Source organism: Peromyscus leucopus, chromosome 1, assembly GCF_004664715.2.
Source record: "Peromyscus leucopus breed LL Stock chromosome 1, UCI_PerLeu_2.1, whole genome shotgun sequence".
NCBI lineage: Eukaryota > Metazoa > Chordata > Mammalia > Rodentia > Cricetidae > Peromyscus > Peromyscus leucopus.
The window spans coordinates 75,720,020-75,978,005 of NC_051063.1; the positions used below are offsets into that span (position 1 = coordinate 75,720,020).

The 257,986-nt window shown below is 43.3% G+C and overlaps 3 protein-coding genes and 1 pseudogene across 8 annotated transcripts; 1 reads left to right on the top strand and 3 right to left on the bottom strand.

Annotated features, from left to right (window-relative positions):
* Window positions 1-44,922: 44,922 nt before the first annotated feature.
* LOC114704419 (SEC23 interacting protein) lies at window positions 44,923-89,501 on the bottom strand. Of its 3 annotated transcripts, none has more exons than XM_028885681.2 (19): window positions 89,237-89,501; window positions 81,414-81,943; window positions 78,669-78,879; window positions 77,294-77,487; window positions 73,736-73,825; window positions 70,872-70,992; window positions 68,744-68,833; window positions 67,874-68,015; window positions 66,658-66,866; window positions 64,917-65,035; window positions 64,097-64,249; window positions 61,830-61,925; window positions 56,774-56,971; window positions 55,433-55,588; window positions 54,958-55,060; window positions 51,375-51,560; window positions 50,567-50,726; window positions 50,044-50,145; window positions 44,923-46,098 (listed from the first exon to the last, which is right to left on the bottom strand). In XM_028885681.2, exons 1-18 carry the CDS (start codon window positions 89,391-89,393, stop codon window positions 50,064-50,066), a joined length of 2,997 nt encoding a protein of 998 aa, XP_028741514.1. In that variant the 5' UTR covers window positions 89,394-89,501; the 3' UTR covers window positions 44,923-46,098; window positions 50,044-50,063. The 3 variants fall into 3 exon arrangements, with proteins under 3 accessions (XP_028741514.1, XP_028741512.1, XP_037065916.1); XM_028885679.2 differs by having other exon boundaries at window positions 50,567-50,729; window positions 89,237-89,498; XM_037210021.1 differs by lacking the exon at window positions 89,237-89,501 and adding an exon at window positions 84,356-84,933 and having other exon boundaries at window positions 50,567-50,729.
* A 3,294-nt stretch (window positions 89,502-92,795) lies between these two features.
* LOC114704418 (minichromosome maintenance complex binding protein) lies at window positions 92,796-147,228 on the top strand. Of its 2 annotated transcripts, none has more exons than XM_037210026.1 (16): window positions 92,796-93,089; window positions 112,830-112,915; window positions 113,609-113,749; window positions 113,838-113,879; window positions 116,945-117,046; window positions 122,159-122,303; window positions 126,432-126,583; window positions 128,713-128,813; window positions 132,225-132,397; window positions 132,943-133,066; window positions 135,296-135,413; window positions 138,080-138,245; window positions 139,596-139,729; window positions 141,575-141,739; window positions 144,033-144,121; window positions 145,389-147,228. In XM_037210026.1, the coding sequence occupies exons 1-16, from the start codon at window positions 93,032-93,034 to the stop codon at window positions 145,513-145,515; spliced, it is 1,923 nt and encodes a 640-aa protein (XP_037065921.1). In that variant the 5' UTR covers window positions 92,796-93,031; the 3' UTR covers window positions 145,516-147,228. The 2 variants fall into 2 exon arrangements, with proteins under 2 accessions (XP_037065921.1, XP_028741511.1); XM_028885678.2 differs by having other exon boundaries at window positions 92,797-93,089; window positions 132,225-132,403.
* On the bottom strand, window positions 101,718-101,817 carry LOC114704441 (annotated as a pseudogene).
* Window positions 147,229-147,525: 297 nt separating the features above from the next.
* Window positions 147,526-243,581, bottom strand: Inpp5f (inositol polyphosphate-5-phosphatase F). Of its 3 annotated transcripts, XM_028885675.1 has the most exons (20): window positions 243,244-243,574; window positions 211,062-211,142; window positions 185,665-185,801; window positions 179,534-179,662; window positions 179,118-179,285; window positions 178,949-179,005; window positions 174,633-174,831; window positions 173,839-174,018; window positions 172,943-173,010; window positions 168,543-168,667; window positions 167,346-167,423; window positions 165,978-166,098; window positions 165,251-165,379; window positions 162,788-162,905; window positions 160,040-160,238; window positions 154,514-154,585; window positions 153,340-153,413; window positions 152,416-152,544; window positions 151,844-151,931; window positions 147,526-150,004 (listed from the first exon to the last, which is right to left on the bottom strand). In XM_028885675.1, exons 1-20 carry the CDS (start codon window positions 243,338-243,340, stop codon window positions 148,858-148,860), a joined length of 3,396 nt encoding a protein of 1,131 aa, XP_028741508.1. In that variant the 5' UTR covers window positions 243,341-243,574; the 3' UTR covers window positions 147,526-148,857. The 3 variants fall into 3 exon arrangements, with proteins under 3 accessions (XP_028741508.1, XP_028741509.1, XP_028741510.1); XM_028885677.2 differs by lacking the exons at window positions 147,526-150,004; window positions 151,844-151,931; window positions 152,416-152,544; ... (8 more) ...; window positions 172,943-173,010; window positions 173,839-174,018 and having other exon boundaries at window positions 174,685-174,831; window positions 178,951-179,005; window positions 243,244-243,581; XM_028885676.2 differs by lacking the exons at window positions 160,040-160,238; window positions 162,788-162,905; window positions 165,251-165,379; ... (10 more) ...; window positions 211,062-211,142; window positions 243,244-243,574 and adding an exon at window positions 155,907-156,167.
* Between the last annotated feature and the right edge of the window lie 14,405 nt (window positions 243,582-257,986).

The window sequence follows — 257,986 nt, forward strand, 5'->3', positions numbered from 1 at the left end:
ATTTTCAGGCACATGGGAGTTAATGAGAGCAGCCCTGGAGGGACCACCATGAGGACCCAGGGTTCTTTTGGTAGGGCACCTTTGTAGACAGCTGGAAGAGGGACAAGAGTCTAGCTGGCACTCTTTGTAGACAGGGACCTCGAGGAGCTCGTCTTCATGCTTGCTCAGTTCCTGATCCCATTCCTGGCACTTAAGTCACCAAGAGAGTCCCAAAGTAAATGTGCAGAAGATGGGGAACAGTTCCCAGGGCCAGCTGGGGGGCAGTGTGCAGGAGAGTTCTCTTCTCTAAACTCCCATTTCCTTGAGTTCCTGGTACTTTCTAAGACTTTGGTGAACCACTGAAGAAGCCTCAAAGAATGGTGGCCACCCCTATTTCTTCTCAATGCCAGCTGATTAGCTTGGAGCACATCAGGCTAAACACCTGCTGTCTGAGAGATGTCATGGCTTCCCTGGACACCATGTCTGCATGTACCAAAATTTCCTATAACCCTTTTTTTCTCCTTAAAAATCACAGAAAATATATGGGGAATTTTTAGATATTTACTTCCAAGTTAATGTAGTAATATTTAATCCTCCTATGTAGCAGATATTACATAAATGACTTATGGATCTAGTTGTATGACCCTAAGAGTCAGCTGTTCCTTTACAAGTGAAGACAAGGAAACAAAATATCATTAACTGTGTTCTACATAAGAGCAAAGTGAATGTCAGGACATTAAGAACACAAATAACAACCTTGTTAAGAGGCATAGTAAGTACTTACCATACAAGGCATTATTCTACTCACACATCTTAAGTAAAAATATAAATGTGAGCTGGACGTAGTGACACACACCTCTCATCCCACCACTTAGAAGGCTAAGGCAGAAGGATTGCCATCAATCTGAAGTCAGCCTGGGCTAACATAATGAGTTGCAGGCCAGTCTGAGCTACAGTGTAAGAACATGTCTCAAAAAAAAAAAGTGTATGTGTGTGTGTGTGTATGTATGTATGTGTGTGTGTGTTTATTCATGTATGCCTGGTACAAACTAAGCATTAAATGTGTGTTGGTGACTTGATGCTGTAAGGGCTCCTTGCTTCATTCTCCCAACAGCCTAATGAAGTGGATGCTTTTATAATCTCCATTTCATACATGAAAAAAAAGAAAATCATCTCAGAAAGGTTAAGCATATTGTATTGCTCACATAATTCCCAAGAGGCAACACATAGATATAAACTTGAGGAACTAGACCATCAATGGCTTCAGTGCTCCGTTCAGGGTCACCACTGGTAAGTGGCAGTAAGCCACATCGTCTGGCTCTAGAGCCCATGTGCTTGACCGACCGGCCATCTTGATCATTTGTGAGGGGCCTCAGTCCACGCACTTGGAAGAACCAGCTTTTAGCCTACCTCTTCATTCTGCTGGGGGTTGATCACACACTCATACCAACTATGTGGGCTAATCCATCTTCTGAAGCCATAGGTAGCAGGGTGGCAGACATGTACACGAAATCAGCTGGAAAGTTAGGACTTTGTAAATTATACCCATGCCTATCACATGCTACCCATTCTGCTCCCTAGAGCATGCTTTTCCTCACCCGGTGCTTTAGCTTTATTTCTATTGCTGTGATAAAATAAATTGACAAAAACAACTTATGGGAGGACAGGCTTCATTACACTTTTAATTCCAGGCCCTAGTCCATTACTGAGAGGAAGTCCAGATAGCAGGAACTCAACTTCGCTAGTCAGATCACATCTAAGAGCAGAAAGAAAACAAATACAGATGGGCTGTTTGTTAGCCTGCCTGCCCTCTCCACTCTTACACAGTCCAGGGTCTACCCCATGAAATGGTGCTGCCCACAAGGGGCTATGCCCTCCTACATCAATTAACAAACAACCAAGGCAAGCCCCCAAAGACCAGCCTGATCTAGGAACTCCTTCCTTCAGGCTCTCTCCCCCCTAGGTGATTCAAGGTTATAACAGGTTGACTCTTAAAATGAACGGGCACACTCAGTGAACAGGAACTCTCACTCTTCGGGCCCTCAAAGCATTCATCAGCCTCTCACACAGAACATCTCATAGTCTGACTCCCACAGCATTATCAAAGGCGCACTCCTCCAGTCTAGAGCTAGTTACATGGTTAGCCGATACATCTGGCTGCTGGGTAAGAGATGTCTCCAAACCAAAATGGCGTAAGCGAGAGGGGAGGTGGCTTCTCTCTCATGGAACAGTGCAGCCGCAGAGACAGGGCAGAAGGGAAGCTCTTCTCCATGGTGCCAGGAAGAGATCAAGCACCTCTGCTCTGTGGCTTTGCTCCACGCGGAGAGCTGGCCCCCACCTATCCATGGCAGTGCTTCCCAACCTTCCTAATGTTGTGATTCTTTAGTACAGAAACTTATTTTGCTACTGTTATGAATTGTAATGTAAATATCTGGTGTGCAGGATACCTGATGTGTAGTGACCCACAGGTTGAGAGGCACTGGTCTACAGCGATGTAACACCTTGACTCTAATCCATTGAGGAGGCGGAGAGGTGGCAGGAGGAGGCAAGCCCTGGATTCTGGAGCTGTGAAGGTGACTCACCAGCTAAGAGCTGAGTGGGGCCGGAGGGGCTGGAGAGATGCTCAGCAGTTAAGGGCACTTGCTGCTTTTGCAGAGGACCTGGGTTCTATTCCTAGCACCCACATGGTGGTTCCTAAACAGCCATAACTCCAGTTTCATGAGATCAGTGCCCTCTTCTGACCTCAGGCACCAGGCACTCATTTGGTACACACACACACACATATATATACACATGCAGGCAAAACATACATTTAAAAAAAAAAAAAGTTCAGTTCCCAGCACCCATGTGGTGACTTACAACCATCTGTACCTCCAGTTCCAAAGATTCAGCAACCTCTTTCTGGTATCCACAGGCACCAGGCACACTCTCAGTGCATATGGATACATGCAGGCAAACACATGCACTCATACACATAAAATAAAAATAAGGACAAGCATGGTACTACACACCTTTAATCCCAGCACTCAAGAAGCAGAGACAGACAGCTCTCTATGAGTTCAAGGCCAGCCTGGGTCTACAAAGTGAGACTGTCTCAAAAAAAGAGGCTAGTGAGGTATCTCAGGGGATAAAGATGCCTGCTGCCAAGGCTCAGAACCTGAACTTAATCACTGAGACCCACATGGTTGAAAGAGATCCTGACTCCTGTAATTTGTCCTCTGACTTCCACAAAATGGCATGTGCACACACAGAAAGGAAGAAAGGAAGGAAGGAGAAAGGGAGGAAGGAAGGAAGGAAGGAAGGAAGGAAGGAAGGAAGGAAGGAAGGAAGGAAGGAAGGAAGGAAGGGAGGAAGGGAGGGAGGAAGGAAGGAGATACTTTTAAAGGTGAAAAAAACTGTTATTGTCAGTGATGAGGAAGAACATATGTTGTTGTTTTTTTTAATTAGCTACATGGAGAGTGACTACATCTTAGTAACCACATTAAAAAAAAACGCTATCTGCATCACAATATTATGTGCCACACAATGTTTCTCCTTTCAATAAATATGTAAAGATGTCACCATATGCAAGATACGGACCTAATCATCCAGAATCCAAGGCAAGCTTCTAAACCACTGGATGAATAAATGAATGCAGCCCTCTTATAGCATCACAACCTGAAGGGAGAGAAATGAAAATTTCAGGAAGGCACATAATTTAAAACATGAACAAGAGTAATTTCTTCCCATAGAGGTCATAGATAAAAGCAGACATATATAAAGCTGAATTTCCTGTGGCCTCCTAAAAAATATGGAAAATCAATTATAAAGTAAACAAACAGCCCGGATTCATCAGGCTTGCTGCCACTAGCAAATGTATTCGAGCCTCGGTCCTGGGCTTTTACTCTAAAGACTTTTTCTGTGTCACACTATGGGACATATTTTTATCTCCTCCACATCCAAAACAAAAAATGCCATTACTGAATTTAGATAAACATGAGTCAAAAATTGAATTCCTTTTTGTGTCTTCTGCAAGATACACATTCAAGGGATTTAATCTGGAAGAGGAGCTCAAGTTCAACTCCAATTTATTATTATTTCTAAATTATTTATAAACCATCTCATAAAGCCATTAATAACATCAGCAGCTGAGCTGCCACAGACCTCACCTGCTCACCCCAGCTGAGCCCCCAATTCCATTAATTCCATTGAGATTTATCTATCTTCCCAGTTGTGTCATTTTCCACCTCTCCAACCATGAAGTTATCCAATGACTGAGGAGCACTAACTCAACCACCCAGAGCTGAGCGCAGAGGAATAGTAAAGACAGAGAAAGTTAGATTCCAGTGTTTAGAGATGGTACAAATTCTGCACCGAGTTAAACTGTCATACTTTGCATTGAATTAGACTGACCGTGGCAACGGGTCACACAGGAGCATGAGTGAGTCCAGAATTTGAATCTGGGGCCCCAAAGGGTTAACTTGTTTTGTTTATCTCTGCACACACTGCTCCTGAGAGACCTGAGCTGACTTCCCCTGTCTTTCCCTGCTGGGCTCCAATGAACTGTAGCTAGAAGAGCCGCTGTGACCATTCCAGAAGCCTTTTCCTCTTCAACTGCCTTAGTCCTAACTAAATAGAAACAGCTGATTCTCAAGAACCAGACCAGATTTTTCCAGCCCAGATAAAGTCCTATAGGAAGAATTTCATAACTTTTAATTTATGTGACTGAACTGAGGAAACACTAAGCTAGTGTAGGTAAAACACAATGTGCCTGGTGCCTGGCAGCTATTATCTGTGGAGGTCTTACTGCAGTCAGATCTTCCCCCTTATTATATATTTATTTAGGTTTTAGGGACCAGGTCTCATGTTCTCTGGCTGGCCTAGAATTCACTACTTAGACCAGGCTGGCCTTGAACTTGAAATGATCCTTCTTGCTTCTGTCTCCTTAGTGCTGGAATTACAGGCATGTGACATCACACTTGGCTTAATTAAGGCATAATTCCTAGGCCTCTGAATGCCATAGCATAGGGAATGGGATGGGCAAGATGGCTCAGCAGGTAAGAGGGCTTTCTGGATGAGTCTGACCGCCTGAGCTCAATTCCCTGAATCAACATAAAAAGCCAAGTGCAGTGGTAAACATCTGTAATCTCAGCACTCTTTTGAGGAGGTGGGAAGTGGAGATGGAAAATCACCTGGAGCCTCATGGGCCAGTCAGTGGACTATGCAGTGTAGAAGAAACAAGAAACCCTGCCTCAACAAGATGAAAGGCAAGAAGTGACTCCCAAAAGGGTGTCCTCTGACTGCCACATACCCACTGTGGCATATGCATGCCTGTACTCACACACATTATAAAAATATGTATACACTGTAATAATAAATACATTTTAATTTAATGCACGGAGTATTAATTAACATATGGAGTATGCTAGATAGTAGTTCTATGTCAACTTGACATAAGCTAAAGTCATCAGAGAGAAGGGAACCTCAATTAAGAAAATGCCTCCATAAGATCAGGCAAGCCTGTAAGGCATTTTCTTTCTTTCTTTTTTTTTTTTTAAAGATTTATTTATTTATTATGTATACAGAAGAGGGTGCCAGATCTCATTACAGATGGTTGTGAGCCACCATGTGGGTGCTAGGAATTGAACTCAGGACCTCTGAAAGAGCAGTTGGTGCTCTTAACCTCTGAGCCATCTCTCCAGCCCAAGACATTTTCTTAATTAGTGACCCATGGGGAAGGGCCCAGCTAGTTGTGGGTGGTGCCATCTCTGTGCTAGTGGTCCCGGGTTCTTTTAAAAAAACAGACTGAGCAAGCCATGAGAGCAGCTCCCCTCCTCTGCATCCGCTCTGGCCTCCAGGATACTGCCCTATTTGAGTTCCTGTCCTGACCTCCTTCAAGGTGTTCCAAGTTCCTTTGGTTATGGTTTTTCATCATAGCAACAGAAACCCTAAAACATGGAATATATGTTAATTTATTCTGCATATATTAATGGAATGACTGTGTACCAGGTATCATGCAAAGTTAGTAAAAAAAAAAAAAAAAAAAAAAAAGCAAGCATGATCCCTACATCATGGATCTTTCCATCTACTGGGAAGAGAGAAATCAAATACTTTGGCAAATGAACAAACAATTTATTAGCGAATGTAATAGGTATTGCAGCCCGTATGAAGTCCGAGTCTCTGTCAAAGAAATACAACACAAGTATCTTCAACACAGTTCAGATCTCTGTTGAGGTCATGGTAAACAAGGAACCATCCACATACTGTTACAGGTAGGTGACCTTCGCTGTTCTTCCTGCCTTCCAGTTCCCCACTCTTGTCCCTAGCCCTGTAGCATCCCCATTGCTGGGGCTCTTATTCTTCTCTGCTTCCCTTCCCAGGCAACTCCTTGGACCTTCTCCTTGGGCCTTTCCCCTCCACCCCATCCCACTGTCTCAGGTGCCAACATCCAGAGGCACTCCTTGCCTGGAACCTCATTGGCTGCTCTGGTCTGGAAATCAGGTGTGTGATCTTCACTCTCCCTCCACTCCTCCAATTCTGATTCCCTAGCTCATCCCCAGCCCTATAGCAGACCACTTCAGGGGCCTGTTCTCCTCTCCTGTTCCATCCCTGGGGGCTCTGCAAAACCTCACAGCAGACCCAGCTTTCCTTTCTCTGGACCCTTTCAGCCTCCCCACCTTCTAACCCATCCCAATTCCTTTCTGTCAGCCCACAATACCTGGAAATACATTCTACCCCAGACTCCAGTGACCACACCCAGAAGGGACTCAGAAGTACTCCCTACCAGGCAACCATGGCCATCAGAACCTTCTAAGATCCAGAGAGGGCAACAGAAATCAAGGAATGGAACAGGCACCCAACAAAGACTAAACCAGATATCAACAGCTAGAGTCACTGTCACCCCAAACCCAGATGTCTAAACACCAGCACAAAAACACAATCAATAACAACTAAGATGATACGCCTACACCAGAACCCAGCAAGGCACCGAGAAATGCAATATAGCTGAAGCACAAGACAAGAACTTCAAAATAGCTGTTATGAATCTGTTCAAGGACCTTAAAGAGGAAATAAACAAGTCCACAAATCCAAATGAAATCTATGAAAACACAAACAAACAGTGGAATGAAAGGGGAGGGCAGACACAGTTCAAGACATGAAAGTGGAAATATAACCACTAAAGAAAACCCAAATTGAAATAAAACTTTAGGAATAATAATAATAATAGTAATAATAATAATAATAATACAAATTTAGGAAGTCAAACAAAAACCTCAGAGGTAAGCCTCACCAGCAGAATGCAAGGATGAAAGAGAAAATCTCAGACATTGAAGGTAAGATAGAAGAAATGGATATGTTAGTCAAAGAAAATGTTAAGTCTAAAAAGAAAAAAAATAGGCACAAAACATCCAGGAAATCTGGGACACTAGGAAAAGACCAAATCTACAAATAATAGAATAGAAAAATGACAGGAAACCCAGGTCATAGGCACAAAAAAAATATTTTTGACAAAATCATAGAAGAAAAATTCTATAACATGAAGAAGGAGATGCCCATCAAGGTACAAGAATCATACAGAACACTAAATAAACTAAACCAGAAAAGAAACCCCATGACACATAATAATTAAAACACTAAATGAACAGAACAAAGAAAAAATTAAAAGCTGCACAGGAAAAAGACCAAGTAGCATATAAAGATAGACCTATTAAAACAGCACTTGACTCTTCAATGGAGACTCTAAAAGCCAGAAGGCACTGGACAGATGTTCTACAAACTCTAAGAGACCACAGATGCCAACCTAGACTACTACACTCAGCAAAACATTCAGTCACAATAGATGGAGAACGAAAAACATCTCATGATAAAAATCAAATTTAATCAGTATCTACATATAAACTCAGATCTACAGAAGGTGATAGAAGGAAAACTTAAACCTGAAGAGGTTGACTACACCCAAGAGAACACAAGGAACAAATAATCTCAAACCAACAAATAAAAGAGTTAGGAGAAAACACAGCACAACAAAATAGCAAGAATCAACACTGCTCTTCGGTAACTCTCAACATCAATGGTCTCAATTCCCCAATAAAAAGATACAGACATATTAGACTTGAAAACAGGATCCATCCTTCTGCTATATCCAAGAAACACACCCTAATATCAAGCATAGACATCACTTCAGGGTAAAAGGATGGAAAATGATATTCCAAGCAAATAGATCCAAGAAGCAAGCCTGTGTAGCATTTTTTGTATTAGACAAAATAGACTTCAAACCAAAACTAATCAGAAGAGATAGGGAGTGACACTATATTCTCATCAGAGGAAAAATCCAGCAAGAGGACATTGCCATTCTTAACATCAATGTACCAAACACTAGTTCATACTACAGCTAAAAATCACATATTGGCCCTCACACAGTGTCTTAGTTAGGGGTTTCTACTGCTGTGAAGAGACACCATGACCATGGCAACTCTTATAAAGGAAAACATTTAATTGAGGTGGCTGCTTACAGTTCAGAGGTTCAGTCCATTATCATCATGGTTGGGGCATAGTGTGCAGGCAGACATGGTGCTGGCAAGTAGCTGAGAGTCCTACATCTTGACTCACAGGCAACAGGAAGTGGTCTGAACACTGGGCATGGCTTGAGCATATATGGAACCTCAAAGTCCACCTCCAAAATGACACACTTCCTCCAACAAGGCCATACTTACTCAAAAAAAGCCACACCTCCTAATAGTGCCACTCCCTATGAGCTTATGGAGGCCAATTACATTCAAGCTTCCACAGTAATAGTGAGTGGATTCAATACCCCAGTCTTGACAATAAACAGGTCATCCAGACAAAAACTAAACAGAGAAATGCTGGAGCTAAATGACATCTAAACCAAATGGACCCAACAGATATTTACAGAACATTTCATCCTAACATAAAAGAAAACATCTCAGCACCTCATAGGACTTTCTCCAAAATGATCACATACTTAGATACAAAGCAAGTCTCAACAGATACTAGAAAATCTAAATAAGCCCCTGTCTTCTAACTGACTATTACAGATTAAAGCTAGCTATGAACAATAGAAAGCTTACAAACTCATGGAAATGGAACATCTCACTGCTGAATGAAAAATGAGCCAAGACAGAAATTAAAAACTTTCTAGAACTGAATGAAAATGAATATACAACATACTCAAACACATGGAACACAATAAAGGCTGTTCTAAGAGGCAAGTTCATAGCACTAGGTGTCTACTTAAATAATTTGGAGAGATTTCACACTAGCAGCTTAACAGCACACCTGAATGCTGTGGATATCTGTATGCTGTGAATGTGTTGCTCTGATTGGTTAATAAATAAAGTGCTGATTGGCCAGTAGCCAGGCAGGAAGTATAGGTGGGACAGAGAGAGGAGAATTCTGGAAACAGGAGAGCTGAGTCAGGAAACATCAGCCTGCTGTCCAAGGAGCAGCATGTAAAAACAACAAGTAAAACCACAGAACATGTGACGACATATAGATTAACAGAAATGGGCTGCGTTTAAGTGTAAGAGCTAGTCAGTGGTAGGCCTGAGCTAATGGCCAAAGAGTTTAATTAATATAAGCTTCTGAGTGATTATTTTATAAGCAGTTGTGGGGTCCGTGGGGCTGGGCAGAACTGGAGAAAACTTCAGCTACACCTGAAAGCTCTAGGAGAGAAAGAAGAAATCATATCCAAAAGGAGTAGATGTTAATAGCCAAACTCAAGATTGAAATCAATAAAATAGGTATGCGCTCACTTATATGTGAATATTAGCTGTTAAGTCTTGGATAAGCAGGCTACAATCCATATAACCACAGAGGTTAGGTATAGAGTAAGGGACAAGGAGGGAAGGATAGATCCCCCAGGAAGGGGAAATAGAATAGATAATTATGGGCACAAGAGGGAGGGGGGACTAGAATGGGAGGATCAAATGGGGAAGGAAGGGGAAAAGAGGGTAAAGGAAGAAATATGGGGAGGGACAGCTAAAACTAAGAGCCATTTGAGAAGTCATATGGAAACCCACTACAGTAGAAACTCCTTAAAGTAAATACATATATGAAAGGAATCACTAAACAACTGGAGAGACAAAGTCCCAACTAGACATCTCTTGTCACCACATAAAACCTTCCTGGGAATGGGTTACATCTAATCAAGTCGTTGGCCAAAGGGGCCCCTAAACAATCTGGACTGTTGCCAAGGCTATTGATTGCTCTCCACAAACTGATGATAAGTTTCTATTGCTGAAGACAACATCTATTGCAGAACTCATTGAACACAGAGAAGTCCAGCTGTTGCCTACCTAGAGCCTTCACCTCTACTTATGATACCAGCTACAACCCCTTTGATCTACAATGGTGACCTGAGGCACAATTCTGGTGCAGTAGCAGCACAAAGCTCGTGGAGTAACCAACCACTATTTTATTGGATTTGAGGCCCCTTGATGAGATAGAACCCATGCCTGACACTGCGAGGGTGGCCAAGAACCTGAGAGCAAATAGGCCAGGGACGCAGGGGAAAACCAACTACTACTGTTCTGCTAAAGACACTTAGCAATAAAATGACTCATAATGATACTCTTCTATACTCACAGATCAATGTCTCACTCAGCCATCATCAAGAAGCTTCATCTTGGCCGGGTGGTGGTGGTGGCGGCGGCGGCGGCGGCGGCGGCGGCGGCGGCGGCGGCGGCGCCACACGCCTTTAATCCCAGCACTCGGGAGGCAGAGCCAGGCGGATCTCTGTGAGTTCGAGGCCAGCCCGGGCTACCAAGTGAGTTCCAGGAAAGGCGCAAAGCTACACAAGAGAAACCCTGTCTCGGGAATAAAAAAAAAAAAAAAAGAAGCTTCATCTTGCAGTAGATGGGAACTAACACAGAGACCCACAATGGAGCAATGTGTAGAGAATGAGATACCTTGAAATAGGCAGTCCTAAATGGGACGTCTCCATCAATTTTCTCCCCTCAAGGCTAAGGAACCTTGCTGAAGAGGAGGCGGAAAGATTCTTAAGAGCCAGAGAGGATAGAGGATGCCAAGAAACAAGACCTTCTAAACACAGCAGGTCCACATATGAATTAACAGAGACTGTTGCAGCATGCACAGGGCCTGCATGGGTCTAATCCAGATGGAATTCCTGCACTGTGAGGGGAAGTGGATATAAGTCCCCAATCCTAACCCAGATGCTATCTCCAATTGATAACTGCTCACAAAGGAAAAACTAGTTTCCTCCAGTAATCTCACTGGGTATATATAGCACTCTTAAGGACAACCCCCATGCCCAGCAGTAGATGGCTAACACATGAATTCAATGGCAACTTGAGGGTAGGGGGGAAAGGGCTTATTTCACTCACACTTCCATCATTGAAAGCAGTCAGGGAAGTAACCTGGAGAAAAAAGCTGATGCAGAGGCCATGAAGGAACATTACTTACTGGCTTGCTCCTCAGGGCTCACCCAGCCTACTTTTCATAGAACCCAAGATCATCAGCCAAAGGGAGGCCCTACCCACAATGGGCTGGGCCCTCCCACATGAATCACATTGAGAAAATGCCCTACAGGCTAACCCCATCTTATGGAGGCATTTTCTCAAGTGAGCTTCCTTCCTCCCACATGACTCTAGGCTGTTTCAAATTGACATAAAATTAGTCAGCACACTACACAAACAAGTTGCAAATGTGGCTCTGGGATAAAATACTTAAGTGGTGGTTTGAAAGAAAATGACTCCCAAAGTGAGTGGCACTATTAAGAAGTGTGGCCTTGTTGGAGGAAGTGTGTCACTGTGGGCGCGGGCTTTGATGTCTTTTTCTGAAGCTTCACTCAATCTGATGATCAGTTGACTTCCTGTTGCCTGCAAGATGTAGCACTCTTAGCTTGAGCACCACATCAGCAGCATACAGTTGCCTCATATACAGAACGTGCCAATTAAAAGAGAACTTGGTTGGTTGGGTAGATGGCTCAGTCAATAAAGGAGTCACTATGCAAGAATGAGAACCTGAATTTGACCCTCAGGACTCACATAAAAACTAAATGTGAGGACTTTGCACCTATAATCCCAGCGCTGGGGAAGGGGACCCCAGGAGCTTGCTAGCCAGCTAGCCTAGCCAAATCAGTGAGCTCCAAGTGTGGCAACTGAGGAAAACACCCATTATGTTTTATTATTGACCTCTGGCTTCTGCATGCTTACACACATGCAGGCACACAAATGGCATACACACACACACACACACACACACACACACACACACACAAATGTACACACATACCAATAAAAAAGTAAAAATAACATCATGGTGGTTTGAATAGTAATAGCCCCCATAGACTAAAGTGTTTGAATGCTTGGCCCTTGGGAGTGGCACTATTAGGTGGTGTGGTCTTGTTGGAGGAGGTGTGGCCTTGGATGGAGTGAGTCACTGTGGAGGCGGGCTTTGCAGTCTCATATATGCTCAAACCATGCCCAGTGCGATAGTCTTCGCTTCTGCTGCCTGTGATCAAGATGTAGAACTCTCAAGTCCTTCCCCAACACCAAATCTGTCTGCACGCTGCCATGTCCTGCCATGATGCTAATGGACTAAACCTCTTAAACTGTAAGCCAGCCCCAATTAAATGTTTTCCTGTATAAGAGTTGCTGCTGGGTGGTGGTGGCGCATGCCTTTAATCCCAGCACTCAGGAGACAGAGCCAGGTGGATCTCTGTGAGTTCAAGGCCAGCCTGGACTACAGAGTGAGTTCCAGGAAAAGTGCCAAAGCTACACAGAGTCTCAAAAAAAAAAAAAAAGAGTTGCTATGGTCATGATGTCTCTTCACAGCCAGAGAAACCCTAAGATAAATATACAAATGAAAAAGTAAAAAAGAACTGGCAAATAAATAACTAGAAACAGTCCAAGTTGAAATAAAAAGAAGTGTCTTACCTGATAGCAGGGGTCTCCTTTTCATACTTCTTTCCCCCTAACAAGTCTAGTTATCCACAAAACTTTGTTCATCCATCTAATTTGTAGAATTCTTTTATTAAGTCTCCTAAAAACAGTCTTTGATTTTTAATTGGAATTGCATTGAATTTATAGACTAATTAGGTGAGCCTCAGCAGTGTTATAATTGTGTCTTCCCACCCACTGCTCTTCATTTATTTACATCTTATTTTATATCCTCTCATTGTGCTTCAAATTTTTCTTCATAAAGGTCTTGAGACTTTTTATTATGCCAATTCCTAGAATTTACAGATCTGTCGGGTATGGGTATTTTTGTGATTTTAATTAGTACCTTATTTTCTTTTACATTTTATAATGAGTTATTTCTAAATTAAAAGGTATCACTAGTATTGGTCTTTTCACCCCCAAATCTTGCTGAACTTTTAATTCTCTTACTAATTTTAATGCCTTGTCTATTCTCTTCAGTTTACCATGTAAATTCTCATACTATATAAAAATTATGACCATTTTGCCTCAGTCCTATATTACTTATGATATAGATTCAGCTGTATGTACAAGAGACACAAATAACCATAGCTCCAAGAAGACAGAAATTCAACCAGGTGGGTGGTGCACATCTATAATCCCAGCATTTTGGAGGCTGAGGCAGATGGATTAAGAACTAGAGGCCAACCTGGGCTATAAAGCAAGACTCTGTCAAAAAAATGGCAAACACAAATTTCATTCCTATGTAAAAGTCTGGGTGTAGATTCGGGGTGATTCAATAGTCCCCCAGTCCTTAGGCTCCTGGCTAGACCGCCGCTCTTAGATGTCCTCATCATCATCACACTGACGACATGGTCTCTCCATGCCTTCCACGTTCTGGAGCACAGGACAGATGGGGAAGTCACAGACAAACTCTCACTGTCAACACACCAGCTGAAATCTAGCTGTAGGTTCTGAAAATTCACATCACTTATTTACTTCACTCTTCCATGCATTTCTGCTTATCATGATTTCTTTCAAACTTCCTCTAGTTTTTTTTCTTTCCTACTTATTTGAATTGAAAGTTGAGTCCACTCGCCATCTCTCTCGCTTGTCTCAAATTACACTCATATCTAGGAATTGCCCTCTTAGTTTAGTTTTAATTATATCATAAAAATATCACCATGTGCAACTTTGGTTCATTCGGTCCTAAGAACTCTGCATTTTCCCCTTGGGACAGGTCCCAAAAGACTCTGACAACAGTGCTGTCTGTCGCGCTGTAACACTGCAAGGGACCGGCGTCTCTGACAAATAACCAGTGAGGACGGCTTGAGAGGTCAGAATCCTGCCACCAAAGGTCAACCTAGGATTTCCACATGCAGGCATGTATCACACATACACACCACATACACTGCATACACACCACATAGTACACACACACACACACACACACACATTGTATACCACACACACCATATGCCACACACAAATACCATATACCACATATACATACATACCACACACATACACACACCCCACATGCCACACACATACCACATACCACACACATACACACACATCATATACCACATACATACAGACACACACCACATACCACACACACACACACATGAACATCATATACCACACACACACCATATACCACACACATACACACACACATCATATACCACACACATACATACACACCACATACCACATACAAACATACAAACATGTACATCATATACCACACACACACCATATTACACATACACACATACCACACACATACACATGTACCACACACATACACACACACATCATGTGCCACACACACACACACATATCACACACACACTATTGGTTTAAATATTAAGGCAACTCCACGTAGTTAAAAGGGAGGTTTATTTTATGTGGTAACTTACAAGTGAAGGGATAGGTTACAGGGTCTGGGAAAGGTGTAGTGCAGTCTGGCGGTGTTCTCTGGAGAACTCTGCTCGGTCCACCTCTAGTGTCCAGGATCCAGGAACCAAGAGAGCAGGCAAATCTGGATCTCGGGTCTTCAGGGGTCCTCTCTCAGGTCCGCCTTGTAGGTGTGACAGTTACTGAAGCCTAAAAGGAGGTGGTACTTCCAGGTCAAAGCTGGAACAGCTACCCACTACATCTCCCCCTTTTGTCTAAATAAGAAGGTTCTAACCTAATACATGACTATATACAATAGGAATGATTATCAAATATTGTCCAGGAGTAATAAAGGATAATGACCTAGATAAGATGGAACTACAACCAATGCAAACAATATCAAACAAGAGACACATACTAAAATCCAGAGAAGTCAGGAGCATAGGTAAATGGCATGTTACAAAGATCATTCCAAAAGGTGTCCTATCCTAAATCTAATACTTAATAAGTTCTATCTAAGATTATATATATATATATATATATATATATATATATATATATATATAAAGTTGTAACTATAACTGCTAGTCTTCAATCCCATCAAAGACCTGAGAAGGAATATAATGATACCTGAGAAATGGAAGATGGATGCAAGTAACTTTCGGGAGTCTTGCAAGAGTAGACAGAGACAGCTGGCATCCTGGACAGTCACCTAATGTTTCTCAGCATTGTTGGTGCATTCAAACTGGCTACAGGCCTAGAGTATCTGACAGACCATTTTCAGAAGCAGGAATTCTGAAAGACCATCTTACCCTGTCTTGGCAGAGTTCAGAAGTCACTTTTCCTTGTGTCCCACTTGTCCAGAAGGACAGCACTTGTATTGTCAGCAGTTGAGGTAAGGGCAGTTCTTTGCCCAATAGGCCATTTTGTGCCAAGAAGACAAACTTCCAAATGGAAATGTCTTAGAAGCCCAATATTCTCTCAGGATCAAATTGGTGCTGCCAGGAGCAATTGTGTCTCATGTTAACAGAATTCTAAGTTATTCAAATGCCATATTCTCTAGGTCTATGAAGTGTTTGAAGATTACCTGTCCATCCAACCTATGTATCTGTAAATCTGGATAAACTAACTAACATAACTATAGAGATGACAAGCATAGGTGACTATAAATCTATAAGTCTTATCTACAGAAATAACCTAAGGACTAAGGCTTCATGTAAACAAGGTAAACAGCCTATAAGCAAATGTACGGTAAAAGGATGATGACTTCAAAATTGTGACAATACACAAAATATCTTTAATAGAGGTAGGAATGTATAGTGCAATATACAATATGACAATAATCCTAAATATATATCAATATACAAAATATCCTAAACAGAGGTAGAACATACATACGGTATGATAGATATAAATTTACATTTGTATCAATATACAAATATTTCAAATAAGAGTAGAAATATATGTACATTATAACAAATACAGTTCTGTATTTGTATCAATATACAAATTATCTTAATTTGTATTTATAAAATATACAAATAGGAATATAAAAATAGTTTACATTTGTATCAACATATAAGAATCCCTAACAGTTGGGGAAGGGGAGGGGGCGGGAGGGGGGAGAACAAGGGAATCCATGGCTGATATGTAGAACTGAATTGTATTGTAAAACAAAATAAAATAAAAAAAGAATCCCTAACAGTGCAAATTATCTAAGGCTGTATTTTACTAAATTTGTTTACTAGTATATACAATAATCTACCATAATATTTTACACCTATCCATTCCACTTTTTCTTTTTTTTTGAGACACTTTTTCTTTTCTTAAGTAAAATACTGAGTCTAATATTTTCTTCCACCCCCAACCCTATAACCATCACCCATAACCCTGAGAAATATGAAACCTTTGGGAGAAAGAGTGTTGTTTCTTAGAATTGCTTCCTGCTTGGTGTTCTCTGGAGAACTCTGCTCGGTCTACCTCCAGCGTCCAGGATCCAGGAACCGAGAGAGCTCGCCCATCCAGATCTCAGATCTTCAGGGGTCCTCTCTCGGCTCTGCTTTGTAGGCGTGACAGTTACTGAAGCCTCAAAGGGGGTGGTACTTCCAGGTCAAAGCTGGAACAGCTACCCACATACACACACACCACATACCACACACACATAAACACACACACCATATATTACACACACACACACACACACACACACACACCATGTGCCACACACACATACGTATCATACACATACACATACACACACACACACACACACACACACACACACACACACACTTCCTTAGGACAGGAAGCTTTGGGAACATATAAATATGAGTGGCACTATTTCATGGGCTTGGGCCGCAGACTGAATACAAAAGAGAAAGCTGGGGCTAGAGAGATAGTCCAGTAGTTAAGAGTATATAGTGCCCTTGCAGAGCCAAGTTCAGTTCCGAGCACCTGTGCTGGATAGCTCACAACTACCTGAAGCTCTGGGGGATCTGATGCTTTTTTTTGAGACCCCACAAGCACTTGCACTTATGTGTGCACATACCCCCACACAGACACACACATGCACACAAATATGTATCTAAAATAAAGTATCTTGGGGCTGGAGAGATGGTTCAGCAATCAAGAGCAGTTATTATTCTTGCAGAGGACACATGTTTGATTCCCAGCATCCACCTATAACTCCATTTCCAAGCACACATGATCTATAGACATACATTCAAGCAAAACATTCATGTATGTAAAATAAAAGAAATACATCTAAAAATACATTTTAATTAATTTTTTGAAAGGAATCAACTAGTGAGCAACACCACTCACCCCTCTCTGCTCTTTGTGGTGTGATGTAACCAGCCACCTTAGGCTCCAGTGTGAACAGCAACTTACACCCCTGCCACCAGGCCTTCCCCATCATGGTGGACTGCATCCTAAAACTGTAAGCCAAAGAAACCGCTCCTTCCTAACATTGATTTGCCAGGAATTTTATCATCATGCTAACAGGAAAAATCGTGGCCATACTCCCACAGCCACAAATCCTGCCTCCAGCTGGGAGAGGTTCTCCTTACAGCTACATAATCCTAGCAACGCCCCTAACCTCAACCACATCTACAAAGTCGCCTTTACCTTGACAGACAACACAGTCACAATCTCTGTGGGATTTAGGTGTGGATGCCCAAATGTGCAAGCCATGATTCCTCCTACCTCATTCCCCCAATGTCACTTTTTGTGGTTTTCTTACATTTCCACCACACTAGATAGATCACACAAAGTGATTTCTCACAAATTCACTGAGACTTTCTTGGTGGCATCCTACATACATGAATAATATTGCCGCTGTTCTGGATGTACTCAGAAGAACATGTTCTGTGTCTAGACTGTAAAGTTAAATTTACCTCCACTAATTTTAAAGAAGCCATCATGTTGCTAAACTTTTCTCTGTTGGAGGCGAGAAAATCTGACTTGTCAGCCTTTGAGTACATGCTGAAATCCCCGACGGGGATCCTTGGCTTCTGTGTCTCCTCTTAATTCTATTACAAGGGGCTTCATAGATGTTAAGACTGTAATGCTTGGGCCATACGCCGACAATTACTGTATCTTCTAGGTTTATGCTTCCTTTATCAGCCTGAGACATCTTGCCTTCCCTGCCTTGATGATCGTTTTGCCATAAATAGTTTTGGGAGATTGGGGCTCTTTTGACAGGGTCCTGTAGCCCAGGGTAACCTTGAACTTGGCTTCTGAACCTCCTGCCTTTGCAAGTGCTAGAAGTATTGATGTGTGTCACCCACCCAGTGTTATGTGGTGCTGGGGACCCCATTCTGGGGCTCTGGGCATGCTATGCCAGTATCCCGCGTCCACAGCCCTAATCCATTTTGGGTGATGTGAGGTCACTAAGTCTTACTTTGTTCACAGTGGACAGGCATATCTCTTTTCATCTATTATTTCCAATTTGACTATCGCTTTTTCTTTTAAATGTGACTATGTGGATAATGTATTGCTGGGTCTCAGGACTCATTCATTCAGCACATCAGAGCCTCTCTGGAATTTGGCTGCCATCTTTCCTTCACAGTGTCTGCTCCTCAGATAATTGTGTCGGACTTGACCATAACTCCATGGATGTACACTGTTCTTTCTTGGCTAGTGATGGTTCTTAGGTAGACAGGAGGAGTCTAGGTGCATCTCCCAGTAAGCCCTCGTGGAGAGACCACCGCCCCTCTGCCTGGTGTTTGTCACTGCTGACAGTCATCTGCCTAAGGCCTCTCTGCAGTGGCTGCAGTGAAGGTTGTGTCCTCAGTAGATGGGCACACAATCAATGTGAATCCATTTGTGTGCTTGTTGACCTGCTGTTTGGTGAGCTGTTGTGGATAATGGCTTTATCCCAGTTCTGGGTCCCCCATACAAGCCAAGGTCTCCTACTACACCAAGAATGCCCCTTCTACCAAAGCAATCCACAAGAAAGATAGAACCCAGTAAAACCAGTGCTAGCCCATCCCGCCTTCCGTTTCCTCTTCGACCAACTCCCCCCTCCTAGCTCTGCACCAAACAACCGCCTTCCATCAAAGATTTGGAAAGCCGGTTGCCAAGTGAGACTTGAGCCCCATCACCCTCCCTGTCTCTCTTGGGGCACCTGCAAAGTGGGGATCAGAAGTTGCTGACTTCTTTGATCAAAAGGTAAATTCTGCATAGCTTATAGTGGATTTGTTTTTCTTGTAAGGAATCATGCAGTTTGTTGCCTATAAACCAACCTACAGTGAAGCTGTCTGGAAAATAGAGGCCCTTTATCTTTATTTTCCATAAGAGATATATTCACATGACTCAGAACTAAAGTACATGTATGAAATGCTGCTGTGAAGTCCCCCTCCGTATGTAGCCTTAATACTTGTTTCTTATTCATCTTTCCTGGGTCTCATTAGATGAATACAAATAAGCATAAGGATGAATTAGAGATGCAGGTGTGCAAGCACGCGCGCGCGCGGACACAGACACACACACACACACACACACACACACACTTATCTTCCCACAAAGGCGGACTTACTAACCACTATACCCACCATTTGACCTTTGCTCTGTCTGCTGGGTCTTCCTCATCAGGAAGGCTCGTCACTATTCATCACAGCTGTACAGGACCCTGGGGCATGGAGGGCGGTCATTTATCTAACCATCTCTCTTTGAGACATTGGTTGTTTACGGTCTTCTGCCATCACAATGCTACACTGAATAATACAGTTTAAACTATGTGGAGGGGGAGAGACATTAACCAGTCCTGGCATTTCATCACAGGCATGCTTGCCAGTAACCTCTCCCTGCCCTCCCCCTCCAGCCTCCTGCCGTTATTTCTTCACACTGTATTTTGACTTTTCTGGATGTCAAATGTTGATGCTTTATTGCAGTTTGCACATTGTTCAGGGTCATTTCAGTGGTTAGACATGCACAATAAAATAGAAAAATGTGCATCTGTGGAAGTCTTGAAAGTTAACAGCAACAACAGGAAATCTCCCGCTTGCTGGACGCCTCCAGCTGCCCGGGGGTGGACCAGCAAGGGAACAGGGCTTCTGCCAGCTCGGCCCAGGGGCCAACTGGATGCACATGCTTCTTCTCTGCCACAGGACGCTGTGCCTGCCGTCTCGGGTCAAAGGACAAAACACACAGGAACTTTCTCCTCAATGCTCTATAGCTTTCCAAAGTCCATTGCTGCACACTTAGAATCCCAGTGCTCAGAAAGTTGAGGCAGGGCCATTGATTCTAGGCCAGCATGAGCTACATAACAAGACCCTGTCTCAAAAAAATAAACAAGTGCCAATCTTTAGTATATATACCCAAGAGAATTGAAAGCATGTTCATGTATAGGTGTGCACATGCACACACACACACACACAATAAATATAATAAAAAAAACTAAAAACAAGACAAAGAAAAAAAAGAACAAAATTGAATCGGCAGCCCCTTCACTGATGTCAGTCTTTCTTATCAGCACTAGTAGGCACCAAATCATTTTTCTCTATGATCCATTTTTCCACACGTTCACATGAGTTGAGCAGGAATGACATCATGAGAGTGACATCATGATGATTACATTGCAAGGCACTGAACTAGAGGCCTGGGTCCTTACTAGAGCATTTACATTTCACAGGTGAAGAAACCAATGTCATCTAATCCAAGAACAGCTGACAACTATGGGCACCAATAGGAAGGAGAGAGAATGCAGACTGGCAAGCATCAGGAGTAATCACGCTTTCCTATGTGCTAACAGGAACCAGTTTTGATTCACAACAGGGGCTGGCAGATTGTCCTGGACCAGCAGGTCATTCTTCAGTGACAGGGTCCTGATGGGAAGGTGTCAGGGGATGAGAAAGACAGAGAAGACGTTTTACACCAAGGAAGTTTGTTAAGAAGTACAGCATCAGGCTGGAGAGATGGCTCAATGGTTTAAGAGCACTGACTGCTCTTCCAGAGGTCCTGAGTTCAATTCCCAGCACCCACATGGTGGCTCACAACCACCCATAATGGGATCTGGTGCCCTCTTCTGGCCTGCAAGGACACATGCAGGCACAACACTGTATGATAAATATATATTTAAAAAGAGGAAGAGGAAGAGGAGGAGGAGGGAGAGGAGGAGGAGGAAGAAGAGGAAGAAGAGGAAGAGGAAGAAGAGGAAGAAGAAGAAGAGGAAGAAGAAGAAGAAGAAGAAGAAGAAGAAGAAGAAGAAGAAGAAGAAGAAGAAGAAGAAGAAGAAGAAGAAGAAGGGCATCAAATATACTATTTAATGGAGGAAAAATGGCCAAGGTCAGCATAGAGCTAAGTCAGACAATGTTGGCAAAGAGAAGACAGGATGCTTCAGACACAGCTGCCTTAGGACTAATAACCACAGGCCCCGGGGGAGAGTCGGGTCCTCAAAAACAGCAACCTTGACTCCTTCAAGGAACTGGCTCCAGCTTCAGACTGGCCTTGCCAAGTCCACTCCTGGACAAGGACACAGAACTAATATCCCTTTGTCCTTTCATCAGGGCCTCTGAGAAAGTCTCAGGTTAGTCTGGTGCTCCACAACAGACTATTCAGTGGATGCATGCACACACATCATACACACAAAATAATAAGAAAAAATATTCACAGGTCAGGACACAAGATACTGAAAGGGGGCTGTAAAAACTTACTGAGGAAATATAAACAAAAGAATGAAAACAAGAGACTGAGTGAGCAAAGTCACCTTTTACCTGACACACATTCATACGGGTGTCATTTTTATACCAATTATTTTGGTATCAACAAGAAATATATAAAAGTAAGGCTTAAAATTTGTCCATTCTTTTGTTTTGGTTTGGTATGGTTTTTTGAGACAGGGTTTCTCTGTGTAGCTTTGGAGCCTGTCCTGGAACTCACTCTGTAGACCAGGCTGGCCTCGAACTCACAGAGATCCACCTGTCACTGTCTTTTTTTTTTTTAAGGGAGACAAGACATGAAATAAGGTTTGTGGGAGGGGGCTGTAGGGTGAGTTGGAAAGGAGAAGGCATGGTAATCATTTATATACATTATATTCATGTACAAAATTACCAAAAAGTTAAAAGTGCATTGAAAAATCATTCAGAAATAAGAGTGGGCAGTAGATCAGTGTGAACCCAAAGGCCATTCCTTTCCACTCTGCCAACCTAGCATTCACTTAGGATGACCTTTGTCATGGACCAAGTTCTGTCCTGAAAGGACAAAATGTATTTGAAGACACTCTGATGTCATAAAAGAGAAAGACTTGGTTGGATTGTAGCTTTAATGGGAAGTTCTGTTGTCCCTGTGGGGTTTTCGTTTTTTGTCTGTGGCTATGTTAGGGTTTTCTTAAGGAGCATCATCAAAACACAAACACGGAAAGCAGTCTTCTGGTGGAGACTCAGGACACCCGCAGGCAATGCACTTACTCCAGTGTGAACAGGGACACTAAGTTTCCCTGGCATGAACTTTTCCAACTAGGACACCATGTAGCACCTGTGAGCAATCTGGCAGGCTCACACTGTCCTGTTGTGAGTGCCAGTCCCTGCACCGGGTTCTGTTCCCACTAAAATTCCTTCTTTGGGCAGAATGTACAGCAACAACTACCCTCTTCCCAACAACAGACCAAGGGACCATTCCACCAAAGTTCACTTGGGGCAACAGTGAACATATTGGGCTCCCTTACAGAGCCTTACTGTGAAGAGCCAGCATGACCTAGGCAACTCTCATTAAAGAAAGCTTTTAATTGGGGGGCTTGGTTACAATTTTATGTTAGTCCATGATCATCATGGCAGGAAGCAGACAAGCATGGCACTGGACTAGTAGCTGAGAGTTTTCCATCCTGATCCACAAGCAACAGGCAGAAAGAAAGTGACAAGAGCCTGGCATGGGCTTTTGAAACCACAAGCCAATCCTCCTAAGGGCATGCATCCTCCAATGCCATACCTACTAATCCTACCTGAAATGTTCCACTAACTGGGAATCAAGCATTTAAACTCATAAGCCTATGGTGGATTCATTCAAACCACCACATTCTACTCCCTGGTCCCCAGAGGCTTATAGCCACATCATAATGCAAAATGCATAGAGCTGAGGATGCAATGTGACCAGCCGCCTCCCACTTCTGCCCCCTTGTCTTCCCCTTCATGATAGAATGAAGCCCCTCAAACTCTACATCAAAATGAATTCTACCTCCTTCAAATGGATTATTTTTGTTTTGTTTTTGCTTGTTAGTTTGTCCTGGAACTCTGTTTGTAGATAGACCAGGCTGGCCTCGAACTCACAGAGATCCACCTGGCTCTGCCTCCCGAGTGCTGGGGTTAAAGGCATGCGCCACCACTGCCCAGCTTAAATTGATTCTTGGCAGGTGTTTGGTCACAGCAACAAAAAAAGTAAAAGATTTTTGTTTGTTTGCTTGCTTTTCTTTTTGGTTTTTCGAGACAGGGTTTCTCTGTATGGCTTTGCGCCTTTCCTGGAACTCACTCTGTAGACCAGGCTGGCTTCGAACTCACAAAGATCCGCCTGCCTCTGCCTCCCAAGTGCTGGGATTAAAGGTGGTGATTTAAAGATGTATTTCATTCTTTAATTATGTGTATTGTGTGTGTGTGTCCGGAGATTGTACATGCAAGCGCAGGTGCCCTTGGAGGCCAGAGGTATCAGATTCCCTGGAGCTAGAGTTACAGTTACTATAACTAGCTGAAAACTGAACTCAGGTCCTCTGCAAGAGCCACGGATGCTCTTAACATCCCCCTTCCTTGTGTCTTTTTATTCTGTCTGGAGTTCAAGCCTGTGAGATGATGCTGCCAGCACTGGGTTAGGTCTTCAGTCCTCGGTTGAACTTGTCTGGAAGCAGTGTTATAGACACACCCCGACGTGCATCTGCAGCGTCACCACTGGGGTCCGTTGTGGCCCCACTTCTTTAGTGGGTCTCCGCTGCCTTCAAACAGGGTTTTTCTTCCACACTATGCTTTGTGGTTGGTTTTAGTGGCAACCTCATATACAATAAATAAGCTAGTCCACTGAACATGGAAACCCCCTTGGGGTACCGCAATGGGGAAACGCAGAGTTGGGTACTCACATGGATGGGGAAAGGGCCAGCCAAGATGTAACCTGAAGGACAAGATTCCTCAGCAAGGGGGAACACTGGGTGAATGATTCTGATCCCCCTCCTCTTAGATGCATGATTTGGACTTCAGATCTCGAGGAAGGGAAACCGCAAGTTCTGAGCAGATGTGTCGGAATAATACTGTGTTGGTCACTTTGCTTATCCTGCGACCAAACATTTATAAGAACCAACCTAAGGAAGAAAACATTATTTTCGTTTGTGACTTGAGAACAGTCCACTACAGTGTGGAAGGTAGGGCAGAGAGGAACAGCCCCAGACTGTGGTGGGAAGACCTTGCCGCAAGGCTGCGACATTTCAGGGGACCAGGAAGATGGAACCAGAAGGGCTGTAAGCCTCCAAGTTGGCACTCTTAGGGAACCACTTCCCACGTCAATGCTTCCACCTTCCAGTGGGTCCACAATCTCCCAGAACAATGCCACCAGATGGGAACAAGCGCTCAAACATGTGAACCTGGCCGGGGACTCGTACACCCCAAATATGACCAATTTCCATAGCTCATAATTAGATCGTACACCCCAAATATGACCAATGCCTATAGCTAATAGTTAGATTTTCCTCTTGTTAGCTTCTTGTGGCTTGTTGCTTGTTTTTGAGAGTCAGTCTATAGTCCAGGCTATTCTTGAAATCTCCTGCCTCTACCTCCCAGTGCCAGGATTACAGGTGGTAGCTGCAATACCCAGTTTTATTGTTAGATTTTCTAAAAGTAAGTTTTGTGTTTGAGGGTGGATTTCATTTGAACAAGAGAGGAAATCAATGAAATGTCAGAGACACTGTGAAAAGAGTTTAAAATATTGCTGACACTAACTATATGAATCAGACTGAATATGAAAGTAAGACACATGCATTGGAATAGAACAAATAAATATGATATAAATCACAATACAGCAAACACAAGAGATTATAATTCAAAACTTCCCAAAACACAGGGGCTCTCCAGAAGATTCAGAATGGTTCAGAAACAAACCCATTAGGTTTATGAGAGCATGTGCATAAGTCATAGTCAGGCCATTTGTACAACTGGGTGTTTTTTTGGCAAACTCCTCTGGCTGAATCAGAACTGGAAGATGCTCCAGCAAGTGTCTGTTAACAGATGCCATGTTCTAATACAGAGTGACATACTGCAGTCACCTGACTTTTCTGACCTATTACTCTATAAAGCAGGCCTGAGCCACCCCTGGGCCGTATGCCCAAATGAAGTTGCTCACCAGTTTTAGACACAAGATGTTCAAAAGCCATGAATGAACTTGTGCTCATTAGAGAGTATCCCTATGGAAACTGTTTATGGTGACCATACCAGCTTCCCTTTGAGTGCCCAGAACTGGTTATGAAGATTCCTGGTCCCACTTCAGTAAGAGTGCAGGCTAGAAATATGAATTGTCCTCCTGGGTTGGTCTGCTTACATGCAAATGGCAACCTGGTGTTCCAGGTGACTCTTGGCCTTGTGATGGTTTTCTTTATGGAGTGCTGGCTTTTTTATGTTTTTTTGTTGTTTGAGCCAATGTCTTCTATATCCCAGGCTGACCTCCATCTTGCTATGAGCCTAGAATGACCTTGAACTTCTGATCCTTCTGCCTCTACCTCCCAAATGTTAGGATTACAGGCTTGTACCACTTATTAAATTCTGGGGCTCAAGCCAAGGGTCTTCTGCATACTGAGCAAATACGCAGACCCAGAGTGCGGACTTCAGAAAGACGGTGCTGCCAGCTGCCGCTCACACTAGTACTCTTGGGCTGTTTCCCTACAGGCAGGAACAGACTTGTCCTGACCTGTCCTGTGACTCCGGTGACCAAGTCTAGAAATGTCATTTTAAGAAGATGCAGGCAGGCAGTTGAAGCTACTGTGTATTCAGGACTGTAACAGCTATGCTGTACCCACAAGACAGTACCCCACCACATCCCTCCCATCCTTCCCTTCCCATGGCCCTTTTAGCCTCTTCTCTGCGATGTCCCCTGGGCCTCAGAGAGAGTGAGAGAGAGATCCCACTTGGATCTCTTATTCTCAGCACTTTGACTAGCTACGAGTCCATTTAGAGTGCTGTCCAATGCTAAAGAGGCTTCTCTGATCAGATGAGCAGCTCCAAGTCCTGTGGCTGGACATGTGCAGCTGAGTCTACGCAGAGAAGCAACTGCAGTCTGTCCACTGTGTGGTGGTGACCAACCTGTCATTGCGATCTTAAAGGCCAAAAGAAGGACATCAACTTCTACCCATTGGCAAATTTGAAAATTGAGGAAAGGTTCTGAACTTTCTGTCTTGTACTGATTTGCAAGAGTAGTCATGTTCGGTAATAACTGGAACTAAATATCCATTTTGCAAGACCCAGAGGGAAATGACTATTTAAGATCTTTATTTTAGAGCTGCTATTGAGATTTGCACAGTGAAAATCACAATCAGCTTAAAAGAGGTCATTTTGTTTAAGTCTTTGATTTTTGTGCCTTGTTTTGGGCTCTTTCCCTTCTCTTTGTCTTGTCTAACTCCAGTGTGATAGTTTTTGTTTTACCTAATTATATGTTGTTATAATGTACTATTATCCTTTAAAAGCAAGTTTTTCTTTTCCTTTCTTTTTCTTTTTTTGTTCTGCCACCCAACTCCCAAATAAATCACACACAGAGGCTTATTCTTTTTTTTTTTTTTTTTTTTTTTTTTTTTTTGTTTTTCGAGACAGGGTTTCTCTGTGTAGCTTTGCGCCTTTCCTGGAGCTCACTTGGTAGCCCAGGCTGGCCTCGAACTCACAGAGATCCGCCTGGCTCTGCCTCCCGAGTGCTGGGATTAAAGGCGTGCGCCACCAACGCCCGGCTCAGAGGCTTATTCTTAATTCTTAGCTTGGCTTCTTTCTTGCCAGCTTTCCTTATCTTAAATTATCCCATCTATATTTGGACTCTGGGCTTTTCCCATTCTCATACTTCGGTAAATCTTACTCTTACTCTATAGCTTGATGTGTAGCTGGGTGGCTGGCCCCTGAAGTCCTCCCCCTTCTCTGGCTCCTTCTTCCTTCCAGATTTCTCTTTCTATATATCCTATCTACTTGCCAGCCCCACCTATCCTCTCTCCTGGCTTGTTATTGGCCATCCAGATTGTTATTAGACCATCAGGTGTTCTTGACAGGCACTGTAACACAGCTTCACAGAGTTGAACAAATGCAACATAAATCTTAAAATAATATTCTATTACAAAGATGTATTAGTTACTTTTCTGTTTCTGTGATAAAACACCATGACCAAAGGCAACATTAGTGGAAGGGTGAGTTTATTTTGGTGCAGGGTTCCATAGGGGTAAGAGTCTGTCACAGGCAGGGAGGCATGATAGCAAGCAGTAGGCATGGCAGGGAGAGCAGAAAGCTGAGAGCTCATGACTTCAAGCAAGCATGAAGCTTTTATGTCTCTCTACCTTATACACTTTCTACCTCTTCCATGAGTTTCTTTTCTGAATTTGGTAACAAGGAAAACTATAACTATAACTATAACTAAAACTATAACTATAACTATCTAGTCTTCAACTCCATCAGAGACCCAAGAAGAATATAATATTACCTGAGTAAACAGGAAGTGCAGAACAAACAACTTCAAAACTATAGAAATAACAGAAACATCTGGCTGCCTGGTCACCCAAGGTTCCTCTGCAATGTTATCCATTTTTGGCCTACAGGCCTGGAATATCTGATAGACTTTTCTGTAAAGCAGGAATTTTGAAGGACTATTCTACCTTGTCTTAGCAAAGTTCAGCAGTCACCTTCTTTTGTGTCCTGTTTGTCCAATTTAAACAGCATACTGTCAGCAGTTGAAGCAAAGGAAGTTTCTTTACTCACTGGCTAACTTTGCTACAATAAAAGTAAACTCCATATGGAGGTTCTTTGATGCCCATCATCCTTTTTTGAAGTAAACTGGTGCTGTCAGGAGTAGACACATCTCACTGTCATGAAAAGCCTTATATTATTAAAACATTTTAAGTGCCATATTCTGTAAGTCTTTGAAGTGTTTGAAGACCATCTATCTATTTAAAATATATCGTTTGACCTGAAAAACATACCTAATATAAGTTTGGTTGTTATAGATAACTATTAACCTATATTTCTTTATTATCCTAAATAGCTTTCAAGGACTAGAACTTCATTACATTTTTAAATGAGTTGCATAGGTAGAATACCTTAAACCAGAGTATAAACATATATACAGTATAACAAAAATAGCCTTAAATTTGTATCAATATACAAACATCCATACTAATGAAAAAATATGAGACTAGTGTTCGTTCAAAGTAGACTCAACAATCCACCCTTTTATCCCATCATTTCTATACTATATATACTATATACTTTTCCCTTCAGAAAGAGATCCCTGAATCTAATCTCCTTTGTTCAGCTTTTTTACTGACCATGACCAATAACAACTTGTAACCAACCCCCTAAATGATGACTAGCATCCATAACCCACAAAATGAACAAAAAGCACCCACTCCAACTCTTGGGAATGTGGGCATTGTGTTCTCTAGACTGCTTCTTGTTGTCTGGGGGTGACAGCATCTTTAGGGGACCCTGAGAAGATTGGGGATATGGTCAAGTCCTGAGAGAGTCAGCTATATTGTTTTTTGTTTAGTCTCTGTGTGATGGGAAAGCATGGAGCTATCAGCTGGATAGTCTGTGAGGCTGAACCATCTCAGCTAGAAGCTTTGAAGTTGTTCTGGATGGAGAATTTTGAAGAAACTGCAACAGAGGATTTTGAAAGGCTCTTGTCTTTATTGGTGTTTGGTCCTTTTGTTCTTTCTGAAAACACACAAACTTTTAAAGGCAACATACATCTGTATTAACACAAGTATGCATAAGTCAGCTAGAGATGATTTTTTGTTCTATGTTTGAGCAGGTAAGACATCTGTTAACTTTATGTTTGTTTGGACTGTATAACCAAACCTCTATCCATGCCATATGAAAGGATGGCATGTAATAATAAGTCACGAGAACTCTGTAGCCAACAAGATTTATCATGTCTCATCTAGTCTTAGAGCTGTTCTCATGACAAGGAATCAACATATACATCACCTGTCTTGTAGTCTTTCTTGGCTTTTCCCCTCATGTCTGTAGCCAAGATCCTCAGGAGGTCTCCCCTAATCAAATCTGATCTTTATTAATTTTAAAGAAAACCATAACTTTTTGTTTCCTGTGGAAGCAAAGGCATAGCCTCTCCCTCAATGCAACATATTTTCTGGCTTCCATTCTGAAGTTAAGATATTCTTAAAATATATAAATTGGTTTAATTCAGCAGTTTCCATAATCCAGTATCTCTCAGCAGCTGTAATTTGTTCATCAGCATTTAAAAAATTCAAAGTCAACAAAGCACCATATAGGACCCAGACACACTGTGGATTTTCCATCTTTATGTGGCTTTTTTTTAAGACTTTATTATTTTTAAGCTATTTTTTCTATGATTGTCTATACCAATTTTCATTTCTTTCACCAGCATCTAAGCCCATTTTTAAACATGCTGTACCTTTTTAGAGTCTAGACCTGGCTTTACTAAGTGCCTGCAGCATTCTCTGACAACATAAGACAAATCTTACACTGTCATGTCAGCCACCGTACAGCTCAGCTTTGCACATGGTGCTGGCGCATGGCACTGGCAGCTGACTCCAGCCCTCACGCAGTGGCCAGGAGTTGCATCTCTGTATAATGTGGTCAACCTGAGAGATTGCAGAACTAGGGAGCTGTGTCTGGCTCTGTGTTTACATTTTTGGAACTCTTTTTCTTAAGCTTTCTCAGGTCCTTGGATGTCATATGAAACAAGTCTTTCTCTGTCCTGCCAGCCAGCTCCCAAATAATGACATGGAGATTTCTCATTATGAAAGCTCATCCTATAGCTTAGGCTTGTTCCTAATTAGCTCTTATAACTTAAATTAACCCATTTATATTAATCTATTTCTATCACATGGTGTTACCTCTCCTTCGTCTTGCACCTCCTGTTTCCTCTCCATGTCTCCTGACATCCCCTGTACACCTAGATTCTCTCCTCTTCCTTTCTCTCCCCGGAAATCCCACCTATACTTCCTACCTAGCTATTGGCCATTCAACTTTTTATTACACCAGTTACAGCAAATATATTTTTGTTGTGTAATATAATTTTAACTAGGCAAATAATTTGTTTAATTATGCAAAGGTGTGTTGCATTTGTTTCACCTTGCCTGCCTAAGGAACCTGATTGGGTTCATAAAAAGTTGAATGGCCAATAGCTAGGCAGAAGAGGGATAGGCAAGGCTGGCAGGCAGAGAGAATAAATAGGAAGAAAGAAGAGAAAAAAAGAAGAACAAGAGAAGAAGCAAGAAGAGAATGAGGAGAAAGAGAGGGACACACCCGGGACAAGAAGCCAGGCAGCCAGACATGAGAAGCAGTGAATGTAAGATATACAGAGGAAAGAAGAGTAAAAAGCTCTGAGGCAAAAGGTAAAGCGAAACAGGTTAGGTTACATTAAAAGAAATGAGGCTAAGGTAGGCCAAGCATTTATAAATAATAATAAGTCTCCATGTCATGATTTGGGAGCTGGTCAGTGGCCCAAAAAAAAAAGCATGGCACACATCTTCACACAGTGTACAAATATCCCACAACAATGCCTATTCCTGTGTGTGCAAGAGAATGTTTCCTCTGTGTGCATGAATGTGGAGGCCAAGGTCAACCTCTGGTGTCCTTCCTCATAAATGCCATCCACCTTGTTTGTTAAGGCAGGATCTCTCACTGCCACCAAGGACTCACCAGTTAGGCTAGGCCGGTTAGTCAGCAAGTCCCAAGGATTTGCCTATCTCTGCCTGCCCGGTGCTGGAATTCCCAGCACCATACCTACTGGGGATCAAAGTCAAGTCCTCATGTTTGAGAAGCAAACATTTTATGGACTGGGTCATCTCCCCAGCCCTTTAAAGGCATTTTTATTAGCATGTATAATGGAACAAAATAGCAGGTTTTGTTGCAGCACTATGTACTTGAATCATGTGTACCCCACTTCTTATTCTTGTCCTCCCCTTTCCTCACTATGGTTCTTGGTCCTCTCCCCCAGTAGTCCATCTTCTGTTTTTTTAAGATTCATTTTTATTATGTGTGTATCCATGTAGAGGTATGTGCATGTGAGTATAGTTGCTCACAGAGACCAGAAGAGGGCATTGGATACCATGGAGATGGAGTCACAGGTGGTTATGAACTGCCCAATGTAGATGTTGGGAACTGAATTAGGGTCCTCTGCAAGACCAGGCCCAACCCTTTCTACTTTTTAAAATACAGATTCTGCCTATGGAAGAGAGCATGCAGAATTTGTCCAAGTCTGGCTTATTTCACTTAGTTCCCTTCAAATAACATTTTTTATTCATTATGGCTAAGTAAAACTTCATGGCATGTGCATACATGCACACACACATCATATACATACATATATACATATATGTATATACATATATACACACATACACCATATACATACACATATACATATATATAACTTATGCACCCATTGATGGTCCCTTAGGCTGATGGCATATCTTGGTTATTGTGAATACTTCCTATACCCTAAGGACAAATAGAACTTCTTGTATTTATTCCTTCTCTTCAATTCAAAGGGCATTTGTAGAAATAGTTGCATCCTATTCAGAACAGTATTGGAAGATCTTCATTAACACAAGGCTTTCAATCTCCACAAGAAAAAAAAGCATTCAGGCAAAAACAAATTAGAATTCACACCTCCTAACCTTCTATTCCAACGTTATCCTTTGAGAATGTTTTTGCTTATGAAGAAAGAAATGGGCTCTGCCCGCCTAGGCGCTTGTAAAATCTGAAGCAGGCGATTTGCAAGTACTTAAAAGGCATGTTTGTAGCAGAGTTTCCCTTTACTCTGATTTTTAAGGGGTAAGCACATCTTCTACCTACAATCACAAGAGTGGCCCTGGACACAACAGCCAGCTCCTGCAGGCCTCTGTCTTAGTTAGGGTTTCTAATTGCTGTGATGAAACACTGTGACCAAAAAGCAAGTTGGGGAGGAAAGGGTTTATTTCAGCTTACAGTTTCACAGCATAAGTACATTGCTGAGGGAAGTCAGGGCAAGAACCCAAAAAGGGCAGGAACCTGGAGGCAGGAGTTGATGCAGAGGCCATGGAAGGATGCTGCTTACTGGCTTGCTATATGTGGCTTATTCAACCTACTTTCTTATAGAACCCAAAACTGCCAACCCAGGGAATGGCACCACCCACAATGGGCTGAGCCCTCCCCCAACAATCACTAATTAGGAAAATGCTCTATGGGCTGGCCCACAGTCTGATCTTACGGAGGCATTTTCTTTTTCTTTCTTTTTTTTTTTTTTAAAGATGTAGATGTATCCAATTGTCTTTTTAAAATAAAAAACACAGAGCCAATGTAAAAGAGAGAAAGCCGAGAGGTCAGAGCTCAGAGATAAAATCTTACCTCCTGCAGTGCTCCTAACTTCCCCGAGAGAGAGCTACTTCCTGTTTGTCTGTGTTTAAATAGTCTTTCTGTTCTGCCTTCTCATTGGTTCTAAACCCAACCACATGACTGCCTCATCACTGCCTGTAAGTACCGCCCTCCAGGTCTTAAAGGCGTATGTCTCCAATACTGGCTGTATCCCTGAACACACAGAAATCTACCTAGCTCTTCTAACCACCACGCTCTTGCTATGGCTCTAATAGCTCTGACCCCAGGGCAACTTTATTAACATAAAATTAAAATTACATTTCAGTACAAATAAAATATCACCATATTTCCCCTTTTCTATTTTAATAAAAAGAAAAAAGGCAAAAGGTTATAACTAACAAAAAAAAACTATATACAAAAGTACAATAACTATATACAATATATACAAGTAACAAATACCTAAACGATGTCTAGTCCATTTGTATTTGACAAATCAGAGAAAATAATTCCCTTATCTATCCTATTTTAATAAGTCCAAAATGTATCTAATTCACTTTCTATCCTAATTAATCTTCAACTATAACTAACTAATCTTCAACTCCCTCAGAGACCCAAGAAGGAAATAATATTAGCTAACAAAAATAAAAACAAGAAGTGCACAAAAGCAACTTCCAAAAATTTTGTGAGTGACACAAACAGCCAGCTGTCCGGACAGTCACCTGAGGTTTCTCTGCAGTGTTGGGGCATCATCTTCAGCCTATAGGCTTAGCGTATCTGACAGACTCATTTGTGAAGTAGGTTGTACACAAGGTCAGCAGTTCAACCTCACATTGGGTGAGAGCAGTCCATGTACCAGAAACACCTGAATTCCACTAGTGTCCTGTCATGATTCAGGATTTTAAATTCTGGAAATTGCTGATGGTTTTTTAATTCAGCTGTCCATTCTTCTTGGCTGTGTATATATGGCTTCATCTCAGCATCCCCTTTTTCTCCACATCCCTCTATTAAATGCCAGTCTACTATTGAGAGGCATGAGCTTTCAGTTGTTGTTCCATTGCACACCAGAAGCCATCGGCCCACTGCCTGTTCAGCTGTCTTCGAAGAAAAGGACACTGTACCTTTTCCAGATTGTGAAGGCCACTTCAGGGATGGTGCCATATTGTCCTGACCTCAGAAGATGCCTTTTGATAAAGCCATAACCACACTTGTTTTGGCAGGAATTGGTAGTCCTTTGTTTCGTGTTCTGTCTGTCCATTTTTTCCTGTTGATTCGAGGATACTTTGTTGTCCAGTGGCTAACTTTTGCCACAATGAAAATTAACTCCATATGCAGTTTCTTCAATGCCCATATTTTCTCTGAAGTAGATTGGTACTGCCAGGAGCCGACATGTCTCAAAAAAGAAAAATTTCTAAGTTATTAAAACATTTTAAATGCCATATTCGGTAGATCTCTGAAGGGTTTGAAGATGACCTGTCTAAAATATATCTGCTCAATTTTTAAAACATATCTAATATGACTGTAATTTCTATTGTAATGTCTAACTACTATCTTTCATTTCTTTATGTCCTAATAGTTGGTAATAATGTAAAGTATTTAAAACTAGTAATTGTCTTTTTCTTTTCTTTTCTTTTTTTTTTTAAACAAGAACCTTAAATCTAATCTCCTTTGCTTAGCCTTTTTCCTAACCCTTGACAACAACGTATAACCAACCCCCCTAAACAATGAAAATTATCCCAGACCCAAAACCCATTAAAAAGAACCAAAAAAACTACCCGTCCCACACCACCTCTTTGGGAATGTGGGCGTCGTATTCTTAAAATTGCTTGCTGCTGGGTATGGGCGAAGTTATCTTTATCCTGAAAGAAAAATTTTAGGTTAATTGTCAAATTCTAGGAAAGGTAACTATATCCTTCATTATTATCCAGTCTGTGTATAATGCCAAAGTTCAGGGTTTATCTCAAGTCCTTATTCAAGTAGTCTTTGAGACTGGATCATCTCAGCTAGTCATCTCAAAATTGCTCTGAGCACCTTGTAGTTCAAAGCTGATCTGTAGATGATGTTTGTCAGTTCAGTGATATTATTATTGTCCACGTGGAATTGTTGTTGTTGTTGTGGTGGGGCCCCATCTTCTTCCCGGAGACTTCAGTTGATATTAGGCCTGGCCGTGATTTCCTGCAGAAAACTGATAAGAGACTCGAACACAAAGACATATATATGCAGCTAATTGAAGCCTTTTTTCTAGAATTAGTTAGTACTCTATATGACCATTCATATCTTAACAAAGTTTAAAATGTATATGTATATATTAATCTTGTAAATTTTGATATAAAATTTATACTTTAAGAAAAGTTTAAAGAATCAGAATAGAATCAAAGAGTTGAGATTAGTAATAGAATAGTCCCTTAATTAATTTGGCTTTTGTCCTGTCCCATAGCAGAAAATGGCTCTTTCTGGCATGATACAGGGAGTTTGCATTTTCCTTTTAACAACATGCTTGAGTTTAAAGAAGGAGAGAGCCATTCTCCAACTCCAAAGTCAGCTTTAAATTTTAATTGAACTGGGACTATTAGAAGACCAATAGTGTTAAATCTTTAAAGAAAAGCAGAAACAAACATTTAGGAAGACATAAAAATTTTTTAGATTATATATACCCATACGCCATTTCACTTTGTTTCCTGGATAGATGATTTGTCCCTTTTCTTCAGTTGTCTCATTTGTCTTGTGTTCTTCAGATTCCTTAACCATCATTCTCCTAAAAGACAAAAACAAAAACCTTTCCCCAAGACTAATTTTGGGGATGTTCCTTTTTGGCAAATTATTATCTGATTAAATGAAAAGACGTGTTACTGGTACAAGTTAGTTTAAATTGGATGTTCATGCTGGTTGATGAACTATCATCTCCTCTAATTAAGAGGTTTCTCTTGTTCAAATCGAACCTTTATCAATTTTGATGGTACCCACAGCTTATCTTCTCCTGTAGAAACAAAAGCAAAACCTCGTCCCCAACGTAATACATACCCTGGTTTCCATTCTGAGGTCAGCACATCCTTAAAGTATATAGGCTGATTTAATTCTGTAGTTTTTTCTATTATCCAATGTCTCTCTGCAGCTGTTGTTCCTTTCTCATTGGCATTCAGAAAATTCAAAGTTAATAGAGCATTGTGCAGTCAGTCTATTTCTGGGGGTTTTTGTTACTCCTTTCTGTTTATTTAGCATATCCTTTAGAGTTCTGTTTGATCTTTCTATAACTGCTTGACCTGTAGGATTATGTGGTATACCTGTAATATGCTTTATTTTGTAATAATCAAAAAACTGTTTCATTTTAACAGAGACATATGATGGAGCATTGTCAGTTTTGATTTGTGCAGGTATACCCATGATGGCCATGACTTCTAGCAAATGAGTGATTACAGAATCAGCTTTTTCAGAACTCAAAGCAGTTGCCCATTGAAATCCTGAATAAGTATCGATGGTGTGGTGTACATATTTCAATTTTCCAAATTCTGCAAAGTGAAACACGTCCATCTGCCAGATTTCATTCCTCTGAGTACCCTTTGGGTTACATCCTGCTGGTAATGGCGTTTGATTATAGAAGGAACAAGTAGGACATTTCTTTACTATTTCTTTGTCTTGTTGCCAGGTTATGGAAAAATCCTTTTTTAAACCTTTACTATTGACATGATGTTTTTTATGAAATTCTGAGGCCTCCAGCACATTTCCTATCAATAATTTATCAATCTCATCATTGCCTTGTGCTAAAGGGCCTGGCAGACCAGTATGAGATCGGATGTGAGTTATATATAAAGGATGACTCCTTTTCCTGATTGTATGCTGTAATTGAATAAATAGTGAAGTTAATTCTGAAGCATCAGGGATAAATTCTGCAGTCTCAATATGTAATACCACTCTTTCAGCATACAGAGTCAGTTACTATGTTGAGAGGTTCTGAAAAATCCATTAATACCAACAAAATAGCATACAATTCTGATTTTTGAACTGAATTATAAGGACTTTGTACCACTTTACTTAATTTTCTGATTTGTAACCTGCCTTTCCTTGTTTGTTGGCATCTGTATAAAATGTACGAACTCCAGATATGGGTTTTTGCCGTACAATTCGAGGCAAGATCCAATCAGCTCTCTTTATAAGATCAATTCTATCGCTTTTGGGATATTTGCTGTTAATTTCTCCCAAAAAATTACTGCAAGCTCTTTGCCAAGGTTCACTTTCTGTCCATAATTTTTCAATGTCCTCCTTAGTTAAAGGTACAACAATTTCTGCTGGGTCTATTCCTGCTAATTGACGAAGTCTCAATTTTCCTTTCCAAATCAAGTCAGAGATTTTTTTCCCCATAAGTTTTTAATTTTTTATTTGGTTTATTTGGTAAAAATATCCATTCCAATATAATATCTTCCCTCTGCATTAATATTCCTTTGGGGAATGCCTAGAAGGTAAAATAACCAAAATGCAATCCAGCTTTGGATCAATACGATCCACATGCCCTTCATGTACTTTCTTTTCTACCAAGGCCAATTCTTTCTCAGCTTCAGGTGATAATTCTCTTGGACTATTTAAGTCCTTGTCACCTTCTAAGGTTTTGAACAAATTAGTCAGTTCATCATTTTTTACCCCAACAATAGTTCGTAGATGAGAAATATCTCCAAATAATCTTTGAAAGTCATTAAGAGTCTGTAGTCTATCTCTCCTAATTTGCACCTTTTGGGGTCTAATTTTTTGCAGCTCTATTTTATATCCTAAATAATTAATAGAATCTCCTCTTTGTATTTTTTCAGGAGCAATTTGTAATCCCCAGCAAGGCAAAATTTTCTTTACTTCTTCAAACATTCTTTCTAAAGTATCTGCATTTGAGTCAGCTAATAAAATATCATCCATATAATGATAAATTATAGATTTAGGAAATTTTTTACGTATCACTTCCAATGGCTGTTGTACAAAATATTGGCACAGAGTTGGGCTATTTAACATTCCCTGTGGGAGGACCCTCCATTGAAATCTTTTAACCGGTTGAAAATTATTATAAGTAGGCACTGTGAAAGCAAATCTTTCTTTGTCTTTTTCTTGTAAGGGTATTGAAAAGAAACAGTCTTTTAAATCAATAACTATGAGAGGCCATCCTTTTGGTAACAGAGTAGGCAAAGGAATTCCAGATTGTAGAGAGCCCATCGGCTGAATTACTTTGTTAATTGCTCTAAGGTCTGTTACCATTCTCCATTTACCAGATTTCTTTTTAATAACAAATACAGGAGAATTCCAAGGGCTGGTTGACTGTTCAATATGCTGAGCATTTAGCTGTTCTTCTACCAGCTCTTCTAAAGCCTGGAGTTTCTCTGTTGTTAAAGGCCATTGCTGAACCCATACAGGCTTGTCTGTTAACCATTTTAAAGGTAGAGCTGTTGGTATTTTTGGAAGATTATCAGTTGTTGTGCCCTGTTCTTGTATAATATGGATGGCTGGTGACCACTCAAAATAATGCCTTCTAATATTTCTCTCAGAAACATGTGCTAGTTTATGATTTGTTTCTGAGATTGGAGGGATTTTAATCTGAGTATTCCATTGTTGCAACAAGTCTCGACCCCACAGGTTCATAGCTATGTTAGCCACATATGGTTTTAATTTTCCTCTCTGTCCTTCTGGACCTATACATTCCAGCCATCTTGCACTCTGTTTCACCTGAGATAATGTCCCAATTCCTAACAATTGAACGTTTACCTCCTGAAGAGGCCAAGCTGGATGCCAAAATTCTGGTGCAATTATGGTAACATCCGCACCTGTGTCTACCAGACCAGACAACAAAACACCATTTATTTTTATCGTTAATTTTGGTCTCTGTTCATTAATAGAAGTTTGCCAAAAAATTTTCTTTATGTTTTCTCCTGAATTTTCTATTCTCTCTGTTTCATCATCCTGACCAGCATGATTTATTCCAATAGTCATTTGGTTATTTAATCGCTCTCCAGAGCAGGCATTTCCTCTACAGCTGCAGGAAAGGTTTGAACTGGTTTTGCTATGGGGGCCTGCATGAGGCCCCTCCGGGAGTTTCCCGAAAACTGAGGCAAAGGATTACCCTGTCTGTCCTTTGTTGATCTACATTCGTTGGTCCAGTGTTTTCCCTTACCACACCTTCTGCATACTCCAGAAGGAAGGGGCATTCTGTTGCCATTGTTCCTTGAAGAAACATTGCTTCTAGGAATGACCTGTTTACAGTCCCTTTTCAAATGTCCTTGCTTTCCACACCCAAAACATCTAACACTCCTCAAACCTTTTGATATTACTTCTCCTACCCACGTATCATCATGCTCATCAACCTCAACATTAATTGTTTCTCTAATCCAATCTTCCAAAGGTGCAGATCTTGCCCTTAACGGCCTGATTATTCTTTTGCATGCTGCATTCGCATTCTCAAATGCCAAAGCTTCAATTATTGCCTTACTAGCTTCTGATCCTGAGACCATTCTGTTTACTGCTGAAGCCAGTCTTTCTAAAAAATCTGTGAAAGATTCTTTTGGGCCTTGCATAACCTTTGTGAATGACTCAGGTTTTTTTCCTGGTTCCTCAACTCTGTCCCATGCATTCAAGGCTGCCATTCGACATAAAATTAGGGTTTGAACATCATATAAACATTGTGTTTGTATTGAAGCATATTGGCCTTCTCCAATAAGCTGATCCTGACAAACTTGTATTCCTTTATCCCTCCATTGTTGTTCTACGTTTCTAGCTTCCTCCTTAAACCACGTTAGAAATTGAAGTCTCTGGCTGGGTTCCAGAACAGCTTGTGCAAGGTCCCGCCAGTCCTGTGGTATAATCCTATTATATGTTGACCAAGAGTTTAACATTTGCTTTACATATGGGGAATGCATGCCATAAGATACTATTGCCTCCTTAAACCTTTTAAAATCCATCAGTTCAACTGGAGCCCAGGTATTTTGTGTAGCCATTTGATCAGGCATCTGCTGTACGGTTACAGGATAAATTAAGGGTGACTGTGTGAAAACAGGCTTTCTTTCTGTAACCTTATGATCCAGACTTGAACCAACTTCACTGTTAAAATTAACAGGTTTTTCTAAAGCTGTTATCCTGGCACTTAAATCGACTATCTTTTTAAATAGTAAAATGAGAATAAGCATGGTGATAAACTGCATAATTCAATCAACATTAATCTTCTCATATAGTTGTTCCATTGTCAGACTGCCTAAAATTTCAAAAACCCAATTTTCTTCCAATGTACACAGAAAACCCATTTTTTTTAAATGTGGAAAAAAATTGTCTTTTAAATAGTTTCCTTTATGACTTATCAAATCTGCGTAGAACAGTAGAAATCCGAGCGAATTTCAAAAGAGCCACCTAGTGTCCTAGGTGTGAATCCAGAGAGAGAGAGAGAGAAAGAGAGAGAGAGAGAGACAGAGAGACAGAGAGAAAGCAAGAGAGAAAGCAAAAGCGAAAGTGAAAGTGAAAGTGAAGGGGTAGCCGGCTAAAGCTTAAAGCCAGCCACTTGTTCCCTCTTGAGCCGAGTCAAGGCTTGGCTCTACAGGCAGGGGCCCTGTTTAGCAGGGCAGGCCTGAGCTGTTTGTAGCACTGGCCTTAAGCAAGCAGCTCACAGTCCGGCCTGAGCCCAAGCAGACCTGGGCCGGGGCTAGGGAGCCGGCTGCTCCGGCTAGGGAGCCGGCCCCAAGCAGTTTTTAATGGATTCTTGTCACGTTGGGTGCCAGATGTAGATGTATCCAATCGTCTTTTTAAAATAAAAAACACAGAGCCAATGTAAAAGAGAGAAAGCCGAGAGGTCAGAGCTCAGAGATAAAATCTTACCTCCTGCAGTGCTCCTAACTTCCCCGAGAGAGAGCTACTTCCTGTTTGTCTGTGTTTAAATAGTCTTTCTGTTCTGCCTTCTCATTGGTTCTAAACCCAACCACATGACTGCCTCATCACTGCCTGTAAGTACCACCCTCCAGGTCTTAAAGGCGTATGTCTCCAATACTGGCTGTATCCCTGGACACACAGAAATCTACCTAGCTCTTCTAACCACCACGCTCTTGCTATGGCTCTAATAGCTCTGACCCCAGGGCAACTTTATTAACATAAAATTAAAATTACATTTCAGTACAAATAAAATATCACCATATAAAGATTTATTTATTTATTATGTATACAGAAGAGGGCGCCAGATCTCATTACAGATGGTTGTGAGCCACCATGTGGTTGCTGGGAATTGAACTCAGGACCTCTGGAAGAGCAGTCAGTGCTCTTAACCTCTGAGCCATCTCTCCAGGCATTTTCTTAATTGAGGTCCCCTCCTCTCAGAGGACTACAGTTTGTGTCAGGTTGACATAAATCTAGCCAGCACAGACTCTATACCTCCTCTAGACGATACTGCCCACTTCCTCTGGACTTCTGTAAACATTATAAAGGACTTGAGCTGGCTGTGTCTGAAACACAGTGAGCACCCCAAAACAGTCTCTTCCCCATCTCCACTCCAGGGAGCAACACTCACAGAACAGCAGCAGCCTCATTCACCGGACACTGCCCAAGCATCACAAGAGCTTTTCAGAATATGGAAGCTTGCAACTTCTGACTAGTCAGTCAGCTCCAGGAGAAAAGATGGAGGTTCCGGGGAGATGGCTGGGTGTAAGTTTGGGAAGGCTCAGAGAAGTAACGCATCTTGTCTGGCTCCTACCAGAGTTCAGGCTGTGCTCTTTCAACAAGATGGAATGCAGTCACAGAAGTAACAGCTCTCAGGGCTGGGGAGATGAGTCACTTTTCACATTTCACACACCTTATCCCTTCAGATGCTGCTGCTTCTGCCTCACCTGGACTCTTGGGCAGCTCTGGAATGCACTCTCCTTCCCTCTTTTAAAAACTTGACTACCACTAAAACTGGGAGGACATGTGGTGATTCATTATACTGTCCCATACTTTTGAGTATGTGTACAAATGCTGTTATAGTTTTTTAACACCAAGACGTCCAAATACAAGAAACGGGAGAAAAACATGGTGGGTGATCCCATCCATGAACCTGAATGGCAGCTTACCACTAAGTGCATGTGCCCACCATCCCAGGGATGTGTCCTTAACAGACGCTGGTCTATTTGATGTAGTCCTATGATGTCATAGACTGAAGATGTGCTGGGATGGTTTAAGATTCACTGCAGTATTGAACACGTACTCTCGGCTTGAATTGAGACATGAAGAATCAAGCCCACATTCTCTCACTAGCTCCCATTGGTGGTAACAACATGAAGTTATTTCAAAGTGCTCTTTTTGAAGTCAGTGTTGGGGTTGGGGTGGTGGGGGACTACAAGAGATTTTACCCAGGAAAAGACGACAGAATTTTAAGGAAGAAAATAAAACCCCCTCTTGATCCTTACCTCAAAATGAGTCTAAAGCATCAGAGCACACTAAATTCCTCCCCAAAGGTGTTTTCTAAGAGTCCTTCTGACCTGCATCAAGGTGAGCACATAAAGACAAACCCCACCCCACCCAGTTCCACCCCCCTTCCCTCCCCTTCCCCCCACATGCTGCACAGGCCCAGGCCCTCGAAGGCTTTTGCAGGCACAGTAAGCCTCTCTCTGTTGTCAGAGCAGCACCAGAGAAGAAGCCGTTCACCCTTCTCCCAGCTGGTAAAAGGTACTAGGGAAACTGAGTCCCTAACACACACCAGGCTGTATGCCTCGTCACATGCTGTTAACAATGGCAATACGAACACACAGGGCTGGGCGGTGGTGCCGCACGCCTTTAATCCCAGCACTCGGGAGGCAGAGGCAGGCGGATCTCTGTGAGTTCGAGACCAGCCTGGGCTACCGAGTCCCAGGAAAGGCGCAAAGCTACACAGAGAAACCCTGTCACGAAAAACCAAAAAAAAAAAAAAAAAAAAAAGAAAAAAGAAAGAAAGAAAGAAAGAACACACAGGGCAGGCATGCTGGCTTTTTAGAACAGTCGTGTTCTCCAGCACATCTCACAGTCAGACCGCAGTCATGATCTCTAGAGCATCCCACAGTCAGCCACAGTCCTGATCTTCAGCAAGTCCCACACAGTCAGATGTTATAGAATAATCTTTTTGTACACTGTGGAGACATGTCTTTGCCAAGGCACCTTCTGATTGGTTTAATAAAAGAGTTGATAGGCCAGTAGCTAGGCAGAAGTTATAGGAAGAACAGCCAAACACAGAGAGGACGCTGGGAAGAGGAAGGAGTCTAGGGGTGGCCAGCCAGCCAGGGAAGGAGTTGAACACAAAATGGGATAGAGGTAAAAGCCATGTGGCAGCACACAGATCAGTAGAAATGGGTTAAGTTATAAGAGCTAGTTAGAAACAAGCCTAAGCTATCAGCTAAGCTTTCATAATTAATAAATCTCCATGTAATTTGGGACCTGGCAGGAAGGAGAGAAAAAATCTACCTAATCAGACGATAGTCCTGATCTCCAGCACGTCCCACACAGACAGGGAACCTGCTGTCTACTCCCCACTCCCTCCCCCCACCCCCCACTTTTCAAGGCTTTCTATGGATCCTACCTTTAAGGAAGCACTTACCTCAAACATTATCATCACCTGTCCTTTTTTGTTTTTGAGGTAGGGTCTCACTCTGTAGCTTAGGCAGTCCTCCCAAGTGCTGCAATTACAGGTATGAACAGGAACACACTGCTTGGGTCCCTTTTTTGAAAAACCAGTCTGGCTCGGAGAGAACATGTCTATCTGGCTGAACTCAAGCAGCACGCTCCAGGCTTAGAAAACTGTCGTTGTAGACATTTGTATGTGAACATGATTGGCAGCCGCCCCTCCCCCACGATTGCAAAGTTTTTACCACAAACTCTCCACAGGAAACACATCTGGGATGACTAGAGACTTCTTTCCTCACCTGAGAAAAACAAGAGCATCCGCTGAGGCGCTGGTGAGTGAAGGGACGCCCCCAACGCTCAGCAGTCTCTCACCTTGTTATAAATCTGAACCATCTACAGTTGGTTCCCCTCCTTTGCAGTTCGCAAACCACTGATTTAGGTGATCCTCCAAGGTCTCTTCCAGTGTCACTTGACTTTACAGTTTTGATTTTTAATTTCCCGTAATCAACAAGTGTTTGATAAGCACCTGACTCTGTGGTAAGATTCTGGGGCTCAATGTAAACCAGATGCTTGCTCCGAGACACAGGAACCATGGTGACAGGGTGGGATGTAGTTCAGATGGTTTGGCACCTGTGCAGTATCATCAGGTCTTTTGATAGCCAGTATTGCATAAACCAGGCATGGAAACACACACCTGTAATCCGAGCATTTGAGAGAGGCAGAGAAATCAGAGGTCCAAGGTCATCCTCAAACACACATCGTTCGAGGCCAGCCTAGGCTACATGTCTTAGAGGAGTTAAAAAGAGAGAGAGAGAGAGAGAGAGAGAGAGAGAGGTAATAGTGATAGAAAATGTGTCTATAGGCAAGTTCACTGAAATAGTCTACTTTATGCTCCCCAACTATTAATATGAAGTGGTAACAAGGGGCACTCAGCTGGCATGGACTTCTTGCTCCAAATGTCCCTTCTCTGCCAAAACTCACAAGACACAAGCAGAATGATACAACTCAAACTTGTTACAAGTTGAAAAAGCTAAGTAGATTTTATTAAAATACACATGAGTAACCTCTATTTGTCCCTTATTCTGACAGTAGTAGAAGTCATATGGAAACCAAGTGAACAGTAATTGTCCTGGTGGAGAGAAGCATAGGTCAAAGGGAAGCAAGAGAACCCGACTTGGCTATGTGCCGCCCCAGTGGGGATAGTGTGCCCTCAACTAGATGATGAGGTGACTGGAAACTCTGTTGCCTGGGGTCAAAGGAAGCCCTTGAGCAGTGGTTCTCAGCCTTCCCAATGCTTCGACCTTTTAAGACAGTTCCTCATGTTGGGGTGACCCCAAACCATAAGATTATTTCATTGCTTCTTCATAACTGTAATTTTGCTACTGTTATGAATTGTCATGTAAATATCTGATATGACGGATTATCTATCTAATATGTGACCCCTGTGAAAAGGTCATTGGACCCCAAAGGGGTTGAGAACCATTGCTCTAAACCCTCCTGTTTTAATCCCATCAAGTTATGAATTAACCACACAGAGGCTGCAGGCTGGCAAGGGAACACTTAAGAAGGGTGAGAAACAACAGTTTGCAGCTTGAAAAAGAGCATCGATGTTACTGTTTTATTCACACCAATTAGAATACATACACAAAAATGTGTATTATATGTTGCTTTCAAAAAAATTACATGTTCCATGAGAACTATGTATGACATAAAATGTTTCTGCTATGTAACAAAAGAAGGAACTCGGCATTCCCAGTGTCTGTTAGGAAATATTCAGATAAAGAGTTTGTAGTAAACACAATGATGTTATAGAACACTCTTCACCAAGCAGCTCTACATCCCAGAAGCAGTGAATCCATCCTTTCAAACCCTTTGGTACATGTCCATTACACCAAAGAACAAAACCTTCCACTCTGGTTCTCGCGTTAACTGGAACCTCTGCTGTGGGTGCTGGCACAGACACCTCAGCTCACAGTGAGGGCCTGGCACCTGTGCATCTCCCAGGGGATGTGGACAAGCCAGGAGAGGTCAGGCCACCACGAGTGCTTCACATCCTGCAACTAGGCTCTCAGCAGTGGCGTTCGGCTTCATAAACACTCAGGTCAGCTTGGGCTGAGGAGACTTGGCTACTGCCTCGTCACAAGCAGAAACAACTCTGCATCAGGGCAGCTCAGAGCAATTCACATTTAAAGCACAGCATAAGTTTCTTTTCTTTTTCTTTTTTTGTTGTGAAGGGTCTCTCTATGTAGTCCTGGCTGTCCTGGAACTTGCTATGTAGACCACAGAGATCCACCTGCCTCGGCTTCTCAAGTGCTAGGATTAAAGGCGTCAACCACCACACCCGACCTAGTATAAGTTTCTTAAAAATCATGTTACTATAGTTTCCTAAGAAGTCCATATTTAAATAAAAATAACATATTGCATTAATACAAAGAAAAATATAAGTTTAATAGCCCATTGACAATAGTTTCAAGAAATAGAAATAACTGTTTGCATGCTACAAATATCTCTTCATTAGGACACACTTAATTTTGGTAACTACACAACTAAACAGATCTGAGAATTTTCCACAGCGTCATTTCATGGTTGCAGTTTTTCATCTATCCTGTCCAAATGCGGTACTGACTCTTTCCCGTATCTTTCTTTCCGTTCTGTGCGATGAATTCCACGTCTGAGCAGCCTATGTTAGCGACTGTTGCTGAGTCACATTTCTGTCATCACAGGAGCAAAGAGGGGTCGGCCACGGGGCCTCTCAGCCATGGCACTCCCACTGGAGCTTCCTGTAAAGACAAGAGAGTCTTCAAAACCCTCGGTGAACTTCACAGTCTCAGTAATAACTGCTCCCTTCTATCATGGAGTCAGCCACACACTCAACTTTACTAACCAACACTGCATGCAACCGCCAGAGCTCAGCTTCAAGCACATGTCCTCAGACACACCTTCCAAAAGGCTCGGGCAGGGATGGGAATGTCGGGGGGGAGGGGGGGGTGTGGATCTGGGAGCTTTGTGCCAAAGACCCATTCAGTAGGGTCAAGAAGCACAACGAAGCTGGGCATGGTGGTAACCACCTTTAGTACCAGCGCTGGGTAGAGGCAGGTGAATCTCTGTGAGTTCAAGGCCAGCCTAGGCTACATAGTGAGGCCTTGTCTTTGAAAAAAAACAAGCTGGATGGTAGTGGTGCACGCCATTAATTCCAGCACTTGGGAGGCAGGTGGATCTCTGTGAGTTTGAGGCCAGCCAGCCTGGTCTACAGAGTGAATTTCAGGACAGCCAGGGCAACACAGAAAAACCCTGTTTTCAAAAAAACAACAATAACAACAAAAAGATGCTAAAGTGTCGCCCTTACCATCAATGAAGAATGATAAATAAATAGATCAGAATGCCCAGAAAACAGATACTAGGCAAATGATAAAGGCATCAAGTAAAAAGGACAAGACATTCAACTATAGCACTGGAATAATGACTAGTTATTTAGGAAAAGTCAAGTCCCTTTCAAGACCACACATTTCTAGAGTTAAATGAAGAACTAAGAGCAAGCAGAAGTAAATATCTAAGTAGCCATTAGTTCGAAAGCACACTCCCAATCTAACCTAAAAAATAAAGACAAGTAACAAACTGGAGGGAATTAAAGGATATCCTTAAACTCACTATCACCCATCAGTTTCATTAAGCAGAAATATTCAGACAGGCACACCCACATGCACACATGCACCCTTCCAACGGTCCTATCCCATACCGCCAGAAAAATGCAGGAAGGTCAAGAGGCAATTGACAAAGCAATGGAAATGGGAGAGTAAATACATCAAAGCTACTCAAGTTCACTAGTAATGGGGAAAAAAATGACTTGGCAATTCCTGGTGCTCAATTGGCCAGAATTCAAATGCAGCAACAATTAGTGTTGGCAAGGGGGAATAGAAACTGGCAATTATACATTAACAGTAAATATGAAAACTGAGGCTTCTCTAGAACACAACTGAACAGTAAGAACAGATTAGAAAGCCTTTCAAACTGTGTAATATTCGAGATCTCACAGTGCCACTCACAGGTTTACCTCAAGTCAGAGACAGGCAATAAGCATGTAAAGCTACAAGTCAAAATTATGTATAACAGTGAAATGAGGGGGGACATACTGAACAATGGAGGATAAATTAGTAAATTATAAAACCATGGAATGAAATTCAATAAACCTGATCAAAAAGGGCTAGTGAGATGGCTCAGATGGGCAGAGATGCTTATGACACAACCTGACGACCTGAGTTTGAGTTCTGGGACCCCATGCTGAAAAGAGAATATTTACTCCAGCAGCTGCCCAGTGGCCTCCACATACACACTACACACGGCACACATACATACACCCAACTATAAATACATAAATGTTAATTTAAAAGCTTTAAAATATCTAAATAAAATAAAACAAAGAAGTTGAACCACATGTATGTATAATCCATTTAAGAAGACAAACAAAAATTGTAAACAGGGCTGAGCATGTAGCTCAGTGGTACAGGATGTGCAAGGTACTATGTTCAATCTCTGGTACAACAAATATGTCTATATAAATATACATCCCAATGGGAAAATCACATAATATCTGACATAGAAAAAGACAGGCTGTAAGATAGCAAACAACATGAAATATATAAACTTAAGAGAAGCTGAGGCTGGAGAGAGCTCAGTCATTAAAAATACTTGCCGCTCTTGCAGGATACCAGCAGTTCTATTCCCAGCACCCACCCACATCAAGTGTGGGGGCCTACCCCCACTATTTCCCCAGGGTACTCTTGAGCAGGGAGGAATGAAGACTATGTAGATAAAAATATAGAGGAGAGAGACAGAAACACAGGATTGCCTCGGGAGGGCCTGGGTCAAAACCCACTAGCCCCTTCAGTCTCTACTAATGGGGTTTTAAAGGAATGCCAAGGGATAGAGCAAAAGAGCTCCCCCTGAGCACAGCCAGCTGCTGACCCTCCCAGACACTAGTGACCATGCACATGGTCCAGCCATCTCCTAATGCAGCCCTGCTGGGTTCAGATCTCACTAGAGAGCTTCTGTGGACTCCCACAGTCAGGCAGCTCACAACCACCTATAACTCCAGCTCTAGGGGATCCAATACCCTCTTCAGGCCTCCACTGGCTCCCGCATGCACATGGTGTTCTCTCTCTCCTCTCTCCCTCTCTCTCTCTCTCTCTCTCTCTCTCTCAAGCATACACATAAAATAAATCTAAAGAAAAAGTTTGAAGAAATTGCTTCCAAGTACATTAAGTATTTGTTGTATGACAGTTCCAATGGACCCTGTCACAGGGCAAACCAGAGCCTCGGCGATTGCTACTCCACACACCATTCATTCTCTGCCCAAAGCCTCCATCCTCCATATGTAGTCAATGTCCCTGGTACCCCCACTACAGTGAGTCTCCACCCCCATCCTATCTTGCCTATCCCTGATAAACACAAGTATTTGCCGACTTTAAACCTTGCCAGGTAGCAGAACATGGCCAGAGAAGGCAGGCCACTGTAACAAAGTAATTAACTTCAAATTTATGATCAGAGTATCAGCAGGCATTCCAACCTGCACTAAAATCCAATCACACTGGGCTGGTGAATTCCTTTCTCCCACACTGAGGCATCCATCTGCTCTCTCTCTTCAACTGTCCCAGCAGGCCCCTTGCCTGACTTTCAGCTGATGACCTTCCGATACACTCCAGAGAAGGCAGAACCTGTCAACAACACCTCCCCTCCCCCTCCCAGCCCATACCTGCACCCACATCACTGCCTTGCTTCTTTCCCACAGTTCAGCTCTTGACCACACTTGGCTGCATGCTCCCTGTCTTTCCAAACGCCCACACCCCAGTATCCCCTTCATCCACAATTCTCATTCTCCTCAATTCGGGGACCTCCGTAACGGCAAGCTGACACCTTCCTATCCCACCCATCCCCACTGCCTTACTTCTATCATCTTTATAACAAAGCTCCTTCTCCTCACCTTTGACCTCTGGCCTGACATTAAAGCAACTCTGAAGCCGAAGGCCACTCCTGCCTGTCCTCTGACCACTGCTGCAGCAACCCTCCCGCGCTTGAGCTCAAGTCCTGGAGTCTTTTTACTCCAAGGATCCTCCTCATCCCTCACACTCCTTCAAGGTGACCTCAACTGAGTCCTTGGATGGCAAATCTTGGCTGATGCCTCTAGAGTCACTGTTAGCGCTGAGAGTTCTTTTGCCCTTCAGACCAACCTTATCAACTACAGACTCAACAAAACAGAAATCACTACCCACTACTCCACCACCAAACCCCTGCTCCCTCGATGGGCCCAGCCAGGAAAAAGCACCATCATGTACCCAGCAGTACATGGGGCATCCTTAACTCTATGTTGCTTTACATCCACAGTGATTTCATCAGCGCCTGGTGAGCAACTCAAGACTCCGTAACAGACCCAAATTCAGTCATCCTCATCAGCCGTCTCCTGTGGCCAGAGTCCTTGCAAGCCACCACTGTGCCAGCTTAAACGGCCTGTTTTTCTTCTTTCCTCCTCCTCTCCTCCAGGCTGGCTTTTCTTTTAAACACTAGTACAACTGTCTTTGAACTTCCATTTGAGTTCATTCCTAAATTCTCTTATTAATGAGACTAAATTCCAAGAGAGGACCTGATTTCCCTCTATCATCGATCCCAAAGGAACCCGAAAATTCCAGCAACACAAACATCTGCACTTACACATTTAATAAGGATTAACTCACCCAATAAAATGCAAGTCTGCTCAATGCTGGGGCTGCTCCGGACTAATGTTCATTGTTCGATAAATTTCTTTAAGTAACAAGAGGGCAGTATCTTCAGATTCCCTAGCAGAAAGAAAACAATACTTAAGAAACTGGGACTCTCCTCGGTGCTGGGGACATATGGAAGAACGCTTTTAAAGGCCTTAAACTCCTGCGTTAAAGATGCCTCTATAAAAACACTGCAAGTCCCAATGGTCTCTGGTCAAGGGCAGATGACACACTGACACACTGCCACCTTGTGGATAAGCAAGTTCTCTGCAGACTTAGAAAGGCTGTTAACAAGTCAGAAATGTCAACTGCTGACCAAGTCTCTCCTCAGCCAGCCAGCAACAACACCTAACGGGGAAATGTTTGTGAACGTAGGAGTTCAACGGGTGAATCTATGAAGCCCATCACAAATGGTGATTAGTAGGAGACCCCACTACAGTGAGAACACTGTTCTAGATAAAGCCATTCAAAGAGACTCAAAGTAAAAAATACTTACCAGTAGCATAAGTGACTCTGAAGAGCGAAGAGATATTCATTAAAACTCTCGATTGGCTTTTCCTGAAGAACATAATCGATCCGGCGGCCTCCATTTAACATCCCAACCTTTCCTAGGTAGTCCTCATCCTTGGAAAGTTCTGGACTTTCAACAATCTTTTCTGCTGGAATTTAAACCATTTCAACATCAAATATCAAAGTCAATCACTTAATCATTATCCTCTACTTTAGCTGACTCTCGGGGTTCAATGAACATTACTTGACACTCGCAGCAACTGAGGATCTGCAGGCTTGCCCCCCACTCCTCCAGAGAACGGGAAGGGGAGAAGAGCTGGTTCTCTGAGAGAGGACAGAGAGCCAACAGCGGCAGAAGTTGTGAAGGGGTGAGAGAGCATTGCAGAAAAAAAAAGAAACCGAATTAGAATCTGCTATAAAGTCACAAAGCATGATGACCTGGCATTGCATACGAAGTCTCTACAACCACAGCTCAGCAGGAGCAGAGGCTGGGAGCCTCGTGGAGTCTTTACAAACTTAGCTCTCAACTCCCATTCCACCCCAGCCTGAAACTGAATAAAATCTTAAAACTGCAGAGAAGAGTCCGAGAACTGCAGGGGAAAGCTTGGTTAGCAGTTAATGAAGGGTGACGTGGACTCTGAAGGACAGCATCTGAGAGCACAGTTATCAGGGCATACATCCTTGACAGGGGTCATCCGATCTGACAAGGTCTAGAAAGGAAACCTGTCTCCAACAATTTACAAGCATTATCCTCTTCATCATCTGCCAGGGAAAAGGCTCCAATATAAACTTACCTTCGACCACCTGCTTTTCTTCTTCCTCTTTGATTTGATTGGCCACCTTTTCCAATTCTTCTTGCAACTGTGTTGAAGAGGTGTGAGCACGTGCAAACTCATTGAGTGTCTGCCACGCACTTTTCAGAGAGCTGATAAAGCCCTGCTTCAAATCGGATCCCATTCGAGAAAGGCTTTCTTTCAACTCTAAACAGATTCAGATGGCACACCAAGTTAATTAGCTAGTGGAATTCTCTGCCACAGAAATGAAAAGTTAATGATGCCCCCAGACAAGTAAGGACATCCTCCTCCTCCCTGACATTTCATGGGAGCCTCTTGGAATCAAGAACTCTCAACAGGGTAAAATGGTGATTTACATTGGGTTTTTTTTTTTTTTTTGAGACAAGGTCTCAATATGAAGGGTTGGCCTTGAACTAGAAATCTTCCCACCTCAGCCTCTAAGTACTAAAATTAGAGGTGTACACAACCTCGCCTATCTTTTTGTTTGCTTGTTTTGACAGTGTCTTAGGGTGTTCCTCACATCTCAGACTCCTGAGCACTAGGATTACAGGCATGTGCCGCCCACCCAGTTTTTTTTTTAAACAATTTGATCTGCTGGGCAATGGTGGCGCATGCCTTTAATCCCAGCACTTGGGAGGCACAGCCAGGCAGATCTCTGTAAGTTTGAGGCCAGCCTGGTATATAGTACAAGATCCAGGACAGGCACCAAAACTACACAGAGAAACTCTGTCTCGAAAAACCAATCAATCAATCAATCAATCAATAAATAAATAAATAAATAAATAACAATTTGATCCATCCCAAACCTACAAATTTTTTCTCAAAAAGTTCAAGCACTATAACATAAACATAATCCTATATATTTTTATTAGAAAATTTTAAAATAGGCCTGTAGCAGCTGGGTATGGGGGTGCACATCTTTAAATCCCAGGATTCAGCAGGCAGAGGCAGATAGATGGATCTCTGTGAGTTCAACACCAGCCCTGGTCTACACAGTGAGTTCCAGGACAGCCAGGGCTATGAAGAGAGAGACCCTGTCTCAAAAACCAAAACCAAAAGCAAACAAAAAGCCTGTAAGACTTTAAAAGTCAATTTTTCTAATTTGTAATAGTGTGGTAATTTTGAAAATGTAAGATTCTAGGCTGGCAAAATGACTAAGTAAGGCAAGCCTCACAACCCAAGAGAGATCCTAGGGACCCATATGGGAAGGAGAGAACTGACTTCTACAAACTGTCGTCTGACTTCCACAGCCACACAATGGCACACACACCTGCACACTTCAGTGTAATTTTAAAAATAAAATTAATTTTTAGACTGCTTTTTTATTTTGTGTGTATGAGTATTTTGGCTTTGTGTATGTCTATGCACTACATGCATGCAGTGTCCTCAGAGGCCAAAAGAAGGTACTAGATCCTGTGAGACTGGGGTTGTGATACACCATGTGGGTGCTAGGGATAGAATCTGAGTCCTCTGGAAGGGCAGCCAGTGCTTCTAACCACTGAGGCATCACTCTAACCCCTGTGTTTTTTTTTTAATCCATATAAAGGAGCCCAGGGCACATGTCTTTAATCCCAGTACTCAGGATGCAGAGGCAGGCAGACCTCTGGGAGTTCGAGGCCAGCCTGGTCTACAGAGCAAGATCCAGGACACCCAGAGCTGTGACAGAATGTTGTAGAATATTATTTTAAGGTGTGTTACTTTTATTTATGTTGCATTTATTTAACTCTGTGAAGCTGTGTTACTGTGCCTGTCTAAAACACCTGATGGTCTAATAAAGAGCTGAATGGCTAATAGTGAGGCAGGAGAAAGGATAGGTGGGGCTGGCAGGCAGAGAGAATAAATAGGAGGGGAAATCTGGAAAGAGGGAAAAGGTAGCCAGAGAAGGAAGAGGCTATCAGGAGCCAACCACCCAGCCACTCAGCCACCCAGCCAGCCACAGAGTAAGAGTAAAAGTAAGATTACAGAAATAAAAAACGGAAAAAGCCCAGAGGCAAAAGGTAGATGGGATAATTTAATGTTAAGAAAAGCTGGCAAGAAACAAGCCAAGCTAAAGCCAGACATTTATAAGTAAGAATAAGCCTCCATGTGTGATTTATTTGGGAGCTGGGTGGCAGGCCCCCCAGAAGAGCAAAAACAACAATAACACAAGAAGCCCTGTCTCGGAAAAACAACAACAAATGGGATAAAGGCACTGAGGAGACAGCTCAGGGGTAAATGCCTTGAAGCATGAAGACCTCAGCTGAAAGCCCCAGAATCCTTGCAAACCCAGACAGAGTAGCATGCATCTTGTAATGCCAGAGCTCCTGTGAGGAATGTGAAAGCTGGTGACAAGAGAATTCCTAGAAACTTATAGGCCAACTAGTTCAGCACATACAGTGGAGAAAAACCAGAGACCATGTTTCAACAAGGTAGAAGGAGAAAAGAGATAACCAAAGGTATTCTCTGACCTCATTCCATTCATGAACACACACACACACACACACACACACACACACACACACACACACACATTATGATGACAACTTAAACTTCCAATTTAGAAGACAAACCCCACCCTTTGCCACCTGTTCGTCTAATAATCATATTTAAATCACTCTGCAAGCTAACAAATTTCTAATTTTAAATTCTAAAGATTTAAATTTTTATTTCTTTTTTTACATTTATTTTTACATGTAAATATACATATAATAAATGTATTAATGTTAGTCTTCTTCTTTCCAAAAATGTTAGATAAGCAAAATCTAATTACAAGAGGGATGGAGAGATGACTCAGTAATTTAGAGAACTTGATGCTCTGGCAGTGTGGGAGCACACAGAGGTCTCCTAGTGAGAACTCACTCAGGGTCTGAGAAGCTGAGTTGGCTTTACCCAGCAGGGCTGCTATGGAGATGACTTTCCACGGGTGTGGTCACCAGGTGTTTGGAAGGGTCTATACTTGGCTGTATGGTGTGCTTTGATCTAGCAACAGGGAGACCTTTGGCCTCTCCCCTTGGCATGTTATAAAAAGCCTTTTCAATAAACCTTTGAGGTCACTGGGTATTGATTCAGGCCCTCCCAAAGCTTTCCTGTGTTTCTGTCTTTCTATTTGTAGGCTAGGTCTCTCTTTCTATCTAATATTTTCTTATCCCTATCTCCTCCTCCTAAGAACCCTTCAAAAGGTGGGAACTGGCCTCCCACATGGCAGAGGATCTACATTGGATGCCAGCACCCACAGTGGTTCACAGCCATCTATAACTTCAGTCCAGGGGATCCAACTCCCTCTTCTGACCTCCATGGGAACCCACAATTGAAGAGAGAGTTGTTCCTAAAAGCTATCCTCCACATGTGCACAGTGGCATGCATGGACCTACACTCATACAAAGACGCCACACATAAGAATACACTTTTAAATTTTTCAGAATTCACTACAGTTTACAATATCAACAGGAAAGGACAACTGTGTGTGTGTTTTGTTTGTGTTTCTATTGTGTTTTGTGTGACAGGGTCTCATGTGACTCGGACTGCTTGTAACTCATTTTGTAGCCATGTACAACCTTGAATTCCTAATCTTGTGCCTGCATTGTACAAAGCATTCTCTTCTTACCTAAGTGAAGTCTCTTTCTGCCTTTATGATGTGGAATGAGAACAGCTTTTAAGTCCAAATCTGGAACGACCATGGGTTCTAATCTGTATGCCACTGGATCAAGCTGTGAGGAGGAAAGGCAGAAACCTGTGAATGCTTATTTGGAGTTACATGCCACAGTTAAGGAAGCTAAGTGGCAAGCCAGAGACTGACTTTTCCACACCGTACTCAGCTGCTGGCAATTACAAGATTTTCAATTTGTAGGTGAAATTACTTTGCCAACAAAGCAATAAACACATTTTTTTTCCTTCAAGTAAAAGCTTTCTGGTAGAAATACTTATTGAAAAGTGTCATTAGACTCCTGTGATGGATGGCTGAGCTTTGCAACTCATGACTGCTTTTAATTTCCAAGTAAACAAGAACCTGAGAATCTACTTGGAAGAAGAGGGCAGAGCTTTCATCTTTTTAAAGCATAAAGTAAACTCAAGCCACTCACCGGATGGTAAATATTGAAGAAGCCTTTGCAGGTAGGGAGGCGGTAGTTCTCATCAATCCTGTCCACACCTCGGATAGTGAGAAACATGCCGATTGGAGAGCCCAAGGCAAAGAAAATCTCCGGTTCAAAGTCTAAAGAGCTGTAAGTGACAGAAACCTAGGAAGAGACAACATAAAAACCATCTTTCCGCCTTGAATTTTTATATGTTCTTGGACCTGCACTAGCTCAGACAGCTGCTGTGAGCTGAGAAAGATGAGAATTCCTCGTTAAATCTTTGGAGTCTGCTGCGTCCCCTGCTCTTATTTCTACTGTCTAGTATAATCAATATGGCAGGCACGGGGTATGACATCAACTGTGGGTCACACAGCAGAACCTCCAGTCAGGTCCCCCGCTGGCCTGCCTCTGCTCTTCCTCACGTCGTTAGCCTCTGCTTCAGTTATGACATGGAATTTTCACAACACCAAACTCCACACATTGAAGAATAAATAACTAAGGCCACAGAAGGCACTTACCAACACAAAGAGGGGATCTAGTCTAGAGTATTCTATACTAATTCTATTATAATTCTGTCTTCTCCATAGAGAGCTGGAGACACGAGAATAAGAAAGCTCAGGGTCATCCCTGGATACACAGTGAGTTTTTAAAAAATCAGCCAGGCTACCTGAGACTGTCTCCAAAAAAAAGAAAGAAAAAGAAAAAAAAAATCCACTTAAGGCAAGTTTCCTGTCAGAAAAATGATTTATCCAAAGGAGCTTACTTGAGATAGCCTACACAAAGTCTCTCAAGGGAAGAGCAGACATCTGTGTGATAATATACTATGTTTACAAAGTTCTTCCTTTTTATTTCAGGATCAAGAAAATGTCTGTGCCGTGTTAGTATTTTGGGAACAAAGAATAACAAATGGTCTGACCCAAGGACGGAGGTCCACTAACAGACCAGATGAGGCAAGAGCATCATGCCCACTCACAGGTGGAGACAGTGAAAGCCAGAGAAGTGACATCCCTTACCAAGAATGCAGCTAGTAAGAGACACATGCAGATTTAGACCCTTAATCTCAAAACAACCATCCTTCTATATACACTACTAGGTTGCCCTCCTAAGAATCTACACTTCATATCCTTACATTTGCCTTTATCTGTGAAAATTCAATAGTTTTAAGCTGGGCAGTGGTGGTGCACGCCTTTAATCCCAGCACTAAAAAGGGAGAGGCGGGCAGATCTCTGAGCCAGCCTTGTCTACAGGGAAAGTTCCAGGAGAGCCTGGGCTACACAGAGAAACCTTGTCTCAAGAAAAACAAACAAACAAGCAACCTAAAACGTTAGCTCATTAGCACACACTCACCTGTCCTGTGCCAACTTCAAAAGACTCATAATCAACTCGCACAGAAGACACAGAAGCCCCGACTGAAAGCTTCCTCTTTGACTCATCCGACTCTGAAGACGAAGACGCCATTTCCTTAGTCTTCAGGGCACTCTCATCCTGGCCTTTTGTCATGGTGGCCAGTACTGCCTTCTTTTCTGATGCTGCTTTTTTCTGCTCCTATGAGACACCAGAACAGTGTAAGACAATCTTGAGGAGCAGTCCAGTTCTTAGCTATCACTACAAGATACACTGTCATGCAATTAAGGACTTCTTAATTCGACATAGGAACAACATTGGGGTTACTGGGAAAAGTTACTTTTTAAAAACATTTATTTTTTTTGAGCTGAGCATAGTGGCGCACACCTTTAATCCTAGCACTAGGGAGACAGAGGCAGGCGGATCTCTGAATTTGAGCCAGCCTGGACTACAGAGTGAGTTCCAGGACAGCCAGAGATACACCTGACACTGGGAAACCCTGTCTAAAAAAGAAAAAGAAACTATTTTTATTAGCTTTGACATGTGCGTGTGTGTATGTTCTGCTGTGTGAGTGAAGGGCACGTGTGTGCTGATTCCCATGGAGGCCTGAGAAGGGCACTGCATCCCTTGGAGCTCAAGTGACAGAAGCTGCAGCCACCGTGCACGTGCTGGGAACCCGACCTGGTTCCTTCTACAAGAGCAGGCAAACTCTCTCCGCTGCTGAGCAATCTCTCCAGCCTCCCAGGAAAACACACTTTTTACACACATACTATCACTAGGAAAGACATTCCATGACAGCTATAATAAACTGTATTAATTCTTAGAAAAATAAAAATTACAAAAGGCAAAATACAGTAAAATAGCTAAAATTCAATCTAATAGTGGCTATCTCACATGAATCTCAAAATTATTAAGTACAGGAGGGCAGGTACAAAACAGTACACTCTACCTACTCTACTTAGGACTGTCTAGGCAGAAACATGACGGTCTGTCATGAAAGCAAGCACAGTGGTGATGGCTGAGAGGGAGGAGTTGGAAGAAGCACAGTGGCCCTGAGACAGCACATTCCACTTGTAGGTTCTGACTATAGGTGCTTAGTTGTCAAACTCACTACCCAGAACACTTCAAGAGCTATGCATTTCTACAGGCAAACAACAAAAGCAACGGGGCAATTATATGAATGATGCGAGTGCTAATGGGGCGGAGTCCATGTCCGATGGCTGTAAGTACACCCTGACTGCACACCACGTCGAGAGAAGGCACACACTTGCCAAGGTGGACCTCTTTATCCACAGGGTCGGAGCCCCTTGCTCCCTGGGCTGGGGAGGATTATGTTAGTCTCTGTTTCACAGCAGCTAAATAAAACACTTGATGATCAAGCTGTTCTTTTCTATTGATTAATTCCAAAATACTATTAACACAGGAAAGCAGTCCAACTGGTTATTATAAAGGACAGTAAAATCAAAGAAAACTCAGTTGGCCAGCTTGGGTACTGATTCCACCACTGGTATATTGGACAGCTTGATTCTCACTCCTTGTCTATCTATACGAGGTGACACAACCTGAAACCTAAATCTCAGATCTTCACCGTTCTTCCAGCTACAATTTGCTTTCTTGTTCAGCACTACCTTTCACTATATTCATAGAACTTAGTATTCTAGATGCTACGAGAGCTGCCTAAAGAAATCCTGCACTGACTTACTGCCAAGAGCTATTCTGTTCCCCTAGAGTCACTGGCAGCAGTCTGGTGGACAATGAATCAAGACATACAGAGGTAGCCAACAATATTCCCAGTAGTAAGAATAAAACTGCTCCTTTTCAAATGACAAAGACAAAGGAGATTACAGAAGGGAAGAACGCAGACCATGCATATCTGATTTCCTTGCCAAAAACCAAGTGGCTAATTTTAGTCCCATTATTTCAGTGATAGTAAATCACTAAGACACAGTACGTATTATTTTCATCTGTCAACATTTTACCTGTGAACAATACAGAGCAATCAATGCAAAGTGGCTGGCAAAGTTTCATGGTTCATCTGAAAGCAATTATATTTTAATTTAAAAAGTGAGATTATACTATAGATCTTTATCCATTTCCAAGCATGCTTAAAATGCCATAGCTTATATATCTAAGCCAGTGCAATCTACAGAACAGAATCCTTCTAGGAGTTTACCAAAGAACTTCTCTACTTTTTAATCTTGTATTGCAGAAAGAAACTAAGGACATGCAGCAGAGAGCTGGAAGATGTCACTCCTCGATCCTTGTCTGTTGCCCATGGGCCTGGCCTCACTGCTGTGTGCGGAGAACCAACTGCGCCTGTGCACAGGAGCACCCAGCACACTCCGAAACAATGTGTATCGGACCAGCTGCTCATCTTTTGGATAAGTTCATGCGTGGAGATTAACTTCTGGGGCTCTGCCCACAGCCTGCTGAGAGACTCAGAGGAGATGAAGAGATGACTTATTTAACATGCAGGGGAAGGGACACCTCAGAATCTCACGGCTTTTCTCAACACTTAATCAAATACTTGGCTTTATCTAAAGCCTTGTGAGTTGTCTTGTTCCATCCCAAGTTCAGACCACTAACATCTCATGCAGCAACTGAGAAATTGCAATTACTGCTTCTCCAGTTCTTGCACAGCCTCTAGCTCTGCCTTTCTCTGCTCTGTGTACTAACCCAGCTGCACTCTGGGGTTACTCCCTGGCCTGGGCAGGTTCTCCAGCAATGTCCCTTAGACACCACACCGTGGGATTTACTGCTATTACGGTAAAAGTGTGATTCAGTGTACAGGGGAAAACAAGACAGTGGCTAATGGATGTGTCTCAACTTTAGGGTTGTCTCAACTTTTTTGTTTGTTTTGTCTTTGGTAATTCTTATCGCCAGTTAGGCCCTATCTACCAGCGAAAAACAAAAAATAATCAGGAAAGAGTCAACATATTTAACAGTTCATTCATTATAGAAAAAACAAGTTCATGAAAGTTTAAATGTGACTTATAAAATATATTTTAAAATTTTTTGTTTTCTAAACAAGTTAAAACTATGGGGATGTATGTAACTCAGTTGGTAGAATGTTGACCAACGTGTCTGGCATGCACAAAGCCCTGGGTGTGATCCCCAGAACCACAGAAACCAGGCATGGTCATACATGACTGTCATCCCAGCACCATAGAAACCAGGCATGGTCATACATGACTGTCATCCCAGCACCACAGAAACCAGGCATGGTCATACATGACTGTCATCCCAGTACCATAGAAACCAGGCATGGTCATACATGACTGTCATCCCAGCACCACAGAAACCAGGCATGGTCATACATGACTGTCTTCCCAGCACCACAGAAACCAGGCATGGTCATACATGACTGTCATCCCAGCACCACAGAAACCAGGCATGGTCATACATGACTGTCATCCCAGCACCACAGAAACCAGGCATGGTCAAACATGACTGTCATCCCAGCACCACAGAAACCAGGCATGGTCATACATGACTGTCATCCCAGCACCACAGAAACCAGGCATGGTCAAACATGACTGTCATCCCAGCACCACAGAAACCAGGCATGGTCATACATGACTGTCATCCCAACACTGGTAGGGGACTGCAGGAGAATTAGAAGCTAAGGTCATCCTCGGCTACATAGTGAGTCTGAGGCCAGCCTGAGCCACATGACACCCTCTATCAATAATACTATAAAATTTAGAATAAAGAGAAGAATATGTGCTAAACTATACCACGGAAGATTAATAAACAAGTCATATACACTATTTCATGCTCATTCTAACCTATGAGTGAAGAAATTAGTTCCCATTTTAATCATTATTATTTCAACTCTCTCTCTCTCTCTCTCTCTCTCTCTCTCTCTCTCTCTCTCTCTCTCTCTCGTGTGTGTGTGTGTGTGTGTGTGTATGTGTGTGTGTGTGTGTGTGTGTGTAAGAGAAATGGATATGCACATGCCAAAGCATGCATATGGAGGTCAGAAGATAACTTGTGAGATCAAACAATATCAGGAAGTAAGGCTTGGTGACAAATGCTGAGCCATCCTGCCAGCACTTGGCTCCCATCTTAGCAATGAAAAAAAAAAATCATGGATCAGAAAAATCAAGTCAGTGCTCATGAATGTGCTGTTAGTAAGTGGTTTCCCTGGGAATTAGGCCCTCTCATTCATACATCTGTCCAGGACTTGATAAGTTTTTGCATCTGGAAATCCTCAAATATCAGTTTTTAAAGTGAAAGCTGGGGCTGGAGAGATGGCTTAGCAGTTAAGAAGAGCACTTGTTGCTCTTGCAGAGGATTCTGGTTCAATTCCCAGGACCCACATGGTGGTTCACAGACATCTGTAATTCCAGTTCCAAGGGATCCAACACCTTCTTCTGACTTCTATGAGTACCAGACATGCAGAGAGTGTTCATTCATACATGCAGATAAAACATCGATACACATAAAATAAGTCTTTTAAAGAATTTTTAAATAAACTAGTAAAAATGAAAAGCCCCCCCCCCCTTTCCTGAGAACTCTCTGTCCCAGGAACACCAAGTTGTTCAGTTGATACAAATGTGGATATAAACCTAGCCCCAACAGACTCTGGAGTCTGGGCTTCTATTTTGTGCTCCAGGTGGAAGTAAACTAGTTTTGCCCAAGCAAAGGGGTATTGCAAGCTTCTAAAATAAAAATGAGACCCAGGCATAGTGGCTCACGCTTATAATCCCAGTGCTGAGACTAAAGCAAAAGAACACTACATATAAGTTGTAAGCTAAGCCTAGGGTATAATGCGAGACCCGGCCTTAAAAAATGAAAACAGGGGGCTAGAGAGATGGCCCAAGGTTAAGAGCACTGGCAGCTCTTCCAGAGGTTCTGAGTTCAATTCCCAGCAACCACATGGTAGCTCACAACCATCTGAAATGAGATCTGGTGCCACCTTCTGGCCTGCAGGGACACATGCAGGCAGAACACTGTATACATAATAAATTTCTAAAAAAATAAAAACAAACAAACAAACAAAAAGGGGAGGTTACCAAATGTGTTAATTTTTCTGAAGGGCAGAGATGAACCTTACCAGTTTGGCTGCTTTGAGTTTTACAAAATTGGTTATCTTCTTCCTTGGCCCAAGGGGTATCCCCATCTCCTTCAGGTCATCAACTGTACACATAAGCTTTAAAGGGAAGCAAAAGCACATTAATCAACCAATCTAGAGACAAATGAGCTAAAAGTGGGATACAAAAAACGCTAAAGCATCAACTAGCCAGGAGGTGATGGCGCACACCTTTAGTCCCAGCAATCAGGAGGCAGAGGCAGGGGATCTCTGTGAGTTTGAGGCCAGCCTGGTTTACAGAACAAGTTCCAAGACAGGCTCCAAAGCTACAAAGAAACCCTGTCTCGAAAAAAAAAAAAAAAAAATCAACTAAACCAACCAAAAAGCCAGCCAACTTTCAAAACAGCTAGGGCTTTTTTGCTTGAAATAATAGATTATCTTAAACTTTAAAATGAGCCGGGCCGTGGTGGCGCATGCCTTTAGTCCCAGCACTCGGGAGGCAGAGGCAGGCAGATCTCTGTGAGTTTGAGGCCAGCCTGGTCTACAGAGTGAGTTCCAGGAAAGGCGCAAAGCTACACAGAGAAACCCTGTCTCGGAAAACCAAAAAAAAACCTTTGAGATGGTTAGTCTCAGTTTACTGGTACAGCACTTGCCTAGCACAAGTGAGGCCCTGACTTCAGTACCTAGCAACATAAAAAAAAATTTTTTTAATTAGCCTCTCCATTAAAAATTCTATTATTTTGGGGACTGGAGAGATGGCTCAGTGGTTAAGAGCACTGACTGCTTTTCCAGAAGTCCTGAGTTCAATTCCCAGCACCCAAATGATGGCTTACAACCATTTTAGTGTGATCAGATTCCTTCTTCTGGTGTAGACATAAAATACATGAATAAGTAAATCTTTAAAAAAAATTCTATTTTTTAAAAGAAAATATATTACGTCATGCAGAATTCTGCAGCTATACTGTTGAACATACAATGAAACTCTCCCTTCAGACCTTTCCTGTCCGTTCTGGCCCCAACCATCCAGTTGTCTCGGTGACAACTGTCGCCATCCGCCCTCTCTTTAGAAACCCCTCATGTGCTCTTCCGTGTGTGAGCCAGCCTCAGCTTTCCTCTCTTCACCCGAGCACCCACCAGGTCACTACGATGACAAGGTCTGTATTCGAGTCCTACTGCAGGACTGCACAAACGACTTCACCAACTCTGTCGGCGCTCACCGTGGGTGCTAAGGCCCCACGCTACTGAAACGGTGTTCAGTGAGCGTCCTGCAGGTATTCCTGGGCCTTCTTGACATAAAACATTCCTAGCAGTGAAACCGGCAGGCAAAGGGTACCCAATCTTATTTTGGAAGACATCAGAAAGCTCTGCAGACTGTGCCCATTTACACTCTCAGCAACCAGAGACAACAGTGCCAACTCCTCCTCATCCTAGCCACACAGGATCACTGTTGGCACTGATGGGCTAAGACCAGTCTCATGTTACTCCTGGTTGGCATTCTGTACTTGTTCTCCCAAGGCACGAGGTCACCTGTTACTTTTTCCTATAAATCATGCTCTTGTTTTCAATGCCTGTTTCCTGCTGCTTCCTTATCATTAGTTCTGTATCAGCTCTGACCATAAAAGTCTCCTCTGCCTGTGTCCAGGTGTTTTTCCTAATCTAACTCTGGCCACTAGGTACCGTAATGCTGTTCACTACTTTGAAATTCTCATCTAGGTACGGCTTCTGAGTTTTGTCTCATGCTTTAAAAAGCTTTACACCGTTATTTATTTTTTTCTCAAACTTTAAAATAGCTGTATTTAGGGCTTGGTGGTCGTGGTGGACTCAGGAGGCAGAGGCAGGTATATCCCTGTGGGTTCAAGGTCAGCCTGGTCTACAGAATGATTTCCAGGGCAGCCAGAGCTACACAGAGAAACCTGACTTGAAAAAACCAGGAAAAAATTTATTTTATATGTATGTATGTATTCCTTGGGTATATATGTGTGCACTATGTGTGTGCTGGTGCCCACAGCAGCCAGAAGAGGGCACTGGATCCTAGAATGGAGTTACAGACAGTTGTGAGCCACAAGGCGGGTGCTGGAAACCAAACCTCGGTCCTCTGCGAGAGCAGCCAGTGTTCCTAACCACTGAGACAACTCTCTCCTTAGCCCCTTCCCTCTACTTTTAAACATTTCAATTGTGGGCTTATCGTGGAATAAATTCTGATGTGAGAGCACTTACATCATTCTTCAACTTTCAAGCTTACATAAAGGAAGAATAATTTGAAACAAAATGAATCAGGTTATTATCAGTACCAGAGATTCCGTATCAATCTTTTCCTTTTCAAAAGTGCTAATATAATCAAAGAGGTTGAGTGCTTCCAGGGTTCTATGCAAAGTTAGGGGTTCTTCATTTTCAACATCAAGGTCACATGATTCATCTGACATCAGCTTTGGCTCTTCAGGTATCTTAATAAAAAGGAGAAGAAAACATTACAAAGCTCAGAAAACGCCCATAAAATGTTTCCTGATCTACACAAAATCTAAACGACTTTGCTCTATAAATAAATGTAATGTTAGCACTCTCCCATTCTTCACCTGAATTTTAAGGCATATTCCTTTAGTAAACCACTCATGCTTCCATTTCCTATAATAATTCACTTTTAAAGCTGGGCAGTGGTAGTGCACACCTTTGACCTAGCACTCGGGAGGCAGAGGCAGGCAGATCTCAGACCTGGTCTACAAAAGCAAGTTCCAGGATGGCTAGGGCTATTACACAGAGAATCCCTGACTAAAAAATAAAGAGATAAATAAATAATGATAACAATAATTTACTTTTTAAAATCCTAAGCCTTCACATTTATTTTATAATCCATAAAGAAAAAGAATAAGAAACTCCTATTTTTAGAGAGGGCCTCTTACGGTGTTGCCCAGGCTGGCTTTGAACTCATCATCCTCCCATCTCAGCCTACAAAGAAGCCAGGATGACAGGTGTGCGGCCCAACTCTTCTACTCTACTTCTGAGCCTCAGTGTATTTTGACAATTAAAAACAGTTACAGGAAACAGTACAGGTTTTGGAGAACAGCTCAGGTCCAGCTCTAAATCTCAACATCAACAGGGTAACTACAGACTTACCTGCTTTTCCTGAAAATTTGGTTGTTTCATAACTCCATTAGAAACATCCATAGACCCCGGAGACTTAGAGACACTCATATCTTTTTGATTAGACAAGATGTCAAACAGTATCAAAGAACCTAAGAAAAAGATATATTGTGCTTTATAACAAAGTTACCTACTGTGGGTATTTTTCAACACTAAATAAATCCTCCTGCTTTTTTTCAGTCTCTAGCAGAAGTCATACAAAGATGAGCAGCTGATTAAAATCTGATAATCAGAACCAGCAAGACAGCTCAGCCAGTAAAGGTATTTGCCATGCAAGCTTAGCAACCTGACCTTGTTCTCCAGAGCCCGTTTGTGTTGGCTCTTAGATTTTTGACAACTTGCCAGGAGCCAGAGTCATCAGAAAACAGGAAACCTCAACTGAGGAAATACCCCCATCAGACTAGAAATGATTCAAGCAGAAAGACCCATCCTGCTCTGGGTGGTGCCACCTCTGGGCAGGTGGTCCTGGGGTATACTGAGCAGGCCAGGGGGAGCAAGCCAGTAAGTAGCACTCCCCCATGGTCTCTGCTCAGTTCCTGCTTCCAGGTTCTTGTGTACTCAGGAAGTCCTGCCCTGACTTCCTTTCATGATGGCCTACAACTGTAAGCTGAAATAAAATCTCCCCTCCCCAAATTGCTTTTAATCATGGTGTTTATCAAAGCAACAGAAAACAAACTAAGGCACAATGTAAAGGTGGAAGAGAACTGACCCTACGGATACTATAGTATACATGTCCATGCGTGTACATGTGTGTGAGTCTTGTATATGCTCCAAGTTTTGCAGCCAGAAAACCACAAAGCAACTTCTGAACAAACCAAACAAGCAAATCTGAAATTACACAGGACAGCTTGACCTATATCTTTTAGATATAATATTCCTTTTTCATCTAATGACAAAATAACATATACAGGCTAACAGCTAGAGTAATGGCTCAGAGGTCGATTGTATCCTGTTCTTCCAGAGGATCTAAGCTTGGTTCCCAGCACCCATATTCAGCAGTTATAGAAGCACCTCTAACTCCAGCTTCAGGGATGAGATACCCTCTTCTGGCCTGCAAGGGCACCCACATATACACGGCATACATTCAACAGAAACTCTCTCTCTCTCTCTCTCTCTCTCTCTCTCACACACACACACACACACACACACACACACACACACGATAAAGTCTTTGTTTTTTTGTTTGTTTTTGTTTTTCGAGACAGGGTTTCTCTGTGTAGCTTTGCACCTTTCCAGGAACTCACTTGGTAGCCCAGGCTGGCCTTGAACTCAGAGACCCGCCTGGTTCTGCCTCCCGAGTGCTGAGATTAAAAGGCGTGCGCCACTACCGCTGGCAAGAATAAAGTCTTTTTTTTTTTTTTTTTTTTGGTTTTTCGAGACAGGGTTTCTCTGTGTAGCTTTGCGCCTTTCCTGGAGCTCACTTGGTAGCCCAGTCTGGCCTCGAACTCACAGAGATCCGCCTGGCTCTGCCTCCCGAGTGCTGGGATTAAAGGCGTGCGCCACCAACGCCCGGCAAGAATAAAGTCTTAAAACAACAATGAAAATGTACAGCCTTCCTCTGCTACTGGACATGAAGAGTAAAGGAAGTCTCAACACAAAACATCAGTCTTCTACTCACAAAACCAAGCAGCTCTCAAAATTTTGCAGACAGACAAACACAAAGCACCATCAGGACAAACAAACAGGCACATCTGAAATTATGTGACAGCTTTACCTAAACTGTGACCAGCAACGGAGACCTTTCCTTTGAAGTTTGGGTTGCGACTCAAAAAGAGCGAGTGCAGCCGGTTTATCTCCACTCCCACCTTCTCCACGATTGACTGGCAGTAGGTAGGGCTGTTGTAAAACAGAACATCTAGCAGGGTCTCATTAGTAAAGTGCCGAAACCGACCAATACTGGGCAAAGTGATTTTCTTGATATTCCTGTTTTAAAAGGAAAAACAAAGTTACTGTCAGTATTTACCTTCAACCTCTGGATTTTTAACAGTTTAGATTTTTTTATTTCTGAAAAAAACAGTACAAAGGTATAGATATATGAATTAGTACAATCAACTTGAAAACGTCACAGGCTAATTTTCCCATAGAAAAGCCTACCGTCCCATTTTCTTTTGACTAACTGAAAATCTGGATGCCTGACAAAAATTGTGGCTGGCAGAGCCACAGTTAGAATACGGAAGGAGTTGCCTGAAATAAAAATTCTTACGCATTCCCAGAGGAAGCAAGCACCTCACAGCACAGTCCAAACTGTGGCCGAACGCTGTCCATAGGGCTAGCTTTGTTAAAGCATGTGTCCCAACACATCACAGTAGTCACTAACTGGAAGCATTTTTTAACCACGTATGGCAGCATAAATATTATCTGGACCTGTGGTTCCGAAATGGGAGCGTTCAAAATTGAGGGGGGTTTCTGTCCCCGTGCCTGGAGAGTGCTGCTAGCACTCAGCGGCTTGACACTCGGGGTGTTCAATGGCCTACCATTTAACAGCTTTCTGCATTCCCCACCAAGAAACTACAAATCTAAATTCCAAGTCAGTCATTTTTTGCCCCATGGGGGACATTTGGCAAATTCTGGTCACATGTTTGGCTGTCATGCGATTGTTAACTAGACAAGGATGCCGCTGAGCATTCACAACAGGTCCCTAACTACAGCAGATCAGAGGGGCGTTTTAAAGCCAGCTGCAGAGCCAGAGTGTGTACACGACACCTGGGAATCTGAGGTCAATTTCTAGCACCAAAAATAAACTGTCTAAAATTTCCTAGATCCTCTTAACATATTTATAGTACAACTAGCATTTCATCACATCAGAGCAAGATAGCATTAACATAAAGAACCTTATCTGCTCAAGTTGGAATAAGCCAGTTTGCATTACAGTTTCAATTTGCCTCTAATTTTAACTACCCTGAAAAACCGCGATATCAAAATCTACAAACCTGTCAACACCCGTGGCATGCCCACCCAGGGCACTGTGCCAGTGAACTGGAAGGAACTCCACTCTGCTGACTTTCCCATCGTCTACAGACTTCTTGAAGTGTGTCTGCAGCAACTTGAGAGAAACCACCCTAAAATCATCCACTAAAAAAAAGAAAAATCAAGAGGTAAATCATCTTAGCTTGGTAGCTCATAATTAACTGAAGTGTGCTGGCATTTTTATAAAGATACATAGATATACACTTTTTTTAAATGGTGATAAGATAGTAAATGAGCAAACACTCAACTGTTAGGAAGTCCTTTAAGTTTCATTATTTTTGAGGCCTAAAAAAATTAGTTTAACCACCTCTATAGCGTAAGGTCAGAAGCCTGGAATCGAACTCCCTCCTCAGCATCAGGTTCCAGAACCAACTAATTGTGACAGCAGAGCACTTAACTCAGCTGGCACTGGACAGAACAGTGGTACAGCCACACCCAGAGGTCTATTTGTGAGGGACACAACGCATGCGATACCGAGTATCCGGTAATTGCAGACACAGTCTTGTCATTCCCAGGTCCTTCAACAGCTTCTCAGAGGACTCCCCAGTGTCAGCTCAGTGCACAGGAGCTCCATGCTGCTGCAAGTGCTCAGGCAGGAAGGCTGTCTGCCCCAACGGTGAAATGACTCTCATAACACCTTCTAATTCCTCAGAATCCAGGGTTTTATGCCATAAGAGCAGATCAAACACAAACTAATGCTTCCTCCTGATCACAGAAATATCCTCTTATAACCCCTCAGCCACAAGTACACAGCTGGGAACTATCATAAAAACGAATACTAAAGAGCCTCTATCAGTACTCAGATTCTTCTATGAAATGTGACTTGCACTTACCGCACTCAATAATGCTTCTAAAGCGCAAGTCACACACAGGTCCAATGCCATGCACCACGAACACCAAGTGGTCAACTTGAGGCATTTCCCCTAGTAAAAATAAACAAATAATTAAAATTATCATCATCATCATCATCATCATCATCATCATCATCTCTCTGTCTCTGTCTCTCTCTCTCTCTCACACACACACACACAAAGCTGAGAATTTGGTATTGTTAATTAAATTGCTAAATTCTCGATACCCCTTTTATCATAAACTAGCAAAAGAATTTGGAGGCAGAGGCAGGCGAATCTCTGTGAGTTCAAGGCTAACCTAGTCTACAGAGTGAGTTCTAGGATAGCCAGGCTGCACAAGAGAAAACCTGTCTCAAAAAACAGAAACAAAAACAAACAAACAAACAAAAAAACCTAGCCAAAGAAATCCATTATCCTTCGAGGCAAATATCCCTCGTTGCCCTGTATCAAATTAGAATAATTTGTCTACCTTACCAAATAACGGTAAACTAAATGGAAAGGTCAAGGAAACAGGATGTTCTTCACAAACCTATAGACCCACCATAATTCTGATCTTTTCAGAATCCACAGGAATGGGATGAAGATGTAGCTCAGTAGTATAGTGTGTGCATGAACATGGCCCTGAGCTCAGGCAAAACAAAACAAACAAACAAAAAAAACCCTCCCTTGTCTGACGGCGCAAACCTTTAATCCTAGCACTTAGGAGACAGAGGCAGGTGGATCTCTGTGAGATTGAGGCCAGCCTGGTCTACAGAGTGAGTTCCAGTACAGCCAGGGCTACATGGAGAAACCCTGTCTCAAAGAATAAAAAAAAAAACCCTCTCCAGAGCCCAAAGCCTGACATGGACAAGCAATCTGCCAATATGAAACCTTAAAATCTTTGTTCCCAGGGCTGGAGAGATGGCTCAGAGGTTAAGAGCACTGGCTGTTGCTCTTCCAGTGGTCCTGAGTTCAATTCCCAGCAACCACATGGTGGCTCACAACCATATGTAATGAGATCTGGTGCCCTCTTCTGGCCTGCAGGCCAAACACTCACTGTATACATAATAAATAAATAAATGTTAAAAAAAAAAATCTTTGTTCCCAAAGTACTCCTCTTTAACTCAAAAATGTTCTAGGAGGGCCAGGTATGGTCCTGCACACCTTCAGTCCCATTACTCTGGAGGCAGAAGCAGGTAGATCTCTGAGTTGGAGGCTTGCCTGGTCTACATAGCAAGTTCAAAGCCAACTGGGGCTATACACTGTGACCCTGTCTCCAAACAAAACAAAACAAAAACCTCTGGGAGTATGGTTTGAATGAGAATGGCCGCCACAGAGTCATATATTGAAATGTTTAGTCACCAGGAGTGGAACTATTTAGGAAGGATTGACTGGGAGGTATGACTTTGATGGGGGTGAGGGGATGGAGGAGGTGGTGTCACTGAGAGTGGACTCTGAGGTTTCAAAGGCACACATCAAGCCCAGTCACTCTCTTGGCCTCTGGAATAGGATCTAAAGCTCTCAGCTATTTCTCCAACCCCACGCCTGCCTGCCCGCCCGCCTGCCTGCCTGATGCCATGTTCCCTTCATGATGATAATGGACTAACCCTCTGAAACTGAAAGCAAGCCCCCATAAATAATTCAAAACCTTTTCATATAAAGATAAAAATGAGCAGAGGCAGGTAGAGCTCTGAATTCCAGGACAGTCAGGACTACATAGTGAGACCTGTCTCAAAACAAAAAGGGGGAAATGTAAGGCTGACAGCTTGGTGGTCCAAAGTGCTTGTCATTCTGGAAGAGGACCCAGGTTCGGTTCCCAACACCACATGGCAGCTCACAACCAACCCTAACTCCCAGGGGATCTGACTTCTTCTGACCTCTGTGGGCACCAGGCACACACATGGTACATGAACATATATGCAGGATAAACACTCACACTTGTAAAAATAAATAAATAAATCTAAAATTAAAAACGGAACAATAACAAGAAAAAAGATAGAAATGTGACTAACATATATGGCTGAATTCTGCACACTCTGGCAGTAATTCTAATAATTGCTTCTTTTCATAGTGAACAAAGACACTAACAGAGCAGCCCCAACAGACCTTCTCCTAAGCAAACTAAACATACCATCAGGAATTTCATCGAGGCTGTCGTCAATTCCACGCTTTACAACTCTAGGCCTTGTCTGTCCGTCTTGTGTCGTCCCCCACTCATCTGGCACTGAAGAAGGCTGGAACTGGACAATAACCTTCAAGACACAAGACACAAGACAAGGGTGATTAACAAAATTATCTCCCACTGTAAGCTAAGCAGTATTTGGGGTGGGGTCTCACTACACATCCCCTGACTGGCCTGGAACTCGTTATCTAGTAAAAGTTAAACCAGAACCTGCAGCCATCCTCCTGCCTCTGCCTCCCATGTGCTGGGATTACAGGCATGTACCACTAATCCTACTCCAAACTAATGTGTTTAATATGAACATTTCTGTGCTTCACAGTATAAATGGTTATAAATGAAGTAGAACTGTTCCCCAAGCAAATTCCGTAAAGGTCCTGCTATTATAAACTATCAAAACTAAACATATCATTACTTCCAATGCTTATGCTAGAAAGTCATACACGGAAATCAAAAGTAGTATATATCGATTTTTTTTCCTGAGTTTGATTCTCAGCATCACAAGAATGAGAGGGGGTTATAAATGTGTGTGTGTGTGTGTGTGTGTGTGTGTGTGTGTGTGTATGTGTGTGTGTGCGCGCGCGTGCGCGCGCGCACCTGTGTATAGACATAAGATTTAATAGAATAGACATCATCATTGGATGGGGGTAGGGGTCTGGATAAGGGGGTGGGGAGATGAACAGGAGGGATCAGGTAGGGGAGGATGGAGGGATAGAGTACTGGGAGAGACAACTAGAATCAGGGGCATCTCTGGAACAAGGTAGAAACCTAGTGCAGTGGAAATTCCCAGCAACTATGAGGATGACCCTAACTAAGACTCCCAGCAATGGGGGATACAGAACCTGAATCGGCCAACTCCTATAACCAGGCAAGACTTCCAGTGGAGGAACTGGGACACCAGCCCAGCCATAAAAGGTGGTGGCACACGCCTTTAATCCCAGCACTCAGGAGGCAGAGGCAAGCGGATCTCTGTGAGTTCAAGGCCAGCCTGGGCTAGAGTGAGTTCCAGGACAGGCTCCAAAGCTACACAGAGAAACCCTGTCTCAAAAAAAGAAAAAACCCAAAAAACAAAACAAAACAAAACAAAACCCTTCAATCTACAATTTGTCCTGCCTACAAGATGAGCTGGGGTAGGTGGCACAGAAATTGTAAGAGTGATCAACTAATGACTGGCCCAGCTTGAGACTCATGCCATGAGGGTGAGCTAACCCCGAGGGCCAGGACCCAGAGCGGGGACAGTCCAGAGGTCCAGAGACCTAGGATAGAACCAAACATGACTGGCAAAAAAAAGTCACCGAAATGATTACTAATGATATTCAGCTATACTCATAGACTGATGCCTGGCCCAACTGTTATCAGAGAGGCATTACCCAGCAACTGATAGAAAGAGATACAGAGACCCACAGCCAAACATTAGGCATAGTTTAGGGAATCCTGAGGAAGTGGGGGAGGAATGACTGTAGGAGCCTGTTTGGTCAAGGACACCACAAGAAAACCCACAGCATCAACTAACCTGAGCTCACAGGAACTCACAGAGACTGAACAGACAACCGGGGGCCCTGCAGGAGACTGACCCAGGCCCGCTGCACATGTGTTACAGCTGTGCAGCTTGACCTTCCTGTGGGACTCCTCACAGTGGGAGCAGGGGCTGCCTCTGACTCTGTTGCATGCTTTTGAGACCCTTTCCTCCCACTGGATGACCTCGTCCAGCCTTAATAGCAGAGGAGGTGCCTAGTCTTATGGCAACTTGATATACCATGACTGGCTGATAGCCACTAAAGAGTAACAGAGGAAAAGGAGTGGACTGGAGGTATAGGGGAGCTGGAAGAATAGGAGGGAGGGGAAACTATGGTTGGAACACAAAAACAAAAATAAATCCACCTATAACTTTGACTCTCTAAAAACTTAACTATTTAAAAACAAAAACACAAACAAAAAAATTTTTTTTTTTAATTGTGGTAATGTCATTGTGGTGGCACATGTCTTTCTTTAATCCCAGCACTCCAGAGGCAGAGGCAGGTGGATCTCTGTGAGTTTGAGGCTAGCCTGGTCTACAAAGAGAGTTTCAAGGCAGCTAGGACTGTTACACAGAGAAGCCCTGTCTAAGAAAAAATAAAAATAAAAAAAAAAAAATAAGAATCCCAGCACTCAAAAGGCCGAGGCAGGTGAATCTCTGAGTTCAAGCCCAGCCGAGTCTAGCAGGGCTACACAGAGAAACTCTGTCTCAAAACCACAAAACAAAATAATAATAATAATAACAACAACATTTCTACACACCTATTGGCTTACAAACTGCTCCCCCAGCTGCTCTCCCGACCAAGGGCAGAGCAACAGAGAGCAGACAGCATGCAAAGCCTTGACTGTTTCTCTGGCCCTGTGTAGAGTCGGCTCCATCAAACCAAGTGAAAAGATGCCAAGTGAAAAACCAAGCTTCTTCTAAGTGATTCTCAGTGTCAGTAACATGTCACCAAATAGAAACTTCATGAGAAAAAGTTGAATTTTCACGATTCCTAATTAAATCATTCCAAATACACTCGCCAAGCATGTTGGCCTTTAAGACAGCAAAGACAGGTGGGTCTCTGTGAGTTTGAAACCAGCCTGTTCGGCATAGGGAGTTCCAGGACAGCAGGGCTACAGAGACCCCGTCTCAAAAAAATAAATAGATAAAACAGATAAAAAAATAAACCTAAAAGTAATGTATTTATTACGAAGAAATCCCTGTAAATCCACTAAAATGAAATGTTATCACACACACAGCAGCAGCACACCCTTCCAGGGAAGCCGCCCGGGACCACCTCGGACAGCGCCTCCCTCACCTTCGGGTTGTGCATGACGATGGTCTCCCCACTTGGAAACTCGAGTCTGCGGTGCCACTGATTCGTGGTGACAGCTTTTTTATACTCGGCCTGCAGTGACAAAACAACACATAATCCAGTCAGTCACACATCAAGACACGTGTGCGGAGGAGGAGGAGCAGAACAGGACGTCTGGCTTACTGGTTAGCGTCCTTTCTGTCCTCTGACCTAAACTGCTCCTGTATTAGCTCTCACGCTCCTAAGCGACATCTCCACTCCATGGGAAAGATAAAGGAGGTGTAGACAGAGTGTCTGTTTCCTAGGGCTGAACAAGCTGAGTACCATAAAATGAACTTACTGTCTCATAGTTCTTGAGGCTACCACTCCAAAACCAGGTGACAGCAAGACACCACTCCCTACGAACCCTGCACTGGACGCCCTCCTAACTACCCGTGCCTTGCTACAGTCAAGGGCACTCACTCCTTGTCATAGGCCTAACTCCAAACTCTGCCTCTGTCAAACCCCAGCAATCTATCTGAACTATCTGTCTCGTTTATTATATATGAAGACACTCACTATATGGGGTTAGGGCCACCCTACTCAAGTAACTCCATCTTAGTGGATTTCATCTGCAACAACCTAGTTCCTCACAAAGGTGCACCCATGGGTACTGGGGGTTAGTACTTCATCAGTATTTTGGGGTAGAGGGGAAGGAGACACAGCAAATCTCTCAAGGACTCTGAGAAGACAGCTCTGACGCTGAGACTGGGAATGTACACACATGGCATTTAGCTCTACTCCTGAGGGCACTTCTTTTAAATGCGTGTGAGTGTTTTGCCTGTGTGTATGTATGTGTACCACGTGCACACCTGATGTCCTCAGAAGTCAGAAGAGAGGGGCTGGAGAGATGGCTCAGAGGTTAAGAGCACTGACTGCTCTTCCAGAGGTCCTGAGTTCAATTCCCAGCAACCACATGGTGGCTCACAACCATCTGTAATGAGATCTGGCTCCCTCTTCTGGCCTGCAGACAAACATGCTGTACACATAATAAATAAATAAATCTTTTAAAAAAAAAAAAAAAGAAGTCAGAAGAGGGTGTCAGATGCCGTGGCACTGGAGTTCCCAATAGTTATTAGCTGCCATGTGAGTGCTGGAAATCAACCCTGAGGCCTCTAGCAGCCAGTGCTCTTAACCACTGAGCCACCTCTACAGCAACCGCTCCATCTTTTTTTTTTTTGGGGGGGGAGGGGCGGTCCTCAAGCTTGCTATAGACCAGGCTGGCCTCTCACTCAGAGATCTACTTGCCTCTGCCTCCCAGGTGATGGAATTAAAGGCACAGGCTACCATACCCAGTCAATTTTTAAGCTCTCTTTTTGTAACTTTCCTCCACGAAGGTCACTTGGGAGGGGTGGGAAATCTTGCTATAACCTTGAATTCCTGGGCCTAGCAGCTCATATCACTGTGTCCAGCTTATCTTTTCCCTCCTCAAAATACTGGAAATCAAATCCAGAGCCCTTACACATACTAGGCAGACATTCTACACTCAACTGCAAGCCCTAGCTCTCAATGAATATCTTTTATTGGATTTTTTTCTACAAACTTTGTAGTTTTCTTGCCATTACAAAAAGTATCATCTACTATGGTTTCTAACTATTGCACAGGAATGCTGCTAATTTACACTGACTGATTTTACACAGTCACTCTTAACTTTTATATTGGACTAATGGTATTTCTAAAGGTTCACCCTGGTTTTTTCTTTTCTTTCTTTCTCTCTCTTTCTTTTTTTTTTTTTTTTCCTTCAAGACAGGGTTTCTCTGTTAGCTTTGGTGCTTTTCCTAGAACTCGATCTGTAGCCCAGGCTGGCCTCGAACTCACAGAGATCCACCTGCCTCTGCCTCCCAAGTGCTGGGATTAAAGGTGTACGCCACCCCCGCCCGGCTGGTTCACCTGGTTTTCTACAGAGACAATAGTGTCATTACCAAATCAACCGACACCGCTGTTCCTTGTTCTGGTACTCAGATGGGACAGGGTCATCTACACAGCACAGAGTCACGTGCATCACCTGTCTCTCACTTCCCAGCCTCCTTTGCCTCCTCCAATGCCGTGGAAGCTTGGCCTCATGCTGACGGCAGGACTTGGATAGCTCCCCAGCCTGGAGCCCAGGTTACCCACACACAGTATCATCATTACAGTTAAAAGAAAGTGCTTACTCTGCTTTCCAGTGCTCATACTTGAACACTGTACTTTTAGCTTCAGAATAATATGCCTGAAACATTTGACTCTGGGATGCTACAACCACAGCAGGACCATACCTGAGATTACCAACAATTATAGTACATCGTTAGTTACTTGCTTGTTGAGATTCAAAATTAAGCTCTAGGAATTAGCACCCTTTTACATATTTCCCCTTATTCGACTAACTAAAATTATATTTCAAGGGCCATCCAGAAGGCTCAGTGGGCAAAGGCACTTACTGCCAAGCCTAAAGATCTGAGTTCAATCCCAGGACCCACATGGTAGAAAGAAGAGAACCAATTCCAGCATGTTCTCTGACCTTCAGTCACATACCACAGTGAGAACACACACACACATATAAATGCCATAAACTGTTTCAAAAATTATGCTTTGAGAGATTGTTAGCCGGGCGGTGGTGGCGCACGCCTTTAATCCCAGCACTTGGGAGGCAGAGCCAGGAGGATCTCTGTGAGCTCAAGCCCCCTCTGGGCTACAGAGCAAGTTCCAGGACAGGCTCCAAAGCTACACAGAGAAACCCTGTCTCAAAAAACCCAAAAAAAAAAAAAAAAAAAAAAAAAAGAGAGAGAGAGAGAGAAAGAGAGATTGTTTTTGGCCAGGTGGTGGTGGCCCACACCTTTAGTCCCAATACTGGGGAGGCAGAGGCAGGCAGATCTCTGAGTTTAAAGCCAGCCTGGTCACAGAGCGAGTTCCAGGACAGGCTCCAACCCTACACAGAGAAACCCTGTCTTGAAAAACAAAAACAAAAAAGAAAAGAAAAGAAAAAAGAGAGAGATTGTCTTTATAGACTGGTTCTGGCTCCGGCCCAGGCAGTCCTCAAACTCATGAATGCTGAGATTACAGTCAACTGCTACCATGCCTGGTCTCCACCTAAATTTGTTTCAAGGCTTGATATGAGCACCTCAGAAGATGTGCATGGAGTGCCCCCACCCCATACAGTCTTATCTTGACACTGGGTTGTGCTGCATGCAGCACTTCCTGAATGATCAGACAATCTCTTTTGTGACCAGGATCAAGACAGGCCACCTTGTAAATAAAGCCATCTCCACTGTGAGTGGTGTCACAGAAGCCTCCTGCATACATGCCTATGTTTTATAAAAAAGTATAAAGAAGTAAAACATTCAGCCGGGCAGTGGTGGCGCACGCCTTTAATCCCAGCACTCGGGAGGCAGAGACAGGCGGATCTCTGTCTGTGAGTTCGAGGCCAGCCTGGGCTACCAAGTGAGCCCCAGGAAAGGCGCAAAGCTACACAGAGAAACCCTGTCTCGAAAAACCAAAAAAAAAAAAAAAAAAAAAAAAAAAAAAGAAGAAGTAAAACATTCATACCTCTAGTTTTTCACTGAACTCCTCTGTATAGGGAATGAATCTGCTATCTGTGTCCCCCTTGTAAAACCAAGTACAGCGTCTCACTTCAGCTGGCTCCTCTTCCCAGTACACAGACTTCCTCACGCGGTCATAGAGGTAGACATCATAGCGCCCTCCATCTGTGCCTAGAACCACACTCTCAGGATCTGGCTGCACTAGGAACCAAAAGAGGACATTTTCCCCTAATGTCACCAGGCACATTTGAAGACACAAATAACATTAACAATAACATTCATGATGCTATTAGTCAAATAAAAACACAAGATAATCTGTATCACTCAAAATTATGACATATATTTGTTTGTTTATTTTTGAGGCAGAGTCTCACTCTGTAGCCCAGGCTGGTCTCAACCTTCCAAAAGTCCTCCTGCTCCAGCCTCCCATGCACCGAGATCACAGGGGTGAGCCTCCATGCAGCATGGCTCTTCTTGAGTAGAAAGAAAGAGCCAGAGCAGGCTTTAAAAACACAATCATGAAATAACTGAAATAGTTCATGATTTTTTTTAATCAAACCAGATGTACTGCCATACACCTGTAACCTCAGCACTTGGGTATGGAGTCAGAAGGATTATGAGTTCCTGGCTAATTCTGGCCAGTCTGGGCTAAATGAGATCTCATTTCAAAAGTAAAACAAAGCAATAACATCAATGTACTGCAATGTTCCAAGAGGTACATTGCTAGAAAATACTGACTGATATTTAAGTCTCATAATCAAAAATATCAAGATAAAGAATCATATTTGTATGCTGCAAGACTTCTCAGAGCCTTAAGACACACCTATGTAGCATCTCTCTCAAGGGGTACACATGAGAAAAATTATTTCCAAAACTCATCTGACCTCAGAACAATTTTTTCACAGAGAATTTCATAAACTGAGTTCCACAGGAAATATTTGATGTACTATAACTACAAATGAATAGGGGAAATAAAACTAAAACTTGAATGATGTAAGAACTGTACTTCGCTGATTTAAAACAACTTTTTGGTTGTTTTGTTTCACTGAGATAGGGGCTAACTATGTAGCCTTGGCTGCTCTAGACTTCACTAAGGAGACCAGGCTGGCCTCAAAGTAACAGAGATCTGCCTGTCCTAAGTGCTGGGATAAAAAGTGTATGCCACCGTGCCCAGCCAAAACAAAAGAAATTGCTAAACTATTTATTTAAATTCTTGGCTCAATAATTCGGGATACACATGAATTAGTACTACCATCTTAAAGTGGGGTCTGCAGACCTATACAGATTAAGGAATCTGACAGGTGCAAAAAGTAGGACATGAAAACTTCATCTTTTCTCTTCCTCAAATGAGATGGAATAATGCAAGATGGGTGGGTACTTACCTGAATTATAGATCTCTTCAAGATTCAAAGAGTCAAGCACACTAAAAGGCATCCATAGTTGTTTATATTCCACCTCCTTGCAGTAAAACCAGTGAGGCTGAACAGGTTCATACTGGTTCTGAAGTACAAAAGGAACTGGACCCTGGACATGGGGTCCTGCTGGTCTGGCAGGTACCTGCTGCTGTGCTGGTGACTGCATTGATGGAGGGAGCTGAAGGGAAGAAGGTTAAAACCGTCACATGTGCCCAAAAGACATTCTGTAACTGCTTCCAACTCCAACTGACATCAATAATTGCCCGACAGGTATTTCTAGGCAAGTAGTGTCATAACTAGTGTAATAAAACTTCAAATTAGTTGCAAAGTACACTAGACTTCTGCACACTAATGGCAAACTGACACCCACCAATGTCTCCCATATTTTTTAAATTTTTTGCTGTTTTTTGGTTTTGTTTGTTTGTTTTTGAGACAAGGTTTCTCTATGTAGACCAGGCTGGCCTTGACCTCACAGAGATCCACCTGCCTCTGCCTCCTGAGTGCTGGGATAAAAGGCATTCGACACCACTGCCTGGAAACTTCTAAATTTTTAATAAATTTGTTTTTAAATTTTTTTCATACAATCTATTATCATATTCTTTCCCTTTCCTGGGTCCTCCCAAGTCCCGAATCACCCAACTTCATGGCCTTTCTCTCTTAAAAAAAAAAAAAAAAATCCCCAAATAAACAAAAAAAAAAAAAAGCACACACAAAAAACCATGGAGTTCATTTGGTGTTGGCCAGCTACTCCTGAGCCCGAGGCCCGCCCTGGGGTGTGGCTGACATCCCAGTGTCACTCACTGAAGGAAAGTGCTTTCCCCTCTCCCAGCAGCTGTCACGCACAAACGGCTGCTTGGTTAGGGGTGGAACCTTGTGCCCACTTCTTCTCAGTGCTGGGATTTTGTATGGCTTGAACTTGTGCAGCATGCACAAGACCTGCATGGGTCCCATCATTTTTTAAATCTTTACAACACCCATACTTCTTGACCCAGCAATTCCATTTCTAAGTATGTAAATATGTAAATGTTAATCTGATGCACACACACACACACACACACACACACACATGAATTTGACTGACTACAACCAAACTCTATAAACATTAAATAGTGGAAGAATCAATTTTAGTCCCTGTAATAAAGCGTGTTCACTAACTAGTATAAATGAGATGAGAAGCTGGCAGTCTATTAAGACGGCATTGCCTCACTGGGCATGGTGGCATACACCTTTAATCCCAGCACTCAGGAGGCAGAGGCAGGTGGATCTCTGTGAGTTTGAAGCCAACCTGGTCTACAAAGTGAGTTCCAGGACAGCCAGGGCTGTTACACAGAGAAACCCTGTCTCAAAAAACAAAACAAAACAAAAAAAGACTACATTGCCTCAATTCTCACATGTCCATAGATAACATTAATTGATATTATACACTAAAATCTGAGAATACTAGCATGTACCTAGGCAATTAAAATCAACCATTACTCCAGTAAATAGGTGATATAAACTTGAATATGAACCATGTGATAGCTGCCTCAAAACAAATTTATGTATTTTTTAATTTATTTATTTGGGTGGGCATGCTTGCACCATAGCCAAGTGTGGAAGTCAGGGGACAATTTATCAGAGTCAGTTCTCTCCTTCCACTGTATGGGCCCTGGGGATCTAAATCAGGTTCTCAGGCGTCATGGCAAGTGCCTTTACCCTGAGCCTTCTTGCTAGCCTCCAATTAGCTACTTCTAAAAGACGGTTTACTTCGAATCATGCCGTTTACAAAGAATAGCCTTTGTGACATATACCTATAATACCAATTACTTGGGGCTGAGGTAGGAGGATTAAGAGTTTGAGGCCAAACAAAGCAATTTAGCAAGGCCCTGTCTCAAAATTAAAAGGTGAACTGGCGGTATAGCTCAATGGGAATGCTTACCTACCATATTTATTGCCCTGGTTTTGATCACCAGTAATACACCACACCCCTCTGTTAAAAGCCAGCCTGGTCTACAGAGCAAGTTCTAGGACAGCCAGGGCTACACAATAAAACCATGTCTCAAAAAAAAAAAAAAAAAAAAAAAAAAAAAAAATTCTGTCTGGTGCTGGAGAGATGGCCCAGTGGTTAAAAATACTTGTACTTGCAGAGAAGCTGGGTTTGGTTCTAGAACCCAAATGGTGACTCCCAGTCATCTATAATCCCAGTTCTAGGGACTCAGACAGTCTTTTCTGGCCTCCTGGGACACCAGACACACGGGTGGTGTACAAACACACATTCAGGTAAAATACCCATACATATAAAATAAAATAAGTTAAAAATATATTTTAGGGTTGGGGATTTAGCTCAGTGGTATAGCATTTGCCTAGCAAGTGCAAGGCCCTGGGTTCTATCCTCAGCTCCAATATATATATATATATATTCCTCAGTGTATATTAAAATGTATAAAGTTGACTGGAGAGATGGCTGAGCAGTTAAGGGCATTGACTGTTCTTCCAGAGGACCCAGGTTCAAATCCCAGTACCCATATGATGGCTAACACCTGTAACTCTAGTTCTCGGGGACCTGATGCCTCCTTCTGGCCTCCAAGGGCATTGTATGCCCGTGGTACACAAACGCACATGCAGACAACTATACACATAACATAAAAATAAATAAATCTCAAAAAGGTTTTTAACATACAAAGTTTTTTAAAACTTTCACTAAGAGAGAAAACTGGTATGACGTCCACGTACCGGTGGCATGGGTCCTGGCGGCATTTGGTACGTCTGCACAGGGGGTCCAGAAGGCGGAGGGTAGGAGGGATGGCCTGGCGTCTGGCATGGCTGCAGCTGTGGGGGTGTGATATAGGGGTTCGCCCTGCTGCTGACAGGAGTGTGGCGATATGGGTTATGTCCTTGTTGAGGAATCCCTTGGGGAGGGCTCCCAAAATTTGGAGGGAGACTACTCGGCTGAGAAGGCAAACAGGTATTCATTCCCATCTGTGAGGAAGGTGCAGCACCATAATGAGCCTTGGAAACAGACGGTGGAAATGCATTCAACACATCTTGGGATCCTGGTGTAAAAGGGAGTGTGGCTGGGGGCTTGGAAAACGCTGACTGTCCGGCCGACGTTGCGGGAGCTGTTGAGGAAGACTGTCCAATGTTCCCAAAAGGGTCACTATTGCTTGATCCCTGAGAGAAGTAACTGAATGTCTGTGGGGTGGAGGTGTGCACAGAAGTCTGACCAAGGAAACTATCCTCCTCGCCAACATCTGTGGAGTCCTCTGCAACAACAGAAGAGCAATGGAGAACACTGGCGGAGAAGCAGCAGCGCCCTCTGGAGCAGGAGGCTCTGCACCCAAGACCGAGCAAGCAGATCGCTGGCTTTGGTATTCCTACTTGTATTTTCTGCATTGGAGGGGGGAAAGAAAATCTTCCCCTTCAGGCTTTTCTCTTAACCAGAGGCCTCAAACCAGACCAATGACTCTTTGCAATGAACACTTGCAGGTAAAGATGTAGGGACAAAAGAATATACTGTGTGACTCACTGTGCTACACTACAGTTTCCACAAGATTTTTCCTTTTTTTTAATTAAATTTTATTTCATTTTATTTTGGCAGGGAGGGTGCCAGGGCAAAGGGCAGATAGGAAGGGATAGGGAGATGAATGGGATTGAGATGTGAAGGACAAAAACAATAAATAAAGAGTTTAAAAAAAAAAAGCTTTTCTCAGGGCTGGAAAGATGGCTCAGAGGTTAAGAGCACTGACTACTCTTCCAGAGGTCCTGAGTTCAATTCCCAGCAACCACATGGTGGCTCACAACCATCTATAATAATATCTGGTGCCCTTTCTGGCCTGCAGTCATACACGCAGGCAGAACATTGTATACATAACAGATAAATCTTTTAAAATTGTTTTCTCTTTAAAAAAAAATATTTGAAAAGAAAAAACTTCATTTGAATAAGAAAAGCTAAAAAGTACAGAAAAGTTATGAATTTCTCCACCAGAGATAGTCACTGTTAACATTAACTTTTAGGAAACCAGGCATGGTTGTCCATGACCTTAATCCCAGCACTCAGGAGGCAGAAATGGTGAGTTTGAGGCCAGCCTGGTCTACAGAGTGAGTTCTAGGACAACCAGGACTACACAGAGAAGCCTTGTCTCAAAAAAAAAAAAAAAAAAAAAAAAAAAAAAAAAAAAAAAAAAAAAAAGAAAGAAAGAAAGAAAAAGAAAAGAAAAGAAAAAAAGAAAGAAAAAGAAGAAAAGAAAAACATTTTGGTATGTGCCCTTTTTACTTTCTATGTAAATATAAATAATTTCTTTTGTAAATGTTCATGTTTACAGCGAGGTGAGGCGGTGCATGCCTTTAATTCCAACACTCAGGAGGCAGAGGTTGGTGGATCTCTGTTAGTTCGAGGTCAGCCTGGTCTACAAAGAGATTCCAGGCCAGCCAGGGCTGTTGCACAGGGAAACCCTGTCTCAAAAAAACAAAACAAAACAAAACAAAAAAGTTCACGTTTACAAAAAGGATTTTTTTTAAAAGAAGTAATTTTGTACTTACTTTTATATATGTTAAATCTTTTTTCCTGATATAATGCAAATCTATTTTTATTTCTACAATCATAATGAGAAACTGAAGCACAGGCATTAGTTGTGTTGACAAGCAGAGGTAGGTCAGGGGTCTCAATTACAAAGTCACTATTGTACAAATGAGCATATGTGGAATATTTCTTTACATTATGTGAATATATGTCACTGTGATTGGTTTAATAAAAAGCTGAAATGCCAGTAGCTAGGCAGGATTTTCAGGGGCAGAGAGAATGATGGAAAGAAGGGCAGAGTCGGAGGAGTCTCGAGCCAGACGCAGAAGAAGCATGGAAAGTACATAGATGAAGTAAACAAGCCTGAGGCAGCACACAGATTAATAGAAATGGGCTAAGTTGTAATAGCCAGTTAGAAACAAGCCTAAGCTATCGGCCAAGCTTCCATAATTAATAAGGAGTCTCTATGTGGGCCTGATAAAAAATTCTGCCTACAAGCATGTGCTCTTAGTGTTCCCGAGGCAAAGTAGGTTATCCATTAACTGCAATCCCTAAAATGTAAGCAGTAGACATAACTAGATGTTCAGACATTACAGAACACCAACTCACAGGCTGGTAAGACAGCTCAGCAGGTAAAGCTGGCTGCCCTAGAACCAACAGGATGGAAGGAGAGAACCAACTCCCACAAATTATGCTCTGATCCTCCACATATACAATAAATAAATGAATGAAAAAATTAACAAAATAGCAAATCACTAGAAAATCATTTTTATAAGGGAAGGTCTCCTGACTTCTCTCTAGACAACTTCATTTTCACTGTGTTCTCAGCTTAAAACAACACCACTCCTATTCTGCTATCAAGTAATTCACACCAGGTGTAGGAGCCCACGCCTTTAATCCCAGCACCCAGGAAGCAGAGATAGTGAGGTCCAGGACAGCAAGGGCTACACAGAGAAACACTGTCTCGAAAAAGAAAAAACAAAAAACAAAAAATTCACAAGAAATCATTTTTTTTCTATTCTGCTATCCAATAATTCACAAGGAATCATTTTCCCACAAACTAACCTCAAGACCCTCACCCTACTCTTTCTTGTTCTTTTTATGAACAGCTTTCAGCTTTTTCCTCCTCCTCTTTCTTTCCTTTTGCTTTGGTCACCTTTATCTGCCACTGCTGGAGGGCTACAGTCCATCAGATGTGTGGAACCACTCCCAGCACACAGGCACACTATGGTCCCTGCCCTTGGAGAACTGCCAAAGTTCTGGGATCTCTGTGACCTCATGGTGATTGTCTTCAGTTTCCAGGCTGTTCCAATTATACTTCACACACCAGTTTAGTGAAGAGACTCCACTCCACAGGTTTGGCCACAGTGCCCAAAACACAATTCTGATCAGAGTACAGAGTCCGTGGCTGTCTTTCTGGCTATGATGGAACCACACTACTCAAAAGACATGCCTACTGTCCCAGCTCTCAGAGACTGAGGATAACAGAACACTTGAGCCTAAAAGTTCCAAATCATATTGGGCAACACAAAGTGTGGCAGTTTGAATGTAACTGGCCCCCGGAATCTCATAGGGAGTGGCACTGTTAGGAGGTGTGGCTTTGTTGGAGTGGGTATGGCCTTGTTGGAGGAAGTGTGTCACTGGGTTTCCTATGGTCAGAATATCACCCAATGTCTCAGTTGACTTTCTGTTGCCTGTAATAGGTAGCAGTCTCAGCTCCAGCACCATCTGCCTACACGACGCCATGCTCTCCATCATGACAATGGACTGAGTATCTGAAACTGTAAGCGAACCACTCCAATTAAAATGTTTTCTTTTTAAGAGTTGCTGTGGTCATGGTGTGTCTTCACAGCAATAGAAACCCTAAGACATGAAGCCAATCTAAAATAATAATAATAAAATAAAGAGGAAGAAGAAAAAATTCAGCATACCTCTAGCTTCACCCTAGGAGCACTTTCTAATTCTCTACAGACACAAATGGATCTAGACCCACAGCCATATGAGTGTTCTATACTTGTGAATTTATTATCTTAATCATTCCCATCTCAAACAGAAGTTCACCAACTATCCAGATTTCAATGTGAAACCTCACATCTCTCAGACCTTTTGTGTAGTCCTTCAGATATTCATTAAAGAACCATGAATGTGCCAGGCAGTGGTGGCGCATGCCTGAGCACTCAAGAGACAGAGGCAGGTGGATCTCTGTGAGTTCAAGGCCAGCCTGGTCTATAGAGTAAATTCCAGGACAGCCAGGACTGTTTCACAGAGAAATTCTGTCTTGGAAAAAAAAAAAAAAAAAAAAAAAAAAAAAAAGAACCATGAATGCAATACCTACTACATGCCAGCTGTAGAGCTTGGACTCAGAACTATAATGAAGGGGAATGGACCTTGATACTGACACAGAGCTGGCCTCCGAGTCACACAACCTCTGTCACTCTATAATGTAACACCTCTGCCATGGGATGCACCTCAATAGCAGATTGCTTGCCTAGAGTGTGCAAGGCTCTGTCTGTTCCTCAGCATCATAAAGTAAAAATTAAAAATAAAATATAAGTCTCCCATCTGTCCCCTACCCTGAATACTCATGTGGCTCACTTGGCGTAGGGTACCATCTACTCCTGCCCGACATAAAGGGGATATCAACTGACCACACTTGTGACAGTCAACCCTAGTCCAGTGCGATCTTGGAAAAACCAAGCCTTTCTAAAGCACACTTCTAATTTCATTGTCTTGTAAAAATCCTTCAAAGGAGATCAGGTGTTGGTACCCAACTTTAATCCCAGCATTCGGGAGGGAAAAGGCAGGAGAATATCAGTGACATTGAGGCCAACTTAGTCAACATAGAAACTTCTATGTTCTAGGCCAGTCAGAGCTACAGAGTGAGACTCTCAACAAAACCCTTGAGGCTCCCACAGAATTCAATGCAGTACAAATGTTTCCACACAGCAAAATGAGCCCCACAGCCCACTAGGCCCCTCCCCTGTACACACTCTAGTCAGTGATCTGCTTGAAGGAGAGTGCGGAGTGGAAGGACAGGAACCAGGAAAGAGGTCCATAGTGCCCCATGTCACCCACCACCACCACCACCTGCCAACCCTGCAGGTTTTCCTCATACCTCCAGACTCCCTCATTTCTACGGCTCCTTCAAACTCTGCCCAGATCATTTCCTGTGAGACCCTGAGGCCTCAAGGAACATCATTCCGTCACTCCACCAGCTGAGACTCACTGTGGTCAAAGCAGCCTGCCCATCCCATCTCCAGCTGTTTAAAGCTGTACTCCAACAGCTTATGAAAGCCGTGTTGGTGTGTATGGACACACTGGTTGGGGGAAGAGAGCAGAACCGTCTGTTCTGTGCTACCCTGACCTCTGCAACGGGGCCTGACAGAGAGAGGCTGCTCAGTTTCTATCTGCTGGATGTATAAAGCTGCTTCCTCTGTCTCCTCCACTAGGAGATTAACTGTTGTTCCCAAGGAGGTGGGATCTCCTTTGTCTCTAGAAATGCTCTGAAGAGATCTCTAATCATGAAATGTTTTAAATGTAGAAAGTACTTGTTATGCACTCAAGAGGCAGAGGAAGGTGGATCTCTGTGAGGGCAAGGTCAGCCTGGTTTGCATAGGGAATTCCAGGACAGCCAGAGATACAATAACAAAGGGATTCTGTCTCAAAAAAACAAAAAAAGAACAACATACTTGTTATGGAATTATAGTTCTAAAAGCTATTTATGTGTTCTCACAAAAATAAGTTTGCATCTAAGAAACAACAGTTTTCAAGATGGGGTTGGAGAGATGGCTCAGTGATTTTGAGTATGTACTGTTCTCACAGAGGGACCCATATTCGTTTCCCAGCACCCACAACAGGCAACTCATGAGTACCTGAGCTCCAGCTCCAGGGAGATCCAAAGTCTCTGGCCTCTGAGGGCAACTGTGCTCATGGACGTGTACGTACACACACACACACACACACACACACACACACACACACACACACACAGAGAGAGAGAGAGAGAGAGAGAGAGAGAGAGAGAGATACACAATTTAAAAAATAATAAAAAATAAACCTTCAAGAATTTTAAAGAAAGCATAAAGCTGCTAACAGTGGCTCATGCCAGTAGTCACAGCACTTGGGAGACAAGCAGACTGCCACAAGCTACCCTGGGCTACAAGATGACACCATGTCTCAAAAATCAGTTAATAAATGAGTAAATCTAAAGGTAGGCTTAATCTTAAACTTGAAAATAAAAATTTGGGCTGGAGAGATGGTTTAGTGGTTAAGAGCCCTGGCTGCTCTTCCAAGATGAAACTGGGTTCAATTCCCAGCACCCACATGGCAGCTCACAATTGTCCACAACTCCAGTTCCAGGGGGCTGGACACCCTCACATAGACACACAGGCAAGCAAAACACCAACACACATAAAAATAATAATAATTTTTTTTAAAAAAAGAAAACAGAAATTTCAAGCACTGACAATAACACACACACATCTCAATTACTACACAGCAAGGAAGATGGGTGTGAACCAAACAGCACTCAGGAGGCAGAGAGTGATGTGAAAAGTCTGAGGCCCAGCCATTATTTTATCCCTTCCACAGCACTCTGCTCCGGCCACAACATTCTTTACCAAAGAAAGCGACACTTAACTTTTCAGCAACACTGCTTAAATGAGACAGAGGCACTCTTGGTACTCATCCCTTCCCCCCACCCCCAGACACAAGCACACACACACACACACACACACACACACACACACACACACACACACACACGCTCAACAAAGCCACGGGATATTACGGATTCTGCACTCTAGGCAGTAGGCTATAGCTGTGACTAGAACTAATGAAGCCTGCACTCTGGCCGGATAGGATAAACAGGCGTGTGTGTGCACTGACAGTTTATGAGCACCAAGAAGAAAGGACAGAAAGGGGAACCTTCATATGCATCGTGCCTTCCTTCCCTTCTCCAGCAAACGGCCCTAGTCTTCCAAGAAGGAATTCTTTAGTGGGAAAAGGTCAGCATTTGGTTAGGACCTATGTGCTAGGCACTAAACAAGACCCTGCAAATCAACGAGCAAAGAAGTTCACAGTCCAAATGGAGAGGCAGACGTACTTAGCTCACAAATATTTACAGAAACGAGACCGGCCATGGCGGTGCACACCTTTCATCTCAGCCACTCAGAGGTAGAAGCAGTAGGATCTCTGTGAGTTTGAGGCCAACCTCCTTTACATAGTGAGTTCCAGGAGAGCCAGGACAACGCAGAGACCCTGTCTAAGGGGTGGGGGGTGGGGGGTGAGGGGGTGGGGCTGAAAACATGAAATTTAAGCGGATGGGTAAAATGTCGCGCCTGAGGCCACACAGCAAGTTAGTGGCAGGGTCTGGAGTGGAACACAGTCTGTGCTCCTAACCACTATAGTTTCGTCCAAAAATCAATCTTCCCAGACAATACACAAAAGGAGGCGAAAGCAGGTGTGGGGGCCTAACAAGGAAAAACTCGGAGGAAGCGATACCTTGAAAAAAAAAAAAAATGAGAAATGCACTCTGTACCTCCATTTCGGATTTTACATATCAGTCCTAGTAGGAAGCGCTGTCTATCCTAGGAGGTATCCTCCTGAAACCCGGAGCCGTCTTCTAGGAGAGAGTTTATACTACAAAGAGGGGTACTGTCCCCAATGGCGATCGCTTACTGTCTCCTAGGTGATGCCCTGCCCCTATCACGGGGGTTTCCCGGTAAGATAGCCTGCAGTATTCTAGCAGAGGGTAACTAATTTAGCTGCATTCTCTGCCAGCACCCAGCACACCAGTGGGTGTTCAACAAAAACCTGTGCACACCAGTGGGCGTTCACCAAAAGCCTGTGCAACGACAGGGGTTCCTTGGACCAAGAGCAAGCCCCATCACCTGGGCCCCTCCTCCAGGATCGCACAGCCCCTGACCCTCCGGAAGCTGGTCACTGGTGGCCCGAAAAAGCGGCCCAGAGAAGGCGACGCGCCTGTCCCACCCTCCTCCGAGCACACACTGGCCCCCAAGCGCCCTGGGCTCACTACCTCCGGGCAAGAGCAGGGGAGCCGGGGAGGCGGCGGCCTGCGTGACGGGGATGAAGGGCACGTTGAAGCTGAGCTCCGTGGCCGAGGAGGAGAAGAGTAAGTTAGTGCCCGACGAGGAGACGGACGCTCCGCCACCGTTAGTCTTCCTCTCCGCCATGGCTGCAGACCCCCGGCCGTTACGTGGCTCTACGAGCCCGGTGCGGCACCACAGACCGGAAACCGATCACCCAGGGTGCCACCGCACTTCCGCACTTGCGCACGGGGGCCACAGGCCTGGGAGCTACTCAGGGACCCGTTTTTTCTTCCGGAAGCTGGAGCCGCCCAAAAGCAATAAGGCGGAATCGGCTTCAGGCCCGAGCCTATCATGTGACACCTCCGGCTTCTCGAGACTAGGTGGGATGCCGGAACCACAGCGCAGAGGGGCGTGGCCGCTGCGGGGTCTGGTTCCAAGCACTGGTGGACGCTGAAAGTCGCAGATCCTCAGTGGCGCTGGACTGCCTGAGTTTCTCATGGGCTATCTGGGCGTTTGTTTGTTTGTTTGCTTACTTGCTTGCTTGCGAGGCAGGATCTCGCTGTGTAGCCCAGACTGGTCGTCATCCTCCTGCCTCAGCTCTTCCAGTCCTGAGATTAATACTACCACACGCAGCAATTCTCTTATCTTTATGATAGGCAGTAGTAGGAAATGGGAGTAGGAATTACTATCTCCCTTTTTTTTTTTTTTTTTTTTTTTTTGAGACAGGGTCTCATGTCACCTGGAATTCTCAGAGATCGGATTGCCGCTTCCAAGTGCTTTAAAGGCATGTGCCGCCACTCCATATTACCTCTTTGAATGTGTGCGGTGATGGCTCACGCCTTTAAACTCAGCACTCAGGAGGCTAGTGAATCTCTGAGTTCGAAGGCAGCCTGGTCCACAGATTGAGTTCTAGTGATTGGCCAAGGCAGAGAGTGATGTATGAAACACACCTGAGATCCCTCCTTTTTTGGAGTTTACAGTCTGGCAAAACAATCGACTAAATACATAGTAACAACTACCTGCAGACTTTCCTTAAGTGTGTTTCCTGTAACACTGTCATTATCAGGGGACAAAGGTCTAAACATTCCATGAGGAGAGAACATGTATCTCTCTCCATCAGAACATCATCAGAACATTAGCAAAGAACTGACTCTGTCTGAAGTGATAAAAAGCTTCCCCGAGAAAGAAAAACTAAAACTGAAAGCTGAAAAACAGCTCCTTGGCCTCTTTCTAAGTGCAGGAACAACTTTCCTTACAGCTTGCCTTGTGCAGTCACCTCGGAAAAGCCCAAATTCCAAAACTATCACCTTGAGTAATAAACTTCAACATATGATATTTTTTCATTTTAGACCACAACAGGAAGAAAAGAAAGCTGAACAATAAGGAGAGAAAAAAGGATCAAAAAGGGCCCAGAACAAGATATACCCTTCAAAGTCATGCCCTCAGTGGCCTTCTATCAGTTCCTTTCATGGACTCCACTCCCAATAACACCATCAGATAGACAGTCCATTAATGGGGAAGCCAGGAGATGGTGGCACACGCCTTTAATCCCAGCACTCGGGAGCCAGAGGCAGGCAGATCTCTGTGAGTTCAAGACCAGCCTGGTCTACAGAGTGAGTTCCAGGACAGCCAGGGCTACACTTGTCTTGAAAAAGTGCCCCCCTCTCCCACACACAAAAAAGGGTCTATTGATGGGGACAGGAGATGTAGCTCAGCCTGGACTACATAGTGAGTTCCAAGGAAACCTGGACTACAACAATAAAAATAAATAAATAAATAAATAAATAAATAAATAAATAAATAAAATCCCGAAATCCAGATATCCTAGCACATAGCTTTAGCTTTGATTTTTCTTTTTTCTTTCTTCCTTTTTTTTTAATTTTTATTTTTGAGACAGGGTTTTTCTGTGTAGTTTTAGTGCCTTTCCTGGATCTCACTCTGTAGACCAGGCTGGCCCCGAACTCACAGAGATCTGCCTGCCTCTGCCTCCCCAGCGCTGGGATTAAAGGTGTGTGCCACCACCGTCCAGCCAGAAGCTGAAAGATTTTACACTCTACTCAACTGTGTCTAGCATGAATCTTTCCCGTTTTGATGCCCTGCAACTTGTTGCCTTTGAGAACTGAGAACTGCTTTCTTCTGTCGTTTCTCTGCAGATGTATCGTTCTCTGTGGAGGACTGCTACACAACCCCAAATTATAAGCCACTTTAAGTTATTCTTCCTCAGTTGTTCATAAACTTGTGGCATACATGTTCCTAAACTTATTTTTTTTTTTTATGAGACGGGGTCATATGTAGCTCAGGCTAGCCCCAAACTGGGTATGTAGCCAAGGCAGACTGTGAACACCTGACCTACCTTGCCTATATCTCCCAGGTGCTGGGATTTAGAGACAATGCCTGTCAGCTCTCCCTCATCAACGGGTGTGCAGTTAAGAACAGGGGACCAAGAAGGGCAAAGGGGCAGGTTTTGTTCCCTTTCCCTACTGCCCTATGCAGGTCTCGGAGCTCAGTCCAGCTGTCTGTTTACCTGCTGTCATCTCCTCCCCTTTAATCCTTTGCTAGGGATTAAACCCAGGACTTCTTGCATGCCAGGCAAGTGCTCTACCACTGAGCAGTTCTTACTCTTCAGCTGTCTACTTTCTAGTTCCATTTAGATCACCATTTAAAAGTAGGTATCGATGATGAAACTAGGGTTTTCTGAGGTACATCCCATCCAGTGGGGAAATGGTTTCTTTATGAAAACTTGGACAATTCCTGAATTCCCTAGGCTAAAAGTTTCTGTGGAGTTGCCCTTCCGAATCTCCCCTCTTACAGTATCCTGATCTCTATGGTGCGTGGGTATCTTGCCACAGCTCCCTAGTTACCAGGTTGGAGGAAGAAGGGCGCCTGAGTGTTTTCCAGCTCAGAAACTAAAGGCTGGGCCAGAAGAGAGTTCTGAGTGCTTGCTTCTCCATGAGGGAGGAACCAGTTCCTCTGCAATACTGAGATGCCCACAAAGGCTGCAATGCATCTTTGATTTAAAAGGCTCCTTAATCAAATCGTTCAGGAAGAACTCATTGAGCCTGGGACAAGTTCTTACATAGGCTTTTGGGCAGGGTGCCATAGAAGAGTTCTAGCACCAGAACTACAAGAAAGAAAGAAAAAAAAAATCACAAACAGATCAGGTTGGGGGGGAGGGACACACCAAACGGAGTTTCACCCCTTAATTTTGTTCAGAGCTGACTCCAAGGCCTGGGTGAGCTTGTGCCTCTTGGTCCTTGGGCAAGGACGCAAACTTTGAGCCAATGAGGCAGCCTGACGGAGTCTTCCCATCCACGCGCTCCCACGGTGACTTGTACGACGGACGCGCACCGAGAGAGAGCACAGTCTCCGTCCTCTGCCCATCTCCAAGATGGCGGCCGCGCGGCTGCCGGGTCTCTACCCGCCTCCAAAATGGCCGCCGCGCCCCGCCCACTCCCTCCCCTCCGGGACTGCGCAGCTCGCGCCCGCCGCCCCTCCCTCTCGAGCTCCACCCAGGTCGCTGGCAGCGCGGTCGGCGGCCGCGGTTTCCCGCCATTGTGAGAAGTGGAGGCAGGGACCCATCGCGCCGCTCCCGCCGCTGGCCAGCAGCCCGGAGGCGCTCGTCCCCGCGACCGCCTCGCCTGGAGGCCCGCGGCTCGCGACGCGCCCCGCGCGTGGGAGGGCGCGGACGAGCCCCCGGGGAGCAGCCGGGCTCCGAGCGAGCGCGCTCGGCCCACGGAGAAGCGCCGCCCGCCCGGGCCGCGCTGGCCCCGGCTCTCAGCGCCATGCCCTGCGGAGAAGACTGGCTGAGCCACCCGCTCGGGATCGTGCAGGGCTTCTTCGGTGAGCGGCGCGCGCCGAGCAGGGCCCCCGGGAGGGGAGCGGAGTTGGCGTGGCCGGGCCTGCCGCTCTGGCCTCACTCGGGGCGACGACGGTCCGAGGGCTTTCCCCGCCGAGGGCTCGCGCGGCTCCGGGCCTGGCCGCCGAGCCGGCACAGCCCCGATTGGGTCGCGCGGCCGCAGGTGCCGCCACCTGCCCGCTGCCCGGCTCCCGCTCGCGGGCGCCGGGGACGCAGCTGCCAGCGCCGGCCGTGATTGACGGCCTGGCTCCTGGCCGGTGGCCGGTGGCCGGCCTCGCCCCGGTGCTGCAGACCCGGAGAGCTCCCCTTGCCCACCCAGGGCCCTGCGCGGCGGTGGCTGCGGCGGCGGAGGGAAGCCACTCTGCCTGTGGGAGCCTGCAGGATATTTCAAAACTTCCGGTGTGCGTGGAGGGTGGAGGGGGGGGGTGCTCGATCCATCTCAACAGAAGTTCACTCTGTCGGCGGCGTTTCCACACGTCCCGCTGGAGATCGGTGGCTGTGCCTCCCTTTTTCTGCTCTGTTGACTTTCGAACCCGCCTGCTTTGTTGTTACCTGCTCCCGTGCCGGGGCTGGCGAGAAAATACTCAGCTGTTGACATGCGTGTCTGACAGAGCGCGAGCCGAGAGTGCTGCGGGCAAGCTGAGTGGATTTTGGTTGTCATTGCCGTCGTTACTTCTTTAGTTAGCTAGACCTTCCGATTCCCACTCGCATCCCTAAATTGCGTTGCGCTTAGTGACGACCGGAAATCGGACCTTATTAGAAACGACTGATAGAGCCGCAGCACCTGACTCGCATGGAGTTAAAGGGTCGTGGAATTCTGCCATCTCGTTTAAAACAGTGAGGGGGCAGAGGGATATTAAATTGTAGTGTCCATAGTTACAGGTGCAAGGCCCTGGGTTCAATCTCTTCCTAACACACAGGCAGAGGGATATTTCATTGTAGTGTCCATAGTTACAGGTGCAAGGCCCTGGGTTCAATCTCTTCCTAACACACACACACACACACACACAGAGAGAGAGAGAGAGAGAGAGAGAGAGAGAGAGAGAGAGAGAGATGGATGGATGCTAGGAAAGAGTTTGTAAGAAGCTAGAGTCCTCAACAGCCCATAACCGATGTCATGAAACATTCTTTTTGTTTCCTAGGCTGATGCAGGCTAGCCTGGGACTCACTGTGTAGCCCAGGCTAGTTGAACTAGTGTCATTTCTCCTGCCTCAGTCTCCCTAAGTGCTGGAGTCACAGGCATGAGCCACTGCTCTCCGAGGACTGTGTTTCCTGTAGGAGGGCCCTAATGCCCCCCTAGTAACTACTCTTTCTGCCCAGAATTCTAACCAATTATGTTGTTTCCCAGGGTGAAACTAAAGGCAGCAGAGAGAAGAACCTTAGTCAGTGAACACACAGCTGATGAAGAGGGGGAGGGGATGTGCTTGCACACGAAAGAATAAATCATGGGCTTTGGCTATAGCTCAGTAGGAGAACGCACACGTGGCCTGCTGAATGGTCTGGGTAGGATGCAGGTGGAGAGAAGCAGATTCATATGTAGCAATCTAGGGCGGTTTTCAAAGGGAATAGGCAGCTTGCCTGTGACTCGATCACCTAGAAGGCTGAGGCATGATTGCCAGTTTGAGACTAGCCTGTATGCTGAGACTCTAAAAGGGCTATGTTCCTTCACTAAATGCCAGTGATTGAAGTTCAAAATATTGGACCCAACAGTTGGTGTTGGGAATAATGATGACTCCCAAATGTCAAGTGAGGATTCAATTCCATACTGGCTGAAGATACAAATGCATAGATAACATTTCAGGGAAAATCCTCCCAGAGGTAAAGGTTTGGGACTTTAAAGGGTTAAGTTCTCATGACTGATATTAGAATTCTTTTCCCTTTTTTTTTTTGAGACAAGATCTCTAGCCCAGGCTGGCTTGGGGCTCATGGAAATCCTCGTGCCTCAGCCTATGGAGTGCTGGGATCACAGGCCTGTGCCACCTTGCCTAGCCAGGATATCCATTTGTGAGAAATGCCCCAGGACCCTGGACTTGCTGTAGGAATAAAGTGGTTTTAAATATAATACGATTGAATATATTTTTTGTCGTATTTTGTTCTTTAAGTGTGATCCTAAGGCACTCATACATCTCGTCATAGTACAGGAAAAAAATAATTTGGTACTACACTATTTTGTATATTGAATGAAAAAAAGAAATAAGGAAAGGACATGACTGGTCCTTTGTACGGTGGAGGAGAAAGTTTATTGTAGATAAAAGAGGGAGTGTAACCAGAAGCAGGGACATCATGGAGAGTCCAGAGTGGACATGACCAGACTGAGCTGGGCCATGGGAGGAGCGGGACAGCCTGGCCAAGAGGCCAAGAAGGTAAAGGGTAGACAGAAGAGACCAAGTAACCAAAATGGCTGGAATCTATAGGGAAGGGCAGCCCAGCCCCTGGGCTAGAGAAGTTTAGGATAGGGGGTGGGATGTGCCAAGCATACTCTGTAACAGGTAGGGACTGAAGGATGCAGGGAGAACCTGGCAGCCAGGTCCACTTGGATATCTTAAGTAGGCACCTCAGCCATTTGTCCCGGGTTTGAGACTTCACATAAATCTTGTGGAATGTTTTGGAAAGGTCGTCATGGTTGTCCTCAGAGTGTAATCTGCTCTTCTCCATATTGCTCCTATTTTCCTGCCATTGTGATCACGTTAAGCACCCCTGTAGTAAGAGCATTGAAGACATTGTATGGGTTAAGCTTGGAAACAGTGTTTGGTTTGTGTTTGATTTTTGTTTCTGGTGCTGGGGATTGAACCAGGCACAGGCACATATTCCACCACTGAAGCTGTACCCTCTGCCCAGGGAGTTGTTTTAACTCTTGTGTTTTCTCTTCAGATAGAAAGATAGTTGGTATCTTTTGTTTTGTTTTGTTTTGCTTTGTTTTAAACAGGGACTCTTTAAGTAAGGAAGGAAATAGGAAGGCCCTGTTGTGTTTAGGGTAACCGCTGTTTGGTTTATCATGGTTGTCTTACTTTATTTATTTTGGCTGGGTTGGGATTGAATCTAGGGCCTTACATGTGCTAGGTAAGCACTCCACCAGTGAGTCTACCCCAGCACTGGATCTGTTGTCTTTGCGTGGGGTTAGTTTGTTACAGTGCTAGATACAGAACTCCAGAAATTCACACGGGCTAGACAGCGCTCTATGACTGAGTCATATCTAGTCCTTGGCTTTTGAGATAGTGTCTCCTTTGTAGCCTCGAGTTCTGAGCTTGTCAGTCTCCAGATTCTGGGACTACAGTTGTGGGCCATTATATATACCCTGTTTTATAGTTTCTTAAAACTGAAAACTGTGATGTTATTCATATTATCCTAAAATACGTGTTTCTTAATCTGCTTTGAACATCTTCCCATCGGAGGGAATTTATTTCCCCATTCTGTTGTCCCTGTTGTATATTGTTACACAAGTTGATTATCCTGTCATATATTTAAGTTAGAGGACTAATCTAGAACTGGGTGTCTGATACAGCAGCCACTTATTTAAATTAGTTAAAATTACACAAAATTAAAGGTTAAACTCCTTGTTGTTACTAAGTTTCAAATGCTCATTAGCTATGTGTGGGTAGAGACTGTAAGAGGTAGCAGAGTTGGAGAATATTAAGAGACTTATTTTTAACTGCGTGTATGTGTGTGCTAGAGTGTGGGTATGTACATTTGAGTGGAGTTGCCCTTAGAAGCTAGAGGTGTTGGACACCCCCCCACACACACACACACACACAAAACAAACTGGAGTTACAGGCTGTTGGGAACGTCCAGACATGGGTGGTAGGGACCACACTCCGGTCCACTGAAAGAACAGTTCTCCACCTTAACTGTGGCGTCATCTCCCTAGCCCCATGCCTGTGCTTGGTAGGATCTTGCTGTGTGGTCCAGGCTGGCCTTGAACTCACTGTTGTAGCTCAGGCTGACCTCAGACTTCATCTTCTGCCTCACCACCTAAATGCTGGCATTACTGGCATGTGCCTCCACACCCAGTTCTGTCAGTACATGGTACCAGCTTTAGTTAGTAGGTATTTCTTGTGCCGCCACACCCAGCTGCTGTCAGTGTATTGTAACAGCTTTAGATTTATTAAATGTCCCTCGAGCCTGTCCAGAAACTTCATCTTCAAGACTGTTGTCGTGGTCTAGGACTGTGGTGGAGTTCTGGATGTCGGTGACACTCTCCTTTCCTGTTTCTAGTCTAGCTTCTCTGCTGCACTTTCTGTGCTGGAACCAGTGGGTTTCAGTCGCTTCTAGAGACGTCACCACCAGGTTTTAGTTTCTTGGGTAGCCCCAGGCTGACCTTGACCATCCTTCTACCTCAGCCTCTAGTGCAGAGATGACAGGCATACCTCACTGCACCCAGCTCCTGTTGACCTTGTATGTTATGGCTTTAGTATCTGATCTGTCCTTTTCTCCTTCTCTGGTACCCACTATGCTGGTCTTGAGCCTTCCGGGTTCTGGGATTACAGGCATGCACCATCTCTTCTGGCTTTTATCTGCCTGTCTTCTGAGGGGTTTTTATATCTACTTGTGTGTTTCTCTGTGAGGCTATATGTACATGTATAGGTGCCCTTGGATACCAGAAGTTAGAAGCAGTTGTGAACCTTTTTCTCTGGGTGCTAGGAAACATTTACTTTAGTTTTCCTCGTTTTTCGTTTGTTTTCTTGTTTTTTTTAATAATTAATTTATTTTTATTTTATGTGCATTGGCATTTTGCCTGCATGTACATCTGTGTCATGATTTTGGAGTTATAGACAGTTGTTAGCTGCCATGTGGGTGCTGGGAATTGAACCCGAGTCCTCTGGAAAAGCAGTCGGTGCTCTTAACCACTGAGCCATCTCTCCAGTCCCATTGTTTTTTTTTTTTTTTTTTTTTTTTTCTTTTTTTGAGATTGTTTTCTGGAGTCCAGATTGGCCTCCAACTCATTCTAACCAAAGATGTCTCTGGCTCCTAAGTGCTGGGAGACACTAGTCGCCATGCCTGACCTCTGTATTGATAATGTGGCTTAATAACTATTCATTTACTTTGAGACCAGATCTTGTCATTTTATCCAGGCCCGCCATCCAGCTCCTGGGTTCAAGTGACCCTCCTTCAGCTTCTAAGTAGCTGGGACTAAAGGCATGTGCCACCAATCCTTTCCATAACTATGTGGGGGAAAGACTGCACACACACATGCTTGTGAACACCAGAGGACAGCTTTGGGAATCGGTTCTTTCTGTCCCATGTGGTTCCGGTGATTGGACTTAGGGCATCAGGCTTGGCAGCAGATGGTCTTACTCACTTAGCCATCTCACTGGCCACAGAACTGTTGTTCATTTCAGGCTGGTTATAACTGCCCCTTCACTTGAGGGTGTTTTAGTTTGGGCTTAGTTTGGTTCCTTGGTTGAATCTGATGGACAAGGCTGGCAAGTGTGTAAAGAGGGGAAGTTTGAGTATCTACTGACAAGTGTTTTCAAGAATTCAAAGCAATAATAAGATCCCGTGAAAGCTGGTCTGTTTTTGCCATCACCGTGAATCCAGGCAGTTCACAATCTTACTGTATGAGCCCAGCTTGGAGCTCTTCTATCTACTACTTTGCTCTTGGTAGGCACCAAAATGTAATTTATGATAAGGCTAGAGCCCCAAGTCAGTGGGAAGGCACCTGGTGTTTTGAGGAACTGAGTAGAATGAGGTCGGGGTTGGGAAGGAAGAGGAAGTCCAGGCAGCTCCCTCAAGGACGCAGCTCTATTAGCTTGCTGTTTTTCTTCTCTGTAGCCCACAGATTGACTTGTTTTCAGTTCCAGCCCACACTTGCCTTTGTCCCAAATTCTAGGAATAGAAGATCTACTTGGCCCAGTATAGATTCTACTGTCAACTCATGGTTGGCTAGCTCTGATGGCTGTGAGGGTTATGTAGGGTAGTCATGGCTGTTGAGGCATGCCTTAACAGTGAGGAGGGTTTCAAAGGAGTGAATTGAGCAGCCATGGCAAAATGCATGAGTATTTAAGTAGTAAGTAAAATGATGTGGTTATAAGGCCAATGCAGACCTGTTAAGTAAGTTACAGAATGTTCACCCATTGAGGGAAACTCCTTTTAGTATTTGGTTGTTTTTTTTTTTTTTTTTTTTTTTTTTTTTGAACAGGGTCTCACTATGTAGACCAGGCAGCCCTCAAACTCACAAGAGATCCATATACTTGCCTCTGCCCCCAAGTGCTGGGATTGAAGATTTGTAGTACCAAACCTGGCCCAGGTCAAAACACTTTCAACTGTTCCTGCTTTCCAGTGTTTTTTTTGTGTGTGGCTTTTTGGGGTGGCAAAAACATTTTCATTCAGATATATTCACATAAAACTTGCAATTTAAGAATGTATGTTTGACTTGATAATGTAAGCCTGGATGGAGCCCTATGTATTTGGGAGTTGAGCAAGGGGATTGTGAGTTCAAGGCCTCCTTGAACAACTAATGAAAATCTGTCTCAAAATAAAAAGAAGTCTGGGAATATAGCTGGTTATTGGGTATTATGTGGAGCCTTAGGTTTAATAACTACTAAATTATATAAATAAATATTTAATGATTTTTAGTATTTTGAAATTATATTTAGAGCCAGGAGGTGGTGGCCCACGCCTTTAATCCCAGCACTTGGGAGGCAGAGGCAAGCGGATCTTTGTGAGTTCGAGGCCAGCCTGATCTACGGAGCGAGATCCAGGAAAGACGCAAAGCTACACTGAGAAACTGTCTTGAAAAACCAAACCAAAATTACATTTAGCGACTCTGTATATGTGCATGCGTGAGTGTGTGTGTGTGTGTGTGTGTGTGTGTGTGTGTGTGTGTGTGTGTAGGAGATACGGGCATAGGAGTGCCACAGTGCATGTGTAGAGGTCAGAGGACAACTTTTGAGAGTTCTCCTTCTACATGGGTCCCAGTGATCAGACTCAGGTCCCCGGCTGCAGCAAACCCCTTATCCACTTAGCCATCTCTCTAGCCTGTTCCGTTTGGGTGTAGCAGGCTTTCTTTTGGGCCACCAACCCGCTTCCAAATCGTGACGTATTATTAGTTATGAATGCTTGGCCTTAGCTTAGGCATATATATATATATATCTTATAACTTAGCCTGTTTTCCTTTCACTCTTCTTGGAGTCTGGCTGACGGCTGCTTGACTTCTGGCCCAGGTGTGTCCCTCCCTTCCTCCCTGGTTCTCTCCTTCTTCTCATTCTCTCTTCCTGCCAGCCCCGCCTTTGCAGACTCTCCTGCCTAGCTATTAGTCATTCAGCTCTAGCTATCTACCAGGTGCCTTAGGCAGGCAAGGTGAACTAATGCAACACATCTTTACATAGTTAAACAAATGCAGCATGAACAAATGTAACACACCTTTGCCTAGTTAAAATAATGCCCACAACATTTGTGGTTTTGATTTTGGTATTTTTATGGTGTGCAACCAAAAGCATTATCATTTCCATCATCCCCAAAAGAAACCCTAAGCTCCCCCCCACACACACACACACACCTCCAGTGCTCTAACAACTACCACCCTAAACATAGTCTGGACTTTTTTTTTTTTTTTAAATTTAAGTAGAATCATGTAACATGTAGCCTTTAGGGGCTGCTTTCTTTCATTTAGAATATTTTCAGGCTTCATCCATGTTGCAGCATGCATTTTACTGCATTTCTTTTTATGACTGAAAATAATATTCCTCTGTGTATGATTGTAAAGTATTTTGTTTAGGGACTGATGACTAGATGCTCTTCTAGAGGACCCAGGCTGGATTCCCAGCACTCACATGGCAGTTCACACCTGTCTGTAACTCCGGTTCTGGGTCTTGAGATGCTCTCTTTTGCGTTCCACAACACTAAGCACACATGGTGTAGAAACGTATATGCAGGCAAAACACTCGCACAAACTAATACATAATTTGAAAGATTTTTGTTTATTTATTCACTCTTTAATGGGCTCTGTTTCATTTCCTGCCTTGAGTGTCTGCCCCGACTTCCTGGATGATGGACTGCAATCAGTAAGATTAATTAAACCCTTTCCTCCCCAAGTTACTTTTGGTCATGGTGTTTTATCACAGCAATAGAAACCCTAACCAAGACACAAGCATTCTGATTTCTTCAGATTTTTTTTTTATATATATATTTTTTAAGAGTCCTGTTTTTTTTTTTTTGTTTGTTTGTTTTGTTTTATTTATTATATATACAGCATGTTTGCCTGCAGGCCAGAAGAGGACACTCAGGACCTCTGGAAGAGCAGTCAGTGCTCTTAACCGCTGAGCCATCTCTCCAGCCCCGATTTCTCCAGATCTTTTCCTACCACTTAATTTGTTGTTTGTTATAGCCATTTGGGTGGAAGTAAAGTTGTATGCTGCTGTTTTTTTTTTTTTTCCTTTTTCTTTTCTTTCTTTCTTTTTTCTTTTTTCTTTTTTTTTTTTTTTTTTTTTTTTTTTTTGGTTTTTGAGACAGGGTTTCTCTGTGTAGCTTTGCACCTTTCCTGGAACTCACTTTGTAGACCAGGCTGGCCTCGAACTCACAGAGATCCGCCTGCCTCTCGAGTGCTGGGATTAAAGGCGTGTGCCACCACCGCCCGGCTTGGTTTTTTCTTTTTGTTGTTTTGTTTTGTTTTTCCTTTAAATATGGAATACTTAACAATTTTGAATGTCATCCTTGCGCAGGGGCCAGTCTTCTCTGATTTGTTCCAATTTTAGTATATGTGCTGCTGAAGTGAACATGCTGTTAAGGTTTTTATTTTAATTTCTCCAATAATAAATAACATCTTATGTGTATATATTGGCATTTGGGTATACTCTGAGGATATGTCTGTTGAAAATCTGGGTGTGGTGTCTTGTGCCTGTAATCTCAACACGTGAAAGGCCAAGGGAGAAAGTTTGGTTTGCTGCAGGTCTGTCTGAGGCCAGCCTGAGCTACATAACAGTGCGTTCTAGACTCTGTTGAGTCCTTTGCAGTCAGTGAGTAAGTAGGTGAGGCAGTGAGTATGTTGTGTATCCCAGGCTGGCCACGTGCACACTAGGCAACAGATCTACCAGCCGAGCTGGTCCCAGGCTCTCCCCTTCTTTCTTTCTGAACCAAGTCTCATTCGGTCCAGGCCAGCCTCACACTCACTGTGTGGGCAGAGTTTTTAAATCAGCCTTTTTCTTGTTGAATTATGGGAGTTTTGTTTCCTTCTCTCCAGTCCACAAGCATAGCCAGGGATTGAACTCGTCTTTCGGCTTGATAACAGAGGATTCTGTCCCCGCTAGCAATGCCACTATGAATTTTTAATTTTGATAAAGTCCAACTTATTTTCCTTTTGGTTGCTCATATTTTGGGATGTCCTTATATTTGCCCACCCCTTTTTTTAAATAGTGTGTGAGTTAGGGGTCCAAAGTCATTCTTTAGCTGTCCGGCTTTCCCAGTCCCGTTTGTTGAAGAGACTTTCCTTATTATAGCTTTGGCATGTTGGTTGAAAAATCAGTTGATTGCAGCTGTGTGGCTTTATTTCCGAACTCAATGTCTACTCTGTGGTCTCTGATCTTTCTCCACGTAGTACTTCTTGACATCTGTGAGGTTGTGCTGTTTTGTTGTTGAGGGGTGGCGTGCATGCGTGCATGCATGCATACACGTACATGTCCAGTAGACATAAGAGAATTGGATATCCTGCCCTATCATTCTCCATTTTATTCTCTTGAAGCACGGTCTCACTAGACCCAAAGCTTACAGCTTTGGCTATCGGAGCTGGCTAGCCAGTTTTGGAATCTACCTGTGTCCATTCCCTGTCCTAGGGTTATAGGCTCCCATGGCCATACCCAGCTTTTCTGTGTGCTTGTGATTGAATTCAGATCTTAGCTACTTGGTGAGCTCTGGGTCAGCAAAAGCTCCTGTCTCAAAAAATAACACTTGTCCTCTGGGTTCATACAACTATACCTGAAATCCCAACACTCAGGATGGTAGAAAGAATGCCAATTTCGTGGCTAGCCTCAACAACATAGTGAGACTTTCTAAATCAATAAAAAGTTGGGTGTGAGAGAGGGCTGTGGCTTAGTGGAGCAGATGCTCACTGTGCTTGAGACCCTAGGTTCCATCTCTAGCATTCTGGGGGAGGGGCAGCTAAGCATGGGCCATTATAATTTAGAGCACCATTCTTATTCTTTATTCTTTTTTTTTTTTATTTGAGACAGGGTTTCTCTGTGTGGTTTTGGTGCCTGTCCTGGATCATGCTCTGTAGACCAGGCTGGCCTCGAACTCACAGAGATCCGCCTGGCTCTGCCTCCTGAGTGCTGGGATTAAAGGCGTGCGCCACCCCCGCCGCCTGGCTGAACACCTTATTCTAAAGAGTACTTGCTTGTGCAGTCATTTAAGATTTTTCCCTCCATTTTATTTTTTGTTACATATATATATATATATATATATATATATATATATATATATATATATATATATATATTGAACAATTTATTTAGAGCTGTTTTAAGTTCACAGGAGGATTGAAAGGTAGAGATTTTCCGTGTAAGACCTCTCCTTCGTCCAAATGGTAACATTTCCTAAAGAGAAGTGTATTTGTCACAGTGAAGAGATCCTCCCTGGGCCATTGTGGTGGCTCAGATTGCTAACTCAATGACCTGAGTTCCATCCCTGGAACCAGGCTAAAGGTGGAAGGAGAAAATGAAGTCCAGAGCAGTCCTCTGGACCCAAATTAGACTCCCAGTAACCACATGGTAACTGTAACTGCCTGTGACTCCAGTTCCATGGGTTCTGATGCCCTCTTCTGACCACTGGCAGCCCCCATGTGGTACACATACATACATCCAAGCACCACACCTACATATAAAATAAAATGAAGTTATTTAAAAAGTTGTCCCATGACCTCTGCACACAAGGCCCTGCCTCAGCTACATATATCTCCTACATCAACCTGTTACCGTCCGAAGTCCATAGTCCTTTGCACTGCCAGGCTCGAGTGACAGGAGTGCGTCAGCTTAGTGACAGTGCCAGGCCGTCTTCTGCAGCTGCTCTGGAGTTGGCTTTCCCGCAGCAGTGGATGAAAACCACTGCTCTGACAGCACGCGCTGCCTAGGCAAAGCACTCTGCTGACCTGCATCCCAGGACTTGTTCTTTACAGAGTAGTCTGGATGCTTTCTCCTCATCTGCATGTAGTGTGCTCAGTGTTCTGCATTATCACTACGCTCTAGTGCTTGCTCTCGCTGTGTGAGTGTGCGCACTTGAGTGCGTGTGTCCTTTTTTTCTGACAGTTTCCTTCATGGAACAGGAAAGGAGTAAATCTAGCTTATCTTTAATTTTGTGTGTGTGTGGAGTATGCCTTTGGATTTTTATTAACAGTTTTAGCCAATTTTTTGGCCATCTAGGTTTTCTTCTGTGTGATACTTTATGATTTTTATAATGGTACAATTTGCGTGTTTGTTTGTTTACTTCTGCGATCTCTTGTAAGTTAGTTTTGTGACAGACTCTTGGTGTGGGCCTAGCTTGCAGTTGTGCAGTGACGACTCCTTTGTCCCAGCATTGTTACAGGGCTCTCTCCCTTGTGCATTGCCATATTGCTTTTGCTCCTTTGGAAGTTCAGTTGGCTACATTGATGTTGATAAACTTATAGGCTATTTATTTCATTTCATTGAGCTGTCCTTTTGCTGATACTATACTTGGGGTTTTTTGTTTTCTTTTGTTTTTCCATTTTTTTCTTTTTTTGAGACTGGGTGTTGTTGCTGGAGGGCTTCTCTCCAGGTTCCCCAAGCCCCGCAGTCCCACAATCCACGTATAAAATAATCACTCAGATGCTTATAATACTTATAAACTGTATGGCCGTGGCAGGCTTCTTGCTAACTGTTCTTATATCTTAAATTAACCCATTTTTATAAATCTGTACCTTGCCACGTGGCTGGTGGCTTACCGGCGTCTTTACATGTTGCTTGTCCTAGCGGTGGCTGCAGTGTCTCTCCCCCTTCTTCCTGTTTCCCCAATTCTCCTCTCTCCTTGTCCCGCCTATACTTCCCGTCTGGTCACTGGCCATCAGTGTTTTATTTATATAGAATGATATCCACAGCAGGGTGTCATGTAATACAAGCTTGCCTTGAACTTGTTAATAGCCTAGGATGGCCTTGAACTTGACCCTCCTGTCTCTCTCTGCTTAGTGCTGTGATTACAGGTGTGTAAAGGTGTTCACCACCACCACCGAGTATATTTTAATAAAATTTAAAAATGGAAAAAGCCAAGCATGGTTGGGTGGTAGTGTCACACACCTTTAATCCCAGCACTCGGGAGACAGAGGCAGGTGGATCTCTGTGAGTTTGAGGTCAGTCTGGTCTACAGAGCGAATTCCAGGACAGGCGCCAAAACTACACAGAGAAACCTAGTCTTAGGGGCGGGGGGGGGGGGACAGAAAAGAAAAAGAAAAAGCCAACTTTGATGGTGAACAATTTTAATCCCAGCACTCAAGAAGCAGAGACAGGTGGATTTCTGAGTTTAAGGCCAGCCTGGGCTACATTGCAAGTTCCAAGCCAGCCAGGAGTATACACTGATACCCTTTCTCTTTAAAATGAAGAAAAGAAAAAAAGGAATGGTCCTTTGGCTAGCAAGATGGCTTGGTGGATAAAGGTGAGACCTGAGTTCAATTCCTGGGGCCCACTTAGTAGGAGAGAATTGACCCTTGAAAATTGTCCTCTGAAAACACGCGCACACACACACACACACACACACACACACACACACACACACACACACACACACAGGGTTTCTCTGTGTAACAGCCCTGGCTGTCCTGGAACTCACTCTGTAGACCAGGCTGGCTAGAACTCACAGAGATCCGCCTGCCTCTGCCTCCTGAGTGCTGGAACTAAAGGCATGCGCCACCATTGCCCAGCAACCTCGTTTTAAAGTAGTTTTTAAAACTGTCTTAAGACAAGAATAAGAGACATACAGCTTTACAGTAGGTCTGTTCACCAAGAAGATATGACCATATATGCACCAGTGGGAACGCTTCAGAACTCATGCAGATCCTGATGAGCTGGAGAGTGTGGGAACACGCAGCCACAGTTGAAGAGTCTGCTGCTTCTCACAGCAGCTGGCAAGTTAGCAGAGCTCCTGAAGCTCTGAGAGTGCCCATCAACTTAGCAGGCTCCTTTAGTGTGCTCAGCTCCCAGCCTCAGCACAGGCACTGTCCAAGAGCATATGGAACTTTCGCCAAGATAGATCATTCTGAGTTAGGAACAAGTATCAACAAACTTCAAAGAAGGGAAATCATGTGTATTCAGCAATAAGAAGGGATTGGAAATCAGAAAGATGACAGAAAAACTCACACTTGTAGAACACTTATAAACAGTCAATAGATCAAAAAGAAGTCCTTATGAAAATTATTTTCATCCAAACAAAAAATGGAAACATAAAGAACATTCTCTAAGCACAACCAGAGACATTGCTGTGTGTGTATTTGAAAAGGAGGCTTCCAGCATTGTTTCCATGTATAAAATCAAAAGTGAAGACTAAAACCCACTGAGTCACACAAAAGAAAGGGAAGTGGTTGAACAGAAATTAAGGATTGAAAACAAAAAAAGCAAATCAGTGAAACTTTTTAAAGATTTATTTGTTTTATGAATATGAGTGTTCTCTCTGCGTGTACAACTTTGTCTGACTAATGATGGTTGTGAGCCCCAGGTGGTTGCTGGGAATTGAACCAGGATCCTCTGGAAGAGCAGCCAGTGCTTTTAACCACTGAGCGGTCTCTCCAGCCCAACATTTATTTTTCCTTTGAGGCAGCTTCATGCAGTACAGGCTACCTTTGAACTTGCTAGTAGGTGGAGGTGGTCTTACACCTTCTTTCTTCTAACATTCTACTTACTTACTACTGTGGGAAGTTTGTGCATGTTGCAGCGGTGTGCATGTGATGTCAGAGGACAGCTTTTGGGGCCAGCGGCTCTCCTTCCCTGAGGCGTTGAGCTCAGCCGATCCTTTGGTAGTGTGTACCTCTGCTCCACGAGTCATTTCAGGGGATTCAGTCATGCAGTCTGCTCCTCTCGCCTCCTCCTACTGACTGCTAAGATCACCTGGTTTATGCAAGTGACCTAGGTTGTCATGCATGCTGGGCACTACCAACTGAGCTACATCTGCAGCCCCTCTTTGCTTTTTCTTTAAGTATGTGTTTATGGGTCTTGGGGGTCTTGGGGATTGAACCACTGAACTACATCCCTAATATTTTATTTCCTTCTTATTAACAAAATTGATAACCCAAAGAAGAAGACAAATTACCCATACCAGGAATGAGGCAATACCGCTGTAGACTGTGCAGGTAGAAGGATGATAACAGAAGACCTCTGGAGACACATTCAGCAACTTATTTAACATCCTGTCCCTGCAGTAACATACCAAGCTCAGTGGCTTGAACAATATAGATTCATTACTTTACAGCTCTGGAGGCCCGAAGTGTGACACATGAGTATCACTGGAATAAAAGTCAGGTTGTCTGCAGACTTGCATCCCTACCTGGAGATTCTGAGAGAGACTCTGACCCTTGTCTCTCTGAGTTTTAAAGAGCCTGGCTACCAGACTGGGAAACAGCTCAGTTGGTAAAATGCTTGGTTTACAAGCATGATGACCTGAGTTCACTCCCCAGAACTCACGAGGAAAAGCTGGGTTTAGAATGCATGCCCTTAATCCCAGCACTGGGGAGGTGGAGATCGGCAAACTTCTGTGGTTTGCTGGCTAGCCAGCCTACCTACTAGGCAAGTTCTAAGCCAGTGAGAGAGCCTATCCAAAAAAGTGGACAGTGCCTGACAAATAGCACCTTAGGATCTCGTTTGTCCCTTGCACACATGTGCATACATGTGCATACACATGTGAATGCGTGAGCATATTGCCTGCCCCCTCACGTGTCCCATAAGAGTCTGCCTACATTAAAATGGCTTGGACCTCTTCAGCCTTTAAAACCGACAAATTGTGCCATTTTCCGATCACTCTGACTTGTTTGTCACAGGTTCTTACTGTGTCGTCTGGCTGGGCTGGAACTCCACTGGACCGCCTCCTCACTGGATACCTAGCCAGCTCGTCACACAGCTCCTCCTCAGTCTCCCTCCTGGGTAGTTTTCTTGTTTCAAGGTGGCTAGTTTTAGACTTCAGCTATGGGGACTGAGCACTGCCAGGGCATTCCGTGTCCCATAACTACCAGCTTGCCGTCTTCTAGCCTCTTACAGAGTCTCCACTGTGCTGTCTGTCTGGATGAACTGGCCTGCTCTAGTTCCCTGAACAAAATGGTTTTAGGCTCTATCTCTGCTACTCTTTTTACTTTTCTTATTTCTTTCTATCTCTCTATCTCTCCCTTCCTTCCTTTTTTTTTTTTTTTTAATTTATTATGTATACAGTGTTCTGCTTGCATGTTTGCCTGAATGCCAGAAGAGGGCACCAGATCTCATTACAGATGGTTGTGAGCCACCATGTGGTTGCTGGGAATTGAACTCAGGACCTCTGCAAGAGCAGTCAATGCTCTTAATCTCTGAGCCATCTCTCCAGCTCGCTCTCTTTCTTTCTTTCTTTCTTTCTTTCTTTCTTTCTTTCTTTCTTTCTTTCTTTCTTCCTTCCTTCCTTCCTTCCTTCCTTCCTTCCTTCCTTCCTTCCTTCCTTTTTCTTCTTCTTCTTCTTCTTCTTCTTCTTCTTCTTCTTCTTCTTTTTCTTCTTCTTTTCTTTCTCTCTCTCTCTCTCTCTTTCACAAAGGAGCACAGGGTAATCCAATGGATAAAGGATATTTGGAGGAAGGGTTTCTCTGTGTAGCTGTCCTAGAACTTGCTTTGTAGACCAGACTGGCCTTGAACTCACAGAGATCCACCTACTATAACCAAGCTTTCTTTGGACCGCCAGCTCCCAAATAAGACAAGGAGACTTTTTATTCATTATGAAAACTTGGCCTTAGCATAGGCTTATTCCCAGCTAGCTCTTAAAACTTAAATTAACCCATTTATATTAATCTACATTCTGCCACATGGCTTAGTACTGTACATCCAACTTCCTCTGCGTCTTGCTGGCAAATCTCTCTTCCCAGGTTTCTTCCCAGAGTTCCTGTCTTTCCCCGGAAGTCCTACCTATCCTCTCCTGCCTAGCTATTGGCCGTTCGACTCTTTATTAAACCAATCAGAAGGTGCCTTAAGCAGGTGAGGAAGGACAGAGACACATCTTCACACATTATACAAGAAGATTATCCCAACAGCCTACCTCTTCCTCCCAAGTGCTGGGATTAAAGGTGTGTGCCACCGCCACCAGGCCTAAAGATATTTTTTGAAGCAAAACTAAACATTTATATGCAAAAATAGAAATCTCAACCTAAATCTCATACTTTACATAGAAATTAACTCAGTTGGTCATAGATCTAAGAACAAAACCTGGAGTATGGCACTAAAGTTGTTTCTGTTCTTCAGTTTTTAATTGAATGTGGGGGGCGGGAAGGAGAGGGAGAGAGAGAATGGGGGTCATGCATGTGTGGAGGTCAGAAGACAGCTTGGGGGATCACTTCTTTCCTTCCATCATGTGGGTCCTGGGGATTGAACTATGGTTGTCAAGCTTGGCCCACTTAAGGGAAAATGTTTGGAAACTGCTAAAGAAGATTTGTGTGTTTCTGACAGACTCGGCTCCATCACCATTAGAAACAAATTCCTCTTACTTGGCATCTGTTTAGAGCAGCCGTGTGGTAAATACAAAGGCTTGCCAGACATGCAGGCTGGGGTGGGGGTTAGCTGTGTTCTGTAGATAACTCCGCACTTCTGACCACCTTGAAGTCACTCCTGCAGGTGTTAGGAGCCGGCTCTTACTACCACAGATGCGCAGCTCCAGGTCTTGCGTCATCAGCGGGCGCTGGCGACTATGTATCTGCCTTTAAAAGCTGGACGTGGACCCCCCAACCCCCCTCTCTGTTTCCTCTCTGCTCTGCTTCCCCCACCATCTCTCCCTCGCCCCCAGGCCTGGCTCTCCTCCCTTCTATCCCCTTCTTCCTCCTAATAAAGCTCTTTGTAACTCTGGTAGCTGTGGCTGTGGGCTGTGACTTTTCCGCCGGTAACCAGCACCGTTTACCTATAAGCGCAGATAATACTGTATGTGTCGTGGAGAACTGGCTGCCACTTTGGGTGGCGAGCCTCTCTGATAGAGAACAACAGACATCTTGTCTCCATATGTACTGCTAGGAGGCTAGAGCATCACTTACATGCTAGTATGATTGGTGTTGAAGGACAGAATTACAATTTAAAGGTTTTTTGTTTGGTTGGTTTTTGTTTTTTTTTTCTTTGAGATCGGCTCATGTAGCCCAGGCTAGCCTTATACTCACTACATAACTGAGGAACCCTGAACCCCTGATCCTCGTGCCTCTACCTCCCAAATACTGAGGTCACAGCTGTGTCATTTACACCCTCCTAAGATTGCCCCCATCTTGATAGTGTTGGGAGTTAGACAACCACTCTGTCGCTGACCCACATCCACAGCCCACTTCAGAGACCTTATTGGGTCTTAGTTTTGATTCTAGAGTCAGGCGACACAAAAGCACAGGTTAGCTTATTGCTCTTAGGTTTTGTTTTGTTGCTATGTTTAGAATTCTAGAATTGGGCCGCATTTTATTCCGTGAGATCGTTAAGATTTTGATAACTGAGGAGAAGAATTTGTTGACTTTTACACAAAGCCTGAAGAGAGCAGACACGAAGGGGAAACGGTTCATTTCCCAGGGGCTTTCCTTGGCAGGCGGGCAGCAGGACTGAACAACTGAGAAACAACTGGCTAGTGCTGGGATGACTGAGGCCACTGCTAGAAAGACTAGGAGGAGAACAGCGGATTGCCAGACCAGTTCAAACTGCTCGATTGGAGAATTTGCCTGTGCTTTTCTCCTGGCTTCTTTGAAGATCGGGTAGAAGCTTAGTTTCCTGGTGTTTAGATGACATAGAACTTTAGTTTTTAGCATGGTAACTACATTTGCCTCTTCTAAAACAATGACCTGGAATCTTAACACTGGTCTTATTTGACTGAAATCTAATGAAACGGAAACATCACACAAATCCAAAATTAATTTGGGGTAGGAGGTCTTGCTACAGAGCCCAGGCTGGCATCACAGACACATGCACCACCATGCTCAGGCAAATTTTTATTTAAAGCACTTGGCGGGGGTGGGGGGTGGGGGGGTGTTGTTTTGTTTGTTTGGGTTTTTTTGTTTATTTGTTTGCTGTCTTAGGATTTCTATTGCTGAGACACCATGACCTTATAAAGGAAAACATTTAATTTGAAGTGACAGCTTACAGTTCAGAGGTTCAGTCCATTATCATCATGGCAGGGAGCATGGTGGCATGCAGGCAGACATGGTGATGGCTACATCTTGATCAGAAGGCAACAGGAAGTGGACTGTGACTCTGCACAGTATCTTGAACATACATGAGACCTCAAAGCCAACTAACTCCACAGTGACACACTTTCTCCAACAAGACCATACTCACTCCAACAAGGCCACACCTCCTAATAGTGCCACTTGGGGGCCATTTTTTTTTTTCAAACCAGTTGGTTTTGGTTTTTATGTATTTATTTATTTAAACACAGGGTTTCTCTGTGTAGCCCTGGCTGCCCTGAAACTCGCTCTGTAGACCAGGCTGGCCTCGAACTAACAAAGATCCGCCTGCCTCTGCCTCCCGAGTGCTGGGATTAAAGGTGTGCACCACCACCGCCTGGCAGGAAAGTATTCTTAACTGACATTGCCACATAGATAGTTGGTTGGATCAGGAGCTGCAAAGCTGGCTCAGTGGTTAAGAGCACTTACTGCTCTTGCAGAGGATCCAGTTAGTTTCCAGCGCTTGTAATTCTAGCTCAAGGAGATATGACGCCCTCTTCTGGCCTCTTTTGTCACCTGTGCTCAAGTGCACATGCCTATACACAGATACACTTACAATAAGTCTTTTTAAAAAGTATTTTAAGTATTATAACAGCTGTTTAGACTTATGATAGTCTTAAGATTGTTTAGACTTATGGGCGGTGGTGGCGCACGCCTTTAATCCCAGCACTCGGGAGGCAGAGCCAGGCAGATCCCTGTGAGTTCGAGGCCAGCCTGGGCTACCAAGTGAGTTCCAGGAAAGGTGCAAAGCTACACAGAGAAACCCTGTCTCGAAAAAAAACAAAAAAAAAAAAAGAAAGAAAGAAAGAAAAAGAAACAGTAAAATATTTAGAAGGCAGATGTACATAATGCATGCAACTGTAGTGGGTTAGAAAAGACTATTATGAGTGATCCAGCAAATAATAAGACACAGGGAGCAAAGATGCCCGTGTTCTTTATACTGTTTGTGTAGGTTACAGGCTTCAGGTTATTGCCAGATTCCCTTAGTTAGATCCCCAGGAAATAACTCCTGCAAGTTGTTCTCTGGTCTCCTTGCAAGTGTGCGTGCATGTACACACACTAAATAAACAAATGTGATTTGAAAAACTCACCTCTTTCCATTTGGGGCGTATTGCTATACATAAGAGTATTTTGAGCTGAGTGCTTTATCTGCTGTAGCTTGTGCTGGTCTAGGTGAACCACATACCAGTCCACGGGTGTTGCCTCTCAGTTGTTAATGCCAGAGAGCCGTGTGGCCAGCAGCCTGGGTTTGTGGTACCCAGCACCCAGCAGCAAAGCTCCTTGAATACCTGTGAATGTCCCAGTTGCGCTTGTATTAACTGTTAAGCTTACGTTACTGACCTGAATATAATCTGTTGGTCCGTGTTGTGCTTTGATGACCACATTTCTCTTTCAGCCCAAAATGGAGTTAATCCTGACTGGGAGAAGAAAGTTATTGAATACTTCAAGGAAAAGCTGAAGGAAAACAATGCTCCTAAATGGGTGAGCTTACTGCTGTTTACAGGGAGGGAGTTGGCTGGCTGTAGTTTCTCTCAGCAGAGTAGAGACCCCCATGTGATTAGAAGTAGAGAAGTGAGAGCGGACTTCTGTTCCCAGTACAAGGCGTTGAAAGGCTTTGGTCTGATTCTGTGCTGCCTCTAGGTGGCAGTAAACGACTGTTCCTTTCTGGTAAACCGTGGCTCCAGCAGCTGTCACCTGTGTTTTGTCCCCTCCTAAAAGAATTGGCATGCGGTAATGCTCAGAGAACTCATCAAAGTGCATGCCTTTCTGTTGATTGCAACGGTTCAGGAATTCTTTGTAGTAGGTGATGTCTACAATCTGGGAGACTGACACTAGAGGATCATGACAAGTTTGGGGCCAGCCTCGACTATTAGTGAATTCCAGACCATTCTGAGCTACAAAGTGAGACCTTGTCTTAACAGAAAGGAAACAAGAAACAGAACATAGAGAAGGCAGGCGGGAGGGTAGCACATGCTTTTGGAAGGGAAAACATCCTATTATGGTCAAGTGTTATCACAGGATGGGAAGAATTCAGAGGAAAGGTTTTCCTTCCTCAGCAGTTACGTTAAGCATTGAGAGCATATAGCTTCCGGATAGGGCTAGATATTGAATATGTATGTGCTTAACATTTAAGGATGACACCTTTGCTGATTTGCTTGTTTGTTGTCTTTGAAGGTACCATCACTGAATGAAGTCCCCCTTCATTATTTGAAACCTAACAGCTTTGTCAAGTTCCGTTGCATGATTCAGGATATGTTTGACCCTGAGTTTTACATGGGAGTTTATGAGACGGTTAACCAGAACACAAAAGCACGAGTATGTATTACTTTCTTCTTAAGCTCTATTTATAATCTGTAATATTAATTATATTTATAGAATACTCTGTCTTTTATTTTGGTTATAGGTTCTTCATTTTGGAAAATACAGGGATATAGCAGAATGTGGGGTATGTATCTTTTATGATAGTTGAAACTTTTTTTAGCATGTTTTTTTTTTTCACCTGAAAAATTCATTTTTCTTTGGTTGGGCTTCAATGTATCTGTCTTGTGTGTGAATGAGTTCTTAAAAATCAGGCAGAATATTTTTTTAATTTGTCTTTAAGAGTTTTTCTGACATAATTTTCTTTTTCTTTTAAAGATTTTTTTATCAAGATTGTAAATGACAAGGTATCTGTGACTAAAAGCACAGTCTTTGTTTAAATGAAGGTGAAAGATTAATTTAGACTTAACACTTTCTCAAGTAGATATAATTAAATATTTGTGGGTTTTTTTTGTTGTTGTTGTTTTGTGGGGCAGAGGGCACACACCGTGGAGGTCAGAGCACATTCATGGGTCCTGGGGCTCAAACTCAGCTAATCAAAGTGCCTGTGCCCACTCAGCTATCCTGTCACTCTCTCAGTGAAATCTCACCCTATTTTTCTAGGGGGAGGTTGTTTGGAGGTTGTGGGGGTGGTATAGAGATTAAAGAAGCATAGGCCTCCTAAAGTAAAGCACAAACTTTACTGAGTTGAGCAGTATCCCCAACTTAAAAAATACATTTTTTTTTTGTTTTTGTTTTCGGTTTTGTTTTTTGTTTTTTTTTGTTGTTGTTGTTGTTTTGTTTTTTTCAAGACAGGGTTTCTCTGTGTAGCTTTGGAGGCTGTCCTAGATCTCGCTATGTAGACCAGGCTGGCCTCGAACTCACAGAAATCCGCCTGGCTCTGCCTCCTGAGTGCTGGGATTAAAGGTGTGTGCCACCACCGCCCAGCAAAAATACACCTTTTTGTGTGAGGATCTCGCTCTGTAGCCTGCCTGGCCTGGCCTGGCACTTGTGTCCTCTTACTTGTTCCCCCCAGGTGTTGGGTCTGCAGGGGTGTTACTGCACGCTTGCCTCTACACATGAGTTTTAAAACGGACTTTTCACTGATGGAAAGAAGTAAGGAAAGCACATAGGTAGGATTGGGTGTCATGTAGCTGTGAAAGTCAGTTGAACTTCATTTTGACACCGGGTCAGCATGTGGTGTCATAGCTGGGGCTGTGAAATTTATTTTATTTTCACAGACCATTAGCATAGCTAAATAAGCCAGACAGTTAATAATGTCTCCTGTCATTTGCTTTATGTTTTTCCTGTGTTTTCTGTTGAAACACAGACCCTAATAGTCAGTTGTTGGGAAGGAAATAAGGATTCCAGGCAGGTCAGTAGGAAGATGAGGCCTCTGTTGTTACCTTTTTGGGGTCTAGTTCTCTGCTTTATGGATCCAGAACTTTTTCGCTCCATCAGCTTTTGGGGGGCTTTTTACTTTTTGTTTACTCAGATCTCCCAAGAGTTGATGGCTGATGCTAATTTATACAGCTACTTATAAGTACTAGTACAATTCTGAAGAATGCTCCTACCTAGTGAATCAGTGCTCTGGTTTAGTGGGCTGATGAGACGGAGCCCACTCTAACTGAGGACCTGCAGCAGCTTCTGACGGAGACCCAGAGTCATGGACTCTTTTGACCACACACACACACACACACACACACACACACACACACACACACACGAGGAGCTTCAGGCTTTGTTTGTGTCTTTTTCCATAAGACAAATATGATGCCAAGTTAATGGATTGACTTTATTGATGCTTCCTTAAGGAGTCCTAATGCATTGGTGATTATATTACTATTTAAGGTTTCCTCCTCAGTGTACAGTAGCATAAACTGATAAGTCAGTAATCTTGGCATGACACAGCCACAGACTCAGAGTTTGTGTCTGCCAAATAAAGTCTTAAATGAATGAATGAGACCTTGCTCTTAGAAAGAAAAAAAAAGGCAAAAAACTTGGTTTGAAGGTGGAGAACATGACTGAGACAATGGAATGCTTGCCTAACATGCATGAGCGCTGGGTTCAGTTCCTAGCACCTAGGAAACAGATCAGAAATTCAGGGTCATCCTCAGTACAGAGTGAGTTTGAGGCCAGCCTGGGATACATAAGACTTTGTTTGAAAAACAAAACAAAAAACAAAACCAAAAAATTTTCTAGCTTAAATATGAGTAAGATATGTAATACATGTGTGAAAATGATGTAGTGAAACTGTTGATTTTATGGGGGGGGGGGCGGCTTTTCCAGACAGGGTTTCTCTGTGTAGCTCTCGCTGTCCTAGAACCTGCTCAGTAGACCAGGCTGACCTCAAACTCACAGAAATCTGCCTGCTTCTGCCTCCCAAGTGCTGGGAATCGAACCCAGGGCATCATACCCAGTAAGCAAGGACTTTTGGCATGGAGCTCATGCTCTGTTTTAAAAGGATTTTATTTCCTAACTAGGGTACTGTGTATCATGGCTTTGAGGAAGGCATTGTTTTGGCTGTTGTGTTTGAAAAGATTTCCCTTGGTTTTGTTTTTTAAAACGATAGCTCAAGGGTTTGGGAGACACTCCGTAAAAGCAATTTCTGCCAAGCCTGAGGAGGTGAGTTCAGTCCCTGAACTCCACAGGTAGAAGGAGAAGACCAGCTCCTGCAGGCTGTCCTCCCCCTTCCATACGTAAGCCACTGCTTGCTCATGTCCCTCCTACCCACACACACAAGGAAAGAATTGAATAAATACAGTCAAAGTGAAAGTTGGAAAGCTGGATGTAGTGGCTTACTCCTGGAATCCCTGAACTTGGGAGGCTGGTGCAGGAGGATTGCTAAAAGTTAGAGCCCAACACGAGCTAGAGTGACAACCCCACCCCCACCCCAGAAAAAAAAGAAAGGAAAGAAGGTAGTTTTGGAAGCATAGCGTGTTGTGGTGGCAGCATCTGCCTTCACCGTGCTTCCCGGTACTCGGGAGTAGTCTGAGGTGGAGGACTGCAAATTCCATGGGAGTCAGAGCTATGTACGGAGGGGCTGGCTCAAAAATAATAATAATAATAATAATAATAATAATAATAATAAATAAAATTGAAATGAATTGCTTGTTAATTACATTAACTTGAGGTAACAACATTTATTTTGATTTTATTATATGAAAATTACTTTTCTTAACAAAATTAAGAATGCTTTTCTGTATATTACAGCCTCAACAGGAGCTTGACTTAAGCTCTCCACGATCTACCACCGCAGAAAGACAGACCTTCTACTGTGTCCCAGTGCCTGGGGAATCTTCATGGGTCAAAGAGATATCCTTCATCTCAACCTTACTATCTGCTGAATGAGTCTTAATTTTTTTTTCTTAATTTAAATGATCACTGTTCAGACTAGATTTGTAATCTTTTTACCTTGGTGACTTTAGTTAGGAAAAAATGTTTTCTTTAGTAAGACATAAATTTAAGTATCCATCACAGAAAAATACCTAAATTATGATACATCCCTATAGTGAAATACTATTAAGATAGATTGAGATAGGTTTATAGGTACTTAAGTATTATGATAATAAGAAAAGTGTACAATTTTGAATTAGAATGCATTCTAATTTTTCAAGTTTTTTAAGTTTTGTATGTGTGTGTTTCTGCGTGAGTTTATATGTACTACATGCGCACAGGAGCCCATGGAGAAGCTGAAAGAGAATTTCACATCCTTTTGAACTGGAGTTATAGTTGGTTGAGTGGGTACTGGGAACAGAACCTGGGTCCTCTTCAAGAGCAGCCAGTGTTCTTAACTACTAAGCCATCTCTCCAGCCCTAGTAAGCTGTATCTTCAAATACATGTTTCAATCATTTAGTTAAAGCTGTTGAGTTTAGGGGGGTGTTTTGTTTTGTTTTGTTGGTTGGTGGTTATGTTTTTTATTTTGTTTTAAAGATTTATTTATTTAGTGTACATTGGGTTTTTGCCTGCATGTATGAGGGTGTTGGATCTTCTGGAACTGGAGTTACAGACCGTTGTGAGCTGCTGTGTAGGTGCTGGGAATTGAATCCGGGTCCTATGGAAGAGCAGCCAGTGCTCTTAATCAGTGGTTATGTTTTGAGGCAAGGTCTAATACAGCTCAGTGCAGGCCTTCAGCTCCTGATCCTCCTCCAACTGCTGGGATTACATCCTGAGCCTCCAAGCCTGGCCAAACTTGGACCTTTTAAACCTTTGCATAGTTTTTTCTGTCTCCTTTAGTGCAAATGGGTTCTCCGGTTTTGGTTCTTTGGTCCTCAGTGCTTGCTTTATTTTTCTTCCCCTGAAGACAAATGTTGCCAGGAGTTTGCCAAATGCCCTCTCTAATGCTCTCTGATTTCTGCCTCCTTTGATTCCTACCCTTTCCTTTTATCTCTTTCTGTCTGTGTTTAGCTTTTCTTTCTTTTCCTTTTTGTAGAGCTGAGGATTGGATCCAGCCCCTTTTGCGTGGTAGGTAAGCACTCTGCCCCTGACCTGCATCTGCAGCCCCAGAGTTTGTTTTTCTGGTTCTTGAGCGAAACACTCAGTTACCAATTTCAGGTTCTCTGGTATTGGCAGTTAGAATAAATAAATTCTTTTAATATTAGAGCATTAAATCCCTCTAATCACCACTTCCTTGTGATCTCTTGATCTCTGACGTCTCAACAGTGTCATTCTGTGGTCTCCCTCTTTCTTTGTGTTTCTGTCATCATGTATTTCATTTGTCTATAAACTGTAGAGCCCGTGTTACTGGAATTTGTTTGTTTATGTGTAGGGTTTTTTTTTTGCCTACATGTGTGTCTGTGCACCAGGGGCTTGCCTTGTGCTCTCAGAGGCTAGAAGGGGATATTAGATCCCCTGGGACCAGAGTTGGAGTTAAGGACAATTACCGGCTACTGCATGGATGCTGGGGATGGAACCAAGACCCTCTCGAAGAGCAGTCAGTGCTCTTACCCATTGAGTCATCTTCCCAGCCTGCTTTAAATTAATTCATGAGAGGGCATTGACTACCCAGGAGCTAGAGTTACAGGCAGTTGTGAGTCGTCTGATGTTAGTGCAGGGAACTGAACTCTGGCCCTCTGTAGGAAACACAGTAGGTACTCTTAACTGCTGAGCCATCTCTCTGGCCCTTTGTTTTTTTTTTTTGTTTTTTTGTTTGGTTTGGTTTGGTTTGGTTTTTCGAGACAGGGTTTCTCTGTGTGGCTTTGTACCTTTCCTGGAACTCACTATGTAGACCAGGCTGGCCTCGAACTCTCAGAGATCCGCCTGCCTCTGCCTCCCGAGTGCTGGGATTAAAGGCATGCGCCACCACCGCCCGGCTTCTCTGGCCCTTTGTTTTAACAGTCACCTGTCTTTTGTATAAACTGAGGAAAAGCTACATCATTTATACTTGTGAACACCTATCTCCGATTCTCTTTGTGTGAAATTATTTCCCTGAGGCCCTCCCCCTCCTTTTTTTAATTTTTTTAAGAACAGGTCTGAGGGTGGTGAATTCCTTCATGAAAGTTCAACTCCTTTCAGCTTCCATTTTTGACGGAGATTTTCATGAAATGTAAAGTTCTTGACTGACACACACTTTGTTCAGCCGTGTTTTAATGATAGAGTGCCGCTCTCTCGGCCTCCGCTCCTTCCTGCTGAAAGGTTAGCTATCATTCTCATTATCCCTTTGTGGGGTGTGTCTTTTGTGTTCCTTTTGCTGCTTCTCAGACCCTCCCTCTCTTTTAACCATGGCGTGCCTGGGTGTGGATTTTTTGGTTTGGGAGTTTGGGGGTTGTAGCAGGAATCTTAAAAGTTCTTATTAATAAAATCAAACCCGAGGCGAGTTATTGGGATCCATGCTGGTAGATCAGAGAGACAGAACAAGCCACAGCTATCTCACCTCGCCGGATCCTCAGCTGGTCTTGTCTCCTCAGACTGGAGGCCTCTGAGTCCTCATCCGGAATGGGTCTCAGCTGAACTGCTGCTCGAAAGCCTGAAGCTTAACCAGCCAAATGCTTCTAGTTTCTGGTCCTCATGCCTTATATACCTTTCTGCTTTCTACCACCACTCCCTGGGATTAAAGGCGTGTGTCACCATGCTTGGCTATTTCCAATGTGGCCTTGAACTCAGAGATCCAGAGGGATTTCTATCTCTGGAATGCTAGGATTAAAGGTGTGAGTGCCACCATTTTCTAGCCTTTGTATCTAGTGGCTGTCTGTTCTCTGACCCCAGATAAATTTATTAGAATACACAATACCACCACAGGGGGTCCCCCTGCCCTTTTCTTGGGAAATGTGCTTCTCTTAATTGGGTTTTGTTGAACTTTCCAGTTTGTGAATATTTTTCAGCAACAAATTTAGGCATTTCTTCAAATATTTTTTTCTGTCCTAATCTCAGTACTGAAACACAGATTAGACTCTGTGTGTGTGTGTGTGTGTGTGTGTGTGTGTGTGTGTGTGTGTGTGTGTGTTTGTGTTTGTGTGTGAGAGGGAGAGAGGGAGGGAGGGGGAGAGAGAGGGTTGAAGTGCTGGGGTTTGTTTGTTGTTTGTTAATGCATGCTCAGGGGAAGCAAGCTCTATGGTCTGAGCTCTCTTCCCAGCCCTTTTTTGGAATGTCAGTCACATAATTATAAGACTACCTGATCTTTTATTTTCATAGTCATCTTTTGTTCATTTTTGCTTGTTTGTGTTTTAAATCCCCTTGCTAAAAGTTGAGCCCAATTCCTTAGAAGCAGGCAAAGCATTCTCCCACCGAGCACACCCACTTACTGGAGTTTTATTTTGTTGTTTAATGGTTTTTTGGTTTTTTGTGGGGTTTTTTTTGCCTCATTCTGCTTTAGTTGGATTGTTAATGTTAACCTGTGTTCAGGTTCCCTCGTTTGTAGTTGGTTTGTTTTCCCTCCATCCCTGTCTATGATCAGGCCACTGGTGTCTGTGTTTTGAGTGGTCTGGGGTGGGGCAGGGTCACGGGTAGGTGGTAGTTTGGGGTTTGTTGTTGTTTCCCTCATTTCACATTGTCTATTTTCAGATTCATTTTCCATCTGGTTATTTCAGTGTTTCTATTTCTCTGTGAATATTCCTCATCTGTTTACTCATCATCTTTTGGTTTTTGAGATAGTATTTCATGTATCCTAAACTGGGCTTGAATTTGCCTTATCTCCAAGAATGACGCTGAATTTCTGATCATCCTGTCTCCACCTCTAGAGTGCTGGGATTACAGGCTTGCACCTCCACACCTGCTTATGGAGTGGTGGAGGTTAACTCAGGGCTTTATGCAGCTAGGCAACTGTTCTACCAACTGAGCTACATCTCCAGCTCCGTCCTTTAATATTTCAAGTTACCTCTCTGTTAAATCCTTACCCACTAATTCCAGAGTCCCTTATCTCTGGGTTTACTTGCACTGATTTAAAAATCTGATACTAGGTCAGATTTTCTGTTTCTTTACTTAACTACTATTATCTGCTAAAAAGCAGTATTGTAGTAGAGTTGAGTTTCTTGTCTTCTAAGGTGTTGAATTTGGTTTTAGCAGTTGGTATGTTGGATCACGTTTTTCTTGTCAGGGAGTGGTTTAGGAATTTATCAAGATAGGTTATAGAGTTACTCCTGTTCTACAAGACATAGCCCCTCAACAACAACGTGGGCTATCTAGCTCTTAAATGCCTGGGATGTTCTGTCAGGTCCATGTGTGATGCTTGTGTGCGGTCTCCATTTAAGTTCTCAGCTAGGCCTTCAGGAACGAGAAACTTGAGTTAGAAACTTGGTGCTTGGCTAGAGAGAAAGTTTCCTGGGTCTACTGTCTATAGCTGCTTCCTCTGGATACCCTTTTGCAAATTTCTGCTGCTTCTGTGACTTTGAGCTCTGGCCTTTGTTTCCTCCATCCAGCAAGAGATAGAACTCTACTCATCTTAGCTACAGTTTGGAAGGTCCTCCTGCAGCCAGAAGGATGTGAAGTTTTTCCTTGGGCTGTCTCCTTATTCAAGGATCTTCACTGTTGCCCAGTGCCTTCAGACAGATACTTCATCTGTGCTGTCCGGTCTTGTTTTCACTGAGAGGAGGTGGACGACACCCTCTTACTTTCATGACAAAAACTGGCAGTCCAGCCTCTTTTCAAAAGTCTTTAGGAGCAGAGAGATGACTCAGCTAATCAGAACACTGGCTGGTCTGGCAGAGGACCTGGGTTTGGTTCCCAGTGTCCCCATAGCTACTCTGAATGGCTTGTAATTCCAGGTCCAGGGAGTCTTGACACCCTCTTCTGGCTTCCAAGGGCAATGCATGCATGTGGTATACAAACCAACTTGTAAGCAAAACTCATAAACATAAAAATATATAAATCTTTAAAAAGTACTTCCTTTTAACTGAATTGCCAAACTGGTGATGTTTTATAACCATGTGATTAGCATGATTTAGGATTATAATCTGGTTCAAGATGATTGCCTTCTTAACCTTTTATTTAACGCCTATGTCAATGCAAACCAAGCTCGAGTCAGTCCCTCAACTTCCTATACTCCCAGTCGGCACAAGAGGAGTTATGAAGATGATGAAGATATGGACCTACAGCCCAGTAAACAGAAAGACCAGCATGCAGGTGCCCGGCAGGCAGGTAATGTATGCCCTCAGCTTCCTCCTGACATCTGGGTTTGTTTTCAGGGTTGCTCCCTAATGTAGTTCTAGACTGGGAACTGGTGTGGTGTAATAACCTCAGTTGACATTCATCATAAGTGGATGGTGTTGGTCATAGTGAAGCTGGGTAGGAGGACTTTGGCCTTGAAGGTATGAGGCCCTGATTCCATTCCTAGCAACTGGGGTGGGTGTATTGTGGATACTTTTGAGCATTTTTACAGTGAGTACTCTTTGGAAAGCTGCTCTAATGGATGCTTTTAGTTTCAAGTGGTTGACTGGAAAAAGATCTTTTCTGTCTTCATAATTGTTGTCCCAATTCTTGAACAATAGAATGAATGCATAGTCGTACTTTTTAGTCACCCCGAAAGTGACTTAGCTAAAAACATCCTTTCTTGCTTTCTTTTTAGAACCATGATATTTCTGTTGATTTTTGTTGTTGTTGTTGTTGTTGTTATTGTTTGTTTTGTTTTGTTTTTCAAGACAGAGTTGCTCTGTGTAACAGCTCTGGCTGTCCTGGAAATAGCTCTGTTGACCAGGCTGGCCTCGAACTCTCAAACTCACAGAAATCTACCTGCCTCCTGCATACACCACCACCAGGCTCCTGTTGAATTTTTTAAGGCCAGAAATATCAAAGGAAAGAAATGCAAATTGCAAGATGAATTTGTAATTAATTTTTTCTTAAGTACAGCTAATTCTTTTATTTTGGGGGTGGGGGAGTGCTATTGTTTTGTTTTTCTAGATAGGGTTTCTCTGTGTAGCTCTGGCTGTCTTGGAACTCACTCTGTAGTCCAGGCTAGCCTCAGACTCAGAGATCTGCCTGCCTCTGCCTCCAGAATGCTGGGATTAAAGGGGTGTGCCACCACCCCAGGTTCAAGTACAGCTAATTCTAATGCACCCTGGAGACAGCAGTTGATGCTGTCCAAGAGCTTGAGAATTCTGAATCTCCATGTGTTCTTTCTTTCATTCTTGGACTTAATGAACAGTGACTTTCGTCATATGGCGAGTAGACAAGTTTGCCTTCCTTCTTCTTTTTATGCTGGTCACTTCCCCTCAAAAGTGAGAATCTGTCTTTAAGGTAGGGTTGAGAGAGCTTATTGCACAGTTAAGAATATAAAGCTATAATGATAAATTTCATTTGGCTGTATTGTGGATTGGCATTTGTAATTGTGTTTTATAGAGTTAGAATACTGATTTCATTTGTTTTTGTTTTTTGAGACAAGGTTTCTCTGTGTATCCCTGGCTGTTCTGAACTCATTCTATATATAGACCAGATGGCCTCAAACTCACAGAGATCCCCTGCCTCTGCCTCCTGAGTGCTGGGATTAAAGGTGTGCGCCACTACCACCGGGCTAATGCTAGTTAGCATTTTAATGTTTTTAAAATTGGAGTTTTATAGGTGGTGAACACAGAAGGGGTAGTATTCCTTCTCCTTAAAGTTCACTCGGGTTGGCAGTGTGTTGTAAGTGACCACTGAGTCCAGGGAATGTGGTGGTTTTCTTTCTCTTCACTCTTGCAGGTGCTGCTTCTGTTTCTTCCCATCTGTCTGAGTACTGAGGACTTGCAAGGTTTTCTACATTGATGCAGCGTGCTGCTTGTTAATTTCTAGGTTTTTCTTTCAGGCTATGTAGAATTTTTAAACTTCCTCTCTTGAGATCAGTAGAGTAAGGCAGCATTGTGAGAAGTGATACAGAGAAATCCCATAACTTCAATAGTGACACCCATGTTTTTTTTTTTTTTTTTTTTTTTTTTTTTATTTTTGGGTTTTTGAGACAAGGTTTCTATGTGTAACAACAGGGTTTCTCTGTGTAATAGCCCTAGCTGTCCTGGAACTCACTTTGTAGACCAGGCTAGCCTCAAACTCACAGAGCTCTGTCTGCCTCTGCCTCCCAAGTGCTGGATTAAAGGCATGGGCCACCACACCTGGTTTTATATTTATTTATTTATTTATTCATTCATTCATTTATTTTAGTTTTTGAGACAGGGTTTCTCTGTGTAGCCCTGGATCTCCTGGACCTCCGTAGACCAGATGGGCCTTGAACTCAGAGATCCATCTGCCTCTGCCTTCGAGTGCTAGGATTGATTAAAGGCGTTAGTTTTTATTTTTACATTTATTAATTCTGTGTATATGTGTGGGTATCTTTGATATCTAAAGAACAGATGCTGTACTGACAACAGAAAACCTTGGGAGACATAGTCTTTTCCTATTTTTCAGTATGATAAAGTCACATAAAAAGAAATCCATTTACCAGATATTCCGACAGAGTCCGGGTTGATGAGAACCTGACCACCCCAATTTGCAGTCCTCAGAACCAGTTATTCATTCTGTGTTTCTATTCCTGGATGTCAGCAGTACCCAAGTAACAATATTGAAATTAATTTAGAATTTTTTAAAATTTATTTTCTCTTTGTGAATTTTTGCCTGCCTGTATGTCTGTGCACACAGATTAGAAGAGGGTATGAGATCCCTGGAACTGGAGTTAGGGGTGATTGTGAGTCACCTGTGGGTGCTGGGAACTGGGTCCTCTGCAAGAGCAGCCAGTTCTTTAACCCTTGAACTGTTTCCAGACCCTGAAATTAACTTTATATATATATATATATATATATATATATATATATATATATATATATTTGTCATTTATTTTTAAGGTTTTTGACAGGGTCTTACTGTGCAGCCCTGGTTGTCTTAGAGCTCATTATGTAGAAGACCGTGGCCTCAGACTCAGATCCTCATGCCTTTGCCTCCACAGTGCCAGGATTACAGGCTTGTGCCACCCTGCCTGGCTAAGATTGTTTTTAAATACATTTCTCCCTTCCTCCAAACCCTCTTGATGCCCCTCCCTGCTCGCCTTCAAGTTTATGGCTTCTGTCAATCAACCGTTACTATGTGTATGTATGTATTTATATGTGTGTGTGTGTGTGTGTGTGTGTGTGTGTGTGTGTGTGTGTGTGTATATATATATATATATATATATATATATATATATTCCTAAATATAACCTGTTGAGTGCATATAATGTTAATTGTATATATGTTTTCAGGCATGACTGTGTGGCATTAGACAAACAATTTGTGTGCCCTTGCCTGGGGAGAGCCACCTTTCCTGTTCCCCGCTTTACTCAGTTGCATGTACTTCTTTGTATAGGATTGAAGTCTTAGGGGCTTTTTCCCATGCAATCCGGCATGTTTGTTGGTGTCCTTGTTCAGCTCACATTTAGGCAGTTATGTTGGAGAGACTTTACAAATGTAATTTCCAGTATTTCTAGGAGACACAATCTCACTGCAAAGTTGCTGATTCTCTGGCTCTTACAACCTCTCTGCCGCCTCGTCTACAAGTTCCTGAGCCTTGGGTGCAGGAGTTGTTTTGTAGATGCATCCATTGCATTTGATTGGTTGTGGTTTTCTGTGGTGGTCTTCATCTGTTACAAAAGAGAGACTACACTTTGTTGTGGGTGTAAGGATAACTCTTTTTAGATTGTCATTAGGGATTCTGCTGGATTAGTAAACTAGGCTGTAGATTCTCCTTTAGTAACCTTAACTTCACTAGCACCGAGCAGTTAGCTAGGTTTCCAGGCGTGGTCCCCTCTTGTTGAGTGGGTCTCAAGTCCAGTTAGAGAGCTGTTGGTTACACCAAGGTGTGTGTGCCACTGCTGCGCTCTTAGGGCCATCGTGTTGTCCTGGTCATTGATGGGGTTCCTAAGTGTCATAGCTGGGTGGGATGAAATTAACTTTTAAAAGTTCTTACATGGGTAACTACATCTGTTTTCATCTGAAATCCTAATACTTAGGAGACTAAGACAGGAGGATGACCTAGAGAGTCCAGTGCCAGCCTGTACTACAGTGAGACCCTGTCTCAAAAAAAGAAAAGAAACAAAATACTTCCATTATATTTGATGGAGTAGTTTGTTGCCATTTCATAGTAAGTAAGGAATTAAATATTTTAGGTGTGTATCTATCTTTGTTCTGGGATAAGTCAAACAATGTTATTAAAACTGGACATGAGCCTTTTTCAACTCGCAAACATGATTTATGTCAAACTTGAAAAGTGCTTTTGGAATGTTCTTTTTTGGGGGCCTTAGAAGTGACCTCATGCAATGCTGTTTGCGTCTAGGGGGCCTTGGCGGCCTTCACTGGTGCGGAGAGCCAAAACGCTTAGAGACGGAAGCTTCTGCCGGGCGGCCGCCGAGCTCCGTGAGCCTCTCCTCCCCATTCGACCTGAACTTCCCCTTGCCAGGGGAGAAGGGCCCTGCCTGCCTCGTTAAGGTACAGCCTTTCCCAGCTCTATCCATCCACAGACGATACTACCTCAGAAAGGAAGCGTTAGGAAAGCCTCCGCATCTGCTTGAATTGTCTTTTGTCACTATAACAGATTATTCCAGATTTAGACATTTACAACAATAAAAGTTATTTTACACGTTTAGGCCATCAGTCTGACATGAGAAATGGATAAAACCAGGTACCCAGAGGCCACGTTCTCTTCTGGAGGTCTACAGGAGCAGAGGGAGGGCAGGATCTGGTTGTCTTTCGCCTCATCCAGCTTTGAGAGGCTGCCTACATTCCATCTTTAAGACAGCAACACTACATCTTTCTGACCTTTTTTTTTTTTTTTGAGACAGGGTTTCTCTGTGTAGCTTTGCGCCTTTCCTGGAACTCACTTGGTAGCCCAGGCTGGCCTTGAACTCACAGAGATCCGCCTGGCTCTGCCTCGGGAGAGCTGGGATTAAAGGCGTGCGCCACCACCGCCCAGCCTGACCATATTTTTTTATATCGCATTTCCATCAGAAAAGGTTCTCTCTTTGACACTGAGCCCACTTAGATGATCCAGGCTATCAACACCTCTGGGTCCTTGAACACCACACCAAGTTCCTTTTGCATGTGAAGTAACATACTTAGCATTCCAGTGGTTGGGCTATAACCATCTTTGGGGACTCCTTAGTTTGGCTACCACAACATTCTTAAAGAATTGGCCAATGTGGAGCCAATGGTGTCATGGCAGATGCCTATAATAGAGGAAGAAGGGTGGAGAATTCAAACCCAATCTGAGCTACATAGTGAGACCCTGTGTCTTAGTGTCACTATTGCCACGATAAAACACCATGACCAAAAGCAAGTTGGGTAGGAAAGAGTTTAGTTAGCTTCTACTTGCATATTAGTTCATCATCACAGGAAGTCAGGACAGGAACTTAAGTGTGGGAGGCCAGCTCCCACCTTTTAAAAGGGTTCTTAGGAGAGAGGGATAAGAAAATTTTAGATAGAAAGATAGCAAAGAGGAGAAAGACAGAAACACAGGATAGCTTCAGGAGGACCTCGGTCAAAACCCAACAGTCCCTTCAGCCTCTTCAAAGGGGGCTTTTTATAATAATGTCAAGGGGCAGGGCAAAAAGACCTCCTCCTGGCTAGATCAAAGCACACCACACAGCCAAGTGTAGACCCTTCCAAACACCTGGTAACCACGCCCGTGATCAAATCATCCCCTTATGCAGCTCTGCTGGGTGAAGCAAGCTCAAATTCTCGGACCCTGAGTAAGTAAGTTCTCACTAGGAAACCTCTGTAGGTCTCTACAAGAAACCTGGAGGCAGGAGCTAATGCAGAGGCCATTCGAGAAGTGCCTGTTCCTCATGGCTTGCTGCTTTCTTATAGCATCCAGGACCACCAGCCCAGGGATGGCTCCACCCACAATAGATTGGACCCTCCCACATCAAACACTAATTAAGAAAATGCCCTACAGGGTTGCCTAGAGCCCAGTCCTATGGAGGCATTTTCTCAATTGAGACTCCTTCCTCACTGATGACTCTAGTTTGTGTCAAGTTGACATAAAACTAGCTAGTGCACCCTTTCACAAAACCAAAGGGGAAAAAGTCATTCAAAAGTGGAACAACTTTAAAATTCATATCTATTTCCTTCCTATGTCATTTCTGACTTTATAATATTTTTTCTGCTATTTTGCCTTTCTTTTCAAAATCCACTTCTCACTTGTATTTAAAATAAAGGGTGTTGCATCAGATGATGCCTGTAATCCTACCATTCTAGAAGCTGAGATAGGAAGATCAAGAATTCAAGGCTAGCCTGAGCTACAGTAACATGGCCCCGATGCAAAAACTAAATTAAACTGATTGTAGTGTCATATACCATCAGTTCCCACACTTGGGAGGTAGAGACCTGAGGATTGCTTTGAGTCTAAAGTCAGTGTGTGCCACATAGCAAGTATTAGACCAGCCAGGTAGGCTCTGTGGACATGCCCGGCTCTGGTTTAGCTTTTGGTTGATGGCCAGCCTCTGTGGGAGCGTGGTTGTTGACATGCTTGCTTTCTCTGGCTGGCTGGCTGGCTGGCGAGTACCTGGCTGCTCTTGGTTATGTCCTTCAGTGTTAACCCGATGTTGTGTTGTCCTCAGGTCTATGAAGATTGGGATTGCTTCAAAGTCAACGATGTTCTAGAGTTATATGGTGTGCTGTCTGTGGATCCTGTCCTGAGCACACTGAATAATGAAGAAAGGTGAGTCTGTTGGCTAGGTTTTTCTTTGTTACCTTTTCATTGGATATCATTTCAGAACAGTGGCAGATGGTTACAAAGAACTTCCTTTCCTGTCTGCAGATTTACCAGTTGCCACCACCCATGCCCCATGTGCTTGTCATTACTGCTCTTTATGGGCCACCGTCACTCCATCCCTGTAACCTTCCGATACGGGAATTAGCCAGGCTACATCAGTCTTCCCAGTGCTGTGCCACCGACGCTTGAGAGTGTCGTTAATATCCATTGCTCAGTTAAGATGGTGTCTCCTGTCCTGTTAGTGCCTTTCACTTTGGTAGCGCGAATCCTAATTAGTCTTAATAAAAGCCCAGAACCAGATATCAGGGTAAATGTTGAAAGATCTATAAAGGAGCCAGCCACTAGAGAGTATTCTTACCTCCACCAAATCCTCAGCCTGAAAGGGGCCAAGCTCCTGTCTCCACCCACCTTTCTGCCCAGCCATTTCACTTCTTGTTTCCTCCTCCTAAGTGCTGGGATTAAAGGTGTGTGCCACCACCGCCTGGCAAAATGTGTAGCCCAGGCTGGCCTCAAACTCGTGATCCAACTCGTGATCCTCCTGCCTCCACCTCTTTCAGCAAATCCTACCACCACCACCACAACCAGCATCACTAATAATTTGAAAGATACTTTTATTTATGTGAAGATATGAATGTCTGGTGTCGGTTGACTTGTGTCTCTCAGAGGCTCTCATTAACTTTGTCTCTGCTACAGTAGCCATTTTTTACTGTGTCCCTCCTACAGTAGTTAGTCAGGTAATTTCTTTATGTCAGAATGGACCAATGGAATTTCATTTTATTCAATATTAGTCTGTCATTTGAGACTCAGATTTTCCCAGATCCAGCTAGTAGGAGCCACAGTGAACAAACTGTATGCAGCATACTTTCTTTTTTTCTTTTTTTAATACTTATTTATTATGTGTACAATGTTCTGCCTGTGTGTATGCCTGCACGCCAGAAGAGGGCGCCAGATCTCATTACAGATGGCTGTGAGCCACCATGTGGTTGCTGGGAATTGAACTCAGGACCTCTGCAAGAGCAGCCAGTGCTCTTAACCTCTGAGCCATGTCTCCAGCCCGCAGCATACTTTCTTTTGGCCACCAGCCAGCTCCCAAATCATGACACAGAGGTGTATTATTAGTTACGAATGCTCGTCCTTTAGCTCATGAAAAGCCATGAATTTGCTGTGCATGGTGATACACATGCACAATCCCGGCACTTGGAAGGCTGAGATAGAAAGAAGTGAGTTCTAGACCAGCTTAGGCTGCGTAGTGTGGAAAAAGCCCTGAGTTCACACTCCTCAGCACAGGCTCTGTCTCTGCACTGTCTTCCTCTAGTTGTCTGCTCACTGTCCTCAGTGTGTCACACAGAAGGGATTTCCAGAACTGGTGAGCAGGGCCACTCTAGGAAGAGCCTCAGGGTTGAGCGTCAGTGTCTGTTTCCAATCAGCGTGCCACTGTGTGGACCAGGCTGGCCTCAGACTTGGGTTAAGTCCTGCGCTGCTGCAGAATGCTAGGATTACAGGCGTAGACCAGCACCAGCAGCCAGCACAGCATGCCTGTTTTAGAGTGGGGCATTGTATTCAGAGTGCTCCTCTCCGATAGCACTCAGGCGTCTGTGCTGACCTGCCCTGAGGGTCCTGACAGGATAGACTCAGCTGCAGCCACTAAGAGCACCCCCTGTGCACATTCACTAGTTTCCTTATAAAAGGCGGCCTGTCTACTCCCGTCTCCTTCCTCTTCCTCATCCCCAGGGACCATGCTTTGCCCCCTTCTCTACCCTCCTCTCAATAACCTCCTGCGTGGGCCCTGTTGTATGGTGTGATTCCTTCCTGCCATTTTTAAAATATAGTACTCCATAGTGGCCATTTTTATTCTGGTGTTTGTTTCAGGTCGATTCATTGGTGGCTCCATTTCATTTCCCAGCTTTCTCCATTACTACAGAACTAGAAGGACTGTGTTATCCCAAAAGTGCCCAGGAGTACCTTTGTGTGTCCCCATCCCTTCTCTTTTGGTCCCGCCCCACTGGGAACCAGATTCTTAGTCTCTGACTGTACCTCCTGTATTTATCCTTTGGGAAAGCGTGTAGCTACATATATTTCATTCCCACCTTTTTTCCCCAATAAGGGATGCTATATTTGTGTGTTTTTTATTTTTAATTTTTTTAATTGTGTAGCAAAATGTGGACATCTAGACCTTGTTCGATCCTTCCTTTTGCCAAAGGGAAGGAAGGACCAGCCCCATCACACCTGTGGGACTTGTTGGATGCTGCGTGGTCATTGGCTTTCTACACACACTTAAAAATATTGGAAAAAGCCAGGCATGGTGGTGCAGGCCTTTAATCTCAGCTCAGAAGGCACAGGCAGGTGGACCTCTGTGAGTTCAAGGCCAACCTGGTTCTACATAGTAAGTTCCTGGACTATAGTGAAACATAGTCTCAAAAGAGAGAGAGAGAGAGAGAGAGAGAGAGAGAGAGAGAGAGAGAGAGAGAGAGAGAGAGAGAGAGAGAGAGAGAGAAAGGAAAAGGAAAACAATACAAAAATGTTGGCTTTTTTGTTTTTGGTTTTTGGTTTTTTTTTTTTTTTTGGAGACAAGGTCTCTCTGTGTAGCCTGACTGTCTAGGTACTCTGTAGACCAGGCTGGCCTTGAAATCAGCTCACATTGATCTGCCTGCATTTGCCTCCTGAGTACTGAGAATTAAAGTATTCTTTAATTAAAGCATGTGCCACCACAACCAACAACTTTCCTTCTAAATTCCTTGATTATTGAGGCTTCTTGATTCCAAGGGGAGGAGCGCAGAGTGGATTGTGAACCTGTGAGATCTGATGGAGTTTGTATGTATGGTGTTGGCCATTGTGCATAGTGTAGAGGAAGACTTGACACAGTTTAGTCATTTGCTCAGTTACTTCATCGTGAGTCTGTCATATTCAAATTGATTAGCAAACCTGAATGTTCACACCATTTTAGTCATTTGTCCATACTTTCAAGAGAGGTGGAGCATCACGCAAGAATAAAATTTAGCAAAGACCATTAGCAAGATAGAGGTGAATGATTTTCCACACTCAATAATAAACAGTTGTGAAAAAGATCCCAATGTTGTAATGTGCTGAGGATTCAAGGAGCACCTGATGTGAAATGGCATCCTCTGTCATGTGCATGGCACTGTTAGCTCACTGAGTTAGTAAACACATTGGTCCTGGGCAGTAGAATAAACCCACTGTGCAGTACCATGACCCAGCACTTTAGATTGAGGGACCACATTCTGCGATTGGGAGATGGAGAACCCTTGAGTAGGAGTCCAAGTCTGTCTTCAGAGTGCATGTTGTTTTTGCAGCTTTGCTATTTGGTATCTCTAAACCAGCATCTCCCTGTCTCCACAGGGATGCCTCTGCACTCCTGGACCCCATGGAGTGCACAGACATGGCAGAAGAGCAGAGGGTGCATAGTCCTCCAGCTTCGTTAGTGCCAAGAATTCATGTGATTTTAGCCCAGAAGTTGCAGCACATCAATCCTTTGTTACCCACTTGCCTTAACAAGGAAGAGAGCAGAACCTGTAAGTGTAAGTGTTGGAGCCCGTGACCAGCAGTTCACCTCCATGTGGGCCCTAGCCCCTGCTCAGCAGAGTGAGTTTTCTAGTAATATCTGTGGCTTTGCCCCATTTCCTCTTCCATTGATTCTTGTCATTGAAATGAGACCTTAACAAGAACAAAGGGTTTATGTCTTTGTTCCAATATTGGCATCACTTTTTAATTTTTTTAGATTACATTTATTTATGGGGGAGGGGAATAGAACATGCATGTGCCAAGGCATGCATGTGGAGGGAAGAGGAGATCTTAACGGAGTCAGTTCTCTCCTTGTGCTGTGTGTGTCCTTGGGAATCAAACTTAGCTCATCAGGTCAACAACAGACTTGGTGGCAAGTGCCTTTATTCCAGGCGCGTCTTGCCCACTCTAACGTTGGCATCATCTGTTGGCCATTATTCTAAATTCTTGCTCATCTCTAGAACTGGAGCGTTCCTTCCTGTTCTTGCACTGAGACGCTGGTGCAGAGCTGGTGTGCACACTCTCATCTGCCTGCCTTCCTTCCTTCCTTCCACAGTTGTGTCCAGTTTCATGTCCGAGTTGTCTCCGGTCAGAGCAGAGCTGCTTGGATTCCTCACTCACGCGCTCTTGGGAGATAGTTTGGCCGCTGAGTACCTTATACTGCATCTCATCTCAACAGTGTAAGTGCTGTGCACTTTGTGGGAACTGAGAAGTATTGTTTCTGCTCTTTGGGGTGGGGGTGCTACCCAGCTCCCAGGTGAATCACACACGGAGGCTTAGTCTTACTTACGAATGCCTGGCTTTAGCTTGGCTTGTTTCTAGCCAGCTTTCCTTCTCTTAAATTATCCTGCCTACCCTTTGCCTCTGGGCTTTTCTGTTCTCTTACTTGTGTACATCTTCCTATTACTCCATGGCTGGCTGGTTGTGTATCGGGGTGGCTGGCCCCTGATGTCCCCCTTCTCTGACTCCTTCTAGATCTTTTCACTCCTCCGTCTCTTTTTCCTTTTTCTCCCGGATTTCTCCTCTATATATTCTCACTGTCTGCCAGCCCTGCCTATCCTTTCTCCTGCCTGGCTATTGGCCGTTCAGCTCTTTATTAGACCATCAGGTGTTTAACACAGGCAAAGTAACACAGCTTCACAGAGTTAAACAAAAGTAACACACCTTAAAATCATTCTACTACAGCTGAGGTGTGGGTAAAGAGTGGATGGGAACAGCTGGGGTTTCACTTCTTTATCAGTTCATCTTCAAGGGAAATCGTTTGTTCCAAATACAAATATTGCACCAAATACAGTTTCCTTTTTCACCTTTCACACAGAACATTTTGATTCTGTCCTCTTAGTAAACGTTAGGGGCAAGACCAGACAGGGCCTGACTGATGAGTGAAATGAGCTATCCCATCTTTTCTTGTGCACACTAGGCGTGTGCTTTCCCATGGAGTGCCATCCACGTACCATTTGTATTATACTTCTGGCTCTGCTTGTAAAACGGTGATGCCTGTCTTTGTGTGTATTTAATTTGTATATTGACTTTAATCCCCCCACCCCCCTTTCCTTTTTAGTTTTTGGCTTTTTGAGACAGGGTTTCTCTGTGTGGCCCTGGCTGTCCTGGAATTTGCTCTGTAGACCAGTCTGGCCTCAAACTCAGAAATCTGCTTGTTTCTGCCTCCTGAGTGTATTATAGGTGTGCACCACCACCACCTGACAGGTTTTTTGTTCTGCTTACGAAATAATGTGTCCTGATAACAGAAAGGACGTTGCCTGCTCTCACTTGACAGACAGCCTCTTCCCTTTCCCACTTGTGCCTGTCCTTTGGTTTAGGTCCACGTGTTGTGTTTACTAATGTGGATTTGTCAGTTGTGGTTGAAGCACAGATCCTTACCTTGCTTTTCACATTCAGTATTTAGTTAGCTCCATTTTCCCACCATAATACTTTTTTGAGGTGGGGTATCACTATGGACCTGGCCTGGAACTCATAGAGATCCTTTTGCTTCTGTTTCCTGAGTGCTGGGATTGAGGACATGCCACCACACCCTGCCTTCTTCACAAACTTTCTAATGACTGTATTCAATTTCATTGTAAATCTGTGCCATACTGTACCCATTTCCCAAAACGTTAGATCTTCTCACTGTGCGCACACACACACACACACACACACACACACACACACACACACACACGCATGTAGTAAATGCATCTTTCCATTGTAAGTCTTCCCTTTCTTCTGTGGCATCTAAGACTATGTAATGCTTGAAAGCAGGGTTCACATCAGAGCTCTGCCAGGGTTAGACTGTTCCATCCCTAATGGAAAAGCCTGAAATACAGGGAAGTCTGAGTAAACTGAGCCACAGGCATACTGCTTAAGTCAAACTGTGAAGCAGTAACTGTGAGCTTATAGTGTGCATGCTTAGCCAGCGAAGTTTGCAGACATTCTGAAGCACTCCAAGTCTCAGCATTTTGGATAAGGAATACTCTACTTGGACTTCAGAGTTCTTAATACAGCCCACCTTGAAATGTTTGGAGAGGGGTGAAAAGGCATGTGAGCAGTAGTTTAAGTATTGGCTTTTATTTTTAACTGCTGCTCTTCTGATAGATAAAATAGCCGATGTTCTGCAAATAAATAAATAAATAAATAGACTTGTATTTTATGTGTGTGACTGTTGCCTGCATATCTGTGCGTGCAGTGCCGGTGGAAGCCAGAAGAGGGTATCTTATTCTCCCTAGAACTGGAGTTACAGATGGTTGTGAGCTGTCATGTGGGTTCTGAGAATTGAACCCTGGTCTTCTGGAAGAGCAGCCAGTGCTCTTAACCGCTGAGCCATTTCTTCCTGCTTCTGCAGAATGTCTAATGATAATATTTCAATATCTTACCTTTGTTTTGTTTTTTCTTTTTCTTTTCCCCTATCCTAGATATACAAGAAGAGATGTTCTTCCACTAGGAAAATTTACAGTTAACCTGAGTGGCTGCCCACAAAATAGTACCTTCACAGAACACCTATATCGGATCATTCAACACCTTGTTCCAGCAGTAAGATAATATTATGAAGTACTATGAACAACAAATCCAATTATTTTCTATCATCTCAAGTACTTTGTGTTCCTGGTGGATCTCATTTACAAGGGACGACACCTGCCAATTGACATAATTTAAAATGTACTCTCAGTGTTCACACTGATTGGCCCAGCACAAATTTGTGAATCTAAAAATTAATGCAATGCCAGTGACTCCCTTAAGATCATGCTTCCTGCCGCTGCCAGTTTGGTCCTTCAGTTTGGTCCTTTGTGTGCATATTAAACTTGAAATCTAAATAAGCCTAAATTATATGAGCACAGTTCTCTCAGCTGAAGTAATAAAGGAGACCATCTTCATGCCCCAGGTTTAGTTGCTATCTGGAACGCACCATTTGTGTTTTGGGATCTCGGGGATAGGGGAATTGCTCTGATGAGTTGTGTAACTAAAAATGCTGGCCACTTCTTTGGGACTTAAAAAGTGAAGCCAGGCCGGGCGATGGTGGCGCACACCTTCAATCCCAGCCTCAGGAGGCAGAGCCAGGCAGATCTCTGTGAGTTCTAGGCCAGCTTGGTCTACAGAGTGAGATCCAGGACAGGCACCAAAACTACACAGAGAAACCCTGTCTCAAAAAAAAAAAAGTGAAGCCAGATTCTTCACTGAACTGCCTGTCCAGTCTATACTTCAGGCCTTGCAGAAGCAGCAGAGTCCTGAGGACTTGGGGCCACTTATTCAACTTGCTATGCTTTCACTGATTTCTGACATTAGTGATTAAAACTGAAGACCTGTTGAATGATTTGTTATATTTATCAAAATAGTAATAGAACTGACATTGTATTGCATTTTGCCAAGCTCTTGGATTTCTAAATAGGAGACCCCTAGATTTTTCTAGTCCATTTCCACATTTGCACCTGTGGTGGTGTGTTTTGATCTGGTGTGTTTCTTAGATGATAGCTGGGGTAGTATCTGAAAGCCTGTTGGAGTTTGCACATTCTCTATGGTAAAAATCATTCTGTCTTCCGTTTTGAAAGAATGGGGGTAAATGTGTGGCTTTCATTCATAAACTCTGTAATAGGGTCTTAGCAGCTCCCTAAGCCTACAACTCCTGAAATAGGTTCTCTGAGTTTTATGTTTTTGTGGTACAAGACCAAGAAAGTAACTGTAGGTCTGTGCTTTAAAGATTCCCGGCAGAACAATGAAACTCTCGAAATGGGACACTGGCTGTGCCTATATGCCCATCTACCCAGAAGGGTCTGAGACACCATTCATGTTTCTGGAGCAGACCTGGTGGCTGCCTGGGGTCATGTCTTCCTACATGGAGGACAAGCAGGCAGTAAGGAACAGCATGGCTTATAAGAGATGCCAGCCAGCAAAGACGCTGGTGTAGTACCAGCCCTCAGACACAAGGTGGCGCCAAAGGCCGTCCAGAGCTCAGTTGTAAGGCCAGGGTTCTTGGCACACTGAGGACACAGGCTACTTTTTGACATGGGAGAGGGTGGAGCAAGGGTCTTAGAGGTACCAGTGTGGCAGGTGTTTGCATTTTGTTCTGGTCCCTTTTCCTTGTTTAGCTTTTCACTGACCCTGTCTCCTCTCTCATCACTCTAGCATCCTGGCACCAGTCCCTTTGTCAATGCCCTTCTCTCTAAGTGTTCAGCTTTTACTGCTAGTTACGTGTCCTGCTTGTGGTTCTGTGGCAGAGTCGACCTTAGCCCAGCACATGGTCACTCCTTTGTTTTGTTTGTTTTAAGAGTTAATACTTGGATGATGTGTATGAGTGTTTACCTTGCATGTATGTCTGTGCAGCACGCACATGCCTGGTGCACATGGTGGTCAAAAGAGGGTGTTGGGTCCCCTGGGACTGGAGTTATGGACGTTGTGAGCCACTGTATGGATGCTGGGAATACAACCTGGGTCCTCCACAAGAACAAGGGTTCTTAACCGCTGAGCTATCTCTGCAGCAGCTACCTTTTTGGACAAGCCCTGCCTCTTCTGGGATTTCATCTATATCTGTAAAGAATTCCTGCCCTCCTTTCTAAGAATAATTGAGCCAAAGTATTTAAAATTCTCTTAAATTTCAGCTGTAATCTTCCTTCTTCTTCCACAGACTTTCCCACCCTGTGCTCTTCTGAAGGCTGGAACATGCATGAGTAGAGGGATCTAGGAGAGTGTTGAGTGGTGGAGGCTGGAGGCAGGGATGTGGAGGGTCCATGCTCTGGCTGGAGCGTTGGTAGTGAGGTCTGCAATGTCATGCAGTGGTCTAGGTTAAAGGAATAGCATTTCAATTCACAGAGCTTTTCTCTGGCCTCAGGGAATAGGGTCAGCACTTCGTGTTTTACTACCTCCTGTGCCTTAATGAAGTTCAGCTTCTGAGTATCTGACGTTTGAATCCTGGCTGTGTAGCACTTGTTTCAGAGTAAAAATTATTCATCAAGACTTGAAAAAAATTTCTTTTCTTTGTATTTGTGGCTGGCCTTCTCTCTCCAGCTGAAAACGGAGAACAAGCAGCTGTAAGAAGCATGGATTGTACTGTGGCTAGTTTCTAAGAGCTGCAGAGACCATTTTGTTTCCCTTAGAAATGAGATCATACCATGTGAAACCCAAATGTTTTGACTCCAAATATGTGTCTTTGTGTATTTTTGTCATAGAGAAACTTGGATCCTGGCTCATTACAATTTCTGTTTCAGTCTTTTCGTCTGCAGATGACGATAGAAAACATGAACCAGTTGAAACTCATTCCCCACAAAGACTATACAGCCAATCGACTGGTCAGTGGCCTCCTCCAGCTGCCCAACAACACGTCCCTGGTCATTGATGAAACTCTTCTAGAACAAGGGCAGTTGGATACCCCAGGTACGCATGCAGATACTTCCTGTGCTCTTGTGGCTTCGATCTGTTTAGCCAGACCTAGACCTAGCAATGGCTTCTAAGGCAAACTTACATTTAACAGACACTTTTTTTTTTTGAATTTTATTTATTTTATTTTACAATACCATTCAGTTCTACATATCAGCCACGGGTTCCCCTATTCTCCCCCTCCCACCCCCTCCCCTTCCCCCAGCCCACCCCCCCATTCCCACCTCCTCCAGGGCAAATCCTCCCCCGAGGACTGCGATCAACCTGGTAGACTCAGTCCAGGCAGGTCCAGTCCCTTCCTCCCAGACTGAGCCAAGTATCCCTGTATAAGCTCCAGGTTTCAAACAGCCAACTCATGCAATGAGCACAGGACCCGGTCCCACTGCCTGGATGCCTCCCAAACTGATCAAGCCAATCAACTGTCACACCTATTCAGAGGGCCTGATCCAGCTGGGGGCCCCTCAGCCTTTGGTTCATAGTTCATGTAACAGATACTTTTAAAACATGCACTTCACTAAGGCATGTACTGCAAACTGTGTACACCGACTGTTTCATTATGACATTCTGTTAGCTGCCTTTCAGCTCAAAAAAGGATAGAAAGGATTTAAGTAATATTTTAGACAGCCAGGCGGTTGTGGTGGTCACGCCTTTAATCCCAGCACTCGAGAGGAAGAGGCAGGCGGATCTCTGTGAGTTCGAGGCCAGCCTGGGCTACAGAGCGAGTTCCAGGAAAGGCACCAAAACTACACAGAGAAACCTTGTCTTGAAAATTTAAAAAAAAAAAATTTATACATCCCAAAAACAGTTTTTATCATTTCTGGGGGAAAATCATATGTTTTAAACAAAGCTCAGTGATGGAACATGTTAAAAAATGACAAGAAAGCATGCTGGATCGTGTCCACGTGACAGGATGCAGGTGACACTGCTGATGAGGGCGAGGCATTAAAAGTAGATGGAAAGGGAGACCTGGGAACTGAACTAGGAGTTCAAGGCTAGCCTGGGCTTCATTAAACCCTGTCCCCAAATCTATATAAATTGGGAAAACTCAACAACCATCTTATCACAGCCATAACCTAGGAAGTACTGAACTTGCCAGAGTCCCACTCTGTGTCTGGCGTTAGATTTGGTGAGTTGTGGCTCAGAAAGTTCTAGTTGACCTAATGCTATCTCTGGTGCTTAGTATCTAGTTAACATCTGGCTTACTGACATAGCACTTGTTAAGTTGTCAGCCGCCGTCCCTTTATTTAAGTGGCAGAAAACCACATGTCTGAGGGTCCTTGTCAGCCGAGCTGGTTTGTGTAGGTGATTAAAATCATATCACTGCCAGTGACAGTCTCGCTCTTCCAGGTGTTCATAATGTGACTGCCCTGAGCAACCTGATCACCTGGCAGAAGGTGGATTACGACTTCAGTTACCACCAGATGGAGTTCCCATGCAACATCAACGTTCTCATCACATCCGAGGGGAGGTCACTACTCCCGGTATGGTGGCTCGTGGTTGAGTGGAGGGAGGTCACAGTGCCAAGATTCTTGTCGCTTTGTCCACTTTTATTTCTTATATTGTCTGTGTGTGCAGGTGTGTGTGTCGAGGCCAGTGTTGTTTCTCGGGAACCATACACCTTGCATTTTGAGACAGGGTCTCTTACTGGCCTGGACCTAGCCAAGTAGGCTGGTCTGACTGTCCAGCAAGCCCCAGATTCACCTGTCTCTGCCTCCAGTCACTGCGATGACAAGGGTAAACCGCCACACCATCATTTCTATATAGATTCTAGGGATTTAATGCTGTGTGCTTTTCTTTGTCTTTCTTTTTGTCTTAAAAGATTTATTTATACCAGGTGTGTGGTATACTTCTCTCAGCACTTGGGAGGCAGAGGCAGGCGGATCTCTGTGAGTTGGAGATCAGCTGTTCTACATAGTGAGCTCCAGGACAGCCAGGACTACATAGAGAGAGACCTTGTCTTAAACAAACAAAAAAAAAAAAAAAACCCACACGTTTTATGTGTGTGTCACACATTTTATTTTTTTTTAATATTTTATTTTATGTGTGTGAATGTTTTATGTGCATGTATGTATGCTCACCATTTTTGTGCCCTGGTGCCCATGGAGGACAGAAGAGGGCATTTGATCCCCGGGAACTGGATTTAGGCTTGGCTGAGAATCACCATGTGGGTGCTAGAAACCAGGCCTCCATCTTCTGCAAGCGCACAGCACGTGCTCCTCACCACGGCGCCAGCTCTTCAGCGCCAAGTGTGCTATTTTATCAGTGTGGGTGTGTGCCTGTGCTCATTCATACCCACAGAAACCAGAACTGGGGGGTTGGAGGCTTGGAGCCAAAGTTAAATACATTTGTAAGGCACCCAGTGTGTGTGCTAGGGTCCAAACTCTGTCTTCTGGAGCAGTCAGTGCTCTCAATTGCCGCGCAGTCTCCTCAGCCCCACGAAGGTGTGCACTCTGTGTGTGTGGTTCTACAGCCTGAACCATCCCCTTAGCCCAGCGCTGCGTACTGCTTCAGTGAGTTGCATTTGTTTATGAATTGTGAGTTAGCTTGGAGGATTCGTCCATGCCTGTGATCTGTACACGGAGGAGACTGAGGTTGGAAGGTAAAGTCAATATCCTTCCTGGGCAGCATAGCAAGACCTCCTCCCACCTCAGTACAGCTCAGCGGGAAAGCACTTACCTATCTTACATAGGGCTCTGATTTCCATCAGCAGATTACAAAAAAAGGAGATTGTAACTGCTAGTTATTAACAAGGGAATCTATTATTTCTTTTTACCTCAATGTAAAAATTTATAACTATTAAGAACCAGGAAATCACAAGATAACCAAAGCTACTGGTAGGCGAACCTCTCATCTCTAGAAATAAAGAGAAGCTAATTCCCCTTCATAATCCAGACTGCTGTTCTTACTTCCTTTGTCCCTTTCCCCTGCTGGTCATGTGATGCGTGTGTGCGTGTGCAATGGCTGGTGTGTCGAGGTTGGAGGACAACTTGAAAGGAGTCGGTTCTCCGTCCACCATGTGGGTCTTGGGGATCAAGCTCAGGTCCTCACATCAGGCTTGGCATCAAGCCTCCCTACTGGCTGAGCCCTACCCATCTCAGATGTTCCTCTGCTGGGTTCAAGGCTAGCCTGACTTGAAGAAGATCTTGTCACGTTGCTCTGGTTTCATGTCTTTGATGACCCAGTCAGACATTGAGTACATTAAGATTTTAAAACTATCCCCCTCCTTAAACATGGTGTTTTCTGATTCTCTGACGAGCCGAGAGCTGCATCGTCTAAAATGTAGGCTATGGTAGGAACTTGGAAATGAGTTCATCTTCCTCTTCCAGGCAGACTGCCAGGTTCACTTACAGCCGCAGCTGATGCCACCCAACATGGAGGAGTACATGAACGGTCTGCTGGCGGCCGTGCTGCCGGCCGTGCTCAACAAGTTCCGCATCTACCTGACCCTCTTGAGGTTTCTGGACTACAGCATCTCAGATGACGTCACCAAGGTATGCCTTAGCTGCGGCCAGAAATCCTGGGCTGAGTTGTGGGGTTCACTCAGTGTGACTTGACTGCAGTTACCTGTAAAGTAACGTTGGTGTTTGCCAGCTCTGGTCTTTATTTTATGTCATCTTCTCTTTAAAAGGGATTCATTCTCTGTCCTTGTACTCAGCTGCCTCCTGCCTTTCTGCATTTGAATTGCTTTCGGTTTTTTTGGTTGGTTTAATTATTTCAGCCCTGGGGATCAAAACCAGTTCCTTTGTATATCAGTGCAGCAAGCATTCTATCTCTAGCTCCTACCTCATCAAGCTAGTTTTTGAGCCTTGGAATGAGCAGTTGCTTTGGTCTGTAGGATTGGCAGGTGATTTAACTACATTAATACATGAAAATTTGCTCCTTTCCAATCAATTCTTCATTGCCTCTTTCATGTTATTTCACAGATTACATCCTTGTACGTTGTATACCCATAACACATCATTCTCACATTGTGCAATTGTCTTTCAAACCAGAGAGGGAGGTTAAGCAAGAAAAAGCAATTTTGTTGCTTTTCTGAGTCACCTGTGGTTTTACTGTGTAGCCCAAGCTGGCCTTAGACTTAGGGACGTGGGGTTATGGGCAGACGCCGCCATGCCTAGTTTTACACTGGCCGGCATTTCCCTGTGTGTCGTCTCTACCAAGGCTTTCTGTCCCCCTGAAGGACCCTTTAGTGTCACTTGAGGGTGTGTCTTCTCTGACAGCTTCTTCAAGCTTTTATCTGGAACTGTCCTCCCCCGCCCCGCTTCCATTTATTAGTTGATTTATGATGCTGAGTTTCAAACGGGGCCTTCTGGGGTTAAGCACCTGCCACTGAGCTCCCATGTTAAAAAACAGAAAAAGGGCTCTGCCTGCCCCTGCCTCCTAAGCGCTGGGTTTAGAGCTCTCGCCCGGTGCCACCAGCTGTCGCCGTTCCCAGGTGCTCTGCCTTTCCCACAGTGAGCAGTCCTTCCTCCTCAAGGAGCACACCTCCAAGTCTGGATTGCTATTGGTTGTCCGACTGCAGTGTGCTGAGCTCGATGTGCCCTTGATGTGATGACGTCTTAACCCTCTTCAGGGTCAGGGCCATGGTTTCTTTCAGCTCCCCTGCTGCTTCCTGTCTCCCACTCGCCCTCACGTCACCTGGTCAGTGTGAACCTTGCTGCTGAACCTCAGGTCCTTGGAGCTCTGATCACTTTCCCTTGCTTTCTTTGTTTCCCTGTCTGGAAGTCGGTTGGTTGATTTTTGTGCCTGCTCAAATCTTCCATACCTAGCAATTTGTTGTTGCTGTTAGTTACCTTATTTTTTATGTATAGGATTTCCCATTTGCTTCTTTTTAAACATTGTTTTCTTCTTATTGGTAGTCTCTACTTGGTGAGGCATTGTGTACATATCCTCCTCTAGTTCTTTATAACAGTAGTCCCCCCTTACCCAAGAGTGATGCATGCTCGAGAGCCCCAGTAGGTGCTTGGAACTGGCCAGTACCAGATTTTGCATGCACTATGCAGCGGCACATAATGGTGCATGTAAGTAACCCTTTCCAGAGCTTAGTTCACATAGCAAGCACAGCACGCTGTTAATGGTAACAATAGTAGACCATTATAATGGGCTTCAAGTTCGATTGAGTAAAGACAGCCTTGCAGATCTGAGTAGCAGTTCTTTGTGAATGGTACATTAAAGGAACGTCAGCCCTGCCTGTTCTGCTGTTCCAGTGGCTGCCAGGCTGTTGGTTTTCAAGGACAACACCTGAGGTGGGGGTGTGGAGTGTGAAAACAAAACAGTGTGAGTTGTTACAGAACTCAGCATTCTTACCAAGAGCCACTTGTTTTCTTGCATAAGTGACCCCCAGGTTACTGGAAGTTTCCAGAGTTTGCTGGAGCCGCTCCAGCCGCTGTCTGCTGCTGTGATGGTCCCAGGCAGGCCTGTAACCTGCGGTCCACGTCCCTCGGCTTTCTGAATACTGGGGTTACAGGTGTGCACCGTGGCACCCCTGCTTGTGCCGTCTTCTCTGGGGTCTCTGCCTCTTTGGTGGCGTCACAGTCCAGAAGATGCCGGCTTCTGCGCTTGTTTGGCGTTCTCAAACGGGACTGAGCTGCAGTAGAAAGTGTTCTATGCTGCGTTTTGTAATGGGGTTAAATTTTATTTGTTTGACCCATCTCGCCTCATTTGTCCATCTAGTTTTACTTCAGTCAAGGACTAGGTTTCTTTTTCTTTACAAAAATAAGGAAATAGTTTGAAATGCACTTTTTGAAGGAATACTTTTACAAATATATTACTCTTTTGATAAAGGCGGTTGAAGATGATTTTGTGGAAATGCGTAAAAATGACCCTCAGAGTATCACAGCTGATGATCTCCACCAGTTGCTCGTGGTGGCTCGGTAAGTAGTGCTCATCCATGGTCCCCTTTTCTTTTTCCTTGTGGTTTTTGACACAGGGTTTCTCTGTGTAACAGCTCTGGCTGTCCTGGAACTCACTCTGTAGACCAGGCTGGGTCACAGAGATCTGCCTGCCTCTGGGAGTAAAGGTGTGTGCCACCACCACTCAGCCTCATAATCCCCTTTTCTGTTGGCTGTGTGCAGTTCTGATTTATTCAACAGTATCTGAGGCAGAATTCTAAAAACAAAGGAACTTTTCCTTCAAAGACACCTTCTAGGGCTGAGCAGATGGCTAAAGCTTTTGCCTAAGGACCAAAGTTCAGATCCCACCTAAAATCTGGGTATGCGTGGCCGTGAGGACTGCCAGAGCAAACTGACTAGCTTAGTTATACCACCCAGCCCTGGGTTCAATTAAGAGACCCTTCGTCAAGGAACAAGGCAGGGGGAGTGATGGAGGAAGAGTCCTGACGTCAGCCGTGGGCTTCCCACAAACACATGCAGACGTGAAAAAGTCAAATATAAAAAGAAAACCCACTAGGTGGAGCTCTGGGAATGCTGGAGAAGATGGAGGAAAGACTTTAGGAGCCAGAGCGCTCAAGGACGCCATAAGAAAACCCACAGAACCAACTAACCTGGGCTCCTAGGAGCTCACAGAGCCTGAACCGACAGCCAGGGAACTGACCTAGGCCCGCTGCATACATGATACAGATGTGGAGCTTGGTCTTCACGTGGGACTCCTTCCTAACAGTGGACGCAGGGGCTGCTGCTGAGTCTTTTGCCGACTTTTGTGACCCTTTTCCTCATACTGGGTTGCCTTGTCCAGCTTTAATACAAGAGAGATGCCTAGTCTCACTGCAACTTGATCTGCCATGTTTGGTTGATGTCCATGGGAGGCCTGCCCTTTCCTGACTGGAGGAGGAGGAGGAGGAGTGGTGGGGACGCGGAGGGGAAGTGACGGGGAGAGGCTGGGAGGAAACTGCCATCGGGATGTTAAAAATAATTATAAAAAGAATACCCAACTTTAAAAAGTGCTTATCGAGGGGTTCCCATTTACCAGTGATCTCAGCAGAACAGGCTTGTTTTCTAAGCTTTTGAGAGTGAGCCACCCTCTAATCTGTCTCTTCGGGGATTTCTTACAAGGTCACACTCAGCTCTGCTCCTGTGTGGCAACCGTATGGTCTTGTCTCCTGATGGGCTTTCATAGCTTGCCTAGTTCTTCAAACGTGAAGCTAATCCTGACTAACTGGGTAATTTTTAAATTTCAAACCAGGTTTCTGTCGCTGAGTGCCGGTCAGACAACATTGTCAAGAGAACGGTGGCTACGAGCAAAGCAGCTGGAGTCTTCCAGGAAAAACAGGCTTCAGCAGCACAAGTGTGTGAATGGGAATGAACTTTAGAAGAGAAGGGCGGCCATCTGTAGCCTCCGTGTTGTACAATTCAGATTCGTTTATACCATATTGTTTTATAAATAATTTGTATCCACAAACAATGACTTCCTGAAATCAAGCCTGATGACGTCCAAAGTTTATATGATTCTCTGTAAGGGCTTTTACCTTACTGGTTTTATGGAGTTTTGGAGTTTGTTTTATAATTAGTTATGATGTACAAAGATGTATTTGATATTAAAGGTTTGATAATGATAATGTTGCTGATCATACACCATTTCCTTAGCCATGGCTGCATCTTGGGCCAGACTCTTGAAGTACCAGCTTCACCTGAGGAGTTCTGGAAGAGCTGTGCGTTCATTTCAGTCTGGTCTGAGTGTGTCCAGGGGATGGACTTGCCATTGACTCATGTGAACTCTCTAGTGTCATTTTCCACATATCTGGCCACAGAAACTCTTTCTCACTTACCAGCTATTAACAGCCTGCAGAATTAGGCTTTTCCACGGCAGGAGTTCCCAACTTTTGGATTCCATAGACTAGTATACCTCCAAAGAGTTCTGGGGTAGAGTTGCCAATTGATTTTGCCAAGTCATTTGAAAAAAAAAAAAAAAAAAAAAAACACTGTGATCACCATTTTGTTTTCATACAAGGACACTCTGACAAGAGACTCTTTTGATGGAATAAATGCAGCTTTGTGAAGGTCACTCCATTGTCCTTAGCTTTTCTCATACCCTGCATTTGGGAACTATCATTTTAATGGACTCTGAAGGGAATGCTGCCCCACAGAACCTTGTCCAAACATGAAAAAGTCAACTTAAATTGTAAACTTTGAGGGGGGTTAGAATCTTTCTATGGTGCTGTGTATTGAACCCTGGCCCCCTCGTACATGCTAGAGAAGTACTGTACCACTAAACCACATCCCCAGCCTGTGGGGGGTGGGGACTTTGGTCATTTTCCTCATTATTTAGCTGATTTGACGAATGTACTGCATTTTGAGCTTTTAATATAAGTTTTTCAGATAGTTTCCAAGTGTGTTAGATGGGTAACATCATTTGTTAGTGCAGTAAAGGCCCAAAGTTTGTTAGTGCAGTAAAGGCCCAAAGTTATAGGTAGGTTTTCCTCAGATCTATTCATTTTGAGATGTGTATTTTCAAATAAGCAAAAGTTATTACTTATGATTTGCAAATTAATATAGTATAACGGTAATTGTGGCAACAATCTTCAGAAAGGTTAGAACATTGCTTTTAAGCTATTTGTGATGTACATGAAGATGGATTCATTTGAAAACAGATGAATCAGTGGTCCCTTATCTTTTTCCTATTAAAGAGGCTTACATTGACATTGTTAACCAAGGAAACAGGGTCAGCCTTGATAAATCAAGTTAGCCTAATGAAAGGAAGTACAAACTACTAGTTGTCAGCATTCTTTTCCTAACCTCAAATCTATTTTTATAAGCTAATGTAAATAGTGTTCATATTAGAATTCTAACTGGTTTTCATTTTTATAACTGGTAGATAAGATCTTCCTTCAACCTTTGAAAATAAAATGTTCACATAGATTTTTGAAAATGCATTTTCTTTGTCCTAGAACAAAGTTTTAGTTTATCGTGTCCAACGGTACCAATGTAAACTGTAATTTGCCAAAGAGAAGTCATAATTTTGCTTGATCTCACAGAAAAGTTCCCTTGAGTAACCTTGTCTAGTAAATAAAACTTCTAAATCACCAGTGCCGTGGGCATTTCTTCATGAATTAGAAGCACAGGATGTCGTCTACCCAAGTCAAACTAGAAGAGCCTGGGCCCTTCAGCCTCGTGAGGCACCATCTCCCCTCGCCTGCACAGTGGGTGTTCACGTTCGTAGCTCTGGGCCTCTGGGAAATAAGCATCCCGCTCACTGCTGTTGTCAGATCTCTTTGTGGGCCACTTCTGTGGAAACCCACACGCCTGCTACCTGCCCACCTGGCTCAGCTAGTGAGCACTAACTACTCTGAAGAGCCTGAAGAAAAAGATGGGAAAGAACAGACTGCGGCATCCAGATTTTAATGTTTGGGATTTAAAATACAGTTCTTACTTTTTAAGTATGAACACATTAATTGAAAAAGTTGAAAACAAGTGTTTGGTTGTAGCAAACTTGCCATTATGAATTCTCTGATTGAAAACCAAACTACTACTAGATGTTATACAAGAAACTCTCATACACATTGATGCTTTGAATTACAGTAGTACTTTAATAGTCACAAGACAGACTTGACACTTCTAATAAATAACAAAAGCGGAATGCTTATCAGAGTTACAACAGACATAATGTTCAACTGAGAGTCACTTCCACAGGGGAAGGCTCTAAGGGCCCCAGAGACATTGATACTTGGTGGAATGTGCCATACAGCTTTCTAACTCTGGGATGCAGAGGATGTAAAGGAGGCCAGTGTTCTTAGTGGTCCATTACCGTATAAAACCAGTGCTAACCTGTACTTTAGCTATGTTTTCCATACTTCCTGAACCTACCAGAGATGCTAAATGTCCCCCTTAAGAGTTAAAACTTACATTTCTTCTAGAGATTCCTAGAGTCAGTAATCAGTATACATGATCTCTTCCTGAAGCAGGTGTACTTTATGACAGGCAAGCCTGTGTTTGTTCAGGAATTTGGGAGAGAAAAATACGGGAGAAATTGGAATCAAATGAGACAGTTGTTTCACCATTGTTGATTCTCAACTTCACAGAGAATGCTTAAGCTGGTAAGACTACTCTTTTTTTAATTTAGATACTTCCGCACACTTCTAAAAGTCACTAAACTCTAAATGTATAATTTCCCTTACAAGGCAGTGTACAGGAATGAACTTGATAGACTAGCAGGAAAATGCTAATTCTTTCAATGGGTGTATCCACACTGCCTCTGCTTCACAGACCATCTCCCCTCCTCCCTCCAAACACTAGCTTGGTTCTTTGCTGAACCTTCCCGAGTGAGATCAACAAAGCACTCTACTGTGTATTTGCTACTCTGGCCTACAATCACTTGTAGGCTATACATCTGAAAATTTGCTCAGGTTCAGACTCCTTGTTAAACAATCACCAATGAACATAATTAGAATTTGTAATCCCTAAACTCAGTACAGATTAAAATAGCCTGATAGGGCCAGGCAGTGGTGGGGGACACCTTTAATCCCAGCACTCGGGAGGCAGGTGGATCTCTGAGTTCGAGGCCAGCCTGGTCTACAAAGCAAGTTCCAGGACAGCCAGGGATACACAGAGAAATTGTTTCAAAAAGACCCAAAAAAAAAAAAAAAAAAAAAAAAGCCTCACAGGTGAAAACTTCATTTTGAGTTTTTAAATAAAGACTGTAAGATTGTGACTAAAATCTAAATCTGAATTATTCGTGTCTGGCATTGTGTAAACATATTTTTAAGTTCATTTTGCTGAATTTCATTAACCACTTCAGGTTCTGCTGGACTCTTTTGAACTTTGGCCACTGCCAAGTTTATCCCATGAGTTAGCCCAGCTTGGGTAATGCTAGCAACTTGGACCATGGAGCTACGGATCTTTGCAAAGGGAGAGACCGCTCTGCTGCTGCTCTCTGAAGAAGGAGTCACACAAAGCCCTGCCTCCAGTTCCAGCAGGCTGGACCCAGAGCTGGGGCTCTTCTGAGATGCCACTGAATGGACTGATTCAACTGATAAAAACTGGGGGCCTGTCAAAGAACAAGACACATTTAACTGGGATGGTCGAGAAGGCATCTGTCCCATTGATTCTGACTGATTTTCTTCATTAGAAACATTGTTAGTCTTTTGGTTTCCTTCCTCACTATTCTGAGACACAGACCTGGTTTCTGAGAGCTCAGTCATTTTGTTCTGTGCATCCTTTACAAATCTGTGGCAGTAAACATCCACTGGCTTGGCAAAGCCAGTCGGTATGCGTACGCTGTCAGCAGAAGGACTTTTCTTCAAGGGAGACTCCTGGCCTTTTCCAAGCCCACCTCCGTGACCAACAGCAGCCTCTGAGGGAGCATGAATGCTAATATCAGTGCTGCTGGCAGACTGGGATCGACTGCCTAATCGAGGTGCCGAAGCAATAATACCACAGCTTGGGAGAATATAATCTATTGGCCCTACACTCTCTAAAGAATTGGCTCGCTGCCTGTCTTCCTCAGACTTGGAATTTGTAAGGAATTCATCAGAGTGGTACGAATCATTATCTGAAGACACGTCCCCGTCAGACTCCCCTTGGACCTTATTATCCATCACTCCCGAGTTTTCCATGGTCTCAAGACTACTGTCTGATTTCCAAAGATTGACTTTTAAGTTTGGTTTTAGAAAGTTAACTTTCATTTCAGGCTTGGTAAAGCTTCCTAATTTGCGTAGGTTGCCAATGTTCACATTGGATTTGGTCTGTTTTACTTTTTGATTTAGAGATGAAAATTTGCTCATTAAAAAACTTTTCCCCTGGGCCAGAGATCCTTGGTTTTGAGATCTGATACCAATGATGTCTTCGTGAGGCTTACTGCTTTTCCTATAAGTTAGAAGAGAAAAAAAAGTTAATTCCTCATAGAATCCAAAGTACCCACACCAACTAATATCAGTAGAAATGCTTTATAAGTAGCCCAGATTTCTTGGAAGCAGGGCACTGCTAACTGATAATCCAAATAACAAGTTGACACTAACACACCATCCAATAGAAAGATAAGAATGTAACTAAAAACTACGTAGCAGCTACATTGAAATAGGTGGAATTAAAGTTTTGCCGCATACTAAATACTACACCTCAACAGAGACATATGAAGACTCAGATCTTGTTCCTTTTTGCACCAGGCCTTTAAAATGGTCGGTGTGCAGTAGTGTGACTACAGCATAGCTGAACTGGGGCCAGTGGCATTGCAAAGGCCAGGGCCTCACGTGGCATGAGGCTGTCATTCTGAGAAGTCAAGTCTAATGCATGCTCCATGCAGTGGCTGCGACCACAGACACAGGTCTAAGACTCCAGCAGAGCACTTGCTGGCTGTAGTGGGAACCTGCAGGAATTCCAAGTTGTCTACATGCTCCAAGCCAGTCAATTTTTTTTTTTTTTTTTTTAAGATATGGGATATCTAATATACTTAATGTGTGTTCTCTCATTTGTCATCAGATGTCTGTGTGCATGTCAGTGCTCAGGTCGTACAGGACCACCTGCCACAGAAGCACTGAAGGAAGGGTAGGTACCTGAGGAGCTGTCACAATTAAGAGTGGACAGGAACAGCTCTTCTAACCCTAGTAGAGCAGGACTGACCGGTGCTCAGGAGGAGAAGTCCACATACTATAAATCTGAAATAACCTGCTGGTAGGAATTGATGTTTAAAGCATACTGTCTTTCCTCTGTATACTAATGACATTTGTATGTGCCCTCTGGTCACCTTTAAGAGCTAAAAGAGCGTCACTTGTGGTCAGAGGAGACAGGACTTTCTCTAGGTCCTGTGAGCCATGTTTCATCAATTTTTACATGTACTACTTAGCCAAGTAACCATGAAAAGGCTAGTATTTGCATTAAACACATCCAGATATCGAAATATAACGTAAGCACCATGTCACTTGAGAAAATAAAAACCCAGGTCAGTTAAGAATTCCTTAGACTGAGGATAAGGTCTCTAAGGTGTAGGGTTCAGGGAGGGGCAAGCAAAGGGAAGCCTTCAGAGTGCATTCTAGACGCTTCTAAGGAGATCAGCTAAGCATGAAAAGATAAAAGGCAGCAACAAACTTTTGACCAGTTGCGTTTTAAAGCTATGTGCCCGGTGTCTCTCTAAGCACATCATTCAGTCTGCGGCCCTTCTGACATTTCATGATCTCCTCGAACAGGTAACAAAACAGAAGGACCATGACTGTGGTCCTCCTCAGGGTTCCAGGGTGAGTGACAGAATCTCCAGTCAACAGAGGGCTAACCTTATTACCACAGCTGGCCATGGTATGCACTCCAATCCCTGCACTCTAGGCTGAGGCAAGATCAAGAATGAAGCTAGACCCTGTCTCACCCAAACCAAGGGCCTTTAAGCTCCGTTCGCAGACTTCCCTAGCGTGCATGAAACCATGGAGTCAGTCTCCAGCACAGTATAAACTGGGTCTGGTGGCATAGGTCTGGAATGTCAGCACTCAATCGTGTTTTAAATTGTATTACTTGGGAGCAGGGATATATTGATGCATTTAGACAGTGTGTGAGGTCCTTTGCTGTTATTCGGCTGGTTTTCTACTTCAGGGTTTTCCTGTTTTAAGACAGGCTCTCTCTACCCAGTCTGGCTTTGAACTCTTCCACCTTGCAGACGGTGGGATTTCAGGTGTACACTGCTGTGTCTGGCTCTAAACGATATCTTCTCTTGACACTGACCTCTCAAGCTTCTTCTCAACTATGGGAACATCCAGCCCCAAGGCTTGCTTGGTGATCTGCAGCATCTCTGCAATGCACTGGAGAGTATCTGAAATCCAAACACAGCCCTTACTAATCACCAAACACTAGAATATAATCCCAGCTTGAATTAACTTATGGCCACAGATTTAAATACTAGTTTTTATTGCCTACAACTCACAGAAAACTCTCTTGTTCACTACCCTCCATCCTACTAATTCAAAATGTTCTAAATGATGATTTTAAGTCAAGAACAAAAGCGCTAAAGGAACAGCAATTTAAGTTAGAGCTCACAGGTATGAGCGTGAGGTATGGAGACAGCACCCATGAGCAAGGACTGGTCCATGTCTGCTGCCCCGAAGAGTGAGTGAGAAAAGCCACAGAACCCACGTGACTCCCTTCAGGACCAAACACTCCATCCACTCAAATAGAACAGAGGTCTGAATCCCAGGAGGTCAGGTCTTCTACCCAGTGTCCCAAGCAGTGGACTTGGAACAGACACAAAGCTGTTACTAAACTGATCTCTGAGTAATTTCCCCTTTCCTCTTCTTTACCTTTGCCGTCTTCTTCTGGACTGCGCATCACAGCTCTCAGGGTGTGGAAGTAACCACTCGCCTCTTTACGTCTGTAGTGTAGTCGCATGCATGAGAACTTCGGTTTGCCAAAGAGAGTAGGTTCAGGACCTAACACAAACGAGGATGTTTCAAGTTTTGTTTTTTCACATAACATTCTCTTCCTTTACTTCAAACACACATATATGTCAATTGTGAGCATATTTCTTTTCATAATACAAATAAAAATAAGGTATAAACTTATGACAGCTTGTAAAAATGGGTTGTTTTTGTTTTCCGAGACAGGGTTTCTCTGTGTAGTCCTGGCTGTCCTGGAACTCTGTAGACCAGGCTGGCCTCAAACTCGCCTACCTCTGCCTCCCAAATGCTAGGATTAAAGATGTGTGCCACCACCACCCAGTGTAAAAATGTCTTTTATTATTATTATTATTATTATCTATTTATTTATTTATTATGTATGCAGTGTTCTGCCTGCATGTATGCCTGCAGGCCAGTAGAGGGCACCAGAACTCCTTGTAGATGGCTGTGAGCCACCATATGATTTCTGAGAATTGAACTCAGGACCTCTGGAAGAGGAGCCAGTGCTCTTAATCTCTGGGCCATCTTTCTAGCCCCCATTTTTTTTTTAAAAAAAATGTTTTTATAGCATGGGTTTCATCATTACATTTCATGCATGTACATGTCTTCCAGCCATGACAAGGCCCTCGGCTCTGTCACAAACGTGATTTAATGAGGCTGTAAGGACACTTTTTCAGTAGTAACTGCTTAAGCTTTTGGGTCACTGGAGTTATCTTTACAAGGCAGAAGATGAAAGCAGCCAGAGCCATCACTAGTCTCTAGAGAAGAAAAGGGAAGCCCGCCACCACAGGGGGCTTGGAGGGAGTGGGTTAATGTGTTTGCATTTACCTATTTCTATTTTCTCCAGGTCTTCTAGGCTGAGCCGTTGATATTGGTTTACTTTATCAACTTCATCATCATAACTAGGGAAAGGGAGTAAAGAGGGTTAGAAGTAAAATGTGTATTTGGCGTTGACTCCAAAGCTGAGGTACAATGTAACAGGCTACCACATGCAGTTAAAATCTTCCCAACATGCATTCTAGAACGAAGAGTAACAGCCCGGCACTCAGGAGGCAGAAGCTGGGGGATCTTTGTGAGTTCCAGACCAGCCCTGCTCAAGGTCCGGGATAGCCAGGGCCACCTAACAGAATGGTAACACCTGTAGTTTAACAACTGATGGAGAATTTTACTACAAAAAGGAAATCAATTACAAGGCAAAAATAATTTCAGTTTTATAAACAAAATGAAAATGAAAACAAACCTAATTAAAACGAAGGCAATATCCACTACTGGAACACCTTAGTTCAGAGATACTAAAAAGGAATAATGGGTCTGATACCCGAGTCAAGGGAGAAAGGGGTCATGATCTGTGCTAAAAGGCTTGTGAAATGGCAGGAAAATGGCCGCCCAAACCAAGCCTAAAAGTAAGGGGGCATTTACTTAGGAAATCCACGTTCAACCTGTTCAACCTGTGTCCTGGGCAGCTCCAGAGACAGGCACTTCATCTTCGGTAGTGACATGGTTAATAGTCTTTTTGAGATGGCGCTAACCACCAAAGTCACATAATTGATCATATGCTTGTAACCAAGGAGACACTGAAAGTCGCATAATCATATGCTTGTAACCATGGAGACACTGAAAGTCGCATAATCATATTCTTGTAACCATGGAGACACTGACGTGCGCATGCGCACACACAAGCCGTGCATCTGCAGAGCTGCATCATTCAGTGGCAAAAAGCTGCAAGGAGTGTCTAACAATGGAAAAATACAGTAAAACAAGCCATGACACATGGCCGTCCACGATCTTAAAAAAAATGTGCGCAGTGCCCAGGTTTTGATGAACACCAAGTAATACTAAGCTAAAACAGTGATAAGCAACTCAAATTTTCATACATGATGATTTAAAGAGCTCAATGAAATTTCACAGACATGAAAATAAAAAAAAAATATTAAGAATTCTCACAATCAAATTATATGCCCCCAAAAAACAAACTAAAAGCTTTAAATGAATGACAACTTACTAGGCCACGTAGTAGGCAGAGTTAGAAAGCAGTAGTAGCACGTCCACATCTCTGTGAGCAGCATCAATGAGGCTGAACAGACATGATACCCAAATTATTTTCATCCACATTTTTTTTTTTTTTTTTTTGCAAGCACATTCCTACTTACAACAAAAGATTACCCAGGGGAACAAATGAAAATGAAATAGTTCTACTTCTGAAGTTAAATTTAATACAAAAACATCTATCCATTTGGGGAAAAGAAAAAAATCTTAAAGCACCTCTCCCCACCCCCACCTTTGAGTGGGGTAGATTTGGATAATGAATAGAAGAAAGGACCAGAGCCGAAAGACGGTCTGTTCCTAGACATGGCCAGAAGGGGGCGCAGTCTTCAAAGGAAAAGGGATAATGTAAGAGCAGGACTTGGGCAGTGATAGAGAGGTGGTTACTGGGAAGAAGAAAAGAAAACGTGACGCCCAGAAGGAGAAATCATGTTAATTCACATTTGCCAGTGTTCAAAATAGCATACTAGACACCAAGGATATTTTTGCACTACTAGAAAACAGCTATTTTGAAAGAGTCTTAGATAAATGAAACAGTTGTGAACATGGAGTAAGGCAAGACACTCCATTTTTCTCTGTATAGATTTCACTTGGCTTTCAAGGAATCAGTAAACACTGCCCAGGGCCATTTTGTCGCATTTCCCCCATTCCAATACCAAAACAGAATATAATTCAGGTAAGTGCTGAACCTTTAAACCACTATTAAACCATTACAGACATTAGTAAAATGCACATCTTGCAAGTTTTCTAATAAGGAAATGGCCAAGGACTAATACAAATAGTCAACAAGCAGGCATAATCCAAACTCAAATGAAAAATTTAACCTAATTTCTAATCTGGCATGAGAAGCCTTTTCCAGCCAAATTGATAAACCTGCATTCTGACGGCTGATTTTTAGATTCCACAGCAAGATATTCCTGCTTTAGGATTTCAAACCCATCTGCTAGTTCTATCAAAGCAGCAGCACAAAACAAACAAAAAACCAAATAAGAAATATCTATTGTAGCTGGACCTTGAGCCACTAATCAATCTGCCCAAGAATGAGGTCATTGCTGCAGTACTGCAGAGGAAAAGGGCTTTACCAAAGCCTGCACTACGGTTTTCCGCAGCAGCACCACCTTGCTGCAACCTAAATCCAACGGCTTTCATTTTTAAATGAATTCCTCAGTTCTCACCTACACTTAAGACCTCAGTGAATGAACTAGCACGGAAGCACCCAATAAAACACGGACTGACTCTGGCAGCCAATATCTGAGTAAGAGAACATTAAATTCAGCGATCCTGGCGGCTTCGCAGAAAATGACGCAGAATGATACAGTAAAAGGAACTGAGCTTTTTGCATGGATACTTACTGCATTGTGAAAACTGATGCTTGAGCTGAGCCACGCCACGCCACACCACAAAAATTACACCACGACACAATTTGTACACGAAAAAAACATCTAATTACAGTGTTACTTCCATCTTGGCTGCCTATTCTAGAGTAAGTATTTACATCAGTCAAAAACATTATGTCCTTATCTAAAAGCATTTGGCACGAAACAAGCGGTCGAATGTTGTCGGCCTTTTTTCCCCTCCCACCCCGTTTTTACTGCAGTCTTTGGTGCAGTATATAATCCCCCTGCCCATACACCCACCCCCACCCTTAAAAAAAAAAAAAGAAACAGCACGTTTGATACGAACAAGAAAGAAAAAGAAAAACCCCTTATTTATAAGCCCCCCCCCCCGGCATCGCAGCTCCTCGCTGCTACCCTAATCATTTTTGTTTTCCCGCCACTGTGGCAAACCTTCCTTCCAAACTATAAAAACAAAAATTGCCAAAACCACATGCAGCCCAACCACGGAGACAATGGTCGCATAAAAGGCGCTGTCTTCCGGGGACATTAACATCAGGCTTTGGAAAAGAAGTAATTTGCAAGAAAAATACAGCCCCACAGGTACTTTGACCATAAGTCCTGCAAAAAGGAGGAAAATCTTAAAAGTCATGGCGAGAACACCATCGGACTTGGGCTCCGCAGCGTTGGCAGCTGGTGCGCGAGGCGCAGGGGGCGGCGGCCGGTGAGAGCGCGGCATCTTCTGTCTGCACCGCACCTCGCGTCTGCAGAGAATGGCGCTGTGAACCTTTCTCCAGGTACGCCCACTTCCGCTGCGGCTGGATCCCAGTGCGCGTGCGCATTGCATCTTGCGCATCTCGCGCCCTCGGCTAGAGCACAGACCCCGGCCCGGCCCGTGGATCTGGGGATGAGGGGGCTTTCGGCTTGTGCCTCAGCTGCAACCTGACGGAGCGTTCCTACTGTTGCCGTGGTCCCGCTCCTGCTGACCAGCAACACCCTGCCGAGGGCAGCGGAACAGGGTGCAGAGGACAGTCTCGGCAGTTCCGCAGGTGCTGGGGATGCGTCCGCAGGTCTCCCAGTTCCTTCCAAATCTAAGTCTCCTGTCTGCAGTCACCAAAGTCTGGCTGCCGGGCAGAGCGCAGGCAGGAAGGAGACGAAGTCCGGGAGAGCTGCTCCAGTCTGGTGTCTGCAGGGACGGACTGCGAGGCCGACTGAGCGGAGCGCTGCCGCACTGCGCACAGAGCGGATGCGGTGCGCGGCACCTGAGGCCGCGCGCGGCACGGTGCCGCGCTGCGCTGGACAATTCCCACGGCCGCGTCTGGCCTCCTCTGCGGAAGGCTCTGGTAAACAAACGGCTTTGCCCAACAGTTTACGCTACTGACACGGCAGTGAACGTGGCTACACCGGAGGAGCTGCCGAAACAGTCCTCGGGATAATGCACTGCTACAGTGTTTTAAAAATAAAAACACAGTAGCATAAAGAATAAAACAGCAAATATTTATATAAAGACAACTCACTCCGGAATCTGCAGTCCTGCCTTACTCCCCAGACCCGAATCCTAGCCCTGGTCTTGAGAAAAACCTAATGTAGCTCAAGGACACAATGACAAACGGTCTGGCAGTGAATTCATTGAACAGGCACTTGCCACACAAGCCTGGAGACCCGAGTTCCATCTAAACCTCTTTCACATAGAAACAGTCGTATTAGGGCGCGCTCGCGCTCGCGCACTCTCGCTCTCGTTCACGCGCTTTAGCTCGCGCTCGCTCTCTCTCTCTCTCTCTCTCTCTCTCTCTCTCTCTCTCTCTCTCTCTCTCTCTCTCTCTCTCTCACACACACACACACACACACACACACACACACACACACACATACACATACACACACACACAATAAATACATTTTTGGGGGCATCACACTGTGTAACAAACTTGCTAGGTAAATCAGGCTGGCCTCAAAATCACCAAGATCTGCCTGCCTCTGCCTCTCAGAGCTGGGATTAAAGCATTGTGCCAACGTGCCCAGAGCTACCTGATCCTCCACCAGGCACCCAACGGTTTTGGATCCCTAGCTGCATTCAGTTAGCAAATATACAATGATTGTATAGAAAGAAGCCCAGAGCATGTTTCTCGTGGAAAGAAGGGGAAACCACACATGTACACCCTTAGATGAAAGAAAAATACCAGTGGCATATTTCAAGGAACAGAAAAAAATCACAACTGACAGCCACAAGGCAGCAGAGAAGAATATTAGAAAGTCTTGTCTAGTAAGGTGGCAGCCACTGAATCCTGCATGGATTCCCCATGGAATCCCCATGGAGAGTGATCCACCAGAATAAGATGTGAAGGTGCTGTTAGTGGTCTTCTGTCTGAAGAAGAGCCACCAGAAGAACAGGCAAAAGAGAGAACTGGAAACCACCACAGGACTCCTTCCTAAGCCCACACTCATCTGGAAAACCTGAGCCTGCAAAGAAGCCCTGACTGTGGTGAGCCACAAGGTGATTGAACACCTCCCATAAAAACAGAAAAGCCAGCAGGGGCGGCACACACCTTTAATCCCAGCACTGGGGAGGCAGAGAGGCGAGTTAGAGTGCCAGGACTACACAGAAAGACCCTGTCTGGGAAAGAGAGAGGATGGGGGGGGGACGACGGACAAGACAGGGTTGGGCTGTATCTAGCCCAGGTGGCAGATGCTTGCCTAACATTCATGACGCCCTCAGTTCAATGCATTTAGGTTATACATGCCTGTAGTCCCAGCCCCTGGGAAATGGGAGGCAGGAGGGTCAGAAATTCAGTCATCTGCTATAAAACAAGTTGGAGACCAGCTTGGGATATATAAGGTCCTATCTCAAAGAGGAAGAAAAGCATTCACCCATTTCAAGCCAACAGTCAAAATGTGACCTAAGAAGCTACTGGTTCCAAACAGCCCCACCATGTCCTCCATTAGTCTTTCTATCCCAGAACTTCAAAGAAAACAGATTCTAACAAAGCAGTAACAGCTTCTGACCCTCCTGCCTCCATCTTCCAAGTGCTGGGATCATAGGCATGAGGTGCAAGTGTGTGAGGGAAGCCTCTACCAACTGAACTACGGGCCCAGACTTGAACAGCTTCTTTAAAGACCTAGCACTAGACACTGCCTTATTCTACCCCTGTTTTCACTAAGCCAGTGATCAGTATTTTTGTGAATCTTTGCAAGAGGTTTTTTTTAGCAAGTTTTTTTTTTTTTTTTTTTTAAGATTTACTTATTTATTATGTATACAGAAGAGGGTGCCAGATCTCATTACAGATGGTTGTGAGCCACCATGTGGGTGCTGGGAATTGAACTCAGGACCGGTGCTCTTAACCTCTAAGCCATCTCTCCAGACCCTTTGCAAGAGGTTTTAATGACTCTTCACAATGCACGCTTACCCTAATTTTGTTACAGGCATTGAGTAGCACAGTTATTATGAAATTATTTTCAAGCTTTAGTTTTGTGTGTATGTGTGTGCTGCCTGCATGGATGTCTGTGAGTACACGGTACAGTTACTGCCACAGAGTATTTAACAAATGTAGCTGGTCGGTGTGCAGCTAACCGTGGGTCCTCTTGTACCCTTTATCTTGAGAGTCCAGCTTCCTATATTGAGGCACACATATGTTTTTTGTTCAGAGGTACAATGATGCTTGTAATTTTTATTGGTATAAAGTGGTCCTGGATTTTTATAGAATAAATAGGCCAATTCCTACTTGACATTTTTTTTTTAAAACAAAACACCCAGTTTTGAGTGTTCTTTGAAGTGTTGATGCAGCTGATCCATTTGAATGTTGTTCTGTTTGATTTCACTTTTTGAGACAAGACTTCATTCTCTAGCCCAGGCTGGCCTGAACTCAAGCAATCTCCCTGCTTCAGCCCCTCAAGTGCTGGAATTACATGCATGGGTCACCATTTCAGGCCTGAATTTTAGACTCAAGTATCAGATTTGTTTCTTTTCATGAGTGATTTCTTTTCAGCACCCCCTTAACTCTGCACCAAATGTGAGTGTGCCTTGCACTAAAACTGCTGTGCTTGATGTATTCAGGCCCACACATTATGGACAACTGCCAGTGTTGATGATAACAAACTTATCAACCCCAGAACATTAAGCAAGATGAGTCCTTAGACCCCCCACTCCAGCTCACCTGGGGTCACAGTCAATTAGGGCCCAGCCCCCATGGAACTTCTCATCACCCGGCAGCAGCAACTTCATGTAACTCTGTAAGAGCTGGCTGATGAGTTCTTGGTGGCTTCTCTGGCTTTCCTTGTGCAAAGCTTCATGCTCTTTCTCCTTGGTAAATATGGAATAAAGATCTTCTGTCACTGGAATGCCTTGCATCAAATCTAGGGCAGAAGTGTTAATACTATCATCATCTTAGCTTTACTAACAATCTTTAGAAAACAAAAGAGAATCTACGACCTACAACAATAGATAGCACAAAAGAAAGCAGAAGCATAAATCTTTCCCGCCTAAAAGTAGGTTCAATTTTTTAGACTGGAAACCAAAAGTATAAGCAACAAAAGCAAAAAGAAATTGGATGTCATCAAAATTGCAAAGTTTTGTGTTTCTGGAAACATTTCATGGGTGAGAAGGCTGGGCTTTTGCTGGCTTCATACAGGTCCTCCCGGGGCCTGGTGACCTGGGACATCTTCCTAACCAAGCGCCTCCGACTGTCCTGGGTGTAGGACTGTGCACTTTCTCACAGGCTCTGCCAGATTTGTTGCTCCCCAGCTCCTGGGAGTCTCTCTATTGCACACAAAGATGAATCTTTCAAGCTGGACCTCATCTCAGATATGAACGTTACGTACCCTGTAGACTTGGGTGATAGGTTCTGATTGGTCACGCTAGCACCTAATAGGAAGACGGTACTCTGGGTGACAGGGCAGAGACCAGTCTGAAGAGGTAACATGTGGAGAGTATGTGGGACTAGGGAAGGTGAAGCTTACTGACGCAGCAGCATGCCCCTCTGCTGACGCATCCAATGGAGGAGGGTGCTGCTCGTGAGGCTTCAGGTGAGGTCAACATGCTGCATGGACCTAATGCAGACAGATCCTAGGCTGTGCTTGATGATGAAGGAACTGGCCTTCTAGGTCTCGTGAGAAACCAGCTTGGCTGCTGAAGTCAGAGGCATCACCTAATCCTGAGTGGAAGCTGCTGCCCGCCTGTTAATGAGGGAGGGGCTGGCTTTCTGCCTATGGGAATGCATCTTTAGTTAGTGTGGACTCAGTGGGAACTGACGAGCAGGGATAAGGCTAAGTGGAAGAAATCTTAAAATGAATCAGAACTTATTCTGTGTATGTGATTTTTTTTTTCAATAAAATTTGAATTTTTCAAATTAAAAACAAATTGCATTTCAAAATGCATCATCATGAAAGTGAAAAAGGCCACAAACACACTGTGGGGCTTTGCATACTTAATACACAAAGAACTCCTAACCGCTCAGCAACACAAAGCCAACCCAACTTTAAAACAAGCGGAAATCTTAATAAGTGAGCTAACTTCCTTCTGATGGGGTATGTAGCTAAAGCATTAATAAACCATTATGAGTCCATTCCCTATGAAGAAATCTTGGACACTGAGATCTAAGGCAGCTTATGGGAAAGAAGATCTGCCAGCTACTGGCCTCATCCAACAACTCAATAAGCTTCTATTGCTACCGGCCTCTCTCTCAACTGTGAGGAGACCAAGACAGACAGCTGAACTGAGGCCAGCACAGAGCCCAGGTTCTGGTGACATAACAAACAGGTACATTAACCAGTGAAAGGAAGAGACCCCTTTCCCCTGAATATACTACTAAAATCCAAATCTCAGCAGGGTGTGGTGCACGCCTTCAATCCCAGCACTCAGACATAGGCAGGGGGAGGGATCTCTGAGTTTGAGACCAGCTTGGTCTGTATAGTGAGTTCTGGGACAGCCAGGACTACAGGTAGAGATCTTGTCTTAAAAGATCCAACTCTAATCACACCATGTACTTCTCATTTCTGGCAAATAAATCAAATCTTTTTGTTTTGTTTATGGAGATTAAACCCAGGGCCTCCTATTTGCCAACTGAGTTACAACCCAGTTCTGAATCCAACTTCTTTACATTAGATTTTTCCAATTCCTACTTGGTATCTGGCTAGGGTTATTTTACATGTGCTAAAACAATCCGATGAAAGAAACAGATGACCACAGATCATCCATGTCATATTTGTTTCCAACCCAGAATACTATACTTGCACTTTCATCCCATAAACTGACATTTTCTTGAAAATTAAATGAACACGTTAATGCAGGACTCTTATGGGTAATCTACCTTCCCATTTTCTCTTCTACAAAGTAGCGAGTTGGTTGGAATAACCTGTAAATGTGGTACCTTAACACCCGGTTAAATCATGCTTATGGAAAACGATGGTGTAGTTGTATGATACATGACTAACAGGAAAAGGAAACCATGTGTTTACATGGCTTGAGCAACAGGAAAACAAACACATTATGGAGATGCGACATGCTGAGGTTTGGGGTACTGCATCCCACACACTAGGGGCTTCATTATGAAGATTCTACATGTTGAGGTTTTGGGGTACTGCATCCCACACTGGGAGCTTCATTGTGAAGATTCTACATGTTGAGGTTTGGGGTGCTGCATCCCACACACTGGGAGCTTCAATCCTGTTTTTCTATTACTTGAGTAACACACTGAATAATACATATGGAATTAGATGTTTACTTTGTTGCTCCAGCCAAAAACACTGTCAAGTGCTAAGCCTGTGAAAATTTGAATTTGACAAATTAGATAAGATGCTCAATACAGAAACACAAGTACATTACAAAAGACGGTAAATGCAGAAAGCTGAATTCCCTCTCGGAAGGAACCGAAGTCTTAGGGAAAGAGGGCCTTTCTGCTCCTTACCTATCACAGCTTGCCTATAGGCGTCCTTGAAGCGACTGAGGTAGTACCTATTTGCCGAGTTAACTCCGTCTTTCATAACTCCTGCCAACTTCCTTTCTCCCGTCCTGGTAAAGTCCCCCTAGCAAAGAAAAGGCAATTGTGGACATTTATTCAAATGGAAGCATGCTCTCAAAATTCATTTGGGACTTTTAGCTCAAGACAAGAACTCCATAGGCTTCCAAATCATGACTTGATTGTAGTTAAATTAAAATATGTACTAGTACTTGCCTCTGATCTAAGCATGCTAAATATCTATATGTAATATTTATTCATGGCATCAAGCCTTCAGTTAGATGGCCTCTAACACAAAGCTATTCCTGGCCACTTGTAGAACTTGTCAGTCAAAACCAATTATATAACAAATACTAAAAAGATAAACAAATGATTTTTAAGGCTCATACTGGTATAAAATCAAAACTAAAATTTTGAGGGGAGAGGAAAGGATTTGAGACAGCCTCATGTAGCCCATATTGGCCTTACTCTGTAGCCAAGAGTGACCTTGAATTCTTGATCCTCCTGCCTCCACATCCCAAGAGCTAGGATTAGAGGCAGGCACCACCATACCCATGAATAGAGAGGTAGTGACTTAAAGTGACTCCCAGATAAAGGAGGCACAGCCTCTTGCCCTGTTCCAGTCCTCTGTTTTTATACAAGACCATCTCAGAAAAGGCGGTGCTCCTCCAGCCTTGCTGGAGAAAGTGAGCTGCTCAGAGTGGGCTTTGAGGTTTCAAAAGCCCACGCCAGGCCCAGTCTCTCTCTGCCTGTGGATCAGGATGTAACTCTCAGCTACTTCTCCAGCACCATGCCTGCCGCCATGCTTCCCACCATGATGGTAACAGAATAACCCTCTAAAACTGTAAGCCGGCCCCAACAAATACTTCCTTTTATCAGAATTGCCTTGGCCCTGGTGCCTCTTCACAGCAAGTTTTAGGACACAGGCCATTTCCTAAAACTGACAATTTTTCTGCCAACACCCGCCCACGTTCAAGGAGTCTCTGCAGTTCAGCACCAAGTACAGAGAGAGGGGCATGCATGTGGACTCCAAAGCATTCTAACTCAAAGGGAGAAAAGGAGGGGGTGCCTGGGGAAGGAATCCTAAAGCTTGTTTTCCTTAATTGCTAAAAATGCTCTCTGGAGGCTGGCTCAGTAGTGAAGTGGACTTGCAGAGGACCTGGGTTTAGTTCCCAGCACCTAATTCAGATGGCTCCCAACTGTCTGTAAGTCCAGTACCAGGGGCTCTGACATCCATGGCTTCCTCAGGTCCCTAAATGTTGTGATGCACACAGTCACACAGACACACATGGAGCCAGAGGAGATGGCTCACTTCTGTCATCCCTGCTGAGGGGACAGCACCAGTGTGGCCTACACAGAGGCCCTGGCATAGAAACAAAACAAACTTTTATATTTATTACTCAACCAGAACCTAGACAAGCTGACGTCTGTTGAGCCCTTGGTCTAACTTACTCTGTTTGGCTTGGGGTTTGCTAGGAATCGACTCCAGGCCTCACACAATCTAGGCCAGTGCTCTACCAAGCAAGCTACACTTTGTTAGAAGAGATATGGTCCTAGATGAAATAGTATCTTGAAGGGAAGTCAACTTAAACCTCATTTAAACACTCAAACACTTTCTACTGCCCATAAAGGGTACCCACACACTGAGAATTCGGTTGCCAGTGACTGTATTTACATTTAAGGTTCTATGAAGAATAGTTCTGTAGCCTCTTCAAAAAACTCAATTTATAACAAGAAAAACTAATAAAGTATTCCTCAGCACATATGTGTGTCAGGGAACAGTCTAAGCCCACATATCCGATAATGGTCTGTCACAGCTGGCCTAGTATTTCCACTGGATAAGTAGTGGGACCCACAGATAAGTGACTTGCCCAAGGTCATTTTTCGTAAGAGGCAGGCTTAAGGTTCACACTCAGAGAAGACAAAAGTATCCCAGGATTGGTAGACACGTTTTGTTTGTATATAGTTTTAAGATAAATACACAGCCTGGCTGTGCACAGGGAGGCAGAAACAGGAGGATCTCTGTTTGAGGGCGGCTAGGACTACATAGTGAATTCAAAGACAACCAGGGCTACATAGTAAGACCCTATCTCAAAATAAAATAAAATAAAATAAAATAAAATAAATGCACATAAAATTTCAGATGTCCAGATTCCCTTGAAAAATTGGAAGATGTAGCAACATGGGATCTCAGAAAGAGCAGCCTTCTCCAGAGATGGTATACTCCCCCTCAGGTCCACACAGGGCACCTCTGCCCTGATCTAACGGTGGGCTCCTGCAAGAGTCAGACATTCCAGAAAGAAATCAAGTACACAGACTTATCATCTGAGCCCAGGTGCCTTTTTAATCAAACACAAAGTTGGTTTTGAACCTCAGAGAAAATGATCTACAATGCCTGCCACAGACAGTTACCTTCAGAGCAGCTGTCCCGGCATACTGTCTGCTGATGGAGTCGCCATTGTTAGCCCACATTATCTGGTAGATCCGATTACATTTCATAGGCAGTGGCTGCTCTGGGGGCATCACACCTAGTTTTTTAAGCTAAAGTGAACACATGGGTAGGTAAATAATGTATGAGAAACCATAGCATGAAATGTCACTATAGAAAAAGAAGACAAGCTGACCTCTAAATTAGGACCCTTGTATAAAAGTGTTTTCCTATTTTATTTCTTTAACTATAGGCGTGTGTGTGTGTGTGTGTGTGTGTGTGTGTGTGTGTGTGTGTGTTCTCGTGTGAGTGTGCGATACATCATTAGGTCAGAGGACGACTTTGAGGAGTGAGTTCTCTCCTTCCCCATGTGTGTCCCAGAGATCAAACTCACATTTTCAGACTTGGTGGCAAATGCTTTACCCACTGAACCACCTCACGGGTTCCTTCAGACTTTATTTTTAAGACAGGCTTGCCTGGAGTTCTGAATCCTCTTGACTCAGGCTCATGAGTGCTGAGATGAGAGAAGTGTACCACCATGCCCAGCGCAGACACTTTTTAAAACATAGAGAACTGGCAGATGTGGTGTTACACATCTTCAATCCCATCACAAAATATTTGAACTTTGAAAAGATGTTTCACTATTCCCTCACGCACCAAGTGTAAACCATTTTAAAGTGCGTCTTGAGAATCAAATGGACTCCAGGTTACCTGATGCTCCATGACCACTCGGGCGATGGCAGCCTGGACCACGTTGGTACGATCCAGGCAGTCCATACAATTAACTCGGAAAATTCCTTCTTGTTTACAGATTACCCCAGCTTGATCAACCCTTGTCAAAAGAAACATGGGATTATTTTACAACTTCAAAAATGTTTTCAAGAAACACAACTCTTAAAAATATGGCGGCGGCGGCGGCATTAGCTGGCAACTGTGTGGGCTCAGCCTTACAGGCAGGCAGTATTGAGTGCTCTGCAGACTCCACTGTGGAGTTACAGAATAACTCAGTGAAGGATTATCACACTCATTTGAGATCTCAAACGCCAAGATACAAGCAACTGAGAGAACGAGCGGCTTCCCTCCCTCTAAAGATGGCAGAGCTCCCACAACCACAGGCCGTGTGTCTGCACACGATTAGAAACCAGGAGACACTTTAAACACCATCTTGTTCCTGCCTCCCTAACTCCAAGTGGGACCACTAAACCCCACTAATCGGCTTTCCACCTGCCATGAGTCGTGCAGCAAGCCTCTGCCCTCTAATTTCTCAGGCCACCCGTGTCGTCTTAACATCTAATCAAGTGTTCTCTCCCGGCCTTTAAGACCTTCCCCTCCTCCTCACATCTACCTCCTGGAGCCTGGCATCTTTCCCTTCTCTGTTAATTTCAAAATGCCTAAAAGCTGAATACCTTTAAGCTTTTCTTCCCATATGAGGTGGCAAAAGAGGAAGACAAAATGGAAGCCAGAGTAAGAAGGACAAGCTTCAGCCCTTTCAGCGTGGCAGCAACATCCTACTTCATTTCCCAACCACCTGACGCTGTTCCCTGTCCACGGGCAGTACTGCCCAATGGTGACCCTCCCGAGAAGGAAGGAAACTGAGCTCTCAGCATAATGCCGCTGTGTTGATGTTTAGTTGTACTAGATGAACACGTGATGTCACAGACCAAGATCAAAACAACTTATCATGACATACTGAGGTGGTCTGAACGAGAATGGCCACACAGGCTCCTAGATTGGAATATCTGGTTCCCAGTTAGTGGAACTATTTGGGAAGGAGGAGGAGGTGTGTCACTAGGTGGGCTGTAAAGTTTCAAAAGCCCACGCCGTTCCCAGTCAGCTGCCCCCTCTCTCTGCCTTGTGCTGGTGGCTCTGACGTGAGCTCTCAGCCGCTGCTCCACACCGCTGCCCGCTGCCCGCTGCCCGCTCCCTGCCATGACGGTCCTGGACTCTAACCCTCTGGAACCAGGAGCTTCAAATTAAGTGGGGTTTTTTTTGTTGTTGCTGTTTGTTTGTTTTTAATAAGTTGCCTTGGTCACAGTGTCTCTTCAGAGGTACAGGAAAGTAACAAATACAAATACATACCAACACCACTTCATGTCAAGAATAATGTCGTAAATGGCATCCGTTAGGGTTTGAACATTCTCAAACTTCATTCCTCGGCTAAAACCCATTCCCCAAAAAACAAACAAAAACCAATCTTTAGTATTATAACAGAATTATTGTTTAATTAACTTAGGATAAAAGGGGTTGGAGGTGCAGCTTAGTGGCAGAGCACTCGCCTAGCATGCACAGGCTTCGATCCCCAGCGCCATTAAAACAAAGGAAAGCTGAGAATGGGGGGACACACCCTTAATCCCAGCATTTGAGAGGCAGAAACAGCTCTGTGAGTTTGAGGCCAGCCAGGACTATAAAGTGAGACCCTATCTCAAAACAACAACAAAACAAAACAAAAAACCCACCACCCTTAAGATTTTAGCTTTTTATATTTAAATCACATTTTACTTATTTATTCTGTGTGTATACATGCTTGGGGTGTGGGGCACACAGCCATGGTGCGCACATGTGGAGGTCAGAGGACAACTTTCAGGAGCTGGTTCTCTCTACCGTACAGATTTTTTTAGGGATCGAATTCAAATCAACAGGCTTGGCAGCGGCAGGCATCTTTACCTGCTGAACCATCTCACCAGCCCCTCAGGATCTTTAAAGTAGCTCAGAAATCTTAAAGAGAACTGTTACCACATTTGTATGATTTTAGTACTACTGTATGTTAGGGAATTCTATAGCAAATCTGCACTTGAAAGCACACGTACAAACACACTGAAGCATCACACACAGATGCCTCTTTCTCCACAACTCTTTACAGCCCAGGTAAATTCACAGGCAGAATGGGGTCTGCAGCACCTGCCTTCGGAATACATGTAAATGAAAGGTGTCAGCAACAGGATGCACTAATCGCTGATCAACCAGAGCACGCTAGGAGTTTATCCAGAGGGACAGGAGCGCGGCTCCCAGTGAAGACCGCCAGCAGGAGAAGGACATGAATGTTCTGTACGTCCTTCGGCGGCTGGGATCAAAGCCAAAACCAGAACGAGTTCCCGATACATTTTGGAACAGAAAGACTGTAAATACTTCAGCAGCAGCTCAAAGGCCTAGCCAAAGCTCCCAAACACTTAACAGCAAGCCAACATTACATCTCTCCCTCTGAGCAGGGAGGAAGGGGTAAGAGCAGAGAAGGTGAAGTCCCTTTAGCAGCGGTTGCCTCTCAGGAGGACGCCTTACCAGTGTTCGTGGAAGTCGAAGGAGACGTAGGTGAGCTGTGAGTTATTGAAGAGCAGTACCTGCCTCAGGTAGGCATCGCCAATAATCTTCTCCCGTCCAGCCTGGTCTACCAAGTTAATAATAACCTGTGAGAATGAAGAGCAAGGAAAAGCCAAGATCAACTAGACCTCAGACTCATATTGTGAGTCTAACAATTCATTTGGAATTACAATTTATAAATAGCTTATATCTGGCTTAGAAACCAATCCACTCAAGCATCAATTTTTCCATAAAATTAAATTATTTGTTATGTAAATTTAGCCTTTTGAGAAGTGTTGACATCAATGGTAATAGTTCTATATATTTGCAATAACCAACAAAAACACAAAGTAAAACATGCTTCTTTTTAATAGTAAGTATTTCTTTTTTTAAGATTTTTAATCATGTGTATATATGCATGTGTTTGTACCCCCATTGGCCAAAAGCATCAGATCTCCCTGGAGCAGGAGCTACAGACAGCTGTGAACTGCCTTATTTGGGTACTGGGAACAGAACTCGGATCCTTCTGGACCTCCATGGTCTTGACTGCTGAACCATCTCTTCAGCCCAAACAGCAGGTGTTTTAAATAGGCAGAATAACTTTTAAAAAAAAAATCTGCAAACTAAATATTTTAAAACTACTAAAATATGTAAAAAAAAATCTGAATAGATGGAATATGTACCATATTGCTGAATCTCAAGGTTCAATATTGTAAAAATATCAAGTCTCCCCAAATTAATCTATATACTCAACAATCCCAATCAAAATTCAACCAGAATCTTCTCATGGACAAGACAGTTAATTCTAAAGTTCATCTGAAAGAGTCAATATTTGGGGGGAAAAAATCTGGAAAGCAATAAACACAGAGGAATTTCCCCATCTGGAGCAGTTCTGTATATTCTACACGGCAGGCGAGTCTGTGGAACTCTTGAAACAGGCAACTGACTCCAGAGAACACGGCTGGCAGGCCTAAGACCTGGGTCCACCCAGCAGTGAAGGGTACGCTAAGCACCCCGCTGTGGCAAGCACACATGACTATGTCCGGGGCACTGGGAGAACTTTGTCTACAAGGAAGAGAGATTTACAGCAGCTCCCTGCATCCCTTTAGAGAAACACACAATAAATTCTAGCTGCATCCATGACCTAAATGTTTTTCTTCAAGATAAAAAAAAAAAAAAAAAAAAAAGAGCCTCAGGAAGACTTTTAAGAGTAATTTTTCACAGCTGTAGGTAGGAGCATGACCTTCTAAGAATAATATAAAATTCAGAAGACAAAGGAAAAGACAGACGGATGTGATAACAGAAAAATTTAAATCTGTATACAAGTGACATTATAATCAAGGGTTAAAAAACAAACAACAACAACAAAAAAAAAACCCCAACAACAACAAGGAACTCTCATGAGAACACACCTGCCACACAAAACCAACAATTTCGAGTACCATAAATAAAAGAAGAAAAAAGAAACATGTTCAGTAAACAAAACAGTAAACCTGATACTACAGCCCTGTTAATAGTCAAATGCAAATGTTAAGCTACAAAAGCTTTTACCTCCATCCAGGTGGATTTAAATACTAAACAAAGAAAGCATTGGTGAACACGGGAAAACAGGAACAGGTTCACACTGTGTGTGGGAGTATAAACTGTGTGATCTCTTAGAAAATGTTTTTTAATTTACTATTGTCTATGTTGGGTGGGTGGGTACGCGGGTTCTTTCCACCTTTCTAGTCTGCCATTTCCTTCATTGTCTGTTTCCTAGCAACACACTGGATGAATGTCCTGCTGGTTCATTCACAGTCCTGAGATGGCTGCAAAAGTCCTCCATCAAATCCAGACACAACAACCGCAGGGGCATTGTTGGTTCTGGTATACCGTTTATTAGAGCAGGAAGCTTCTCCCCATCATACATCAGCTGTCAAACAGCCCCAGCCCAAACCAGTTCCGGGCAGCAGCAATGCCGCCCCACGGCTGAGTCACGCTGACCTCGGGCCCCTCACCCCAGAAAGCAATTACCCAGGAGAAGGACAGAGACAAATGAACACTGCCGGGCTACTGCTGGAAACCAGGAAGTGTCTGCTCGGTACACACACCTAGCAATTGATGTGAGAGTCAACAGGGAGCAGAGGACGAGTGTGGGAAGATGTAATTTCCTCAGCTTGCGCACCTCAGTATGGCTCCTTTTTACAATTTTGTGTTACATTGAAATATGGCTTATTCTTTTTAATGCTACTTACAATTAGGACTATGATTCATGCATGAATCATACTCACATTATTAAGGAACTCAAATGCAGAATAAAACCAAATCATTCCTGACCACATCCCATCCCACGTGCCTCCCCGAACTGTCGCCTTGTTCTGATGTTCTGATGGCGCAGTGAGTGTTCTTGCATAAGCACCCTTGACTGAACACATTTGTAGACTTGTTTTCCTATTTAAGTGCTAATTGCTCTCCATCCTTTCCCGGATTTGATGTTTTTCATCTTTTTTCCTTCAGCCACCCCAGTGTGTGAGTCATGGCTTTAATTTGCATTTCCCTGATGACTGGTGAGATGACGCACCTTCTCACATGTGTTTTTGACCTTATAAACTATCTTTTTACATAAAGACTCTGTTCAATTCTTATGTCCAGCTTTCTTTTGGACTGCACATTGTTTTTAATGGGTTTGGAAGATACTTAAACACACTGTAAAATATAAGACCAAATCCCAACTAAAAACAGATTTATTTTATGTGTGAGTGTTTTGCCTCCATGTATCCATGTATTATCACATGGGTATTACAGAGATTACAGGCACATGGCACTGTGCCTGGCTGCACGTGAGCTCTGGGGACCAGGTCCATGTCATACCTGCGCATCGTGTACTTACCCATGGAGCCATCTCCCAAGCATTACTTTTATTTTTATAGTAATTATTTCTTTTGTTGTTGTTGTTTTGTTTATTGAGACAAAGTTTCCCTATTTAGTCCTGGAACTCACTAAGTAGACCAGGTTAGCCTCAAACTCACTGAGATCCTCTTTCCTCTGGCTCCTGAGTGCTGGGATTGAAGACATGTGCTACCACAGTTCTTTCTTTTTTCCTAAATGATGTGTTTTTGTGTATGTTTGTGTGGGATCTGTGAATGTGAGCACAATTGCACAAGGAGGTGACAGATCCCTCTTGGAGATGGAATAACAGGGTTGTGAGCCACCTGATGTGGGTGATGGGACCCAAATTCAGGTCCTCTGCAGAGCAGTACACACTCTTAATCACTGAAGTATCTCTTCAACCCCAAAATAACTATTTTCTAGATGAGTACTGCCCCTTATGAAATGACTAATAAAATGTGATAGACAATCATAGATTTGAAACACCAGAAGAGAAGGTAACAACTTTTGAAAATCCTGCTTATGACTCAAAGACACACTATGCTGTCCTCGGACCTTTCCCACTAGGGTCCAGAATCTTTCTCAAAATTATTTTTTAAATGATTTATTTATTTTTATCTTATATGCTTGCATGTCTGTGTGAGGGTGTCAGATCTCCTAGAACAGGAGCTACAGACAGTTGTGAGCTGCCATGTGGGTGCTGGGAATTGAACCTGGGTCCTCTGGAAGAACAGCCAGTGATCTTAAGCACTGAGCTATCTCTCCAGCCTCAAAATTATTTTTATATATGCTAAATGGATAGTGGGTATCAAAAAGAAAAGTACAGTTACATACTAGCATGTTTTTTTTAACTGATAGTAACATCCAAAATGCCTGTAACAACTCATACTGATGCTAACAATATTTGAGTTTCCATTTTTAAAAGCAAATACCTGCCATTAACTATTATAAAATTTTCTAAATTTTAATATGATTATTAAATAATAATAGTTTGTTCTTTCCTAATTTCTTTCTTCCTATCCCTTAGGAGACTATGGTTGAAACACAGGAAATCTAAATACTAACTGGGAAGAACTGAAGTCATTCACCACTGAGTCTTTCCATCCACAAACCAGGAACTCACGGTTTTCTCTCTTCAGTACAGTATTCTGCCTTTAAGACAGGGTCTCACTAGATTGCCAGGCTAGCTGGCCTGGAATTCTCTATGCTGACCAGGCTGGCCTTTAAAAATGACTCCCATCTCATTACACAGTCAGTTGGTCATTCCTAACGGACGAGAGAGTATTACTGAGATGCCTTTCTTAGTCTCAGTGACTGACAGCATCGAATCTACCCTCTCCAAACAACCTAAGGGAACTGGCCCCATGGGCATCCTGGGAATAGTAGGAGTAGTCTTAGCTGGGTGTGCCTAACCTTCGTGCCAAATGTGACTGTTTAATTATGAACAGTTCCTTGGTTTGTTTTTGTAATTTTACAGATAAGGAAATTTTTTCTTACTACATATCAAAGCCCACCTGTTTTTTGTAAATTTTCAGTTGTTCTTCAAAATGGGCACAGAAATAGTCAACCGTCTCCTTCTCACCTGCAAAGAAGCAATATGAGATCTAGTTTTCCTTCTGGGGTTGTGACACTCCATCTTTACACTTACTTTTTAATAATGTATTAACAGTTTAAAGTAAGACTATCTAACCATCATTTTAAACAAAATTTCTTTCTTTCCACTTAGACTGAGCTAAAATATATCAGAAAGTGTCATCTGTGAAATTATAAACACACATGTACAGGTACATACATGCACTTACACACACCCTACCTTTCAGTAAAGGTTTCATGCGACATAAAAAAAAATAAATAAAATAAAATGAAAATGATAAAGTTAAAATATTCCAAGAAATTACATTTTAAATGTTTCAAAAAATTGTTTAAAAGCTTTCAGAAGAGCCATCTTAGAGGCACCTCTCTCTCTGACTTCCGGTGCACTGCCCTTCGGTCAGCACACCCCTGCTTCCGCAGACACCGGCTCCAGTCATCCTTTCCCGGAGCTAACTGTTCTGGAGAAGCTTCAGGGCAACAGCAGCTCACAGGCTGAGGCGTGAGGGGCTCTCCTGCACAGCTGGAGAGACCGCAGCAGCCGGGGAGGACTTAGTCCTGTGTCTGCGGCCTCCCCGCCGTCCCCTGGGAGGACACACAGGCCACCATGGGAGCTGTGGCTTCTGCTGCTGTTGTTTTAGCACTGGGGGATTGAACAGAGCCTCCAGCAGGCTGGTCGGGAACCCATACCTCAGCCTTCCCAGCCCTGAGAATTGCTGTTTGGAAATGGAACAAATTGACACCTTTCGGGAACGTGATTTTTCTTTTAAAAATCCTCATAGAAATCTTCATTTGCAAACCAAATGACTGAGGTGCTTACTTTTGTCTAGCCGAGGTCTTGGATTATAGCGATACCCAACCTGGCTCCAAAAGACAGGCACCGAGCCTCGAGTTTGAATAAATGACAGGGTGTGATTATGAACGTGAATTAACTGCTCAGTCTCCACATAATTCGCCACATTTCCGTTTTTATCCACTCCTCTTCGTTTATAACGCATTCCTGAAGGAAAATTAAACAGAAAGCAGCAACAGCTATAAAAACGTGCTTAGCTTGGCTGAGTGCCAAGCTGTGGCACACACTTTATATTCCAGTGCTCTGGAGGCCGAGGCGAGAGAATTGCAAGTTCGAGGCAAGCCTGGGCTATATAGCAAAACTCTCAAAACAAAACAAAAGAGCCCTACACTTAGTCTGGCTAGATTATGCTTCCTAATTGAATGTGTACAGGAGAGCCTTGGAAGCCTACACATGACAGACAGGCAAACAACAGCATATCCAAGATCACAGCTGTACCCATCATGGCTAAGTTGAATCCTCTGACTGAAAGACAATGGTTTCCCCCAAGGGGTTAGCTCTGGAAGGCTTTATCACTGTGACCCAGGCTGGAACCCTGCCCTCAGACACGTCCACGTGACTTTCTTATCTTCTGCACGCACGCCGCTGTTCTGTCTGATTTGCTAGTTCTTCCCGCTCCTCTCCTGCAGAAATCAGTCTCTAATTGCATCACCGTGCTCGGAGTTGGGAGCTCACGGTGCTTTCAAGTCCCTGATTGTCATTTGCATTTCCACACAGCTCGCCTGCATTGGATTGGCATGCTCCCCCAGCCCCCCACTCACCAGCTCTATGCCTACTTCTGCGAGATATGAGAGCCACTAGAAAGCGCGGGTGAATGTCATCTACACAGGTGGACTCCTGAAGGGGGGTCTCTGGGCTGCTCTTCTCCTCATCAGATGACTCGTTGTAATTAACCACAAGTTCTTCAATCTGCACAAAGCCCTGGATAATGGGGATGATCCAAAAGTCCACATCCGGAGTCTAGAATGAAAATGAATGCCATGTTGTTTATATTCTGCACAGCACCGCTACTTGCTTAAGCCCAAGTAACAGTCAGCACATACTGCCGCCGCCGCCGCCGTCAGCCTGTTACACTCCTAAGCCCTTTCTCGGCGCCATTTTCTACTTACGGAGCAAAGCGGAGGGTGAGAGCGAAAAGGCCTTCCCTTTTCTTTACAACGATTTTCCTGAGAGCTGACTGACAGGGAACACAGCCCAGGTCCCAGACTGCTCCACACAAATCCAAGCTCCACCACCCACAAACTCACTGACAGAAGCTCACTCACCTCACTAGGCCTCAATGTCCTCCTCTGTGAAATGGGACTACTACTGCCTCGTAAGGCTGTTGTGAATAATGAACAGTACATGTAAAATAAAGCACAGAGCCCGCCACAGAGGAGTTAACCAATGTAGCTCTTATAAGTATTCCTCTTGGTGTAGGAAGGCAAAGCTTTCAAGTTGATTTTCAATTCTCAATTGCATTAGCCTATAACAAAATGAAATCAATCCTGATCATTTCATTACAAAATACAGTTTACTCTTAAAAAATAAAAAAAAAAACTACTTGTTTATTTTTATGTATATGTATGTGCCTGCTTGTCTGTATGTACAACAGGTGCATACAGTACCTGCAAAGGCCAAAAAGAGGGTGTCAGATCCCCTGAAACTGCAGCTACAGGGGATGGTGAGCCATCTTGCAGGTGCTAGGAACCAAAATCCTCTTCAAGAGCACATAGTGCTTTTAACCACTGAGCCATCTCTCCAGACCCTACATCTCTGGGTTGGGAGGCAGAGCTTCGCTGTGCAGCTCAGCAGGCGAGAACCTTAGGTGCCTCCCTTTGCCTCAGCCGCCCAGGCACTGGGACGGCAGGGACCTACTACCAGGCTCAGTCCCATCCTCGTCATTTGTGGTGCTGGGAATCAAACCCAGGGCCTCGTGCAGAACAAGAGACTCTGCAGCTGAGCTCTGCCTCAGCCTCAGCTTTACTTCACGTCCTGCTTTAGAGAATCGCTTGCTTCACCAGCCTAAAATTCAAACAGTAAGTGAACAATAAAAAGCATTTCCATAACTGTCTCATTTAAGATGCCCTGTAATGTAATTAGGAGAGCACCGTTCAAAGTCAGAGCTCCCTTCTCCCGTGTCTTTCAAACTAAACACATTCAGATTTTAAACCGAGGACTGGGAGGTGGTGGAAACATGATCAGAAGCTCAGTGCCATCCCCGGCTACATATTAAGTTTGAAGCCATGAAACCCCTGTCTCAGAAATACCAGAATAAGACCGAGAAGCCTCGTTAGCAAAGAGCTTCTGATTAAGGTAAAGCCGGGCACGGGGCACACGCTTGGAATCCTAGCACTGGGAAGGAGGAGAGGTGGTTCCCTGGGACTCAGTGGTCAGCTAGTCCAGCCTCCTTGGTGCACTCCAGGCCAGTGAGAGACCTGCTGTGGGATGCCTGGGACTCAGTGGTCAGCTAGTCCAGCCTCCTTGGTGCACTCCAGGCCAGTGAGAGACCTGCTGTGGGATGCCTGGGACTCAGTGGTCAGCTAGTCCAGCCTCCTTGGTGCACTCCAGGCCAGTGAGAGACCTGCTGTGGGATGCCTGGGACTCAGTGGTCAGCTAGTCCAGCCTCCTGGGTGCACTCCAGGCCAGTGAGAGACCTGCTGTGGGATGGTCTGTATGTCAAATTGCTCTGATTGGTCAATAAATAAAACACTGATTGGCCAGTGGCCAGGCAGGAAGTAGGTGGAACAAGGAGAGAGGAGAATTCTGGGAAGTGGAAGGCTGAGGCAGAGAGACACTGCCAGCCGCCGCCATGACCAGCAGCATGTAAAGACGCCGGTAAGCCACCAGCCACGTGGCAAGGTATAGATTTATGGTAATGGATTAATTTAAGCTATAAGAACAGTTAGCAAGAAGCCTGCCACGGCCATACAGTTTGTATGCAATATAAGTCTCTGTGTTTACTTGGTTGGGTCTGAGTGGCTGTGGGACTGGCGGGTGACTAAGATTTGTCCTGACTGTGGGCAAGGCAGGAAAACTCTAGCTACACTAAATGAACCAGGTGCCTGAGAAATGACATCTGAGGCTGTCTGCTGACCTCCACAGGTACACACATAAATGTGCATTCAGACACACATGCGTGCACACACACACACGGATATACAATGCCAAAATAATAATAAAACAAAATGAATACTCAAAATATTGTTTGTTTTGAGATGGGGTCTCCCTGTGTCGCCCAAGTTGGCCTGGCACTCACAATCCTCCTGTCTCAGCTTCCAGAGTGCTGGGATTGCAGACATGCCCCATCCTACCCATTGTTCAGCATCAGTTTCAAGTCTACCTTCCTCTCTTCCCAGTGCTCTTTGGGCCCCACCCATTTCACAGCTTCATTTTGTTCTGGGTTCTCTTTGTTGGGTCTTCAGAGGGTTAGGGCTGCCTGCGCTGACCTGCGCTCGTCATTTCCCACTATTCCTCACTACTTGTACTTTTGTTCTAGCAACAAATCCAAGATTCTTGACAGAAGCATAGAAATAGAAGTTGCCAAATGCCATCTTTACCCTAAGTCACCAGCTTTAAATAATGATGTGACAGTGCCCAACAAGAAGCTCTCCAAACACAGAATTCCACATTGCAGCATAAAGACAAATAAATACTCATTATAAACACCCTTATTCATCCCCTGTCACTTAATTGTGAGGGTCACAGTATGATCTGTATCAGAGAGCTGAGAACAAGCCGCGCTTTGGCCTCAGCAGAGACACACTAGGGATCTGTCTGAAGACGCCACTGGATAAAATGTCAGTAGCTGTTATGAATCACCAGCAAAGAGGAAATGAGAAGAAAGAAAATAACCAAAAGATTAAGAAAAAATAACAGATGACCACATTCCATTACTTTGTCTAGTGCTCAGCGTCCGAAACCCATAGCATACAGTAGCCCTCAGGCGTAATTCTCCAATATATGTGACAGGCTCTAATGGTTAATCTTCAGTCAACTTCACTGGGCTGAATCACCCAGGAGATGAGTCATGCCTCTGGCTGCATCTCTGGATGCTTCCAGAAAGAATTAACTGCAGAGGAAATGAGCACCTTGAGTGTGGGAGGCAATCCCCCCACGCTGTGAGGCCCAGACAGTATGAAGGGGAAAATGAATGTCAGTGTTCCTCTCTCCCTACGTCCCGGCCCATGACAAGATGCTGTCCTGACATGATGATGTACCGAGTTCTCTGAAACCATCAGCCAGAACCAACCCCTCCCTCCCTTAATCTGCCCATCCTGATCACAGCGAAAGAGCAGGCAAGGTGGCTCAGAGGGGGAAACACTGCCACGTGATCTAACGACCTGAGTTCAATTCCAGGACCCCACAGTGAAGAGGGAGGCCCAACTCCAAATGCACTGTTCTCTGACCTCTACACATATGTTATGGTATGTGCATGTGTGTGCGCGCACACACACCCGCACACACACCCCAATAAAAATATGTAGAAAAAATGTAAACAGTCCAGAGAGAGCTCCATGCAATCATCTGACCATTCCTGCAGTTTCCCCTAAATACCTCTTACAATAATCCCTTGCAGTATTGGTCAAGCCTTAAAGATCCATCTACTCCACACCAGAAGACAAAGCAGAGCGGTACCATTACAGAAAAGTGGGCTTCTGCATTCTCAGTGGATGTAAAACAAACACATCCATCTTTACAGGAACTCTGTGGACATGACTGGGTCCATGGGCTTAGTACTTCCAAACCCCTCTTTTTCTGGAGATAGGCTCTTGCCATATAACCTCGTATGGAGTTGAACGTACTTATAGAACCCAGAGGACCTCAAACTTGGGACAAGTCTCTTGCCTTAGCCCCCCAAGTGCTGGGATTCCAGGTGTGTGACATCACACGCAGCTAAACAACTGCAGGAGCAGCGGGCTGTCTGCAGCAGTGGTGGAACTGAGGAGTGCCCGAGAGCAATGCCTTCATGCTCCTTAGGTGAATGCTTCTCTTCAGTGCGGGAAACATCCTAATAAGATCTCAAAGTTCACCTTACTGTAAGGGATATTTGCTTAACAACAGCAACGAACAGGGGGTCTGAGAAGCATCTACTCACACCAATCTCAGTGAGATCTTGGATCATGTACTTATTCCAAAAAAACCGGTCGTCAACCTAGAAAAAGTAGAGGGAAAGAATCAGTTCAGGATCCATCCCTTCTGTTTCCTATAAAAGGCGAACAGACAGTGTTCCTGGAGCCAACACTGCTCTGCACTGTGAGCTGTACCTTCTGCCAGAGGGGACGGCCATCGCTCTCCCCGGTGCTCTGTCTCTGCACGGAGTTGGTCAGGTCATAGGTCAAGCTATAGTAGAAGGACTCTGAGTCCATGAACATCTTCAGCAGCTCCTCAAGTAACCGCCTCTCCAACTTCTCCTTCTCCTTACTTTCCTTGACCTGTAAGAAGTCCATCTGTCAGTACAGGGGTCAGATGTCAAGTTCACAGATAATGCAAGACTTCAAGTAAGGACAACTCCAAAAACACAAGAGTCTTCTGATACACACACATACACACACACATACACACACACACACACACACACACACACACACACACACACACAAAGCTTCCAGATTAATTTTATTACCGGCAACTTATGACTAATCAAAGATGGATTCAAAGTCCATGTCAATCAAAATCTTACTTTTTTTTTGTTGGGAGCAGACACGTTGGATTTGATATTTGTAAACGTCTTCAGTAGAAACTTGGAGTCATCAGGAGATGGTATAATCTTCTCTGGCTTGTTAATTCCAAAATGATGCTTCTTACAGAGCTAAATAATTTTTAAAAAGGATGACTCATTATTAATTATTATATGCTTTAGATGTTCAAGTAGGAGTCTGGAAGTGAAAGCTACTGCTCACACATTTGTGTTAAAAGTAGACCCCAATAGCCGGGCGGTGGTGGCGCACGCCTTTAATCCCAGCACTCGGGAGGCAGAGGCAGGCGGATCTTTGTGAGTTCGAGGCCATCCTGGGCTACCAAGTGAGTTCCAGGAAAGGCGCAAAGCTACACAGAGAAACCCTGTCTCGAAAAACCAAAAAAAAAAAAAAAAAAAAAAAAAAGTAGACCCCAAGAGTTAGCAAAGCGACTAAGCAGGTAGAATACAGCTATCGTTTCAGTAATCAGAAGCCACACTACAAATAAAACATAAGAATACAGGTAAGAATATGCTTAGGAATTAAAGACAACAAACCCAGGTTCAGAGCATAGTTTACTCTTATCTAACATGTCCAAAGGATACAATGTTCTGGTTGAGGTTATTAATATTTTCAAAACTGGCATCATCTAAGAACAAAACATTGCAAAATACACATCTGCTATGCCTTGAGGTCATTACAAACATCTGTGTTAAATATTCATTTATGCTAATTACCTGAGTGTTTTGATTGAAAAAAATGTCCTGAGTTGGCTCTACAGGGACTCTTAAAAGCTGGACCTTTCAAAACTCTCTCCTCCTGTCTTTACACACAATAATGAAATCGGCAAATAACATGATTTGGGTTCAGAGATTAGTCAAATTTAAAGAGCAGTAATTAGGGGTTATTAAAAAAAGGTGCAATCCAACTGGCAAGTTAAGAGGAGGGGACATGAATATGGATGTGTTGGGACAAGAACAGGGGACAGACAGCTCCAACAAAGGAAGGGCTGAGAGTCAATTAAATGCTTTATTTTATAAGCTGCTTTGGTTATGGTGACCAACAGGTCACTAGAACAGTAACTAAAGACAACTGTCTTTGTTTTCGTTTCCTTCATCTGCTTTTATCTGAGGATGGAGGAACATTGACTTGGGCCACTATCCCTTAGCTCCTTATAAAAAACCCAAGAATTCTGAGAACTGAGCATTTATTTTTAAACTTTATTAAAAATTCAGTTAACAGAGGCTGGAAAGATGGTTCAGCACTTAAGAGCACTTCCAGAGGACCCATGTTCAGTTCCCAGCACCCACATGGCTGTTGGGAACTCTAGTCCCAGGGCATCCAACACCTTCTTTTGGTCTCTTATGGAATGCAGGCATACATGCAGGCAAAACAACCATACACATAAAAAATTTTAATTAAAAGAGTGCATTTATAAACTGCCCTGAGACTACATGACACTTATCATTTACTGTTTAGCATAAATACTTATTTATGAGTATTTAGCATAAATACTCATGATTCGTTAGGAAATATTAATGTCTTGTATTGTGGGATATGGCTTAGATTCAGCTGGGGCATAGATAATAGATGGAATAAACTTCCTGGTGTGGTCTGAATGAGAAACGCCCTCCACAAGCTCATGTATTTGAATACTTCGTCCCCAACTGGTGGCACTGTTTGGGAAGGTTATGAAGCTTCGGGGAGGTGGAGACTAATGGATGAAGTATGCCATTGAGGGCGGGCGGGCTTTGAGGTTTTCTAGCCTTGCCCCATTCCTGCTGCCCCCCCCCCCCCGCTTCTTCCCTCTGCACTCTCCTGGGTGAGGATGAAAACATGAACAGTCAACTCCCATGATCCTGCTGAGATGTTTAACCTCCCTGTCGCCATACCCTCCCCAACATGACGGACAATGCCCTCTGAAACCATAGCCAACTTAAGACCTTTTCTAATTTGCTTTTGGTTATGGTATTTTATCACAGCAATAGACAAATAACTAATATACTGTGTGCACGTGCGTGCATTCTGGGGTTGGGGTGACAGATAAGACAGACAGACAGGCTGACTGACTGACTCATTATGTAGCCCTGGCTGGCCTGGAACTTGCTATATAGATTAAATTGGACTTGAACTCAAAGAAGTCCACCTGTCTCTGCTCTCAAGGGCTGAGATTAAAGGTGTGTGCCACCATGCCTGGCTAATACACTTTTTTTTTATTTTAAATACTCCTTTGAAACCACATGCAAGTGTGTGTACAAAACCAAACAAAAACTTAACTATAAAACAAATATGTCATCAGGCAGTGGTGGCTCACGCCTTTAATCCCAGCACTCAGGAGGCAGAGCCAGGTGGATCTCTGTGAGTTCATGGCCAGCCTGGTCTACAGAGCAAAATACAGGACAGGCACCAAAAACTACATAGAGAAACCCTGTCTCAAAAATAAAACAAACAAAAAAATATGTCTTCAAAGAATTCAGATAAGAATTACAGATCTCTGTAACAAAGCATAAACTCACTGAACCACCTTAATCAAAAGTCATTCCAATGAATCTTCTATATAATACTTTTAGAAAAGACAAGTATAGACTACTATCTTTCCAAAAGGATTGACAGTCAGCCCTATCAGAGAACAGTGATAAGAAAAATTATTTCTTAGGAACCCTTCCAATCATAAAATATTTTGTTTGGACACAACCCTACATAATACATAGTGTTAAGAGTGGGACCATCTTCCCTTTTCCAGAGGTCTAGGAGTCCTCTAAAGTGTATAATAGGCCCTTATTACAATTTTTATTAAAAAAAAAAAACCTACCCACTACCATAAACTCCCTCATTTTTTCTATTCTTTTTGCAACTTATATTTCACAACCAAGACTAAAAACTGATGTTGTTAAGGAAAAGGTAAACAAATGGTTCTACTTTCAAATTTGTTATCTATGTCCATCCTGAGATAAAATTTTAAACAGCTTTCTGATGGGAAACTAAGCATGGAAAATGATGCTGTTCTCTATTACAGCAATGAGATACAGCACATAAGACATGCAGACATGGAACATAAGCCTTTGATGCTTTAAGGGTACGTTTTCAAAATGCATAATGCATGTCTTCTCATTTGTTTGAGCCCTAAAGTTCCACCCATATCCATATACATATATATATACATATATACTATATATATATATATATATATATTAATGATACTATACATTGGAAAACAGTGTGGCAATTCCTAAAGAAGTGAAGCAGAATTACCAAAATGACCCAGGAACTCTATACTCACGGGAAATGAAAACCTATGTATACCAAAACCTCGTATGGTACAAACTGTTTACAGCAGCATTATTCCTAGTAGTCTAAAAAAGAAAACAGCTCAAATGTCCATCAACTGATGGTAAGTTAGACAAAACAGTACACTCATACAATGAAATATTACTTGACAATAATGAGGACTAAAGATCTGGCAAATGTACAACAAATACACTGGCAGACAAATATGCCACACACCCACCTCAGGTAAAACACAACTGAGGCAGAAACTATACATCTAATATTAGAATGTACAAGAAAACTGTTTCTGCCCCAATTACAGAAGACAAACCAGGCTTCGGCAAATCTGAGGATGCTGACCCACTAAACAGCGGGAGGACTCTGCTGGAAAGCCTGACAGCGGGGGTCATGCAGAGCGAGCGCTAACCAGGCCTCAACCCAGCAAGGATGCTGCAGGAGAAGACACGAGCACGTCCCCTCACAGGTACTTTTTATGTGTATGCCCATAAAAGACAGCAGGAGTTAGGGGAAAGTGTGCAAAACATGAAGTGCGTGCGTGCGTGCGTGCGTGCGTGCTGGTGTCACAGAGCCCACTGGATTTTCTGTAGGTGGAGTTATAGACAGTGGTGAGCCATCCGACATGGATGCTGGGAACTAAACTCTGGTCCTCTTAAAGAGCAGGAGGTGCTTTTAATAGCTATCTCTCCAGTTCCTAGCCATCATTATTTCAAGTGGTAGTTTTTTCCTTCTCCTTTATAATAATATAAAAAAAAATAAGCTTCTAAAAGCTTATTTTATTTATTTAAATTCAATGTTTGAGTCAGGGTCTTGTAGAGCCCAGACTGGTCTCAAACTCACTGTGTAGCTGAGGACATCTTGAACGGCTAGTTCTGCCTCTGAAGGTCACACCACCACTCCTGGCTTTAGAAGCTCCTTTAATGGAGTTTACATGAACAGAAAGGAGGAGATTATGGTGATATTTTATTTGTACTGAAATGTGATTTTATTTGTATGTTAATAAATAAAGTTGCCTGGGGGTCAGAGCTCATAGCAAGCCATAGCAGAAGCCAGGTGGTAGTAGTGCACACCTTTAATGCAGATCACAAGACAGACAGATCTCTGCATGTTCAAGGATACAGCCAGCATGGAGACACATGCCTTTAATCTCAATACCAACCATAGAGACCTAGAGATCTGTATAGACAAGCAGTGATGAGGAGGTCATGTGGTTGGGTTTACAACCAATGAGAAGGCAGAACAGAAAGTCAATAAAAAGACAGATACACAGGAAGTAGGTCTCTTGCTGAGGGGAAGGACAGCAGAGGTAGTGAAGGGTAAGAAAAGGTTTTTAGCTCTTAGCTATTGCTCTGACCTCTTGGGCTTTTAACTAGGCATTTGGCTCTGTGTTTCTTATTTAATAAGACGGTTACATCTACAGGAGACGACAGATTTAAGTGACTATCTTAGAAGACTAGAAGAAATGTTATGATTATCAGGATAGCTACCCTTGCTTCTCCTGCTATTCACAGCTGGAAAGTTCTTTTACTGTGATACATCCGTAAAAGGGGAAAGGCATAATAATAATTTCTAAAATATTCACCCAATGTATGGAAATACTTTCTCTATAGTTACTGCAGTGGTTTGAACGAAAATGCCCCCAGTAGGCTCTCACATTTGAATACTAGATCCCCAGTTGGTGGTGCTGTTTTGGGGAGGTTTGGGAGATGTGACCTTGCTGGAGGACATCACAGTGGCAGGCTTTGATGTTTCAAATCCACACCATTCTTCGTTCACTCTCTGCTTCATGCCGCAGTTTAAGATGTGAGCCCTTAGCTTCTGTTCAAGCCAACCAAGTTTGCACTCGCTATCATGATGGACTCTTCTCCCTCTGGAACCACAGGTCCAAATAAACTCTTTCTTCTATAAGTTGCCTTGGTCATGGTGTTTTAGGACCGCAACAGAGAAGTATTACCCTTTCCCCTAATTAGCACAAGTCATAAGATATATTCCATTCCTAACATGAACCATAATCTTTGGTGACTCTAAGCACTATAGTTCAAATAGCCTGATCATTCTAAAAACAGCCAGTTCTGCTGGGGAGACGGCTCAGTGAGTGAAGTGTCTGTCACATAAGCTGGAGGACCTGTGTGTGTGCACCCACGCTGGACCCCAAGCACCCATGTAGAAGCCAGGCATGAGGCATGTGCCTGTAACCACACCACTGAGAGGTAGAAAAGGCAGATGTGTTAGCCAGACAAATCTAGGCAACCCATGAGCACCACGTTCAGTGAAAGACTCTATCTCAAAAGAAAAAAGAAAAAAAAAAATGAGTGCCAAGCTGATCATGGTGGCACATGCCTTTAATCCCAGTAGAGGCAGGAGGATCTCGGTGAGTTCAAGGCCAGTCTAGTCTACATAGGGAATTCTAGTACAGCCAGAGCTACATAATGAGACCCTGTCTCCAATCCTCTATACCCTACAAAAAAATAAAATAAAAAGTAAGTGCTAGAGGAAGACATGTGATGTTGGCCTGTCTTCCACATGTGCATACACAAACATCTCCATGTGCACACACATGCACAGGCAAAAGCCAGTTGTGCCATGTGATGGAAGCTTCATTTTCATGTTATTTGAAGATATCTTTCCCTCAACATCACCTCGACCAAAGCAGCTCTGCTTCTGTCTTACACACTGCATTTCATGGGTTCTGCATTTCACGGAGTCTGCTGCTAATGCAAGGCTTGAAGACTACATCAGTTATTTTAAATATGCAGTTCTAGACACATGCATCCAGAATCTACCAAACCAGATCCTCATATCTGCTATCACGTCTTAGCGTCTCTGTGACAGTCCCCTGACGCCACCTTACCTCCAGCTCAAGCTCCTGAGGTTCCATTTCAGAAAGAGACAAGACAGCAATTTTGGTAACTTTACAGACTTCATGGTCTCCTGGGAGTTTGCCCACCAATGCTTTCTGCCGAATTAAAATAAGCCACCATGGGAGATCTGAAAGAAAGAAAAAAAATCTAATGAATGGATGGTATTCCTAGATTGCTGCTGGCCTGGGAGTGAATGACCTAACAGTAACAAAATGTAAAATATACAATAAAGAAGTCCCTTAGACAGAAACGTGAATGACATGGCAAACTCTTGTGGCCAGGCTATGGGGAAACAAGAACTATCACAATTGTGCTGGTAGGGGACCAAAGGACATAGCCCAACTGAAAAACAGTGCACGATGCCTGTAAAATATCAAAGTAGTCAAGGATAAGAAATGATTCTTGTGTGTATTAAGTGAAAAGCTCAGGTGTGTTACTAATGTATGCAATGTAGCTGTGCAGTCATGCGCCACACTATGAGATGGCATCCAGTGACATGGCTCCATAAGATTCTAATGGACCCGGGAGATTCCCACTGCCTCGTGATAGAATGGCACACCTCAGTGTCATTCCTTTTGATTTGATGTGTGTCACGTGTGTAGTGATGAGGAATGCTGGTAGAAAGGAACTCACTGCACCGCCAGTGGACAGGACTTATTTGAATATATACAGTGTGTTACACTTGCCATCGGTTTACTATGGAGTATTTGCTTGAGGGGGATGTACTGAGCCCTGAGTCCAGGGCTCTGTGCACTAGGCACACACTCTTACTGATCTTACTGAGCCCTGAGTCCAGGGCTCTGTGCACTAGGCACACACTCTTACAGAGCAATATCACTAGGCCTACCATCATTTTCCTTTGTTTCTCACACTTGCTGCTCTGCACAGGACCTAGGTTCAGTTCCCAGCACCCACATGGCAGCTTACAACTATCTGTAACTCTAGTTCCAGAGGATCTGATACCCCTTCTGACCTCCACAGAGACCAGACATGTATCTGGTACATATACACATGGACAGGCAAAACGCCTACACACATAAAACAAAATAATCTAAAAACAAAACTGTTCTTAAGTTTTCTGTAAAACATCACATCAAGATAATGCTGGCAGCAGGCTCTTATGTCATACTTATGTCCTATTTATCACAATTCTGGACTGAATCAGGAGGCTATGTCAAGTGATTTGATCTCTATCAAGAGGTTTGTGTCCTAATGATGTCCCAAAGAAGCCCTACAATGATGACTGCTTATGGAACATATCCCAGTCATTAAGAAACACATACTGCCATTATGATAATATAAGATATATTTTATTAAATCAAAACACACAAAAGTGCAGCAGTTCCTCTTCACAGTGGGTCTACTTTCTACAGTTTTAGTCACTTGTGGTCAATTCTAGTCTAAAAGCACCAAATGGAAAATTTCAGAAATAAACAATTAGGATGTTTTCAGTTCTAGGTCACCAAGGTGGGCATGGTGGTCTGTAATTCCAGTTGCTCAGGAGGCTGAGGCAGGAGGATTGTGAGGCCTGGGCATCTCAGAAAGACTCTTATATTAAAATAAAGTAGAGACAGGAGGACTTGAGAGACAGCTCAGCAGTCCAGAAACCCAAGTCCCAGCATCTGCATGGCAGCTAAGGACCATCCAGAACTCCGGTTTCATGTGATCGAAACCCTCTTCTGGCCTCATGGGCACTGCAAGCACGTAGTGAACAGACATGCATGTAGGCGAGACACACATATAAAATAAAAATAATATAAATCTTTTTTTAAATTTAAGTAAGGACCAGTGAGGTAGCTGAGTGGGTAAAAGCACTTGCCACAAAAGTCGGACAGCCTGCTGGATTTCTGGAGTCCACGGTGGAAGGAGGAGCTGACCCCTTAATGTTGTCCTCCAACTTCCACTGTGGCACACACACACACAAATAAATAATAATAAATAAATTTTAAAATAAAGTAGGAAGAGGCTGGAATATAGCTCAGTGGTAGAGCACTTGCCCAGCAAGTACAAGATCCCAGGTCCAATCTCTAGCACCTCAAAAATTAATAAATTGCATGCCATTCTGAAAAGTGTAATGAAACCACATGACATTCCACCCTGTCTTACCACTGAACCACCCGTTTGTCCAGAGTATCCATGCTGTATATGTTACCTGCCCATTTATACTCAACTTGATTACCAGACTGACAGCCCTACAGAGCATCCTAATGCTGCTACAGTGCCAGCTGTTATCTGCTATTGCAGGCGTCCACTGGGGATGGAACATCCCCCTCCAGAAAGGAAGATATTGAACTTCTGTTGCTCTGCCCTCCATATAAGAAGGAAGGTGTGCCTGGGCAGTGGTGGTGCATACCTTTAATCCCAGCACTCCAGAGGCAGAGGCAGGTGCGGTCCAGGCCAGCCTGGCTGAGTTCCAGAACAGCCAGGGCCACATAGAGAAACCTGCCTCAAAAAAACAAAACAAAACAAAAAACAAAAAAAGAAGGTGTGGTAAGCTCATATACATATGTAGATTCATTTATACAAAAACAAGAGGAGAACTAAGCCAGAAGTTAATGTGATTGGTTAACGATAAGAGGGGAAGTAGGAATGAGGTGGAGAAGGGCATCAGGAATGGGACAGAAAAGAAGAGGGGGTGACCGTTCTGGCGCGTTCTTAAGAACGAATGGTCTGAGTCTAGTTCTGATTCCTAGAACAACAGGAACATTTCCGTCAGCCCGACTGTGAGGGAATGCCACACTAACATAAGTGGTGAGCCCACCTCTGGATACTGAAAACAAACGTCACTACACTGTAGGGCACAGGGAAGAAAAAAGAGCCCCAGAACTGGAGTTAGGAAGGACTGTGGCCACCGTGTGCATTCTGGGAAATAAACCCAGGTCCTCTGCAAGAGCAACAAGTGCTTGTAACTACTGTGTCATCTCCAGCTCCATCTCCCTTTTCGTAAGAAGATTTAAACATTGCAGATAAAACTAAAGTTCTCTTGACACGCCTTGACCACCATCCCTTAGTCTACGGAAAGTCCTCAGCTCAACTCCAACTCCACTCTGTTAGTTCTCTCCTGTGAGAAGAGCAGAGATAGTAAATGATTACCATTTCTTGGCACTAGTCCTTTTAATTTTGTTTGAGGGCTTTAAAAACAGTATAACAATTCCTGATTTTATAACAATTCCTGATTTTATAGCCATCACTTGGCTGCTCTTTTAGATGCTTTCCAATTTATCTCTCCATATAATCATCCATGTGAAATGGTGAAAACCATTCATGGAGAAAATGAACAGACAAGGTATACTGCTGGATCTCCTTTGTTTACTTATACTGATGGCCTGGTGCTGGAGGCAAGATTCCTCAGGCCAGAGTTACCTCTCCTAGGTCCGCTCCTAGGAACAGAGAGCACAACATAACACTCGCACAGTGGTGTGGTTTTAAGGACCAGACACACAAGTTACACTCAGGCTAATCCAAAGATGGGGTGGAGATTAGTTATTCTTTTATAACATAAAATTTGAATACAAAGATTCAAATTATTATTGTTGATATTGTTATTACAGAGATAAGGTTTCACATAACCCACACAGGCCTGGAATTCACCAGGAAGAGTGACCTTGAACTCTTCCTGATCCTCCTGCCTCCACCTCCCAAGTGCTAGGACTGAAGATGAGAGCCACCATAGCCAGCCCAAAGTCTCAAACACATGAAGAACTTCTGCAGTTTATACCTCAGACAGCCACGGAAAGGTTTCTACATTGTACCAGTGATTTCAGAGGATGAAATGTACTGGTAAAGAAAAAAAAAAAAAAGATTAAATCTATTCACCTTTCCTTTGTTCTCTATGAAATTAGGAATAAGAACATCTACATGTTTCTCTGTCACTTCAAACTGACATCTAAAGGGAGAAATGTGAACCAAGTGACTAATTGCTCTTAATATACTTGAAGGTTGTATCAGATGCACAGTCCCCCCCCCCTTGAAGATCAAACCCAGGACCTTGCGCATGCTAGGCAAGTGTCTGCCACTGAGCTGCAGCCCCCAACCCAGCTACAGCTTCTAATTATCTTCTGGTGATTTGAATATCCTATGGGTTTTGAATGTTTTCTCTCCATGCTTCTTGCCTTAAACCTACTTTGATATTAACACAGCTATATCAGTTTTCATTAGGTTAATTTTCATACTTTTTCCCTTGAGACAGGGTCTCAGCATGCCGTCTTGGCCTGCCTAAAACTCACTATTGTGAGAAACAATGTTTTCTATAAAAGGCAGGCAGCCTGGCAAGGACTCCTGTTTTCTGAACTTTCCTCCTCTCCTCTGTGCTGGACCAGACAACCAAGTCAAATGTGAAGTCGTGCTCCCACCAATGGGAGGAGACAAAGAACACCTACCTACGTCAGGCACAGAAGACAGAATCCATCTTGGCCTAGTGGAGGCCTTGGTGCATCCTTTTCCCAAAAAGAATTGCCCTGCCATGCTACTTTTGCTTTTTCATATGTTCCTTTGTGCAATGCTAAGATTATTGTTTGTCTTTAACACTATGTAGACCAGGCTAGCCCAGAACTCAAGATCTGCCTACCTCTATCTCTGCCCCTTCCTCCCGAGTGTTAGGATCAAAGGCGTGCACCACCATGTCTGACCCTGGTAGTTTCTTTTCCAGGACTCTTTACTTTCTGCCTCTCAGTACATATAATCCATGCCATGTAAGGGATTTATCTTGAAAGTATCATGTAAATGGATTTTGGTTTTCCAGTGTGAAAAATCTTTGGTTTTTATATGAAATGCCACTTCCAATGTCTAGACTAAATCTATCATTTATTACTACTTTTCTCAGCCATTCCAAGTATACCTTTTATATTCCTGACTTCTTTTTAATTAAGTCTTTAACTATTATTCCATTTTCCTACTCTGACAGCTTTTTACAATCTTTTATTACTGTTTGTCCTTACACAGTAGGAAATGAACCTTAATCTATTAAACCTAATGTAAATTAGAGTCTTTACCAATTCCTAGAGAACAAAAGGATCTTGGAATAGTAACCTTGAAAATTCTTTTTGTATCTTGTCTTCTTCTTCCTCCTCCTCTTCTGTTTTTCCTTGTTAAATTCTCTAATGTTGCTGGGCAGTAGTGGCCACACCTTTAATCCCAGCACTGGGGAGGCAGAGGCAGGTGGATCTTGTGAGTTCGAGGCCAGCCTGGTCTACAGAGTGAGTTCCAGGACAGGCTCCAAAGCTACACAGAGAAACCCTGTCTTGAAAAAAAAAATCTCTAATGTTGCTGTTACTGTTGTGTTTTAATTCTTCATTAAATTTAAACTCCATATAAAACCAAATTCATTTATATTTACCAACTTATTTCCCTTCCCACTGACCTTCACTCCTTCCTACATCCCCATGCTTCCAGGAGTAATCATTTTTCTTTTGACTGGAGAACTTTCCTTTTTTTCCAGAATTGCTGGGGATTGAACCTGGAAGGGTAAATCTTGGGCCACAAGGATGCAGAGAAGTTAGGATGTTTTTACTGTAAACAAAAGTTCAGTTTCATTTGTGAAGTTCCCAGAAAATGTCGAGGAAAAGAGAAAGGCCATGCTTGAAAGTCATATAGGCTTAGGCCTTAAGCATAGTTCATTGCTGTTTTAACATTCTCTTTTTGTATTACTATTATTACTGTGTGTGAGAGACACAGACATGTACATACACATACACTGCAATCACCACAAAGGAAAAAATAAATAAAAGCAATTTTGTCTCTGCCCGCAGCCTTCACAGTCAATGCTGATAACAGATAACTGTGCTGGGATTCTTGCTTCCCAGCTGGCCAGAGGCTTTGATCAGACTTCTTTCGCCCTCCTATGTCCTATTAATTTTCCTGTCTTACTGTTCTGCCTTCACCACACCATCCTATTTTAGAAAAGAAAGACATTATGAAATAGAAAAAACTAAGATATATATCACTAGTATGTCTCTGTACTAAAAGAAATGGTAAAGAGTTCTTCAGGGTCTGGAGCTATAGTTCATGGTAGGCCAGCTCTCTAGCCCTGAGCTACACCTCCTTATCAGCTGTGACTCCATCTAAAGTGCATCAGACTGAAAAGAAAATAACCCTTAGCAACCCCTCCAAACATGACTTGAGAAGTCATGAAAAATAGTATGCGTGCGTACCACACAGACACGTACGTAATCCTAATTCTTTTGAAAAGCCCACATCAAACACTCCTGGGTAATGGACTCTCCTTAAGTGCCTTTATTTTCTATTAACCCTACATTTAGATCTGTTTAAAACCTCTTCTTAACTAACTCTGACCTGCTTCATACTCGCTTATGCTGCACAGTAGAGAAGCTAGGGAGACGGCTGAGTGGGTAGTGTGCCTACAAGCATGAGCCCACACAGAAAGCTAGGCAGAGGGTCAGAGAGATGGCTCATCAGGTCCTGGCACAGGCCACCCAGCCTGTTCCACACACCGTAACACAGAATTAAGTAATTCTGAAAAAGCTAGGCTGGCATAGTGGCTCTCCTGTAACCCCAGAGACTAGGAGGCAAAGACCTGGGACACAGTGGCTAGCCAGACTAGCTGGCTAGATCCAATAAAAGACCTTACTGCTGTACACCGTGCAAATGTGTCGCACTCATTGTTAATAAGAAAGCTGACTGGCCAATAGCTAGGAAGAATTTTCATGGCAGAGAGAACACTGGGAAGAATGAGGGCAGAGTCTGAGCAGTCGAGAGCCAGATATGGAAGAAGCAACATGGGAAATTCATAGATGAGGTTAAAGATGATCAGGCTTGATTAAGGAAGACCCCTGAAAATCCTGACTACAGACATAAAGAAATAAACCTAAAAAAAAAAAAAACCTACAAAATATGTAATGTGTATTTTACTTGTTCAAACATAAAATAAAAAATCATCTTTAACTGACTTGTACACACCACATATTCCATACTTGTATGTTATCTTTAAAAGTTTATGTATTTTCAGAACAAGGGGACCAGATACCAATGAAAACAGATGGTCCAGGTGATCCAGCATCTTAAAATACCTCTGTTACAATCTCCTCAAATTCTGTAACCAGAACAGCTTCAAGGATGCTGGCTGTGATGATCCAGTCCCACAAACTACTCCAGTCAAGACTAACAATTATCTTAATTTTCTCAAAGTTCCCCTAAAGTTACCAGTGCCCACAAACAATAGGAAGTAGTCTAAAGAACAATGCCCACATTCCCAAAAGATGGGTTATGGATGTTTTTTATCATAGAAGGGGGGGTTGGTTACAAATTGTTATTGGTAATGGTCAAAAAAAAAAAAAAACTGAACAAAGGAGATTAGATTCAGGGATCTTGTTCTGAAAAGGAAAGGGGGGATATAGAAATAACAGAATAAGATAGGTTATTGAATCTACTTTTAAAATAAAACAGCAACTACTAGTCTTAAATATTTTACATTGGTGTGGATTTGGTTTATTAATACAGATCTAAAGTTATTTTTACTATACTGCTCTTGTTTGGGGCATTGAGTTTTTGTTTTGTTTTGTTTTGTTTGTTTTTTTGTCTTGTTTTTTTTTTTTTTCCGAGACAGGGTTTCTCTGTGTAGCTTTGCGCCTTTCCTGGAACTCACTTGGTAGCCCAGGCTGGCCTCGAACTCACAGAGATCCGCCTGCCTCTGCCTCCCAAGTGCTGAAATTAAAGGCGTGTGCCACCACCGCCTGGTGGGGCATTGAGTTTACACAGCTCAGTTATACAAATGTAATGTATATGTAATGTTAAATGTTATATGTAATGTATAATTAAAAATTACAGATAATAGTCATCTATAATAGTCAAACTTTTAGCCATATTAGGTATGTTTTCAAAGTTAAACAGATATATTTAGATAGACAGATAGATAGATGATTGATAGATAGATAGATAGTCTTCAAACATTTCAAAGACCTACAGAATATGACATTTAAAATGTTTTAATAACATAAGACTTTTCTTGACAGTGAGACATGCACTCCTGATAACATCTATTTACAACATCTATTTACTTCAGAGAAGATGATGGGCATTGAAGAACCTCCATATGGAGTTTGCTTTCTTGATGGCAAAAGCTGCCATTTGGGGAAAAAGAAAAACTGTCCTTGCCTCAATTGTTGACAGGGTACTATCCAAACTGGACCAGCAGGATACAAAAGAAAAGCAACTGCCAAACTTTGCCAAGATAAGGTAGGATAGTCCTTCAAAATTCCCTGCTTCTCAGAAATGTCTATCAACTATACCAGGCCTGTAGGCCAGAGTTGGATGCCCCAACATTACAGAAGCTAGATGTCCCTGTCATTAGGTAACATTTCATCCTTTTGGAATTTTTGATGGGATTCAAGACTAAATAATTAAACTTACAGTTTTCCTTAGTTATGATAGAAAGTAAATTAGTTATACGATTTTAGACCCACAAAGATAGATAATAAAGTATTTTCTCTTAATTTGCCAAATACAAATGTACTGCATGCATATTGTAACTATAATTCTTACTTGATAACTATCTTTGTTGTATATAATTTTACTATGTTAAAGTCAAAACCTTCCTTTTTATTTAAACAAAAAGGGGAGAATGCTATGGAATAATCCTTCTGTACATTGTGAAAATATGTTGCACTCATTGTTAATAAAAAGCTGATTGGCCAATATCTAGGCAGGATTTTTTGAGGCAGAGAGAATGCTGGGAAGAAAAAGGGCAGAGTCTGAGGAGTCTTGAGTCAGACGTGGAAGAAGCAACATGGGAAGTTCATAGATGAGGTAAACAAGCCTTGAGGAAACACATAGACTAGTAGAAATGGGTTAATTTAAGTTGTAAGAGCTAATTAGTGGCAAGTTAAGCTATCAGCAGAGCATTTATAATTAATATTAAGTCTCTGTATTTGGGAGCTGGCTGATGAGACAGAGCAGACCAAAGTCCCTATGAAAAACTCTACCTACATCTTACCTCAGTAAAGAAAGTAGACCAATCTAGGAAGACATTTAACATTCATCTCCAACCTCCATAGGCACATACACGCACTTGCACAGACACCCATACACACATACATTCATAATCACACACACACACACACACACACACACACACACACACACACACGTGTGGTGATATTTTGTTTGTGCACTAACAAATAAAGCTTGCCTGGAGATCAGAGCGTGGAGCTAGCCACTAGAGGCCAGGCAGTGGTGGCACACACCTTTAATCCCAGCACTTGGGGGGAGGAAACAGGAAGTGGTATGGTTGGGCAGAGAGAGGAAGTGATAAGGTGAGGTGGAGACAGGAACTCGGCTCCTTTCAGTCTGAGGACTCAGTAGAAGTAAAATCCTCTCTAGTGGCTGCTGCTCTACTTCTCTGATCTTTCAGCTTTCACCCTGATATCTAACTCCGGGTTTTTAATTAAGACCAATTAGAATTTGCAATACACACATGCATCCATAGTCTGTCTCTCTGTCTCTCTCTCTCTCTCTCTCTCTCTCTCTCTCTCTCTCTCTCTCATACACACACACACCCATACACCATACACACATGCACCCATAGTTATACACACACCCATATACCATACACATGTGCACTCATAGTCACACACACATACACATCCATAGTCACACATATATACCCATATACCATACACATGTGCACTCATAGTCACACACACATACACATCCATAGTCACACATATACACCCATATACCATACACATGTGCACTCATAGTCACATACACATCCATAGTCACACACAAACACCCATATACCACACACACGTGTATCCATAAACACACACACACACACACACATACACACACACACACACACACAGAGTCCCAACCTCATGTGAGTAGAACTCTCTGAAAAGAACCCCCTACCCTCAGGCTGTTATGGGTAACAAAGTGGAACTGTGACTCAAGCAACAAACCACCACCACTAACAATGGCACCCAGTTTTTAATTTTAGTGTTGTGTGATGTACCTTTTTTGTTGTTCGTTTTGGTTTGGTTTGGTATTTTGGTTTTTTGAGACAGGGTTTCTCTGTCTGTCCTGGAACTGGCTCTATAGACCAGGAAAATCACAATGATCTGCCTGCCTGCCTCTGCCTCCTGAGTGCTGGGATTAAAGGTGTATGCCACCATCACCTGGCTTTTTTTTTTTTTTTTTTTTTTTTTTTTTTTTTTTTTTTTTTTTTTTTTTTTTTGAGACAGGGTTTCTCTGTGTAGTCCTGGCTGTACTGGAACTTTCTCTGTAGACCAGGCTGGCCTTGAATTCACAGAGGTTCACCTGCCTCAGTGACGTACCTTTAAGTGGTCCTTTGATAGTTAATTTTATATGTCAATTCAACTGAGTGATATCGTGATAGCTGGTATGTTGTGGGATATCTGTACACTGTGTGAAGATGTATTTGCTGTGATTGGTGTAATAAAAGGCTGAATGGCCAATAGCTAGACAGGAAGAGGTTAGTCAGGACTTCCGGGGACAGAAAGGACTCTGGAAAGAAGAAAAGCAGAGTCGCCAGCCAGAGAGAGAGGAAACAGGGGGTATAGATGAAAGAAAGGTAAAAAGCCATGAGGCAAAAACATGGATTAATATAAACAGGTTAATTTAAGTTATAAGAGCTAGTGGGACAAGCCTAAGCTAAGGCCGAGCATTCATAATGAATAAGTCTCCATGTCATTATTTGAGAGCTGGCTGGCAGGACAGACTCCTTACACTGGTACATTTCTGGCTGTGTGTACATGGCTATCCCAAGACGGGATTGGCATTAAAAGCGGTAGACCAGTGCCCTCACTAATGTGGGGGAGCACTACACAGTGTGCTGAGGACCGGAGAGAACAGAACAAAGAGGAAAGGCTAATGCACCCCCTGGGTCATCTCCTGCCCTGAGAGATTGGTACAGTGGTTCTTGAACTTTGGGGTCTGGACCAGGTCTTACAGCACTGGTTCCTCCAGTTTTGGGGTACTGGTGCCTGGCCTGGAACCACCCCACGGGGTTTGCTGGTCCTCCAGCTTGTATCCAGTTCACATCCTAGTGAACCTTTCCTCCCCCTTCACTTCCCACCCCTGCTTTGTTTCTTACAGATGGTAGACAAGGAAGCCAAGGTTGCTAGAGCAGATACCTGTGACTGTGGAGGACTGGGTTATGGCTGTAGCAGGAGTTTGGAGATACACGCTGGGTAAAGCCAACTCTGTCATGAATGAACCTTTAAAGGTGATTCCACTGACAGCTTAGAAACTAAAAACCTGAAGAGAAAGCCTCAGTCTTCTCAGGGGATGCTTATGTATCCCTAACAAGGTGTCGACACACGGGAAGATATGGGAAGGGCAATCCTAAGGAGTCCTAGATAGAAATAAGGAACATGTTACTGGGCAACATAGAGGAGGCCAGCTTTGTTACGAAGAGGGAAAAGACCGTGCCTGAAGCGTGTTCACGCTCCACTGTTCTGTAGAGAGAAACCTGAAGAATAATTAACCTGGGTATTTAGCTGAAGCTATTTCTAAGTCAAATGTCATTGCTAAACTCTACCTGACTGATTATGGTAAAATTTAAGAAGACAAATATGACTCAAAGGCACAATTGTTAAGCAAAAAAAAAAAAAAAAAAGCAGAGCTTTCAAAGAGGTGAATACTTCTCAGCCTGTCTTTGCTGCAAACTACAAGAAAGGCAAAGGCATTCTGGAGAAAGTGCTGAGGCCCAGCATCTGTTTGACAGAGAAAATGAGTCTAGGTGACTAGAGCTGGCTATCCTGGCGGGAAAACCACTGGTGTGAGAGAGGAGGGGGTAACAATGGCTACTGACTTCAGGGATTTCATACCGCAAACAAAGACGTTTGGTGAGAACGAGCACTCTTCTTTGAAGCATGATTCTGACATCATGAGACCTATCTCCTCAGTTTCAAAAAGGAAGACCATGACTCACTCACTTTCACCAGGCCAAGTAGCCTGATGAGCAGGGACATCCAGCATCGCAGGGCCACAGTCCTTTCTGAGTAGGAGAGCTGGGGCAGAGCCCCCATCTCAGTAGATCTGAGAAGTGGAACTTGATTATCAGAGTTGTCATTTTTAAAATTTCTTACATTTTATTTAGTGTGGTGGGGGAGGCAGACATTCATGTTATGATGCTCATGTGGAGGTCAGAGGACAACCAGTGTGGAGTCATTTCTCACCTTCCACCATGTAGGTCCCAGGAATCTAACTCTGGTTGTCAGGCATAGTGGCAAGCTCCTTTACCCACTGAACCATCTCAATAGGCCAAGGTATCTTTTTTCTTTTTATACTTATTTATGTGTGTGTTGTACGTGTGGGTACATTCCTGTTACAACATGTGTGTGGAGGTCAGAGGAAAACCTGTAAAAGTCAGCTCTTGCCTTCTACCATTTGGGTCCCCAAGAATCAAATTCAGATGGTCCGGCCTGGTGGCAGTCATCCTGTCGATGTATACAACGACCTGTTACTACCAATGCCTAAGGAATTCACTGAGGAAAATGAGCTCAAGGAAAATGGGTTCATGCCAGAAAAATGGATGAAAAGTAGAGTACGTCATGAGGCAAGCTTGCTGGCTCTGCCTTTAAAGAAGAAATAAGCTGTGTGCACAGTAAGCAACCTCTTGGGGGCTTGCAGCCATGGGTAGGTCACGTGCGTGTGGCTGCATCAAGCATTGCTTTCTTGAGGAAGAGCAACCATCTGCACCAAGGAGACCAGAGTTCAGTCTCAAGGGAGGCACGAAACTCTGACACATCAAATCACAGAACAAGCTGAGGGGAGCAAAGAAAAGAACAGGACATTCAGCACCCCTGGCTAGACACCTGGGGAACATGAGGGACAGACGAAACAAAAAGAATGGCCTGATCATCTGATCACTGAACATCAATTAGTTGCCTACTTCCAGAGCGGAACAACTAATAGAATGGAGCAGCTAAACACTGTCCAACACTGATTTTTACACTTCACTGGGGGGCGGGAGGAGGGAAAGTGAGTGTGAGTGTGTGTGTGTGTGTGTGTGTGTGTGTGTGAGAGAGAGAGAGAGAGAGAGAGAGAGAGAGAGAGAGAGAGAGAGAGAGAGAGAGAGTATACTCTCTGAGTCATCTCATCAGCCCTATTGTTTTTATTTTTAAGGTGTGAGTGTCTTGCCTGAATGTGTATCTGTTCTCCGTGTGCATGTAGTGCCTGAGAAGACCAGAGAGGGCATCAATGCCCTGGACTGCAGTTAGGGACGGCTGTGAGCGGCCATGTGGCTCTCTTAACCAGTGAGCCACATCCCCAGGCCCTGAGTTATGTTGTGCCTGTTTGTTTGCTTTTGAGAAAGGCTCTCACTATGTGGTCCTGGCTGTCCCGGAACCTACTATGTAGATCAGGCTGGCCCTGAACTCACAGAGATCCACCTACTTCTGCCTCCTGGGTGCTAGAATTAAAGATATGCACCACCACCCCTGGCCCTTGGTTTTATTTTTAATTAAAATAAATCAGGGGCCGGGGAGATGGTTCAACAAGTAAAGGAGGGTAGTTGCCACCAAACCTGATGACCTAAGTTCAACACCCCAGGATCCACATGGTGGAATGGAAGTACCAGCTCCCACTGGTTGTCTTTTGACTTCCACATAGTTCAAATGCCCACACAACAGGGGAAGGGATTGTTTTGTTTTGAGTCAAGCTCTCTGTGTAGCCCCCACTGGTCTGGAACTCACTCATTATATAGCACAGGCTAGCCTTGAACTCATGATCCTCCTGCCTCTGTACCCCAGTTGCTGGAAGTAAAGGTTTAATGCTTTAACATCCAGCTTTACTGATTCTGAGGCCTTTTAATATATATTATACACTATAATATATTTATTATATTACATAATATATTTAGGGAACAGTGAAATGACTCAAGAGATGAAGGCACCTGCCAGCACACCTGCCACCAAGCCTGACCAGATGAGTCTCAGAACCCACTTACATGGTGGAAGTAGGAAACCCAAACCTGATCTGTCCTCTGACCTCTCTCCATGGGCTATGGCACACTTGCATGCAAGCATAGGCACATGAAAGCACACCCATACAAAAACATAGCATTAAACTAACTAATTAAAACAAACAAATACATTTTCAAAGTAAAAGCATAAGAATTTTAAATTTAAAAATGAAAATAAATTTAAAAGAAAATTTAAAAATACAGCGTTAGGAGGCAGAGGCTGGTGGATCTCTGTGAGTTTGATGCCCGCCTCATCTGCGTATTGAGTTTCAGGCCAGCAGCAAACAAAAACCAGCTGCTTGTAAATATACAACTCAATGATCTTAATAAACTCGTAGCTGTGAAACTTTCATCACAATCTCTATGCAGATTTCTTGTTTATTGCTATTATTATTATTATTATTTGGTTTGTTTGTTTTGGGGACAGGGTCTTATGTAGTCCAGACCAGCCTTGACTGAGCCAGATTCAACTTTGTAGAAGACAACCTTGACTTTCTGATCTTCCTCCCTGCCCTCCGGGTGCTGAGATCACAGGTATGGAGTACCACAGCCAGTTTTCCTACAAGATTTTAATAATGGGACTTATCGGTAGACAATAAAGAATTTATTCCTGCTTGGTACAATCAGACATGAAACACATTCAAATTGGAGTACTGTGGTGGTTTGAATAAGAATAGGTAGGCCCTACAGCCCAGCGGTGGTGGCGCACGCCTTTAATCCCAGTACTCAGGAGGCAGAGCCAGGCGGATCTCTGTGATTCAAGGTCAGCCTGTCTACAGAGTTAATTCCAGGACAGCTAGAGCTACACAGGGGAAACCTGTCTTGGAAAAAAATAGCCCCCATAGGCTCATATATTTGAATGGTTGGTCATTAGGTAGTGGCAATATTTAAGAGGGATTAGGAGTGTTGTCTTATTAGAGAAGGTATGGTCTTGGAGGAAGTATGTCACTGAGGTCAGACTTTGGGGTTTCAAAGGCCCACTCGAGGCCCAGTGTTTCTTCCTGCTGCCCATGCATCCAGAAGGAGAACTCTCAGCTACTTCTCCAGCACCATGCCTGCTTGCCTGCTGCCATGCTCCCAACCATGAAGAAACTGTAAACAAGATGAAATTAAACACTGCTTTCTTTTTTAAGAGGTGCTGTGGTCATGGCACCTCTTCACAGCAATATAATACTGGCTAAGACAAGCACTATCTAAAGTGATGTCCTAGGAGCCAGGTTGCCATGGAGCTGAGAGCTCTGCACAGGCGCCCGTCTCTAATGCCCTTGAAAACAGGGTTTTCAATAGCTGAACATGTAAGTACTGAAGCAATGCTAATGACAGGCAATTTAGTCGATGCTAAAGCATTTGGAGTATTTCTTGTCATTAGTCCCATAGCAAGGAAGCCCTCCATACAAAGACTACACCGTCAGTTTTAGAATCACATGCATACTATATTTTACCATCTTAATGACTGAGATGGATTCACCATTTTAAACTAGGGAAGAGCAGATGGGGAGTACTATTTTAATGAATGAGATCCACATTAGTGAATTCTGTCTGTGATTGTTCAGTACTATGAGGAGTAATTCATTCAGTTACTAAACAAAGAGACTTGCCAAATTAAGACAATTTTCAAACTATTTCTGATATTTCATGATGTTATATATCTTTGCTGATGAATCTTTGTACTTTTCATATTTAGATAATTCTTGCCTTAACTGAGCTTATCTTCTTGGTCTTCAAAGTGTATTTTAGCTTGAAGAGCTTTTGTGACCCATTTTAAATCTCCAGCCTAAAGCAATCTTTTCATAGACACTGGCATGAAGCTATAACTGTGCTGCAGATCTTATACAGAAGACAAATGACAGGAACATCCATCATCTACAGTGTTTGCGCAGTTGCTTACTCTGCCATGTACCATCTCTCCTCTCGTCCCTCGCCTCTTATCTCCCACCGGCTTTTCCATTAGCCTATGTCTTATACACTCATTTTTCTACTGTTAAGTTATACATTACTTCCTCAAAGATGCCTTCCAGCCTGGGACCCCAACTCCAACCAGTCAGGCACATAGCACCCATATTTCAGAAGCTTATGTCTATGAGGACAAAACTGTACGGCTGGGTAATTAACATATGCTATTAGTTGAAGTCTCTTATACTAAATGTTGTAAGTTTTGTTCATTCCACAGTCTTCAGTGTCACCTCCAGCCCTTGGCACACAGTAGACACGCCATAAATATCTGTTAAATCAATAAGCACTCCTGTAATGTTTTGGAACAGCCCCTACTATGAGCCAGCACACAGAGACACACACAGTAAAATCACAGCACTCCAGCCCCTGTCCTTTTGGAGCTTATCATATAGAAAGGCGGCAGACAAATAAATAAAAAGAAACAAATAATTAACATGTAAGTATAGTATGAATTTCACTGTAGTTTTTCTTTCCATCTAGACACTGCAATGAATAAAAGTATTTTGTTTTTAACATTTGTTTTTAAATTTTTACAGATGTGTATGTTTGTCTATCTGTGTATGCCCTCTGTGTGACAGTGGCCTGGGAGGACAGAGGAGGGCATCAAATGCCCTAGAGCTGGAGTTAAAGGCAGTGGTGAGCTGGGAATTCAAGTCCTCTGCAAGAGCAGCAAGCACTCTTAACGGCTAGCCATCTCTCTGGTCTCCAATAAAAATATTTTTCATGGTGCTTTACTTTTCTTCCATTTGCCAAGCATATCGACATTCCTTCTACGTTCTGTTCCTCTTGTCAGTAAATCTCAACTGGTCAACCTAAAGCCAGACATTCAAACTGTCAGAGGTGCAGTACATTAAACCCTGAAGGTACACTTGCCTGCACACATCAGAGGCGAGCATTCGAATGAAAAACAACAGCTCTACATAGATGCTGTCTTGCCACTAAGGCTCAGAGGGCAGTTTTTGGTAGACCTTGTAAAAGTGAGAGAACAGCTGAGCTCGCTGACACACACCTTCAATCCCAGCACTCAAGAGGCAGGAGTAGGTGGATCACTATGAGTTCAAAGCCAGCCTGAACTCATATATGAAGTAAGTATATGGTACATTCCAGACTTCCAAGGGATGCATAATGAGACCTAGTCCAAAGGGGAAAAAACACACAACTGAACATACTTTAAATTTTTTCATATTTTACTACTAAAAACTCCTTTGCAGTCTTACAGTGGAGTTTCTGGAAACTTGTTAATGTTGCTACAATTTCAGTAAACACTAACTTAAGAGAACAGTCCCAAGTTTACCTCTTTTTTTCACAAACTTCTATGTACGTAGAAATTAGGTGGTTCTGTAGTAGGCTATCGCTTAGGTTCTTCAAAGGAAAACCAAAAGAAATCCAAACAAAGCGCACATGGCAGCACGTGTCCACACAAACACAGCACGGGAGGCTGAGGCAAGAGAATCACAGGTCTAACACACGAAAGTAAGCAAGGAGGAGGAAGAGGAGGAGGAGGAAGGAAAAGGAAATGAGAAATATTAGTTTTAATCAGTGCTTTCTATGGTCAAGAACTCACTTAGCCAGTCGAACTGCTTTGGAGGCAATGGCCATCTGACAACCGAGGTTCAGGAAGAGTCCTGACCCCAGGCCATCATGTCATCTGGTCTACCTCCTCACTGCTTAGTCAGTCACATTCAGAAAACACGTCACCGCTCAACAGAGATTACTGGGACTGGAGAGAACTCTCTGCAAAGCTTCGTAATAAGGGTTTCAACAGAGCGTTAGGTTCTTGCTGCTGTGGGCTGAGCCATCTCTTATATTGAAGTCTTGACCTTGGGATGTGACCATATTTGGAGATAATCTCTAAAGAGGAGTTACATTAAAATGAATTTATTGGGAGGGGCTTTAATCCAATATAACTGGTTTTATTTACTATTTTTTTAAAGATTTATTATTTTTAGTTATGCATAATTATGTAGGGTATGTGTATGTACATGTGAATGCCAATGTCCCCAAAGGCCAGAAATATTGGTTTCCCTGGAATTGGAGTTACAGGGGGTTGTGAGCCACCTGACGTGGGTGCTGGAAATCTAACTCAGGCCCTCTGCAAGAGCAGTATGTGCTCTCCACTGCTAAGCCACCTCTCTAGCCTCACAACTAGTTTTATTATAAGAAAATTTAAGCACACAAAGGTACAAAGGAAGGGAAGCCCAAGACGGGGATTACAGCCATCTCTACACCAAGGAAAGAGGGCGGGAGAAACGAGCCCTGCCCACACAGTAGTCTCAAGCATTACAGGAAAATGAAATTCTGTGTTCAGTGCCTCCCCCAACCTGTGACATTCTGCTCTGACGGCCCTAGCAAACAAGTACAGTTCTGAAAGTCACGGAAGCCTGCTCTGTTCCTCAGAGTCCAGAGTTCAGTGACAGTCATGAGCAGCAGCACAGCTCGCCCACGCCGGTTTCGGAATGACAATGACAGCTGTTCAAATCAAATCATGTTCCCAGTGCACCAGGCGAGAACAAAAACGCATGCATTAATATGGAGAGGATTAGTAGGAGGAAACAGGAGAGAAAGACAGCTTAAGTACAGATGTTTTATCCCCTCCTCTCCTACCCCACAATGAATGGTAAGACGTTCCTGCGGGAAATGCCCCCAAAGTATCGGCTCAGTTCTGACACACCAGGAACACAGATCCTTCCGGTCAGTCTAACTCTGAGCAAGGACTTCAGCTATACACATGGGAGAGAAGAGGTGAGGCCTGGAGGACAGAGGATGTAAGGGAGGGGGAGGGAAAGATGGACCTTCTGAGGCCAGGAGCTGGGGGCAGAGCAACACAGAGAAGAGAAGGCTGTGGGAAGAAGGGCAACGGAGGCCCCAGAAGATCTCCATTTGCTTCTCTCCTGGTTCCCTTCTTTCAAAACCAAACCTGTTAGGTGACCATGACAAGATACGGACAATAAAGAGACTTTTTCTGCCCTGCTTTTCCCTTTTTATATTTTCTTTCCCCAGATCACTCTCTGGCCCACCCCTCTTCCAAATGTCCTGAATCACTAGTTCTAACACTGCCTACACATAAACAAGACAACCACACATGTGTAGACCTTCTGCACAGAGGATCAAAGTTCAGCAGGCATTAACTTCAATTTGGCCAGTGCTGATAAAAGCCAACACTATTTTTATGTATAATTCAGCTATTATTTGGCTTAAAAGGGCTCACTGGGAAATGTTATCATTTTTACTATTTTCTACAGAGAAAATATTTTCCAGTTTCAAATAACCCTGGACTTTTGAATTAAAACCTGTTTTTATGTTCAAGCTATCTGTGTATTATTTCTCCTGCAGTAATACATAAAATGTTTTTACATTTTAAAAAAAGGACAAATACTATATAATTGTATTACATGAAATATATAGAATATGCAAATTTATAGAGACAGAAAGATTGTCTCAAGATGGAGAAGAAAGTAATATAGAACAATAATTTTCTAAGTACAGAATTTGTTTTGTGTGATGGAAAAGCCCCACAAATGGACAGAGGTATCAGGACATAATATCATGAATGTAATAAATCAATATAATTAATGTAATTAATGAATCATAAATATAGTTATTGAATGAAAAAATAAAGATAACCTTCTTTGTTTAAAAAATGGTTTAGGCATAAAACTTTTTACTTATCACCAAGATAGGATAGATAATATAGTACTTTCTTCAAATTTGCCAAATAGGTATGGACTGGACATTGTGAATATAATTCTTACTTGAAAATTGTTCTTATATATAGTTTCATTGTTACAGTTAAAAACCTTTTCTTTTTATTTACACAAAAGGGGGGGAAATGTTGTGGAACAACCTTTTTGTACACTATGAAGATGTATCTTTGCCAAGACGCCTTCTGACTGGTTTAATCAAGAGTCAAAAAAAAAAGCCAACTTGGGGTGGTCTGCCAACACCACTCCCTGCTTCTCTGATTGCTCCCCTCATTTAGGAAAGTGGCCTGTGATGCACTTTGAACTAGGTGACTTTGAAGGTCCATGGCCAAGCAGGACCAATAAGCCTCTTCTCTAGACATGTGCACCAGGCTCCCTACCCAGTCTTTTTGATGGCTGGTCAGTCTCCACTGACTACAGGGAACCTCAGAGTGGGCTTAAAAGACGAGAATGCCATCTTTTGAGCAGAATCCTTTTTCTAATATAAACAGGGTCTAGGGCTGGAGCTTGGCTGGCAGAGTGCTTGCCTAATATGAATGAGGCCTGGGTTCAATCCCCAGCACCACCCGACTCCTCCCCAGCACCCCTGAACTCCTCCCCAGCACCACCCGACTCCTCCCCAGCACCACCCGACTCCTCCCCAGCACCACCCGACTCCTCCCCAGCACCCCTGAACTCCTCCCCAGCACCCCTGAACTCCTCCCCAGCACCACCCGACTCCTCCCCAGCACCCCTGAACTCCTCCCCAGCACCACCCGACTCCTCCCCAGCACCACCCGACTCCTCCCCAGCACCCCTGAACTCCTCCCCAGCACCACCCGACTCCTCCCCAGCACCACCCGACTCCTCCCCAGCACCCCTGAACTCCTCCCCAGCACCACCCGACTCCTCCCCAGCACCCCTGAACTCCTCCCCAGCACCCCTGAACTCCTCCCCAGCACCCCTGAACTCCTCCCCAGCACCCCTGAACTCCTCCCCAGCACCCCTGAACTCCTCCCCAGCACCACCCGACTCCTCCCCAGCACCACCCGACTCCTCCCCAGCACCCCTGAACTCCTCCCCAGCACCCCTGAACTCCTCCCCAGCACCCCTGAACTCCTCCCCAGCACCCCTGAACTCCTCCCCAGCACCCCTGAACTCCTCCCCAGCACCCCTGAACTCCTCCCCAGCACCCCTGAACTTGGTATAGTGGTGCACACCTGTCATCTCATCTCTCAGGAGGGAGGCAGGAAGATCAAACGTTCAAGGTTATCCTTGGCTACATAGAAAGTTTGAGGCCAGCGTGGGCTACATGAGACCTCCATCTCCAAAAAGGGGGAAAAAAATCAAAGAAAAATAGGCGAAGGAGATATGCAAAGAGAAATGTTGATGGGAGATCTCAGATCCCACGTAACATCCGCATTCGGTTCAGAATGCTGGGTTCTTATAAAAAAATGTTCTTGCACAAGCTGATAGATTTTCCCCTTTAACGTAAGCTGACAGAGTTGTGTAAGTAAAAGAGTCTTGATAAAAGAGCCTATCTCACTCGAGACTCACAATACCCAAACACATAATGAGGCAAATCCCTCTGGCTCTTGCTTTACAGCTGAAGAAGTAAGGCCCTTGACCTAGGGATTTATCTTCTTGGCTTCCAGGCGCTCCCTGAAAAGATGTCCCCACTATTCAGGAGAAAGACGAGGACTCCAGAATAGAAAGGAGGATCCCAGAAGAGAGGCCCTGTGAGATGAGAGCCACGGGGAGAAGCAGAAAGGCTACATGAAGGCAGTGTGGTAACTCAGGCGAATGCTGCTGCTGGTCTACCCAGAGGGCCGCCGAGAGGACCAGCAATGAATATCATCAGCACGAAGGATCCTGGGGGACTGTGCACTGTTGCTGTCTTAAACCAATCAGCCAGCCTTTAGGACGGCTGACTGCACCACAGACAGTGAAGCAGATGCTAGAGTTCTCTAATAAATAATAATAAAAATATTAACAAACGGAGCTTGACTCTCGGTCTCCTGACTGATTTCAGCAATTCATTCACTGCTCTGAGATGTGACTGAAATTGGAGAAAAATAATTCAGAAGTTTCATACATGTCATTTACATAATAGAAAATGAATTTTAGCTCAGAACATCCAGCTGTGAAATTATCTTGTCAGTATGTAAATGAATTAGAGATATATGTATGTAAATGTGGACAGGTAGGAGAGTGTTATTAAAATACTTAGCATGGTTACATAATGACTAAATGTTCTTCTCTGTGCTGAAGGACATTTCTAAAGCCTACCAAAAGCAGAATACACAACAAAACTCAGAGCAATATTATTTCTAACAGGGGAAAAAAAAAGAAAGGAAGGAAGACTAAATAACCCGGTGAGGGGAAGACAGACAAATCATGAATATTCAAATAAAGGAAGAACAAGGAACTCTAGATTCACCTATCAGCATAGGTAAATCTCAAAACATCAACAATAAGAAGAGGTGGCCGGCATGATGGCACATGCATGTAATCCTGACCCTCAGGAGGAGGAGGGAGAACATGAGTTCAAGGTCACCCCTGGGTACACAGCAAGTTTGAAGCCCACGTGGGATATATGAGACCTCATCTTTAAAAATCAATAATAAGCCAGGTGGTGGTGGCGCGCCCCTTTAATGCCAGCACTCAGGAGGCAGAGCCAGGCGCATCTCTGTGTGTTCAAGGCCAGCCTGGGCTACCAAGTGAGTTCCAGGAAAGGCACAAAGCTACACAGAGAAACCCTGTCTGGAAAAAACAAAATAAATAAATAAATTTTAAAAATTAAAAAAAATAATCTGACTTTACTATTGGGGGCTGGAGAGATGGCTCAGAGGTTAAGAGCACTGACTGCTTGCTCTTCCAGAGGTCCTGAGTTCAATTCCCAGCAACTACATGGTGGCTCATAACCATCTGTAACAAGATCTGATGCCTTCTTCTGGCCTGCAGTCATACATGCTGTATACATAATAAATAAATAAATCTTTAAAAAACAAATCAATAATAAATAAAATTACCAGGCATGCTATTGCATGCCTTTAATCCCAGCACTTGAAAAGCAAAGGCAGGTGGATCTCTAAATTTTCGGCCAGGCTAGCCTGGTTCACACAGTGAATTCCAGACTAGCCAGCATCACATAGTTTGACCCTATCTCAAAATAATAATAATAAATAATACAAAGAAGAAAAGGTTCCAAGTATAGTGTCTCACGCCTTTAATCCCAGCACTCAGGATGCAGAGGCCCGCGGATCCCTGAGTTCTAGATCAGTCTGATCTACATAGCACATTCCAAGCCAGTCAGGGATACACTGGAAGACCATGTCTCAAGAAAAACAGAAGAAAAGATTTAAAAATAAGAGATTAGCTGTTCAGGAGTAACTTGCCAAAGAATGTAAGAGATATTTTCACAATGTGATCACCCCAGAACATGGGCGAGGGAGATAGCTCATCAGTTACGTGCCTGAGTTCAAATCACCAGCACTCAGGCAAGAGCCAGGAGTAATGTAGCTGTGATCCCCGCTCTGGGGGGGCAGGACAAGAGGCTCTTGGAGCCCACGAGCCAGTCAGCCCAGCTGACTCAATCAGCTCCAGGTTCAGCTCCCTGTCCCCAAAAATAGAGTGAGAAACACATGGGAGACACCCAACATTGACCTCTGGCCTCTAAACACCCATGCACATGCATGCACACACCCCCACATAAACACACACACACACACACACACAAATGAGAGAGAGAGAGAGAGAGAGAGAGAGAGAGAGAGAGAGAGAGAGAGAGAGAGAGAGAACACAAATAATTTAATGAAATTTAACAAAAAATCTCCAAAATACAAATCTTAGCAGCATACTGTTTAGGAATTTATACCTAAGAAAAGCAATAATTTTCAAGGGAGTAGCAAAACTGGAGCCAACTCCCTTCAAGGGAAGGACATGCTTGGAGAAAATGGCAAAGATACCTCTGAAGTCACTGGTCATGTTTCACTTCTTAATCTGGACAGGAGATAAAAATGCACACTTTAGAATACCTTATACTATTTAGCTGTGATAAGCAGTCTCATAAAAAATTCATAACTTATTAACACTATTTAAAATATAATCAAAGAATCTAGCAAAAGAAAATTACATATTGTCTCCACCAATATGTAACTCTAGTTACAAATATGTTTTTGTAATTCACAAAAATCAACCTAGTGCCTAAATGCTCAATAATCATATTTTAAACTTAAAAAAAAAAAAAAAACTAGCTGGGCGGTGGTGGCACATGCCTTTAATCCCAGCACTCAGGAGGCAGAGTCAGGTAGATCTCTGTGAGTTTGAGGCTAGCCTGGGCTACAGAGCGAGATCCAGAACAGCCACAGCTACACAGAGAAACCCTGTCTCAAAAAACATATGTGTGTGTTAGTGGCTTATACCTATAATCCCAGCATCTGGTGGGTTATGGCAGGAGAATCATCCTGAGTTCAAAATAAACCTGGGCTACAAAGTGAGACCCTGTCATACAAAGAAAAGAACAGCACGAGGGCTCAGTAAACACAAGTCTGAAGACAGAGATCTACCCCTGAAGTGGGAAGAGGAACCAACCTCCAAAAGAGCACGATGCCACACAGGCACCAACAGTCTCCCTCTGTCTCTGTCTGTGTCTCTTTCTCTCTCTCTCTTACACACACACACACACACACACACACACACACACACATCATACACACGTGTACACACACAATACTCATAAGAGAGAAGAAAGAGAGCAAATAAACAAAAGCCACAACAGGCATATTGCAGAGATTAACTGACTTCAGAGGCAAGTTATACAGCAATAATGCCAGAGTCTCCTACAGTTCATAAGTTATACTAAAGTTATTATCAAAGGAGACCAGCATAATGGTACATGCCTGAAAACCCGTCCTTCAGCAGGCACAGGCAGAGGGTATCAAGCTCCCGGCCAGCCTGGGCTAGAGTGAGACCCTGTCTCTGAAAATCAAATGAAGGAGCTGGAAAAATGGCTTAGTGGTTGAGAATACTTCCTGCTCTCCCAGTTCCAGCACCCACATGGGCCTGCTCACAACTGCCTGAACTCCAGCTACAGGAGGATCAAAGACACTCTCTTCTGGCCGCCTGAGGTACCCATACATATGCAGCATGCATACTCATATACCTGGGAGAAGAGGTGTCTGCTCTCCCAGGTGGGAGCCAGGTGAATGACTTAGACTTTCCATCCACTTGCCTGCCTTGGACAGAGGTCCCAGACAGTACCACACCACATACTAAAGGACCCTTCCTTCCCTGGCAGGAGTGACTGACTCCGGACTAGGCAGCCGACCCAAAGCCAGCCAATCATGCTGCCACCTGTCCACCTTCCCAGCTCTGCTCCAGCACCTTCCACTCATGTCCGTGAACTTGCTGTACCATTCCTTAACAGAATGCACGTCCATGCCCAAGGACTACACATGTACCATGCAGTCATCCATCCTGTCTTTTCTTCTAACTCTGGCTCTGGGAGGGTAGAGGGGTCAGTGTGGGCTCACAATTGTGCTACGCCTGTTAGCACAATCCCTGGCACCAAGTAGGGATTTTGTGAGAACTGTTTTTAACAAAAGAGCCAAATCAACTGTAATACCATGTCTTCTTTTTTCAAAAGCTTTATTTTTATTTCATTAAACTTAAATAGAAATATACTTGCTTTAAGAAGGCCCCAAATGATGACAGAGGAACCAATGTCATAAGAGAACACAACCTCGAAAAGGACAATGTCACAGAAAATCATGTTAAATTTTACAAGAGTAAGGAGCTTATAAAAACATACCTGAATGAAGTTGAATTTTCCCAATAACTCCTTCTACCAAGCCCAAACAAATGGGGTTCCAGGCAAGAAGCAGATCTGTGGCTAAAATAAAGTAAGAAGCAATCGTGAGACCGTATTCACCAGAAAATGTTAAACTATCTTTTTGCAGCATATTTTAAAGGGATCAAAATCCCCCAAAAAGCAGTTCTAATCATCCCCCACAGAATATATTACCATAAAGGACTTTGGGGTAAAGCGCTAACTCTGCGGCCTCTGGATACCAGAGCAGTTACGGGGTAAGGTGGGTAGAGGGGCTCCGCTGAGGGGGCAGCCCTGGTGCCCTGCAGTGGAGGAAACAGGCTGTCGCACGACAAAGAGGGTGGTGGAAGGACCCACCCGGGCCCACAGACGAGGCCTGAAGATGGCCATGGAGCTGTCCACTTCCTCCCAAAGGGTCACCCAGTAGGCAAAGGAGTCCAGAAAGCCACTTTCCTTACCCATGACTTGTAGGGCTGCTTATTTTCTGTGTACCACTGCGTGGGTGCCCCGCATCTGAACCACGCAACAGCTACAGTGATTTGCGTGTAAACTAATACCACCCTAGACATCCCAAAGAGAAGCAGATCTAAGGATAGAGGGGCTAAGTTAGCTCTTCTCCAACCCGGGTTGTGAGCGACCACTGCAAGCACCGTGACAGATGTGACGCTTCTGAGAGCTCAACCGCTGGAAAAGAGGGGCAAGAACCAATAGTCTGCGGGTTTAGGCAGCTCAGAGAGAGGAAGTGCTTGCCCCGGAAGCGTGACGCGCAGGACCAATGGTGGAAGGCCAGGGGCAACTCCCCAAAGCCGCCCTCTGACCTCCACAAGTGTGCAGAGGCACAGTTGCTAATAAGAAGTGAAAATTTAAAATGTTTCTGCTGGCAAAATTACATTTTAATTATTAGCACTTAAATTTTATTTTACTGAAATATTATCTGTTACTAGTAGGATAATTTTACACTAATAGTTTAGTTTTCAAATTCATTTACATTTTGATTTTTTTTATTATGTATTAATTTCTTGAGTTAGGGTCTTCCTATATAGCCATGGCTAGCCTCGAACTCGTGGTGATACTCCAGCTTCAGCTCCATAGCTGGACTGTTATTTCTTGAATGTCTTTGCTATTGAATTTTCACTAGAAAGCAAAAGCAATAGATTTCGTTGGTTGGCTGTGGCTATTCTGCAGAGCCAGGGGTAGAACCCAGGGTTTCACACAGGCCGGGCAAGCTGCTACCACCAAGTTATAATCACCCCAACTTCATTGTTTTTATTGTAAAAATTAACAACAACAAAAAGATTTTAAAGGCTCCTATATATTATCATTTCTAACCTTTTTTATTTTATTTGTTTTGTATGTGTGTGAAAGGGGGGCACAAATGCCATGGCACACGTGTGGAGGTCAGAGAATAACTCATGGGAGTCAGATCTCTCCTTCCACCATGTGGGTTCCAGGGATCAAACACAGGCTGCCAGGTGTTTGAGGCAAGGGCCTTTACCCACTGAGCCATCTTACCGGCCCTCCAAGGTTGACATCAGGAGTCCAATTTTACAAGTGAAAGAAAAATGCTTAGAAAAGTAACAGTCAAATCAGCCACAGGACAGGAGGCAGGGCTGCAATCAAAAGAGAAGTCTAGCAAAAACTCTGACTCAAAAACTTCTATAAGTCCAAAACAGGTGAGAGTTTGAGTCCAACCTGGTCTACGAAGTGAATTCCAGGACAGCCAGGGCTGTTACAGAGAAATCCTGTCTCAAGGGAAAAAAAAAAAAAAAAACAAAAAAACAGAAACAAACAAGTATAGTGGCACACTCCTTTAAACAACACTTGGGAGGCAGAGGCAGGCGGATCTCTGTGAGCTCAAGGCCAGCCTGGTCTACGTAGTGAGTTCCAGGGCAGCTAGGACCACAGAGTTTTGAGATCGTGACTCAAAATTTAAAAAAATAAAATGAGTAAATAAAAGGCTACAGCGAGGAATGGTGATGTGTGCCTGTAATCTCAGCATTCAAGCTAAGGCAAGAGGATCTTCAGTTCCAGGCCAACATGGGATACACAGTAAATTTGAGGCCAGCCTGGGCTAATGGACAGCCTGTGTTCTCCAAAGAAAAAACCAAAGAGGTCTGCCAATCTGACTCTGGTTATACACCTCAGCAACCTGCCATAACACCTCCCTCAGAAACTACACAGGGAGCCACTGAAACAGGAAGTCTTAAATGCCATGTGTGATTACCAAGTAACACTACAAAGCCGAGGGGGAACGGACCACAGAGGTAAGGTGCTTCTGTTTCATTTCATTTCAGTTAATGGCACACAGAACCACCTACTCTTAAAAGCAACATTTCCTGAGAACAAATTTTTTTGTTTGAAGTCTTTTTAGAGGGCTGGAGAGATGGTGTGGTGGAAGCCATGCTGGCTCTGGCTTTCCCTGAGACCCTGAAGTATGGAAAAGGAACCTGCTGGGGAAGGCCAGTAATGGCCTGGGGCCAGGACCTTGGGGTAGCATAAGCTTTGGATCCTGAGAACCCAATTCTTCTCTCTAGAGCAATGATTCTCAAGCCTCCTAAAGCTGCAACCCTTTTAATCAGTTTCCCATGTTGTGGTGGCCCCAACCATAAAATTATTTTCAGTGTTACAACATAACTGAAATTTTGCAACTGGTATGAATTGTAATGTAAATATTTGTTTTTTAAATATGTATTTATTATGTATACAGCGTTCTGTCTGCAGGTAACACTGCACATCAGAAGAGGGCGCTACATCTCATTACAGATGGTTGTGAGTCACCATGTGGTTGCTGGGAATTGAACTCAGGACCTTTGGAAGAGCAGCCAGTGCTCTTAACCTCTGAGCCATCTCTCCAGCACCCAATATTTGTGTTTTCTAATGGTCTTAGGCAACCCACATGTTGAGAACCACTAACCTAAAGGGTTATGGACACTGTATGTTTGGTCTGTGTTCTCTTTGTGCGACATTGCTTGATTAGCACCTGGCTGGCTTTGACCCACTGTATGACAGTTTCTACTTACTGTCCCCCCTTCCTTGCAAACTGTGTAACGCTGCACTTCTTAATAAACAGCTTGTGAGACCCCTCCTGGGTCTCAACTTTCCCGTCTTCTTTATCTTCTGATCTCCTGGTCCTTCCTTTCAGGAGCCTATCCCTGAAGAATGACCTGTTGGTCCAAGTCAACGGTGAAACTGTTAAGAGCACTTGCTGCTCATACAGAGGACCAGGGTTCAGATCCCAGACCCCACACGATGGAACCAAGGCATCTGACACACAGGTACTGCACACTATGGTGTACTTGCATACATGCAAGCAAAACACTTAAGACACAGAAACTAAAAATAAATCTTTTAAAAAATATTTTTAAAGAAAAAAAAAACATTCTTAAAATCATGACTTCATGGTGGCATAATTTTCCATTTAAGTAAGTACTTCCTCACTGAAACATCAAACTTTATTCTACTATAAAAACACTGTGATATAAATGGTGAGTTTTATATAAACATTTCATCTGTCTCCATCCTTAATAGCTTTAGGATAGATTCCTTGGAATGAAATTAGTAGTCATAACATTTAAAAAATTAAGGCTCTCAAGCATTATCAAATTACTCCTATAAATATTAAATCACATTAGATATATTTCCCATGTTAACAATGGTGAATATCATGATGCAGAGTACTCTGTATGGTTCCACAATGGATGGTTTGAAAATGGAAAAATTAAATAAAGGGATAACCAACTTGGCTGGGATTGACATAATGTTGATTATAATTATTAACAGTTTGGTAATTCAGATTTTATCCTTAAAAAAGTGATTTGATATCTGCGACAAATATGAAAAATTGACTTAGAAAGACCTACTAATGAAACCAAGAAAAATATTCACACACAGAGGAATTTAGAGCAGAACCTACTGTACCATTGCATGATGAAACTAAAGAGGAGGGGCCCAAGGTTATTAGAACACCAACCTTAGTTTATCCAGTTACTATACAAGAACAACCAGCAGACAACGGGCATCCCCAAGGTTATTCATAAGTTAATTGAACTCCTGTAAAAATGTTAGAGTTGAGGAGATTTAAGGAAGCAGTCATTTCATATGGTATGCATTCACCCTATGTGAAGCAAATGTTAAATTCATGGACAACTCAGAACAGAATCATCACTCAAGACTGGAAAGATATACTACAGCAATATGGGAAGCTGGTCCTCAGTTACAATGGAGAACATGATGGAAAGAGGAAGCTAGGGCCGTAGAACAATAAAATAGGGCTAGAGCGGTTGATATTTCCCAAGGCCAGTTTTTCGGTAAAGGTTAGTATGCTGATTTGCAAAGACAATTTGGATTTGATGATCACACCTTGGCTCAATGACATACAGCAGATTTGAAAGCTTGGGATAAGGCTGAAGTATCAGGAAAGAGAACTGAGTCATTTACTAAAATTGTGCAAGACCCAAAAGAAGCCTTGACTATATTTTTGCAAAGATTGACTTCTGCTGTAAATAGAATAATAACAGACCCAGAAGTTAGACAAATATTAATTGAATTTTTGAAATGCTAATTCATAATGCAAAAGGATTAGGCTTTTAAAGCAAGACCAGTACCAACTGATGAATACAGCTGATATTGGATCTCATGCTTATGATGTTGCTTTGATAGCAGAAGTAATGTCTAGAAATTTAAAGAAAAATTAAAATGTCAGATGTTTTAATTGTGGTAAACAAGGTCATCTGAAAAGGGATTGTAGGCGAGGCATTCAAAGGAACAATCTTTTTTCTAGAGATAATCCTAACAGAAGGCTGGGCCTTCTGGAGTATGCAGAAGTTGTGGCAAAGGATGGCATTGGACCAATGATGCAGATCAACATTGGGAAATACCTTAGGGGGCTTCTTGAAGGCCCAGATATCAAATTTGGTTCAACCATTCCCTGTTAGCATTGGAGAAACTCATCCACAGAGCAATTAAAAGATTTAATGCCTATTGTTTAAAACCATACTGCTCTGGATGACAGAACAGCTTCATTAGATAAAACAAAATTTTCAGGAAAGACCACAAAAATCTATATTTTGGAGAACTTTTATAAATGATCAAAGACTAAGGCTAAAGATATGAATAAATGGCATTGTAATTGAAGATTTGATTGAGACAGGGGCAGATATAACAATAATTTCACCAAAATCTTGACATCCAGATTGGCCTCTTCAGGAGGTAAATATTCAACTTCTAGGGATTGGAATTTTATCTCAGGTAAAACAAAGTATAGGTATCTCAGGTAAACATCTCAGGTAAAACAAAGTTGAATGTATAGGGTCAGAAGGACAAGTAGGAAATCAAAGCCATATGTGGCTAACATAGCAATGAATTTATGGGGACAGGATTTGTTACAACTATGGAGAACACAGATTAACATTCCTCCAATCTCAGAAACAAACCTTAAAATAAAGAATGCTTCTAAGAGAAACATTAAAAGATATTATCGAAAAACCAAAAAAAAAAAAAAAAAAAAAAAAAAAAAAAAAAAGATATTATCAAGAACAGTCACCGACCATTCAGGTTGTACATAAACAAGGCACAACAGCTGTTGATCTTGGTACCAACAGCCTTACCTTTAAAATGGTTAACTGGCAAACCTGTCTAGGTGGAACAATGGCCTTTTGACATCAGAAAAATTACAGGCACTAGAACAGTTGTCACAGAAACAGCTAAACACTCAACATATTGAATAATCAACCAGTCCTTGGAATTCTCCTATATTTGTCATTAAAAAGAAATTTGGAAAAGGGAGAATGGTAACAGATCCAAGAGCTGTTAATAAGGTGATCCAGCCAGTGGGCTCTTTACAGCCTGGAATTCCATGCCTTCTTTATTACCTTAAGGATGGTCTATTATAGTGATTGATTTAAAAGACTGCTTTTTTACTATATCCTTACAAAAACAGGATAGAGAAAATTTTGCCTTTACAGTGCCTACTTATAGTAATTTCCAGCCTGTTAAAAGGTATCAGTGAAAAGTTCCTCCACAAAGAATGCCACACAGCCCTACCTTGTGCCAATTATTTTGTACAACAGCCACTGGAAATAATTCATAATCAGTTTCCTCAATCTATAATTTACCATTACATGGATAATAGCTTACTAGCTGATTCAGACACAGATACCTTAGAAAAAATGTTTGATGAAATAAAGAAAATTTTGCCTTGTTGGGGATTACAAATTGCTCCTGAAAAAAGACAAAGAGGAGATTCTATTAATTACCTAGGAAATAAGGCAGGTTTATAAAAATTAAACCACAGAAAGTATAAATCAGGAGAGATCAATTCTGAACTCTTAATGATTTTTAAAAGTTACTGGGAGATATTAACTGGCTATGGCCCACAAGTGGATTAACAACTCAAGAACTAAGTAATTTATTTCAAACCTTACAAGGTGATAAGAACTTAAATAGTCCACAAAAATTATCAGCTTAGGCTGAGAGAGAATTGGCTTTGGTTGAAGAGAAATTACAGGATGAACATATGGATTGCTTGGATTCAGATCATACTGGATTGTACCCTGATCATACCAGCTTCTGTACATGCTCCTATAGGAATTCTTATGCAGAAGGAAGATAATATTTTAGAATGAATATTTTTACTTCACAAAAAGAGTAAAAAAATAAAGACCTATGTAGAAAAGGTTTCTGGATTGATTCAAAAGGCAAATTAAGACTTCGTTGATTAGCAGGAATAGACCCAACAGAAATTGTAGTACCTTTTACTAATGCTTGAAATTGCCTCATTATAGGCAGAAAATGAGCAGTGGCAAAGAGTAATTTCTTGGGAGAGATTAGCAACAAATATCCAAAAGCAAGAGACTTCAGTTTATAAAAAGAATTAATTGTGTCCTTCCTCACATTGTATGGGGAACACCAATTTCTGGAGCCCCTACATTCTATACTGATACAAAAAAATCAGGAAAGGCAAGTTATAACTCAGGAAATTTTAAAAAAAAAAGGTGGCTCAAAGCCCTTATGACTCTGTTTAAAAGTCAGAATTATATGCTATTCTCATGGTATTATAAGATTTTTCCAGAACCTCTTAATATATTTACTGACTCTCCTTATGCAGGAAGAGTTGTTTTACATATTGAAACTGCTGAACTTATTCTAGATGATTCAGAATTAACTTTGTTATTTATTCAATTACAATAAATAATCAGAAATAGAAATCATCCCTTGTATATAACCCTTATCAGATCCCATATTGGTCTACCAGGCCCTCTAGCACAAGGTAATGATAAAAATTGATCAGCTATTGGTAGGAAATGTGCTAGAAGCCTCAGAATTTCATAAGAAACACCATGTTAATAGAAATGTTTAAAGGAAGATTTTTCTATCACTTGGCAACAAGCAAAGGAAATTATAAGGAAATGTCCTACTTGTTCCTTGAAAACCAAACTCCACTACCTATAGGAAATAACCCAAAGGGTACTCAAAGAAATGAAATTTGGTAAATGGATATGTTTCATTTTGTAGAGTTTGGGAAATTAACATATATGCATCATACCATAGATACATATTTGGGATTTCAATGGGTAACTGTTTTGAGTTCTGAAAAGGCTAATTCTGTAATCATACATTTATTCAAAGTTATGGCCATTATGGGAATACCTGTACAAATTAAGACTGATTATGCTCCAGCATATGTCTTCAGTAAAATGAAACAGTTTTTTGCACATTACAACACAAAGTATGTTACAGGTATACCACACAATCCTACAGGACAAGTAATTATGGAAAGATCTAATTGCACTTTAAGATATGCTTAATAAACAGAAAAGGGTAATAAAGACCCCCAAGAGATTGATTACACAATGCTTTATCAACTTTAAAATTTTTAAATGCTAATGAGAAAGGAATGACAGCTTTGGAGAGACATTGGATAGTAGAAAAAAAAACTTCTGAATATTAAATCAGTCTTGTACTTTAAAGACGTGTTGACCTCAGAAAGGAAACCAGGATATGTGTTATGTTGGAGAAGAGGTTTTGCTTTTGTTTCCACAAGAGAAGAAAAACTATGGATACCATCAAGATTGACAAAGATTAGATTTGAACAGGAGAAGACCTCTTGATTAGGAGAGGCAATAGTTCATCAAACAGCATGGCCATTCAATCTAAATTAATCTAAATTTGCATAAGACTAACAAATACCTTTCATTTGATCAGATATAATCTGCCATAAAAGGGAACTCCCCAAAGTTAGACTTGGGGCAGGTTTGTGGCCATGTTAGATATGTTTTCAAGGTCAAACAGAGATATATTTTAGATAGATAGATGGTCTCCAAACACTTCAGAGACCTACAGAATATAACATTTATGATGTTTTAATACTATATGGCTTTTCATGACAGTGAGACACATCTGCTCCTGGCAGCACCAATTTACTTCAAAAAAGGATGATGGGCATCAAAGAACCTCCACATGGAGTTTGCTTTGTTGTCACAAAGTTAGCCACTGGGTAAAGAAATGGCCCTTGCCTCGACTGCTGACAGAATGCTGTCCAAATTGGACAAGCAGGACACCAAAGAAGGCGACTGCTGAACTCTGCAAAGACAAAGTAGGACAGTCCTTCAAAATTTCTGCTTCACTGAAAAGTCTGTCAGATATTCTAGGCCTGTAGACGGAAGATGGATGCCCCAACATTGCAGAGGAACCTTGGGTGACTATCCAGGCAGTCAGACGTCTCTGTTGTTTCTATAATTTTGGAATTTATTTGCTCTGTACTTCCTGTTTACTCAGGTAATACTATATCCTTCTTGGGTCTCTGATGAGGCTGAAGACTAGATAGAGTTTTCCTTGTTATCAAATTCAGAAAAGAAACTCACAAAAGAATTGTAAAGTGTATAAGGTTGAGAGACACAAAAGCTTAAGTTATTTATCTAAGAAAATGTTTTAAGGTCTAAAAAGGTTATTTCTAGGTTGGTATTACAAGTTATGATAAAAAGTGAATTCGGCACAAAACTTTGGACTCATCAAGATAGAAGAGATAATAGAGTATTTTCTGAACTTGCCAAATACAAATGGACTGGACATTGTAAATGTAATCCTTATTTGATAATTGTTCATATTGTGTATAGTTTTACTGTGTTAGAGTTAAAAACCTTTCCTTTTTATTTAGAAAAAAAGGAAATGTTGTGGGATATTTGTTCACATTGACACTCTAAGACTGCCAATAATGTTTATCTGGAATCGGAGGGCAGAACCAACAATTGGCTGGCCAGAATTAGCCACAGAGGTTTTGGAGGATTCAGATAGGAGGGCACAGGAAGATATAGGGAGGGGCTTGGAGAGATTCTCTTTCTTTACAATCCAGGAACCGTGAAGAGTTAGGATCAGCTGATCACTCCTCCACTGCTCTTTGGATCTATCAGGTTTGTACCCCAATATCTGACTCAAGTTTTTATTGGTATTAGAATAACTTAGATAAATGCATCTCATACACACACACACACACACACACACACACACACACACACTTTAAAATTTTTTTTAAAATAACACTCATGATATTATCTATATGACAAGATTTTGATTACCCTCATGATAATATATATATACATATATATATATATATGACAAGATTTTGAGACAAGATTTCTCTGTGTATTCCAGGATGTCCTGGAGCTCATTATATAGTCCAGGCTAGATTGAAACTCCACAGAGATCCATCTCCCTCTGCCTCCTAAATGCTGAGATTAAAAGTGTGCACATTTATGCCTGTCTTAAATTACCAGCATTTTCAAATCTTGTTAATTTGATGGTATTCATTGCAAAAAAGTGGCTTATTTTCTTTGTTGGTAAGATTAAATATTTAACTATAAAAGTAGCTACTTGTGTTTCTTTTTCTATGATGATTTGCTTGTTTATACCGTCTCTACCTTGCCCTTCTTGTTATATGTTTATTTAATTTTTCCTGCCTAGCAAATGTGAAGTCCTATATTTCTTGTTGAATTACAAATTCTTTGCCTATTTAGGACTTCAAATCTTTGATATGTTTTGCAGATACTTTGTTTTTAACTTTTATACAAATCTACTGTTTTCATTATCTTTGGACTTAAAAACTCATTCCTTAACCAGTATTAATTAAGGATTAATTGCTTTCATCTCTGTTACTTTTAAATGCTTAACCTTTACTCCAATACTGAGCTTGTCAACCCTATATTAGACATGTCGAGTCTCACATAGATGTTCCTGCTGAAGAAACAGCAACAGTTTCCCTAACCCAGCCACTCTGACCTCCAAAGGTCATAACTATAATGAGCTTTATGGACAGGAAATGAGACTATCTAAGATGTGTTCTGGAATCTGTCCTGTTGTTAGAGAAATACTTATCAAATACTTGCAAGGACTCAGGCTCAGAAGATACAAAAATAAAGAAGGAGGGCAGGGGATTATCATTCAAAGGTAGAGTATTTGCCTAGGTTCAAATAGGGGCAGGAGGGATCACTAGGTGGTTAAGAGTGCTTGCTGCTCAATCATGAAGTCTACAGTTTGAATCCTAGGACCCACATAACAAGCTGGGTGTTCAGCCTCCAATTCAGGGGTAGAGGTGGAGACAGAAGAATCTATAGGGTTTGCTGGCTCCCAGTCTAGCTAAGAAAACACAGCCCAGGTTCAGGGAGAGACCCTGACCCAATGAAATAGGTCAACCAAAAAAGAGGGATACATCAAAGGCCCCCTCTGGTCTCTACATGCAACCGCCCCCCACAAGTGCACACAGACAGACTCAAACAACACATAAATTAAAAATAAATATTTAAGACAACAACAATAGAGTAATATTTAGGTAACGTAAGACCAGTGGGTTTAGTGGAAATGTGAATAGGACTGGGAGTAAAGTGAGGTCAGCTAAAGAGAGACTTAAATAAAGGACAATGAGTTAGAACTTCCTGGAGTCTATGGCAGGCAGATAATGACAGAAGTGAAATAATATTACAGCCGTGGACTTTATCTCAGTTGACATAATGGATGCTCACCCAGAAGTTAAATAGTGCTTTCAACTGTTTGAGGTCCACAGTGAACAATACTGTTCACACCATGACTTGATGAACACATTCAAATATGCAAGTGTCAGAAACACAGCCTCATGAATGGAGACTGGGAACAGAGTCACTGTCCATCAGGTTACTGCAAAATTGTGACTTGAAATGGCAAATGAGCTCGGGAAGTGAGTTGGCGGTGGACTTGAAACCTGTCTCAAAAAACCAAAAAAAAAAAAAAAGGAAATGATAAATAACACATCAAAGGACACTGTGGAAGGACAGGAAAGAGTAATGGTTGTACATTCAAGATTATATTGAGGTCTGGGGATCCAGCTCAGTTGGAAGAGTGTCTGTCTAGCACCTACAAGGCCCTGGGTTCATCCCTAGCAGGGCATCGAATAGGCATGCCTATGATCTCAGCACTCAAGAGGTAGCAGTGAGTTCAGGACCCTGCCTCAAAAATAAAAAAGCAGTGAGAGGACACAATAAAGGGAAAAAGGAATGTAGAAAATGATGATATCCAAAGTACAGGTAGAAAAGTTAACCTTGAGAAGGAAGAGAGATGTTTTTCTGGAAAAAAAAGATGAACGGCTAAGTATAGAAAGAGAAAAGCCAATGCGTGAATCAAACGCACTGACTTAGTGAAAATGGGAATCCAAGTCCTCTTTGCTTCAGCGAGGGCAGCATGGAAGCAAGAGGAAGATCAGCACAGGGCACAGGGCACAGGGCAGCCCGTTTGTAAATGTTCTAGGTGAGCTTATGTGCATGCATGTTCTAAGACTAGTTTCAGTATTTATTTAAATTATCTATGCACAAGCAGAAGAGTGCCCACTGATCCAGAAGAGGGCTCTGGATCCTCTGGAGATGGAGTTACAGAAGGCTGTGAGCCACACAATTCGAGTGCTGGAAACTGAACCCAGTTTCCTCTACAAAAGCAAAATGCCCTCAACCGCTGCACTCTCTCTCCAGACCTACATGCGTTTTTTAATTCAGTGTTTTGAAGAAAAAATGGTGTCGATCCACCAATAAATCATGCAATCAATTGTGTGTAGTGAAATAAACACTAACGGCAGTGAAACAGAATAGAACAGGGAAAAAAGCACTACATAAAGAGAAATACCAGGATCCAGGCACAGTGGCACAGACCTGTATCTCAGCCCTCAGGAGGTGGAAACAGAATTAATGTAAGTTCAAAATCAGACTAAGCTCTACAGAGAGGAACCAGGTTATCCGAGGCTACATAGCAAGGCCGTTTCTTAAAAACAAGAGCAAGGGGCGGGAGGGGTGCGGAGATGTCACTCATTAAGTTTGTTTCTGGTAAACACACACATATCTGTATAGAGTCACCAGATCATGACATCAGAAGGTACCACTTGGGCTGGGGATATGGCTGAGTGACAGAGTGGGTGCCTGGAATATACAGGACACAGTACAGCCAATGCTAAGGGTGTCTGAAAAAAGCCACATGAATCGTGTTATTTACCTAAAATTATGTACAATACATATAAGACTGTGTGTATACATATATGGTCTAAATGAAGTTGTCCCACTTGGGCTAACAATGCTCCCCACAAGAGCCAAAGACTAACAAAAACCCCATACCAGACATGTGAAAACCCCTTTCATATTGTTGGCCAGGGGAGTCTAAGAGACTCCTCAAACAATGTGGGTTTGGCTGTTGCCCATAGTTACCTCCCAGAGACCGAAGGGAAGTCCTGCTGCTGCAGACACCATGCACTTTAGACACAAGACCTGGAGGACTTGGGCTGGCTCTGCCTTGAAAGTCTCCTCCCTGAGGACTAGCTTTCACAGTACCAGAAGGTGCCGTGCAAGCCTCCAAAGGGGGGAGCAACCAGTCTTAGCCAGCTGGAATACCTATGGCCCACAGTGGGCAGTATGCACCTAAGGGTGCCATAGTGGCATTCATATCTTTGCAGGAACCAACAGCTGGACTTAGGGCACGCTCAACAGGAGGGATACATGCCTGATACTAGCCAACTAGCCAACTACGCAGAGCTAGTAAGTCATGGATCTTAGAATGTCCTAACCCAGCCTAAGTCCTGACTGCATTCTAACTATGTGTCCCAAACAGTACAACAACAATAGACACTAACATATACGGACGAGGGAACTGTCATGGGGTCCCATCCACAGAAAAGGAACTACAGGCAACTCAGGGATGCCAAGAGTAGGAGGAACAGCCTTCTCAGGGATGAGTCTAACTCCTAATTGGTTATCCAGTAATACCAAGTGGTCTGCCCTGAAATCATACACATGCAAGCAACACTAACTGGACTAGGCAAGTTGTAAATCTATTTTTACACACACACACACACACACACACACACACACACACACACACACTACAACAAAACAAACAAAAAAAAAGAGGCCATCATTTCAAGAGGAAACAAAGCAGTTATGTGGTACATGAGAGGAAAATGTTGTAATTATATTTTAATTAAAAAATTATAAAAGAGTTATTTGGGGGATTAAAAAAGTACTTTTCACCACGTACCTCAAACAACTGGAAACATCTAATGCTTTTGCATGAAGGGTCATTATATCAACCTTATAAGTTATTTTGCTCAAATCTATGTAGTTACTAAATGTTTTGACCAATTAATTACTGAGGTCTTTTTTTAATCTCATGCTTTGTATACTTGCTCCTTCATAATTTTTGCTTTATATGACTTTTTTGTTGTTGTTGTTGTTGTTTGTTTGTTTGTTTTTTTGAGACAGGGTTTTCCTGTGTAGCTTTGTGCCTGTCCTGGAACTCGCTCTGTAGACCAGGCTGGCCTCAAACTCACAGGGATCTGCCTGGCTCTGCCTCCCAAGTGCTGGGATTAAAGGTGTGCGCCACCACCGCCTGGCTGCTTTATATAATTTTTAAAGCTTTATTGATTTCATTTTATGTGTATGAGTACTTGCCTGTATGTATGTATGTTTACCACATGTGTGCCTGGTGCCCACAGAGGTCTGAAGAGGGAGTTCAATTCCCTGAAACTGAAGTTATAGACAGTTGTGCTATAACATGCAGGTGCTCTTCGCCAAACTCAGATCTTCTGCAAGAACAGCCAGTGCTCTTAACTGCTGAGCCTTCTCTGCAGTCTCGTTGCTCTATAGTTTTGAGACAAGCAGATATACAGAAATCTGGGGTTATTCTATCTCCTAGTAAACTTCTGTTTATCAAAATGTACTGCTTACATCAAATAAATTGTTTGCCTAGTTTAACATTAATGTTAAAGAAACATATTAGGCATTAAAAAGGATAAATACGAACACTGCTAACCCAATCATATTACTTCTACACCCCACATCCTTGGAAATAAAGTCCAGATTCCTTAGAGAGGCTTTTAAGTACATGGGGGCGGGGGGTGGTAGGGGTTATGGGCTTGGTGGCACATTTTAATCTCAGGATTCGAGGCAGAGGAAGGGAAATCTCTGTTGAGCCCCAAGCCAGCCTGGTCTACAGAGTGAATTCCAGAACAGCCAGGACTACATAGAGAAAACCTGCCTCAAAATAAATAAATAATCATTATTAGAAGGAAGACTTTCAAGCCCTCTCCACTCCCGGCATCCAGGCCTGACGTCACTCTCCACCTCTTTCAGGACGGGTCTGGAATGCTCCCCACCCACTGCGGCCTGCTCTTCATCTAGCCTCAGAACAAGGGTCACTGGTCCTCAGGACCCATTCCTCACTCCTCCCACTCTAAGAACTGGTCATACTTTGTGTAACAAACTTCTACCTCAGCACCTTGCTTTGGTTTAATGTATCTAATTATTGACTTGGCTAAGTCCTTGACTGCACAGGAACTCATGAAAAACAGGAAGCTCGCTGAGACCTTTGCAGGTTCAGTTTTGTGTTCCCAGTGCATGGCACAGTAGTTCCAGAACTATACAGGCGACCTCAATATGGAAAGGAGTGAACTGCGGTCAGATAATATTTAAGTAACCACACTGGAAAGACTCACTATTTAAACTGACAGAAACTGGATTCATGTGGTCTGTGTCAGAACCATCAAGGCTGACAGGTCAAGTGACTGCCACCATCATCCAGCTGGTTAACATCAGAACACGGTTTCCCATTCTCAGTCCATCGAAGCTCTAACACATCTCCAACTGCGCAGGTCTCCTACCAAACACTCCCTGATGTAACACTCTCGTACTTGCACGGGGTGTGCCTCACTATCAGCATTCCAGCGGCCTACGCCAAGACCTACGAGGCATCCAGAATGCCTTTGGTTCTCATCAAGACTTACCGATTCTCTTCCTTCCAATTTTGATTATCACTACACATCTCTGCATACCCAATGCCACATCCTTGTCTAGGGTCAAGCCCCTCACCCTGTGGATCCTAGAAAGAGCTGTTATCAGGACTGGAGAGATGGCTCAGCAGTTAAGAGCACTTACTGGCACTGTCTTGCAGAGGACTGAAACTCAGTCCCCAGCATCCACACCAAACAGCTCACAACTTCCAACTCCTAGGGAATCCTATGTCCCTGGCCTCCACAGGCACCTGCACGCATACACACACGCACACGTACACATGTGTGCTCATGGGCACACACTTAAAGATAAATAAACAAAATAAAATTTAAAATCGCTTGTCAGCCTCCAAAGAACTGAATCTTGTCTGTCTATCCATCTGTCTCTCTTTCCTTTCTTTTTGAAAGTCAAGCAAAGCCTAAGTTTATTCAAGGAAGGTCATTTTATTAGAGTTTAAAAGAAAACCCCCAGGCAGACAAGTTGCTAATCTCAGTAGCTACCTGGCTGAGGAAAATGGAGAAGGGAAGGAAAAAAGCCATGCCATTTGAGTTAACCAGCATGGAGATCAGCTGCAAGGGGCTAAGTTTTAGAGAGAGTAAGGAAGACCGAAGTACCGGGAAAGGCATACTTGGATTCTGGCCCGCCTCTGAAAGAGACAGGAAAAGGAAAGGTGCATCTTTCAGAGTCAGATGGGCAGACCCAACAGAAGCTCACAGAAGCTTGTAGAGCCTGCACTACCCAGTGGGTTGGGAGGGAAAATGACTCAGCCTGTGTCCGTAGCATCACCTAAAGTGGGCCTACCGTCCTAGCACTGGCCCCTGCGGTTGGCCAGTCTGACTAGATTAACTCTTTTATGTTTCGGCAGCATGGAATGCTAGGCCAACAAGTTTCTTAACAAATACCAGGTACTGAATGTATTGAATGTACAGAAGACATTTAAGAACTGTTGGGCCAGAAGGCCGAAAGCCGCGGTCAAGTTAGGCAACTGCAGGCAGGAAATCCAGGAGTTGTTTTTCCTCTGAGCAGATTTTCCTCTGTAGCTGAGATAGAATGCTAGGACAAGAATGTAGACGACACACAAGAGAGCAAGCTTGAAATCAGAGACCCAGGTGACCCAGGAACGTACCAAGGTGACTTGGGGCTGACTCTAACATTCAAAAGCTGGACAGTCGAGATATGTGGATGGCCACAGTTACATGATGTGCCGTATTCCAGGTAAAGGATCCTAGCTCAAGCACAGCCTTGGAGCACCTTTCAGCTCCATTGTTTGTTTCTGTTCCTTTGTTTGTTTGATTTGTTTTGAGTGGGATTCTTTCTAACTTACGAGGTTTCCATGAGGATTAAATGAATTATGTAAAAGTGCTCAAGGGTCTGTCACATAATATAGTCAATAACTTTCAGCTCAAGCTGGGAAATGTATACATATTTAAGACTCCAGGATTTCATCGCTCGATAATTTGCCTGTACATTTTAATTTTACAAACCTATAAAAGGCTTTTTAGAAAGCAGGTAGAGGAGGGGCACACACCTGTAATCTTAGCACTTGGGAAGCAGAGGCAAGAGGACCCCCACAAGTTTAAGGCCAGTCTGATCCATACAGTGAGTTCCAGGAATACATGGCAAGACCCTGTCTAAAAACAACAACAAAAGAACTATACAAGAAAAAAGTTTTAATTTAAAACTTTTATATTTTTAAATCTTATGGTAAGGCCAAAATTTCTAAAGCCTTCTTAGAGTGCTATTTTGTGGCGCTATCATAATGCCTAGATTTATCCCAAAATTCTATTTCCTCGGCATATGAAACACTGAGCTGTGGTTCTGACGCAGGCGACAATTGGACATCCAGCTCAGGCTCAGCAAGCCAACTGGGAGCCAAACAGCAAACCAAGCGTGACTGCCAGCTTCCTCTCTCTCCTCCATGGGAGCAAGGGAGCATCCAGAAACACAGCCTAAAAAGAGGGGAAGCTGTGTAAGGGAGAGAGACATGGTGATCGGTGATGTTAGTTACATATGTCAAAATAAATCCTGGGTCCTAGTTTGATAAAACCTCAAAGAAATGTGAATAGAATCTGCAGGGGTTGTTTGGTTTGGTTTCTTTTTCAAAACAGGGTCTCACTAGGCTGGCCTCAAACTCAGAGATCCACCGGCCTCTGTGTCTGAGTGCTAGAATTGAAGGCATGTACTACCACCCCCCTATGATTTTGTTTGTTTGTTTCTAGGGGGTGCTGGGATCAAACCAGGGCCTTGAGCAAGTTAGGCAAGCACCCTACCACTAAAATACATTCTTGGCCTAGGGTTCTACTCTGTAGCTCTGACTGACCTATTCTCCTACCATATTTGACCTTAGGATATGGTATTTTAAATCTATTTTTAAAAAATCTGATGTAGAGGCCAGGCATGGTAGCTTAGGCCTTTAATCCCAGCACTCAGGAGGCAGAGGCAGGCAGATCTCAAGGCTAGCCTGGTCTACAGAGCGAGTTCCAGGGCAGCCAGGGCTACACAGAGTGAAACACTGTTTTCAAAACTAAACAAAAAAGGCAAAATCTTGTGTGGAGGTCAGAGGACAACTTGCAGGAGCCAGTTCTTTCCTATCACTCTAAGGATGAAAAGGAGGTCATCAGTCTTGGCCACAAGCACCTTTATCCAATGAACCACCCCGACACCCCCAAAGTGTCACTTTTAGTCAGCAACAGAAAGATACCTGACAACATCTGAGCTACCTAATGAGAGACGGAGAAAACACCAGGGAGGGAAAAGAACACGATACACTAAAGGCATCAGAGGCAGAAACAGCACATTAATAGTTGTGATAAACATACACACTTTCAGCTAACCCAAATAAAAGGCTACTGAATCGCAAATCCTATTTTGTTTACCTGTGTGAACCTGGGACCTGGGACAGAACTCTGGGACAGAGACGGTCACTCAACATTACTCAACTAAATGAATAAATAAAAAAGATACAAAGGATAAAAATGGATTTCTCCTAACAATTGGTTATTTCCATCAACTACCAGCAAAACTAACATTTTGAGGGTGTTTGTTTGTTTTGCACAGTGCTGGAGATCAGACCCAGGACTTCGTATACACTACACAAATACTATAACCCTGAACTACTGCCCCAGCCCAAGGTTCTATTATTTTTAAGGACAAATCAAAACACCAGTTTTTGCTATACCAGCACTTTCAAAAATAAATCACTGATGGGCTGGAGAGATGGCTCAGCATCAAGAGCATTTGCTGGTCTTGCAGGGTGCCCAGGTTTGGTTCCTAACACCCAAATGGCAACTTACAACCATACTGAACTCCAGTTCCAGGGAATCAGGCAACCTCTTCTCTTCTAGCTTCCAAGGGCACCAGGCATGTACATGGAACATACACATACATGCAGACAAAACACTCATACACATAAAATAAAAATAATAAAACTTTAAGAAACAGTAAGAAACAAATTTATAAAAGCATTTTGTCAGACAAGGAGGCGCACACCTTTAATCTCAGCACTCGGGAGGCAGAGGCAGGAGGATCTCTGAGAGTTCCAGGCCAGCCAGGGCTACCTAATGAGACTTTTTCTCAAAAAAATAAAAAAGAAAGAAAGAAAAAGTATTGATCTATCAATAAAAATAATAATTAATGATGAGATGTGATCAGCATTATGCTAAAAACTCTAAGCAAAAACAAAATCTTAAAATCCCTAGCAAGTGCACCTAACTTCTCAAATCAATGGCCCAAGGGACAGGAAAACAGTAAGACCTGAACAGACTCTATAATTGACCAGGAAATGGAGGATCCATGGGTTTTTGGAGCTGCTGGAATTTATTGTTTAGTACAGTACATAATGGACAAAATGTATGTGTGTGTGAATGTGTGCACATATGCACATATTAGGTAAACATGAAATACATTATAATCGTATTCTTCACTCAGGAAATAAAACAAGTTGGTATCAGCAAAGCCTAATGTATAATGTGTGTAGATGGTATTAGTCTGGGCATATCCAACAACGAAGGACTTGACACTGTTGACATTTTTAATGGCTAGGCTGGGAACAGCAAGGATGAGAAGGGCAGAGAAAGCTGTCCTGCCTTGTGCTATTCCTCCACAAAGAACACCCACGGAGCTGAACTGCTCCAACCATAGTTAACCTGCCCTTCAACTAGTGACAAACAAATTCAAAGAGAAACATCTTAAATTCACAAATAAGTTTTAAAACTTAATACTATCAAAGTTACATAAGAAGAGGAGCTCTTTAGAAACTACACAAGTATAGCATTTTAGAAATAATGTCAAATTTTAATTTGTGAAATAATAAAGTACCATACAGCCAAATCCTGTAATTGAAATAAGCTCAGCTATTCACCCATTAAGTCAACCTTTCCACTAATTTCAAGTCCATCTGGCAGTAGCACACAGCTTCTATTTTCATATGCCCTTCTCTTCCTGGTACACAGAAAACAAGTGATTAAGCACTGTGTGCCAGCAGAGAGCATGAGTCACTCATTCCAAGGTCCCAGAGTGAAGGCACTCCCTCAAACCAAGAGACCACAGGTTTTATACAGCAAATTTCATCTGTGTCTTTAAAAGGGGGGCAGAGAGTTTCTGCATATCTAATCAGACCCCAGTTTCATTTCCTGCTAAAGACAAAGGCTATTATTCCTCTGACAGTCACCAAAGCAAAGTCAAACCGATGAAGAAAAGAGCTTTAGGATGAGGAACTGAAAGCTCCAATTGTTAGCATGTCATGCCTTAATTCTCAGAATTTAATGAGGCAGGAAAACAGTTTAAGTAATAACTTCATTCAGGTACCATCTTAAAGTTCAAACTTTGAGCCACATTTCTTAAACCTCCATAATGGTAAGGATTTCTCTACCAGGCAGCAAGCTGAAGAATTCATCCAATTCAGAAGTTCTGGCAGCTGGTGATTTCCCAGGGTAAAACCAAGCTCAACAGCTATCAAGCCAGGCTGCTCATTAATATCATCAAGGCACCTTGTAGACTACTGATGGCTGGGCTCACCTCGGAGAGATGTGCTTAACTGGCCAAGGTTGGGGCCCAGCATAGATACAATTTTTAATCTCCTCTAGGTGATTCTGACATATAGGCAGGTTTAGAATTAGCTTGCCTAAGTGATTATAGATCCCTGGGAAGAATCCATTTGAGTAGCTTAGTTTTATGCTATCAGTGTGATTCACGAATGATGCATGGGACATGTAACACATGAAAATCGTAAAGGTCAAACTGCACAGGTATTACCTAATATAGTGAGTTGGCATAAAAGCTGGTCTAAGGAAGGTACCAAAGGAAGCAGACATCCAAAAACAAGGCATGGGGATGTAGGCCAGTAGGTAGAGAATTTGCCTAGCACCCATGAAGCCCTGGATTCAATACTCAGAGCTATATAACCCAAACAAGGTGAAGTACTCCTGTAACTCCAGTACTCGGGAGGTGGAGACAGGTTATCAAAGGTCAGAGTTATACCTGGCTATACAGTGAGTTCAAGGCCAGCTGAAGGAAGGGAGGCCAGCTGGAGGGAGGAAGAAAGGGAGGGAGGAAGGGAGGGAGGGAGGGAGGGAGAACTCTAAGAGATAAATCAAAACATAGATGAACACTGGTTATTTCCCTTTTCTCATTTTAGACAGAGCTATTAAAGATACATAAAGCTAGCTAGCACTTCTAACGTTAAATGGATGAAAACTTTCTCTCAGCTGGTTTTTAAATAACTGCATCTTCTTCCCTGAAAATTTTATTTAAAACTAATTTACTCTTTTGTATCTTGTTCTAGGATTTCATGTATAGTGTATACTACTGTGAGCCCTCACACAAAGCTCTGCCTTCAAACCCACCAAATCCACCATCATTGTCTTGAATTCACTGTTTCACCTGCCCTCAGGTGAAGAATGGCTTCCAATTTAAAAAAGAAGGAGGAGGAGGAGGAGGAGGAGGAGGAGAAGAATAGGAAAGCGGTACGCCGCCATCTTACAGTCAGGCCAGTCAGACTCTGTTTGTTCTCCTCGGCCCCCCATCCATCCTCAGACCCTGTTTGCTCTCCTCGGCCCCCCATCCATCCTCAGATCCTGTTTGTTCTCCTCAGCCCCCCATCCATCCTCAGACCCTGTTTGTTCTCCTCAGCCCCCCATCCATCCTCAGACCCTGTTTGTTCTCCTCAGCCCCCCATCCATCCTCAGACCCTGTTTGCTCTCCTCGGCCCCCCATCCATCCTCAGATCCTGTTTGCTCTCCTAGGCTCCCCATCCATCCTCTTTTATATCCCACTAGCACGAAGGAATTATACCTAAAAAGTGTTATTTCAGCTGGACATGGTGGTGCACGCCTTTGACCCCAGAACTTGGGAAGCACATTTCTGTGAGTCAAAGACCAGTCTGGTCTACACAGGGAGTTCCAGGCCAGCCAGGACTACCTAAAGAGAGCCTATCACAAGAAACAAAAACAAGGTATTATTTTGGTAAGTTAAATTCCCACAGCTCACAAGGCTAGTGCCTTCAAAAGGCGTTTTTCGTTTTTATAGGGTGATATGATCTTGGCTATTTATACCTGAAGGGGCCTCGGAGTTAACCAAGGAACACCTTCCTTCCTGTTTAATTAGAAAGGAAACAGATTTTCACATGGGAGGGGTAAGAACTACTTAGACCTCAAACCTCAAGTCTCAGATTAATGAGGCAAGCAGAGTGTTCCCAGCACTCCGTTTTACATCAACCCTAGCACTGGGAAGGTAATGACAAGGGGACCAGGAAGTCAGTGTTATCCTCTGCCACCCACTGAGTTCAAGGACAGCGAGGGCCCATGACACCCTGTCTGAAAACAGAAAGACCCAGCTCAAATTTTGCACATAATTTTGTGTCCAGGCTTTATGCTAGTATCTGTCTCTAGAACCCCTGTGTGCCTCCTCCACTGGACCACACATCCTGCTAGTCTGGTAGCAGGGTTATCCATCTTTTTACTTTGGCACATTCTAGGTAGACAGTCTCCAATCAATACTTGCTTTTGTTTAGTTTGAGATAAGGTTTCATGTCATCCACAAACTCCCTAGGTAATTGTGGCGGTTTGAATAGGTATGGCCCCCATACACTCATGTGTTTGAATGCTTGGCCCATAGGGAGTTGCACCATTAGGAGGTGTGGCCTTGTTGGAGGAGGTGTGGCCTTGTTGGAGGAGGTGTGGCCTTGTTGGAGGAAGTGTGGTCTTGGAGAGGGTGTGGCCTTGTTGGAGGAAGTGTGGTCTTGTTGGAGGGGGTGTGGCCTTGTTGGAGGAGGTGTGGCCTTGTTGGAGGAAGTGTGGTCTTGTTGGAGGGGGTGTGGCCTTGTTGGAGGAGGTATGGCCTTGTTGGAGGAGGTGTGTTGCTGTGGGGGTGAGCTTTGAGGTCTCATATGCTCACGCTACACCTAGCGTGGCAGTCTTCTTTTGCTGCCTGTGTAGTAAGATGTAGAACTCTCATCTCCATCTCCAGCACCCACCACATCTGCATGCATGCTGCCATGTCTCCTGCCATACAATAGTGGACTAAACCTCTGACACTATAAGCCAGCCCCAATTAGATGTTTTCCTTTATATGAATTGCCATTGTCATGGTGTCTCTTCACACAATAGAAACCCTAACTAAGAGAGAATGACTTTGAATTCCTGATCCTCCTGCCTCTACCTCCCAAGTTCTGGGACTACAGGCTTGCACCACCATTTTACACTGGGTTTTATGCAGTACTGAGGACAGAACCCAGGGTTCTGTGCATGCTAGACACAAACGCTCCCAACTGAGCTACATACATCGCCAGCCCCTAATTGGTATTTTTTTCTTTTTTGAAAGACTAAATGACTTCACTATGTAAGTCAAATGATCAAAGAAATACAATGCTAAATTAAATGGGAGGGCACTTCTTCAAGAAATGAGAGTACTTGAAAGTTAGGAAAATGCCACAGCTCTAGAAATGAGCCTGAGAAGACAGGCTAGCATACTACCATCCTCAGAAACTCTTAGTGTGTCCACCAAGGCCTTCGTGGGCAAAGATGGGTCCCCTGAGCTCACAGTAGGGTGAAGAATGTTTGTATCAGGCATAAAATCAAATGTTTAATAATGTGAAACATCAGGAATCTTATAGTCACAAAAAAAGGAAAAAACATAATATTACACTTAGATAAATAAATCTTTAAAAAAAAAAAAAAAAAAAAAGATGAGTATAGTGACATACTCCTTTAATCCTAGCACTTGGGAGGCAGATCTCTGTGATCCAGGTCAGCCAGGGCTACATAGTGAGATCCTGTCTTTCATACACACATATGCATATGTGTGAGATATTAAAAAAAAAAAAAAAAACCCAAAGCTTATTTTGGTTTTAGTTTTTTTTTCAAATTTACTCTTACATTTCCTTAACTTAATAGTAAGATACATCAAGATATACTAATTTGTTTAAGGAATCTCATTCTTTTCAAACAGCATTTCACTTTCTTGTAAGTAATACTCAGCTTTAAATTTCATAATTTATGCAATACTGACATTATGTATACAGAAGAGGGTGCCATGTGGTTGCTGGGAATTGAACTGAGGACCTCTGGAAGAGCAGTCAGTGCTCGTAACCTATGAGCCATCTCTCCAGCCCAAAGCAATTGACTGAGAACAAAGGAGGTTTTCGAATAACCTGGTGCAGTAAGGACTGAAGCAGAATTCCAGAGGCAGACACAGAACCGCATGGCCAGGGAGAAGAGAGGAAGACAGAGATTCTGTAGAGGGTTAAGCAGATCTCTTGCAGAATTTATCAGGGCCAGGGGAAGGAGCCAGGAAGGATAGATGGAGGATGAAAGAACAGAGGACAAAAATGAGACCAAAAACAGAAGGGCTTAGTTATGACCAGGGCTACGAGGGGACAGAAAAAGTGAGTACAGAGAGGAGCTGAGACTCAGGACAGAACTGAAGCTGCATAGATAGAGTTTTGTCGTAAAGGAATAAAGTAAACGGACAAAAGAGCGTGGTGCACATAGAGATTCCTTTCCCTTAGACACCCCACGCCTGACATAGTGTCTTCCCCAGGACTCTGGGAGGAATTTTCTCAGGGCTGGAACTTGGGAAAATTCCATTAGTAGACCAGGCTGGCCTCCAACTCATAGCAATCCATCTGCCTCTGTCTCTTGGGTGCTGGGATTAAAGGCATATGCCATCACCACCCAGCTATAATTTTATTAAATCTTTACGAGTTTAATAAAATGTATTTTGATCATAATCACCCTCCACTCGATGATTTGGTGTTTTCAGACAGGGTTTCATATAGCTGAAGATAACCTTGAACTTCAACATCCCCGCCTCCACCTCCCAAATTCTAGGTTTAAGGCATGTGGAGAAAAAAATTCAAGGGAACACTGACCTAAAATCCACCTATATTTCTCAATTAGCTTTACCAAAAAAAGCATGGCTGGTTTTTTATTTTATTTTATTTTTTTTAATGAATGGAAGCAGTTCCCTTAAGGATCTCTCAATATCTGCAAAATGAGCCATCCTACAGAACATGCAACTGAATGAAGACACTACCAGTGTGTGCTGAGTACTGTAATGCTGGATGCTCAATGTTTAGCCTCACTTTTAAAACACCATGTGTACATTATTACTTATATATCACCACCAGCCAGAAATAACGACATTTCCCACTATTTTGATAAACAGACTTTGATTCAAGTGTTCTCAGCTCACTTATGGCCAGCTGACACATGATGACTGTAACTTAGATCAGCTAACAAGTCATGATTTATTGAAGCTCTGTGATGTCACTGTCAACTTTCAGGCTTGTATATGCAAAGCCAGATTTCAGAGTTATGTTTTAAAACATCTGAGCAGGAACAGAACAATCTATAAAAAAGACACACAGAGGGCCGGGCGGTGGTGGCGCACGCCTTTAATCCCAGCACTCGGGAGGCAGAGCCAGGAGGATCTCTGTGAGTTCGAGGCCAGCCTGGGCTACCAAGTGAGCTCCAGGAAAGGCGCAAAGCTACACAGAGAAACCCTGTCTCGAAAAAAGAAAACATTTGGTGTTGAGATTTGCTTTGCCAGGCGTTGGTGGCGCACGCCTTTAATCCCAGCACTTGGGAGGCAGAGCCAGGCGGATCTCTGTGAGTTCGAGGCCAGCCTGGGCTACCAAGTGAGCTCCAGGAAAGGCGCAAAGCTACACAGAGAAACCCTGTCTCGAAAAAACAAAAAAAAAAAAAAAAAAAAAAAAAAAAAAGACACACAGAGATAGCAACGCAGTTTGTAAAGACCTAATACGTTGAAACCCCCATAAAGTCAAACCAAAATGAGAACATATTGAATCAACAATACAGCTGAACTGGTTTGATTTTTCCAATAGTCTAGTATCTGTGTGCAAAGACATAAGCTTACTGCATCATAAAGTCCAAAGAGAAAATTAGCAAGAGCAACCTTTTGGTAGAAAAATAAAGATGTCTATGTGTCCCACTTATTTTCATTTAAAAAGAAAACAGATCTACTGAACTCCACAGGTTTTTAAGATAGATTCCCCCTTGACTGGAAAAGAAGGTCAACAAGAAACAAGTACAGCACCAGAGGCAATGTTCTACAATGTTCTACAGTGTTCTGGCCTTTGGTCCTTCTAGCCTCTATTTAATCCTCCCAACAAGGCTTTGATGCTCGAACTTTACAAGATGAACAGAGGACGATAATTATTTCAATACAGCTCTGGCAGATGACCTTCTGAGGGCCATATACCAGAGGTCTGGAGGCAAATGTATTCTTCCTCCATGCTAGAGCTGTGCTAGCTAGGAGGTCCAGTGGTGCCAGGCACGTTGGAGCGCTCTCATACAGCCAGGTTCCTGAAAAGCCACACCGAGGTCACCGAGCTCTGGCACCTGGCAGCTCCACCCTGTCAATCTTTCACCCTACGCCACTCCTCCCTCAATGTGCTGGCTTGATGGGACTCTCCTTTGGTAGACCCAGCCAGAACACAAGTATTTAGGAATCAGGGATTAAAAAAAAAATCCTCCCATTTTTGAAGGCGAATGCCTTAAAAGTTTTTTTCTCTTCCATTCTCTCTCTGCTCTGTGTGCTCTGAAAAGTTGCCCTGAAATGGGATCTAGGATTCTTGCAAAGCTAGACTAAGAGGGGTTTCGGGTTGCTCATCACTGGAGGAAACAGTTTCCATCAGTACATATCAAGATTACCCCAGGATCCATCCCCCGCCTTTCTACAGATGCTCTAAAAACCCAAGAAGAAAGACCTGAAAAACTGACGCTGGCCAGAAAGACTATTTGTCAGTTTATCACATAACATTATGGAGTTCCTTAGAGCTACATAAACAAATTTTTCAGGAAATGAGGCAAGACAGACACAGGGACAAAAGACAAATAAGAAGCCCCCATGACCAGCCTGGGCAGCCTGTACTGACCTTTCCTGAGTGCACTGGCCTTACATGTGAGGGGCCTCTCATTCTCCTATAGGTTACAATGCTCTAGATGCCCATTAAAAAAAAAAAAAAAAAAAAAAAAAACTTACAACCTTGTAGTCAACAAGGTAGAGGGGTTTATTTTATTTCGTTTTATTTGTTTCTTCAAGACACGGTTTCTCTATATTGCCCTGGCTGTTCCTAGAGCTCACTCTGTAGACCAGGCTGACCTCAAACTCACAGAGATTGACCTGCCTCTGCCTCCCAAGTGCTGGGATTAAAGGTGTGCACCACCACGGCTTGGCAGTAGACAGGTTTATAAAACAATACTGTCAGTACTGAAGAATATGGCTGTGGAGCCATATACTGGAGTAGAAGCCTTGGATCTCCCTCTTTCTCCAGGAATTTGGACAAATTATTCCTCCTTGCTTCAACTTCCTCATCTGTAATAGAAGACTAATAACAAAATTATCCTCCAGAGTGATACTGTGGGAAGAAAACGGAATAATAGATACAGACAATTGTCTGGCTCAGAAATGCTCCACAAGTACACGCTGCTTCTGTAAGTTGGTATTACTCTTGGGTGACGACGCAGGTAACACACTGAATGTAAAGACTCGTCCAGCCCAACTGCTACTGTGTTAACACTGCACTAGATAGGGTAACAAAAATAGTACAGAATATAAAACTAGTACTTTTTTCAAAAAAATTAAAGACTAAAGACACTAGTAAACCTGGTTACAAATAATAATAAAAACAGTTGGGAAGCCAGGCATGGTGGTTCATGCCTGTGATCTCAGAACTCATGAAGCTGAGGCAGAAGGATTAGGGGTTCAGGGCCAGATTGCGCGAAATGAGATCCTGCCTCAAAAATAATAATTAATAATAATTAATAATAAGTAAAACAACAGGACACAAAATACTAAATAAACTGAATACAGTTTCACACAACAGTCCTCCAGAGGTGAGTATTCTATGTGGATCTCAATTCTATAATTTCTCTCATTTTAAAAAGTCAACTTCATTTGACAGTGAAAAATAATCTCAGGCTGGCAAAATGATCCAGGTACTTGTCACTAAGCCTGACAACTAAGTTTGATTCCTAGGATCCAGATGGGAGAGGAAAGAATGGACCTATAACATGTCCTCTGACCTCCACAAGTACAAAGCAACATGTAAAAGCCCCTTCCCTCTGAAAAGAAAAATAACCAGATTGTCAAAACCATAAGAAGGGCAGGAAAACTGGGTGTGAGCTCTGATAGCTAGTATCCCCTCAAAATAAGAAAAACAAAGGTTCACTACTGTTTATCATTTAAAGTACCATTCTGCTGTATACAGACTATATGCCTATAAATGCTCTGTGTATGGCGCGTGCTTTGGGATTTTTCACGGTCACTCAGTCTCAGAATAGAATGAGGTCACACATAGAAATAAACTGTATAACACTGCCCTACCACACAAAGCCGAAGGAGTAGAAGCAATTTTAAACAGAAAAAAACTGCCTAACTTTTCCCAAAAGTGGACTGTATATTACTTTTTAATTTCTTAAACTACAATCCTTTAATACACAAACACACACACATACACACATATTTACTTTTTAATTAACATACACAGGCCAGCCTGGGCTACCAAGTGAGCTCCAGGAAAGGCGCAAAGCTACACAGAGAAACCCTGTCTCGAAAAAACCAAAAAAAAAAAAAAAAAAAAAAAAAAAAAAAAAAAAAATTAACATACACAGTATTGAATTTTCTGTGAGTTTTTGTTTTTGTTTTTTTTGTTTTGTTTTAAAGCATTTTCAAGCAAAATATGTTTCTATTGATTCTCCTCCTCCCTCATCTCCTCCATGCCCCAGTCTTGTACCCTCTAACCCACCCCCACAACCTCTTTGCTATTTTCTGTCTCAGGTGTCCCATTACCCTCCCCCTCTTGTCCTCCTCTTTTCCCTTCTCCTGGTTTCCTTTCGATTAAACTATAATTCTTAATGTCAGACATTAAACTCTACTCTCTGGAGATTACTGAATATTTACACAGCACTTTCCTGGGAGATGTTAAAACAACCTAAGTGCTTTTTTTCTGGTGGCCATTAACTTGCAAAAGTGATGAGCATCTTTAAAAACAAAACAAAACAAAACATAAAACCACGACTAGAGAGTTGGCTCAGTGGTTAGAAGCACTGGATGTTCTTCCAGAGGACCCGGGTTCAATCAGCACCCACATGGCAGCTCACAGCTGTCTGTAACTCCAGTTCCAGGGGATCTGACACCTTCACACAGACATCAGTGTGCGTGCACATGAAATAAATAAAACCAATGACTTACAAAAATATAGCCTACTCACTACTGTTAGGAAAATAAAAAGAGACAAATATTTACACTCAAATTTTTAGCTGGAAAAAAATTCAAACTGTCAAAAAAAAGGAAATCATATCACACACAAAAAAGTCACAAGTGTAAATTCTCACACTTCTCAATGAACTGGACAAAGATTTTCTACCCAATTACATAAATATTTTTTTGTTTGTTTTGGTTTTGTTTGTTTTTTAAGACAGGGTCTCTCTATCACATAGCTCTGTCTTGCCACTCAATATGTAGACCAGGCTAGCCTGGAACTTACAGAGATCCACCTGCCTCTGCCTCCTGAATGCTAAGATTAGAGGTGGTCACCACCACTCTCAGCCTATAAATCCTTTAAAAAGAGAGTCACTCAACTAGGTATCATAAATCACACCTGCAATCCCAAAACCCAGGAGGAGGCAGAGTTTAAGATCAGCTACACAGTGAGTTTCAGGCTAGCCTAGACTACATAGCAAGTTGGGGGGAGGAGTTCAAAATGGGGCCTAACATGAACATAAGAAATCATCTTATTTTTACAGTAATGATTTAAATGTGAAGAAACTTGAAGTTATATTTAATTCAGGTTAACTCAATCATAAAGTATGTCCTGGACTACAAATACTCTAAAGCCCAGAGACACCAAGATTATTAGTAAAGCAAAGCCTTCTGTTGAGGAAATAGTGCCCACTGGAGAAGACACAGGTATACGTAGAAAGGGAGGATTATAATAGCAGTATCTACAAAGTATGGAAAACATCAAGCAACAAAACAGATGTGACCAGTAACTCTGCCCCATGGATTAGGGCCAGGCTAGGATGGGGTGGGCAGCTTGAATATAAGTCTCACACAGTGTACCAGGCAGGGAGGGACTCACAGTAACAGGGATTTCAAGCTATGGAAATGATCATTCTAACCATAAATATCATTATCACTTATTTTTCTGATGACTCCAAGAAAAAGAAAACTTTTTGTTTCTGGTTGTTCAGTGGTCACATTTTTTTTTAAAGGGTGGGAGGGCTGGAGAGATGGCTCAGCAGTTAAGAGCACAGGCTGCTCTTCCAGAGGACCCGGGTTCAATTCCCAGCACCCACATGGCGGCTCACAACCGCCTGTAACTCCAGTTCCAGGGGATCTGACACCCTCACACCAATGCACATAAAATAAAGTTAAGTAAATTATTTTTTTAAAAAGTCGAAATTCCCAGCACTGTTTGGTCCTATGATACACCTGTGGTAAAAAACAAACAAACAAACTTGGTCGGCAGTCTGTTCGGTTGTTGAATAAACAAGGTGGAAAATTAAAGATTTTTAAGTCCTGTCTCGTCAAACAGCAGCGAGACTGGCCATAAAAACAGAGAAAAGAATGCTCAATAGAACACACAGGATTTGAACTCACTCTGTACAGGTAAAAACACCTGAAGAGCATTCAAGCCAATTAAATATTATTACTAAAATAGCTGTAAAATCTTGAATATTGGACAGATTAAACTATTCAGTAACTATAAGGATGCTCACGTGCTCACCTTGAACACCTAAGGCTCACAACAGCTTATTAATTCTGAAATGCAATGGCATCTGCCTTCCTCTAGATTTGTGGTCTATGTTTGTGGGTATTGGGCCATGTATCTAATAAATAAGATAAACTTAATTGCAAGGGCTATAACAAACTTTTCATTATGGGGAAAGTTTTAAGTTTGCTTTCTGATATGGACTTTGGACAAAGAGTAACCCAAACCACATGGCTTATTCCAAAAAAGGCCCGGGTTAAGCTTTCTGGTTGAGGAAACTGGCGACGTGCAGGAAATTTTGTTCTCTCCGATGACCTGATAAAGACTTCAAGTTCCATCCATTTATCCATTCCAGCTCCTAGAAATTGGCTCTTGGGAATTTTACAGTCTAATTCTCCTTGCTCTAAACCTCACACGGGTAGCAGGCTAGGAGACTAGTCAAATTAGGACACAGAAGAAAACAAGAGACAAGCCGAAACTAGCCTACCTACATCATCTATCCCAAAGGTCACCAAACTATCCCAAAGTCACCAAAAGTCTTATTGTGGACACGGTAGTGTCTCCGTTCTGAAAAGAGGAAATAAAATACAATGTCAAGAAAATACAACCAGAACCATATTTCTGGAGGCGAAAAAAAGTTCTTCACCACTCGAGCAGAGCAACTTAGCAGGCCTTCGTGAGGACACAGTGGATTTGGCCGAAAAGTGTTCCTCGGGAGGTCACAGAACTGCCCTTCCTGTGGGTGTTCCAACTCCACTGTCTGAGACCTCACACCTCTGCTCACCTGAAATGGAAGATCCCGACCCTCCTCCTATGGCTGCCGTGGCGAATGGGACTCACACACTAAAGGACCTGTCCCAGGAAACCATCCCGTAAGTGGTAACAAGGGGACCGGAAAAGCTCCTTTGGAGCTGTTACACTAGACGCACTCCAGGCACACGGGTAAACTTCCAATTTGGTGGCTCTTTCAGGGAGTCCCAGTCCCACTTTCCTAAAGTAAAACAACTCTAGAGTGGTTAAGAAAAAGTAATGGCCAACTAAGGAGAAGTTACCCGAACTCCCCAGAGAGATAAGGACACAGCAGCTGTCTGAGGACAGCTGCCGCTGCTTAACCCAACTGCAAACAAACTTTCCTAAAGCAAGTGACGGCTGGAGACTTTGCCCTCTCCTAACCGATTAAGTGACATCCAACACAGTTTCTTCTCGAAAAATGGCAAGTCACACACGGAGTTTTCGGTCAAGTGCTGTGAGGTAACCCTCATGAAGTCACTTTTTAATAAGGGACCCGGGAACAACACAAGGATGTCAACAGGACGTCCCGTCAAGGCTTCAACTGAACTACTTGGAATTCGAACCCAGAACTTCCCACGCTGGACAGGACGAAACCGCTGCAGGTGGAGGCCTGCGGGGGGCTTCATGAGGGACCCGGTCCCCACTCCCCAGGCCCCAGATACTGGAGGAGGAGCACTCAAGGGGGTGACCGGCCCTTCCCGCGCACAGGAGGCGGCCCTCAGGACCAGCGCTGACATCTCCCAGCGGCCGGCCCAGCCTCCCGATCGCTGCTCCGGGGGGGGAGCCGGGCCGCGCCCCCCGCGCTCCAGCTGGCCCGCGCGCCCCACCCAGCCCGCGCAGCGCGCCTCACCCGGTCGGAGCTGCAGGCCGCCGTCGCGCCGGCTGCACCACAGTGCGCGCTCGCCCTGCTGCAGGATGTAGTGGTCCTTGGCTTGGAAGAGCTCCATGCCGGCCCCACGCGCTCCGGGAGGCGGCGGTCCCGTCCCCCCCGGCCCGGTACCCCAGCAGTAGCCCGCGGGGGAGCGATGCAGGAGTCCTCCCCCACCGCGACCACCGGAGTCCGCGCCTTGGGGAGAGGCCGAGGACCCACGGCCCGGAGGAACTGGGAGGGGAAGCACCCCGGGGGCCTGACCCGCCGGTAGAGATCACGCTTGGGAGGCCGCGGCCCTAGAGGCCTCTCCCCCTCCCCCCCGCAGCTCCCCTACTCAGGCCCCGCCCCCCGCCCTGAGGCTCCACCTCCTATAGTTCATCCTGGCTTCCCTAGACTCCACCTCCTCCCAGGTTCCTCCCCCTTGCCCGTGCAACTCCGCCTCCAATAGTTCCTCCCCTCTCCCCTAGGCACCACCCTTGCCCAGGCTCCGCCCCCGGCCCGCCGACTCCACCTCCTGTAGTCTGTCCGGGCTTCTCCCTAGGCTCCGCCCCTTAGGTTCCTTTTCCCCGACCCGCCGACTCCGCCTCCCTCTGTAGTTCTCCGAAAGGCGCCTAGGCCCCGCCCTGGTCCCGCCCACGGGTATCTGGTTCCGCCCCCTCGCCATCTGCATCTCTAGCCTTTCTTCTTTCAAGCTCGGCTCTGGCAGCTCCTCCCTCTCAATCTCCCGCCTCTGCTTCTCTGCCTCTCCCACTGGCCCCTCCTGTGTCCTGCGGGCATCCTACCCACTGTGACCTCGGGCGGACGCTGGGCTAGACTAAGTCTGGTTAGACTGGCTAGTCACCCTCTGTGCAGCCCTTGGGCTAGAGGCCCATTTCTCGAATTTTCCCTGACATGCAAACCGGTCCTTCCTTCCATTAGCTCCTAGAAAAGCCTAGACAAGTCCCACCTGACATTCCCTTCTCCTCTGGGAACATTTCCTCCCAGTCTGAGCATAAACAAAATCGAGCTCAGAAGTGCAACCCAACAGGCTGGGTCCTGGACTCCATCCCAAGTGGGCCCTCCGCTGAGCAGAGGCAGCTTCTGTTTGGACGATTCCTATTAATTAGAACTTGGACACCAACGATCATTCAGTAAATACACATCAGTGGTGGTGCATGTAACAACAGAAAATACACCAGAGTTAGCAGGACTGGTGAGGAGAAGTACAGGACAGCCTGAGAAGCCTGACTACAGGAAGTCCGTTCATGAAGTCAAAGAAAAGGGACATCGCTCAGAGATAGTAAAATGGCCAGGTGGCCATCTCAATCAGAAAGGATTTGGGGATAAAGCTTGTAGACCTCCCAGTCTTCGGACCCGTCTTCGGGTCTGTCCTGGTGTGTGATCTTGGGAAGATTTTAGTCTCAAGTCGTGGTTGAGTTCGTGACCTTAAATTACACTCTGAGGCTCCCAATTATGTACGTCAATGTGTCTTCTTCCTCTCCTATCTTCTTTAAAAGCAATTTTTTAAAAAGAGGCCTTGGGGCTGGAGAAATGGTTCGGGGGTCAAGAGTACTTGTTGCTCTTGCAGAGGACCTGGGTTCAGTTTCCAGCACTCCCAGAGTAGCTCACAACCCATCTGTGTGGTTGGACACCTCTTCTGACGTCTCCACAGGCTCCTGTATGCATGTGGTACACAGGCGCATAAATATGCAATAAATGTATTTTTAGAAAGAAGCCTCCGGTACTACAAAGGATGTAATACTTTTAACCTTTTGCTCAAATGAAACAGGAAGGAGTTCTCATTACTAATTATTGCGAAGCCCACACTGATTTCATTGTTGAATTTCCACAGACCGACAGAAGTCTCATGACAATAAGATGTCCTGCAGTCTTTCCCCATAAGCTCAGTGCCTGATGGGCTGCCCCAGACAACACAACAGAAGGGCCAAAGGGGATTGGGATTCGTTGTGATGTGACTTGGACGAAGGTAAAGACAGTAAAATGTTTCAACAGAAACTTAGATAAATTAAATCAACTGCAGATTCGCCCTTGAATTCAGGCATATATTGACAAAGACAAGTACTGAGAAAATTCTATGAAGACAGTAGGCCCTGAAAATAATTTCATTATTTATTAAAGAATCACATTAAACAATCTTGTTTAAAATTGACTAAGCCCTACATGATGCATGCCTGTAACTCCAGCACTCAGGAAATGAAGGTGAAGAGGATCAGAAGTTCAGAGCTAGCCTAGGCTACACGAGACCATGTCTCAAAAAAAAAAAAATTAGTTGATTAAACTTTTCCAATGTTTTAAATCAGTGGTTCCAACCCTGTGGCTCTCTACTAGAATCAGCTGAAAAGTTTCTAAATCAGATCAATGCCTAGACCTCAGACCAACTGAAGACTTTAATAGTGTAGGGGTTGGCACCGGTACTTTTTCCAAACTCCACCAAATGAGTCTAATGCGCCCCTAATGTTAAATAGCACTGTTTTGAATAAAATAAATTAGAAAATTGCCTTGACAGGCTGGTTAAAAACAGCAGCCACTCTTTAACACCATCATATGAGGTTGCTTACCTATAAATCCAGACTTCACCCTCACTAAGAGAGAGGAAATGCTTGAGAAATGATACTCCTGTTATCTGTCTGGCTCAAAAGCATGCTGTCCTCTCCTTCCGGCTCCAAATTCACGCGGTCCCTGGGTGGGCAGAGCTCTCGCCAGGCAAAGCAGAGTGAGTGAACAGAGAAAGTGTTTGTTTCTGGGGCAGGCCTCAGCAAGTCTCCCTCCGGCCACAGCTCACTTCCCTTCACCCTACTTTGGACGTGGTGCACCTTGGATCCTGCAGTGTCCCCAGCCCCCGGCTGACCTGTCCGTTCTTGGCCCATGGCTACTTTCCTACCTCTCACTCTTCCAACTGATTCAGTGTCCTCCTGCCCTGCTTGTCACCCAGGTCACACAAGAGAAAGTCTTGCTGCTGTTCTAGGTTTTGAACAATGATGGACATTCTATGTTAGTCATCTTTTTTTACATGTATGTTTATATTTTATTTATTCATTTATTTATTTTGGTGGGTTTTTTTTTGTTTGTTTGCTTTTTGAGACAGGGTTTCTCTACACAGCCTTGGCTGTCCTGGATCTCGTTCTGTAAACCAGGCTGGCCTCAAACTCAGAGATCCTCCTGCCTCTGCCTCCTGAGTGCTGGGATTAAAGGTGTGCGCCACCACCGCCCGGCTTATTTTGAGACAGGGTCTTATTTTGAGACAGTCTTAGCTGTCCTAGAACTCAATACCTAGACCAGGCTTGGCCTTGAACTCACAGAGATTCACCTATGCCTCTATGCCTGCCTCTGCCTCCTGAGTGCTAGGATGAAAGGCAGGTACCACCATGCCCTGCCTTCTATTTTTATTTTTAACTTTGTACCTGTGTGTGTGGCGCAGGGAGGAGGGGGGTGTGCATGTGAGTCCAGTGCCCACAGAGGAAATGATGCTAAAGTCAAATTTCACCAGAGGATACCAAAGACTAATCAGACTTCAAAAACCAAACAAAACCAATCTCTCCACTAGGCTATTTCTTACATAGAGAGAGAAGACATAGAGAGCTCTCATAGACACACCTGGACCAGTGTAGACAAAAGGTAGGAAATGATGCTTCAAAAACCTCAGGGCCAAATAATAACTCATATTGAGAAGATGGGTTTGTAGCCCATGGGTGGAGTTCTGGTCTGTTAATGTGTGAAAGAGGCCTAGGGTTTGATTCTCTTTACCACAAAACAAAACAAACAAAAGGACCTGACATCGAAGGTCAAAATTTTCAGCAGAGTTGGGTAATTTACCATTTCACTTGGGTAGGATTAAGCATGTGCATACATTTGTGTACATTTGTTGATTTTAGTGCTGCAGGGACTCTCTAGAGAGGGTCTTCTTAAATAAGAAAATGGGGGACTGGAGAGATGGTTCAGCATTTATGAGCACATACCGCTCTTGCAGAGGATATGAATTTGGTCCTGAGTACCCACATTGGGGGAGGGGTACGCATAACCACTCCAGCTCCAGCTTTTGGGGATCTGACACCCTTTCTTGGCCTCTGTGGGCTAGCCTTGCACTCACAGAGATCCCCCTACCTCTGTCTCCTGAGTGCTAGGATTAAAGGCAAGTGCCGCCACGTCTGGCCTTATATATATATTTTCTGAATACTATTGGTTCTGTTTCTCCACACAAATCAAAACCCACATGAATAAAGCCTGGCAGAGGGGAGCACTAGGGAGGCAGAGATAGGGAGATACTTAAGTTTTTCTGGCCGGCAAGTTTAGCCGAATCAGTAAGGTCCAGGTTTGGTGAGAGATCCTACCTCAGAAAATTAAAGCATAAATCAATGAAGGAAAATCTGCCTCTGGCCTACACGTGTAAGGACAGACACACGTACAGACAGACAGACACACAAGACTGCCCTAATCTACTGCTATTTCAGTCAGCAAATGTGACTCCCAAGTTACTGGCCTGCTTCTCTGGCAGTTGTCCAGAGCTCAGGCCGGGGCCTGGTGGGAATTCTGCTCCGAAGGCACCCGCTATGCCACTGCTGCCAAATATGGCTTTCAATTAAATCTCTATCATTCCATGTCTCAGTAAGACTCGGGAGTCAAAGGCTGGGGTGAAAACCTTCTAACTCAGAGAGGCTGAGTAGCAACTAGCTGGCCTTGTCTCTTTGCCGGAGTCTCAGAAAGAGAGCATCCTTCCTTCCGATTCACCAAAACAACAACAAAAAAAACCCATGCCACTCAAAAACTCTCCCTACTACTTCCTGTGAGTCTCTCTAGTGCCTTCTAGACGCTCTCTGACTCTCAATGATGACTTCTGTCAACTAGTTGCTGGCTCCACCTCCTGACCCAAGGTTAATTTTATTTAATTAACGCAAATGCAAACTTGAGGATCTCAGTATGATTGAATATCCCACAACATTTCCCCTTTTTGTCTAAATAAAAAGGAAAGATTTTTAACTCTAACAAAATAAAACCAGTTAGAACAATTACCAAGTAAGGATTACATTCAGAATGTCCAGTCCATTTGTATTTGGCAAATTTGGAGAAACTACTCTATTATCTATCCTATCTTTTTTTTTTTTTTTTTTTTTTTTTTTTTGGTTTTTCGAGACAGGGTTTCTCTGTGTAGCTTTGCGCCTTTCCTGGAGCTCACTTGGTAGCCCAGGCTGGCCTCGAACTCACAGAGATCCGCCTGGCTCTGCCTCCCAAGTGCTGGGATTAAAGGCATGTGCCACCACCGCCCGGCTTATCTATCCTATCTTGATGAGTCCAAAGTTTTATACCTAAACCACTTTCTATCATAACTTGTATTACCAACCTAAAAATATCTTTTTAGACTTTAAAACATTTTTTAGATAAACAACTGAAGCTTTTATATCTCTCAACCTTTATAAACTTTATATCTCTTTTGTAAGTTTCTTTTCTGAATTTGATAACAAATAAAGTTGTAAAACTATAACTATTCTTCAACCTCATCAGAGACCTGAGAAGGATAAAATATTACCTGACTAAATAGGAAGTGTAGAGCAAGCAAATTTCAAAACTATAAAAGCAACAGAGACATCTGGCTGCCTGGACAGTCACCCAAGGTTCCTCTGCAATGTTGAGGCATCCATCTTTGGCCTACAGGCCTAGAATATCTGATAGACTTCTCTGTGAAGCAGAACTGTTGAAGAATTGTCCTACCTTGTCTTGGCAAAGTTTATCATGCACCTTCTTTTGTGTCCTGCTTGTCCAATTTGGACAGTATACTGTCAGCAGTTGAGGCAAGGGCAGTTTCTTTACCCAGTAGCTAACTTTGCCACAAAGAAAGCAAATTCTATATGGAGGTTCTTCAATGTCCATCATCTTCTCTGAAATAAATTGGTGCATCCAAGAGCAGATGTGTTGCACTGTCATGAAAAGCCTTATGTTATTAAAACCTCTTAAATGCCATATTCTGTAGGTCTCTGAAGTGTTTGAAGATCACCTATCTATCTAAAATATATCTCTATTTGATCTTGAAAGCATACCTAATTGGCCACAAATTTGATTGTTAGATGACTAACTACTAACCTGTATTTCTTAATTATCCTAAATAGTTTGTAAGAATAACTTTCAAGGACTAGAAATTTACATTACATTGCTAAATGAGCTGCATAGGTACAATACCTTAAACAAGAGTAGAAACACATATACAGTGTAAGAGAAATAACCTTAAATTTGTATTAATATATAAAAATACATACCAATGTAAAATATTTAAGACTAATAGTTGCTTTTTTAGTTTAAAAGTAGATTTGATAATCTATCCTTTTATCCTATCATTCCTTTATCTCCCCTTTTTCTCTTCAGAAAGAGATCCTTGAATCTAATCTCTCTTGCTTAGTTTCCTCCCTGACCATGACCAATAACAACTTTCAACCAAAACCCCTAAATGATGATAAACATCCATAACCTACTGACTCACCAAAACTGCCCACCCCACCTCTTGAGAATACAGGTGTCATGTTCTTAATATTACTTCCTGTTGTCTAGGGGTGACAGCATCTTTACAAGACCCTAAAAAAATTGAGATAATGGTCAAGTCCTAGGAGAACTAGCTGTTGTCCTGTCTCAGTGTGGGAAAGTACAGGGCTTATATGAAGTCCTGGCTAGAGTAATCTGTGAGGCTGGAACATCTCAGCTAGCAGCTTTGAAGTTATTCTGGATGTAAAATTTTGAGAAAACTGCAACAGAGGCATTTTGAGAGGTTGGATCACCTGGGTTACTTGTCTTCATTTGTGTCTGGTCTTTTTTTTTCCCCTGAAAAACAAAACTTTTAAACACAACATACATATCTGCATTAACACAAGTGTAGTGTGCACAAATCAGCTAAAGATGCTTTTTTTTTTCTGTTCTATGTATGAATAGGTAAAAGATATCTGTCAACTTTACAAGTTCGTTTGGACTGCATAACCAAACTGTAATATAAATCTCCATCCATGCCATATGAAAGGATGGCATGTAATAATAAGTCATGAGGACTCTGTAGCCAACAAGATTTACCATGTCTCATCCAGTCTCAGCGCTGTTCCCATAGTAGAGGGGTCGGCATATACATCACCTGTCTTGTAGTTTTTCTTGATTTCTTCCTTCATGTTTGCAGCCAAGATTTTCAAGAATCTTAGTATGAATGTACCCAATCAAATCTGATCTTTATTAATTTTGAAGAAATCCATAGCTTTTTGTTTCCTTTGGAAACAAAGGCATAACCTCTCCCCCAATGTAACATATTTCCTGACTTCCATTCTGAAGTTAAGAAATTCTTAAAATACATAGGTTGGTTTAATTTAGCATTTTTTTCTACAATCCAGTCTCTCAGCAGCATTTGTCCTTTGTTCACTGACATTTGAAAAATTCACAGTCAACAAAGCACCATATGGGATTCAGTCTCCCTGTGTATTTCCTATCCTTACGTGTACCACTTCCTGGCAGACCACCTCCAGCAGTGCAGGCTCAAAGGGAAACCCACAGAGATGATTTTTTTATCTGAGAGGGCAAAGGGGAAAGACACACACACTCTCTCTTGATGATCTCCTTCTTTATTCTTCTGTATTTTTCTTTCTGTGTTCTATATTCTCTTTTCTTATCTCTACCCAGAAATGACTCTTCTCTCTTGACGTTTTCCTTTTCCTTCTAATTCTCTTGATGTTCTCCTCCTAACTCTCTTTCTTGATGTTTTTCTTCTAACCCATTTTAACTCTATCTTTATTCTTTCCCTACAGCTTATATACCCCAGCAAAATCTTTCAGGCAATATAAAAATTACAATGTGTTTACATTCTGTTTTTCAAGTGAATGATTACAATGAATACAAGTAAAAAACAGCATGCTTTCCATATCCCTTACATGATTAAGCATTTTACATATTATAAGCAAAAAACAAATTATCACAAGAACACATTGCATTCATACCCAAGCAACTTATTATAGATTAACTGTGTAGGCAAGCAAGATATTCTTCTCAGTCAGGTCTTTTACTAGCAGGCTGCATTTTGCAGTTACCTATTTGAAAGATAATCTTATAAGGAGTCTTAAAGGAATCACAAACCTAAACTTTTATATATGAAGAAGAATCAGTCAGCTCTACTTTAAATCTTTAAGGTGCATACCCACTCATCAATAGTTTCTTATATCAGGAGATTGAGGGCAGAAATGAGTATAAGGAATTAATTAATCATCACCTTTGGTCACCAACCAATCCTAGCAAGAAGTATGTCACTTAATAATAATTGTGCTGCTTTGTTCTTGTTCCCTGACCTTAACAAGTTCCTCATTCAACTCTGTGCTTTTCTAAAAGGTCTTCATTCAACTATGTATTTTTCTAAAACTTTATATTATTTTCTTACGTTTTCACCTCAAAGCTATAAGCTATTTAACAAAAACTTTTTTTTTTTTTTTTTTTTTTTGGTTTTTCGAGACAGGGTTTCTCTGTGTAGCTTTGCGCCTTTCCTGGAACTCACTTGGTAGCCCAGACTGGCCTCGAACTCACAGAGATTCGCCTGCCTCTGCCTCCCGAGTGCTGGGATTAAAGGCGTGCGCCACCACCGCCCGGCCTTATTTAACAAAAACTTTTACTTAACAAATAACTTTAAGCCAGGCGGTGGTGGTGGTGGTGGTGGTGGTGGTGGTGGTGGTGGTGGTGGCGGCAGCAGCGCATGCCTTTAATCCCAGCAGGCATAGGCAAGCATATCTCTGTGAGTCTGAGGCCAGCCTGGTCTACGGAGTGAGTTCCAGGAAAGGCACAAAACTACACAGAGAAACCCTGACTCGAAAAACAAAAACAAACAAACAAACAAAAAATAACTTTGAGTTATTTCCAAAGCTTTGTTTCAGGTATGTTACACCCTGAAACCTGTGAACACATCTCCCAACATTAATACTAGGATTTAAACTAGCTGGGCTACTGGGACCCAATTATTTTTCTGAATCATTAACTTAAGCCATAGTCTCTATGGCTCCTCAATAGAAACTCATATGTTCTAGCTGTGTGACGACACTTCCTTGTTTTATTTTTTATCACCAAAACTCCATTTAAAATAATATTGTTATTATTATCAATTAGACAGTACAGCTTAGGAAGGAATCATCTTCATAATAATCCACAGGTACAAATGCCCAGTAGAACGAGATGTTTCCATGAGATAAACACACTACATTACAGGCAGTGGGGATCTCCCCATATTCAATCAGACCATGCCAGATACCAGAGAAAGATGGCAGCAGCAAACATGTAAAGGCAGAGCAGAAGCAAAAGACACTCTGGGGTCTGGGGTCTTGGGGTCTTGCCTAACTGAGATTGACCCATCAGGGATTTTCCTCCTGGTGGGCTGATACCCTGAAATGGCCACCTGCATACATGGCTTATACTTCACTCGTTTGTTTGTTTTTTTTTTTTTTTAAGACTTTACTATTTTTAAAATCTTTATCTCATTTATTTTTTTAATGTCTGTACCCATTTTTTTCTTTCCTCAGCAACAATTGTGTGTGTGTGTGTGTGTGTGTGTGTGTGTGTGTGTGCATGCATCTGCTGCATTTCTCTGGCCTCCAAGAGACTGCCCGCTTTGGCCTAACCATCCCAGAGGCTCCCAGCCGCTCCTAACCATCCCAGCTCTGGGAAGCTGTTATGTCCTTGGTGCAGCAGCCATTTAACCTGCACGCCAGTTGCCCCACCGCAGGGCCTTTTAAAGGAGCTGCCTCTGTTCACCGCCAGCACCAAAAGACCAAATCACCAAGAAGCCGCATCTGACTCTGTGTTCAGAACTTTTTATTTTCAGCTTTCTCAGGCCCTCTGTGGATTTACATGACACATGTTGGGCACCAAATGTAGTGAGTCTTTCTTTGTACCGCCAACTCCCAAATATCAACACAGAGGCTTCTTATTAATTATGAAAACTTGGCCTTTAGCTTAGGCTTGTCCCCAACTAGCTCTTACAGTTTAAGTTAATCTGCATCTATTAATCTCCATTTTGCCATGTGTCTTTTTTTTTTTTTTTAACCTCTACTCCATTCTGTATGTCCAACTTGGTCCAAGTCTCCATATCATCTCTGTGCACCTAGATTCATCTCCTCTTTTCTCTCCCCAGAAGTCCTGCCTTATTCTCTCCTGCTTAGCTACTGGCCATTCAGCTCTTTATGAAACCAATCAGAAGGTGCCTTGGTACAAACACATCTTCACAGTGTACAAAAAGATTATCCCACAACACATAACCTCCTGAAGGACAGTAGGAAATTGTTAAGGGCCATTCTGTAGCCCTCTGGTATATATAGAATTGTCCAGAAAGCATATATGGCTGGAGAGACGGTTCAGCAGCTAAGAAGATTCACTGCTCCTCTAGGGGACTGGAGTTCAGTTCCCAGGCCCCACATCAGGCAGCTCACACTTTCCTGTAGTTTCAGCTCCAGAGGGAACCAACGCTCTGGCCTCCGCAGGCACCTGTGCATGCACACACTACAACACACACACACACACACACACAGAGAGACAGAGAGAGAGAGACAGAGAGACAGAGAGAGAGAGACAGAGACAGAGAGAGTCTTAAAAGTAAAATTTTTAAAAAGTAAAATAAAAACTTGAAAAAAAATAGACCGAAAGGAGAATGTCCTTCATGAAGAGACTGCCATATTGGTTTTTGAAAGGGGGGTTATCACCTTGTTTAACATAAAAGGCTATCTTTTCTTCTCTTTCCTTATCTGTCCTTCAGGTATAAGTACTGGCTTTTCTATTGTATGGCCTGATAAAATTATTAAGTTATTTCAGCCAGCTTCATAGTTGTTTTTTTTTTTTTTAATTTTATTTTGTTGTGGGGTATCCACCAGAAAAGACTGCTCAGACACAGATTTAAGCTAATACAAAGTCTTTATTAGCTGGCCAGTGACTGCATTGGGTGTTCAGAATCCCAGTGGACTTTCCCAGAACTATGGACTTTGATGGACCACGTCTTTGTTCTCATTTTGGAAGGTGGGGTTGTTTGTGTGCAGAGTTTTATGGCCTGAACGGTACTTCCAGCATGGAGTCAGTTGTGCTAAGGCCTAAGGGCCTACTAAGGTCTGGGACCCTGTTACAATTTTATTTTGCACACATGGGCATATGGGTGTTTTGCCTGCATGTATGTCTGTGAACCACATGTGTTCCTGGCATCCTTCAAGCCAGAGAGGATGTCAGGTCTCCTAGAACTGGAGGTACAGTTGTTGTAAGCCACTGTTTTAGGGTTACTATTGCTGTGATGAACCGACATGACCAACTTGGGGAGGAGAGGGTTTATTTGGCTCACATTTCCACATCACTGTTCATCATCAAAGGAAGTCAGGACAGGAACTCAAACAGGGCAGAAAGCAGGAGGCAGGAGATGCTGCCTACTGGCTTGTTCAATCTGCTTTCTTACAGAGTTCAGGATTAAGCCAAGCATGGTTGTACCTGCCTTTAATCCCAGTACTCGGGAAGCAGAGGTAGGCAGATCTCTGTGAGTTCAAGGCCAGGGTCTGCAAACCGAGTTCCAGGATAGCTAGGACTGTTACACAGAGAACTTGTCTTGAAAACACACACACACACACACACACACACACACACACACACACACACACACCAAAAGCAAAAACAAAACAAACAAAAAAAATAACTCAGAACTACCAGCCCAGGCGTGGCCCCACCCACAATGGGCTGGGCCCTCTCCACATGAATCAGTAATTAAGAAAATGTCCAACAGGATTGCTGACACCCTGATCTTATGGCGGCTTTTTTTTCAATTGAGATTTCCTCCTCTCAGATAACTCTAGCTTGTGTCAACTTGGTATAAAACTAACCAGAGCTGGGCGGCAATGGCACACACCTTTGATCACAGCACTGGGAAGCAGAGCCAGGCGGATCTCTGTGAGTTCAAGGCCAGCCTGGTCTACAGAGCAAGATCCAGGACAGGCACCAAAGCTACACAGAGAAACCCTGTCTCAGAAACAAAAACAAAAACAAAAACACCAAAATCTAACCAGTACAGCCACCATGTGGGTGCTGAGAATCAAACTCAGGTCTCTGGAAGAGCAGCCAGTGCTTTTTTTTTTTTTTTTTTTTCTTTTGAGACAGGGTTTCTCTATGTACTCCCAGCTGTCCTGGAACTCACTCTGTAGACCAGGCTGGCCTAGAGCTCACAGAGATCCGCCAGTCTCTGCCTCCCAAGTGCTGGGGTTAAAGGTGAGCACACTCAAGGCCGGCATGGCCAGTGCTCTTGACAGCTGACCCATTCCCACCTCCCCACCCCCCACTCCGTAACATTTTTATTGTGTGTTTGTGTGCTCGTGCATGTGCATATGTGGAAGACAAAGAACAACTCTTTGTCTATCCTGTGGGTCCCAGGGATGAAATTTAGGTCATCAGGTTTAGGGACAAGCACCTTCATCTGCTGAACCATTTTGCCAGCCCCAGCTTCACAATGTGTGTGTGTGTGTGTGTGTGTGTGTGTGTGTGTGTGTGTGCGCACAAGAGAAACAGATTTTCCTGAGTTTAGTATTGTTCCTCTCTCATTACAAAGAAAAGATAGCATCTTTTTTCAAAAACGATGTGTTTATTTTTTATTTGTTATTTTTTTCAACACAGGGATTCTCTCTCTGTATTACCGCCCTAGCTGTCCTGAAACTTGCTTTGTAGACCAGGCTAGTCTTGAACTCACAGAGATCCGCCTGCCTCTGCCTCCTGAGTGCTGAGATTAAAGGCGTGTGCCACCATGCCCAGCTGACTTAAATTAGTTTTAAGATGTTTTTTTTTTGTATGAGTCTTTGCTTGCATGTATGTATATGCCCTATGTACATGCATGGCCTGTGGAGTTCAAAAGAAGGTGTTGGATTCACTGGAACTGGAGTTACAGACAGGTGTGAGCTGCCATGTGGATGTTGGGAACCAAACTCTGGGCCTCTGCAAGATCAGCCGGTGCTCCTAACTGTTGAGCCATCTCTCCAGTCCCTTTATTTTTATTTACATATATGTGCGAGTGTGTGACTATATATGCCCATGAAGGCCTGACAAGGGTATTGGATCTCCTGGAGCTGGAGTTATGGATGGTTGTGACTCCAGTCTTCTGGAAGAACATCACGTGCTCTGGACTGATCACCTACCTCTCCAGCTGCTAATTAGCTTTTATGGGAATTATTTCAGATTTGTCTAAATTAGACAGACGATTCTTACTTCTTTTTTGTTATATATTTACTTTTTTGTGGTTTAGGGGTTTGTTGTGCCATGGTTGACTTGGGGCCTCATTAGCCCAGGCTAGCCTCAAACTGACTGTTGCCGAAGCAGGTCTTGAATTCCTGACCCTTCTGCCTCCATCTGCCCAGTGCTGGAATTAAAGGTTATATGTGCATACCCGATTTTAAGTGGTGATAGTGGTCAAACCTTGATCCTTGTGTGGAAAGACAAACACTGTACCAACTGCCAGACCCCTAGCCAGCATTTTTTTATTTTTGAACCACGGGCTTTTTAACCCTGTAAGTGAAAACGAGGGGTTAGGAAATCAGTTCAGGGGTAGAGAGCCCTTTGCCTAGCAAATACAAGGCTCCGGCTTCAGTCTTCAGCACGGGCTCAATTTTTTTTTTTTTTTTCCCCAAAGAAACACACCCCTCCCTAGTTAAGTACATATGTGTATCATTTCCCTGGCACACACAAAGACATATTCTTACTGAGTGTCTCACCTAAGGCTTTAGAACCATTTGCCTTTGCAGACGGGGAATTGAAGGACATAGCTCTTTTTATTCATTCCTCACAATGCTTGAGAGCTACAGCTCCTTCTAAGCTGTACACAAAGCTTTTAAATGGAATAGATGGAGCAGAGCCTCCCTCCCCCTCCCCCCTCCCGTCCCCCCTCAGGTAGAGATTGCACGGTTTCCTCTGCCTCTGCTGGCTGTAATTCTCACATACTGATGGCCTGTCAGGGCCGGTACCATCCCAAGTCGATAACAGCTGTCAAAATGCCTTCTGCGGGCCCAGGGTTGGTTTTTTTTTTTTTTTTTTCCAACAATACTTTGCAGTGCTCAGGAAGCAGCAGGGGGGATGACTCTGGTTAGGGAGCTCTGTACATCCTCGGAAAAGCTGTGCTGCGGATTGATTTTGAACCTGTTGTTTCTTCTGCTTCAAGAAAACAATAACATCTCACAATGCGCGGCCATCTTGTGAGAGCCGCTCTTAGAAAGGCCCCGGTTCTCCTGTTTCTGCCCAGTCTTTCCCCGGGCGATGTGACAGCCATCCTGCCATGAGCCTGATGCGCACTGAAGCAGTTGGGGTGGGATAAGCCTGTGCTGGAGCCGGGTGTTTGCACAGCTCTGGCCGAAGGATCAAAGGCTTGGGGGTGGGCTGCTAATGCGGACGGCAAAGAACAAAATGTGACTTGCCAGGTTTCCAAGGCGGCGTTTTTTAACTGTGAGGGGGAAACCAGGGAGCCGCTGAAAAGCTCGACGAATAGACTTGTCTTTCCTGCCTTTCTTTTCTCTGCTTGAGGCAGGATCTCACTGTGTAGTCCTGGCTGGCCTGGAACTCACTATATAGACCAGGCAGACCTGGAGCTCCGCCGGCTTTACCTCCCCAGGGCTGGGACCAAAGGCGCATGCGCCATTTTGCCTGTGTAGCTTGTGTGGATATGATGTCTATAAAGCTCCAGTGGAAGGGATTCAGTCCAGGCTGGGTAAAAACAACCAAAAAGCTACCT

Coding starts and splice junctions, on each gene's coding strand:
- LOC114704419 (XM_028885679.2), bottom strand. CDS start 89,393: ATGGCGGAGAGGAAGACTAACGGTGGCGGAGCGTCCGTCTCCTCGTCG. Junction 78,880..81,413: donor CGCCAGGACCCATGCCACCG/GTACGTGGACGT, acceptor TCTTCCCTTCAG/CTCCCTCCATCAATGCAGTC. Junction 55,061..55,432: donor TCTTCAATATTTACCATCCG/GTGAGTGGCTTG, acceptor TCCTCCTCACAG/CTTGATCCAGTGGCATACAG.
- LOC114704418 (XM_028885678.2), top strand. CDS start 93,032: ATGCCCTGCGGAGAAGACTGGCTGAGCCACCCGCTCGGGATCGTGCAG. Junction 135,414..138,079: donor TTCAACACCTTGTTCCAGCA/GTAAGATAATAT, acceptor TTTCTGTTTCAG/TCTTTTCGTCTGCAGATGAC. Junction 144,122..145,388: donor CAGTTGCTCGTGGTGGCTCG/GTAAGTAGTGCT, acceptor ATTTCAAACCAG/GTTTCTGTCGCTGAGTGCCG.
- Inpp5f (XM_028885675.1), bottom strand. CDS start 243,340: ATGGAGCTCTTCCAAGCCAAGGACCACTACATCCTGCAGCAGGGCGAG. Junction 154,586..160,039: donor CTAATTGACTGTGACCCCAG/GTGAGCTGGAGT, acceptor ATGTCTGTTCAG/CCTCATTGATGCTGCTCACA. Junction 150,005..151,843: donor GTTGAGAAGAAGCTTGAGAG/GTCAGTGTCAAG, acceptor TCTAACTTATAG/GAAAAGCAGTAAGCCTCACG.